General features: G+C 38.4%; 1 protein-coding gene across 13 annotated transcripts; it reads left to right on the top strand.

Moving 5' to 3' along the window:
* Positions 1–78,241: 78,241 nt before the first annotated feature.
* Positions 78,242–277,954, top strand: COBL (cordon-bleu WH2 repeat protein). Of its 13 annotated transcripts, none has more exons than XM_051798962.1 (17): positions 78,242–78,349; positions 117,670–117,921; positions 166,377–166,580; positions 175,102–175,312; positions 176,022–176,250; positions 178,294–178,338; positions 180,746–180,840; positions 184,132–184,215; positions 206,210–206,404; positions 225,897–226,035; positions 228,995–229,165; positions 252,223–252,535; positions 265,029–265,132; positions 266,387–268,410; positions 269,031–269,150; positions 271,358–271,609; positions 276,639–277,954. In XM_051798962.1, the coding sequence occupies exons 3-17, from the start codon at positions 166,384–166,386 to the stop codon at positions 276,654–276,656; spliced, it is 4,197 nt and encodes a 1,398-aa protein (XP_051654922.1). In that variant the 5' UTR covers positions 78,242–78,349; positions 117,670–117,921; positions 166,377–166,383; the 3' UTR covers positions 276,657–277,954. The 13 variants fall into 13 exon arrangements, with proteins under 13 accessions (XP_051654922.1, XP_051654916.1, XP_051654917.1 ...); XM_051798956.1 differs by lacking the exons at positions 78,242–78,349; positions 117,670–117,921 and adding exons at positions 123,962–124,064; positions 124,317–124,382; XM_051798957.1 differs by lacking the exons at positions 78,242–78,349; positions 117,670–117,921 and adding exons at positions 123,984–124,064; positions 124,320–124,382.
* The last annotated feature ends 10,404 nt before the right edge of the window (positions 277,955–288,358 follow it).

The raw sequence follows: 288,358 nt of genomic DNA, 5'->3' as shown, positions 1-288,358 counted from the left end.
ATGAATCTCTGTTTTGCTGAGACATCCTCTATTTCATTCATTGTACAGGTAAAAGTGGGCCCCCTGACTTCAGACATTGATCAAAATGCCAATATACTTGATGTCAAAAATTTGCGCTCTGAATATTAAATAAAATTATTCTGACAAAGAAGGGAACAGAAGATTATACTTCTATACAACTCCATGATCCTTTCCCCTGGAGAAAACGAATAAAAAAGAAAAATATGTTATGCACAGAGTGCTCATCTCTGATACGTTTATCTTCTCAAAGGAGCAAGTGGACACAGTCTCTCACTAGTCATAGTTATCCAGCTTGCAGAACACCATTGCATTTAAAGGTGTGGAGGCAAAAACACTCAGATAAGTAACTGGAGAGTTCTGGCCTCTTCCATATCCACTGAGTTGCTTCAGGCAACAGAGTTTTTACATCTGCTCATGGCCACTAAATTACCTCTTTGCATGCATCTGGTAGATGCATGAAATTTATTTGCATGAAATTTTTTTGGTGTTATCCAGTTTGTTCCTGCCTCACTTTTCTGAAGACTGAAGATACGAAGGACAAATACTGAAATGCTGTTCATATGCCAGTATTCAAGCTGTGCCATTTGTTGGCCATCTTCTTCATCAGCTGCCAGTTAGAGTTTTACATGCCTGGGTAATGCAGCTGCACACTGGAAAGCAGAGATGAGTTTTTTTAAGAGCTTCCAACATGTCTGCTTCCTTTCTGAATGCTTTGGGCTGGTACATCCTGAAAACAGACACTCACATATCCCAAGGAGAAGTCAATAAGACCTGTACGTGGCACCTTTTCTTACCTTTGCCTCAGAGGGCACTGCATGCTGCCACATTCAGTCGTCCTTGCTGATTTTACGTCCCAGCTGAGTAGGGCTCACCACTCTGCTCACAGACACCTTTATGCATTTCACAGTGCTGAGGCTCAGCAACAACCCTGCCACTGAGGGTATCTACAGACTGATAGCTCTTTCTTTGAGACTGTTAGGACCAGCAGCTCTTTTCAGCCTCCTCACTTTTTTCTATTCCAGGCAATCCAATCATTTTGACTCTCCAGTTTCACTTATAATTTTCTAAGAATATCCATCTGTTTCACACTCATTCTCCTCTGATCACTACCAAAAAAGGAAAGAACATTACCCGTCCCACACAGCTAAGGGTCTGAGCATCATACAGCACTTGTAACTGTGTAGAATGTGACTGTCACAAGTAGGAAAGAATAAATCAATAGTTACATGAAAGAAAATACCTGTTAATCCTGATGCTATCTTATGTCACCCTAGGCTGCGTGCTCCAGACTCTGCCTGCCCTAAGTTAGGTACCAATGTAGTATGACAAGCAAGAACAGGCAGCCTGACAGTTGCACCAAATGTGGTCTGAATATGGTTTGAAAATACCACTTGTGTCACCAGACCTCTCTAATAAAGCTTTAGGTGCTGATGATTGTTGTCTTTGTCCACTACTGAGACTGAGTTTTCAAATGGAATTACTGACATTCATAATCCTGTTTAGGAACTATATGTTACTAGTAGTAGTCTAGTGAACACTGCTAAATCAGGCACTGTTATCCATGCACTCCATGTGCCACTCCCATCAAACTATCTATACTAGAGGCTGAGGCAACCCTTTATTGTTGAACTTATCCAGAAAGAACCCTTCTTTTTTTGAGGAAATTCCTCTGTGGGTTTCTCTCCAGGTTTCCTGGGTAAAAGCAAGATTTCTTAATCTCATTTAGGAATCGCTGTGGCTTACCAGGAGACACCAGGTGTGATGGTCCCCATGCAAATATGCACAGACATTCAGTATGCAGGTAAGTGGATTAAAGATTAATTTATCCTTCCCTAAGAACCAGTGAAAATTCTCTGCAAACTCACAGAAAGACATATTAGCAATTTTTTTTCAGATGATAATTGCAATTAAACTTTATTTCACTTGCTTTAGGTAAAATCATCATCTTCAAGGAAAATTCAGGTGGAAGCACCTTACCACCCAACAGGCTTTTAAGCACAGAAGCAGAATCCTACTAGAGAAGTTTGCACTATTAAATTGCTCACAGGCAGGTAAAAGCCATCGCATCTACAGATGTGGACAAAGGTGCTAATGTCCATGTGATTTCCACAGTATTCTTAATTAGCTTGGAAGTTACACCAGACTGGCAAGATGACTGCAAAAGAATAATTTTTCTACCCAAAGCATATAGTCTTTGGAAAAACTCTTCAATTCCTGGTTTTCATCTGCCTTTAATAACCTTAGTGAGCTGTTTAAATATGTGAACCAAATTTGTTTCGTAATTAAAAAGTGAGTTTTAAATATGATTTGATGAAACAAAGCTCCTCTTTCTATTTAGGGTTTCCAGTGAAATTCTGCCTTCTTACACAGATCACGAAATGAGGACCTCATAAATCAAAATAATACCATGAAGAGCAGTATTTCTTAATGAACAACAATTATGTGATAGGAAGGTATGCTGAAAAATACTTACAAATCAAGCCAATGAAGTGTGTGAAGAAATCCTAGTTTCCCTCCCAAACACTGCAAGAGCAGAGTGACAGTACACAATTTTGTAAGAGGCTGCATGTTAGAAGTGTCCTGCCCAGCATGGGATCAGATTTTTGTGCTCTTATTTACTTGCTCTCTGATGGAGACACTTTGTACAGGGTGTTCACTTGATGTTTGTAAAACACTATAGACACTATGCTACTTTCATTTCAAAGAATGTATTTTACTGCTGTTATAAGGCAAGAAACTGTTTTTCATCCTATGACAACCTCAAACTGTCCTTGTAGCCCTAAAGCTCCCTTGCCAATGAAAGGCACTGAGTTGCAAACGCTCCTAAGAGGACTAAGTGTCTTTCTAGGCTACTGGGTCAGTTTTGACACTTAAAGAGATAATCCAGACAGATCTCAAGGGGATTGGAGAGGAAGCCAACAAGTTGATCCTCCTAGGGAAGGAAAATAACAGCAACTCTTTCCAAAAGCAAAAAAATCTTATTTTTGAAAGATTCTCTAAGGGACTAATCCTCAGCTAACCTAAGATCTTAGTATATAAAGCACACCAAAAGAAAAGATCTACACTGAAACAGTGCTCTGGTAGAGTGCATCAGTCCAGAAAGCCTAAGCTTGCAAATATGTTATAATCACAAGAGTAATATGGCTAAATGTTGCTAATGAATGTTACCTGTAAATATGTACTCAGGGTGAATTCAGCATTCCAAGCAACCATAAGACAGAGTTCTAATATTCTTACAGAAATTAAAAGCAGGTACACTGCCTGTATGAAATGTTGGGAAATAAAATTTTTCTGCCAGCAGTGTGCAGCCTGCATTTGATTATAGCTAAGTCAACTTCTTTAAATGAGTGTCAGTGTCACTGATCCTTTCTGAGGGACTCCATTAGAAATCACATTAATGAGTGAAGGAATAGAAGTACTGATCTGTATCACGCAACTCAATGTGAATTGATACCACACCACAGACAAGTTGATGTCTTGACTTTTGTCACCTTGAAGTCTATGAGTGGTCTAGGTTATACTTAGCTTCTGCTTACTGAATCTAATCTTATTTGCTTTACTTTCTTCAATAAATCTGTTCCTCAATAGGACAAGCAGGAAAAAATTATTGCATGGTAATGATGTTCCAAGTGGTCCTTTAAAGTTATTTAAAAAAAAAAAAGGCAAAGTAAGTATTTCATAGAAAACATTGATTCAAGAAACTAATTTTCACAAGTCATTTTCTCTTCACTATTTTAGCATTTATCAATACTTAATAATGAAAACATGAAGTTTCAAATTTGCTTCTATTTCCAAATCATGGTACAATGTTATTACATACTGTAGAAGATCTGAAGCATCATTTTAAAATAAATAATCCATCACATATTCTTCATTTCTATGCCTGTATTCACTAATGCTGTGGATACAAACCCATCTTTTTTCACTTGCATGGTTTCTCATACAGTACCTTGCAGAGTTGATTCACCTTCAGAGAAGTTACCAGAATTTTTCTACTTCCTTTATACTACAAGTCTTCAGTATTTCTGGGAGCAGTGAGCTACTGGCTTTTCTTTCACTCCAATTTCCTTGAATCCAAGTGAAATAGCAAAGTTGCTAGATATGTAAACCATGCAATTCAGTTGCCATGGCTAATTATTACATGTCATTTTTAATACCTTTTTAGAATGGCCAACTTTTTGGAAAACTTTATTATTAAAAAGCCTGAAACCTTCTTCAAAAGAACAATTTTCCTCTGTTTGTATTGGATAAGTAGCAAAATATTTTGCACCTGACATAATTCTCTCTCTATTTTAGATCAAAAATTAAGTAATCGAGTTAAAAAGGAACATGCAGACATTTTTAAGGATTAAACCACACTCATTGGGAAAAAATATATTTAAAAAATCACTTTTATCAGCATCATGAAAAGTAATATCAATTGTCATTCACACACATACACACACACCTTTCTTTGTACTACTGTTCTTTCTTTGTACTACTGTTTGGGTTTTTATCCCTTACTCATTTCATTGTGATTTGGCACCAAACGACACAACTGCATTCATTGTTCAAAGCCGTGTTTTTTTACAACACCTTCAGAGGCACAAGCATGAGGCCCTCCTGCAGTCTTCCATGCCTTCCTGTTCCATGTTGGAAAGGAAAACACACTAACATTATTCCATCACGGAGGCATGCAGCATGTGCAGTTGGCTCACAAAAGTGCAAGTTTAGAGTAATATCTAAGCATATTCAGGCATTCCAGTCACATTATCTCATCAGGTTATTTTCAAGAGAGTAAGACCACTTGGAGAAGAGCCCTAGGCAGAATGGCACAGAAGCTAAGGATAAAAGCTCAGAGGCATGGCAGAGAGGGTAGGACAATGGGATCAGAACTGCTGGGCACACGAAAGAAAACTGGAGACTTGACTGCAAGTCATTCTTTCCCACTCAGACTTGAATTTCCCTGCTGGGGTAGCCAGTTGACACATGTCAAAGCAGAATCCATCTCCGTCTTATAATTTAGACACTGTGAATGAACTTAGAAAACAGGGAAAGTGTGACTGCCTGTGGTCACTCCAGACCTTGGTGCACTATAGCTTCCTACAATTGTAGCCTTAGAAATGTTTAGGAAGAAAAGGAAAAGTAAGATCTAGGATCTGCTTCCCTTCCCTCTCCTTCTTCTGATCAAAAAATTGAAATTTTAAATAGGATTTGGAAAATGAATGTTTGTCTAAATTATAAGAGGCTCACAGTCTCAGTTCAACATCTGTTGCTTCCTTTGAGAGGTTTGGGGAGTTGTCAAGGGGTTTATTTTTTTTAATTGAGCAGTTTAATTTTTTTTTAATTGCTATCGCTTTATGATATTGGTATAATTTAACACATTAGGATGATATAATGACCAGACACTGCACTGCTGCTTCGTTGAAGAATAGCACACAGCTGCCTGTGCTTTGTACAAGTAAAGGATTGAAAATAATAGCCTTGTGATGAAAGCACATTGAGCTGTTAATCACTTTCTAATATTCTGTGCACAGAAATATTCTTGAGATATCTGAAATTAGACACAAGAGGCAAAAGAAGGCATCATTTTTGAGTGGTCATGTGACAACTATGGCCATCTAACGATATGTGTGTAGAAATTGCTCTACTTGAATCCACAGTAGAAAGAATACCTAGCCTTTCCCTGTTTGATACATCTGTCAAACCTGTAATTTTCATTTCAGAAGAGTAAGTCCCAAATAGTATAGAAGACGACGATTCAGATGTGCCAGTGCTGAAATTATATAAGTTGGGGATAGCACAAAGATATAATATATGTATCTCAGAAGAGACAAATAAAGAAAAAAAAAAGTAAAAAATATCAAAGGATCTGAACAGATTCAGAAACAAAAAAGTACACTTTCATTCTGTGAGTCCACTGAGATATATTTCAAACATGAAATCATTTCCAGACAATATAGCCTTCTTTAAGAAACTTAAGCCAGCATTCAACTTACATTGATCAGTCTCTTGAGTGCATTAAAAAGAATGGTTTGGACAAAGAGTAAAAATCAAGTTTTCTATAAAGGACAAGCATTCATTAACATATATCTGTTTATTGGAATAATCTTAAGATTTAAGATAGTGAACATTAGAAATGCCATATTAGTTCAGGCTTATGGTCCATCCTTCTCAGTATTTGCTCTCCTGTAATGGCAAGAGTAGGTGCTGTATAATAAAAGCATGCAAGCCTGCACACTCTCTGTTGTCTACCCCCTCCACACTGTCCTAGCCTCCATGGTGTGAGTTTGGTTTTAAAGTGAAGCTTGTTAAATGGTGCCATCTCTGTTTACTTCTATCAGTTTAGGAACCTACTGCATGTGATTATTCATCTCAATTGCTTTTTTTTCTAGCCTGCTGATACAACATCCCATGAAGTTCATGAAGCTCACTGCTAGACAAGAACAGTACTTTCTCTTATCCATCCTGAACTGCTCTGATAGCTTTTTCATGCGGCCCTTGGCTGTACCACTGTGGGATGTGATCACCAGCAGTTCAGCATTCATCACTGCCCTTGTGGTTTTTGAGCCTCAGCCACATGGTTTCTTCTAAGGACTCTCCCCTCTAAAATGAGCGCTCTATTCCTTTCCTCAAAACATAGCTCTCCCAAGCTTTTAACCAATTTAGCTGCCCTTCTCTACCTGCTTTACCTCTGCTACATGTTTCTTTCAGTCACAGGCAACACAAAGTCATGCTAGCAGACCCAGGACCTGGGTGAGGGTCAGCAGACAGGCAGTATGTTTGCAGAATAGCAGCAAGCTGGGAGGAAGCAACATGGGGTCACTTGAAACATGCTACATTACATCCCTTCCAAACAGCAGACTGCCAAGACCAAAGGAAGGGGAACTTCCACTTAAAGAAATATGCATATTTGCCTATTTTATTATATAAAATAAATGTACGGATGGGCTGTAGAGGTTTTCCATCCTTTCCCGATGAGTTCCAAATGCTAGACTCTCTCAGCTTGCTATCATCTGTGACATCCAAAGTTAGTAAGACAAATTCATCAGGGGCAAAAAAGATGAGTCCCGTAGTACATTTTCTGATATTGCACTCTCAAGTCTCAGCTTACCCTTCTTTATGGGAGGTTCTAAAGATATAATACAGTAATATGAACTTTTCCAAAAAATTAGAAATTAAATTGACTGGCACAAAATCATTTGCAAATCGTTCAAATGCATTTGTAATACCTAGTTTGAAATTCATGCTGCATTACTCAGTCACCCAGCTTATTCATACGGTAGTAATGAAACTGTTATCTGACTTGCATATTAACTAGTCTAATACAAATCAAAGTATACATCTGACTTTCACCTAACAGTTTTTGATTGAGCTGCAAGTTTCAAGATTATGACCAATTTAAGAGGAAGGTGATTTGTGAAACTAGCCACCAGAGCCCTACTTGTAAACTTTTATAGTGTGCATGTAATTAAAAATTTGCTTCCAGCTTTGAGCATTCATGCCTCAAAAATATGTTTTCCACACCTCTTATTACAAAAAAAAAAAGGCATTTTTGGACAAAGGTTATTACAGTCAAATTAAGACCAGCCTTCAATTCAAAATCCACTGGGCATATTGTAATAAATCTGAAATATAATTGAAATATGGGTTTCTTTTAGAACTTAAGTTTCATACTTAATTTGAAGTAGGGTATTCCTCTATGTTGACTACCACACAAAGAAACAGAAATAAATTTGAAGTAAGCTGAAAGAATGATAAATTTTTATGGTTTTTATCAAATTTGGAACTTTTGTTGGTCAGATATACTGACTTTCTAAACAACATCTAGCTGTTATATGACAGACAGCTTACTTTTACCTGTTACTGTCACCTAGAGACAACAGTCAGGCATGCAGGGCATTTTCTGAATGGGTCTTAATGGCAGTGTGTGATTCAAAGAAAAGTGTACAAGAGAAATTGTAAATATATACAAATAATGAAAAAACATTTAAGTTTTGTACATTTTTGACTGTTAGAAGATTTTAGAAGTTCCTAAAATGACAACACAAATGCAAAACAACTACTGAGTCACCTTCTTAAAAGGCTAGTAGGTCTGTATTTTGGTATTGCAGACTGTACCATTGTATTCCAAATATTTGTTTTCCTCTACTTCCATCTAATAAAACTGATTTCAATCCAAAACACATGATGAATTTGGGAGGAAAAAAAAGAATACGTTATGAGATCTCAGTGTATCAGTTCCAAATATATGGTTTACAGGACACCATTTTGCTTGCAAGATCTGATAGTCTCAACTACAGGAAATTAAATGGCAGAAAACAAAGCATTTCCCAGAGTGTTAGTGGCTCAGCATTGCAGCCTGTGAAACAAAGCAACATAAGAACAATATTGCAGGGAGCATTAACTCATACACTCACTAGGCATCTAGTATGTGTGATCAGGTAGAGAAAAATTTCCAGCTATAAGTCTTTTGTTAATGTTTTGCTGTTGTAATTCAGAACCTTTTGGTACTTTCTCACTTTGCAATGAGAAAGGAAACCACTGTTAATAACAGTGAAGAGGCTTTATTTGTGAAAGATGAGCCGGGATATTGCCTGAAACAATGACTTACAAAACAGATGTCAAATGTAACATTATTTACATCAAAGGCATTATTAAAGATCCCTCTTACTTTTCTAATTCTTTCTTTTGTTCTGCATGTCACCTTTAATAGACCGAAAGTCATGCTTCATCCTTTGTGGTGGAGGGCACAGGAACAGACGCGAAAGACACAACACTTCGGAGCAGGGAGAAATAAGTTGTCCTGTGTTTTAATAACAAAAACATAGAGCAATCACCTACAAAGAATACACTAATGATATTTGAAATTTCAACCCACAATTGTAACTGGGCTTCTATGTCAAAACTGGTCACAAAGTTAGGTTTTATTCTAAAATATGACTATGAATAAATGCCATACTTGCCATAGAGGAAGTGACTCTAGTATCTAGACTCAGGCTCTGTCTGCTACTGGAGCCTGCATGGTACATAAGTAACAGACAACAGTGGTAAGGCCCTTGTTTCTGCTCTACTCCATATGTAACAAAGAGGTACAGAATGTTACCTTCACTTTGGAACTAGGCATTTGTGTAGGTATTAGTCAATCAGCTAGTTATGATATTAGCACGGACTTATCCAAAAAATAAGGAGAAGAGTTTAACTTAAATGAATTGCAGAATCCAGGGCACCAGAGGAAACCAACTCTAAATGAAGAATTTGTCTGTGTTAATATAAACACTGAAGTGCATCACCTATTCATTAAAGCTTTAGGAGCCTTTGTGAGAGAGGGCTGGGGCTCAAAACACAACTTTTGACAAACAGATTGGGCACTTGCAACGTAAGCAGAGACCGAGTGGCTTCTGAGCAGCAAGGAAACAGAGTTATGGCTTAGAGGTTATGGAGAAGAGATTTTTCTGGAGATCTGAGTTGCATTTATTCTTTCTTTCAGAAATTGCCACACATATCACAAATCTGAGAGAAGGGATACATTGAAGGCAGCTTATATAAAACTCCTTTGTATTTTACTGTCTTGTCCTGAAGAAATGCTTTTTCTGCATTTTCAGTTTTATCTTAGTTTTTGTTCAAATAAAACCCGGTTTTAGAGACTTAAAGCCTCCCTGTGGTTTCTTACAAGGCAAACCAATCTTTGGGCTATGTGAGAAGTTTGTCACACAGTCCCCAAAAGCATAGCTACGCAGGAGGTCATGAAGAAGTCATGCACTTTGAGTGAAAGAGTCAGGAGAAAACACACTGCTAGGAGAAGGAGGTGGTGAACAGGACAACTCTTTCAATTTGGCATCCTCTTCACTGGGACACTCATTCAAGTATACTCCCTTTCGCATGCTCTGAATCTCACCTCCAATCTTTCATAGCAGTGAAATATAAAAGAGAAATGCATTCACAGACAAGGATCCCCAGCCTGATGGAGGTGAGGTCTTCTCCCTTGAAAATGAGAAAGACTAGCTAACAGGTGTTGTAATGTATGATCTGATACTTTTTAAAAAAATAACCTCTGAAAGCCTATCAGGTAGGAGGAAATTAAAATTGCATTTCTTAATTTCTGTATTTATGCTGTTGCTACTCTTTTGGCCAGCATTCAGAAGAAAAACCAACAGCATTTCCATCCCACCCTGTGCTCTGGAAAAATCTGTTCCTGCACAAGGGTTAGTGGGACAGAAACAAGTAAGTGTTAAATGTCAACTGTATGGTTGTGATAGAAGGTTAATGCAGATTTAAAGCCAGTATTCCATATCATGCAAGGAGAGCTTTTGTTTTCTTGTAACAAAAGCATGGATGCATAAAAAAATACCAATTTTTCGTTACCAATATAAAATAAATTGGGATATTTTTAAATGCAACATTTTTTTTCAGGACCAAATTTGGTGAAAGCTCATTAACAAGTCTGTGCAAGACCATGTTATCCATGAAAACTGTGGGTTGAACACATTCATGTTGTTTGAAAAAAAACTCCTGCACCCCAACATTTGGGACGACAGCTTTGGGTTTCCCATTTTAAAAAAAAAAAAACAGCTGCATTTTTTTTTAAATAACAAGTACCATTTTTTAATAGAAATACTTAATCTCTGCTGTGATCAAATAATAACTTTTCAACTATGTAATATGACAGTAATACAGTATTCAAAATAAGCAGTTATGAGGTAAAATGATTTATTATGAAAACAAAAATTTAGAGGGAATAAGAGAAAAAAAAGTGAAAGACTTAAAATATTTTTAAGTCATGCCTGTAGCATCAGCCTGGAGATCCAGGTACCCCAACCAGAAGCTGGGCAGCCCCTGCCCTGGGCATCAGGCACAGCTCTGGTAAGGAGATCAGGCTCCTGGCCTTGGATGGAGCTGGAGTGGAGCCAGGCAATGACTATAAGGGCAGGGGGCGCCCTCAGGACACTGCCACTCCCTTGTCCTCCCTGCTCCAGCCACAAACTCCAGTGATGGCATGGTGTGGACCAAGATGAGGAAGGGGAGTAGGGCATGGAAGGTCTGTCAGCACCCATATGGGGCACTAATGAGCCCATATAGCCCCAAGCAGCCCCTCCTGGGGCTTGCCCCACACCCATGGGCCGAGGAGCTTTATTTAACCTCTGCCAGGAAGGCTCTACTTCTTGTCTGAGTTGTGTCGGAGGATTGCTGGGTTCTGCCTCAGCTACAGCCCCTGCCTGGCCGTGGAGCACCTTGATCCTGGCCTGGATCTCAGCCTGGCCCTGTAGCCCTGCCTGGTGCTTGCAGGACCTGACCTTCACCTGTGGTTTCATTTCCAGGTTGGTGTCACACTGGCTTCATTGCTGCTGTATTTTCTTACAGTCTAGGCTTGTGACTCAATCTGCCTGTTGTTTCCAGGTCTGTCTTGCTTTCTGTGTTGGGAGTGGTGGACAAGCCTAAGCTGGTGAGCCCTGTGCCCTGCAGTCCCACTTCCCTAAGGCAGCAGCCATGCTTTCAGTGCTTTCTGGTCGTAACCTGCTGTTCCACCCTCATTTTTGGTATTGCAGCATATTGCTTCCAGGTGTGGCACAACAGAGGTATTCCATGCACAGCTGGAGCTTAGCTGGTAACCAGCTGTGCTACAACAACAGAAACGTGATTTTGTTACTGCCTGGTTGGGGGAAGACTGTATATTTATTATGTTTATTCTCCTCCTTCTTTTCTTTATGTACAATGCATTGTAGTAAGACAAATTTTACTGAGAATGTATGCTTATACACATACACTTGAAAAAAAATCCACAACTCCCACGACCTTAAATAAATTGCAATTTCAAATTCTAATGGTTGAGATCAGCTTATGTGTTTATATTGCTCCACTGAGCTAAACAAGAGAGTATTAATAGTTGTAGAAAATAAAGTTTTGCCTATCAAGGAACAATAACTGTGTGTGGGACAAATGCTGTAGGCACAGTCCAGAGTATCTCAGTTACCAGTTATTGTTAACTGGCTCTAGAATGTCAGGTGAAAAAATACACCCCCTTAGTATCAGGCCTCCAACAGGCATCAAAAAAAGCCCACTTGAATAGTATTATGGCAATTCCCAAAAAATACTCTGCAGGCCTTGGTAGTGTAAACATATGCCCCCAGCAGTAATGCTAGTACTTCTAACATACCTCAGTTTTTAAAAGGGGCCTTAGAAGTAGCAGCATGCTGAATCAGCCCTGGAAACAAAACACTTTTGTATCCAAAATACCTAGCTGCCAAGAAAAATAAAATATAATCATGGTTTTATGTAATATGACTACATATTTGTTGCATAATTTTAATACACACTCTCTGCTGCATCAGCAGTTGAACAAAAGTTTCAACATCTCTCAATACACAGCCTTCAGTTGTTCAGAACATAAGGCAACACATTTCTCACACTGGGCAGCCAGCCCTTGCTATTTTGTCCAAATCTTTTCCCAAGACTGTCAGCTAGATCTGCATAGTCTCTGCATAGCTCTGCAACATCTGCTTGGGTTAGCTTTAATATCAGCAGAAGCTAGTCCTGTACCGTTTTATTAAATTCTTCAAGGCAAGTGGTTAGCATTTCTTCTAGACCAGATGGAGCCTAACACAGCACAATATCCCTCACATTTAAACCTCATCCATTTGATAGACTCCGGCATAATGACCAACATGTGATGCCCATTGTAAGTTCTTCTGTATCTATTGCTGCTTTGGCATGGCACATTATACCAGCTGGAGAGGGAGCTGGTTAATGGAACACAAAATGTCCCTCACTGCTCTGCACCAAACTGCAGGAATCCTCCCATATTCTCATTTATTTACCCTGGTAAGCGAATAACACAGCTGCAGTGTTCAGCAAGGCTCCTCAGGGACAGATAAGTTTGCCTGATCAAATAGAGATGAAGAATTAGAGCCCCACCTAGCTTGCTTGAGATGAGTTGGGTCAAAACTTTGCTTTATCATTCATCTTCAGTCTTACAGTAGCAAACTTGGTCCTCTTGGATATCTAGTCTTAATGCTGTTAGAGGCTAATTCAGGCACAAAGGAACATCATAGCTGGACTATACTTGTCTGTTGCTTCTCGAAGTCAGTGCATTTGCTGGAAACCTGGCACGGGTTCTGGTTTCTGGCTATCATTCTGTGCCTAGGTGGATTCTCAGGGAAAGAAACTAATAATCTTGGGTTTTCAGAGTCTGAAACACTTCTTCCTCCTTGTTATTAGACATTCACTGTAACTACAAGTAATAAAGTATATGCATAGTTTCAGCAGGTGTTCAATTTGAACAAAAATTCTCTCAGTTCCATTCAAAACAATTCCCATACACCTCAGAGTAGGTGAGAGCAGTATGTGCCCATTTAACTTTCACTGCCTATACCTGCTACCCTACACTTTGCTTAGTGAGTGCAGGTTGCACAGATTCATGCAGAGTGTGCAGAGTTTGGAAGGGGAGTATGCACTTAGCTTTGCACTTAGTATATGAGAGTTCTTGACTAACTTTCGCAATCTCTGGCCAGCTGAACCCACTCAACTAAGTTTGGACCTGCCTTGCATTTTGTGCATCTCAGTGAAGGAGAATTTTCTCACATCATAGGCTACATGAGACCAGGCCTTTGCCCTGTGAAATAAAAAATGCACATTGAAGTGAAAGAGGTTGACTATTCCATTTACACTAATAGAAGTCATAGTGGCCTCCAACTGATTAAGGTTAAAATTTTGGAGGTGAAAGCCTTATCATTAAGACACCAGAAAATGCCATACAGATATAACAATAGCAATGGCATTATTTTATTTTTCTAATTAATCTCATAGTTGTTATGGATTTCTGAATGTTACCCTAGTATTCATGGGGCACACTTTCAGGGGGCAAGCAGAAATGCGGTACATCATTTGTCGAAACTGACCTTTTTTGAGCTATCTTGGAGGTTACCGAGCGACTCACCTTTGACAAATGCATACCAAGAAGCTCTTGCAACACCATTCTGTTCCAGAAATGTCATACGCAATTTTCCATAGATTCAATGACCCTAAATGATATTGCACCTTCTGCCTGGTAAATAATTGATATATGTCTGATAAAGCAAATGGAGCAGGAAGATTTCTGTTGCTTGACTCTTCAAGCTGCTGTCTGTTTTCTGAGGTTTTGGCAACTCTAAGCCAATTAAAAATATATATTCACTATAAGAGCGAGTAAATCATAGATTCCACACATGAAACTACCTGAATTAATTCACAGAATGAAGCAATTCAGAGGGTTAATTTGCCATTGTGAGTCTTATGATTCTAAAAGGCCATTAGACCACAACAATTTTAACAGTAGATTAAATTTTTAACATTTCTCTAGGCTTTGTTTGCATTGTACACAAATAAAACGACTGTTGAAAGCATTAGCTTGCAGCTAGAGTTCTGAAGTGTGTTGTGTTCTTAATCCAGTAATGATGAAGTTATTCCCTTAGTTTCTTAGCACTTTTATTATAAAATTGAGATATTCATTTGCTCTTGCAATATAAGGAGGCATAAACAAGGGTTAGTGTAGAACTTATTGCTGTATCTACCAACAAGGGATTAAACATTTCTGAGTGCCACAGCCAGAACACGCATATAGTTTCACCACCCTTTCGCTTATTTTCTGTCTTGGAGATGTACTGTAGAATTTAAACCCAACACAGGAAAACTCTGATGTTATAATGTCAGCAGTTAAACCTAGGAGAATTACTTCTTAGTTAAAAATTAGCATAGAATTAAACAACAGTATAAGATGAAGTTGCCAGTTTAAAATGCAGGACTGGGCAATTCAAATCATATGCTGGTTTTTCTGGAAAAACCAGTCTGTTTGTTTTAAATCTTTCAGCACTTTCTTTAACAGACTTACAAGAAATTTGATCTGTTTCTCAGATCAAATAGCAAATGATTATGTGCTGTTCCAGCACTCCCCAGAACTTCACTGTTATTTGCTCTGTGTGTGTTAGCTACCAGATGGATCTGAGGGACCTCTGTCAGACCAAAACTTCTTAATTCCTATGCTTCTGTGACTTCTGCATAGGACTTCTGTACCTCTGCTCTGGTAATCTAGCATTACAGGTTCTCAGCAGTGTGATAAAAAGCATGTTCATAAGTGATGATCTGATTACCACTGGTTTCAAAATCCAACCTAGATACATGTCTATGCTAATAATGCCTAAGTGCAAAACCAGTCATTCAAAAAGGGCAGTCAAAATTATCTCTGAAATTTGAACAAAAATTTCAAATAAAATGTTTCTGCCATTACCCATCCACATACTTGGAAGTGGTAAAAACACGAGGTGCTGGGCATTGTTCTATACTATCTGTTTTTATATTGAGCTCACTCGAGCCTATAGTGAAGGAGGTTCATTTTTTAAAACCAAGGTATTTTTTACATTACTTCAGAGAGTCCATCCTTCTGAAGGGTTACCACACGGTCTGTTCTGAAGTTACTAACATTATAGGAGTTCAAAGAGCATGGTTCCTGTATTCTTTCTTTTGCATTTTTTCAGAGAGATTTAAAAAAATACATAATTCAAATACATAAGCCACTATATCTTTATATCTTTGCCAAAAGTGACAAACTGTCCTTTCCCCTGTACAGATATGAAAAGATGTGGTCTTGCTGCTGATCATAGGAGCTCTGTGGAAAAGAAACTGGAATAATGTTCTAAATGCAAATAGAGTATAGATGTCTTGGGCCTTTTGAAAATAACTCTCTGCATTGATTCGCTTCAGGAATAAAAGCCTATAGGACTGATTGAAAGTCAGCCACAAGCACAGAGGAACCACTGCAGATATTTTGTACAAGAGTCTTGAAGGCTTTAATAAATGTCAGCTGAGGATGGCAGGTAGGAGGAATTACCCAGAAGTTCTGTATCCCCCCACCCTCAAACCTTTTCTGATTCCATCTCCTGATGACATTCAATTTATTTTAAAAATACCCCGTTTCTGTTGTAGATGAAGATTTTGAAACTGAGGATCAAATCATTGTTTAATAAAGTGATCATCCAAGCGAGATAAAAAGAGAATGGTAACAGGCATTTTAAAAAATCTTCACCAGTGTTTTGTACTGCTTAAATACAGTCAACAAATTACATACTTTGGTTCCTTAAACATACTTCTAATGGAGAAAAGAGAGTTTTTTTAAAAAAAAGACTTAATGTGAATTTATTTGTCTAACATAGTTAGAGTACATTGTTTCTAGAGCTTTTTGTAGAAATATTAATTTATCTTACCTAATATTTAGTATGAAATCATATAATTTTGACCTTCTATAGTTACTACTTGCTAGCCTGTTTGCTTTTCACAGTGTAGGCACAGTAAAGATCTATTTGTACGATTTCACAGTGTGAGTATATACATCCATGGGGTCCTCACATTTCTGTCCAACTGGCAGTCGTGTCAAAAGATTGCCAAATACCAGTGGCCACACATAGATTTAATAGCAACTCAAATAGTCCACTACAGGGGAAGTAAGATCCAGAATACAGCAGGTGATTTGTACTTGAGACAATTGCAAAGAGAACAAATGCTGTAATTTCTTTATTACTGAGTTTAGAGTGATGAGGTTTCCTGCTTCTTTGAGTCAAGTTTGATCAAGAAGATTTTAATATTTTTCATGATCAAATTCAATTTAGGATCTTATATAAAGGATGACCATTGTCAGTTCATCCCTGATATTGTTGACTGGTGGAAAGCATCCTGCATGTTAGTTCTAATGTCTTCCTTGGAAGGGGGAGAAACTTAAAGGCATCTTTTTAGCGAAATTTAAACAAATACTTGTTTGATACAACAATGTTGTGTGCCCAGCACTGTATCATCTGGATACCCTAAAACCAGCAGACACTAAATTCACTAGATTTCATCCAGATTTTGGCATGGTAGATGTATTACAGCCATACAAGTTTATAATACATGCCAGGTGAAAGTGTCTTTCAGACACAACTTTTTTTCTCCTCATTGTGAGGAGAAAACAGTCTAGTTCCTGTTGACCACAGGGTAACAGAGAAGAACAGTAGTGCCTACTAATGGCTATATAGTTTTTAACCTAATAAAATCAGTTCAGTAAGTCTGCACAGTTCCTAAACTGATGTCATAAAACCCACATCAAATTCAACATCACTCAGCAGTTTAAGTACACGTAAGAAAGGAATGAGCATAAGGGTTTAACCACCTTTCTGCAAAGACACCACTACCAACACACTGTCAAATGATAGTTTTAGTACTCACCTTGAATGTATGTTTACATTATTATTAGTAGTGAGAAACATTCATTATGCAAGCATGGATATTAGAGCTTTTCCTCTAAGAGACAGTGGAGCTTCCTTAGTGCAAACTGCACACAAGAAACAGTTACAAAGAACAACATTCAGCTGATTTATCTTCTGCAGCAAATAAAAACTTGATATAATTCAAGGATTTCAGTGGAGGAAAGCCTCATCCTTATGGCAGAAAAACCTCATCCTTATGGCAGAAAAACCTGGCAATTTTTTCAGGATCGTTAACAGGTTGTAATAAGCACTACTGAACAGGAGAAAAAAGATAAGGAAATTGAGAGCTGGCTGTAAAAGAATGCAGTCTCTTTTGGTTTCCTAGCAAGACCAGAACTTCTGATTCTGTATCTCTTTACTATGATGGAATTGGTGCAGACTGCTTAAGATCAAGGAGAAGGAAGGAAAAAAACAACCCACCAGCAGATAAACTCAGAATGCAATTGTGAATTTAAACAAGCATTTGCAGTCTGTTATCCCTAGAGAGAATATGGAAACTGTTGAATTTTCCCATTCTTGTCCCAGCCCCACTCAGAGGCTGATTTTTAGGAAGAGAAGACAAACAAGCTGCCTGAACAGTATAACACTGTTGGAGTACAGAAAGAAGTTATATTACTTTCCCAGAATATGAAAATAATTGTTTCATCAGCAAAAGACAATAGAGCAAATGAAAAGTTAACTGCTGTTGATAATGAGAGCCTGACAGTATTGTAGATTCAAACCCAGTAAAACCTAGTGTTGATATTCAGGGCAAACTTCAAAATCAGAAGGAAAATCGGTGAATTTCTCTGGGATGAGAAGCAAGATCTTAAGCAATGGAAATTCAAAATTCAAAACAGATTAAAAGTGATCTCTAAAATTACAAGGAAAGTTACCTGAGAGCTTAGATATAGATTAAACGCCAGAATTTTTTTGGAGGGTAAGAGCAACCCAATGTTTCCTAAGTGAAGCTGCCCCCCACCCTCTATTTTAAATTAAAGTTACAGAGCACAGCGAAATACTTCCAATTTAGGAAAACAATGCAAAGATGATCGATTTCTTAAGCTATTAATTTTGTCTTTAAGGAAGAGTTATATTGTACCAGGTAGGCAGTCCTTGCAGTAAAATGCTGCACTGAATTGTTTCAAAGTCAGCCTATACAGTACATCTAGCAACTGGTAGCATTGCTTTTTGTGGTTTGTCATTCTGAGTGACCACTGCTACATTCAAAATCTTCTGAAAGCGCACATCTCTCATTCTTAAAAAGGAAAAATATCTTTGGACAAAAGCATGAACAGTCTCGCAATGGCATTGTTTCACCTCACAGCAGACATTAATCTTTGAGCAGCCGTATTACTGCTGGTAACTGCCTGATAGATGGCCAACAGCTGAGAGAAGAGGCTGTCTCCTGGTAAAGGGATGGTAGCTGCAGGACTGAGAAGTGCCCTGATGGGATTTATCATCAATAAGGTACTGGTAGGGTGCTGCCAGATCATGACTCTGAGAAGGAGTAAAAAGGAGGATTGCAAGAACAGCCTGTGAATATCCTATTTTCTACCTGTAGGTAAAGTAGGAGAACTTTTCTTTTTACTGTGAAACTTAGCTGGTAGCTCAGGGCATTCAGGAGGTGTTCTAGCCCTCAGGAATTGCCTTAGAGGAACAAGTAACAGCTAAAGAGCAGAAGCAATGGCAGTTGCTGATCATTGGGCTGCTTCTGCAGTGATTGCAGAACAAGACACATTCTGTGACATGGCAACATTAGTAAGAGGTGATACAAGAGCAACATAAAAGCAGGATACCTGATAGACCTTATGGAAGGTACAATGGCTCTTTGGCTAACTACTTTATCTTTGTAAAGCACTGAGCTGGTGTTATTGAGGGAACACTGACTTTATCCTTGTACGCAACACTTTTTAGCATGTATGTTCCTACTATTTTTCAAGAGAGGGAGGCTGGTGGGGGGAAATGAAAGAAATATTCAAGGAGAGTCAGTAAAGCTCTAAATGACAAAGCCACTACCCACCTAGCTATTTGGCTGACTTATAACAACTGATCAGAAAAGTATGGCAGGCAGAGGCCATCCACAAACTGTTAGCCGCCGACTGAGAGAATAATTTAAGAAGAAAAACTGTAACACCAAGTACTGATTGTAAAAGAGAGGACAGTACTCTTTGCCTCCTTTTCTAACAGAATAGCTGCATCTTCAGCAATTGCTTTTTTAAAGCACCATCGTTATCATCAGAATCTTGAGCACAGTCCATCGATGGAGATAAAATATTGGACATTTGATCTTTGGCATTCCTCTGCCTGGGAAGATTCTCCTCCCTACACATTTCTCATGAACAGTAATTGTGCTTAAAATTCACCACACACATACCAAAGCTGTATTAAAATGCAGCTGTCTGAGCAAAGCATCAAAAAGCTGCAAATTGTAAGGCTGACAAGAGAAGATCCATATATGAGCCTGTGACAGTAATTGCCAGGTTTATCAAGGATAAAGGGTTATATATTATATTCTCCATCTCTGTTTTGCAAAGAAAGTAATAATCTGTGTGTTTTTCATTCTATAATTCTGAAGAAATAAGCTTGGTTTTATACTCAGTGATCATGACATTTATTTATTTTTCTAAGTTCTTACAAGAGTGCTTAGAGCCATTTTTGGTTTCCCTGACAATATAAATTAAATGCCTCTGATGTACAGTTTTCTTTGATTTTAACAAGGATGATTTTTTCTTGTATAATTTTATTCTCACATTACAGATTTTGTGACAAATGTGATGTACCCATATTTGGATACATGGTTTAGTTTAGGAAAGACAACTGTAAACAGCTTTTGCTTTATGACATTCTTGTATTTGTTTTCTCTCAGAGCTACCATCTTCCTGAGGTTTACCCATGGGGAAGTAGACTAAATGCAGTAATATTCTGAAAAATCTGTTAGAGGCAGGCTTGTTTATGGTGTATCAAATATTCAAATAATGAAGTTACCTTCCTAAACCAAGACTGTGCCATTGTATTTCAATGAGAAAAGAAAAAAAAAAAAAAAAAAAAAAACCAAAACAACAAAACACCACCACTATTTATTAGACTAATAACTCTAAAACTGCTTCAAAGCAAGGAACTTGAGACGTTTAGGTTGTAGTCTTTCTTCTTTATTTTGAAGGTAGAAATAGGTTTTCCTATCTTTGCTGGTGTTGAATAGCAAGCACAAAACACTGGGAGTAGATCCACTGATCTTTCCTTTGTTTTTTTCCCCTTGACTCTTTCAGTGCTTGCTGTGTGTTACAAGAGCATGCACACGCCCTGGTACTGTAGAGCAGTTGATATCACACAGGCTTTCATCCCTGCTTATTCCCTTGGTGAGTTGTAGCAGCAGGCAGAAGGGCGGCTGTTTTTCCAAGGTTTCAATTTTTAAGTGTCTGCCTTGTGGTGGCAAATTGATGACACAGGCACAGATGTTTTTGTAACCATGAAAGACTTGTGATTCTAAATATTTCTTCTGGTTTGGTTTTTTTCCCCCTTCTTAGGAAAAAATTGCCATCTGAGAAGCAGAAACTTCCATGAGCAGTTTAATTGCAGCACCTGAAAAATGAGGCATATGTAACACCAGGTGGGATGGCCAGTTTCTTAGTCAGCTGTTTCACCTGTTAGTATTCTGGCTGACTTTATATATTTACTGTATCTTCCATTCCTTGGTCTTTACCGTCTAAATTTTCAGTTTATAACAATGAAAATACTACCCTTAATGAAATTCTCCTTTTTTAAGACAGGTGAAATTTTTCCATGTGAATTGTCTCCCTATACATATGTTACAAATCAAAAGAAACATATTCTTACAGTGTCAGTTACATTTGCAAATGTCCAAAATATGCATTTCTTTTAAGTGCTTTGACTTTAATATGAGGCAATACAACTAAATAAGTTTAATGAATCCCAGTAATACCAATTCAACTCCTGTTAAGAAATAGAAACATATCTGTTGATTTTTCCTCACTTCATTCACCGTCAGTGTACATATCTGTAAGTCAAAAATTGGTTAAAGGTCAACGCTTTATACTGCCTGGGAATTTGAGAAGTCCTGTGTTAGTTACAATCTTGACATCCTTGGACAACCAGAAAAAAGGAATATGTGGTTCACTGGTAAAGCAGGAGATGTTGAATATACAAAACCACATAATTCACATGTATTTACATCATGATTTTGATAAAAATAAATCAACCACAAGGTAAGTACTAAGGTAGCTGGGAAAGAAATAAGCATTTATTAACATTACTGTAGTTGTTTTATGACCACATTGTAGAATCTCAGGAAGAATTCACTTCTAACACTGGAAAAGAACTTCACTGGAGCAAAGTTATCTCATCCTATTCTTTCTTTAACTCCACTAACCTGACTGCTTTGTACTTAATCCAAAACCAATTTGAGCAAATAGAATCAACTCTTCCTGAAAGGAGTTCAGACTAGACTCTAAATTAACCACAAAAAAATAATGATAACATAAATTTAGCTAATTTTTACAATATATATTGCAAATATATATTTGGTGACATTTGGTGTTTTGTCTGTTAGAAGTATGTTTTTCAAGTTTGTGAACTTATTAAATAAAAGGACAGAATTTAGCATATTTTATACTTAAAACCTGTAAAATAATGTCAAATTATATTAATTTCTTTTACACAACACCTTCTCAAGCACCAAACTCAGAGTTTATGGATATTGTATTATAAGATAAATTTAACATTGTATAACCCATATGGTATGTTTAAGACAGTTGATTTTTGTTTCTCTTTATTTCACTGAGTTATATGAGCATTAAATTGATATAATGGAGCAGTGGATGTGGCTCAGAGATTATGCAGACTTTATCGTGACTTTATGCTAGATAAAAATAAGGCAATTGAAACATTTATATTCAGAAGAAAGCAGCTCAACTCTGATAAAATGAAACTCAGCAACTTTACTTTTGCAGGAAAGCATTTGTTCCTTTCAGAAATGCCAGAAAGTAAATTACACTTAATTAATCAAACTTTGAGTGATTCCCAATTAGTTTCCTACAGTTCTTCTATGACAGCTCTTTCCATTATTACAGAGTGTGAAAACAATAAGCAAAAGAGAATGACAATACATAATAACCAGGAAAAATTCAAATTTTATAACTTTGTGAAACACTCTCTCTTTTTCATACTCTTAGTGCTTGCTTGTAAGTAAAAAAACCTGTAAAGTCCAAAATTAGGCTTGTGTACACAACTCAAGTAACATCTATTCAAAATGGCACTTTCCACCAGTGAAGGGACTTACACAAGCAATGACACAGAGAGCTCTCTTGCCCCTGTGACATACTATAGGATGGGAAAGAAAAAATACTTTTAATTTTAAATGGAATCTTAATTTCCATGTGTTCTAATTTCCCTAAGTAAAAATATCTTCTCGGAGGAATTCTGTTCTTGTTCTTGTTCATCCCGCTCTTGCTGTTAAAGCAAGTGGAATCATAGAAATTGACCCTCAGTGTTTTCCTTTCTATCTTGTAGAGAACTGAGACATTTAATCTGAGATAAAAAAAGCAGATAGGAAGTAAAAATATAACTCATAAGAGTCGGTACTTCCACAAACAATAGCTAAGCTGAAAAAGTAGAGATATTTGCAATAACAGGCCCATTCTTCCTACTGCATAAGTGGAATTTGTAGTTATTCTTTGTAGAATGTCAGCTCTGCCACTGTAGAAGAAACATTTCCAGAAAGGAGCACTATAATTTCTTTCTCTGTGTCAAATGCTACTGGTGTCTCCCATATGAGCAGATCACTGATGCACTCATTTTCAGTTGCATCTCCCTGACATTGAGACTTCTCTGTAGATGTGCAAGTGCTTCAGCAAGTGATGAGCAGAAATCAGTTTATTTGTTTTTAATGTAATATAATATAAATTTACTTCTTAATTTTCTAGAAGCCAAGCCAAAGTAATTCTCAGCAGTTCTGCCTTACTTCTCTCTGATTTTGTTCTTTTAAAAAAAGAAAATAAAAATGATTGAATAAAGCCTATCTTCAGAGTGTTACTGATTCTCAATGCTTAATCATTTCCATCTTAACCTTTAGCTGATTTTAACAGTAACATCCTTTGCACTACTGTTCTGGTTCCCATGTTGGAACAGTTAATTGCTATATGGATTGCATATGTGCTTGCAACCCTCTGATCTAAAAGTAGCATCTGGAAATTCAGCTTTATTTTTTATTTTGCTCCTTTTACAGGAAATCTTTTATATCATACCCATATGTGCAGGCAGCTTTCAAATCTCTATATCGTTGACAGCTGCTAAGTCTAGGAAGGAGGCTGCTGAAAACATGTGCATTGTAAGACATGCACTTCTTTACTAAGCACAGCTTCTTGCTCAACAGTGTCTCCTCATGGAGCAGAATGGAAAAACATGGAAAATTATTTGCGAAAAAATGGGCGAGAGAAGGTATGTGGGGGAACCCTATAGTTACCAGAGAAAATAATTCACAAATGATGAAGAGCTGGTAAAATTTCTGGAAAGTTTCTCAGACTACTAGCAACACAATAATAGTTATCTTCTGCCTTTCCATGTATTTTCTATCATCTCTCTACTCAAGGATAAACATCAAAACAATAGCATTTGAAGTGGTCTAAAACTTTCAGCACTGAAATTTTCTAAAATTATAAACTCACCTTAGGATGGAACAACTTAGGTTGTTCTCCACAAAGAAAAAAAATACTATACAGTCACACTATGAACATACAGACATTGAGGCAGGAGTAGCAGCATATTATCCTTGAAAGCTAAGGAGCACCTTACAAGTTATGTGTCAGGATCCCCTTTCAGATGGCAAATGGAGCAGTTATGGTGAGAGGCAGGAATATGAATGAGTTGAACCTACAAAAATAATCTCATATGTTCAGTGAAAAAAAAAAAAAAAGAGTGATTTTTAAGATATTAGCATTTGACCACTGTAAAATCCACATTCAGGAAAAATACCATTCAGTCTCCAAGCTAAACAAGATACAAAGGCATGGTGGCTGCATTTTACTATAAAATTTTTTGCGCTCTAGTACAGTGTTGTTGCAAGGTTGAGATAGTTCTGTATATCAGTTTCTTCTGCTTGCAAATGTTAAGAGGGGCATATCTGACAAACAGAGGTTCAAACTTGTAGTAAGAATTATGATCAGTCTAAAGGGAGAACTTTTGTGAAGAACAGGGATTTCTGCAAAATTTGTTTGAGCCACTCTTGACACTTTTGCGCTGGAGTTGGTAGGTACAAATTGTGATCGGTCAGTGGCAAGATCTATCCTGTTAGTGGTTGTGAGCTGAGAGGAAAGGTGTCTGTCTCTTTTCTCAAGTAAAAAGTGATAGGTTTAGAAGAAATGGACATGAATAAATGGCCTTAACTTGCTCCAGAGAAGTTTGGACTGAACATTAGGAAAAATTTCACCACTGAAAGGGCCAGAGCCTTGGAACAAGCCACACAGAGAAGTGGGCATCCTTAGACGTATTTATTAGATGTGTAGGACACGGTTTAATGGTGGTCTTGGCAGTGTTAGGTTGAACTCGATGATCTTAAAGGTCTTTTCCAACCTTTTTATGGTTCTATTCTGCTGATGCTGCTGGTGCACTCATGTGAGTGAGGTAGACACTCCTCGGGCAGAATAACAGTGAACTGAAGTTTCACCTTATGGCTCCAAGTATGACACTGACATGCAAAATTACAGCAACAGCTTGGAGATGAAGTCAAGAAGTACTAAGGGTCTGTATTTAGTTTTGAACAAATAATGAGGGTGAATAGCTTCCAGTACCTTTTTACAGGAAATAAATGTTTCAGCTCTGAGAGACTATGAATAACACCAATCTTCCTTCAGACCCAGATAGTCGTTATCTTTATCCTGAGGGTGCCTAATGGTATTTATATTTGACATTTTAAACATACAAGTATCCTTCTGCTTCATCCTCTGCAACACAACTTGCCAAGGATGTTTAAACCCCATGTCAGCGCTCACATTTGGCTACTGTAAACAGTCAGAGACCTTCACAATTGATAGAAAATCCCTGCCTTCCCCAGGAGCTCATGGAGCTGAGGTTGCTACAGTGCAGCTTTTTGGGCCACCTGAAGTCCAGAAAGGTGTTACTTATCTGTCATGGGATTGCAAGTTAATACTATAATGAGGCCACTTTAGCCTGATATTCCTTCTCCCTGCTCCCTCCCATTGCACCCAGGAAGTCGAGGAACCCCTTTCATAAAGTATCTTTAATATGTGAAGCTGTTTAAAAGGTATTTTTGATCAATGGGTTCACCTTTATTAATGAAAATCTAAATTGTTTTAAAAATATAATCCTGGGAACACTTTTTACATGTTTTTTGTTTTTTTTTTTTAGCAAATACATTGTAAAGCAAGGCTTTAGCCTTATATTCTGCAAAGAAAACAGCAGACCCTTATGCAACAGTGTCTGTTGGAGAGCAAAATGATTTGGGAAAACATTATTTTGTGGCCTTCCCATCTGCCATTGGTCATGGCCGTGCTGATAAATGATTTTTTAATAAAAAAGCTGAAAACTTCAGGAACTATTTCATTCTGTGAGATCTATAACCATGAAAAAGATCAAATATAATTCCTCAGAACAAGGAAAATATTTAGGAAGCAGAAAATACTACTAAACTTCTGATGCCTCTAGAATTTCTAGAAGTCATCTCAGTGAGGAGGAAAGGGATACTATAAACACCATCAGTCTCAAGATTTCCTGTAGCTCTTTCTGGGTGGTCCAAAGCCATTAGCCATGAGTGGTTTTCAGAGCTGAGCATGTAAGATTTAGCTGAGTTTACATTTTTCCAGTTTGAACCCCTTTGAGTGGCACGATAGACTTGAAAATATAAAGCAGATCTGAACACTCAAGATTTAGCATAGATTTGACCTAATATCAAAGTGATTCTAAATGCCCACTAGCTGGTCAAGTGTAGAATCCAGTGGGCATTGAGTCCTAGACACCACTCTCAGTGTGTCTTAAGTAGGGGTGGTTTCTTCATTCAGCTAGAGATCCTGTTGAGTTCTCCATCTGACTTAGAAGGGAGGAACATCCAGTGCAGCCATATATTTCCTTTGCAGTTTGATCAAGTAATGAAAAACAAAAAAAACAATATACTTGGCAATAATCTTTCAAAAGGAAAACTGTTAGGAGACCTAAAATACTGGAAAATCCTGTTGAAATTCATAGCATTAAGCATGGAAAGAATATTTAAAATAATTTCAATTAAATCTAGAACTAACATGTAGAACATTTAGTACTCAAATACTAGTTTGTTGTACTGTGATAAACAGAGTGTCCAAGGGGCCTTTTCGTAAATTTGGAGTCTAAAACATGCCTCTTCAAACGTGAAAACTCTGGGTAGGAATGAAACTATTGGATATTTCTGGCATACCAACCAAGCTATAGATGATGCAAGGGAGCAAGAATAGAAGAAAGGAAGGATAATAGATTTGGAACAATATGTTAGTCTCTGTTTAGTAGGTAATAATGTCAGAAAGACTTTTAAAAGAAATCTTTAAAAAGTAATTTTTGTTCTGTCTCTCTTTTAGAAAGCATCTAATTCTCTCAATTAATTGGTTTGAATGACATTTGTAAACTAATGAGCTACAGGTGTCCAACTCTATAAGCTGCAGTCAGAAAAACATGGCTTACTTACTTATCAGTTCTTTACAAGGGAAAAGTAAACCCCAAAACTTTTTATATGTTCTTTTTATTTGTTTAGTTCCTTCTAACTTTGCAAAAATCTTTAGCTCCATCTTCAGAGCAGTAATGTGTATGCACTTTCAAACCAGAGAAGTAGGAATCTCTTAAACATATCTGCTAAACAATGCACTGGAGAGTAACACAGCACAAATTTTTTGAAATAATGTTGAAAACAGGAGAGAATTTAAACCAATTACGAGGTAGAAAACTTTAAAGTACAGCAGTTCCTGTTTTGTCCTGATTGGTCCTGATGCTGGCAGTTACTTGTGCTAAATTGGTTTGAGGAGTTCTCATGTGCCCCAAACATACATTTGTGTAAATACCTGCGTGAACAAGGGTATATTTTACCAGGATTCACCTACAAGATCACTGAAAAACTTTTGGCTGGTCTGGGAGGGAGAAGGAGTAAGGAGTGCAGTGAAAAACAGTGATGTATTTAATCCAGTAAGTTACTGGGTACTGAGCTGAAGGACTGCTGAAAATTGACACTCAGCTGTTGATAGCAGAAGCTGAATACTTAGTAGCCAACCATTTGAAAATAGGAAAGCCATCATTTGGCAGAATTAATGGGCCTGTTGTCAGCTGCATGAGAGCTGGGTTATAGAGTAATAAGGCTAAGGTAGTCAGAGGACTATAGAATAAACTAATTCTCAACTGAGATTATGGTTGCTTTAAATGTTAGTACTTTAAAGGCATTTCATCACTTGTCTCTAAGTGCCTGGTCTGCTTTTAGCAATGGCTTCTTTTGTCCCCCCATCCCACCAGCACAGCTTCAGTCTGAGATCAGGCAGGGCTATGACCTGTGCTGCTGAGAACTTTACACACCTGCCTGAACTGCCAGCGAACATGAGCAAGTCTATTTGGTTTATTACTATTTCAGTTCCTCAGCTTCCTGTGTTTCCAGAACCCACTTCATGCAAATAACTCTTGCAGATGCATAGATCTTTGGGATCTAGCTTCACTGTACCCACATGGGTGTTGAAGAACAGACTTAAATCTCTACAGCCTTAATGTAAACAAACACATTCAGCTTAATATGCTTTAAGTCCAACTTTAATAAAGCAAACTTCCTCTTTTCAAATTCAGCAAAGTATTGCATACTGTAATTAAAAAGCCATTGATGATAAAGAACATTAATGTTTGCATCTTTTTTTAATAAAGGCTAATTAAAGCAAATTTAAGTTTTAATAATAGCTAGGAGAATAGTACTTAAGACAATTCGAATTAAGCTGGACACATTATGTTCAAGACAAGTGTCCCAAAGCAACCCTTACTAATTGCCATTCCTGCAGAATGTAATTTGTTCAGACTTAGAATTTGCTTGTTATCTCTTCATCTCTCCTCCAAAGTAAGGCTGTAAAAAATAGCTTTAACACTTATGAACTTGCCCTTGCTCCCATTGATTTGGGGTTGTGCAAAGAATGGTTGAACTGGTTTCAGTCAAACATTGAAAGCTATTAAAACCATAATAAGCTTCTGAGCTACCTAATAAATCTGCTCCTGACATGCCTGTTGTTACTGATCTCTTTCTTTATGGGTCACAAACAGCGTGTTCAACTCAGCTGGTACTTTCTTTTTTACCTGTCAAATGCAAGTCTGCCTAACAACAGAAGGACAGATAAGGTGATTCAGTGTCTCTAATAACAAATAAGTAGTTAAAATAGAAAGTGGAGAAGGCATGTGTATGATGTGACAAACCAGCAGGAGCTCTGGTACCTCAAATTTATCTCTCTGTAAATGTTGGATTGTGCCAAATACTGTAGGGACTATATTAACTCATCCCTAAAAGTAAGCAATACCCTACCAGTGAAAAAAAGGCAGCAAACGCATGTGTGGGATTTCTCCTCTAGTTAGCAAAAAGATAAATGTTTCTGGAAAATAAATAAATTCCAAGTTATCTTCTCTGACAGTAATTCAGGGAACTGAAGAGTATTATGCAGAGGCTTGAAGGTCACCTTTTATGGGTCAAAGTTTTAATAGGAAATACATCTACTCTCCCAGTCCTCCAGAAACGTGAAGAAAAAGCATGATCTCTTAGGAAAAGAGAAAAAGTCATATGACAGAAAAACTGGTAATACCAGCCTTCAGACAATTCCCTGTTCTGAAACTGAAGTCAAATCATAAAGGCTGCCCTGGTCAGCAGAGAGAGCATTTCCTAGGATCCACATATTCTCATCTCCTGATAAATTTCTCTGTACTGTACTCTAAATTAGAGTGTGTGCATAGTAATAGTGGCCCTTCAAAAATGCCCAGAAACCTGAAATAACTCTTCCCATGTTTAAAATGTAGTGAAGGAAAAAAGAGAGATTGAAACAGTGGTCAGACAGGCAAATTATTTATGCCATATATATAGGTGTGATACTCTTAATATTAACTAGACTTAGTTTTTAATTGGATTTATTTCTTGGTTTCATATAATGTTTTTTTAAATAAGTGAAAGTCATTGTTTCCACTTTATTTATGTTTATTTTTAAGAATATTCTTTCTAGAAGAAAGTTGGTGTTCTCTAGCTCTTAATTCTGGTTTTAATTACCAGATGCCAATCTGATTGTGTTAGCAAATTGATATAAAGTGAGAGGGATACATAAGATAGAACTTGCAGTTTGAGGGCTGATGGGCGTTAATAGATACACTTATTGAAGTATTAATACTACTGTGACTTTGTATGTAGTGCATTGCAAATGTCTGCTCATGCTCTTCTGATAGCTAGTAGAATCTCATGGCAAAAATACAATGTGGATGGCTGAAATAAGGTAGTTATTTTATATAGCTGCATACAATAATTTTAACATTTTGCTGACTAGTAGATTTTGAGTGGGAGGAACATTCAACAAACACTCTAGAGACACCTATTCTAGAGACATAACGATGCCAATAACATGGTTCAAACTGCTAAAGAAAATGTTTGTCTGGGACAAACACTTCTAAATACAGCATGCCAAGAATTGCACTCAATGATACTTGGAAGTCCCTTCCAACTCAGGATACTCTTATGATTCCATGAAAATTCAGGCACAACCAGAATAATTGTGCCAGCCATTTTCATCTTGTCTCCTAGATAAAAAATTAAATCAGGGAGCAGAAACTTCATGGTATCAACCTTCCATATCTCATGCGATGAGCCAGCCTGCAAACTCTTCTACAAAGATGTTTTCACATGGCTTCAAATTTTCACCATTGCAGTAGCCTATCTCTTCTATCACCTAAGACAAATGAGACATAATGAAAGTCACAAAAAAGGGAAAGCAGTGCCTCACTCTCCCTCTGAATTTCACTGCATGTGGGCTGCTGCAAAGCTGCAAAGTCTTTCAGCACAGATGTTGGGAATCTCCAAAATCTCTACTTCCGCTGTCTCAGACTACACTGATGATGCAGCTTAGTACAACAGCTTGATGAGACAATTTTGAGGAGTGTAGACAATGCTTGTTAGCATTAAAAAATACCAAAATAGCAATATACAAACATTTGCATCCTTTGACCCCTTAATGTTCCAGGATAAATAATAATCTAGCCCTTCAGTAAGCTATTTCTGTTTCATATCACCACAACTTCATTTTTTACTTGCATATCAGACAGCATTTGCTCTCTGTCAGTTTGAGTGCTTTGAGAAGGTACAAATCCCCGTGTACATCAATGAATAGAGGAAACAGAAATCTAGAAATGTGAACCAATCTGAGAAAATTCATGCTGGAAATCACTTAAATAAACAGGAATATTGGTTTAGTAGGAGAGAGGTTTTCTATTTAGCAAGGTATGTTGCCTTTCATTCAAAATCCTTTTAGGAAGTATGTCCCAATTCACTTCTTTAAAGTGACTATGGGAAGGTGCTGCATTGAAATAGTGTGTCTAGCTCCTAAAACATTGCCCATACCAGGCACAAAAGGGTGACATTATTTACTCCTAACATGTAAGAATAAATTGATTTTACATATACAGTTCTAGCACCCATTTCTCTGAGTGGAGCTGTAAGCATGCTGTGGATTAAATTATAAAAAATAATAGAAGCTAGAAAGTGCATAGTTTTACCTATGCTGCTTTTCTACATAATATGTGTATGCATAGAAGACTGTTGTCCCTTTTTTTCCTGTAGTAAGGACAGGAAAATAGGAGCTTTTAGTAGGGTTCGCAGAACCAGGTTTTTCTACCAAGAAGCAGTGGTTGCAGCAAGTGCATAATTGCTCCTCACGCTGCTGAATCTATCTTTAGAGATTTCACAAGCTCCACTTGCTTGCAAATTTGGAATTCTTTTTGTTGTTTCCCCTTGTTCTTACGTTGCATTATACATCATTCCATTAGTCCAGAGCTTAGTGCTCACTGAACTGTCATCATTCTTTTTTGTGCTTAATAATGTTTACTAAGGTTTTAACAGTATTCTTGCACACAATAACTGTAGCTAACAGACGAAAAACAGCCATTTCAGTGCAAGACCATTAGCTTACATATCCTTGAGACATTTTTTATAAAGTGTAAGTTAAGGAGGAAGTAACCATGCATGTTAATTGGAAATAAACAAAAAATATATTACTGGCATGTATTCTGATGCAGCAAAATGCATCAGAATGCATCAGTTGCATCACAATGCAACTTAAGCACTGCAATTAATAGGTTCACCTCATTAGGAATATTTAGGTGCTTTATAGTCTTGCTTAAGAGGTCTGCATAAGTCATTCTGATGATCAGATGTAACTCAGGGTACTCTCGTAGTACTCAAGAGACTGACAGAAAATTGTATGCCCCTTTTTTCTTCACTGTACACAAGCTTTCTAGAACATCATTGTTCCCTGCATCTACACGGGCAGTCTTTCAATGAAACCAGCATATGTAATTCAGTGCCAGAGAACGGGCATATCTGGCATCACCAGCAGTCTCCTAGTAACCAAGCTTTCTTTGAAGTCTAGTAGCAAACGTTTCCAGAAGAGTCAAAGCTCTTTTCTGCAGAAATACAGAGCAAATCAAGGAGGCAAAAAGCTGTTTATGTGGCCAGAAACTGTTGCCTGTAAACCCAGAGGAGGCTGGAAGCGTGACAAACTGCTGCCACCTGCTGCTGGTTCATTTTCAGCCACCGAAGCTCCAGCAAACCAAATTCGCAGCAGCCAGCAGAAATTGCAGATCATCTCGTTCTTTAGGGGAAAAGGGAAGAAACAACCTGCTGTATTTATCCCAAGAGTAAGCAAGCACTGATTAGACCTAAGGCACTAGTGCCAGTCCTGTGGTTGGTAGCATTCAGTACCTTGGCTTTTCTACCCTGCAATCACCACTCTGTCAGTTACTTAACTGTGTGACCTTGAGAAAGCAAATTAAGCTTTTTAATGGTTTTTTTCCAAACAGTAAAAGTGAAATAAAACTTCTAGGGTTTTTTTTTTTCAGGAGTTTCTAAAAACGCTGAATACTTTGATGTGGCTGCTTAGGAGTGTGTTTTTATTATTATCTTTACATCTTAATTCTTTCAGAAAGCTATTTTAATAAAGTTCCCATTGTAATAACATTTTCAAGCTTTATTACTAAGCAACTGTAAGGCAGTTAGTCTGCTCCAATTGTATGCATAATAGGGAGGTCATCAAAAAAATGACAGGATGCATCTGGAGATCTGCTTTTTAAATATGTCAGCAGCCATTGAATTTCAATTCATTGAATCATTGAATTTCAATCAAACTCAGAGCTCAAGTTAACATGCTCCATGTTTATTAATAGGTGCCAATTCATGAAGCCCCACAGTCTACTAGAGGCAATATGAGTGTGATACATACTAGCCACATAGCTAAGAGCTCTGAGTATTTTTGCTACCTGTAGGTATCACATATTTTTTAAGGAAATCCTCCCCTGTTTGTGACGCTGTAATATAAACTGTCCTGATCTCATTGTCAAGTGTGGAAATGTGAACCACAGAAGTGGAACTGCCAGGAGGGGATTTTCTGTGATCGAGACAGAGTTCTCTATGAGGGGGAATTTGATGGCCCTGGTTGAAGGTGAAGGTCCCCAAGCTGGCAGCTCTCTCAGAGACAGCAGCAAAATCCTGGAGCTCTCAGTGTTGCGGGTGACCTGGAGCCTGATCATAAAATCATAGAATCAGAAAGGTTAGGAAAGAATTTTTAAGATCATAGAGTCCAACCATTAACCCAGCACCACTATATTCATCACTAAATCATATCCCCAGGTGTCACATCCACATGCATTTTGAATATTTCCAGGGATGGTGACTCTACCACTTCCCTGGGCAGCCTGTTCCACTCCCTGATCACCTTTTCAGGGAAGAATTTTTTCCTAATACCTAATCTAAACCTCACCTGGCACAACTTGAGGCCCTTTGCTCTGATCCTATCACTTGTTACTTGGGACAAGATATCAACCCCCACCTGCCTACAGCCTCCTCTCAGGCAGTTGTAGAGAACGATAAGGTTTCCCCTGAGCTTCCTTTTTTCCAGGCTAAATAACCCCTACTCCCTCAGCTGTTCCTCATAAGGTTTGTGTTCCAGACCCTTCACCAGCTTCATTGCCCTTCTCTGGACATGTTCCAGCACATTAATGTCCTTCTTGCAGTGAGGGGCCCAAAAATGGGCTCAGTTGTATTGGATCTAGCTGGAATGAAGCTAATTTTGCTCACGGCAGCCCTGGTAGTGCTGTGCTTTGCATTGGTAGCTAGAAAGGTGTTGGTAACACACCAGTGTTTTGGCTACTTCTGAGCAGCTTCACCTGCTGATGGAAAGTAGAGAATAAACTATCTGGTTTCTTTCTTAGCATGTGCAACCTTTCACATTGACTTTAGTAAATTACCTTATCCAGACCTACAAGTCTTTTACCTACAAGTTTTTTCTTCTCCTGCCTTGCTGAGGAGGGGGAGTGATAGAGCAGATTGGACACCTGCTGTCCAGACAAGGTCAATTCACCACAACAGTATTTGAGGTGCAGCCTCACCAGTGCCGAGAACAGGGGGACAGTCACTGCCCTCGTCTTTCTGGCCACACTATTTCTGATAAAAGCCAGGATGCCATTGGCCTTCTTGGCCACCTGGGCACATTGCTGGCTCATGTTCAGCTGGATATCAGCCCCTAAGGTCCTTTTCTGCTGGGCAACTTTCCAAGCCTGGAGAAATGCATGTGGTTGTTGTGTCCCAACGGCAGGACCCAACACTTGGACTTGTTGAACCTCATACAACTGGCCTCAGCCTGTCAATCCAGTCTGTCCAGATCCCTCTGCAGAGCCTTCTAACCCTACAATAGACCAATACTTTCATCCCACTTGGTGTATTCGGCAAAGTTACTGAGAGTGCAATCTATTCCCTTGTCCAGATCATGGATAAAGATACTAAACAAGACTGAACCCTGGAGAATACCACTTGTGACTGGCCAGCAGCTGGGTTTAATTCCATTCACCATCACTCGCTGGACTCATCCATCCAGACCCAGAGAACATGTGTTCAAGCCATGAGCAGCTTGAACACTCAGGTATTTATTTAGTTAGGCTTCTGAAGGCTCCACATGCTTACTACAAGGCAAGTATTCTTTTGATCTGAAAGAGATCAAAATAGACATGAAGTACACTAATTTTATCTCCATAAAGCAATATGTTTGTCCACATATTTTTAATCATTATTTCAAAACCAAATATTTGTAAGGTCAGCACCATTGAAAGATGCTCAGATGCGTTTCTGCTATACATAAAACAAGCTGCAGATATAAGGCATTCTGTGACTGTTTATGTTTGTGATTTCTGTACTGTTTTAGGCAAATGAGCAAGTTTGGACAATGCTGTCTGCACTCAATACCATTTAAAAAAAAGTATCCTGGGGATAAACTGCCCACTGGCAATGTGCAGCTACTTCAGGGAGCTGAGTTTCTTATTCCCCACCTTTATGTCAAATAACCAAGGCCTGTGCCTCTGTTGCTCCTTTAATTACTTCAATTTTCAGATAGAAATTGTATTTAAATGGTGGTATTTGTTCCATATCTGTGGTTTTTTTAACCATAATCAAAAGCAATATACAGAGGTTGCTGCCTATGATAAGAGCATCTTAGAGCCTCTTGGCTTTTTCAGATCAAAATGAACTCCAGGAAATCCCAGGGACATTCGTGGTGTAGCATCAAACACTACCACTGTTGTAGGATGAGTAATATATTTCTCAGCGTGACAAATTCTGCCATAACTGACTTCTTCTCACTTCCTATCCATGGGGAATTTAAAAAATACAAGTTTATTTTAAGAAAAAAAACCTCTGTCTCTTCTTTCTACTGTGGAAGAAGGGTAATTCATCCCCTATGTACAAACAAGTGATAGCACCTTTAGTTTCAGCCAGAAAAGTTTCCATTAGTCAACTCAGTACCACAAGCTAGAAATTTTATCTTTATTCGAAGAGCAGCTGGGGTGTGAAGAAATTGCTATTGGCAGTTCTAGTAAGGGTTTTTGTTATCTATCACTGTTGCCCAGAGTGTAAAACAAAAGCATTATCCAAGATCTCATTAATATGGAGATTTTTAGGGTAAAGTGATTAATTTTTAATGTCGTTGGAATGTACACCAGTTTTTTTGTTTTCAGCTTGGAGCATAAGCACAAAAAACAAGGGAAAGAGACTTCTATTTGTTTGTTGTCACACTGGAGTAAGGTATTGCCATTCTCTGCTGCCAGCCACCTGTCTTACCTTGAATGAGTCACTTGAATCTTCAGTACCCATGTTTCTGTAAGAAAGAGAGAAACCTGCATCACTTTGTAAGCAAATCTCTCTGAGCACTAAATAAATACTCAAGGGTCCCTGGTTAATCTCTGAAACATTCTAAGGCCTGTTCATGTGATACTTTCACCTCAGCTGAATATTAATAGACATCAGAAATTCTCAGAAAGTATAATCTTTTGAGATTTTCATGGAAACTGGTCATCACATGCCCAAAGGACTTGTAGAGTAGTTCATCTAAGCCACTGAGACATCTCAAGTTTCATGTCTTCAACCTGTAGGTCCACAGAAGAACAGACTTGTCTGCTCCTTTTGGAGCTGGAAATGGCACTTTCCAGGGAGGAGGTATACACATACCAGCTGTTGGAAAGTTGTGCTGGGTTTCATTCCTTATTTTTTGTTTCTTCTTTCCACAATTCTTACTGATAATGTTGTGATACAGATTTTTTAATTTTTGTTCCCATTACAAAGTTATATAATGATTCTTATTCATGAGAGGAGCAGCAGAGCAGGATGCAATATTGATATTAGGCTAGCCTACAGCAGGAAAGGTGAAGATCTCTGGACAGCTGCAGATGGGTTAATTAATTGGAGTAGATCAGGCATCAGCTCCTTCTGTTAGAGTCCTATCACAATGCCTTATCGCACAACCAGTCACTGAGGTTGGATGGCACCTCTGGAAATGTTCTAGTCCAAGCTCTCTGCTCAAAGTAGGGTCACCAAAAGCAGGTTGCTCAGGGTCATGTCCACTTGGGTTTTGAACATCTTAAAGGATGAAGGACGGGGTTTTTGTGTTGAACCACCCACACAGTACAGTGGTTAGTTTTTTTCCTTAAGTGGAACTGTCATAATTAATTTTTGTGATTATTGTTTCTCTTGTCCTGTCACTGATTCTGTCTGGATTCATCTTTTTTACTGCTTCCCTCATCAGGTTCCAGCTCTTTTAGCTTTTTCTCATACAACACATGTTCAGTGCCTTAATCATCTTTCTGACCCTTTTCCAACTTGCTCCAGTACATCCCTGTTTTCCTTGCACTGGATCTGGATTCCAGACGTGTCTCACCAGTGCGGCGTAGATGGGGAGAATTACATCCCTTTACCTACTGGCAAAACTTTTCCTATTATAGGCCAGGATGCCACTGATACCCTTTACAGCAAGGGTGAATTGCTGGATTACGTTCAACTTTGTGTCCACCAGGACACCCAGGTCCTCTCCTGTCAACCTGTTCTTTAGTCACTCAGCCCAAATATGTACCACTGCATGAGGCTATTCCCTCTGAGTTATGGGACCGGGCATTTTATTTTGTAGAACTTCATGAGGCTTCTCAGCCCATTTCTGCAGCCTGCCAGTGTCCCTTCTGAATGGCAACATAACTGGGTACTGTATCAGACACTACTCCAAAGTTTCATATCATCTACAAACCTGCCAAAGGTGTGTTCAGTTCCATTATTCAGGTAGTCAATGATGTTGTCAAATGGTACTGGCCCCAGCACCAGGCCCTGGGGTACACCATTACAGACAAAGCTCTAGGTGGAGATCATGCCACTGATAACAATCCTCTGAACTTGGCATATCAGGCAGTTCTCAGCCCACCTTGCTGTCCACTAATCTGTTCTGTTTGTCTCAGATTGTCTACGAAGAAGTTTTGAGAGACAGTGTCTTACTAAATTTGAGCTATATAACATCCACTTGTTACTTACTTATTTCAGTGTACTAAGTTCAAAATACAAAAATATATGAGATGTCATAAATATAATAAAATATCTTTAATTGAGATGCATGACCTTTCTTAGATTTGTTCGCTCCAACACAGCCGGTGTTTTGGGATAGTCAAACTAGCTTTACTGGTGTGCAACAAATTTCCCTGATTACAACAGATGAAAAATATCGCTTAGGCAATTGGAAGTGAGGATTGTCAAGGTCATGGTGCTGATTATGGAATGCTTTTCAATGTCTCTCTCCTGATGTGCTAAGTTGCTATAGTGATTATCCATCTGCTTTTACAGCAACTTCATAAACATCACGGAAAGTTAATCCATTTGCCTGTAATATTCATTCTGAATATTAAACTGTTATATGAAAGAGGGTGATACTTGACACGTCTAGTTCATTAAAGGTTTCCCTGGACAGATCTGAAATGATATTACAGGGCGTTTTGAGCTGTAGACAAAAGTTTTTCAAACCTGCTAAGCAGAGTAAGGAAATTACCCATGTAAACAAAAACAGCAATTTCTACTGATGAATCTTAATCAGAATTTCTGAATGATGCTGTAGACTGTAGTACATATACAGCCATAGAAAACACCACAGTGTAGTGTTTATTCTTTTCATGATATGGGTTTTGTCATAATATAGTATCAATGCACAATTTGAGGATCATGTCTTTGTATCAATTTAGCTAAGGAGCCCTGCATATTAGGACCTGACATCTATTAACCACAAAAAACGTATAGCGACCTAGAAGATTCTGTAGTTCAGGAAGAATTGCAAGGGACATCTTAGAGGACAGAGAACCTTTTTTCCCCTTAACTTGTTGTGTTTCAGTTCTCTTTTCTTGTAACATAAAGTACAGATAATAAAATAATAACTTTCTTGAGCTCTTGAAGAGCACTTTAATCAGTAGATATCCTTACAGTTTGCAAGTAAACACCTCTGTATCATTGCAAACATAGTAGGGTAGATCCCAGAATTATGTATAATTTCATAGCGTCTGTGTATGTCTGTGTAGGTAGTCATGCAGATAAGAGTATTTTGTTTGTTCCTTTTAAAACATTGGTAGAGTTGCTTTTAATTCCTGTTAGTTATAGTTTTAACTTGAAATTACTCTGCATAGGACTTTGGAAATAATAGGTAAGATTTTCAGATAACTCTTAGATAAATGAGTCGTGCTGTGATAGAAAATTTCAGTCCCAAAGAGACTTTCTGTTTTGTGTTGTGGCTTCTTGCACAGCAGGATAAAGTTCCAGAATTGGAGATCATGAACATCCCTTTGATGCAACAAATAGATAATTTTGCCTGATCCAAAACCAATTAAAAGCAACTCAGCTTTAAGTCATGCTTGAGCAGAAACTATAAATTGGGAAGAGATCATAGCATCTTGCAAGGCATCCAACTGTTAGATCTTGATAAATATATTTCTTCCTAGCCAGGTGTTTCATGGTTTATAGTTTCACTTCAAGTTCTTTAAGGGAGTTGACAGGGGACCTCTCAAAAAGAAAATAACTTCTTCCAGTCCCTAAAATAAAAGGGAAAAGGAATCAGACTCACTTTGTGGCAAATTGTCAATAGCAGTTTGATATTTTGCAGCCTACTCTGAGGAATGCGAAATTACTTAAAATGTTTAAAACTGTCACCTTTTCCTGATGCAGAAAGCATCCATAGATGGACTGTGGAAAGCAGGATGACGTTAATTTATTAGAACACTTAAAATACTAAAAAGATGACAATCCTTTCTTACAGCTAAAGACCTTTTCAAAACAGATTTAAACCACTCAAGTAATATGAATTTTTACATCAAGCAGCAAGAACCCCATCTTAACTAGGATAATGTAATGAAAAGACATGTATTCATAAGAGCAAATCTAAAAAGTGATTCCATTTCAGGAAGAATTGTGTAACCAAAGTGAATTAACCAGGCATATTCACCTTTTTCTTTAATCACTACTGAAAACAGAAAGAGAAACGTCAGAGCTTCTCACTTATCCGGTCAATCCCTTCTTTATATAAAAAGATTAATGACAGTGAGGCTGTACACAGATAAAATTCTGTGAATTATGCTATGCAGTGTTTGCATGCTAGGGAGTAGACAACTGGCATAAAGAACAGCAGAATACTTAGACAAAGAGCATATGTACAAGATGGTGGATTTTCTGAGGATAGGTGGTCTAAGGTCTGATAAACCCAGGAATGTGTAGCCATCTAACAAAGACAGATAAGTGTTCATGCTTTATGACTAGCAGAAAGAAGATGCTTAGAGGAGAGAGGAAGAAAAGAGAATACAGGATGATGAGCTCTTAGTAGCCCTCTAGCTTGTGTAGCATCTGAAAAAGCATCTGGAGGCCCACTGGAGAGAACATTTAGAAATAAAAGCAAAGAGATCAGCAAATCAGAGACCCAAGAGTCAGCACTGAGTTTTGTGATGCCTCCTTGGGAATGATGTCAAACAACTCCTATGATGAGACATATAATTGGCATAGGATGAATTCACTATGAGTTTGTTATCTAGAAAGCACTACAGGCCAAAGACAATATAGATGACCTGCAGTTTACCTGGGCAGGGACTTAGGTGTTCTCTTCCATTATTTCCTTCTCATTTTGGAAGAAATATGAAGATTAAATGAACCCATCATAGCTCAAAAAGTCTAATTTTCTGGGTTTGACTAATCTTTGTAGAGTGAAAAAGTCTCCTAAGACAAGTAGGAAATAAAGAAAAATAGTCTGTTTGGGTTTGCACTGGAAATGTGAGTGATATACAGGCAAAATTCCCCAGATACAGATCAGAAAACATGGTTTGGTTTTTTTCCTATCTATATGAAGGAAGAAGGTTTTTATGCCTCAGTGCTTTGTTGTGGGTTGTTATGCTCCTGAACTGTACTACGGGCACAGCTGTCACCAGTAAACAGCCTGAGCGTCAGTCTCACAGCTAGATGAGTAACATTAAACTTCTGCCTTTCACACAGTTTGCAAACTCATTGTATTTCATGTTCATGAAAATAACAGCTATTTGCAGGTACCAGGCTCTTCAAAAGGTTGTTTGAATTTACAGATGCACAGTCAAATTTACAATTAGGAGTTAGATGGCTAAAAATACACTTTCAGTTAGAAAATCTATCTCTAAAAATTAGTTGTATATAAATAAACAAAAGGGTACTTTCCAAGCCATGTCCTTAAGAAATAGCTCATGGTTCAGACTTATCTCGGGGTTTGTGTTCTCAAGTGTGGCAGTAGATCTGCAGTATATGAGAAACTGTGGTTTAAACATGTTTCAAAATGACTTTTTGTATTTCTGCAAAGTCACTGCTCCTTCTTCCCGACACCCTCTGTGAAGGACTCTTATCTCCCATGCAGGAGTGTCCTGGGAAGATGTCCTGAGGTCTTCTCATTGGACCTTGTTAATCCCTTCCTGTTGGTTGTTAACCCCTTCCTGTGATTGAGTGTTCCTGTAAGCCCCTTGGGACTTGTAATTGGTTACTCTGTGAATCCTCCTAACCCTATAAATGTAACCCCCCCAACAATAAACTCTCTCACCTCCTCTCCAAGTCCTGTGTGCTGTCTCTCTGGCTGCCATGGGACAGCGTGGGTGGGGGGAGGGGTGAACAAGCTTTCCCCTCCAGCGTCCAGGACCTGAAGAAACCCCTGGTGCTGGAGTTTTCCCCCTCCCTATCCACATTCAGCCGTCAGAAATGGTACCTCAGATGGAAATGGAACTAGAACTGGTGCACCCCACACCATTGGGGAAAGAGATCCAGACTCAAAGACATGGGGCTGTGCAGAGATCTCTCCCTTGGCAAGAGATTCTGAAGGCCAACTTAGAATTTCACTGGGATAAGCAAGGAGGGGGATTATGGCACCTGTGGAAAAACAATTTTGCAAAAGTTAAAATTCTCCAACAGGACTTATGTAAGAATTTGCTGTACTGCACTTTATTTTAAACACTCTTGGACTCTATTCATAGTCTGTCAAACTTTAAAAAACAGATTTTAGAAGCTGAAACCATTAAAGAGTTGTTGCCTGGGACTCTGCTGAAGGTACAATACACACAACTGTGTCTCAAATCCCACTTTTCCTGCCTCTGTTTCCATTGTAGTTTTTTTCCTTCTCTCTCTGAAGTTTTGTTTTAGATTTGTTGTGTTGTTTTGTTTTATTTTTTTATTGCCAATGCTTGTATAGCAAGCTCTGTATCTAAATCAGGTGTTTGAATTTTTCTGAGAACTCTATTTATCCATTGTTCCTCTTTTGCACTTGATACAGGTCAAAATTACTCAGCAATGTTTTCCAACATCATCAGTGATTCACAAAGTATAATGGAGATGAGAATCATTTTTTATTCATAAAGCTTTTTTGCCTTTTTTCTTTTTTTTTTTCTGAGAATTTCAGGCTTGGTTTGTATTTGGCAGGATGTGAACTTTAATGGCTTAAAGAGCATGCAGGCCTCAGATATGTTGTTGAGTGGAAGGCTGTGAGGTCATTTGCACTGGAGAAGAAGAATCTAATTCACTGTCACAGTTTAACTCCAGCCAGCAGCCAACTACCACACAGCCACTGGCTCACTCCCCTACCAGCTGGGTCAGGTAGAGAATTGGAAGGATGAAAGCTAGAAAACTCATGGGTTGAGATAAAGGCGGTTTAATAGAGAAAACAAAAACTGCTCATTCAAGCAAATTAGAATAAGTTAATTCTCTGCTTCCCACATTCAGCCATCTCCAGGAGAGCAGAGCCCCATCACGCATAAGGGTTACTTGGGAAGACAAATGCCATCACTTCAAACAACCCCCAAATGTTTCTTCCCCTCACTCCATATACTGAGCATGATGCCATAGGATATGGAATATCCCTTTGGTGAGTTGGGGTCAGCTGTTCTGGCTGTGTCTCCTCCCAGCCACCCATGCATCCCCAGCCCCTCTCTAGTGTGGCAGTACGAAAAGCACAAAAGGTCTTGGCTCCATGTGAGCCCTGCTCAGCAATAACAAAAACATCTGTTATCAACACTGTGTTCAGCATAAATCCAAACACAGACATATTAGCCACCGTGAAGAAAATCAACTCCACACCAACCTAAACCAGCACACTCATTAGCACCCCAGACACATAGACTGTGACTGCTTACAGAGATACGTAATTTCCACTGCATTGACCCTGTCAGGAGGTGTAGGCTTAACATCTCATCCGCTGGTCCCTAAAATGTCAAGACATTGTTGGAGAATATGTCAGAGAAAAAATCCACGATATTGCTTTCCCTGAAAATATCACCCTACCTGGAACTAATATCCCCTTTAAACTCGTCAGCAGTGAGACCGTGAGAGCCTGGCTGTGTCAGCACACAGCCCCAGGGTCCTCAGTAGCACACATTAGGGCACGGAGCAATCCAGCAGAATAACTTTGAAACACAAGAGGAGCTAACATGGTGTCTATGTGGTATGCTCCTGTCTGACTGCAAGAATGTCAGGGGTCATTGATACCAGTGTTGTGGGCTCTGATGTCCTTGCGCAGACAAGACCAGATGATGCAGACATGGGGCCGACATCTCGGAGAACCATGTGGTCAGGCATACACATAATTTGGGATATGTGAGGAATCATCGTACACAGTAGGGTTTTATTTGAATGTGTGACTAGGAATTAACATCTGGTTAACAGGAAACAGTCCTTCACCTGTGCTTTTCCTCTGCGTCATGACTGACCAAAATTTATCATTTAGATCATGATCTATAAGTGAAAGCAAATATTACTAAAGTACCTGTGTGTTCTCTATAGCTGCCTTTGTAAGAGTTTAGAAACCCTTGACCTAGACATGATTTATAAGGAGAAAAATCTAAAACCAGCTGGATTTTACAGAGCCCATTTTTCATTGAAAACTGAGTTCTCTGTGGAAGAACTGAGCAACAGCTCACATCACAGTTTCTGCATAGAACAGAAAGCAAGCAATACAAGTCCTTCAGCTTATTCCATTTATAGTGAATCTAGAAAAGGGATTTTTGCAGCTTCCTACCTAAGAAAATGTGAATCTGAATTACATATAACATTGTTTACTGTAGAAAATAGTATAATGTAATCATCAGTCATGCAGTTTGCAAAGACAAATAATCAGTCTGTTTTAATTAATATCCTACTGCTTTGGGGCCTAGCCCCTATTTCTGTAGTGGAAAGTTGAACAAATTAAGCTTTTCAGCTGACAGCATTAAGGTTGGTCATGTCGTTTCTCTGCTATTGAGTGGAGAGACAAATACTTTTCCTAGCAACAACAGAATACCAAAATCTGTTCTCTCCACTGAATCACTTCTGAGAGACACCCATTTTAAGTATAGTTGCTCAAAATTTGGTGATCCTAATCATAAAATCATAGAATCATTAAGGTTGTAAAAGACCTCCAAGGTCATCAAGCCCAACTTTTGATCAAATATTACCATGTCCACTAGACTATATCACAGAATGCCACATCTACTCATTTTTTGAACCATTCTGTGGATGGTTACTCCACCGCTTCCCTGGGGAACACGTTCCAATGCTTAACCACTCTTTCAGTGATGAAATTTATCCTAATATCCAATCTGAACCTCCCTTGGCACAACTTGAGTCTGTTTCCCCTTGTCCTATTGCTAGTTACCTAGAAGGATAGGCTAATCTTATATTTCCTTATATTAAATTACACATAAATTTGGACAACATGTCAGTGAATACTCCCTGGTATGTTTCTCGTCTGTTTTAGGTTAACTGCCTTCTCAAAGAGTAGGATCTATGATGTGCACTGAGTTAGGGCCTGATGCTACAATCCTGGCAGTCAATTTCATGTTCTCAAAAATGGGGAGAATGGGCTTGCATGATGGCAGTCTAAGCAAGAAAACTTTTTCTTCTGCAGTCCCCTGCTGCCAGAATGACACTCACCAAAGGAACACAGCAGGAAATGGTGAAATTGTGCCCCCTAAACTGGCAGATACACGTCCAAAATCTGCATATATTCCACTGTCTATTTTTAAAAAATCTTTCTTTTAAATCATAGTGCTGCTAACTCACCTTTCCTGCAAGGTCACTTTCTATAAATTGTTAAATATTTTAAGAATGTTATGTATTACACTGAGTGAAAAAGGACATGTTTGCCATTTGTTTTTCATGAAACACAGAAATGCTGTTTGGTTCAAAGTCTTACCTGGAGTTAAGCCATTTATTCATGAGTCACATGTGTCAAGGCTTTGCTTAATTTCTCCATGGACTGAATAGAAGGTTGTTTGGGCTGCAGATATTCTGGACCATGAGTAGAAATAGCTAGGGAATGATGAGAACTATTAATCTTGAAGGCTACAGACAGAGGGCAAGTCAGCACAGAATGACTGCTTCTTTTGTCTAGGGTTTGAAACAGCCTTGCTCTATCCCCAGTGTCTCAAGTCACCAGCTACACATATAGCCTGCATACAGGCCTGAAGCTAACAAAGCATTTAAGCATGTTGTCAGAGAAGATTGAGACTGCACATAATTCACAGCTGATGACAGGATTAAAAAGAAGTTTCTTGCAAACTCAACCTGCAATGCTGACAGTCTGAGCAGAGAGGGTCAGAGAGGGGATTACTTTAATCAGATTCAAGTTATTCAACTTTTTTCCTCTGATGTTACTAAGCAGAGAAGTTGGTCGTCAGGTAGATTTTAAGGAATATAAATGAGTCAGCAGTTCCATTTTATGACTGTTTTTAAATTAATCTCTTTTCTTAATAGCATTACCATTGTCCCAGAGCTTTCAGTGGGATGTTATTAAAGAATTTTTTTAAAATTCTCCAAAATCATCTGAGCAGAGAAACAAACAGCTATTTGCTCTTTGTCACAGATAAGGCGAATGGAGGAAAGTATCCCAAACAAGGAGCTGTGCTGTTATCCAGCTCATAGTAGACAAATCCAAAATTCCCCCTAAACAGTAAAAATTAAGATTGAAAACATCCCAACAATACTACATTTATGATACCTCTATCCCAGGTTTTCAAACTAATTTCAGCAAGTCACTGAGCCTAGATACTCTAAAGTGTTTTTAGGTGTCCAATTCCCATGGATTTCAGTGGAACTGTTCATTGGTCCGTGGCTCTGGGATTTAGCTTCTTTATACCCCTTTCATTTGTGAAATGGAATAAAGAGAATTGAGTTTTCACTGTAGCCTTCCCTTCCCAGCGTGGCATTATGAGGCTGAACACTGTAGAGATATTTAGCTGCTCCACTACAGCAGTGGAAACTTCCATGTCCTCAGTCCCTTCCCTGCCTAACTTACCCCACCACCAAAACACTTAAAGAACATGTCAAAGTGCTTTTCTAAATCATAGCCTCTGGTACAAATTAGGAGGATCAGCTTTCGTTACCTTTTTCAGACCTCTGAGAAAAATGAGAGGCAATACAGAGATGAAGTGACTCAAATGAGGAGGTAAGTAATCAATACCACACAGTCCCAGATTACTCCCATCTGGAATTAATACTCATAGCAATCATTTGAAAGCAGAGCATCTGGAGGTTGAAGCATTGGAGGGGAAAGAAAAGGCAGTGTATTTCTATCTTTAACATCATGAAATGCAACAACACAGAAGATGCAGAAGCTTAATTTGCAAATAAAAAATAATAATGAGCCTGCAAGTAAACTGTACATTAGTCAGCACTGTGTTGCTGTATAGCAGAACTTTGTGCCTTTAATCACTGAGGTTTTTTCCTACATTTGACAATGATATACAACTACTGGGTAAAACCCTTAAGTACTGTTTTCTAAATCTATATTTATATTGAAGCAGATAATTTATCTTTTTGACAATATTAATCACCCAAAATATAATCTGTAAATTAAAAATTGTATAATATTGTTACCCAGAAATACTTCATCCATCTGAGGACATTTGTTTTCTGTGTTGCTTTTCTAGTAAAAAAAAGTCATTAAATGATTCACTTAACTATATCTGTATTAATTATGTTTTCTCAGTCTTCTGTAAATTAAATAAAAGAGTTTACTCCTTGAGAACCTCTGCAGATTCTGTGTTTTGAAAATTAATATATACTGCAAAGTGTTAGAACATACAGATATCTTAGTCTACAAATCTTTACTAAGCTGGACAGAACAATCTAATAAAAACCACCTATCTTAAAGCTCCTGAGTAGCTGTCTTAATTAACATTCCCATGGGCTATTTGCACACTGAGGGCCTGGTATAAGCTATTTCAATAATAAGTCATAGATGCTGTTGCTGCTCTGCACAGATTCTCCATTTTCTCCGTTTCTGCCACCAAAGCAAATGTTCTGCAAATGGATTCAAAAATGACCACCCATTGCACTAGAATAGTCAGCCACCACAGGTTTCTTCCTAGGCATCTATAGTTCTATCACATCACAGTCCATGAAAATATCAACAGGAAAAGAAACAAATTACTTAAACTTTCAGGCTCCCATCCTATCTCCAGAATTGCTCAGTAGAAACCTTGGAAGATTTTCCTTGAAGCCTTAAAAAAAAACCAAACCAAAAAAACCACACTAAAAAAACTCCACTGCATTAACATTCTCCTAATCAGTGAGATTTTTATATGTAGCTGCAGTGTAGAATTTGAAGTCTTTGCAAACCTAATTGCAAATTAGATTACAGAGAGAAAGTATGATTAATATGTAATCCTCAGGCCTATTGCACTAGATAAATTCTGATTATTTTAATTCTTTTTTTTTTTCATTTTAATAGTAATTTTTGGCTGACAAATATCACAGCCCTCTGAAAATTTTGCAAAATAAGATTTATCTTTAGCTTGTATAATATGTTATGCCTGTAGGCTAGAAATTATTATCAAGTGGTATAAAAGGTGACACATTATTTTTTTCTTTACTTTTAAAGTGCCAGCCTTCCTTTTCAGATAATTTACTGTCAGTATGGCCATATTCATTCTCTAGCATAAGTTAGCACTGGAAAATATTTTTCACCAAGTTAGTTCTTTTTCATTTTTAACCCATTAGAACCATCATTTGGAGAGCTACCGTAGAGTAAAACAGTATCTCTGCTCATCAGGTCCAGTTCAAAGACCAGGAAGCAAATCAGTTGAAGCAGGTTGCATTTGTTTTCCTACTGAGAAAGGGAAGTGATAGCTTTCAGATTTTAATTGTAATCATATACTCAGCTCCACTTCGACCTTTTAGAAAGTTCAGCACTTGATTTAAAAAGATATTTTGACTTTGCTCCTGGTATTTTTCCAAGAACTAACAAATGGTCTTCATCTTTTCCATGTTTTCTATAGGTTCATAGAAGTCAATGGAACTTGTTCAGTCATTAAGGCTGTGTCCAATTTCAGAGTTTGGTAGAATAACCTCTCTAAAAGAGTTAAATCTCTTTTTCCATTCAGTTTTTTTCCTTCTGTAAAAGCTGCAAAAGAAAATATTCTCCACTGAAAGTCTAAATAAACCAGTATTTGAATCTTTAGCAGACCCCAAAACATAATGGTGCTAATACCTCTCCATCACTAATCTTGTGCATTTTTGACAGAACCTGCTGAATGCGACATGGAGGACTGCCACCATTACCACTAATCCCAATGCTATATTTTCATAGCATGCTCTACGGTCCAGGAATCCATCTCAGTAGTCTCTCTGAAGTTCAGAAGATGTGTTTCAAAAAACTGAAAGCAAATATTAACCATTTTTGGTTGAGCCTGTTGAGAAACAATTTCAAAGCTAACTGAAGCTGTCAAGTTTTTCCATTTTTTAATCGCTTCTTTCTTTATTTTATAAAACAATCAAATACTAAATGTCTATATCATTAATTATCTTTATTAGGCCTGATGCAATTAGTAATTTTTACTCTGGTTTTTCTGCCTCCTTTGGTTCCTCTTTCTCCAACCTGAGGTTCACCTCTTTCTCTCTGTACCTCTTTGATCTGTACTCAAGAATTTTAATGTGAGGCTCAAGGTGATTCAGTTATATTAAATCATTATTTTATTATATTTGTTCTCCATGAGAGAGTACAGCATTACTCACATGACTAGTTCTGCAAATCAGCAGTTCTCAAAAATTAAGACCTTAGGAGATCAGAAGCAGTTTATTTATACTTCCTCATGTTATAAATCATAATCATGAATACTTTTCATTACACTGCGCTTGTTTTACCATGTACATTTGAGACAATTGAGTTATAAGTACAAGTTGATCAAAAGCCCTCCCCAAAGATATCCAAGTAAATTTGATGTCAGTTTTACACAGAGACACCATAACTACATAGACTACTGGACAATAAAACCAACATTATAAAATTCCGATTTTATCTAAGATATTAGAGTTCCTACTTAACTTGTACTAATAGAAAAAATCTATTAGCTGTAATGAAAAACAGTATCTGTGCATGCATTTATACTCATCTTCTGTCGATATTTGTCAGTGAAGAAGACAGATTTTTGCACATATATATAGATATATACACACACATTCATAAATGAGGTGTCTAGCATGCCGTGTTTCATTCCATAGCCCAGCTAAACCACAGTAAAGAAAATTTCCCACTTGCAATTACCTAGTCAGTGTGAAAAGCTTTGACTAACCCTTGTAATTACAGAAGATCATACTAGAAGAGTTTCATTTTTGAATGCTCCAGAGATGTGTGTCCATAATTCAGTGTGATCACAGAACTGTGAAATGATCATTCAGGGAAGATTAATATAGAGGCAATCTATTGCAAATACACTCACAACTGCCTTAAAGGTAAAATGCCAGGAAATGTCAGAAAAAAATAAACAAAATAAGTATTGTGCACTTGAGCATGCCTGTATTTTCAGAAAACTGTGTTTTTGGTTTGGTTTGCTATTGCCAGAGTATTTTCAGTACTGTGTCAATAATAACTGTCATGAGAAGGCGTCCCAAAATACAACTTTTCATAAACTTTCAAAATCATTAAGTACTTGTGGAAAAGAATTCTCTTTTTCTCCAAGCATTTAATATAGAGAAGAACAACAGTTAAGCACAGAAAAACAAAATCAATCTGCACCTAGCAGTGGGCAGCTTGGACATAGCTTTGTGAAAGAGGGGTACAGACCTGCCTTGACCCCCATTGATATAAAGCAGAGTAAGCTCAGCTAAAGCATGGCTATATGGAAGGAAGCTTCAGCAAGTCCTTACTCCCTCCTGGCCACATGTATGGTAGGGAACAAGCTACTTTGGGGAAAAAAGATTGTATAAAATCCTCATTCTCTCTGTATACCAAGAGTCAGGAAGAATGAGAAAACATCTGTTCTTTGGTCTGCTGCTCAGATGGATTTAAAGTCTTACAATAGACCTTAAAGCTTAAATGAATGTGAAATTCCCAGCTGAGAGCAGGAATATTTTAAATAGTGTGAGGTTAATATAGTGGTTATTGGGATTATGAGAAGCTCATGTGTTTCTTAATTGGACACTTGAGCACTCATCCACAAACCCTTTAGCCACCTGACAGAGAAGTTAAGACCCTAAGTATCTTTGATGCTGTACACACAGAGCAAGCATTAATAAATGCAGTGGCATATTAATAAATGCAGTGTCACTCTGCTAAGGGAGTGGCTTCTGTTTCAAATTAAATGGGACATGCTTGATCAAGGGGAAGGAGATGAAAGAGAGAGGTCCGGGGCACATTAAAGGGAGATGAGGAGGAGACATGAATCTGAGATAACCATTTCTCCTTGATTAAATGAAACATAGATGAGAGAGAAGAACAGGTAATTAGATAGATTTGATAATTTGGGATTGATTTTAATACTGTGCATGTTTACTGTTTTGTGGGAAAATTCTGAGCACTGTAGGGTATATTATAAATTGGTATTTGTTAACTGTATATTGTTAAATTTTTTAGACAGTTGCATCTAAGAAAAATAAATAATGTGTAACTTTGGATATAGTGAAGCAGGGGATTGGATTCTCCTGAGGTTCAAATCAGTAAAACTTTCTTTTGAACTCTAAGCTATCAGCAAAAGTTTGTAGCCTAGACGTTATGACAAATTGGAGGAAAAGGCAGGTGTTTGCTCTGAATTGAGTTTCACTTTGAATTATAGATATTTTTTTATGCCAACTGATTAAACTAGACTGATTTCCACTGCTAGTGTCTGCAGAATGCTACAATTTACTTTTCTAATGATGTCATATTTTTTCCTTATTGGACTGAATTAGACATTCTGTAGACCTGTCAAAATGATCAATGTGATCAGAAGATGGCAGAATGTAGTCCAGGCTTTTCTTTCAGATTGGTCATCTGGAGACCAAGTAACACCACTGACAAGTTATATAGATTTACACTGTGGAGGAAGCATTTCATCTAATATATTTGATCTTGTGGATACTACTTAAAAACTATACAGTTTGGCAGTTCTTTTTCCCTTTCCTTCTGTTGGCACTAAGTTATGACAGCAAGTTTTTTCAAGGTGTCAGTTCATAATAGACCTGATTTCTACCCTTGTAAATATTTTAGTCACAAAAATTCCAGTTGGATTCCAAGCTCTTCCCTTCACACATTTGATAAGACATAATTTGAAATCTGATTTGACAAAATGAGGCAAGAAATCCCTTTATTCCAATTGCTTAGAGATAAAACCCAAAATTATGGGAGACACTCCAATGCTGGGAAAATCCCTCCCTCTGCCAAAAAGCTCTTGAAACCCAGGACTGGATTCAGTTACAAAGTTGAGCGGGTAATAAGACATTATGGGACATATCTAACACAAATGGAAAGATGTCAGGCTCCTCTACCTCCTAGTAAATCCTTTGCTCTTTGAACTGCCATTTCTCAAGTGAGTCACTTATCCAGTATGCTGAGTTGACAAATGGGGCAAGAGGTCAGAAATATGTTTTGTGTTGTTTTTCTGATGCTGTCCTATATTTCAAATATAAAAAAAATTAAATATTTGCTCAAGCTGATAGTCAGTGAAGTATCTTAACTGTCAGGCTGAGGAGATGAATCTTTCTTCTTAACTTGCTCTGCTCTCACACATTGTCCCTTGCTACATTTGTTTCTCTGTAATGCTAACCAAGCTTTTAAAATTAAATTAATATTTTAATAATTAATATTTAAAATTAATTTAATTGTAGAACAACAAAGTCATTTTTTTATAGGGTTTTGATCAAAAGTAACTCAAATTGGTCTGAAAATATGTGTTGAAAGGCATAGCAAAAGAAGTTCCTCAGTGTTGAACATTGAGACAGAGAAGCATGACACAAAACATAAAATATCCGCAACAGTCACATTTTGTTATATGTCATTAAATGATCTGGCTACACACTGAAGAGCAAGAATGTATAACACTGGTAGGCAACTACAAGACAGTGCACAGATATCCCAGCTCCTGGGCAGAAAGATAGGGAAGCAATTTTTCTTAGGTGGTAGTAGAACACCTGTAACCACAGAATCATTTACCAAATCCACAAGACCTGACAGATCTGCACTTATCTCTTTGTCACTGCCTTAAAATCATGGGCTTTTTTTCACCTGCAGTGTCTGCAAGTGATTTGTCAAGGTGTTCTTTAAGGGATGGCTGAAGGTCGGCCTCCACAAATCCATTATCACATCAAAGTGACTGATTGCTGTCAAGCTGGCCTGAGTCAAAAGTCAGCAATGAGCTGCACCTATTTATCAAGCTGAGGTGTGTGTGTAAGCTGTGAGGTACCAATATACATGGAATGTAAACTCAGAAGTGTGTATGAGCTTCAAACTGTGACAAATGTTTTTTCACCAATCGAGAAAATGCACTTACCCCTCTACAGGTTAATAACGTGGTAATTTTATCAATCATGGAGACATTTAGAAGGGACTTTAGTAAGTCCCAGAAAATAGGAATATCCTATTACTTTCTGCAGAACTTGAGGAACAAGCCCTCTTGAGAAAAGAGGGAAGAGGTATGCTAAACTAGATGCAAAATCATTCTTCTATATGTTTCAGCTAAGTATTTTGTGATTATAATGTCCATATTTGGAATTTGTGGCCAACTTTTATTGTCTACTTACCTTAATCCAATTTGTGTTGCAAGTGATTTCAAAGTCCTAGCAACATGACAGTGTCCATTCTTGCAGATCAGTGATCCACCAGGAGACTAGACAGAATGGCAATGCTGCAGAGCACTCCAACAGACAAAATAGGCAGCTCCTCCATGTACCTAGTGGGTCAGGGAGCTAGTAATCATAATGCTTCTTGTGGTGGAAGTGACCTGTGGCACTTCTGGATTCAGCTTGGTGAACACCGTGGAAGCAATAGGACAGTAGTAAAAGTTTCCTTGAATCCCAGCTGTCCTAGGGTGTTCATTTCACTGTGAAAGTGTGTGAAGAAGTTGCTTTACAAGTTAAAGCAATAGAAGATTTTTAAAAGTGATCAATACTTCTAAGTACCATCATTTTAGTTAGATGTCCTTTCAGAAAGTGTTTTAACAGTGTGGTGGAAAATTTATCCTTGAACTCCTCTTTTTAGATTAATATTAATCCAAGTATCTTAAACCAGTAAATCCATTATTACCCATCACTTATGAAAGTGTAAATAGTGGAGAGAAATCTTCAGCTATTGCCTAAAGCAAAAGGAATAAGATAGAGCTTGGTAGGTGAGGACTGTGCTGTACACAAATGGGCTGAAATATCAGTTAAGAACTGGCTTGAAACATAGCATAATCCCTTTAGTGCAGAAAGGCATGTGATGTAAGAAATCCCTGGGACCCATCCACACTGTTAAGTAAAAAATTGAAAGTATGCTTTTTTACTTCCTTATTTTGAACTTCCTATTGATACCTTAAGGTCCTTTTGGTTTTTTGATTTTTCTAATTTTATAAGTTTTAAAAAGTAGTTATGTAGAAAATGCAGATTTTATAAGCAGCAGCACTTTATTCCCTTAACCTTAGCATACTAACTACACACATATCCCAACCCTTTTACCCCATTCCATGCTCCCCATATCAATTACCCCTGAATTCCATTAGAATATTTAGACTTCTCTTCAAGATAGGCCTCTTCTGTATAAGAACATGTAATCCTAGCCTGAACCACAGAGCACAGTCAAGAACCGGGTAACCACGTGCCTTTTGTGCTCCGACGAAGACAAGACGATGAAGTAGGTGGTCTCAAAAAGACCCCAGCCCCAATTCCCAAAGGGCGGGACGAGGGTGGATCAGGGCAAAAGCCAAAGGGTGGAAAAACCTGGGATTGGTTGGACAATATTATAAAATTGTAACATCTAAGACAGAACGGGGGTGCGTGTCCTGTAACCCCTATGCCTGAGAGGCACGATTAAATCCTTTCCTTACCTTACCTCCAAAACTAAGTTGCCTCAGAGTTTTTTTTATTCCCTGAGGTCTTTTTTATACATCACTATCTTCTTAGTTGCTTCACACACAGTAACTTCAAAGTTTATAACCTAGGAATTGTCATAGAAAAAGATATAGTATAAAGAATATAGTATAATATAGATGTATGCATACATATGTTTTACTCTGTTCCACTGGTTACTATTACTCTTGAATTATGCAATTTGAAATTGGAGGACTGAGCTTCTTAAATGATGAAAGAAGGTGAAAAGGTGGTTGTTTATTTATTTTCTACATCAAACAGAGCTTTGTTGTTCTAAAAATGAGCTAAAATCATTTCAGCTATTTATTCTCTCTGTGAAAGGTGCTCACCACTTCTTTTACTGTTGAAGAAGGAACTGCTTGCCATTTTCATTTGCACTCATCCGTAATGGTAGCAAACTCTCTATTCAGTGCAATAGCCTCATTGTATTAGTCTGCCTTCTGTTTTATATGGTTCTACTCTTTCAAATACTTGTGTATGAAAAGGAATTTTCTTTTACTTCGAACCTGAACCTCCTATAAATGTCATTTTTTGTTTGTGGCATCATAAATAGCCCCACAAGGGGAAAGTTTTCACAAAGGGTTATGGTCTTCACAGTAATAAAACCCAGATTTAGGTATGCATAAGGAAAGAGCACCCATTTGCAATCATCCATCTTCACTAATTAGCCACTTAGAGGAAAACCAACCCTTAAATAAATGATAGATCTAAATGGTTCTGAAACTTGACTGATCTCATAAGTTCACTTCTAAAATATTCATCCTGCTGTCAAAATGATAATGATACCAAGAGATTGTTGTCAGTACCAGACATTATTTTTCTTTTTTCTTTCTTTTTTCCTTTTTTTTTCTTTTAAGAATTTGAATTTTGGATGGTTATTTATGGACCATTAACAGCATAACATCTGCATCCAGAGGGTCATGTAAGTGCAGGGCCTTTTCAGTGACTATATGGATAGGACTTTTATTTAGTTCCTGTGACAAAAGTTGTAGCAATAAAGATAGATTGATTGATTGATTGATGATACTGATGATATTGGAATAGGACTTCAGCTAGCATAAATCAAAGCGGTTGAACTGAGGCCCTAGTCCATTATTTCAAAAAACCCTTGTTCATTTCCTGTACCTTTGATCTACTGCCAAATACACTTAAGGTTGAACTGGTAACTGTATAAACTCAGCTGAATAGCAACAAAATACCAAAGCACAGCAGGTGACAGAAGACCAGGAGGCAAGCAAGAATATCTAGAGAGTTCATTTTGTGTTTGCCGAGTATGAATTTATGTATGGCTGTAGTTGCTATCAGGATGCCACATGACTGCAAGCAGATGAGGATATGTCCAGAGCAAAGGGGAAATGAAGCATCCATAACATAGCATCTGCACTGCAACATATTTTACACTATTGTTCAAGTTCCTCTCTGCTGCTTTCATATTTCTACACATCATGCTTGAGTATACACCTGAAAGTATTCTAACAGAATTTGTGGATAACGTTAACTTCATTCTGGTATTTCATGACCGCATTGAAAGTGCAGTCTATCTGGAATAACGCATTAATGATAACACAAACATCTTAAGTGCAGCGATGTTGTAAATAGAAGCCATTGTTTCGCTAAGTTGAAAATGCTTACATACCAAAGAGATGCTAAAAACCAAAGATATTTTCATATCATTGAAATTCATAGAGCCTATATATCCAAAGATTCTCTAAAAATTTCAGGTTTGTTTTCAAATACATGTTTATGACCCACACATTTACTAGGAGCAACATTTATTCCTCAAGTATTAAAGTGAATGGGAATGTACACTGTTCTTTGAATATTACATTTTCACAAGTAGAGGATAACAAACTCTGGAAAATATAGCTCAGATATTCTAAAAATATTTGTAAATTTACACAGAATTCATTGAATATTTTCAGCTCAGAAAAGATAATCTGTCATAGACTGAGGAGAAAATGTGCAAAAACCTCAGAGAGCCTTAGTGATTGTGTTTGATGGGGGAGGAACAGAAAGGGATTCAGAAAGAATTGAAAGACAGTAGTGGGAAGGCTCAGCTCAGACTTATTCTATGACACTTGTTATATTTTTCCAGCAAGGCCATAAAATGCATCACAGAAGTATGTCATTAGGATAAGCAATTAAACCTTGTTATAAGAGGTTTATTACTCACTTCCTGAGTAACTGGAGAGAAGAGTACTCCGGTACACCTTTACATGCTGGTATTAAGCTCTGCAACATCAAGACAGGAGGTAAGGAAAGAGAATGCAAGGATTTGAGTTTGGATAGTCATACTGACAGACAGCAGAACAAATTACTGCACTGGTTTTCAGACTATTTCACTTGTTCCCTGTGCATATTGTTGCAGTGTATGTGTGCCAAGGCTAATTTTATGCTCACTTTTTTCTCCCTGACTGCTTCCAACAAGAAAAAATTTGAGTATGTTGTTTTACCAAGTGGTTAAGACGAGCAGATCTGCTGAGCTTTATAAACAGCTTTGCAGATCAATCAGTATTACATGCGGTCAGCATCCCACTAAATAAAGAGAGTAATCATTTTTGCTTTGCCAACAATTAGAGGCAATAGGGCCATATCTGCAGCAGCAAAATATTTATGAGTAAGTAATCATGCTCATGTAAGTCTATTTTTCAGATTAAATATTTCTACATATATGTATATACGTATAGACAGAAATACACACAAAGTTGGATGAAATAACTTTCCTAAGTCCTGTCAATGTTCTTATAGCAGCACATGATGTATTTATGATGCAATTTCAGCAAGGCTAAACTATGAAATGCCCACTTCAACTAGTATTTTATGATGATTGCAAACTCCTTACTGCAAACCATGGGCCCAACCTTTCTGTTATGACAACACTATCAACTATTTCCATAATATCTTCTCCAGTCTGACAGTCATGTACCTTCAGACAAACGGGAGATTCTTTTTCTCTGACAAGCTCCTGTACTACATCGTGGTATGTCAAAGCCCAGTAGCAGCTATGACCACAGAGCAGAAGCAGTGGTACAAATGGGGAGCTGCCCTGCAGCCTCTGCTGTATGATAGCTTAAAGTCATACTGAATGCTCCAGAATAGTAACAACTTGAAAGCATACCTGTATTCCCCTCTACCCCTCTTGCTGTATTGTGTGGAGTTTAAAGGCTAGAACTTGCTCTTTATAATACCTGATTCTCACTGAGCCGCTGAATTCAACTGGAATATAAATATCTAATAAAAGTAGTTTTAAAACCTCCATGAGAAAATGTTACAGTTGGTACAAAACACGTTTAGCTAAATCCTTTGTATAATTCCAGCCAGTGAAGAATTTTACTGGCACTCAATTTGAAGTCTTATGAAGAGACATAGTTCAGCTTCAGCTTGATCTTTCATACCTGTGAGATTTCAAGCAACAGAATCTTGAAGCTCATTAATCAAGGTATTAGCACATTCCAACAGAGGGTTAACAAAGCAGGGACTGAAATATGCAAACCAACACCAGAAAGGAGAGGTTTCACCATACTTATGTTCTGCAAATGCTGAATAGCACTCAGAAAGTAATTGCAGATCCCGGACATAATCCACACATCTTGTTCTAGTATTAGAAGTGAATTGTAGTGAGTCTTTATCTCAGGAGCAGACTGATTAGGATTTTCTTGCTAAAAATGAAAGGCTCATCACCTGTTGCAGTTGTCTTATGCTTATCTGGCAGCTGCTAATCCTTTATATAAATTTCAAGTGAAAGGAATTTAGCAGCCAGAGAGGATCTGTGCAGCTGAGCCTGGTGGAAATGTTTATCAAAGACCGTCCAGAAGGTTTCCAGCTGTTTCTTCCACCTGCTTTAGTCTAAAGCCTGGTGCAGAAAAATGGAAACAGCTGAGTCCAGATGCCCATTCTGGGATTCATTTCACCATGGATCAGCATAAAGCTTCTCGGACACATGAAAACTATGTGCCCAGTGTAAGTTGGTTGCCAAAGACTCGTTTGTGTCCTTCAGATGGCACATTCTGATGTTCATGCAGGGAACAGAGAGGAAATCTTAGCTGCTGGTACCAAAATCTTCACCACGTTGGCCAACTTTAAAGTGGTCTCAACACTGCAGATTGATATCCTTCTAGTGCGGTCTGGAAGGTAAATTTTGTTTCCCGATATAATGAGAACAAGAATGTAAATGGTATATAATCTTTCTAAGGACCTAAGTAAATAAGTGGTCCTGCCAAACAGAATATCTGCAGAATAGAGAAAGAGCCGAAGAGCATCCTCAGCTCCTTGGAGTTGGCTACAAAACCCTGAGTTCAGAGTGAGATTCTTCTGATGAAAACTACCAAGAGTAGCTGAATTTAAAAATGCTTTTCTGGGTTCAGAGATCTTTCTCTAGAAATTAAAGTACCTGAAAGTGATTCCCATTCAGCGTAAGGGAAAGTGGTGGTATCTTTAGTTCAGCAGTTTAGATTGTCTGACTCTTCTCTGTCTATGAAATCAAGTCCATTAGTGAAACTTTTAATTAGAATGGATATTGGTATTGGCTAGATCATAACTAGGTTGCTGCAGAAAACAATCACAATTGCTTAATCTAAGAAGAGTTATTAAATTAAAACATAACACCTGAAGCTTCTTGGGAAGAGAATAATATTAACCCAAATAAAATACAGGGAATTAGAAATATGGAAAAGACAGTAATACAAAGGTCATCACCTTTGTATTGTTTTTCACAAGCCCACAGCAGGCATATATCATACTAAAAACAAAAAGAAAAAAGTGATTCTTGCACTTATGTCATGGTTTAACCCCAGCCAGCAACCAACTACCACACAGTTGCTCGCTCAATCCCCCACCAGCAAGATAAGGGAGAGAATCATAAAAGTGAGAGAACAATGGGTTGAGATAAGGACAGTTTAATAAGAAAGCAAAAGCTGCACATACAAGCAAAGCAAAACAAGGAATTATTTCACCAGTTCCCAAGGACAGGCAGGTATTTGGCCATCTCCAGGAAAGCCAGGCTCCATCAAAAATAATCATTATTTGAGAAGAAAAATGCCATCAATCCAAACATCCCCCCTTCCTCTTTTCCCACACAGTTTTTTATGCTGAAAATGATGCCATATGGTATGACCATATACCACATGATATGGAATATCCCTTGGGTCAGTTGGGGTCAGCTGTACCCTCTGTACCTTCTCCCAACTTCTCATGCATTCCCAGCCCCCTCATTGCCATGACAGTGTGAGAAGCAGAAAAAGCCTTGGCTCTGTGTAAGCACTACTCAGCAATAATAAAAACATTTCTACATCATGAACCTTGTGTTCAGCATAAATCCATAACACAACCCCATACCATCCACTGCGAAGAAAATTACCCCAGCATAAACCAGCACAACTCGTCTTCCCTACCAGCAGTTTCTACCATTGCTACCACCATTAGAGCATGGTGAAAGTTGTCCTTTTTCCCAGGATGAATACACTGTTTCCCCCTTAGATCTAGTCTCTCCCGTTTGAAAATTTCTTTCTCTGGGTTTGCTATTTTACTTCTAACTTTGTTTTTCACTCTCCATTATTAGCTGTTTGCTGAAGTTTCCTTTTTCTATCATCTGTCTTCTACTTCACTGCCTAGTATTTTCACACTCCGGTTTACTCAGTATCTTTCTTTTTGATTTTACAGGGTTTTTCTGCTTTCTGATCTCAGTCTTCTCTCCGGTGCAAACTAATCCTTTCATTACATAATGAAAGAGGGCTTTAAAATAAAGTTGCCAGGGGAGGGGAACCTCAGTCCATCCCACTCTTATCAGTTTGATGCCAGTGTGAGCAAGTGATGCCCAGCGCCTGGAGAGGGATCACATGTCACCTGGAGAGCACATGAAGAGCAATACAGAGGAATTCCAGCCACTAAGTGGGTTTCATCAGGGGCCCGACTCCAGTGCCTCTATGCAAACACATGCAGCATAGGCAGTAAACAAGAGGAATTAGAGATGTGCTCACACCTGCAGGGCTGTCATCTTATTGACATCATGGAGATGTGATGGCGTGGCTCCTATGTTTGGAGTGTCGGGATGGGAGGATGCAGGCTCTTTAGAAAGGACAGGCAAGGGACATGATAAGAGGGTGTCACCCACTGTGTTAATGACCAGTTGGAGTGCATAAGGATGGATAAAGAGCCGACTGAGAACTTATGTATCAGGATTAAACTGAGGGCAGGGAGAGGTGACATTATACTGGAGGTCTGATACAGATCACCTAAACAGGAAGACTGAGAAGATGACAGATATAGATAGATAGGGGCAGCCTCATGTTCACAAGTCCTGATCCTCATGAAGGATTAAATCACCCCAAAATCTGTTGGAGGGACAATCCAGGAGGTTCTTGGAATTCACTGATGTTAACTTTCTTCTGCAAGTGAGAGAGGAGCCAATGAGAGTAAGTGCTGTGTTGGGTCCTGTTTTTACCAACAGGGAGGGTCTGGTGGGAAATGGGAAATTCAGGGACAGCCTGAGCTGCAGTGATCATGAAATGGTGAAGTTCAAGATCCTTAGAGCAGTAAGGATGGCCAGAAAGCCCCCTACCCTGGCCATGAGAAGAGCAGACTCTTCAGGGATCTGCTTGCTTCATGCCATGGAATAAAGCCTCCATTCCCATGGAGGGAAGAGAGGTCTAAGAAAACAGGTTAATATTCAAGGATCATCTCCAAGCTCAGGAGCAATGACAACAAAGTGGAAGTCAGACAGAAATATCAGGAGGCCTGTGTGGATGAAAAAGGAGCTCCGTGACAAACTCAAACACAAAAAGGAATCCTACAGAGGGCAGAAGCAAAGAATAAAAAGAAATTGTCCAAGCAGTCAGGGGTCAGGTTAGAAAAGCTAAAGCCCAGATAGAATTAAACACACCCTCAGCAAATTTACTGATGACATCACTGATCATTGTAAGTCAACACACTGGAGGAAAGGGATGCCATCCAGAAGGACCTTGGCAGGTTTGAGAGGTTGGCCTTTCATGAAGTTCAACAAAGTCAAGTGCAAGGTCTTGCATCTGGGTCTGGGCAATCCCAAGCACAAACACAGGCTGAGCAGAGGAGAATGGACTGAGAGCAGCTGAGAAGGAGGACTTAGGAGCACTGGTTGATGCGAAGCTCAACATGACCTGGAAATGTGCACTTGCAGCCCAGAAAGCCAACAGTGTCCTGGGCCGCATCAAAACAAGCATGGTCAGAAGGTCGAGGGAGGTGATTCTTCCCCTCTATTCTGGTCTTGTGAGACCCAACCTGGAGTGCTGCATCCAGCTCTGGGGTCCCCAGTGGCGGTCTGAAAAATAAAACTAAACATGATTCCAGCATGGGGAAAACTGGAATGCTTTACTGAACGTGAGAACACAATTTTAAAGGCCTTGGGGGCTGGACATCTTAGTGAAGGGGAAAAACTATGTCAATTAAGGAGTTACACAAGTTTTTACTGCAATTTCCAAATAGTTGTTTTTTCTTCAAGTAGGATTACATGGGGGATGGAGGGATTACAGGGTTTTGGACATGGTTTTAACAATCATCTCAAAAAGTCCTTTCTTAATTCTTCTTGGAACCAGGTTTATATCTTCAGTTTGCATATCAACAGGTCTCAGGACAAGGGTCCAAATTTCTGTAGATCACGAGTTGTTTGTCAGCTCTTGTTTTCCAAGGTTTATGATTCAAATTTACCAAGCTTCCTTTTGCTGAGAGATGGGTTTGGGCTCCTACAGTCCCCAGCATAAGAAAGGCTTGGACCTTTTGAATTAAGTCCAGAGGAGAGCCATGACGATGGTCAGAGGGCTGGAACACCTCTCCTATGAAAACAGACTGAGAGAGTTGAGCTGTTCAGCCTGGACAAGAGAAGGCTCTGGGGAGAACTTAGAGCAGCCTTCCAGTAACTAAAGAGAGCCTACATGACAGCTGGAGAGACTTTTCACAAGGGTATGTAGTGATAGGACGAGGAGGAATGGATTCAAACCAGAAGAGGATTAGATATTAGGAAGTACTTCACTGTGAGGGTGGTGAGACTCTGGAAGAGGTTGCCCAGAGAAGTTGTGGATGCCCTATCCCTGGGGGATCCATGGGCATGCCCCATCCCTGGAAGTGTTCAAAGGCCAGGTTGGATGAGGCCCTGGTCTACTGGAAGGTGTCTCTGCCCATGGCAGGATGGTTGGAAGAAGATGAACTGTAAGGACCCTTCTAACCCAACCCATTTTTTTGATTCTATGGTAACCTCTCCCCCAACTTGCACTAGTTTCCTATTCTCTGTCATTTCCTTCTGTTTCATTTGTAAACATTTTATTGTTTCCCTGTAAAGATTTTTAATGTTTTCTCATCATTGTAACATACCTTTTGCCCACTATCCTCCGTGCTGCTCAGAGCTCTTCATATCTAGTGCATTTACTTTACCTTAGCATGGGAAGGGGTTGCCCAAAACTTACTAATTTTTACTTGCAAGTAATATTTTGTCTGCTAATAGCCTGTTTTATTTAAGAACAAGACACAACAAGATTTGGAAGCTTTCAGATGTGATGAAAATGCAAATATTCTAGTAGGCATAACAATTTCATTAAATAATATGCTGTCTTCCTGCTTCTTTAAATATTTAAAATCATTTTGCAACTCTTTCCACACAGTACACAAGCAGAAAGCAACTGGGCAAAAATAGCAGTCATTAACTTTGGAGATGCACTAAGCACAGCAGGTAGTACATAGCATTCAAATTCAAACCACCACTTCTCAGAGGCAAAATCTGGAGGGGTTCTGGTTTCTGCAGTAGACTGAGGGAGTATCATCTGAATGCTCATTAAAATAAAATGTAAGGACTGATCCTTATGTCTTTATTGTAATGAGTAGACAAAATTAATTTGGGACTCAGGATGATTATGCTTAAAAGGAGCAAAAATCCTTAAACAAAACCTACGAAAAAAAATCTAGATTAAGGAAATAAACTAATTATTAGTTAACTGTATTATGTACTCTAAAGGATGGAAATTTGGCCTTTGCAAATGCGTAAGTATGGTAGATAAAATCCACAAAAGGTACTTGGAGGAAAATTGATTACGTCACTTTTCAGTATGTAGAAGTACAGTATATATTAGTGCAATGCTCTTTTTAATGTTTGATGCCTCTTGGGGAAAAGGTACATAGCTCATATGTAACAGAACATGGTAACAGAACTTAAAAAAGTGCTAGTGCTTTACAGAGGTGCACATGCCATTCAGAAGGGATTTTTGCAAAGCACTGAAAGACTTCTCCTTGGGGTCTTTGAACCTCTCCTGTCCCAAGCCATAGAAAGAATGTTGTTGTTTGTAATGCAACTTGAATTGATCAAAAGATTATCTACTATCCTGGGCTGAAATGAAATGTGAGAAGGGGCAGGTTATCTTAAAGCTGCTTCATATCCAGGGTGTTAAAAAATGTGTTGACTATCAATCTTCAGAAACTTTCCTGCTTGAAAGCCCTTTGTAGTGTCCTCTGTTTTATGTGAAGAGTTGCTGGTTTCAGTCTGCAGACAGAAGCTGTAGGCAGCTTTCACAGGAAAAAAAAAAAACAAACTATTTACTTCAGTTGGTTGTAGTCTCAATAAAAGGTCAAGGATTAAAAGTGGAAAAAACAGAACTAACCTTCTTCTTGCAAAGGTGCCATGGCTCCATATGGGCAGAAGGATGCTAGAGAGGCAGTGGGAGAAAGTTGTCTCAGCCTTATTCCATAGCTGCATCCCCAAGGAAAAAGCTGAAAGACTTCCATGTGCAGGGACTTCAAGCCTTCACCTTTCCTGAGCACTTAATTTCCCTTAGTCATTTTTATAATTAATTTTCAACATACCACTAGCTATGCCATTATATAGTAGACTTCACCAAGTCAGGCCTTTCCATCTATATCAAGCAGGATAATATATTTCAAAGTCAAAAGGAAAAACACATTAGGCAACATGATGGCAACGGTAACCCTTCTGGATATATTGCACCATAAATACTAGGAACCACTACAGTAGAGCTTTTATCAAATCCTGGCCCTGAATGTAAGAAACTGTGGCTTCCACAAATCAGAAAAATGATACAATAAATCACTCTTCTTGATGTCATATTATTGCATGCTGCCATCCCTAAAGAACACAGGATGGTCAATAGTTGGTGTGACAAATGGACCAGTCACTGCAGGAGCTTTGAGACGTACACTCATCTCAGCTTAATCAATGTAAAGGGAATAAAATATCCAACTATTTGGTGCTGTTATTCAAAGCTCCTGTTTGGTAGAATACTAAAATATATGTGGCTAATTTGGAATTCAGATTGCCTTCAACAGCAGCCCTTCTAGGCTTAAAAGTAGACATGTATTTAAATGCCTTAGAGAAATGGAACTTAGAAGGGAAAATGGGATAATAAAGATTTAGGAGTCTGAGCTGACAAATGAACAAATTTTAAATTCAGACAGGGATGGTGCTTTTCATGTTATAGGAAGGAAGGCATATACTGTTCATGTTTGCTACTTTGTGAACAATCATACTTGCTCTGTTGACACTGGCATCCCATAATTATTTCCCTTATCCAATTAAGATTGCAGCTTAAATCCCCTCATAAATCTTTCTTCCCCAAACAATTCAATTGTTTTTACTTACCTCCACTATGATTAGCTGAGTATGCACTTTTACAGCTTCTTTCTTCCCTCTACTCAAATGCAGGATCACATGCTAAGTTCGAAATCAATTTTCAAGCAAAATGTGCTTACTTGAACACCTCAGCTTCCATGAACAGGATGGAACAGGATGTGAACCTGTGTGGCAAAGCCTTTGTGTAATCAAGGGCACAGAACAGTAGTGATATGACTAAAAGAAGCAAGAGAGAGAGGGAGAGCTAACACCTCCTCCTGTGTAAGCCACACCGTGTATGGCTATAGCTAGCTGACTCTTCCATGGCCAAAGATGAAGTTACTACAGAAGAAGGCTTAGAAACAGGTGTTGTAGGCTACACATAAATATATGCAGTCTGAAACAAAATTGCCTCTGCATATATGTAGCTTATTATTAAAAAATAGAAACACTTTGGCCTAGGAGCTGAGAATCATCATCTTCACCTAACTGTTTTTAAACTCATACCACCTCAGAGCTACCACTTTTTTAAATGCTGGAATAGTACCAAAACATTGTCAAAAAAACCTGAATCTAGTCTGTTATTTTAGTGCAAAACTGGGAAAGAACTACAGCTTATTCATAAACATCACTTAACATAGATTCCAAAGACAATGCATTTGGGAAGGTCCAAGCGAAACTTTGTTTGATATAAAGCAACCTTTGAAATTGCAACAGTCTGTGCAAATGTACATAACCATTCTGATTTATTTTTAGGAGCCAGACAGAATTGGGAGGGAGGAAGAAGGAACATTTGTCATTTTATATGTAGAACAAAAACATTTTTATAGAGTAAAAAAGTGCATGTAGTAAGAAATATTTAATGCATGGTACTGGTTTAGGTGCTTTTAAGAGCAGACCTCAGCTGAAGGGACAGATTATGTAAAGATACATATACTGCAGTACCAAGATTTTATATATATATTGTTGTACCAGATGTAATAACACTGGCTGATTTTCCTGAATTTAATAATACAGTAAAAACATGCCTGCTCGAAAGAGTCTCCAAATCAGTAAGGAAAATGAACGGGTCCTGAGACAAAACATCAAATCCTGTATTTCAGTGGCAGCTCCTCCTGATTTCAGGCATAATTGCAGCTGTGCTAATACTAGCCCCTAGAAACAGGAAGACTTTTGATTTGTTTACCCTGTTTCAAGTAGGGAAAATTAGAAAGACAACCAAGGGTCTTATCAGGCTTAAAAAAATAAAAAAAAAAGAACATTTTCTACTTTGTTTCAAAACGTGCACTAAACTGAGCGGTTTTTAAAGGAATGGTACTAACTCTAAATAAGCTCTACAAAATACATTCTCTTATAAAACAGCTGGGAAAGTAGCTGTTGCTAGCAGTAATTCCCACTTCATTGCATTCTCACTGATATGAGTCATCTTTATCTGGGATGATGTAATGCTCTCATTGGAGAGTCAGGAAGGATGGACTGGAGAGCAGTGTGCTTTGTGTTGGGCTTTGGCATATTTTCTGTCTTTGATTGTTTCAGCGTTTTGCTCCAATGGCTGTACTTGTTTGCTGTTTATGTATGCTTCATTCCTATTTTGAGTGGGCCAGTCTCTAACTCATTCTCATCCTGAATTTCTCAGAAAAAGATTCAAGAATCCTTCCATTTATTTTGTTTATTCATTAACTAAAAAGAAAAAACAAAGTCAGGCGGTTCTGTCTTTGAATGGCTCTTGCTTTGTGAACATGTAGTTCTGAAATTCATTGTTTTATTGATGAGGTATGTCATGCAAACATAGGTAATTATTTATATTTTAATCAGTGACCACTAATTTTTTTTTAATTACTGTAAAAGTTAGTCAAGCACTTAAGGGGTTTATGCCAGAGTATTTTTCCTTTGAGAAAAGCAATTTATCAACATTGAAATGCCTGAGAACTCTTCAAACCTTTAAGTAGTCACTGAGGATGAATGTAATAATAGGGAAAAGAAGTGAATGTGTTCCTTGAAAGATCATAGGAGTACAGAAAAGGCAAGAAAAAGATTATATTATCAATTATAAGAGATTTCATTGTGAATGTGGCAGAAATCTCATATCTGGTTTTGGAGTCTAGAGTTCAAGAAAGGATTTTAAGAAAAAATAAACACAAACATGAAAATGTTTTATGACTTGCTAAATTACTCTCTATTAACAAATTCAAGTGGTCAAATATCAGATGAATGTGGGAAAACTTAAGGAGTGAAATAATCAAAGCCTGAATGGGGAACATAAAAGTGCTAATTCAGAGGGTTCTTCCTATGAATTTAACAATATAGAGAAGTAAGACCACATGTAGTGGAATTAGATAAACATCCAGATTACAATCATTAATCCTAAATATTACTGAAATTGTAGAGGATTCTTTGACTGGCAGTTTTTTCCATCAAGATGGTAAGTGTTTATTATAACTTCCGTTCTGCTTCATGAAGGCTCCTCTGACTCTGTGGTATCTGTTCTTTAGTTTACCTTAAATATATGTTATTGTCAAAAAGCCTAAACTGGAAGGAAGCATTTAAGGTGGACTGTTTTCTTAGCAAACATTTTTCAAGAAATCTCTGTGTTTTTGACTTCATTGCATTTGCAAAGAAAAAATGCTGAAAATTTTAAATTTCTTGTGGAAATAAAGTGTTGGTTTCCCTCCTTTTTGGTAAGACCTTTGAATAAAATCTCCTTTAAAAGCTGTATACTGAAGACATTTTGAAATATATATATTTTTAGAACCACAACACAGTGAAGCAGTCATCATTACATATTCAAAGTATGTATGCTCTCTTTACTTCTATTTACTGTATTTATTGGTGCTCTAACAGTTGCAAGAGTAATTTCAAGTATGTTTGCGCTGTACCTACACCTTTATGATGCTTGATTTGCCTGTCTTGACATGTTCCTGGAATTCATTTGTGATATATCCGCAGCCATATTTATTGTATTTGCAAGGATTAATGGAGGGAAGCCAATTTGAAAGGTTAGGATTTTTAGTCCTCAATGCATTCAAATATTTTCCTACTGCATACATAATTTCAGTCTGTAGTTATTGTGGGGAATTTCCTTTCTTGGGTGTTCTCTGTTTCTTATGTAACCATACAAAGCTTGGCACTTTTCCTTTTGCTTATTTTTGAGATATTTCTAGCATGTCAGGAATTCTCCTTCTTCTTGTCTAAGAAATTAATTGATCATATGCTTTCTGCTACCCTCAACCCTTTATCGGCTCCCTAGTTTATGTGCTGGAGTTCAGAGACTTATTCCATATTTGTTGTCCCTACAACCACTATATCTTACCAACTATATCTTACTATATCTTTCAACTTGCTTGAAGTTGAAATAGTTTATCTCTTCCATATTGAAACTGCAAGGTGCCTACCCACAGCTATACCATCCCAGATTCAGCTCAACTCTTGATTTTTATTCCCAGAGCCAGATGCTCTTTGGAGAAAATTTAGGTTAGGTTCTGCACAGTTCAGCTTGGTTATATGCGGGTTTCAATTTCGACATATAAAAGCAATTTATATTCCAAATAACACTTGAGTTGTATTCTACATTGATTTTCCTGCTGCTTCCTTTCCAGTCATTCAGGTGACTATTTAGGGCAGAATCTAGCAGAAGAGGGACAACAGCTGTTCTCTGTCAATTACTTGTTATCCAAATAAATACTTATGTCTCTTGTTATTGAGAATCTGTGAATGAACTGGTAAAGAAGTCTTCTGGAAAAGAGATCTGTACCCTCTAGGAGAGGCACAAAAATACTACCTTAGGTTTATGTGGGTTCTGATTTCAGCACTCAGGGCTATGGAGGTTCTTGAGGTTTGTGAGTTAGCCAGGTGCTGCAACTTTCTCAGCAAAGCAGCAGTGCTGAAGACTATATAAGTGATGTATACAAGAGGAAACTGAAATGAAAGGGGGTCCAGAGAAACCACAGTTGACTTTTCTGGAGCAATTGGTCCTACTGTTAGAATGTGGAGTAGAAGAAGTAATATGCTGTCTTTAGCTGTGAATCAGAACACTGTGCAACATGAGATGGACAAAAAAGGGACAGAAAACTCATTGCACAGTTTTAAAAATGCTTGAGCAACAGTGCTACCCTGTGGTGTTCCAGTAACTGAATGGGCTTGTTTGTCACTGGTGCAGACTGTGAAGGAAGGAACTGGATCTGCTAGTTACAATACTGCTGGTTCCAAACCTTAAATAATGCGACACGGGCTGTTGTTTGTGTATTAACTGGAGTTTTAGAAAGGAGAAAGTAATTTCTTTTGTGTAGGACTTCAAGATTTTTTAAATGGAATTTCATTCCAATTACATTTTAAATTCTGAAATTAAAAAAACTAGGGATATAGGACAATGAGAAATTGGGGGGGGGGGGGGCTGTCAGTGATTTTTTTCCTTAATTATACCTATGCCATCATTCCACTTTAAATGCCCCAAGATCACAAAGCGATGCTGTTATAAGGCATTGATGCACAGCACTTTAAACTGACAATTAACATTTTTCTTGGTGTGTTTTTTCTATGATGTATATTATGTTCAATAGGTCCATTAGCTCAGTGAAACTATAACTGCAGTCTGGCTAAGCTCAAACTGCCACTGTAATTGCAAATTTTGCTTTCAGGTTGCAGGATCAGCCCCCATTGTCTCTCAAGTGTTCAAATTGTGCCTTAAAAATTAGAGTCCATAAATGGAAACAACAAATGCCACATATCATTAAGGCTTTTACATTTTCATTTATTTTTATTCTGAACTTCTGTCTTTTTTTCAAAACATTTGTGCCCTAGTAAGCTGATAATCTGAAGAGAAATAAAAACAACAAGGAAGCACAAATTATTTTAGTTAATATAAATTTCTTTATTTTTCCTCCTGTCTCAGTGTCACTGTATTCACAAACTCTCCTGATGACTTATTGCAAAATAACATTCTGTTTTAAAAGCTGCCAGAAAAACAAGCCAGTCTAAATAAATTAGGTATTTCAAAGATACCACTTTGCAAGCAAAGTAGAAAGCTGTTTGGAGCTTGTGATCCTAATAACAAATGCTGTTACTTGAACAGCAATTAAGTATTTTCCCAGTGAAGCACTACTCAGAGCTGTTGCAGATTATATTTAGTCCTCTCAGACCGCTGCAAATATTTATAACACCAAAAGGTAGTCAAGCAGTGACACCCAGTGGCTTCAGAATTCTCTCTTCAATTTCTATCACAGAGAAATCTTTTTTTTATCTCTTGGTTTCAAATTCAGTCCCTCTCAAAATGGGTAAATAATTTCCTGTTGAAGAGGTAGTCAGGACCTAGGAGTAATTCATAATAATCTGGACTTCCCTCCTGACCAGGTGACTCTAGATGAAATGATTTAACTATTATGAATATGGATATTAGTCAGCTCCATGCATTCAAGCTGTTACTCAAGAAATATATAGAAATACACTCCACAAACAAGCATTGAAGTTGGCCTTTGAACAATCAAGGATGAAAACTTCTGTGTTTAAAATCCTTTACCCATCAAAAAGAAAGAGAATTTTTAACCATTTTTAAAGCCTTTGAAATTCATGAATGGAAAACACAACATAGATGTGGAATTCTATTAATATTTATGACATCAGCAAAAATAAATAAGAGGTGATATTAGTACTGGGAGTTGAGATGACAGCTTGACATTCTCAAAGTCATCTGAAATTTAAACTGCAAAGTAAACCAAAATTCTGCCAAAACAAGTTTTCCTATCAAACATAACTGAACTATACTTTCCACAGAGGCATACCTTGAAAAGAAATTGTCTGCACAACATAAGGGGCAAATACAAAAAGTCCCATTTTGTGACTGCTGTGTCTCAGAGATAAAAAAATTACATTTTCTTTTTTAAATCAATAGCCTTGTTCTATAAAAACAAGCAAAATGTCTTAGTTGCATAGTACTGATGACCATAAGGACAAACTATCAGATCACCCAGCCTTTTAAAATGTTCCAATAGCTGTTCTCAGGGTATGTCTGCCTAAGAATTGTATGAACCATTTCTATCTTGCAGAAGCTGCAGAAGAAGAATCCTAGCAGAATTCTTTGTTTTGCTTCTCTACCAGTTCAGTATAACCAGATGGGTGTATGGAAATGGAGTGTGGAGCTGCATTATAGATATTTCAGCATATAGGCTCTCTATTTAATACAAGTTTTATTAACCGAGCTCTGGAAGAAGATACAGAAGTCCATGTCCATTACTCTCACACACCTCAGCATTCTCTCAGGTTGTTGTTGACTGCCCACTAAAGAAGATGATACAAGGCAGGCATGTACCATGTCATTCCTGAGAACATCAATCCATGACTATTTCAGAGGAAATTCTGTGTACAACAATTATGATTGATAGTCTGTACTACCACAGCAACGGGAGGGAATAGGGTAATCTACTTAGAAATTCATAAATGACTCCCAAGCCAAGGTGTTGCTGAAGATTCTGCCAGACCCTATGCAGCAGTGTATGATAAACAGCAATAGATGAGTTAGGGATGTCAGAGACAGCTGTTCCTCTGGAATGGCAGGAGACTGCAGTTCCATCAGAAAGTGCTGGCCTTCAGCATCAAGGTTCCCCTCTATAAATTCTTCATTAGGAGTTCAAGATTGGGCAATAAACAATTTTAAACACAATAAAACAAGGAAAAAAAAAACAGTAAAAGCGCTTTACTTCTCTCTTATTTGGTATTTTGGCAATTGCATCTGGGCCTCTGTCTCCCCTCCTGGTCTCCCCAAGGACACTGATGGGTAGGGTGTGTACCCAGCCCAGGGCCTTTGGGATAGTGAAGGGCCATGACACATGGCCCAGAGAAGTTGTGGATGCCTCATACCTGGAAGTGTTCGAGGCCAGGTTGGATGGGGCTTTTAGCAACCTGTTCTAGTGAAAAAGGTCCCTCCCTGTCCATGTCAGGGGGGTGGAACTAGATGATCTTTAAGATCCCTTTGACTAATGAGCACAAGACTAATATACAGTCAGGAAAGCAAGCCCCACGGCAAGTACAGAAGCCTGCTCATTACTAGCTAAACAGCACTAACAGCTATAAATTCAGTCTGGCACATTGCAATCAAATCTGTCGCTATCTTTAACCCCTTGTACCCCTGTTCAGGCATCAAAAAGGACTGTCATGGTTTAAGACCAGCTGGAAATTAGGCACCATGCAGTTGCTCACTCAACCTCTCTTCTCTCCCCCGAACTCTGGTGAACGGGCAGGAGAATCAAAGTAAAACTTGTATGTTGAGATAAGAACAGTTTAAAAATTTAAAATACAGTACCGTAATAATTGTAAATGATAGTGATAGTGATAATAATAATGATAATAAAAAGGGAAAAACAAGTGATGCACAATGCAACTGCTCACCACCCACTTGCTGATGCCAGACCACCCTTCCTTGAACCTAGATCGGCTCCTCTTCCCCCCAGCTTTATATACTGATCATGATGCCATTTGGTATGGAATATACCTTTGGTCAGTTTGGGTCACCTGTCCTGGCTGTGTCTCCTCCCAACCTCTCAGCTTCCTTGCCAGCATGGCAGTATGAAAAGCAGAAAAATCTTTGGCTCTGCGTGAGCACTGCTCAGCAATAGCAAAAATATCTCCACATTATCAACCCTGTGCTCCACAAAAATCCAAAACATAGCCCAAAACCAGCCATTGTGAAGACAATTAACTCTACCCCAGCCAAAACCAGCACACAACTCAAATCATTTAATGAATTTTTGATCCTTTCATCATCATCAAAAAGAGAGGGTCAGTGATGGACCTCACTGGTGAATACTGGGAGGGTGTAGAGAAGATGAATCCTGACTCTTTTCAGAAGTGCTCCATGGTGGAAGGATGAGTGGCATCAAGCCAACTCTGGCAGATGGAAAAATCCCAGTTAGAAAAAAAGGCAGAGATGGTCACCATGATAGTGCTCAGCCATGGAGCAGGTGCCCAGGGACATTCAAGAGTCTCTGTCCTTGAGGATATGAACATGATTTAACAAGGCCCTGAGCAACCTGGCCTGTCTGGGGCTGTTCTGAGCAGGTGCTTAAACTGGAGACCTCCATGGGTCTTTTTGAATGTCAGGCTTCTTGCCTTATCCAAATGGGCAGCACCCACAACCTTGTGGAAGTTGGCCTCTGTCCCCCCACTGCCCTTTCTTCATACATTAACCAACATGGTGACCTCCCCACCACTTACCCAAGGCACAGCACCACCAGCAACTGCCCCTTGGTGGGCTTTTTCCTGTTGGTGGCAAGGCAGTGGTCCTGCCATCTTGTAATCTCCTTCTGCCCATGCCTCACCCCTTTGCTATTAGGATACTGTGGGAGACTGCTAAAGGCAAGATAAATGACATTCACTACTCTACCTTTGTCCCACTGCACTGGCAAAGCAAGCTCTCAGGTCAATCCTAGCATAACTTGCCCTTGACAAATCCCTGCTGGCTGCCTGATAGCTGCTGCTGACTTGGGCAAATAGATTTCCTTTTAAAGTCAGGGAAAGCATTCCATCCCATGGGTTAGGGCAAGTAACTCTTGTCTTCCCTTCAACTTCTTCAAATCCATTGCAGTATCACCATAGCTGTATCTTTTTTTTATCTCCTGCTATTCAAGGGCAAGTTTAAAATCTGAGGTATTGTGACAGTAAGATCTAGCCATCCAGTATTTTTCTCAAAATAGGCTGAAAAGTTGTTCTTGCCGCACAGCTCACAGTTCAGCCAGTATGTATCTTTGCAAGCTCATCACCAAAGGAATATTAGAAGTATATAAAATCACCTATAGCTATTTACCAAGAGATAAATGAAAATCACAGGACAGCACTGTTCCCTGAATGGGAACAGGTCTTGGCTTGCTCAGGGGTTTGTTAGATAACAGCTCCAAGATCAGAGATGTTTCAGGCTAGAGAAACCATTTGCTGATTGTGCTCTTCTTCTTTCTCCTTTTCTGTTCTCATAATTAAAGGCTGAGGGAGCTGCACCTGTTCAGCACAGAAGACTGAGAGAGGACCTTATCAATGTATAAAAGTATCCAAAGGGAGGGTGTCAAGAGGATGGAGTCAGAGTCTTCTCAGTGGTGCCAAGCAAGAGGATGAAAGTCAATAGGCAGAAACTGATACACAGGAAGACACATCTGAACATGTGGAAGAACTTCTTTAACTGTGTGGGTGACTGTACACTGGAACAGATTGCCCAGAGAGGCTGTGGACTCTCTGTTTCTGGACATACTCAAAAGCTGTTTGGACACAATCCTGCATAAAGTGTTCTTGGGCACCCCTCTTGAGCGGGGAGATTGGAATAGTTGACCTTCAGTAGTCCCTTCCAATCTTACCATTCCGTGATTCTGTGAAATGGCAGAGAAGACGGCAGTTTTTGCAGCAAGGTTTCAGTATCTGGGGGGCTGCAGGGGTGGCTTCTGTGAGTAGACATCAGGAGCTGCCCCATGTTGGAGAGAGTCAGTACCAGTTGGCTCCAAGACAGAGCTGCCACCGGTCAAAGCTGAACCCAGAAGTAATTTTGGTGGCATTGTGATAGCAATTGGAGGGAATAATTACATCTACTTAGAAATTCATAACAACTCCCAAGATGGAGGCCTGAATAAAAAAGACATTGTTGAGGCTTTCTGCAGGACATTTGACTCCCTCTTCTTATTTTTCCTCTTAAAAAATACAGTAGCATATTTGTTTTGGACAACAGATGCTGCTATTACCTGTTTTATAGTGAAGTGCCAGCTGTCCCTTATGTTCAAAAAACAATGCCAAACCTGCTGTTACTTATTAGAGTGTCTTTTATACCGAATTAAGTTGTTCCAAGTGGATAATTCTTCCTGCTGAAGTTTTCCGTCTTTATAATAGACATTTGGTTTTATGCTGGAGGTCACTGCTATTATCGTTACCTATAGCGAGTGGACATTTGGAGTAAGAAGCCATATGGCATTCTATAAAGGAGACCAAACTGAGTGTGAAGCAAACAGGGAAGTAAATATTTCCATAACTGTAGCTACATTTTCACCTGTATTAGTTCTGCAAAGATGGGGATTGTTGTGTGAACACTGCTTTTAGAGAAAATCAGTTTGACTTGGCAGAAGTGAAAGTTCTTTCCCATGTTCAGGAGTCCTCTCCCATCACAGTAGTAAGAACTTGTGACCTTGTAAGCAAAGCACTGGTGCTCTCCTCTCTGCCTACATCTTCATGAACAATCATCTAGGAGAAAGACTTCATAAAAACATTCGATTGATCTCATCTCTCATTGCTAACCCATCCCTGCCCCAGTGTCATTTATCTAACACAACAATTTGGGGGGCTGAGTTCTCTTATCTAACAGCAAGAGCTTGGGGCCCTTCACAATATCTAAACTAGTATGATCCACAGCAACTGCCAAGTACCTGGAATCCATCCCTCCAATCTCAAGTGTCTATTCACGGGCTAGTCACTCCATAAGTATGAACCCTAAAAGCCAGGTAAAAATCTCCTAAAACCAAAGTTCTAATTATGTCTCTTTTCTGGGAGTTCAAAACACCTTTATATGTATGTAGTTGTTCTAGGAAAGAAAGATTTTTTAGCATTTTTTGGCTCTCAAAATTGTTCCTATCAGACAATTCATGATATTTCAGTAGCTTTCTAAGTTACTTCCTTTTTTCTATTTCTGCATCAAACACTTTGTTTTCAAATGGAGAGGATATATTTTCTCCAGGAACGAAATCATGGAAATACCAGTATAGCGAACATTAATAATTCAGAAGTCAAAATTGCTGGTGCACATTTTTCTATAACACCTGGGCACAAATGTAGGGTAAAAATGCAGATATTTATTTTAACAAAACACAGTCCTGCAAACATATGATCCTGGTCTGCACAGCTCTCTTCTGGAAATGAGTTAGAAACTGCTGTGATGAAGACTGTAAACAGACAGCAAGCCCCAGAATTAGCAAAGTATAACACCAGATGTAATCACTGGAGTTTCTCCTGCTTAAATCTAGGCTGCACTTAACTAATTTCATTAAATGACTTCTCTCCTTAAGTTACAACATGCAATGCTGTCACAGAAAAGACTCAATTAGATAAAGATACAGTTCAAGACCATTTATCTGAGGTTTTATGAGAAAGCTCAGGTATGACCTAATTGCAGCCTTCTGGTACCTGAAGGGAACCCACAAGAAAGATGGAGGGGGACTTCTTCAAGTTCATGTAGTGATAAGGCAAGGTGGAATGGATTCAAACTGAAAGAGAGTAGGTTTATTATTATTTAGGTTTATTATTTATTATTATTTTGGGAAGAAATTCTTCACTGTGAGAATGACGAGGCACAGGAACAGTCTGCCCAGAGAAATTGTGGATGCCCCATCCCCGGAAGTGTTCAAGGCCAGGATGGATGGAACTCTGAGCAACCTGGTCTGGTGGAAGGTGTCCCTGTCCATGGCAGGGCGGTTGAACTAGATGATCTTTAAGATTCCTTCCAACACAAACCATTCTATGATTCTATGATTCTATGACTCATGACTAATAGAATATTCTCCATATTTTCTGCAGTATAGTGCAGTATGCTGCAGTATAGTGTCTCCTTCCTTCTAACGTGAATATTTGAGAATTGCTGTACCATTTTTGAGCATAACACTCATACAACTAGGACTATCACCAGCAGTTTCAATACTGTTCTCAAGATAGCATATGACATTCAATGCTTATCTTATTTATGTTTGCAAGAAAATGGATCAAAACAGAATACAAGCACATATTCTAAAAAGAGACAAACCCCATTATTGTCAGATAATTCACCATCACTTCTTTTCAACTTCATCTCCTTTCAATTGTTCATGTAAATCTTACCAACCTCACGTTCCACTTGGCAGCAAAGACTTCAGGGGTCTATATGCAAACACACACCAACCCTTACCTGAAGAACTTCTTGTAGCAACATAGTGCATATAAAACAAATTCCAGTTTTAACATATAAGTAAAAATATGGCTTTTTACTTACATTAAATTAACAACTTAGTATTTGGGAATAGGGAAGATATTTGTGATATAAGGTTGTGTTCCCTCCTCAAAAACTAAGGGGTTTGTTTGATGCAAAATGGGAAAGCTGGACAGGAGTATATGGTTTACTGTGTGATACATCTGTAACATTAGGAAGGGAATTTTGGGCAGTCAAAATTATATTGCTTCAAATCTGTGGACATTCTTACATGGTTGGAGCAAGCAGCAATCGATCCTTGCTTAAACCCACCCCCAAAGTGAATGCTATTAATTAGGACAATTGACTTTGGCTGAGAGGACCAAGATCCTAAGCTCTTTCGGAGCAGCAACCACAAGTCAATATGAATTACGAAGCATTGATGCACATTTGTTTGCTGCTAGATTGTTTAACAAATGAGTCAATAGCTCATGCATTTAAAGTAACATTTTCTTAGTCGTAATAAGTCATAGTCTCAAATGCAGTACAACACATTAGCATAACCTGAAAACACACAGAAATGGTAAAGTATAAGCAAATACTACAACTGAAAAGAGAAAGTTTCACTGTGCATTCAGGGTGCCCAAAATTACATTTTCAAACTCTAGTAGAAGGAATCTACACTGATAGAAAACCCAAGGTTTAGGTAAAGGAAATTAGATATGAAATCTTTTCCAGTTCCTCAAGGTGAATGATACTGCTGTCTCAGCCAAAATAAGCTATATTTTGTTAATATAGTGTAAACTCCACCTTCAAGACTAAACAGGGATTCCTACATTTAAGTCATGTCCTTGTACCACCTGGGTGTCCCAAGAACTGGTGCTGTAAAATTTTATCAGCTCTGTATTGTGCACATCCTTATTAACTTTGTTAATGGCTGTATTTCATCCAATTTCTGACAAAGAAAAGCTTACAGACTGGAGCCCTGTTGCCTCTAGTTATAAAGAGTTTTCAGATGAAAACCCTAGTTCTTGCTACGATGAGCCTTTCAAATATGTTTCTGTTGTCTTCTGTGCTGTGCTGAATGTGGGTCAAGAGGACCTTGCTATCACAGAGCTGATACTGAATGCAGAGTTTGGAAAAAGACCGTGCAATTGTTAGTATATTAAAAAGGAAAATACAGAATAATACAGGGCATTAAGCATCTGATAGTGAGACCTTTTAATCTCAGTATATGGGTTTCTGGAGTTTATGTGTCACAGTACTTAGTGAAAGCCCCACAAATAAACTGGAAAATTATGAGATGCAGCATTTTGAAGAAAGTTCTTAGAAATGGGAAATTCTGGAGAAACTTCTTTTTTTATTAATGATTTAAAAGACCGTTGTATAGAGGTAAAAAAAAAATCTCAATCTTTCATGTAAAAAAAATATTATTTAAAAAATAAGATGTTTTCTTATTTCTCTTTTTTTAACCATTTATTTTGTTGAAAAAGGTATAAAATAATCTATAAGGCTTGCAGGTTCCATCTAAATAAAAAGAGGAAAAAAAATCTAATTGGAAAAAAATAAGAGAGAGGGGTAGTTCAGAGAAAGCAGCCAATACAAAGGACTGAATCTTTGTTCTGAAGTACTTTGTGGGCCTGAATCTCAGCTGTTTTGTAATTGCCTTTGCTCTTCATAGTGAAAAAATGGTCATGTATATCTAATGTGAGTTCACTTACTAATTTACCTCTTCGTTCTTTTTACTTCTAGAACTTCTAGTTGCTTTTGAAATTTCTTTTGTTGATTATTTTAAAACATAACTACCTGTACCAGTTTTAAAACAACTGTTTCTAATGCCTTGTGTTCTTTTATTGGCTGTGTTACGAAATCACAGGGACTTAAAAAAAAAAAAAAAAAAGAGAAAAACCAGTTTATATAAACAGCTTGATATTTTTAGAGCACAAGGTCAAGCAGATCAGCTTTTAATTAGAAACAGATTAAACTTTGATCACTCCTGCAGAGCTCTCCAGCATTGACTGAAGGTAATCCGCCCAAGCTTTGGAGTGAGCGTAGTTGAGATATCTTGCCAGTGACTTTGCATTTAAAAACTGAAGGTCAGAAAGTCAAAGCAGAATGCTAAAGCTGGGAAGGCTCTAAATCCTACTGGGGCATGGACACAAATGATGTGCTGCTGGGGAACACAAAAGAAGAGCAGTGCAAACTACAAATCAAGTGCTGAAGTACTTCTAAGCTCTCAAGTTCATTGATTTATGGTAATGTATGAATATGTCTCTTTCAGCAAAACTTATATAAAAATAGATAGTATTGTAACTCATATCTGGTGAATAGAAATAATCTTTGTTTCTGTAGTTCTTGGTCACAGAAGCTAACGGTAGCTTTAAAATGCAACAGGAAGGCTCATGGGATTTGAGTAAAGGTGTATAATGATCAACTCATTTAAATTGCTACATCCTAAATATTTAAGCATTCTCTGTGCCCATATGGGTGTGCATCACTTAATATTGCTTACTGTGAAATCTCATCAAAGTTCTCTTCAAAACAGTGCAGCCCCATGAACAAGTCAACAGACCTAAATTCTCCCTCTAGGTCTGGAGCACCTCAGTTGAAAATCCTTTTTTCTTATTATTTTTTTACTTACACTTTTTTGGGGGGATATCTTGCCCTGTAAGAGAACCATAGGTGTTTGACTTAATCGAATTATCTTATTCCTTCCTAGTATATTATATAGTGTCTTATTCAGCTCTAAGTGAAGGGCGTAATGATCAGATGGCACAAACAGGCAGCGACAATTGTGACTGCTGTTACCCTCTGAACATCTTCTGCAGGAAAGGCAGCTAGAAACACACAGTCAGGAAAGTATTAGCCTTGCAGGAAGCTTTTCACTTACCTCTTCAGACTGAAGTGCATTCAAGTATTCAAAATTAAAAGAAATTACTTTTTGAAGCAGCCTGGTTTTATTAATTAATTGAAGGTGTACTCTGTCAAGGTGCCATGAGACTTAGGTAAGGGTACCTGGCAAACTCTGCGTGTGTACCTAAACAGACAGTACTAGAAGAACATCCTAAGAAGACCAATTTGGTTTTCAGCTTTTTTCAATCTAGTATTGATATTTTACATTTAATTTTTTCCATGTTAAATTGAAGTGAATTTAAGTTTTTCAGTTGTGAGTTAGTACCAGGAACATCTAATCTCTGTATTCCAGAGTTTTCCCAGGGGAAATTTTTCTGTCAAAAATGTGGAAATTAAGACATGTTGATTTCTGTGAAAACCTTTTTCTAGAGGAACAAATAAATATAGGTTATAATTTAAATTTTAAGCATTATGTTAATAATTTCCCAAGGGATTTGATTGAACATGGTGAAAATTTGGAAAACTGAATTGAGACTAAAAATCTCTGACTTCACAGAAGCCAGGTGGTCTGACTATTAAGAATTTTATTTTCCAAGATTTCTTAAACCTAAGTTTTTAGGAAAAGAGGATAAAGCCTAAGTAGAGTACATACTATGAATTCCAACTAATTTTTTTTTGCATACTTTTTAGAAAGACTTTGGATGGGTAGACAGACGAGATGGAATTTTTTCACCCTTTTGGAGCTCTAAGTTGACACCCGTCTGTGGTTTCTTATTCTGATGTGCAATGACTGGCGTTTCACTGGCTCTGTCTCCTTCACGTTTGTGTTTTTGAGAAACTTTCCCGATCCTAAGGCTTTCCCACCACTCTTAACACCAGCCCTTGACCAAGCCAAATGTGGGGGCAGGTAACTGTCACTAGAGGGCGCTGCACATCTAGATTTTTAGGAATTTTTGTCCCTCTGTAAGAACTGATACGTGGGCTGCAGTGGATTTAACACAATTTGCTGCTGCTGTGGTTCTGAACTTTCTGATTAGTCGTTGGACATGTCTGATAACCCTGATAAGTGAAATATAGGACTTTGGGAAATGGCTCTGCCTAGAGTTTTACTGGAGATGCTGTGTGCCATTTTTATGGGTGTTTTTCTTGCTGAGCTTTGCTTAAATATTTATTTGCCTGTGGCACTTCCTGGATTTTTTTTTTTTTAAAGTCTCAAGATATGCATAGTTCCATTTTTTTAAAAATTATTTTAAGTCATTGAAACATAAATGAGTTGATATTTTTAATTACATAGGTTCATACTTTCTTCCAACAGACTCTGTAAACAACTTTTTCACATGTCTAATCAACCCAGCTGGGTTTTCTGGTAATGTACAATGGGTGGGAAAAGCAACAGCTCATGCTTGTCTTAATGATCTATACGATCTTATGATCATACATAATAGTAAGGGTTTTTACTTAATTGTTATGAACACCTATTGGCACTGTATGAGAATAACATGAGACTGTGAGATAAAATGCCGTGAAACAAAACAAGTATGCATCTAGAAAAAACACTAAACCCCAGTGTTATTTTATTCCTTTTATGTCACCATTTGAAGTGAGTATTTGCTCTTTCAAGCAGACCTTAGCAGCAGCATGAACACAGCCTGTGCAGCACAATGTTACAAGGATATGCAAGCCAGCTATGAATGAGCTGGGCTGGACAACATAGGAGCTCCTGTTGAGCCATCTATGGGAAATTAAATGTAACTTCCCACGTCTGGGATGAACTGGGCTTCTAGTAACATCTGACACTTGTCTCCAAATTTTGGGAAACAACTGATTGTCATACTGCAAGGGTAGAAGTGTTGACACTCAGGTTACCACAGCTGCAGTCTTTGTTTCATTTTTAGGTTAACTCCTCGAAACACAGATTGGTGTCTGAGTTGGAAATGGTACCCAGTTATCTCAAAGCCTTTATTACAATTTGAGAACTAAGAGTATGTTGCTATCACAGAAGCCATCAGGAAGTCTGACAAGGGTTTTATTTCTTGTGTTGCCCATTACTCTAACCAAGGAACAGAAGGGATAGGCATGCTAAATGTTCGCTTGAGAAGATATACCTCTTCTACTCTCCAGTTCCCCTAAATGGAGTGGAGAACGTGTCCATTCCTTTCTTATCTTTAGGGTTTTTCAGGGAAGTTTATTTCAATTACAGTTTAAAGAGTCATTGTGAAACCTGAGCCAAAAAACTAGCAGTGATGAGCTCACAGATGTTACCAGAGAGAGCTAAGGTTGGATATGTGGGTTTGCTGGGTATATTCTCTCTGAGCTACCGCACTGCATCTCTGGCTCTGAGCCAAAGCTTGGTTCCCTGCCTTACACTGGGCCACTCTGGGGTGCACCATGGCTGTTGGATGTTGGAGAAAAAATACTGGATTTTTTTCTCCAGCTCTTTTCTTTTTGAATATGTTTTTTCTAAAGACTCAACTTGGCAGGAAAATCATGTTTGGGAAAATACCACTTCCAGTATATTCAGAAGAGATATATTTCTTTTTGCTATATAAATGAAAGTCATGCAGGATTATTCCATTGGTAAGGCACAACCATGTCAAGATGTATCACACCTTGTGTCTCTGCTCACCAGTTACTTCTGTCTGGTCGCCCTGACAGGAACGTCCGAGGTGAGAGAAAACTGTTCCTCTACTGAGTAGTGCTTTTAAGTCAATTAGTTCTAATACAAAATAAACAGATCCCTTTCAGTAGGGCACAGAGTCCTCCCGCCTCCAAGGGGCTAACATTCTGCATGTCTGTTGTGTATCCACACACATACTGTAAGATGTCAGGCCTCTTCCTTTCCACAATAAAGAACAATAAATGCCAGAAAGTGTTTGCTCACTTTCTCCTCTTCAATGCCAAGCATGAAGCCTGTGCTTTATAATGATTGCTGTATCCATAAGGTCTGTGGTACACAAAACAGTCAGGTGATGACCTTGAGTCAGAATAGATGTCATAGTCCTACATATTTGTTTTCAGCGCTATTCAACATTCACTGTTTGCTCTAAGATAGAAAGTCGGCTTTTCTTATGGCAACTTCCTTTTAGAAGCTGGCCTGCAAGAAGTTCCAATTTAAGTCTGATCTGATGTAAAAAAATAAACTAAACCATGGAGAGGTTGTTGCAGATAAAGTGAATTGACAGGATCCACATACCAAATCCTACTGCATCCATACAGCTTGGAGGGGGGGGGGAATAGATTCAGGTGCTTGGTTAAGATTTGTCTTTGAAGAACTGCCTCAGAAAACAAAACCACCTTGGTTTGCTTTTGCAATATGAATTCTGAGGAGAGATTATAATCTAATGGTTTAGGCTCTCAACACCTGAGCAAAACTTAAAGCAGAGAAGAAGTAGGAGCCACTTATGGTGTACAGGGTTTTGGTACTTGCATTTGAGTGTCCTGTGCTAGGAACTCATATTTGCTGAGGTTCAAGACCTATGTTCTCAGATACTTTTTTTTTCCTTCAGGATTGCATGCTTAATGTCTCTAATTACATTTTCCCTTGGGCTTGGGTTTGGGACGGAGTGGTATGCGTGGACTACTTCCACAGCTTGAGATGATATTCACATTTGGCAACAGAGAAATAAACTGAGGTTAAGGAATTACTGTTGAGTCGAATCTCTGCTTTGTACAGTTGAAACTGTTGGCAGAAAGTCTTTGCCTAAGGTTAGAGGGAGTTGTCAATTATTGATCTTCATTATGTAAATTTTACCTCAAATGCTTGGAGATCTTGTCAATGAAATTTTAGCTGTTTTTATGGATTTTTATTTGGTTGGGTTTTTTTGTTAACCTCAGCATAAAACTGGTTTTGTCTGTTGAAAAGTTACTCTCAAACAGGGGTTTATAAGTTTCCTCAATACCCTCTATAATAATTGTCACTAGTCTGTAAAAATCATAACAAAGCCACATCACAATTGCTAAACGAGTGGCATTCAATGATTAAAAACATGAGCTACTACATTGTAGGTCAGGTTTTTTTCTCCAATAATACACCTGCTTCTGCTCTTCAGCTTTAGTTTTCTTACCCAAAAATAGCTAATGCTTCTGGTCATTAAGGTACTGGCAGAGATTCAGGAGGAATTTTTTTTAAATTTCACTGCAACTGACGTGGGTAAGTGTCAAACCTATCTTTGCATTTCCCCAGACAGGTATTTTTGGGACAGCTTTGGTTTGAATTGAAGCCTACTAGGAAACAGTGTCATAACCATGGCTAGAATTACAAATCCTTACAAAAAAATTTCCTCATCAAAAAAATTATATTACCTCACCTAGGGTGAAAAAAAATAAATTAATTGGCCAAATGTTCTTGTGAACACTATAAGATAAATCCCTTACTTTCTTCCATGAGTTTCAATGTATTTTGATATTCTTTGGTTCGAGTATTAGACGCTCACAAATAGTCAATTTAGAATAAAATTAAACAGTCCCTATCCATTTTTTTTCTGCTCTGGTACATGGACAAACAAAAAAATTTGGGAAGTATTTACTGGTGTCTGTGTCAGAAATTTAGATTAGCAGTAGATATTTGAAGAACTACCTTTATTTCTAATGTACTTCAAGTAGCTGGCATTTTCGTGATGCCTTATGACAGCGTGTTACCTTACTGACCTTTTTGGCACAACACACCACAATTCCTTAATTATTTTTAATCTCTTTTTAATGTCATTAGTGCAACTAGCACATTCCCTACTACCAGTGGAAGTGACCAGTGATAATCTTAAAATAGGGTAGCCTGACTGTGCCTGCTGTCCTTTTTATTATCCATGCTTTTTTGTGCCCCTCTAAAAATTGGGACAGGTAAGTGTCACAGACCCTGTCTGTCAGCTGGCATGGGAAGAGTCAAGTTGTTCATTGCAACCAATATGAGTGAAATTTGCCTTGAGAGTGAGGCAAATTTCTGTGAGTGGTTCATTTTGCATCTGCGTTCTCCGAAGTTAGGTAGTAGTCCTACGTGCATGAAGCAGATGAATGTTTTTGTTTCATAGGGTAAGTGCTTTAATTTCTCTTAACTTAGTCAAAGTTGAGACATAACAGGTTTTACCAGTCTCTAGGAAAAAAAAAAAAAAGCTGTTAATATTTTAGTGTCATTCAAGCTTGTCATTTCACGTATTCATTAGGAAAGAGGTCAGGCTTGATTTGACCAAACTTCATTTGAGTTCTTTTACAGAGTACATTTAGACACCTCAGTGAAAGGTGCTTTCTTGTTGGTTTTTTTTTTTAATAGTGACTCCTGGTTTCTTGTGTTTTGGGGTTGGTGTGTCTGTTTCTCTCTTTAAATTGCAAGAAAGACAAAGCTGAGAGGTTTTGGAGCATCACCAAATTGCATAATCAGAAAGCCTTAGGATCAATGTTCTAATTAGCCATCACCTCTCAAGAGGCGGTGACTGGGCAAAATTCACTCTATCACCTCTATTGGTTTGGTTGCTGCAAGTTGATGATACGCCAGCTTTGCATCATTAGACCAAAAATAACAAAGGAAAACAATCTCGAAGCAATTTGCTTTAGAACAAAAAGAATTCAGTATCTCTTCTGAGATGTTTGTTGCTTTTAAGATACTTTGATTGCTTTCTTCAGGGTAAGATTACCTTGTAGGAAAGGACTGAGTCAAATTATGCTGTGTTCTACCTCTGTGTGCTCTGCCTTTTCCAGTGTGATAGGCTTTGGTCCAAGGTAATCCTAGGTAAAGGGTAACAAAATCTGAAGAGGACAAAGTGTGGAAATGTTTCAACAGGAGACCTTGTATTGAGGAAGGACTTGCTTTGTCTGCTTTAGTTCTGTGGATTTCTCTGAAAGGGAAGAATCAAAAATCTGCTGTTTCGGCTTTTGCATCTGAAGCACTGGCAAGGATATTCACCCCTCTCATCCCCCTCCACCCTCCTTTCCCCAGTGTACACATGTATGCATTTCTGAAAGCACATAATAGCAAGAAAAAAAGCTGTGAAAATGAGACTCTTTCCTAAAATGAAACTTGTAAATTCATCTTCTCTAGAAATCCAAAGCATGGTGGTGCAGTACTGATCACTTTGCTGTCCAGTGAAAAGATGTCTTTGTTCTTCATAACAGTCTAGAAGCCAAAGGTTAAAGGCTGAATTCTTCCTATGCTTTTTCTCAGACTGAGTCTTACCCAAGAGATCAACCAGATCCAGGCATTGTGTCAGAAACCTTTGAAATAAAGGATGAGCTCAACTTGGGAATATGTGAGAAAAACCATGAGATAAATGATTGATAGGAAAAATGGGAGAGAGAAATATCTATTGAATGAAATATCTATTTCATTCTGACATATAATCAGAGCACCTACTTGTTCATTTAGGTTTCCCTTTTTAATGTAATACTAATTAATGGAAGGGAACTTGTTCAGTGTCACTGAACATGTTATCCCACTTCGGGGCAAGTGTGCCCAGAGAACAGTGTCTCCCCTCCAGCATTACTCTAGACCTTCACAGAAAAAGTCCTGGGTCTTTGAAGTTCTTTGTGCATTACCTTGTTTATCAGATCAAGTTGTCTTTTTATTTTTGGGGTTTCTGACTGGAATGGCGCCTCTGCCACTTAAATGTGTTAGAAATTGCTGCTTTACTATTCACTGAGAGGAAGACATAATGTTGGTCACCTTTGCTTGATTCCAGCTTTTCTGTTATATTTGGGCTTGACTGTCATACTCAGCCTTTTTAGAAGACACTGTATGTGTGTATAGGTAAATGATGTGTAATTAATAAGAAGTCAAAGATTTAAATTTAGAACTAAGCTAATGTTTGAATTTGTATACGCTATCTGTACCATGTGTGTCTTCAAGGCCAATCTTTATTTCAGGTAATAGCAAGTGATATTTGGAGGTGAAACTTTGTATCATAGCACTTCTTAGTAACTTTTCTGGCACTGACTTTGTCCTTATTTGTATTGTTTTGAAGTCTCAGCTTTGGGCCAAAATAATAAACCTATCCCATCTTCTGAAAACCCTGTAGTGTATTTAACTAGATGATCCTTAAGATCCCTTTCAACCCCAATCATTCTGTTATTTCTGGAAGTGGTCCCTGGAGTAACCCTGTTGTGAAGGTACTCTAATTTTCTGCCCATATGGCTTTCTGTCATGAAATCAAAATAAAAGCTCTTCTAGAATGATCAAAATGCATTTAGGGAAAGGGGTTTTACTATCATAGAAACAGGACACTTGCCAAATGCATCCACTAACAGCTGCTCTGAACTTTTTATACAGCATTTTCTGAAAATGGTGTATTAGGTTATGTAGGGCTATGCATTCTTTTGCTAATTCTGATTTTCAGAGCCAAAGTAAACTGAGAGATTCAGAGCACTGTTAGCAAGCAGAGTACTCCATTAGCTAGTTATGCCACCACTTTGTATTAAGCCTAGAGCTGGAATTCAATGAAGAATTGTAATTAAAAGGACAGTTTGGAAGAGGTAATGTTTTTATATTTCAACATTTTCCTTTGCCTTGTGAACTTGTATATTATGAGCTGCATACTCTCATTGATGCAGTTGCCCACATTCAAAAGAAACTGTGAAAGTGTTTGTTGATGGGGTAAGCCCCTTCCTAAGAAAAAGTGCATATGTGTACATATTTTAAAAAACATGCTTGCATAGTAAATTTATATACCTCAGCTGTCATAGCACTCCCAAAAGTGTAATTGTAAAGTGTTTAGCTGAATTGAATCTGTATGGAAATTCATTATTCAGCAAGACCAGATGCTATTGTCACCTGTACCTGAATCAGATGTCAGCATACTGGAACCTCATGAGTTTTCAAAACCTGAATCTCTAGCAAAGCTCATGGTCTCGCCTTCTCTTATGAGAGAGAGTACAAGGCACTCTGAGACCAGAAGGCATTCAGTTCATTTTCTGGAGTGTCCAAATAACAGATAGTTATTCAGGGCAGCAGTGAGACAAGGACTTTTTGTTAGCACCTAAAAATAGAATCATAGAATGGTTTGGGTTGGAAGCGACCTTACAGATCATCTAGTTCCAACTCTCCTGCCATGGGCAGAGACACCTTCCACTAGAGCAGGTTGCTCAAAGCCGCATCCAACTTGGCCTTGAACATTTGCAGGGATGGGAAATCCACAGCTTCTCTGGGCAAACTGTGCCAGTGCCTTACCACTCTTACAGTATTCACAATAAAGAAGTGCTTCCTAATATCTAATATAAATCTGCTCTCTTTTGTTTTAAAGCCATTCCCCCTTGTCCTATCACTACATGCCTTTGTGAAGAGTCCCTCTCCAACTTTCTCATAGTCCCTTTAGGTACTGGACAGTGTTCTAAGGTCTCCCTGGAGCCTGCTCTTCTCCAGGTTGAACAGCCTCACTTTTCTCAGCCTGTCTACATAGGTCAGAGATTCTCCAGCTCCCTGACCATCTTCATAGCCCTCCTCTGGACTAACTCAAGTAGGTCCATGTCCTCTGTTGGGGATAAAGAATAGCAAGGGTGATCACAACACTAAGAGACACCGTGCTGCTCTTCAACTTTTAAGCTTATTGGTTCAAACATTAAAAATATATAGTTTGGTTTTCTTTGTTTTGGAGTCTTTTGGCAGGAAATATATTTAATAAGCATGATATTTTGTTCGAAGAGTCTCTGCAGTCAGAAAGACTAAGACATAATTATTAAAGTCAGGGAAATAGAAACCAAAACTACACTGAGTCTAACAGAAAGACAAAATAGCTTTTGTGTGAGTTTTAGGGTAGAATGGCTTATAATTTATTATCTTTAAGCTTCTCAGGCAGGCAGTGTTGCAGTGCACTCAGCATCAGAAGCTTGTGCTTTGTATATACAGGACAGTAAACAAGCTAGCCTGAGCCTGACAGCAGCCAAGTGTTTCATCTTAGCTGACTAGATCTGCTCCTCTTCTAGTTGTTCTACGCTCCTAGAACAGTTTCACAGTTTCAGGTACCCATATACCTGTGCTAGTTAGGAATTAAGTTGTTAATCCACCACTTCTAGACACAGGAGTGTACAGAAGATACAGTATGAAAGACATCCTGAAACTGTCTGGTTTTTTTATTACTCAGTTTCTGTGAAACAACTCTTTTATTTAGATAGTCTCAAATAGTTTTCAAATAAACCTAGTTTTGAAATACTGGTTTTTTATTATTTTCTAGTGGGTTTTTTACCTATTTAATGAATTAAATATGCTATGGAAAATCAAGAAGAGTTTTCCTCCTCAGTTTGGAAAAGCATTCTGTAAGCTTACTTGAGTGCTGGACAGGTAATAGATGGATAATATATTCGGCAAGTGTTTGTCAACAAACCTTATTAGCAGTCATGAGTTTCCTCATAAGTCATAAGTTGCTCTACACTGCAATTTACTGCTGTTGTATTTTTATAAGCCTGGGGGCAAGGTATTGTGCCTAGGACAAATACTGCTTTATGCCCTTGCTGATGTCTGTCATTTCATTTGCTTGCAGTGTTTATTCAATCTTAGTGTGAAGGACAGGTCCTGGTCAGGCAATGTTGCCAAACATACTAGAGAGTCCTCAGGGAAGAAAGAGGATGGCAGAATATTCATTGTTTCTCTCCTGCCAAAAGACACAGGAAAAATACAGATAATAAAACACACGTGAAAGTCTTGAGCATATTCTCTGTCCCCTTGTTCCATAGATGTTTAAACAAGTCCTTTACCTGTTAAGCATTTGTGCTATATACTTTATTTCCTTTGAAAGTAAGACTTTAGTTATCTTCAATCTTCAGAAGAGACCAGAGATTTTTTTTCAATATCCTTGCCAAAGCATGCTGGTTCCCAGTTGAAGTCTTCAGATGCCTGATGTAAGCAGAAAAGACAGAAGATTACATGACCACATTGGCTGCAAAGTGTAAAAGGAAACAGGGAAGAGATTGAGAAAAAAAGTTGTGGAAAAAATGTATTGAAATAAGACAGAAAATTACCTGTAGTAGACAAATATTCTTTAAAAACAAGTAAATGACAAAAAACAAAAAGGTGCTTTGGGGTATCACTATGGCCTAGTTACCTTGATACACGTTTTAGGACTTCAGAGCTGTGATAAGAACAGACTTCAGTTTTTTTCAGTTAGGAGCTGAGAGCATTCCACTGCAAGGAGGAGTCCCCCTTGGGTTCCTGCCTGCTCTGCTGCTCCCTGCCTGCTCCTGTAGCCTGCCAGCAATGCTGAACAGCAGCGTTGGCAGACGGCATTTTTCTGCCAGGGACAACACTGAAAATGTGAATGGGCAACTTCTGTCAACAAATTAGATAATATCACCATGGAAATTTAGGGAAAACCAAAAAGCTTCACGTTGACAGCTCAGTAGCCTTCCATCAATGACATCGAGAGTTCACAGCCTGGGCAAACTCCCAGTTTGCTGCCTAAAGGGACTTCCATCTCTAACGCTGGTGTTCCTCATTTTTCCCCCATTATTTAACCAGCTATTGAATCATAAATATAGACTGTCATTTCAATAAGTCTTGTTTATTTAGAAAAAACTTTGTCTAGGGCCTTAAGGCAGCCAGTATCCACTGGATATCCATTTCAGTATCCACTGAAATAACAAGGAAATATCTTATTTTACTAAAACTTTCAAATTTAAAAGAAAACCAACAAAACCTGACTTTGAGATTGCACTAGTCATAGAGTTATGAGGGTAACTTCTAGGAAGTAGAAGCTAAAAAAATGAAATGGAAAAAGCTGTCAAAATTTTAACTTTCTATTTGAAGTGCCTTGCTTTTGATGCCTGATTCAGATAGTCTTAGGAAAACTGTATTATGGGAAAAATACTCTAGGAATGTTAAACTGTCTGCATCTGGATGCTTAAATAAATATGAAAATTCACCAAATCATTGGTTGTTCTTGAAATAGCTACACATGTAGTGGATGAAGAAGATTTGGAATAACCTGGAGAGGTTGGTATTTGCACAGTAGTAGGGAAGAAATTATCCAGATGAGAATTAAAACAAAACTAACAACAAAACATGTATAAAATTGTACAGGTGATGGGATCAAAATATCACCCAAGTTAAACAAAACATCTTATTTACTTATAGCTCAGAGTTATGGAGATGGTGAATTATTTGGGCTAATTTATGCAAGATACCGCCAAATAACCCATCTTCAGTGTTGCTCATGTACCTATGAGGGATTCTCATGTCTTGTCTTTCCAAGACAAAGGAAATATGATTACAAAATCATAATACATTCCTATGGACACCAGTCAGCACTTCTAAAGGGACATAAGTGCTACAATATAGTATGAACTTGTATTTTACAATTTTGGTTTTTTTTTTTTTTTTTTACTTCTGGTCTATTGAGTGCTTTTGTATAAATCAATGTTCATAGATACAGAGTCAGGGAAATGGGAAAATATCATGTTTCTCTGTGGATTATACTCTTTTGCCTTATGTTGCTTTTCTTGGCAAGAAATCTACAGAAGAAATACAGTAATATATGTAGGTGAGGCACTAACAATAACAAGCATGCCTTCTAGACTGAAAATGCAGAATACTTTTGACAGCCCTCCAAGGCTTATGTTATCAGCCAAATTAGTACTGTTCCAATTAAATCTGCTTCAGGAAGAATTTCTTCACTGAAAAGATGGTAAGGCATTGGAATAGTTTGCCCTTGGAGGTGATGGAATCGCCATCCCCAGAAGTGTTCAAGAAACAACTGGATTGTGGCACTTAGTGCTGTGGTTTAGTTGACAAGATGGTATTTAGTCAAAGGTTGGACTTGATGATCTTAGAGGGTTTTTCCAACCTTAATGAGTCAATGATTATATGAAGGCTAAAAGCTACATTGCCTAGCACTTTTCACATTTTTGAGACCCCATCTCACAACTTAGAAGTTCTCCATGGCTGCTCATGCTCAGTGGCCTGAGCAATCCAGTGTGCTGCAGATAGCGAGGGGAAATGGTGACTCCTCCATCCCTTGCCACTGACCCCATCTTCCTCATCCTAAATGGATCTTCCCTCCAATGGCCAAGGAAAGTTCTCTGGTTTGGGGACTTCTGTTTTTTTTCTGTCGGGTTTTTTGGGTGTTGGATTTATTGTTTGGGGTTTTTTTTCTTTTTTTTCTCCCCTTTCAGGGGAAGTCGTGCCCCATACTTTAAGCAGTTTAACATTTGAAAGCACAGAAACAGTTCTGAGTGTCCAGACATAAGAAGGATGCTGCCTTTGGACACCTGAACTTGATCGTGCTGATGTAGAAACACATCTTCCTTAAGCCTTATGATGTGCCCTGAACAGTTACTGATCGTGAGAACCATGGCCTGACAAACAAATCTTTCCACAAATACTTATCTGAATACTTATGGGCTTTGGACTTGACTTTCCTTTAAGCAAGGTCTCAAGCTAGCATTATTACTTGGGAAGTTTTAATTTTTAAGCAGTGATTGGAAACAGTTCACAGAAAGTAAGATGATTTCAGAAGTGCAGCATTTACAGAATAGAAAAAAGATGGTTAATCAACATGTGCTTGTGTTGGTATATTTTAAAAATACTTGGAATTTTAAGTACGGTTCCTGGAATAACTGCTGGACAATTATTATACATGTTTTTTGTTTAAAAATATTTAACATGTAAAAAATCTACTAAGAAGAAATTGACAAAAGGATGTTGTTCTTGTTTCATATACTTGTCTTAAATAATCCATACAGTTATGAAAGCCAGAGCTTAATAAATGGATATCTTGAAACACAAATGCCTTTTTTCCCATGTCAGCAAAGCTGCTTCTGCTGAAGATAGATTCCTCTTCTTAGATGTTAGCAGCAATTTCGTATAGTTTTAATTATGATTCCAAGGCATCAGTGCAACACGAGCCACGAGAGGGCAACACTTTTGCATAGCCTGTACAGGGAGCTGGGGTTTGGATGACTTTCCTGCCCCACCCTAGTCTCCATTCCAAAAACTATAGAGCAGTGCAGGGTTGGTTGGGGGTTTTTTTGTGATGAGATTAATCTCTTTATCCATTAACAGTGCACCTAAAAGGAGTACTTTTTTCAGACTGTCTACCTACACCTCAGAACCATCTGCAGTCCCAACAGCAACTGACGAAACTACAAACAAAAAGGTCTAACTGGAGAAATATTCAATTATGTTTTAATTCAAGTGGGGCTTTTTAGCGAAATGAGTCCAAATGAACAGTGTATTCTATTCACATTCCCAGCATGGGAGCAGCCTTGGCACAAAAATGAATACATAATTAAAGGTGGGTTTGCACTTCAGATTGGTCCAGATTTCAGCTAATTTTCTGCTTTAAACACTTCTTTAGAACTCATACTTTTTTTAAAAATTGTTTGAATTCCAACTCACTGAATTCACTGAAAGGATGTATTCTCTTCAAAGATTTCAGAAGTTAGTCTTATTTTTTATTTGCAGGTCATTTGGTTGAAATATTTTGAACAAAAACTGTCAGAAATAGCCTCAGATCTCAAAAGGATTCTTGATTTTTCATGCTTCTAACAAATTTTCATAATTTTTTTCCTTTTTCTGTAAATCTGTAAATGAGGATCCTGGCTCCAAATCTCCAAGAAGAATCTAACAAATCCTTCTCTTAATGAAAGCATGTTGGTTGTTTTTTTGGATTGGTTTTGATTTTGCCTAATCTAGTTGTAAGGTCTTTTAAAAAGCAGCAGTTAAAACTATAGGCATCACTGTGTTGAGAAGCACATCATTCTGTGTTCCTTTTATTTAAAAACAAAAGTGTAGATTAATTTCTCCTCCTCATTGAACTTCCTTATCTCTAGAATATATGGCAAAAAAGTAGTGATGGCTTTTCTGTTCTTGGAAAGAAGAGGTTGGGGGTTTTTGTCATAATCTCTATCACCTTTGTCATCGTGATGGGGGAGGGGGTGGCAAAACAAATATTGAGCTTTGTAAAATTACATCAATTTACATTTCCTAGTAATTAAATGATTTACATGCAACAAACGAAGTAATTGCTAACTACAGGAAGTAAAAGAGAGAGTGGGGGAGGGTTGGGGGAAAATCAGTGGGAAACAAAGACTCTTTGTGGGATCTACAAGAGCCAAACATAGTTTGTTTAAACCAGTTGGGCAGGTTAAATGTAGAGACGCAGCTCTTTCAACAAGAAATCCCCTAGAATTGTCAATTACTCTTCAACATAGACAGTGACTCATTGTCCACTGAATAAACAAAATAAAAAAGCAGTTGTGAACATCATGATAAAAACACCTTTGAGAAAAGCCCATGGTCTTTACAACTCAGACCTAGGTGACAAACTGTGATCCACCTCCAGCCTTAGCTTTTCAGTAGCTCCCAGTTTTTTCCCAAAAGGATGAAGGAGTTCTCTTTCACTAAGCACCATATTTCAGTATCTGTGTGACTAGCACTGAATCAAGTATGCATTGCAAAAAAATAAAATGCCCGGGGAGAATACTTTTGAAGTTGAATTTAGTACTTCACAATTATTCCATATTCACTAATTATATTCCTGATGTTTACTCAGTGAAAACAACTTGTATTGTATGTTAGTACAATGGTGTTGACTGGAAAAAAATCGCCATATGATATATCCATCTCGAAAGTGGCCTACCCTTATCTGAACCTAGCTGTTTCCTATTAGTTAATTAGTATTTAAATCTGGTGATAAAAATGTGATGGAAAGAATGAGCTGTGCATTAGCAGCCTTGATACAGCTCCTCAGATATTGTAACTTGGAATGAATACAGTAACAAATTGCTTTAAAACTCCTGCCACCTCTCAGGTAGAGACCACTTCCAGGCAAAAGGACAAAATGTTCTTATCAGTGGGTGGGTTTTTTAAGAGCACTTAATAGATTATAACCAGAGAGGCTATTTCTAGTCCAAACTACACTGTGCCTTTGTAGTCTATACTGATGGATCCAGAAATGAAAGAACACCTGTCAAAAGAGCTTTTATATTGGAAAAATACATTTATATCTCTGCAAAATTTTTAAAGAAGACTTCAGTTCGTTACTGCTTGTTACTTCAATAGATTAAAAAAAAAAAAAAGAACTTTCTGACTGAACCAGACACCAGCATAGCACATGAATTCAACCCTACCTTGAAATGAAATAGTTTTCTAGTACATAGAGCTCCCGGCACCATTTGAATACATCTATTGAAAACAAATGCTGTGGTCATTTAGCAGACAGGCTCTGTGCATACAGTCAGAACAAATTTTCCAATAAATAGCCACATGCTAGGCAGGATCCCTTATCAAGGAAGTGATCTTAGTTTAGCAACACTATCAAAAAGGTTTAGTGTGAAAATTTTGCAAAGACTGGAAAAGACCAAATTTTCTCTTCTTATCATAAAAATAAATTCCAATACGCATGGAAGAGCAAATAATAAATAATTTCCTATTGTTGGCCAAAATTTCTTACCAATTACTGTTAGCAAGAAATTTGGTTCAAAAACAATAAAAAAACTGGTAAAATAAGGGAAAATAAGCACTCACTGTTGAAATATTCCAAAGTTGTTTTGCAAAGCGTGAGTGTTATTTCTTAATTCCTAATTCATCAATCACCTTGAGACAAAGAACTCAGAAACATGCATTTGACCCTGTAGATTTATTTTTACTTTAACTTTTATAACAAATCCAACCCTGAAGAGAAGTTAGAGCAGAAGTTTGAGCAATTACTACAGTGAGATTTTGCTCAAAGTATGATAGAGTTAATAGAACACCACTTTAATAAATTCTGCCAATGAATAACAGAATAATAGCAATAAAAACTCAATATAAAGCTGCTTCAAATTCCAGACATGAAAGTCTTTTGATGAAATAAACTCCCTCTCTATCCTACCCAAATTGTATAGTGCGATTAAAGATTTATCTCTTCTTGTTACTAGGTTTAAATTATAAAGAGAAAGCTAGAATATATTATATAAAGACTGAAGCTACTGTTTCGTTGCCTAGTTCAGGCACTGCTCATCAGCTGATTTACTTATGCCTTGTGCCAAATTACATAAGAGCATGTTGAAGAAACAAGAATGTTTTTTCCTTGGCACTTGTGGCTGGCTACAAATACACCCAAAAATATTTCCTAAGCCCCCAAGTTGTTTTAGTTTCTCTTAGACATTTCTTATTTGCAGCTGAATTGAAGGGCTTTTATTTTTAAGGGTGAAATAGCAATGGTAGAGTGTTGAGGGGACACAGCTTTTTTGCTCAGCAGAGGCAGAAGTCACTTAATGCTTTCAGCAGTTTTCTCCTTGCTTGCAGAGTAGTTAACAACAGCCCATGCAATAACAAGCTTTGTAAAAATCATCACCTTCAGTAGGTGATGTTTTCCTTTAGTATGTGTATACAGGGGGAACACTCCCCCCAACACACGCACGCACACAAAATCTCAAAAAAACTCCAAACTAAAACCACTGTACCTCAAAAAAAAACATTCTGAACATCTTTTTCAATTGGCTTGAGAACCTGAGTTCTCATCTGATTGCAGCACAAAGCAGTACAAAAAGAGTAAATTATTGCATGTTTGTTTTCAGATACTGATGTTGAGGGAAGACCATAGAACATTCAATCAGATTTTCTCAGGCACAAGTCTTTAAGATCAATACGTGGAAAGCTCACAAACCTCCAAGTGGTTTAGATGGTAGACTAAATTAAACCCTAAATTAAGGTCAATTACCTTTATTGAAAGCTGCTGGCTCAGAAAATCCTAACCGGGGCCTGGTTTTTGGAGGTAGTTAAGTATGGATGTTCTATGCAGTCAGAATTGGTTCAGTGCAAACCATGTCTGGCCAGTGTAGAAGAGTAGGACTGATTATGAAAATGGTAGAACAGCAGTGTGTTTGGGCTTTCTTCTTTCTATTTCTATTTTGCTAAAAGTTCATAAACTATTTCCACAGTTCTATTTCAATTGCAGGAAACAAGGTATTTTACTTCCAATACCACTTTCTAAAAATTGTAATTTTTTTTCCATTTCTCTGCTGCTTGTGTTTAGGAAACATACTAATTGTCTCTTCTAACAGAAAGAGCTAAGAATTCATGTTGCTTGATCCTGTTTTTACTGGTATTTCTTGTGGCCTGGGGTGATAAACCTATTTTTGCTGGCCCACTTCCCACTTCTCTGAAGTGGACATAATTCTCAATACCTGTACTATTCCATAAGAATCTTCTAAAACTTGTGTAAACTGTTAATTGAGATGACTTGTAAAGCATATGAAGATTTACCAATGAGGAGAGCAATATTCACTCTAGACGTGTTAATTTTTTGAAGATTTCCTGTGCTTACTAAGATGACAAGTCAGTGAGCTGAAGGTTAAAAACTAGGACCAGAGGTCCTGTTGACATGCTTTTGTCTATAAATCAGTGGGAAGGAATATTACAACTAAAGAAAACACTTAGATAAAACCAGATTTATCATTTCCTAGTGTTTCACTAGATATCAACATCTACCTGTAGCTTCTGTAACTTTTCAGCAAAATTGTAACATTTCCAAAGGTTGCAGGAAGAAATAAGTTACCATAAGATGAGATGGCTCTTTTTCACTAGAACTTCGTGTTTTTACGCAGGTGAAAAGTTAGTTCCCTTCTTGCTACTTTACCAGGAAATAATTGCTTGTGTTTCTGGCAGCTTTAAACAGTTTCTGTTTGTGACCCAAGTTTCCATCCAAAACTTTATCTAAGTGCCATTATTCCAATGCAGAACTTCTAGTTAAATTTTTTCCCAGTGCCTTCTACATTATTTTGCCTGTTTTGCTCTTTTTTTCTCTCCACTTAAAAGCCATTAGTTTGCTTGAAACACACACTCTTCCAGCTGAACAGATGTCAGTATCACATGAAAGCTTTGAGGAATGTTCATGGCAGCATCTGGTACTTCACTTTAAAGTTTATTTTTAACATGAAATAGTTGTGAGAGGTCATTTGTAGCTGAAATGTTGTCTTCTAAAAGCAATGCAATCAGGTCTGACCCTTCAGCATAAAGGGAAAAAAGTATGATGATATATGGTTTTAGGTAGAGCTATTACAGTGACTTCACTTTGTTATTCATCAAGTTTGTGCAGATCTATGTATTTTATATGCTAAAACTTCCTTTGAAGTCAGGTTGTGTCATTAGAACTGCATCTTCAGAACCAAATCTATCAAAAGCTTTGGCAAACTGTTTTGTTTTTCTGAAAGTCTTTCTTATTCTAGTTTACAGTCACCTTGTTGAAGCAGATTTGTTGCCTTTAATAGGAAATTACCTTTGTAATTTTCATGTGACATCACAGTGTCAATGGAATCATTGCTGCTATTTCTGTGCATAAAATTGATGTCACAATGGTAGGTATGATGGCATAAGATGAGACAGAAGCTTCTGAAAGGCAGGGAGAGGTGATAAAAAGGGTTTTGTGGTAGTTTATAGCTCCTGGAAAGGCTATAGTGTAGGCCTCAGCATGGCTGGAGTACTGAGGGAATGAACCACTGGGGCTGCTGGGGTACTGCAGAGCTGCTCCCTCCTGTACTCCCTCAGGATTGTGAGAGATAGAGGGTCCTTTTACCACCCTGTCAAAGCGGCAGCTCCTGTCACTCAAAGGGAAATCCCAGAGTCTGGCTTACAGCAGTTTTCCACTCATTTGGTGCCAGGGTTGGTAGAGTAGGGGAGAACCTCTAGCCCATTATTTCCAGCCGTGAAAAAGGACTGGCAGGAAACATATTTAAGCAGATGTCTTGTGTTCTAACAAAATTCCAGTGAGTCATCCACATGCCCTTAGGCATTCAATGCACCAGACGGCTTCCTAATGCCTGTGGCATCTTGCTCATAATCTAATATTATGCACACATTTCACATAATAAAACCCCACACCTTCAGCTGGGGAAGGCCCATAACACTTTGCTAACCTTGGTAAATTTGCTGTGAAATTGAGGACCTGGCACAGGAACTCAATGCCTGATACAACTTCAATCTGATTTGGTGTTAACAGCCAGAACCTGATTCTGGGCTGCAAGTGGCATCACTGTAGCAATCTTTTGGGTCACCAGCATTTGCCATCTTCAGACAGCCCATGCAGACAAAAGGGTTTTTGTAAACTGGCTGGCAGCCTGTGAGGTATGTAAGCAGCTGTGTGCTACCTTAATTTTCCCCTTCTTTGTCCCAACATGCCACTCGGGGACTGACTCAAAGTGAATTAAAAGAAAAGCAAGATGTTTCAGCTTTTAACAGCAGCAAGCTCTTTTTCTGCCATGGGTGCAAAAATGAACATCCTAAATCTGGCCTTTTGATACTCCTCCTCCTCCTAGCAGAAGAAATAAAGCCCCATGTGCTGTAGTCTCCAGTTAATGCTATCTCATAAATCAATATTCAATACTGAATGGAAGCGTCAGAGAAGGACATGTCTCCAGCTAATGATTTACTTACTGAAAGATCGAGGAAAATATTTGCGCACAACCATGTCCTGCACAGCTGATAATGAACAACCCCACCTGTTCGGTCCCGTATTTCTGGCCTGCCACTAAGCCTGGATGTGAAGCAGTGATTTCTGTATCAGCAGCAGCAAAGCAAAGCCTCATCTTCAACACTTGCTTGGATGACTGCAAAATATGTTTGCACTATGCTGTGTGTTTCATACAGCTCATAATCTGATGTCATGAATCAACATGAAACCATCCCTGGGAATAAACCCTGGGTAAATCAAAACATGTTACAGAAGCATGAAAAAAAGATTTAACAGTGAAAACTAGTGTGGGAAATAAACAGAGAAATTTATAGCAATATGACATCTAAACTGAATCTTACACTGTTGCAGAGATGATCTTGGATTAGTATAATTTGGAGTTTTCTATAAGCCTGCTTGCTCTGTTTCACACAAGCAACTCAATTGCTTCCTTTTAAAAGAGAAATAATGTTTTTTCCAGTCAGTCTCTCCATTTATTCTGTAAACATAGTTCTCATCAAATGTCATTTTTACTTATGATTATTATACCAGATTGTCTAAAGACACTGTTAAGTATGCCATGCAGCCAAGTATGTTTATGGAGGAGATAACTTTAGAGACTGCTTTACAAGTGCTGGCGTTTGGTTTTGCTTCCTTTGGGGTCTCAAATTATGCATATTGCCTTTTTGACTAAGATACATCCATTTTATCAGTGTACTCCGTGTACCAAAAATAGTTAGTTAAGCAGCCTCAAAACTGTGAGTTATTTCAGGGGTGCAAGCAGCAGGGGTGTTTTTCTTCTCCAGAGGAAATAAGGCCTCTTAGTTTTACTCTTTGATTAATTTCAGGCTAATTTTAGTAGATCTTAAGCCTTGAAAACATTCTTCTCTGAATTGTGTGAAAACATTGACTCAGTGCTGCTGAATTTCTGGCATTTCTCAGATTCTCTAATGTCCTGCAGAGAACTCACATTGAATCCTAAATTGTTAAAGAAATGATCTCACTTTCACCTATGGTGGGATCAGACCTTTGAACTCTCAAACTGCTGCACCCTATTCTCAAGAGCTTTGACTTGCAAATACTGTTCCTATATTGGAAACCGAAATCTTGTCATGCAAGAAGATGGCTTGTCCTGTTATGTATACTTTAATTTGCATTGTTATCAAGGAGAAGGAGAAAAGCACAAAACCAATGTAAAGAACCTGGCCTCTGGAAACCTAGTTTATTGCTGTTCTTGTGAAACTGAAGAGAAATCACATACACCTCTGCCCTTGCCTGATAAGACATAACATCTGAGGTTACCTGTATGAATGCCTCATGCCAGCGTCCTGCACTGACAGTAAGGGGAAACGAACTAGTGTGACTCTTTTAAGAACAACATTGGTGGAAAATGAAAACATGAGGAAGCCTTCCTTGCTGTTAAATTGATTTGCTATGGAAGTGGGAACAATTCTTGCCTGCCTCTTGCTTGTGAGTTGTTCTCTTGCTATGAGAAGAGGGTGTGTTCATGTTGTAAGTAGTAAACAGGCAGTGTAACTTACTCAATGTAGTGTATTTCTTCTGTATATGGCTTCATTTTTTGGTATGAAACTAAGGGGAGTACCAAAGCTACTACAGACTACAGAGAGCAAATGTAACAGAGACAGTGAGACATTTTAAGAGATGAACCTGAATGCACCAGATAGTGACATCCCTGCACTGTGGCTGATCAACAACTTCATCATTACATCCTATGCCAGAAATTTAAATACCTTAGCTTACCATAGACATATTTTAATCCAAACTTTTTGCATCTGACAGCAGTTAATATCCAATTTTTATTCTGACTCTTAAGATAGTCAGGAAACTTGGGTTTGCAGGTTTTTGGCTAAGGACCTACTTTCTGTTCATACTGATGACTAACAGGACTCAGTGGTTTAAATATTTTCCAGTAGGAAAAAATATTCAAGACATAAATTGCATTTACTCTGAATAGAAGCCTGCTCAGTGAGGTCCTTGAGGACACTGTGGTTATTCATACAGTAGGGTTATACTTTGAATATGTAACCCCATCTTGTTCATCCTTAACTAACTTGTTCATCCCCACTAACATCCTTAACCATTGAGTTCCTGCTCAATAAAACTGATGGAAACAGGGTCTTTGTTTTGAAAAAAGAATAAAGAGACCACAAAACCACATACACAAACAAATGCTGGACTAATTCAGCAACTAAAGACATATTTGAAGCCTGAGGTATCAACAAAAGGGATATGAATGAGGAGAAACTTCTTAAGGTATCTGTAACCTCTTGTTGCTTGACACTAATGATATATAAAGTCCACACAAATAATATAGCATGTAAGTATCTCTAACATTTTTAGGGATATTCTTCAAAGAAAACTCTTACAGTAAGAGAAATTAAAATGTCCATAGGAAGAGTAGTGTACTTTACAAATGCTAAGAAAGCAATAGAAAGATTGTCAAGTTTCAGGAAGATCTGAATGACATAGAGATATTAGTAAATTCTGCCCTGGATTTGAGTTCAAATGTTTTTGTTCACATAATGCTTAGTGGAAAATAATTTAAGCAAGATACACCATGCTGACTTCATCTATTACATAAATCACATTACCTATGGAATTTGTTAACAGTATTGCAGAGAAGAGTGATATTATCTACAATAGCTATTCTTAAACTGTTTGGAAATCAGCTGCTGCTGGAAAATGTTAACTGGGAAAAAAATTTTGTGCTCGTTTTGATACATGGGGCCTGGGCAATCACCAACCATATGAAGTTCAACAACGGAAAGTGCCAGATTCTGCACTTGGGATGGGCCAACTCTGGATGTTTGTACAGACTGGGGAATAAGATGCTTGAAAACAGTGCCATGGAGAGGGACCCAGGGTTCCTGGTTGACAGCAAATTGAATATGAGTCAGCAGTGCCCTGGCAGCCAGGAGGGCCAACCATGTCCTGGGGGGCATCAGCAAAGCACCGCCAGTTGGTCAAGGGAGGGGATTGCCCTGCTCTGCTCTGCACTGGTGCAGCCTCACCTTGAATACTGTGTGCAGAGGGACAGGGACTGATGTCTCTTCTGTGGTGACCAGTGACAGAATCTGAGGAAGTGGCCCGATGTACTGGACACTGTTGAAGCCACACCTTGAGTACTGTGTCCAGTTCTGGGCCCCTCACTACAGGAAGGACATGCTGGAGTGTGTCCAGAGAAGGGCAGCGAAGCTGGTGAAGGGTCCAGAGGGTAAGTCCTGAGAGGAGCAACTGAGGGAGCTGGGCTTGTTTAGCCTGGAGAAGAGGAAGCTCAGGGGTGACCTTATCACTCTCTACAACTACCTGAAAGGAGGTTGTAGCCAAGTGGGGGTCAGCCTCTTATCCCAAACAACCAGCAAAAGGATGAGAGGACACAGCCCCAAGTTGTGCCAAGGGAGGTTCAGGCTGGACATCAGGAGAAATTCTTCACTGAGTGGTTGTTAAACATTGGAATGGGCTGCCCAGAGAGGTGGTGGAGTCACCGTCCCTTGGAGGTGTTCAAGAAAAGACTGGGCGTGGCACTTAGTGCCATGGTCTAGTTGACAAGATGATGATCAGTCAAAGGTTGGACTAGGTCTCAGAGGTCTTTTCCAACCTAAATGATTCTGTGATTCTGTGACATTGTGGCTAGAAGCCCAAGCTGAGTGAATTTGCATTAGGGAACTGTTGTTATTAATTTCTCACTCTCTTTTTTCTTTTTTTTCCCCCTGCTTTCTTATATTCTCAGAAGAAGAGGCTTCTTCTTTCATAATATTTGAATAGGTACCCAATGAGATAGGGCTAATGTTTTGTGGATCCTAATACTCAGCAGTAACCTAACAACTTTGTGGAGAGGTTCAAATTTATACTATGGTATTCCATGGTTTTTATAGCAGCACTTCTGATAGTCATCCTCAAATAGCACTTGTTGAATTTATTAGGGAATAATGATGTTTGCTAAACAACAGATCTTGTTAATAATTCAGTTCCTTTCAAGCCCTTTAAAACATGATTCTCATGTCTATAAATGTGATTTGCAAATTGGGTAAGCTGACTGTGGTAGTTTAGTCTAGGCCTTCCTTGGTGACCAGTTTGTAACCAAGGAAGTGCCAAGATTTACCCGGTATTCCCTACGATTTTTACGTAAGCCAGGGTATAAAAAGAAAGGAGGAGAGGCCTTCACCCCCTCTTTCCTTCTGGTGGCTCTGGAGGTGCAGGTTCCCTGCTGTTGAGTCTGTCGGCTTGGGGAGTGAGGCCTCGTAAGGCCTTGCCGACCTTGGGAGGCAGAGGTTACCGGCAGTCGCTCCAGTATGGCTTTCTGTTGTCCCAAGGAGAGTAGTAAGATATTCTTTTGCTAATTCTTTTACTTGCTAGATCTTGGGCTACTGATAGGGATATATATATATATATATATATAATTTTGATTTTGTTCCTTTTTTTCCCTTTCCCCTTCCCTTTCCCTTGTGAAATTGTATATATATTTCAATTGTATATAACTGTAATATAAGTGTAAATATATTTATATATATTGCTTTCGCTGTCTCTCATTTCGGTTCTCTTGGTTTTTTTCTCTTCTCCCTTGGTTTGGGGGGGGGTACTTCTTGTGGTGAGGTTTGGAGACTTGGCAGGGAGCCAGCTTCAAACCATATCACTGATGAAGAGTGCTTTTTGCCAAGAAAAAGCACAATATAACAGCAAGGAATGAAATGAGTTGAAAGAGAAGAAGTTGAGGTAAAGGACTGCAACATTCAAGTTGTAGACTTAAAGGAACTTTCTTCTCTTTCAAATGCTCTAAGGAAAATTTTTGGTCTTCATTTATATTGTACTATTTTGACTGTCTTCCTTGCCATTTGGTATGACTGAAATTCTAAGGACATTAGAGACTGCTGCATTTTAGGCAAGTGACTTGGCAAGAACTTTTTTCTGTTCTTCTCAATCTATATCAGTATTATGTGGACTAAGTTCTATTTATCAGCTACAAAGAGATCCTGATGCAGGTTTTCACCCTGTCTGACATATACTTTCCCAGCTATCAGAATTCTGTCTCCCTTTATTCTTAACAGAGAAATAAAGAAGGATTCCCATTTCTCTACAAATTAAGAAACTGGAGTACTCAAAATTCAATTCTATCTCCTGGAGGCAATGTCTAATATAAGAGCAGATGAACTTAACCCAAGTTAAATGCCTGGGTAACAATCCCATAATATTGCTGACTTCAGTAAGAGCTGAGAGCATTAATTAGCACCCAAGAAGTACTCAGGTCTTTGAGAGCTCCAACTGCTATTAAAAAACCAAGGTAACCAGTAACTACCCTACAGCACACAAAGTAAACAAGACTTAACTTTCAGAGCACTTGTACTTTACAGGTACTTTCTTTTTCCTGCAGGAAGTACAACTTATTTCACAAGAACAACCTGAGTGAGATTTACTGCAAAGACCGATGCAACCAAATATCAGCTCTGCAGTCACTGTCAAGCCACAAGCTTGGGCTTGGGCAAGGTCACCGAGGGCATCTCTTCCCTCTGCTTCTCCCTTCTCTCTCTCTTAGGCAGTAACTGTGGAAAGACTCCTTGTAAGGATCTTAGACAATCTACTGGATTTTAAAGGGGCTGCAGACTGCACTGTTTAAAACTGTTTTTAATGTTTGCCATAAATTTCACCTTACACATAACTATCTAAAGGATATTTTTTCTTACATTTTAAGAGCTGTCCATAGGAGGAACAGGGGTAAAAGGGTATTATATACAGTGCTGTTTCTGCTATAAAGCTGAGCCTTGCAGGCTGTCTGAAAGAGTAGCGGTGAGCACAGGAAAATGAAAACAGTATTTTACAGCAGTAGTGAATCTAAAATGAGAATTGTTCCTGTCAGTAAAGCATTTTTTTTTAAAAGAAATAACTCTAGTCTAAAAGTTACGTGTTGGGCTTCATTCTGTTATTGGATGCTTACTAAAATCCTTACTAAAAGTCCTTCTTGGCTGTCTTTTTGGGTCACAGGGTCTGTGATCTGCTACTGCAGGCAGAGCCAATCCTGATAGCATTGCTTGAGCAATCAAGAGAGTGCCCTTGGGATTTATATACCCAGGCTTTTGTGCACAGCTGCTCCCATTTTTCAGCAACTATGTATGCTGGAAAGACTGTAAGAAGAAAGACAGAAGTATGTTTGAGGTGTTGTTATTTATCTTATTATACAGTAAAGAAAGTTCATTACCCATGAGTGTGTGCATTATCAACAAGGTACACAAAGACAGGTTGAGAGAGTTGAGGTTTTTCAACCTGGAGAAGAGAAGGCTCCAGGGAGACCTTATGGCACCTTCCAGTACCTGAAGGGGGCCTACAAGAAAGCTGGAGATGCACTGTTCATAAGAGCATGTAGCAATAGGACCAGGGGTCATGGCTTCAAACTGAGAGTAGGTTAAATTAGATATTAGGAAGAAATTCTTTACTGTGAGGGTGATAAGGCACTGAAAAACGTTGCCCAGAAAAGCTGTGGATGCACCATCCCTGCAAGTGTGCAAGGCCAGGTTGAATGGGACTTTGAGTAACCTGGTCTAGTGAAAGGTGCCTCTGCCCTCAGCAGGGTGGTTGGACTATAGACGATCTTTCAGGTCCTTTCCAACAAAAACCATTCTGTGAGTCTGATTAATCATTGAAAAAGAGGATAAGGGTGATAATGCAAATGATCCCACCTAGTGACTGCTGTCTGAGAGACGATCGACACTTTACCTGTTCATTTGGTTCCTATGTTCAGTAAGTGGTCATATGCTTGGAAGCATACAAATGATCATTATTTGTGTGTGCATGTCACAGAGAGCTTACTGGATTTATTTTTTATGTTATTTGACTATTTTCTCCAGTACAGGATTACCTCCAGAAATGTGGCTACCCTCTATCAGCTCTGAAACCAGAGCTAGTGAAACAAGCAAAAAGATATCTGTCTTCTTCTCTGTGAGCACAAGGATCTGCTTCTCCCTGACAGGCAGCAGCTGCTTGAGTGGAGATAGTAGTACTGAGTTTGAGTTGTAGGGCTTGAAGAGATTTTGTCATGGCGGTATGAGCATCCTTCCCATTTACCACTGACATTCTTGAGATCAGCCATGATACTCTAAGGGCTTGCCTGTGTAGAGAAAAATTGAAGGAGAAATGGCAATTGCCAAGAGACGGTAACTCTCAAACTCAGCGAACATGTCTGGGAATCCAAGGATGAATAATTTCAGGAATGATATGAGTGCTTCATAGCTAAGCACACAGACACAAGCAGAGTATGATGTGATGTCTGCACACGATCTTATCTCAACGCTCTTGGAGAGAAAGGGGGATTTTTTCAGTTGATGGAAATTTGATATCTAAGTCTCCTGAGTATTTGTTGGAAATCTTACCGTGAGGCTTATCTGTTTAGGCATGCATTCAGCAAAAATTATTTTTGTTTGAGGGGTATTGGGATGGGATTTTATCTGAATAAGGGTGGGAGTAGGCTAGGTTCCAAGTTTTAAACAATTTTTTTTTTTTTTTGTTCTAACAGATTCACTCTACTTATTACAAAACATAAAGAAATCCACTTTAACGTATTTTAAATGAACAGCTGCCTCTCTGATGAATTCTGATGCCAATTATAAAAAATGGCTACTTATCTTGTGGGCACCTAAGACATGGGGAAATTGTGTGGCATGACCATAGCACTTTTCTCATAATGGACAATGTTTAATTTTGCATGAGGGCAAAACGTGTAACGTATTTGCATAAGTCAAACAATGGAAATGGAAACATATCAGCTGGAGACACAGAATATTTTTATATACTGTGCTGAAATATGCAGTCCATATTCAAGTAAAAAAATCTAAGACTGGTACTATTTCCGTGAGTGCAGCAATAATAAATCTTTTGTATTATCTTCCCCCCCACACCCCTGATGCATCTGGTCCATTCTTTCTTGTTAAAAACATAACTCATCAATGTATATGTGTGTTTCTACTGCGTAAAGAATGAACAGATAGAGACCATTGAGTAAACTGCTTTTAGATCCTGAAACTGAAATTAGGATTTTGCTCAAGCCATCTCTCCAACTTTTGAATGAGGCAAAAGAAGTGAAAAGTGCATGGTAGGCATGAGATGCCACAAAATATTATCTCTCTTTTCCATTGGGAATGGAAGTGTCTCACTTTTTCAGTCACATTGGTTGACCAGACACCAGACAAGACTGGTGAATACAAGACTGTTAAGCATATGACAAGGCCCCAGTTTAAATTTTGTATGCTTTTTTTTCAGCGTATTTCTGGTGAGGGATAGGCCTCTTTTCCTTGAAATTTAAATCTACTGGCTAGATGGGTTCTATTTAAATGCCATGAAACATATTCTGAGGGTGTTATCAGTCATAGAAGACTGTATTTTTAATTGAGCTTAGTATTTCCAGAATGCTTGATTGCTCTGTGATGCTCTCAAGTGCTAATATTTGTGTTAAGACATCATATTAGCACATATTCAATGTGCTCCAACCCATCCATCACACCATCAGGGCATCCATCCGCCTGGGAACCCTCCTCAAAGGGGGTCACTGACAGGCATTTAAATTCAGATCTCATTTCTGCCTGAAAACAGACAGGTACAAGATGGTCATGTGCAGGGGTTTTAAAAACAAAATCCCTTCTGGATCAGACCTGCCACCTTTGTGGAGATTTACCTCCTTGCAGAAAATAGTGAGCAGCCAGCATGAACTCTTGTCTGCAGAATGGAAATATCAAGCTGATCAACATTTCCGCATTGCTAGCAAGATAATCCTTCATTTGAGCTGCTTATCTGAAATCTGTCTCATGAATCTGATGGGAGGATTTGCTCTAAGTAGTTAATTATGGTGTTGCTAAATTTCCTCCTCTCTCCTTATTCCTTCACTTTAAGGAATATCATGCAGCTCTAAAGACTATAAACTTCAATTAAAAACAAATGAAACATTATCTAGCTGAACACTTATTAAGGCACCTGAATTTATCTTTTAAACTTTCATTCTGATCTTACTCACTTCCACATATGCTTGCTGTTGGTGGATTTTTAGTCAGAGCTAATCTGGCTGTTCAGACAAAATTGTGGGGTTTGGTGGGTTTGGTTGGTTTATTTTTAGTATATTTGGAGGTTTTTTGTTTGCTTGGGTGTTTGGGTTGTTATCGATCTGACTTAAGGCACTTGGAGAATTCCTCTGCATCAGGCTAAGCCCTGTCTGTTGTCCTGGTCTGAACCTGGCTGTGAGGGAATTGCAAAGAGAGAATAAAGACACTACCAGATTAATTATTTCTGGGGCATGTGAGACTCTTATAATCTTCTACTCTAACTTATACTGCAGAGAGGAACCATGGTTAAGGAATTGGTATTTTAAGGTATTTTGTACCTAATTGAGATTTATGAGGTAGCTTTGGTATGTTTTGCAATTTTAAATGCTGTTTTTGACCCCTAATGTGATGATGATAAAGAATTGAAAAGACATGTTGACACACACGATGAAAAGGACCATGGTAATATGGGAAATAGTTGGGTTCATTTCTCACGCATGTAATGCATTTTGTCCACGAGGAAACATTTCACTGGTTATTCAGATTTCTCACCTGACCTCTTCAGGAAGATCCTGTTCAGGTTCTGCTTGCACACAAACTTTCTTTTCCCTCAGAATGAGGTCAGTATATTTTTCTTGGTGCCAGCACTAAATGGAACTAGATGTTCACTGTGCCTTAGGATGAGGCTTCTTATGCAGCTCAGCAAAACGTGCATCTCCTGAGACGTGTGAGAAAAGGACTTTAATTCCAGTAATAAAAGGTGTTTTCGTATCAGAGAAGAGATACCTGTAAGATTTAAGTTCTACTTAAATAGTTATAAAAGCTCTCATTCTCCTTTTACTGAGTTGGTGAACAGGAGAGACCTGGATTTCATACGGCCCTGGCCTCTCAGGAAGCTGCTGGGCACAGCCTTTCTCCTGGAGAGCTCTCCTGCCCAGAGCCGAGTGTGTTACTCTCTGCAACAACCCAGTCCCTAGAGAAAAAGGAGAAAAATGTACTCAGTTGTTCTTGACATGAAAAATGACAACCTCAGAAGGAGGAATGGCTCCTGTCCAACCTCTTTTATGAATTCCTAGAAGAGGCTAAAGTTTCTCCCTGGAAGGTTTAAGGTTTTGGGGATGTTCTCAAATTGCCTTTCATTAGCTTTACATAGCTTAATTCTGGGTGAATCCCAGAAGTTCCCACTTAATCCTCAGGAAGTTTTGGACTCTAGTATTTCAAGAGCAGAGGCATAAGTAAGTGTTTTAGGAAGTCATTTGCTTAGGCATTTCTGTGATTTTTTTTTTTTTAATTTCTTTTTCTTTACACCCCTTTCCCACCTTCATCAGGACAGGTGTTACCTTACCTCTTACTCATGTTCATTGTTGTTGTAAAATTCTTAGAAGCCTTTTGGTAAGTAGTTCGTAGAATTCTGCCAAATGTGAACTTATTTGAACAAATAAATGCTTCCTGCTAATTACTCCAACTAGGCATGCTGAAGTGTTACAAGAGTTGTGCTTAAACCATGACCATAAGCTTTTTTCTTCTCCCCCATGGATTTTAAAAGTATTTTCTTGAACAGCATGTAAAGAAACTGTGTGGGGGTCCTAGCCACTTACATCACCATATACACAAGACCAAGTACTGAATTATGACAGATTTAGTACAAAACACAGCTTCAAATTTTGTTTTGCATTTAGTTCCTGATAAGACCTGTGCTCAGAGGCTTTACCAGCCCTGAGGCAGTAGGATCCTCCACGTGTGCCCAGTGGTTTGATGCCCAAAGAAATTCATCAGTTCATAGAAACCTGTGTGGAACTTGCTTGAGATCCAGTTTTGGTGTTTTTTAACTTCTGTAGGCCCTTAATACACATGATTGTCTTTTATTATTACATTTCATAGGAATTTCATAACTTGAGCCTGCAAAAAGAATGTGAGGAAATAGAATGACTTTTCTCCTGCTTTCTTGAATTAAGTTATTTCCTAAGGCTATCTACTTAACTGCAGCTGCTGTATGTGCCTGGAGATATTAGAAGAAATAGCCTTATGGCTCAGAACAGCAGCTTGATTTCTGGTTTTGATTTCTGCTGTGTTTACCACCAGGCCCATTGGGGCCCTTATGCTACTGAGATTGAGTACATTGTTAAAAGCCCATGTGGTGGATGGTTTGTTTCCCCGTAACTATTTTTCATGGTTGGTGGCAGGAAAGTTTCTTGCCACTCCCTTATCTGAGGTTTATGTAATGAATTGATCATAGGCAGTGCTCCCTTTGAACTTATTCCAGTTTGGCAGAGCTCAGCTGTTCCTGAGTCACTGTGACTCCCAGAGGAATTTTTCCTGACTTCAGATGTAGGCAGACAACTTCTCCCTACCATGGGCATTTTGAAAAATGTCCCCAACAAGAGTCAGGCTCTTGAAAAGATACTGAAATGGCACCCTTGTACAGGCATGCTCTGAGTTTAGAGTCTAAAAATATGGACCAGCTCTGATTCCGGGGCACAGGTTGAACTTCTGCTCTGTGTATTGTGCTTCACTGAATGAGATACTCTAAGTGTATTCTAAATAACTCTGCCTACTAGTGTCAGTTAGAATCTCCTTACACAAGAGTCTTAACACGTCATCATTTACACAATCTGTGTATATGTGTGTTTTCTCATGGTCACTGACTTGTATTCCCATTATCCCAACAAATAACAAACTAAACCTTTTACCAAGAAGTAATGATATCAGATGTAATACTTCTTAATAAATAACTCTACCAGCTTCTTTTACTGGAAGCCTCTAGATACTAAACAGAGCAAGCCAGTATTACACTGATAAATATCCAAAGACAGCAAATTGGAAGTTCTTCTTAGTGATTACCAACCTGGGGTAAGCAAAAAGCAGAACATACCATAAAATAGCAAACAGTAAGTCCTTGAAGTTGCTAGAGCATGCTGACATGCTGACATGTACCTGCTGACATGTACCCCGCTGACAGTCTTGTGGGCTCACTTCATAGTCAATGAGTTTTATGATGATGGTAGTGAAACACTGAAACAGGTTGCCAAGAGAGGTGGTGGATGTCCCATCCCTAGCAACATTCAAGGTCAGGCTGGATCGGGATCTCTGCAACCTGGTCTAGTGGAAGGTGTCCCTGCTTATTGCAGACAAGTTGGATCAGATGACCTTTAAAGGTCACTTTCAACCCAAAATATTCTATGAAATCACTCCAAAGTAACATACTCCGAAGTAATATATCAAACTGCAAAATCACCCCCATCTCCCAAACAAACACCTAAACTCTGTGTATGGTGTGGACAGTGAGGTGCATTTGCCCAAGCATCTCTCCCAGACTATAACTCTAGGCCAGGCAGAGTTGCCTGCTGGCAGGAAAGTTATTCCTCTTTTTTTTCCTCCTTGAGTCTCCTTTTGAGTTTCTGATTCACTTCCTTATTTCCTAAGACAAAGAAAACCTAGTGTGTTCATAACTACTGCTGCAGACTCCCTGGCAAACAGGAGTGTTCCCTCTGTTCTCTCCAGCGATTTATTCTTCCTCTCCACCACAGGTGGAGCAGAGATGACTTGCCTCTGCTGCTCTCCACAGGAACTTTGCAGTAAAAATAGTGCACTTGTTTGTTTTTCTCCCCAGAAATGATCCCAAATCTTGACATTACTTCCCTATCCTTTTTTGCCAAATCACTTTTACCACTTGTGTGTCTGTTCTTCTCCACTGGCAGAATGCAAATATACCAGGTGGGACCAACTGTCAAGGTCTTTTTTGCCCTCTTTAAAAATATTCTATGGCTGTAAAACAAATTTCAGGGCACCTTTAATAAGTAAATAAATAAATAAAACCAATAAAAATTGCTTACTCTTAAATTTATTTTTCATCTATATTTTGTGTAGGAAACTCTCCCAGACTTACATTTTGTTCCCAAATTACCAGAAGCATTCTTTCAAATTGCTAACAGATCCAAACAGCATGTGTAAATGTTGCACAACATACACATTCCTAAGAATTAATGTTTAACAATAGAGTGCCACCACTGAGAAGGTATCTGTAAACAGTCTTGTTTATATGAGAACCCTTGGCATATCTTCTGGCGGTGAAGAGCAGATCTCAAATAGGTTTGCACCTGAGTGACTGACTTACAGTTATTCAGCTCTTGTGATGCAGGAGAAAGCCAGCTTCCTGCAAAATGAGCATGTGACCTCAATTACCTATTTGTAATTTGGTTTTAAGTATTCCAAATGAGGCTGCTATGTTTTAGTTGTATTTTGTCTTGTGCAATTACATTAAAACAAGCATAGGTGTCCAGCTGTGGGACTGAGGTTGCACTCAGGAAAATACACATTAACTTCAGAAAAAGTAGAATTAGATGTACGCACACAGGCACGTACTTTCCCTATGTTTGTTGAATTCATCTTGGGCTCCCTGACTTAGGATTAATAACTCCAAAGCATTAATTGTGGCCAGCATCTCATTATAGTATCCAAAGATAAACACAGGGATAGAAGGGTGTTGATATCTTAATGGGCCAAACAATTTATATATATATATACATATATGTAAAAAGAGCCTTTTTTCCTCCATGTCTAGAATAGACAGCATTGCGCTTGCCTGTATTTATCCGGACAAGTCACCAGTGAATCAGGGCTGATGGGCTGTGACCTCTAGAAGTTAATATGTTACACACCAATAATATAAAACAGTGTTAAGCTAGGAAATGCCAGAATTAGTGCCTACTCCAGGGCATTTCTAGTCCAAGTATCTTTACTGCTCCCTTGTTTCACAGTACTCAAGGTATGTTGCTGTACTGTCATCACAGCTTGAAGACATAACTGCACCACCCTCCTATCCCACCCCACCCCACCCCAAAACAGGAAACTTATCTGGGTTAGCAAAACCTTTCCCTGTTGTCCATTGGGGTTTTTTGCCTGTTGTAATCAGGATGGCTGTAACCAAGAAGAGGGCATGGGGAGACTGAAAGTATTTCTGGGAGCAGCGGGCTTGTCCCTCTTGGCACACTGCCTGCCCCTCTGCATGCCATGCACAGACAAATAAAGCTGCTCTGTGTGTGAAGCTGTGGTGGTAAGAGGGGGAAAAAAAGAGGGAATGGCTTTGTTAGGGACAAACAGGCAGGCACGGTTCCTCTTTTCATAATCTGTGCCAACTTAGATTAGCTTGAAGTGACTATGAAACTGCAGTCTAAATTAAATTTCATCCCATGTACCCAGTATTATTCATAATTGCTCAGAGACAAGGAGTCTGTTGGAGTCTGGGATGGCATTTAATTATTTTAATACATTGCCCTTTTTTCTTCCTAGAATCCTCGTTTGCTTTCTTTTCTAACTAACAAGATAGACTACACAGTCTCAGTATATCCTCAAACTACATATCTTCCATCCTACATACCAGTGGTAGTAGGGATCCTCTGGAAAAAGAAGAGGTTAGTCATTTCCTTGAAACACTGCTGCTGTTGTTCAGAAGTAACGCTCCTGCCAGGCCATGACTGGCAGCAACAAGGTCTGAGTTCCAGTTGAAGGGAGTTGCTCCAAAAGTGGTGTCTTGAGGCCACACCTGGACAACTGGAAAAATTATACTGAACTCTACTATTTCAAAAGCAGAGGCATAAGTAAGAGGCAGACACGAATCAAACAGTTAACAAAGATTTGGAATTTGGGGGTTTTTTTGTAAAACAGAATAAAAATCTGACCAGGTAGATAAACAGTGATAGTAACTGACTGTTACAGTTATTCTTTAACTATAACAGTTCATAGTCTTTTTCCTCTAAGGAAGCAATTTCCAGGGTAGACTTTTTCCCATCATCTAAAATAAGTGAAAGCTAAGATTTGTTAGGCGATAAACTGCCCTGTAAAGTAATGGTTTCGTAGGTGCTTGGCTCCCTGATGGTTGTGCCTCTGGCTCCTCCATCTTCGTGGGCCCTGGCAGCTCTGCCAAAATCACCTTCACTCTTGGTTGGCCGGTCCCAATCTGGCACAGCCACCTGCATGACTCCTCAGGCTGCAGGATTTCTACAGTGCTTTAATGCTGAGAACTACCCACAGCCAGCAGGCTGAACTGAACCGAATGGGGAGCTGGACATGGATCTTCAAGGAGGCAGGAAAATGTTTTTTTTTCTGCCTCTTATGTGTATCCAGTCTGCAGGACAAAATCTTGTGAATCCCCTGGTCAAGCTGGCTAAGTATAACCACTAATCTTGCTCACAGAGTTTGACATTAGCTGTTGCCTTAGGCTGGGACAGCCATTTGCCCAGACACATTTCACAAAGTTTCAAAAAAAATTAGAAAACTATAAATATCACTGTTATAGTTGCAAACTTTTCCCCAGTTTGTAAACTCCATTTCTCAGCAATGCCTCTCAAGTGTAGTAACACGATGTACAAAAGAAATATTTAGGGCACGTCTATTGGGGCTTTCTGTTTACCTCCCCCTCACCCCACTGGATGGCAAAGGATGTCCTCTGCTGGGGTTCAGAGATGTCTAGGGGGGAGGTTGTTCTTTGATTTTTGTGGCCAGTCGTCAGGTTCAGGACTCAAAGGGACTGAGTCAAAGGTCATTCTGCTGCCTAGGTGTTTTTCCTTTTGTTTTTTTTAACATAAGGATGCCTGAGAATATAAGAGACAAAAATACAAGTCCTTCACAAGTGGCTGAAATCCTTATCCCACTGATGGTGTGTTCAACCTGATAGCTGCAGCTCATCAGAGCAGCCATGGGCTCAGGAACTCAAAACCTTTGGTCTTATTTTATACCTCTCTCTCTTCAAAATTGGAAGGTCTGATAACAAATCTACCCAGGGCGCCTTTTCAGCTTCCTGCTGCAGCTTTGCTTTTATGATGGTGTTAGCAGGATCTTTCATCATCTGCCTCCCCAGAGCATCTCCTTTCATGTCCACATGTTTTACTAGCATTTGAAGTAAAAATAAAAGGGTGCTTGGTTTTGCTTAAAGCATAGCAGGGATTACAAAGACAGATATCATGATTAAAATAAAGCCAGCCAGTTCTCTTTAGTGACAGGAGGTAGTGACACCCTACTCACTTCGCCACCTTCGGAAAGGAGTTGACCCCTCCTCCCACAGCTTCATATTGGGACTATGAGCCTCACATTTCCAGGGAGCAGGGGCAGAGGCCTTCCAGTGGAGGGGGGCTGGATACAAACATTTAAAAGCCTAATTTTGCAATAAGACCTCAGGGAATTTTTTTTTATTTTGTTCTGAGTTTGTTTTCCTGCCAATTGCTCACTTCCCTTTCTCAATCATTAGTCTTTTCCAAGATTTAATCCAATAATTGAAATGTTATTAAGACTTTCATTGATTATTTTCCTGATACAGATTGTCACAAGACTGTTGAAGAAATCATGCTCACTAAAATTTCTTTCCCTGAGTTTTCCACAGCCCGTTTTCTGATTATACTGTTGGATGACTGCAGAACCACTGATTTAATTTTGAGCTTCTATGATAAAATTTAAACTAGAGATGAGTTCCTATCCATTTTATTGGCTCATCTGCCAGATTCTGTTTCCCTTGAAAAAACTTCAATAAGGGATAAGAGTCCTGAATCCTGGGATTCCACTACAAGTTGACCTCAAATATCTTTACTTTGCCAATGATGAATCACACATTCTCACTTGAGTCCACTAACACAGATATTCAAATCCTCACGTGGGTATTCAAGAATCAAAGAGTAGTTTGGGTTGAAAGGGACCTTTAAAGATCATCTATAGTCCAACCCATCTGGCACCGCGAGGGACACCTTTCACTGGACCAGGTTACTCAAAGCCCCATCCAATCCAACCTTGAACATTTCCAGTGATGAGGCCTCCACAACTTCTCTGGACAATCTGTTCCAGTCTCTCACCACCCTCATGCTGAGTAGGGAAGTAGAGAACTTCTTCCTTATGTCCAATCTAAATCTACTCCCTTGTAGTTAAAACTGCTAGCCCCTTGTGTTATCACTACATGGCCCTGATAAAAGTCTGTCCACATCTTTCTTATAAGCTCCCTTCAAGTATTGAAAGGCTGCAGTAACATCTTCCAGGAGCTTTCACTTCTCCAGGTTGAACATCCCAAATTTTCTCAGACTTTTTTTCATAATGGAGGTGTTGCAGCCTTCTGACCACTTTTGTTGCCTTCCTCTGGACCCACTCCAACAGGTCCATGGCTGTCTTGTGGTGAGGGCCCAGAGCTGGTTGCCATTCTTCAAGTGTGATCTCAGGAAAAGTCACAGGCATCCGGAGTGCCCATGTAAGTCAGTACGAAAAAAAAAAAACAAACACACACACAAAACCAAAAAAAAAACAACAAAGAGAAACCCACCCCAAAGAAAACAAAACTAGAATCATAACATTATATATGTATTTTACAGTCTATGTTACATCTATCTGAAAATTCCAGGTTTAGACATGTTTAGTGTTCAATCATCAGGAAGGAATGAGGTATTCATAAAGTAGTAGAGTAACAAATGTAGTCTTCAAGATCTGTATTAGACAGCAGTCTGGAAGTACAATTGTAATGTGTAACTGCATGGTACTTAATAATTTTCAAGGGAATCACCTTAAAATTGAAAACATGGTAGCAAAGTACTGTGGATTTTCAGTGTCACTCTTGCACACATCATTGTTTTTCAAGGGGTTAAAAGCACCACATCTCAAATTGCACAAAGATTCTCCTGTGCTATGACATTAAAATCTCAGAGAAGAGGAAGGTTATACCTACACTGAAGTGTTTGGACAATGCTCTCAGACACATGATGTGATTTTTGGAGTGTTCCAGTCCAGAGCCAGAAGTTTGACTCGATGATCCTTGTCGGTCCCTTCCAACTCAGGATATTATATGACTCTATAAACAACTGAGGTAGTACGGCACATAAAATGCAAAGTACATATGAACAATTAAAATGTCACTCTCTGCATTTTAATTTTCCCTTGTAAGGTGCAGACAGGTTCCAAAACACATTTTGAGTGAAAGTTTGTGAAGATTGCCATGTGTGTTTTGGTTCAGTACTGATAACTAAACTTAATGGGGTTTTTGAGACAGACTTAAAACACAGGCCAGAGTTGTGAAAGCACCTCCATAGTTATTGCAAGTGTTAGTCTAATGTACTTTAGGAGGATTTAGACCTTTATTTGTCATCTTCTAGTAAAAGAAAAAACTGTATGTAAATCTGTGGGTTCCTTTAATATTGCATCGTCTTATGAATAAGTTTAAAACCAATTTATTCCTTTAAATCTCTATGGACACATGCCCATTTACTGAAGAGTTTGTGGTCTTTATCCTAGACCCTTCATGGCCACTTACACCTTTCTGTGATAGATACTTGCATTGTAAGAAAAGATCGGTTTCCGTGGGTTTATTGTTTTCCTCTCTTGTCATCCATCTCTGCTGAAGAAGGTGGAGAAAAGGTGTGGCTCTGGCTCACCTCCCACTCTGTTGGAAAGATAAACTGTGCCAACAGGCTGGACAGCAAGTGCTGAGGCAGACACCAGCTGCTGCCAAGAGAGCTCTTGCCATGGGGCCAGAGGAGGAACCAAGCACAGCCCTTTGCATCACAGTTTGTTTTCTGGGCTGTCCCTGAAGCGACACAGCACTGTATCACCCTGTGTTGCAAATTCACTGGAAGCTTTGTAATCTGGTTATCCTAGTCTGCAACCATGAACTGCAGGAAAGTAGTTCTCTTTATTTATAAATTAGATGTAATCCACACTTATTTTTCCAGAAGACCTCTAAGGAGCTAATTTTGTATTCTTAATACCCTGAACTGGAGGTAATTTTCATGCTGTACATTTTCTGGATACCTGCAGATGACTCACTTGAAGAAAGGGAGTGTTGTTTCATTTGAATTATGTAATCATTTATACCCCTCCCCTTGACTGAGATTGCAGGGTGAGGAAAGCTGACATGCCAGGAGAAGACAGAGAAATAAAAAGGTTCCAAAGGTTCATCAACCACATCATGTCAGGTACAGGATGTTTAAAGCACATGGCAGACTTTTTACCTTCACGTTGTCTTTTAGGGGCCAGTAAACAGCAGATTCCTGTGAAGATTCATGTAGCACCAGTACAACTAGCTAGAGGTAGGCTTAAGAGGTGATTAACTTCACATTCAAAAGAAAGAGGGGAGCAAATGAGAGAAGAAAAGTTGTGTAGAACCACCAGTCATTACTGCCCATGCTTGCAAGTGATGCAAAAGATTTAGAAAAAAACAGTTGGAGTCAGTAGAAAATCTCTCAATATCAGTTGGCTTTGGTTCAGCACAGTGATGTTGTCCAGATAATCCATATTTCCTCCACCCCAGACAGTTTCTCCAATCCCTTCCTTGATAATTCAAGGAGAGTTTTTTGGTTTCTAACTATGTGTTGCTTACAGGAGCAGGGGGAGGAAGGTGACCACAACCCTTTCTGAAGAGAGAAGTGCTACTCTCTCTTGTCCCTGCACAACCATGTCTGCCCAATGACACCGTGGTGAAACAATTGCGTACTTGTGTACTTCATTTTGGACCAAGACCTTCTGGATTTGTACAACCAGACATCTTTGGAAGATCTCCTTCATCTTCCTTTGCCATAACTAGCTAACCTCTATCTTCTGGAAAAAGAAATAAGCAGCAGGATTGGCCTCAAGGTATGTTAGCAAAAAGAAAAGTATTACTGTCTTTTAACTTATTGATATCAAAGTGTAAAGCCTACGAAATGTACGAAAGGAGAGTTAATAAGCCTTTGCTGGCCTCAGAGGGTAGGTGATGGGAAAGCCACCCTTCACACCACTGATTATATCATGACATGATGCAGGCTAGAAAAAATTTATTGTATTTGATGTCAATCCAAATATGTTCAGAAAGAATTCGTCAAGGTAAGGAGGTAAGTTATTTTCTTATTTACTCCCTCATATTTTTGACTTAGGTCTGAATTATATATAAGGCTTTATGTATGTCAGATGTCATCTGCCATCTTCAGATGCTTTCCTGATAATAGTATCCATTGAAGTTCTATCCTTCAGGGCTATGAGTCTCATATTAATACCATTTAGTGATTTCAGCAGGTTCATGAGGTCTGCACTTGGGGAGGGAATGAGTAAAAGGTAGGCCTTTGGGAGTGCATGTAGTAATTTACCAGGAAGCAGCTATTCAAGTCCCTGTTCAGTTCATGGAGAATTCTAGAGATGATATATCTCAAAGGGTCTTTTTTTCCCTGAAGAATTAAGGAATATAAGTTGAATCTAATATTGGTGACGTTCCATATGCATATACATCTTTGTGCACTTGGAGTCGTTGGTAAACTAAGGCAATCACAAATTAGGTAACTCAACAGAAATAGTAGCAGCACCGAGCCTGATACTTTTGCTTTTCTTTGCATAAGTAGATGTGTATTTGTCTTTATGCATAGCATGTTAATTTTGATTTAAACACAGAACCAAATCCTGTTTTCATTTGTGTTGCTATCAATCAGGATAAACTGAGAGGTGCATCAGATGATGCAAGTGTGAGATGAGAATTATGTAATCAACTATGAAATTCTACAAAATCTCTGTTGTAATTTATCCATCCTGAAATTTGAAAATGAAACCTGGATATACCACTACCTCCTAACCATGGAAACTTTCTAAATTTCAGTGAAATATTGCACTGAAAAAAACAAAAAAAACAAAACCAAACCACCATTTAAAAGTGGTAGAAGTTTAACCCAGCCTGTGAGGTAAAACATAGTTGTGGACAATGTTAATAAAGTTTATCTCATACAGTGTTAAATATTTACAGAGAGGACTGTCAGTGCATATAATTCTGATTATAGCATGACTATATTATGTATATCAAAATAGAAATAGCCTCCTTGATATAGAAACCCTTACACTGAATGTTCAGTACAGACATAGCTCACTTGAGAACTGCTTTCTAAGGGCATTTGGCACTAACTTTAAGAACTATTCCAGGAGTTAGTAGCTGAAGCCCCAGTGTTTCAAAGGTAGATGGTGCTCCTCACTGCCATCGCTTTCAGCTCCAACTGTGCCTGTTAATTGGAGAGCTGGGTACAATGTCTGGGAGAGGTGCAGGCTGGTTGCAGTGGTGGAGACATGATGTTGCATATGCAGTTTGTTGCACAAGGAACACTGGGATCGTGCCACATCCGTTGCTTACATAGGAGCTTTCTGTTTTATTGCAATGCTAAACCATGCATGGAGCGTCCCTTCTGCCATCTTCCTGTCAGTCCTGCCCAACTTTACAAAAGCCTGGCCTGTCTGTACTCCACTAACTGGAAAACGACCCGCCAAAGTGCTGTACTAAGACTTCACACCACTTCTAAATGAAGTGTTTTCAGAGCTGTGGAAAGTTATTTTCACAGAAGCCTCATTAAGTTTCCCTTTCCGATAGTTCTGCTGGGCTGAGTGGCATAAGATCTCTACTTCTCTTTCACAAATATTCTGAAAGAGAGGGTAATTCTAAGCATTGTACAACTTACTTTCATTCTTACCACAGAAAGAGGTAAGGATGAAGGGAATTTTAGTGGCACCAGCATCTGTGAGGTGGTGAATTGCATCTCTGAAATGCTGCTTTCACAACCTCAGACTCTCCTTGGCATGGCAAACAAAGAGCAAAAACCTCACAGAGAGGAATGGCTGTAGCTGGGTCACCATGACCAGCAGACCAAGTGGGATTACTCAGCTCAGTACAATGAAGATAAGCTTACACAAATTAGTTAGTGTTTTGGTTCAAATTTGTTTTGTAAGGTAGTCAAGATTTTCCAAAGGCTTTTTTAAGTCATATAATATGACATGGTCTTGAAAACTGATTTCATATTTTCCCCTCTCTGACACTGTTCGGAGAAGTATGTTCTCACTGTTTAGATGAGTTTGAGTCACACCACTCTTCAGTTTTGGAAAACATCTTACATTAGCATCTGGCCTAGGAAGGTTCTCACCACAGCTGAGCCCAAGAACATGAGCTTTGGCCCACTGGGTCTGTCCAGGTAAATATTCTTTCATTAATGTCAGTTCAATTGCAGACTAGGGCTTGAGTTTCAAATACTGAAAAAAGTGCACATAGGAGGAATAGTAGAAAAGGGAGGAAATTGTAGGGCAACTGTCCAAAATATATAGAACAAAATGTTAAGGAAAACAACTGTGGTGAAAAAAAAAGAATAAGCATGTAATTAATATCCAACCTTTAAAACAAAATCCCCAAAGTTCTACGGTTCTTACATTCAAGATTGTGTGACCATATTATAGAGATGTATCAGTTTCAGTCTGGATTATGTAGTTGTCTGCTGTGTCCACTTTTAGACACATTTAAAATAACTCTGAAAAATCTTCCCTTCTCTTTTTTTTTCTTTTTTTTTTTTTTTTTTTTTGCTGTGGATAGCAAAGTAACGGAATTTTGTGAGTTTGAGGCTACACAGCTCCAATTGCTCTAATTACACAGCCAGGAATTTTACAATTGTACAGTAAGTCAACTCTCTTACAGGGACTAATGCTTAAATTGCAACTTCTAGATTGCTGAGAATGGGAAAAGGATTTATGTGGTTAAAGATGTGTGTTTGCAATTAACTAAACCTAACCGCACTAACTAGCACAATTTTTTCTTGCTATAAATTAGAGTTTGTTATTTTTGCTTTGGTTTTTAAGCTCAAACCTGGTTTCTGATTTTAAGATGGTCCTCAAACAGTGGAATCACAGGAAAAGATTACATGCTAGACTAGAGAAAAAGCTGGTGTATGTTAGCTAATGCTGAGCTAATTTTAACCTCTTTTTGCTACCTCATAAACAAATTCTTTGGTATTACACTCATCTTACTAGATTCCTTACATGTTCAGTTACGCTTATACTATAAACTCAAATTCCTGAAATATTACAGGCCAGTTTTAGCAGAAGAAAAATGCAGCCTTAAAGGTTTGATTCACTACCAGCAGTGAAGGTGAGAAAATATAGGAATAATTTTTAAAGACCGTACAAAAGCATTAATGTGAAATTGTTCTGGTGAATATTTTTAAAGGCCTAAACTATTTTTTGTCAAGGATTTTGTCACCTAAATGTTTACATTTTCTTAGGAAATATGTTAAGGAGGCCCATCTAAACAGAGATGAAGCTATATAGAAATGAAAGGGTTAAAAGCAGTCTAGGGGTGGGGTTGAACATGCCAGTCTCACAGACATTTTATGAGCTTGGCAAATACTCACACAGCCCCTCTCCAAACTATTGCCCTTTGCCTAAAAAATGAGCATAGCACCACGATTGTGGGGATTACAATAAACACTAGAAATACCCCCTTTGCCCTCCTTTTAAGAGCCAGGCCCAATGCCAAAGAGCCTGGAGAAAGGCAGATTCCCATGTTGTATTGCAGAGCATACTCACCACATTTTACCCAGATTTTCCATCAGCCAAATGGGACTGAAGAACAGGAGAATGGGCAGTCGCTTCTGCTGGTGCTGTGAGTTCGGTAATTAATAGGCTTTCACTCTTTTGCTGTGCTATATAAAAAGAAATGAGCATCATAAGCAAATATTATTTTGTTATTTTGTGTTTTACACCTCTGCTCATGTATATCATGGTAGAGTAAAAGTTACAGCTGAGGCAAGAGAAGTTCTTTCAGGTTCTTGAAATAGCTGGTGCAGCATAAATTGCTAATGATGCAAACAAGAAAAGGTTTGGACGGTTCTGCAGAGGTTTGGTTCCTGTGCAGCCTTTGCATCTATTCTAGGATAGGGAAGAGTTCATTAAGATTTCCGAGGAAAAAAGGGGAGATGAAAAATGACTGAATAAATGATGAACAGAGCTATGAAATCAAGTTCCCATGATTTAACAGATCACCATTCATTCCTGGAGCTATGGTAAGTGACAGTGCACAGTTGCTGAACCAATCCACTTGCAAAATAAAGTATGTAACCTAGCCTATTTATTTTCATAAGGGATCAGATTAAGATCATGTATGTGGCTCATTACCATGGCATGTGGCTCAGATGACTGGGGTAATTACTGAACTGTGGCAACTCAGTCAACTCCTACCCATGGTAGCAGGGAAATTAGAGATCCATGTTTTGCTTCTCCAAATTCATGTTTTTGTTTCTCTACCTACAGCTAGGACAGCCAACTGCCTCCCTTGCCCTTAGGCCATCTGTATATGCAGGGATGGAGAGGAGGGAACAGAAGTCAGCATTCTCAACTCTCTGCTGAGGAGATGGGAATTAAGGGAAGACCTCAGGTTGCCAAAGCAAGAAAACATAAAGTTACGGATGGCTATACTACAATACAGTAGTACTTCCCTGTCTGTTACACACTGGGGTAAAATACACAGAAACAGGTATTTTGCTCATAACATAAAAGCCTTGTTAGACAAACAGGCAGTACAGAAAAGGTGAACACGTCCTTTTCTTTTCTGTTACTGGTAAATTAATCCAATGTTTGAATGTTTCAAAACATTTACAGTCAGCCTGGAATGAGGGTTTCTCCAGATAGCAATGCCATCAGCCACATGTAGCTTTTGACCCAGATCTGCCAAGTCTTGCTGGCTGAGGAAGAAACTCTAACTTTTGGAGCCAAAGAAGCTACTTGCATTTACTCTGTCTGATTACTGAACTGGGCAAGACACTCTCCAATGGGCAGAACATGCCCATCAAGTTCAAGCCTGAAGGGATGGAAGTGTTTGGGGAAAGGAGTGACCATTAAGCAGAACCTGTGGGACCATCACAAAGAGAAATGCAAGTCAGGCAGCATCTCCCGTTCCCATCTCAGTTCCTCACCCAAATCTCTCACCGGCACGTCACTCAGTCTGCTTGCTCCTGTCTCATGGTCCCTGTGTTGGCTGGTAGCCTGACCCGTCTGCCATCTCTGCCATCCTCCCACCATGGCCTGGAAAGCAATGTAACGCAAATGGCTAGCTGGAGAGGAGAGAAACTCCTGAAACATCCGAGAGGCCAGGCTGCCCAACGCCGGGCACGCCGGACAGCGGGCATGTACCGCAGTAATACTAGGCAGGCTCCCCCGCCTCCAGCCTTGTTCTCCTTTCACACAAGCGTTAACAATTGATATTCTGGGGAAACGGTGTGAGGGGGATACTCCTAAAACAGCACACACAGATTTTCAGCGCGGTGCCTGAGTTGCCGCGAAGGTTATGCCGGCGGGCGCCCCGCACCTCCCGGGCTGTGGGTCTGCCTTCCCCATCATGGGCTCGTGCCGCTGGAAGGAAAACCCGGGAGAAGCCTGCATTGCCATGACTGCCCGGTCAGCCACGCCAGCCCCTCTTCTTGATCAAAGTCGCTGGTAGTTTTCAAGTAGTTGTTTGTGCCGCCTCCGAAAGAAGAAAAAAACATCTGTAAGAACAGGGATGACGAGAAACGTGCCGGAGGTGGCAGCGCCAGGGTCTGTGCAGGGCATGAGGCTGAGGAAAAGCCCCCGTTCCCCGCGGGGCGCAGCCTCGGGCACAGCCGCCTGGCAAGCGCCGGGTTTGCCAAGTTCGCGGCGAAAGAGGCGGAGGAGGGTTCTCGGAGCTGGCGCTGACGGGGGCGTTTGTCACTCCTCTCCCCCACCGGTGACCCCATCCCCTCTTCTCCCACACCGCGGCGGGGGCGGCAGTGCCTGCGGGGGCGGCAGTGCCTGCGGGGGCGGCGGTCGTGTTTGCGTTTGTGCCGGCCAATCACATGGAAACCGGTTCGCAGCGCCCCCGCACCCCCGGGCTGCCCGAGCAGCGGCCAGCTGAGCCCCGCCGTGACCTGCCGTGGTCTGGCCGGGCAGCCGAGCTGTCAGTGCCCGCGCTGCGGTGTAGCTTCCCTTTCGGCCCGGTAAGGCGGGCGGGGGCCGCCCTAGCAGGGCATCCCCGCCCTTGGCCGGGCTGGGCAGCCGTGGGCGGCGGCGGCCCGGGCAGTGCCGCCCGGCAGCGGGGCGGGGAGCGCGGGAGGTGGGGGCGAGGGAGGGGGCGAGGGCGGCTCTCACTCCTCTGCTCTCCTCTCTTCCCTCCCTCTCGGTACCCCCGCCTCCGACCTTCGCTGCTGCCCTGCTGCGGGATCGCGTCTTGGACCGGCCCGTCCCTTAAGAAGTGGTGAGGGGGGCCCGGCCATGGAGACCCTCGTGCGCCCCGGGGCCAGCAAGCCTCCCACCGGGTAAGCCTCCCTCCTGCCGGGACCCTGGCCCGCCCGGCCACCGCTCGCCTGCATGGGAGGAGCGGCTCCGGACGGCGACAGCGGCCGTGCTGGCCGGCGGGCCTCGGTGTCTTCCCTCCCTGCCGCCTGCCTCCCTTCCCTCTCGGGGCGGCGAGACGGAGCCGGCGCACAGGTGTCGGCAGCCCGTGGGGAGATGGGGCACAGCGGGGAGCAGGGGACGGCGGGCGGTGAGCTGGGGTGCAGGAAGGTCAGGAGCGAGAGAAAGTGCCTGCTTCGCCTTTGCCCTGCGGGAGGGGCGCCCCGGCCAGGCTGCTGGCGCTGCCCCTCCGGGTGCGAGAACGGAGAGCGGATTGGGTTCGGGGGTTATTCCTGCAGAGGTTGCTCGGGACGGCAGGCAGGCAGCCGCCGCCGAAGCTCCCGACCCGGGCCGCCGGGGCTGGAAGCAGCACCACCAGCTGGGAGGAAGCCGAGGCCGCGGCGGGTCTGGGGCGGACCCGCCCGGCCGAGGGTCTGGAGCAGCCCCCGGGGCCGCAGAGATTCTCGCCCGAGCGCCAGGACGCAGCTGCCAAAAGCCTTTGAAAGGTTTATTCAGCCGTCCCAGCTGTGGGTCCCTCGGCCCCACCGCACGGCCGTGGCAGAGGAAGGAAAAGCGCTGCCAACCGCGCATTAGAAACGCCGAAACTTGTCAGAGGTTGGTGGGTGACCGCAGTGCCGGCCGGACACGGGGCACCTGCCGACGCTGCCCCCAGTTCCGCCTGGCTTTGGTGACAGGCACCGCTCTCGCAGCACTACTGCTAAATAGTAGTCAGTCCTAATGTAAACCACGGGTGTTTTGGGGCTTTCTCAAGAGAAGAGACAAATAAAGAGTGAGCCAGCAGTGAATTTATTAGTCCGTCAATTAAACGACGAGAGCACCAGCACGCTGAGGTCCTGAGTGATCCCTTTTGTCAGAGTAGAAGCTGGGCAAGTTTTAAGAGCTGTTCTGTCTTCTTGCAGCAATTTACTGCTCTACTTCACACTGTCTGCATGGACTGAAAGAGACTGTGATTGCTTCAGCTGCATTTTTATTTTTAGTTCTAATGTTTAGGTCATAAATTTATTTTCAACGAAGTAGGACACAGCTTTAAAGTATGTGCTAGTGGACTACAGTAGTTTTGTTTCCTCAGTTTGGGTTTGATATGGAACCTTGTAGTGCCTAAAACAGAAAGTAGTACAGGGAACAGTGATTGAAGATGCCGTTGCTAGTGCTGTGGTAATGAAACAGTGTGTACCGTGTTTCTTTGAGTTGCAGAGCGTGACATAGCTTGCTTCTCTTTTGTAAATAAAATGCTTAATTCCAGTTGCAAATGAGCCTTTTTGATCATGACCTTTTAGGCTTCCAGGAAAAGCAGTACATAGAAGGTGCCTGCCCCTTTGTGTATTTAGTTAATGTAATAGTATAGATGCTTTCTAAAATTCTGATGAAGAGATCATTTCTGGTGCCAATTTACACGTGTGCTTTGAAGAGTAACTCAGATGCAGTGCTGTTTAAAAATTTGTCTCGATTCATAAGAATCCAAACGTTCATTAAAGAGTTTGAATTTGAAATGGGAACATGTCATTAGTGCATCTCAGAGATGAACACTGGAGTCTGGGGGCGTTTCTGAACAAAACTCCTGAATCCTTTGTAACCAGTTTCATCTGTGTAAACTTATCCACAGACAGACTTGGATATCACATACAGGAACAAAAATTACAGTAACTGCATCAACTTCAGATTGCTTGTGACATGGCTCAAGGAGATGAATCCAATTGTAAGGTGCAGATGCACTTGTGATATTGTATAACAAAATGTGTGGGTGCTAATCTGCTCCTGTGGAAGTTGATGGCCAGCACTGTCATGTGCACCAAGGGGGGACTGCCTGTCTGTTTTATCTGAGCTCTGAATTTCAGCCTAGAAATACTTGTTACCTTTTCTTGCAAGTCAGAGGTTCCCAGCCTGGATGTGTCAGTGCTGTTACAGGGAGCTTCACTGAATGGTTCATAATTCCCTGAGTTGCTAACATCCATATTGGATATCAGTGGATATTTGGGCTCTAATCAGATTTTACTTGCTCAATGACGAAATCTGCTAGGGTCAGGCAAGTGTGGCAAGAGGACAGCTTTGTCTGTCCTTTTTGGTTCCCATGTTAATCCAGACGTGAGCTGCCTCTGTGGAGTGTGCCTGGGGACCTCCGGCTGTTAAGGCTGTTGTGACAGAAATACCTTCCTTTCATGGCAGAAGAAATGCTATATGTGGTTCCAGCTTATTGATTGGGTTAGCTTGCGGTTATGAAAGAGAGGTTAAAATGACCGCAGCTTCACAATTTTTAACAAAATTTAGGCAGAGCTGTTTTGTCCCTATGTAAATCATTAACAGCAACATTATGAGTTTTCCTTGTTAAACAGTGAACAAATTTAATGTGTCATTTGGTGCAGGATAGAGCAGCTTTGCTGTGTGTGTAGACAAATAAGTTGACCGTGTGTTTCATGGCATGGCTGCTTGAGAATCATGCATGTAAAAGGAGGATACTGTTGTGGGTTTTTTTGTTTTAAATGGCAAAGGAAAACTGCAATTTGTGCTGGTGTTGCAGGGTTTTCCCCATTTCTCAGTTTCAAAAAAAAAGGTAGACTTCAGCACCAAGAACTTTATTATTACTAATTGCTAGGCATGAGTTTTTTAAAGTTTTACCAAGTCCATAATGCTTTATTTAAGTAATTATTTTTTTTTAGCTTATGAAGGTGAATTTAAGACAATCAGTAGCATCAGCAGAAATTAGGATTTACTCTGTGATCATGCAACAGAAGCTAAAAGACAGAAATACACCAGTTTAAAATCTACTACCTTAGTGTCTGCATCTGCCGTTATTTCAGTAGGGAGAGCAGAGATAAGCTTCTCTGGGTGTCTTGATTGGTTACTTTTTTGACCATAATATGTCATAACAGACATACATTGGTCATAAGTGGTACAGCAGGCTAAAGCCTAAAATGAGAACTTACAGGATCAATTCTTCTCTGCTCTTTTAGGAGCCTTGCAAAGGGCAGAGCATCTCCCCCTTTCACTGTAGGCATCTCCATCAGCAGTTTGTGAGTCTTTGTCTGAGCACAGAAAAGCTTCTCCTGGAGTCTGGCAAATGTGGGGAAAGCCTCTATGTTAAACTGGATGTAGGAGCTCTTTCTTTAAGTAGGACCTTTATTTTCTGTGCTTCAACATCCTTCCCTATCTCACAGGACCTTATAGTACTAATAAATACAGGCTCACATTAGCACACCTACTTTGGAGTGATTTGCCTGCTGGATTGAAGTGACCCTGGAAGTCAGGTAGACAGTGTGAAACATCAGTAATGTTTACATGCAGAACCTGTATTTCTGTACAATGTGCAGAGTAGTAGATGGTAAAGGGCAATTACTGCAATTAGAAACGTAGAGCAGCAATGTGGTAGAATCATAGAGTGGTTTGGGTTGAAAGGGATCATCTCATTCCAACTCCCCTGCCATGGGCCAGGACACCTTACACTAGGCCAAGTTGCTCAAAGTCCCATTAAACCTGCCTTGAACACCAGGGATGGGGGCATCCACAGCTTCTCTGGGCAGCCCGTTCCAGTGCTTCACCACCCTCACAGTCAAGTATTTTTTCTAATATCTAACCTAAACCTACCGTCTTTTAGCTTAAAGCCATTGCCACTTGTTCTATCTTTGCACAGTACCAACTTTGAAGATTGCTGCCTTGACCAGTTGCAAGACTGACACTAGAGCTTTTGGGATTGTTCTTCATGTCGTGTCCCCATTTGTATCTGCACCACTCCTGCAGAATTCAGTCAACATTTCTTATGTGTCCACCTGAGACAAGGAGCTTCCCTGTGATGCATTTTTCTGGCACCACAATCAACATTAGCCCTATCTTCCTCTCAGTCTGGGTCCAAAGTATTTCTTTCCATGTCAGTGGAGATACATCACATTAAATAAAACTCTGGTAATAGTGACAGAAGAATTGTGCTTACTATTGCAAGGAATGAAACAAGGAAATTTTTACTGTGTTGTACAACTCCATGTGAATATAACTGTTAAGCTAATATGTTGTAAGAGATTTGTATTTTCAGTCATGACTAATATGTCAGGATTGCTGAAGATAAGAATACTAACTGTAAAAGTAAGCTAATTGGTGAGATAAATGCAATGCAATCCAGTCTTGACAGCTGTTCTTTCTGAATTCCAGCTTCCCATTTCTTATATCTTACTTTCCCCTTTTTTTTTCCTTTCTCTCAGAAATCTGCTAGTCATGTACCAGAGTAGACGATGAAAGAGAAGGCTTTGTAAAAGCTCTTTCATTTCTGGACTGTCTAAAATATTCAGGATTTGTTTTGACTTTCCCCATCTCCCAGTCATCTCCCATTATTTTCTTTCCCATGAATAGCTTTTATACTTTTTTATCTTGCTCTTTTATGCCACTCCTGCCACTCTTAGATGAAATTGAATCTTCTCTTTCCTACTGTCATCTGCCTTGGTTGTTCTTCACATTCTTTCCCTTGTAATTACAGATTCATTTTTCTGCAGGTTTTGCTCGTGTAAATTTACATCTCAGTCAAATTGCTAGTCTTCATGGAATCACTTCACTGCTCCTCAGGAGGTAGCACTACATTTTGATAGGACAGATTTTACTTACCACCCTGTCTGGGCTGGTTGCACCAATTTCAGGATGCTGCATTAGAGAAGGAGGAGGGTTAGTTACATTTTGAGCACTCTTATGGGTAGACTTTTAGATGATGCTAACCATTACAGAAAAACAACCTCCTAAATATTTATTTTGAAGTCAGTTCAGTAAATACATGACTGCTTTTTGTGTAGTTAATCTGGCTAGAAGTGTGATATATTTCTTTGTGTTCAGAACACAATGCATGATTATTGCCAGAATGAATGGAAATTTTTTTGCCTTCAAAGGAATGAGAGTTCTTTTGAATATGTGTATTCATTCTTAAACATCTGTCATCATGTAGACTTCTGTTGTCACAGACCTGAATCATCTTACAAGCACTTATGAAGACTTCCTAAAAATATTAATTTGAGTCAAAGAAATACACATAGGAGACTCCATATTATTTATACAGGCAAAATTGTAAACACTTTTACATGACCAGCTCCAAAAGCAGCCAGGAGGCCTGTGTCAGAGTTAGGGAAGTACATCACTTCTCCTGAATCACAATTTAGTACCTTAACAAGTACTCCCCTGTGCCTGGCCTTTAGCTACTCTGTTAGCATCAGCAAACACTTGATTTTCTGGCAACGACTCTGTTCTGTATACTGCAGCTTTTTGTGTTGCTCTGGCATTGTGATTTCCATGAAAATTGACAGTTTTCACACTTTAATGCTGCTTCTGAGAGATTGAGGGGCCTTTAGAAATTGGTTTTTCCACAGCAGGTCAAGCCAGCTCCTGCATTAGAAACAAGGAATGGGAAAAGGCTTAAAATCTGTGTTTCTAGCTAAAATTATGCTTTAAGGATCTTTGAAAAATAGCTGCATTTTCAGCTAATAGAAATTAAACCTTTATTAATATATTAATTCTCTTAATAGAGAGAGTGTTTCCAGAGCTGTTAGTTGCCCAGTGAGCCAGGCTGCTTATCATTAAATAAGTGATGCTGGGAATAGTGTGTTGTTGTCATAGTTTCAGCATGAGAGTGTCAGTGATGAGCCAGGGACTTTACCCGTGCCAGTGAGTGAGTCACAAAGCTGTGTGGCAGGGCTGTGCCACGATGGTGCTGACACACAGCATCTCATGCCCGCTTTAGTCCCCTGGCACCAGAAACAATGTCTTTTCAGTTTCATTAATCCCCCAGATAATGAGCTGCCTCAGGTGCTATGCATTTGTGCAGACTAATTGTCATAACAAGAGGAATGGGAAAGAAAATTGATTGAGAACGGTTTTTCTATTCATGTTTGTTCTTACTATAGTTTCCAGATTCAGAGTGTCTATGGGGCAAAAAATTTAATTTATTGTTCCTGACCCTGTAAGTTCAAACTGATATTTGCATGTTAAGCTGTATTTTGTGTGTTCTTTGGGATGTGTTGTATGGAAGAGAGCTGGCAATCTCCTTTGACAGTTTCGGTGATGAAATGTGAGTTACAAAGCTTTCTTTAGTAGTCAGAAAATTCTACAACCCAGATATACTTTTTTTTTAAACATCATTAAAGCATGTAGAAAGGTGGAAATGAAGTGGTATAGGCTGCCCCCAGGTATTGGCAGATCTGCAGTAGATAGACTGCATTTTTGTGTTTGGTTCTGTGTTCTCCAGTGTCTTGTTTCATTAAAGGTGGTTGACCTGTGCATAAGTATTTAAGGCTTGACTGTGACTTGTTCTGCCTCTAATGCTCTCTCTCAATGTTGATGTGGTGTGTGCAAAGTGGAACAACTCAATAAGGTGTGATGGAAAGTCCCTCACCTAAGTAATCAGTACCCAGGTAATGAGGGAGATCTCTTACAGAAACCCCACATTCAAGGGGGTTTCACTTGGCACAGGAAGGGCTGAGGATTAAACCTGCAGTAACTTTTACTATACTGAATTGCCAGGACCACCCCGCTGCCTGCAGTCTTCCTTTTTCCTTCAAGCAAGAAGCCAGGCAGATGTAAGCCTCAGTATTCCTGAAGCTGTATTGGAGCTGGTGCTTCTATAGCTCTTAACTAGTGACTCAAAGGCTAGAGAAAATACAGTCTTTGTGGACCACGTTTGTTTTGTGGTACTAACAATGAAAACTTTGTTTACTCAACAAAATAAACAGATAAGGTGCAAAGTCATCTCTCTGTTATGGAGCTTGAGCAAGAAAGTTACATTTTGTATTATCAATGTTCTAAATATAGCTAAAATGTAAGGTTCAAAAGTAAGTACCAATCCAAAAGTACTTAATCAGATAAGTGTTACTTTACGTTTTCACCAAGGGCGACTAACAAGCAGTACAACTTTGTTTGCCATGCCTGCTTTCCTTTCCTATGTGTTGGGTTTTATTTATATAAAGGAGTGCTGATCTGATCAGCTGTTACTGAGGTTTTATTGTGAAGTTGAGCCAAAAGGGTAGAGCTCTGTTGTTTTTCAGTAATCAAAGGTAATTAATGTGTTGTTTTTTTTTTTAAGGCCACACAAATACATAGAGATTTAAAATGGATATCATTAATGGTTGATGATGTACTTTCATAATTTTCAAGGGCCTGAGTATGAATGCACCACTGATGGTTGGTTGTCACCATCTCCCAGGCTGTTCCTCTTAGTCTGCCAGTCCACCTTTTCTCTGAAAAGGTAGGGCTTTTGTTTTAGGGACTGAGATGGTTTCTTCTTGGTATTTGAGCAGAAGTTTGCCCTCTGAAGCTGTGTGAAGGTTCCCATGCTGTAGTGTACATAAGAACCAGCAGCTGCAGAATCATCTTTGTCAACTTCTCCAGGGACAAAAGAGGAAAACTCTGTTTTATATTATCTAGATTACTTTTCTTTTAAAAGCTTGTCTCTTCCTTCCCACCCCATGTATCTCACAGTGGGCATTCTCCAGTGCTCGCCCTGGAGGTCTACTGGGTGCTATGGCAGTGGCTTTCTAAGGTAAGAGAAAATAAAATAGTGAATTCTGTTCAAGACCCTTAAAAATACTCATCTTTTATTTTCGTTGTGTAGAGTTATTTTGTGGCATAACAACAATTACTTTTTCCCTGCTTTAGTAGGTTCCAAAAACATGATCAAAAAATCCAACTTATTTTATAATAAAACATATTATTTCATTTTTTCTAACTTCTGTGCTTAGATGGCTTTTCTTTCTGCATTTTTCTTTTTATGTTTGAGGTTGGTATCTTGCATATGAAGCAAAAATACCACCTAGGTAAATACATCGAGCGTGGCACGTCTGATCTCACTGTGCACAGGGCATGTATTTTTCCTTCTGTTTTTGTCTGAGTTTGCCGTGAGGGGAGTCTCCAAAATCAATAAAAAGTTTCAGAAAAATGGGAAGAAAAAACTGTTTTCTGTGCTTTTCTTCGATCTCTGCTCTTGTGGCAGTGCTTTATTTCTGAATGTCACAGCAATGGTTCAGGGTGTTGAGGAGGAAATATCTTGGTCTGGATCCAGCTTCCTTCTGTTTCTTTTTGTGGTTTTGAGTTTAGTTTTACTTTTCTGTTTTCTTTTGAATACCTTCTGATGGTACTTTTGGTACCAAGCCTACACTTTTATGGATACCAAATAAATTACTGCTGGGTTCCCTGGGGGTACAGCTCATGTTTCAGTGTCAGCACAGTTTTCTCTGCTTTAACAGAGCTGGTGGTGTTGCTCGTGGCTGTTCTGACGAATGCTCCCTGTAGGACTGGACTTTGGTTTTGACAGCCTTTGGCTTCTGCCACAATTAAAATCTTGGTACTGTGACACCTTCAGGTGCTTCTAAGACTGACTTTACCAATTCGTTAAATACAGCTACATATAGGTCAGATCATGTTGCTAAACTGCTGATGTTGTAATTAACACAGTTATTTATTTTGGTTGCTTTTAATTATCTGTGTTTCTTTGCTTGTATTGAACTGAGAGTCACTTGGTCACCTCATAGCAACACAGACCAGCATTGCATGCTAAAATAACGTTACGATGTCAGATGTGCGTAAACTTGTGCTTTTTGAGACACACAGTCTTTTTACAGTCTTTTTGAGACATACAGTCTTGTTTTGTGGCTCCTTGAAGTCTGTTGCACAGCTTCATTCCCTGGGTAGGCACTTGTTCAGCAGGGAACAAACTAGGACCATTTTCTGTCCTCAGTGAATCGCAAACCCTTCATTTACCCAGAGAAGCTGTGGATTCTCCAGCACTGGGCTGTATGTCATAGCAGACTTGCATGAGACCAGGCCAACCAGTGGATGATAGGGATAAATCAGAGTGTACAGGAAGTCATTCTCTAACTCCATCAGGTCTTTTGTAAACCAGAAGATATTTTTACTCCTGCGCTTACATTAGTAAGTAAAGAATTGCTATCTTCAGATCATGCCTGTTATTCCTGAATATAATGTGCTAATGTGGAATTACTTATTATTATTAAACCTAGCTTTTCCACTGTGAAACAAACATGGATGTATCCATGTGTGATGGATAGAGTGTCCAGGATCAAACTTTAAATTAAAATAGAAAAACCCTCACGTTTTATGTGAGTAATTACAGAACAGAATTTTATCTTAAATTCAGAGATTTGTGGATTTTCCACATTACTGTGTATGTAGGAGAAGGATAAAAAGTTATACTGCAACTTTAAGTAATAAATTTAATTGACTGGTTTTTTCCCTTCACCTCAAGTCTTGTAGATTGTACCAACTTTGTAAAACTATCTAGAAAGAGACTACCTAAGCACAACCCTGGAACTGTATGTTGATGATTAAACCATGTCATGATGACAGTAAAGTTGCTTTTTATCCTAACTTCTAAGCAAATACTTGAATTTCCCTTCCAGTTCTTAGATGGATTTGTGAGAAACAAGAGAATACCTTCCTGAAAGAGCAATTAGTTATTCTGCAACGAGTATTTACTCAGTTTTCAACTTCACAGCTGTCAGGAAACATTACTCTTCTGAAGAACACTGATTATAGTTTTGGTCAGGAATTCGCCTTTCTGAAGAAAGCAAATTGTGAATACTGGAACTATTTGAATATCAGTGGATACAAGCTGCTATTTTATTTCTTTGCTTTTAGTAGTTTTGTTTCACAAATAATAAACAATGTCTCAGGGTATATTAGCGCTTGATGCCAGGATAAAAATACAAGGTCTTCCCTCTCCTGGCTCAGATGTAGTGTTTCTTTCTAATTTTTTTAAGGTTTACTGTCTTCCAACCTCAAACCAGAGATTTCATTTTTTCTTAGAAACACTTGTTTTTTTGGTTGGTTTGGAAATTGTTCATTTGTTTTTAATTTTTTTTAAGGCTGTTAGTGTAGTATTGTACAAAATGACTACTGGGGGCTAGGCAGACTCAGTCTGTCTTAGACTCTGTTGGGACAGAGTTGGAGAGTCTGCTTGCACTTGCCAGGGAATAAAGAGCAGCAAAAGCACTGGCTAATTGTTTAGTGCAATATTGGAAATGGTACTTTGATCAGCTGCTCTGAAGCAGCTTGAATTTATTTGATCTCTTTAGCATGGAAGAGACTGGGCATGACTACGCTCCCATTGCCTTAATATTCAGTTCTTGAGGGCCCTGTGTGGCTTGGTTTTTCTCTGTTTCATTTGCCAGGCTGTGTGCAAATCTCAAGCAGCTTGGCTGAAATCTCTGGGTCTGCTCCTGCATAAAACAGGTGTGAAAGGGACCAACATGGCCTTTGCTTGGGCAGATCAGTGAAATGCATGTGAGTGCACACCGATCTTGCTGCTCCAAGGGGGTTCAGGTTTATATTTTATGTTAAAGTAACAAAAATTCGGTATCTCATTATAAAAATTATTTCTTGTTTGTTATTGTGTATTATCAAATTAGCCATAGTTATTTTGGAATGAAATCTCTTTGCATTCAAGTGGTTAAATACCATACTTTCTCCTATTAAAAAGATCCAGGTCTACTGGAAAGTATTTTACACATACAAAACTGCCTGAAGTATAAAACCTGTTTATACAGATACCATGGATTTCTTGCCATAAAAAGCACCGTAAATTCCCCATGCTGCTTCATTTTCATAAGGAGTTACTTGGAAAGAAATATTGCTTGCTGTGCATTGCCAATTATTTATATACTAATTTGCTACCTGAGAATAATTTCAGATTTTTAAATTCAGTTTGATATTGAAGTGATAGAGAGGAAAAAAGGTCTTAAATTTCATATGTTACAGTTTAGTTACAGTTTAGTTTAAATTTACCTGGGAATAAATTGGCAATACTGAAATTTTTTTAAATTTATTTAATTTAATTTTTATTGGTGAGTTGAGCTTCCCTTTCAATAAAAGTGGTGTATGTACAAAGAGTTTTGAGTCATTATTTTTTAATGTAAATACCCACTTACCTGTATTGTTACAAGATAAAAAATTCTGTTCTGTATATAAAATATTAAGCAAGTAGTCTCTGTGTGCAAAACTTAGGTGCCAGATTCGAATAGCAGACTGAGCTCTCTTCTGCCATCATTTGAGAGGACATACACATCAGCCTCCAGTACAGATGAACCCTTCAATGAATGATCCAAACAGCTGAAAAGGGGAGATACATTCTCTTGCTTCTCCTTTACAGATCATCTTTTGTACTTCAGACTTTTGATTAATTTCGAAGAAATAACCTAAACTACTACTTTTTTTTTTTTTTTTTTCTGAGCACATGGTAACAAACATGTCACTAGCATGAAGATTTTCCTTCCCAGCTTGACTGGGAAAGGGGTAGGCCGAGTTACTTGAGAAAACATGATGTGAAAGCTCAGATGGCAAAGAAACCCCTCATGCCCCGCTTAGCACCTGGCTATATCTGTGCAACAGTATTCAAATATTTATAAATCTTTTCATAAGCGTTGTTTATTTGAAGACAAAGCCCCAAATCAGCAACAGGGGTTTTCCTGCACTAAAGTGCTTATATCAAGTATTATTTACGGTTTAAAGCTCAAAACTCCCTAGAGAGACTTTTCTCAATTTTCTATGCTACTTCTTCATTTTACAGAGGAAACTATCACTGCCTGTAGAAAAAAACCTCTAAGTTCAGAGGCATTCAATTGTACTATAGTAACTATGCAGTTAAGAGACTAAAAATAGTAGCTCTTATCTTCCCACACCCAGATAGTTTTTCTTACAAAATTTGGGGAAATAAGTGGATTGGAGACTTCATGTTCCTTTGTGCCTTCTGAGGTGTCTGTTGATTTGTTCCATAGTGCTTAACATAGAAAAGACCTCAGTTCTTCAGACTTGAATTACGTAGGCTTAGAGAGGTCCACATGGGAGCTGCTTTGGAGACTTCTTTGTGTGATGTGTGTGAGTGGTACACGTGCAACTGCTTGGAAGTGAGGAAAGATTAGAGTGTAGATGCTCATGCACAGCTCTAGTCCTTGTGGATGGGTGGTCTTGGTAGAAAGCCCACTTACCGATGGGTAGCACAAGGGAGAAAAGCACATGGCACTGGTCTGTTTTACTGCTCATAGAAAGAAGTAGCTTCTTCTTTCATCCTACTGGTTTGGTAGCCTCTTTTGGCATTTAAAAGGAAATGTGTGACTATTTTAGGAATCTTTGAAAAGGCTACTGTATCTCTGAAATAATACGTTCGTATTTCTCACTGAGTTGCAGATGGAAAATTCAAAACTGTGGTTTGGGCAATATATGTTGATTAATATTAGAAATAAATGCTACTATATGGGACCTTGCTTCTGGACCCAGCATGTCCACTCTGTCATACAGCTGTGGCATTCCTTCCAGAATTGTTCTGCAATCTATTTACTTTGAACAAATGTTGCAGTCATGGATGGATTTATGAGGATAATGATCTGACAGACCATGCAAGCTTATATATTATAAAATTTTCCATACACAGGGAAACTAAGTGTTCCCCAATGAAACTCTTCGTATGTAGGGGGTGACACTGTTGTGTTCCTCAAAATACATGTGAAAGATGAGGACTGAGGGTTATCGTTTTTATTGCTGCATATTATGGTCCAGCTGCGTTGACACCTGATGCAGACTCAAAATTGCCTGAAATTCTCTATTGGCTTGTATAGCACAGTGAGCGTGTTTCTGTGGTTTGGCAGTGGTGCCTGGAGATTTCACAAGTGGAGGAGTTCAGATCTTCATGGTTTGTTTGTTTGGTTTTTTTTAAATTGTCAGAAAGTACATGTACATTCCTGGGAGCTCAGAGTAAATATATCTCACTTGGAGAAAACGCTTGGAAAAAATGAAACTGTCCCTTGATAGTGAAGTCTGTTCCTCCTGGCCTTTTTTTTTTTAATTCTCTCTAACAAGTTTCTAATTTTGTGGCATGACTGAAGAGCAGAACCGCATACTTGAATTTGTACCTGGAGTAAAGTTATCGCTGCTTGGGGACTGCGTTATAAAAGCATTGGAAGGAGCTCCCTCTGCCATGGCTTGCCATCTGACAGCCACGTTCTGCTTGGTCTTGTGCTCTTTGGTCCTTTCAGGTCTCCTCTGCAAGCCTGTATCTCTCGTCAGAGCTGTGACTCTCCAGGTAGGCTTCAAGCAGCACTTTGGTCTTCTAAGTTGTCCTTACCACTGACATTGACCCAGAAAGTCAAGAACTGAGCAGAGCAGGGAGTGTCTAAAGACACAGCTGGACATATGGTAAAGAAAAGTTTTAGAAGTCCACAGCTATGTAAATCACTTTCCTCAAGCCACTTGTCTTTTTTTTTTTTTTTCCAACATCTTTCAGTTCTCTCAGCTGTCTTCCCTCACTGGCGGTTCCTGTGCTGCAATAAAAAAAGAGGGGGGAAATGTTATGCACGAACTAACAAGTTAACTTGTATAAGCATAGTAATAATCATAAAGTTTTACGTTTGAATAAAAATTTTACAACCAGTGTGTTATAAGAAACACCTAAACCCCATAGATTTAGGTTTATAGGTAGAATTTAGGCAAGAGTAAAATTACTAATTTTTCTCAGTCTAATTTTAGATATTTTCAAGCTTAGACAATATGAGTATATTCTGCTACACACCTTTATAATTATATAAAACTGATAACAAGACATGTGACCTCTGGTTACAGATCTGAATATTGCCATCAAGTCATTTATGACGTTTGAATATGCGTCTGTGTTTAAGTCAGTCTGTGTCATCTTTATTACTATTTGCATAAAGAAATATATTAGAACAGTATTTCAAGGAACACTTAAATGAGAGAACTGAGCATGTGTTAATGCACTTATTTTTTACAGTGAAAATGTTTTCCTTTCTAAATAGCACTTAATACTTCAGTGCATTAAGTTATTTTTGTCACAGAGTGGTATTTGCATGAACATTGTTACAATGTGAAAAAAATTGTAGGTGCAGATTGAGTAGATGGAGTTGTATTGATTTAGTACTTCAGTACATTGCTTTTTTCACCCCATCCCAAAACTTCTTAATAATCAAAACAAGTGAATGTTGTGTAACTTTGTGATACAGTTATATAAGTCATGAAGTTCAGTTTTAGTAATGAAATTATATGTAATATACAAAGAGCAGGGACCTTTTTAATCTACAAAACCGACTTAGTCTTGAGTGTAAGTTCAGAACTTTACTGGTGGCAGTTTACTTTCAGCTTTGCTTCAAAATTAATGTTTTAATGACTGAATCCAATTTTGAAAAAAGTACACTTGTAAAAATAAAGATTTTTCACTTTATACAATAAAAATACATGCCATATCTTTCAAGTTTGGGTTTCTAGACATTCTAGTTTGAATAAACTGAGGCAAGTGACGTTTTAGGGTAAGAGGAGGGTAAATTGAGGAGTTTTTCTTACAGATAAACTCTTAATATAAAAAGCTTTTTTACCCCTTTCAAATTTTTCCTGAGATGACAAAATCAAAAAGCCTTTTGTTTTATGAAGCCTGCTTTTGATTAATTTGATTGAGTTTAATTTACCTACTTAATCTGAACTGTGCCTCTTCCTTATCGTGTAAAGTCGCTTACTGTTTCTAAATATACCCGTGTATTTTAAAGAAGCAAAGCTGTGCGTGAGTACGACCCATTCAGAGCGGGGTTGTGGGGTAGGGAGGGACCTACTGGTAACCCGAGAGCAAGAGCAGATGCTAAATTAGCAGCTGGATCGTTAGTAACAAGTCCACAAATGTCTGCTGGGAAATGATCTTCTTTGGTCGCATGTAGCGTGGGTGTATGGGTTATTCAGAGTTTCTAGCATCTAGTTGCTCTTTACCAGTGACTCAAAGGAAAGTTGTGGAGCCATGAGGATTTTTATTTGTGGAGTGACTGCCAACTTGTTTTCATTGAAAGTACAGGCTGCATTTATAAATTGTCATTATCATGTGGCATTTTTTATTAAGATGTGCAATTGGAAAATGACTGCAAGGGCAAGGAGATTGCTGATAGTATTTAGTTGTAGAGATAAGTGAAAACCACTAAAAGATCTGTGGAAAAGCAAATAACACTATAAGGACATCATTAATAATCCCAAGGTTATATTCCATTTCCACCTTTAACATTGACCACTGACTGCAGTCAGATGTAGTTGAGATTGTGATGGTATGAGACTCTAAATTGTGACCAGGGATTATTAAATGATACGTGTTAAATAGCAGCCAAGCAGAAAAATACCAATAAATAAAAGATCATAAGGAAAAAAATTAATGAGACCTGTAAGAAGAGTGCCAAGGAATCTGGGTTTACTTCATATTGAAAACTAATATACTTCTTTATACTTCAAGCCAATGATTATGTAAATATGTGCTCTACAAGTCACCATTTCTCCATATTAAAGACCATGTTTGTTTTGGGGTTTTTTTAAGCTTATCAATTTGGTGAAAATTATTCAAATTTCTAGTATAAACAGGTGCAAAAATGACACATAGAGACAGAAACATGGTATATGTGTACCAGGGTCCTAATGTCACCAAAACGTTTTGTGTTTTTTTTTTTTTTTGTTGTTGTTCTTGATCAGGGAAAAAAACCTTGTTACGGAAGGGAAAAAAAGCCTTCCAGCTGACTAGAGTGACCCTACCTACCAGTGACAGCCTTGTCATTGGCAGGATTACACTCAACAAAGTGAGTTTGTGGTGTTCCGAGGCAGTGACTACGATCAAAACCTCCCCCCAAAAAAACAAACAAAAAAATCCCCAGATGGACCCCTTCCAAACTCATGTCTGGACGCCCACGCAGCAGTGATTTAACGTATGAAGGTGCTGTATCCTGTTCAGTTATCCTCCTCTGGTAATTCCACTCCAGTACCAGGTCTGACTGAAGGTCAGTCAAAAGTTAAGGCTTTGGGGCTGGCAGGGGGGTTTTCAGTTAGATGTCAGAAAGGGCTCCGCGGGTCATAAAGACGATTTTGACAGAACCTTCCTTCTAGACACAAACTGCTTGGCTATTTCAGAGGGATGCACAAGATGGGTCTAGAGTTCAGGCTTTCCTATTTTGGGGAGGATGAAGAAGAAACTTTTAAACAACTGTTTCCATTGAGAATCCTTTTCTGCTCAACAACCCAGCAACTATACTAGATCTTCCCTCCTTTTTTTTCCCTTCAGAATTAAGCATCCGTGTGAAAGAGAAGGGACAAGTTACAGTCAGTGTGTTTCTGTGCAAGTACAGAAGTGCCTTCCCCCCACTAAAAAAAAGCATAGCCAGTTTTGGATTGGGTAGTAGCTATATTAGCCTAAATATGGAAAAAAATTTGAGTTCCTATCACTTGTTAGAAAAAGGCAGATATATTTGCATGTGTATGTGTATACAGACATAACATTATCAGTTTTAATTAACATTTTAGTGCCTTTGTAGAATAGTGCATATGTGTGAAGACCATATAATATTACCCAGTTCCAAGTAGAAGCATGGGGGTGGTTTTATTTTGGGAAGGAACAAAAAAAAGAGGTTACTCTCTGGTAGCTATTTTTTGGGGGGGAAATAAAGGAGTGTGATTCTTCAGTTGCCTTTTGGCAAGGAATTCCTCTTCCATTTTTGTACACATGACTGTAATTTAGCATTAATGGAAAAACAGAGTAGTTTGGTGTAAATCCTGCAGACAGTACACCCCATTCTAGTGGGGATTTAAAACGTTCTGGTGCATCGCTGATGTGATGGTTGAAACTGCTGTTGTGAAGCAGGTGGGATGGAGAAGAAAGAGACTTAGGCAGTTCTTTGTGATCACCAGGCACATTACATGTTATGTAATATAATTTTTTTTTTAATTAGTATCTCCCCTGTACAGCAGTTTACTGTGACCCTTTGTCACTAGCAAAGAAAACTCTTTGGGGTGACACTAATATTCAGAGAGCAGTCAGGCTAACTCTACACAGTTGTATAGTTTATCCAGTTCACTTTGCGTACTTGAGTCTTGTAGAATTTTTCTAAATGATAGTTCCTTGTAGTTTCCTTATATATACACTTCCATGCTTTAAACCAAAACAAAAATAAACCTTTGTATTACTGTCTGTAAAATCTTGTCATTAGTAAAATGCTCATTGCTGCATTGATTTGTACCTTCAGTCTTGTACCTGGCATGTTAGTTTTGAAGCTTTGGGTAGTATCTGTTTGTTTCATTTCCAGTGTTTAATGTCAGGTCTAAATATGAGAATGTACTGCATGATCTCTCTGCATGTGTGACTCTGTATTACAGAATTTCATTTGGTTCTGCTCACTTTCCTGAAGACAGCATATCTCCAACATACCTTAACACTTGTCTAACAATTATGTTTTCTTCATAAATAGGTCTTAGGTGTTCGGACCTATTTGGGCTAATTCTCCTCAACTTGTTTGTACCCATGTGCCTCGTTTTCTAGTGCTTTCTTATATCATGGATGATGTGTGGTAATGGCACTATGAATGATTTCTAAAGCTCTGGATCACTCTCATGTAAATTTGTGGCAGAGTGCTGCTCAAAACATGTCTAGGGAAGAAACCAACCATAAGCTTCAGTCTTTGTTAATTTGTGCTAATTTATATATTTGTAAATCAGGAGTATTTCTGTCCAAATTGGTGATTTGAAAGACAGTAGCCACTATTTTTTATGAGATGTAAACATTTAATGCAGCACTTTAATATAAATTAAATAGTAATTTTTAAAAGCCCTATGAATGCAGAAAAATGTTTATAATTTATCATAATTAAATATCTCTGGGGATTGTGGGAGCTAGCCTGGAAGGGCTAGCCAGTCTGAGGCTTTGGTCTTTAACCTTGAGTTTGTTGTGTACAAGAGCCAGTGAGGTCAGTTAAGGAGTCTGCAGGACAGATCTTTTAAGTTCATGTAGGCATGAATTGTTTACCCAGGTGTATGGCATATTATGTGAAATTTCATATCCTTTGAAACTGTGGTGAAAACAGACTCCTCTCTGGAAGTGGCTGGTTGAAGTAAAGTCTCTCTGCGGATTTTTATGTGAAGACCTGGAGGCTGCTTCAGTGCTTCATCCTCTGGAAGAAAAGCAGCACAGAAATCATAGCCTTCTATATCCTTACTCTAGTTCCTGAGCTGCTGCAAAGGCTAAAATACCTCAGGTATTCAAGTCAGAGCAATCCCTCAAAACCCCTTATTTACACATCTAAACTTTGTATATATCAATCCTTTTGGGTTTTTTTTAGCCCCAGCAAGCCGTTTCTGTTGGATTTGCAGTGGGAAATCTCTTCCCTTAGTGTATGGCGTAACATATTTTTATAAAACTTCTTTGCAAATCAGAATTACTAGACCCAGAAGTGAAGTCAGTTCATGTCCCTGTGACAGGTAAATTCTGCAAATGCAGGTGCAACAGCAGATATCCTGACTGTGTGAACCCAGGTCCTGCACAGAGAATGTGTTCCCGTGCCTGCATTGCATCTTATTGGTTGTGGGTGGGGCACGGGTGATGCCATTATATTACACAGTTCTGGGACTGCAAGGCTAAATTAAAACACAACAGTAGCAAGCAAAATTCTTCCAGTCCACCACTGCAATGAAAAAGGAGGAACAGTTGCTCACACTGCATGTCTTTTGGTTTATGTATTCCTTTCATTATAGTATTGTCCTGGACCCTGACCATACAGTAGGCATCTGTAACAGATGAGCAAAGTTGATGGTTTTTGGCATTAGTAGTCACAGTGGATTTTTCCAACAGATACAGCTGTTGGGAAATATGGTTTAGGCATTGAGACAAAATCCTTGTGGTTTTTTTAACTCACAGGAATGGAGGTGTTGAAGACTGAAGTGAAAAAGTGGAAGTTTTATGCTATCTCTGAGTTCTGTTTGGGTTTCCATGGCATAGGACAGAGCCTTGGTGAGGAGGAAATGTATTAACAAATGCTTGTTAAAAGGTCTGATGAGTATGGGAGCCTCTGCAGATATTCTCTTCTTAAAGGTGTTTCACTGCATGCTTTAGTACAGATCCATTATGATGTAGCATTTCTCCTCCTCCCCTGCTCCCCTCAATATGTTTCATTCCCTTTCAAGTCTGCCTTGTCCATTGTATTTCTCTGGCTACACCTACTACCTCTCAAGCCTTGTCCTGCTTTTTTGCTGAGCTGAGTGTCTGTCAGGCTGCACCCTGCCAGGTTGCTGCTTTGACTCCATTGCCTTATAGGAAAGCCTGTTGATGCTGGCTCCAAACCACTCAGCTAGGGTAGATGTACCTCTGTGCTTAGCAGGCAGGTGTAAAAAGAGTTTGCTCCTGTGTGCTGGATTATTCTTGGCCAAAGTGTTTCTAAGATAACACAGGTGTTGCCATGTATAAATCCACTTCAGAGGGGAGAGGGTGTGTGCAGGGTTTGAAAGAAATAGGGCATAAAAAAGGCAAATCCACTGCATTTCTGTGGCATTGCGATCCCATGAAACCTGTTCAGAAGACAAGCTAGCTTGTGGAGAGAATGATTCATGCTATGTAAACTGAGGTTTGGCTCTGGGAGAGGACTCCTTTTTTCTTTTTTTTTTTTCTTTCTTTTTCTTTGGTTTGTTGTTTTTTGTTGGGGTTTTTTTGGGGTAGGAGGAGGATTAGGAGTGTGGGGGCATCTCCCTTTCATATCCTTGCAGACTGCACACAGAGGAGCTGTTGTAATTTAGCTCCCAAAGACTCACTGATGATCAGCTGCTGCAAATATAAATAAAAGATCAAGAAGAACAAAACGGGGCTCTGGCCCTGCAATGGAAATGATTTCTCTTTCACTGCCTTAGGAGGATAAATGAAGGAGGCGTTATACTTAGCAGTTTGAGTTAAGCTGCTGTTTGGAGTGATTTCAGGCAAAATTCTCCCCAGATAGATCACATGGTGTAATGTATCCACCTGAAAATGAAAATGCCAGTATAGACTAAGTGTCATGAATATATGACTTCTTCATATAGGTCATTATAAAAAAGAAAGGTGGCATAACTATCTGGATTTTATATTTGAAGAAACATGTACAGTGTTACTTCATCCAAAGTAACAAGAGAAGAAAATCTGTCTTTCTACTTTTTCACCCACAGTTCAGTTGCGATTTTCTGCTTTCAGATTCATAGCGCTTTTTGAGCGAGTTCCCCTAACAAATAGGTAGGTACAAGTGCTATCTTGTAGGTTTGTGCTGAAACACAGTGGTGAGGGCACAAAGAGAGGCATTCAAAAGCAGACTGCTGCTTGTAACAACTCACACCCCTTGTATGTCTTAGATCCTCGAAGTACATGGGATTTTGATTTGACTGGAAAGGGTATTAAAAGGAGAGACTTTACAGGTGGTGTCACTTGCCAGTCTTAATTGGACAAGAAGTGAAAGCAGATGGATAGTTGGCACTGGAGACCATATGCTACCACGAAACAGGGAAGTAATTGTCTAGTGTCTCTCGGTGACACTGCTATGAAAAGCTAGGAATTTTATCTTTTGATGTTGAATCTTCTTATGAGACAACATAAATACCATTTCATTAACTTTTTAAAGCATGAGTTGTTGTTTTCTCACTTGGAGAAAACAAAGTGCGTGTGTTTTGTGTGACTGCTGTTTAGTAATGTATGATGATATTGAGCTGTCTGTCCTTAATGCCAAATTTTCGTAATGAAATACAGAAGTACAGGTTATCTTTGCAATTATGACAGCTGGGGATGATAAACTTTATATAGAGACACAAACTTCAGGAGCATTTCTAAAGTTGTAATGTTCTCTATTTAGTCTGAGATCAAATTGGTAATGGGATGGAACGTGGAACTCATTTCCAGGGACTAAAGCAGACTCATAGGACCAAGGTTACTCTGCCTGTAGCAAAATATCAGTGTCTTTTCTACAGTAAACTTGTAATTATATAACATACTTCAGTGGAATTCCTTTTTGGCTCCATTATTTGTTATTTGTTATCTCATTCTGATCTGGGAATCCTTCTTTTGGCGTATGTTGTTCTTGGGGGCTTGCATGTTCTTCCCCTGATACATGTTTTCTTGGTGAATTTGCAGTCCCATACCTGTTAATATTAAGAAGCTATTGTTGCCTTTTTGAACTAATATTGCAACATGCCAACAGGGTTCTGAGTTTTCAAGCTGATCTGATTCAGACTAAATTAATTCTGCATTTGAGTATATGCGAAACTGATCTGCACCACTGCTGTAGCTGGTGAGAACATTATGTCTAATCCTGGCAAGATGTCAGATCTGTTATCTTCTGTTAGTCCATCTTTCAGCTCCACTGCTAGTGCAATGTTTAAAGTTTTTAAAGAGTAGAATGGGAAAGAGCAGTTTGTTTTAGGATATCCCTGAGTGTGGAAAGTATTAATGTGCATGTCTTTTTCATCTCCTTTGAAGCTCACGTTCAAACTTGAGTATTCTGCTAGTTTCCTGTGATAGTAGTTGGCATCAGATGGAGAGATCATGAGAAATTATGATGGTGATATACTTTAGGTCAGCCACTGGCATGGCCGTGATTTCCCGCTTATCTAGAACAGAACAGAAAAGGAGATCAGGCTATCTAGTTGATATGGTTTGAAGCTGGCTCCCTGCCAAGTCTCCAAACCTTACCACCAGAGTTCCCCCCACCCAAACCTCAGGGAGAAGAGGGAGAAAAAAAAACTAAGAAAACCCGAAACGAGAGAGAGACAACCAAAGTGAGATATATAAATATATTTACACTTATATACAATTGAAATATACAGTTTCACAAGGGAAAGGGAACAAAACTAAAATAAAATATATAGATATCCCAATTAGCAGCCCCATATCTATCCACTAAAAGAGTTAGCAAAGAAAATAGCTCACTACTCTCCTGGGACAACCGAGGCCGAGGGTCGCTCCGGAACGATCGCCGGCAACCTCCATCTCCCAAGGTTGGCAAGGCCTAACCAGGCCTCGCTCCCCAACACGGCAGACTCAACAGCAGGGAACCTGCACCTCCAAGACGCCGGAAGGGAAAAGAACGAAGGCCTCTCCTCCTTTCTTCTTATAATCTGGTTTACGTAAAAATCGTAGGGAATACTGGGTAAATCTGGACCCTTCCTTGGTTACAAACTGGTCACCAAGGAAGGCCTGGCCCAAACCACCACACTAGTCAAGAATTAAACTAGAGATGAGTAAGTTGATGTGAGGAAAAATGAACAACTACTGCTTCAGGATCCATGGATCAAACTGTAGAATAACTATGATTGATACAATAAGTAAGCATTTTTCTGTTGGGAGTACTTTCCACAAAAATACTAATTAACAGTCAGGAAGTTGAATATGCCTAAGGAGTCTGGTTTTAATTCATCAGTTTCATATTTTTGCAACATAATGCGTAATCCCATTATACTGACTGTAAAAAACTGCTTCCGCTTTTCCTTCTTGCTCCAAAATGGGGTACTGTAGAATATTTATTGTATATGCAACAGGAGTAGTGACAGTGGTCTTTTTTTTTTTTTTTTTGCACACAATGGCTTACTTGTGATACTGAAGGTTGGCTTTCAGCTGATTACTGGAAAAAAAAGAACAGATACACTGGGTATCTGGCAGCACTGTATTTCTCTGCAGACTCTTTTCAGCTGGAAAGCATGGCCCTTTAAACAGTCTTTGGATAAGTCTGTATAAACTGTCACTGCCATTCTTAAAAACTAATTAAAACAAGTCACTTTAATGTTTTTAAACTGAGGGCCAAGTTGCAGAATGATATATTTCTCAATATTAGCTCATGAAAATATTTGTAGGTTGGGTTCAGAAAACCCCAACTGTTAATCCCCCAGTGTGCGCAAAGCAGCAAAAGCTAGTACTTCATGCATCAAATTGTTCCCGTAGCCCTGCTGTTGGTTTTTTTTTTGAGGGAGGGGGCATTTGTTCCTGCTCTTCTCACTTTCTAAACAGATTGCCTATCTGTTATTAATGGTTATGAATTTTGCTGAAAATGTAAAATGTGACTCCTTACTACAACACAGATAATTATAGAAGTGTGATGAGAGTTTAGTAGTGGTAGATAATGTAAAATAATGAATACTTTCAGAAGAAGGGGCGTATATCCTCTTCCTTGTTTCCCAGCTCGATTTAGGCTTTCTCATCCTTTTTGCAGTTTTTCAGCTTTGCAGTACTGCACTTTCTAAGCATACCTTCTTAGCAGCAGCTGCCAAGAGAAGATCAGTCTGGCAGTCCATGTCTGTCTCCTCCTGCTCCTTCTGTTTGTTTATTTCTTTAATTTTTTTTGTCTTTGTTCCTGAAAGTTATTTTTTTCTTTTTCCAGTTTACAGAAATACAGCTTTCACATTATTTCTTTTTCTCCTAATGCCTTCTACCCCATGTGATTCATGTGCTACTGTTCTGTCCCAGGCTACTAGATTTTAGAAGGGTAACATTGCTGATATTATATCTTGGATTTACTGTATAATCAGGAAAGGATCCTAAAAAAAATCCACTGGCTTCCCATTCTCTAACTTATAATAAAATGCTATAAATACATTTCATACATGTTCACTTACATTTTTTTTTTAATTATAGACATTTTTAGTTCTGTTGGTGGAACGGTAAGTGGAAACAGTTTAAAATCTCCATGCCTTGTGCATAGTTTCCTTGCTTTCTTGTGGGATTATTTTTTTGAACAGAAAAAAATGAAAGTTCTCAATTTGACTGATAGTTTGCCTCACAGAAATTGTGCTCAGAAATAAGCTTTGGTAACAGGGATGGATGTTAAAGATATTGCAGGAGCGGGTTACTTCGTTGGTTAAGGAAGGGTTATTCCGTTAATGTAATGGACAATGCTGATTTGCATACCAAGGGAATTAAATGTTTATCAGCTTTATTTCTGTAAGGATTGATACAAAATCAGCCAGACAGTTGTTCGCCCCGGCCAGTATAGTTAGCAGAGATGCCTGTTTGCCTTTTGTGATTCGATGAAGTTCATTCTCTAATGATGGTGTAATTAACACAGCTTCGCCAAAGGAAAGGGGATTTCTCTTTTGGCTCTTATATTTGTTATCCATTGTGAACAATAAGAACGCAAGAGCTAAAAATAGTGTCTAAAAGCACTATTTAAAAATGAGTTGGAGGATCGCCAGCGAAACGCCGGAGAAGCGCGGGGTATAGGCAGCTGCTGCCAGGCTGCTGCAGCTCGGGTAAATTCAGGCTGAGAGAAGGAAGGAGGGAGACCCAGCTGCTCCCGGAGCCTCGGGCACCAGAGCTCCCCCGGGCGGTGCCTGGACCTCACTACCTCTCCCTCTGCTCACCTCGATGTGTTCACACTGAAAACTGCCGTCAGACACCTGACCGAGTTGTTAATTCCTTGAAAATACCAGCATTCAGAGACAAGTGTTAGGTATCAATGTGAATAATACCTTCCCGCCCTCCCACCCGCCCCCCTTTTCTTCCGTCACAAGAGAAATGTAACAGGTTTTAAAGATTTAAGACAGACATGATGCTATAACTTGAGCATTAGGGGTCTGGAGTACCTCTCCTGTGAAGACTGGCAGAGAGAGTTTGGGTGGTTCAGCCTGGGGAAGAGAAGGCTCTGGGGAGACCTGAGAGCACACAGTATACAGAGCTTGTCTGCCACCATCCAGATGTGTTGCTGCATCCCTGTGCTGTGATACTGTAACAGGAAGCTGCAATTGCTTTGCTTCAGCATTTGACATTGAAGGAGCATTCCCTGAGCTGGATTTAAGAAACTGCTGTTTGTTTATTGCTTTAAATATTTGATTTTACTGGATGCTTGCATGGTTTATTTTATCTCCATATACATGGAAGTTCTGTGAGTTCATTTTAATTAAAGGTCTGGCTTATTTGAATGGTAGACGTTCAAAGTTAGACTGAACTTTCTCCTGGTGTGCTGCTAGCCAAAGGCTGCAGGACAAGGGTAAGACTGAAGCCCTCTTGGCAAAATTTTGAGGGACTGTGTCATCCCATATTGGTGGCCTTAGAACGAGGAATTCCACCTTCTCTGCACCACAGGTGAAGCTTCTCACTGGCCCTTGTAGTTTACTTGTGTGGTCTCATAAGGCATGTACTGCATTTGACATGGAGGGAAGGTGAACTGAGTGGCTCAGGGTTGGGAGAGATGAACTGGCCCTAACGGTTTTGTATTGGTTTTACTGCATAGCTTTTTTGGGGCCCAACATGAACATGGGGTTTAATGGATCTATTGATATTGTATTCCACTGCCCCTGTTGGTTGGTGTTCTTCTATAGCCAGAGTTTATATTGTCTCATACAAGGCTTCTTGCACGTAAGCTGATGCTTAAACCACCTTTGGGTTTCGGACAGTCCAGGTGCTGCAGATTGGCTTGTTGGTAGATCACTTGTCAAGAAACCTCTACGCTTCCGCAATGTCTGAGCACTTTGCTGTAGTATGCAAGTTGCCAGAGAAGGAGAAACTGGATCATCAGAAGAGGTGGAGGGATCTGTCTGGGATGTGGAGGGTTCTGCTGCAGCAGAGAAATAAATGGGACCTTACTATCTGGCAGCTTCTCCTTGTTCTTCAGCTGCAGATTTCCAAGCGATGTTCCTGGGTGGAGAAGCCAAATGGGAAGTGATGCTTTATTTCTGCGTCTTCATTTTTGCCAGTGTTGCTGATTTTCAATTGTATTGTGCTTCACTGGCGAGGTGGCAGGGCAGCCCTTATGGGGACTGAAAGAGTTGTTTCCAGCTGGCTCCACTGCAGGGCATGACTGAGCCCCTCTGTGGCACCAACATGAACCCTGCTGGCTGTTCTCAGGCGAGCACTGGGAGGAAGATTCACTTTTCTTGTTAGATGTGCAGACCTGTATACCTATCCTATAAATACTCTTTCCCTCACACCCCCCCCCCAGCTTATATCAAGAGAATATCTAGGAAAATACTTGGATATATGTAGCTGTGTAGGCTGTGTATGTCTGTGGCTTTTCTTCAGACTAGCTGAAGAAGGGACTACAAAGCCATAGAACTAATTAACTGTAAAAGTTACTTGTTAAATAATACCAAATGAAGTCAGAATAAGATTTCTGTTAACATCACTTTTTTCTTCTTTCAACAGTGAAGATGTTTAGGGATTGACATAAATTCCCTTTTGTATGTATATGCATAATTAAAATGCAAAAGCACACTGCTTTGTCTACTTGACACCAGTTCCTTGTGGGTATAAGTTTGCTGATTCAAGAGAGAGACTGCTCAGTGAGGTTAAGGTTAAGCTATTTTATTTTTATGAAGTGGGGTTTTTTCATGCTAGCACTGATTCTTCAATATTCATATTATACGTTGAGGGTTTTTTCCACGCTAAGCCTGTCCTATCCTTCTCTACAGCAGAAATGAAAAACAATATTATGCCACATGCTATTTTCTCATTAATATCATGAGTATTGGTTCTTCTTTCTCTTCAGTGCCATCTACTACTACCAGCTATGCAGATCAAGTGCACAAAAAGGGTGTGTGGAATTTGTAAGCCCAACCCACATATTTTCAATTGTTCAGACTCTTCCAAGTTTAAAAATAAGCGGTTAGACTTGTTATGTGACATCATTCATATATGTTTAATTTAGTTGTCATTTGCCAAGACTATCAACATGCCAGGTATTCAGTGAAAGATTAAACTTTCAAGTCATTATTTGCTTTGAGAAAAGCAGTGGTGAAATGAAATTCTCACTCTTCCTACCCCATCTCTCTGGACCTAATCCTGTAGTCAAAGACATCTGTGGTAAAGCATAGCTTGCTTTTAACAGCAGCATGGTCAGAATATTGGAATAAGGTTGATGTATTAGTAAGTCTTTGGATATTGAAAGGGAAATGAGACTGCCTGCAAATAGTATTTTTGCTAATGCCTATATGTGTGTGAATGAGTCCATGTATGTGTTTGATTCACACAGAATGGAAGTTTTGTGTCGCTGTTTATATCAGGCATCTGTCAGGAGGCTTCTGCTTCTGGGGTTTTGTTTGCTGACTCATACAAAGCACAAAGAATACATGATGTTTGATATCAGGGAATATGTTTTTTTTATGCTCACAGGCCAGGCAAAAGTACTCTGTTACTGTGCTTCTGGACCTGGCAGACCAACTGCTCTGTCAAATCCAGTGCATCCTCTTGTGAGGGTGTAATATTGACAATATAACCAACAAATGACTCCAGGGTGCACAAATTACTCCAGTGTCTGTTTCCCTGGCTCTGAACGTGGCAGTGATAACACACAGTTGGTTATGGATCTCTCACATCTTCCATTATTGCATGGTAATGTTTTTGCCATATAATAGCCTACTCAGGGTGGAATTAAAAAAAGTTCGGTCAAGCAGTTTCCTAAACACATTCATCTTTCACTGACTGATCCTGGTCCCAAATGTTGTGAGATTGAACTCATTCTGCTAGGAGGTCTGAGGCAACTGCAGTCTGGGTTGTCAGTGTCCTTCCTTTGCAGTAAAAATTTGGTGATGTCCTTCTACAGAGCAACAAGGAGTGTGATCTGCCTGTGCCTGTCAGTAGATGTCTCTAATAGTTTCTTTATTCATGGTATTATAGAGAAAGTTGATAGGAGGTAAAGCAGTGCTGTACAGAAGTAGCTGAATCTAAATAATGAATATGATTTATACAGTATTTAATCCTACTTCTCCTATATTACTCCTGACTCATAAGCAGAAACACTGGCATATATCAGATACATATGCATGGATATCATTTGGGTAAGGGAAGAGCAGCCTTTGCATGCTGTATGTCCTGTGAAAGTGTGAAGCAAGCCTGTGCTTTTGTCAGTTATGATGTGTAGCAGCTGTGGCTGTGGAAATGCTTTTGTTTTCCTGGAAGGAGCATGTACCCTTCCTTCTCACACTCTTGTGAGTAGCCCATGCTAATTCAGCAGCGTTTATTATCCTGAAGAGGAGGAACTAGGTGAGCTCACAGGATTAACTTGGATGGCATCACTGTTGTTTCTTCAGGGCTAGAATTAGACAGAACACAAGGGAGACAAGTCCCTTTCACTTTTATTATGGTAGATGTCACTCTGCATTTCTTCTGCCTTGCTGCTTTGCTTGGGCACAGTTTATGTTGGGCTCAGGAGAACAGAAGTGGTTGGAGGAACCTGACTCTGTAAACTGCATCCAGGATTTTCCTGTCCAGGAGAGTCAAATAAACATTAGAGAGGATGCTAGATCTGCTAGTAGTTGAGTGTTCTCATCTGTCTTTGGGAAGCACAGTGCCAGCATGTGTCAAGTGAGCAACTGTTAGGCCCTGGCTCTGGGAGTGCTCCCTGTATGTTGGTAATTTCACCAATCATCACTATGCCACTGGCCTTCCTATTTCAGAGGAGGTGACCAAAGAGGTTGTGGTGTGTCAGGTCTGCCTTTATCTTGTGTCCTCAGATTTCCTTGACCTCTCTGACTCATTTTAGAGTCGGAAATGATACAAAGTCAGGTGGTAATACATGAAGATAGCCTTTCTTACTTTTTTAATTGATTTTTTTCCCTCTTTTTTTTAATACATTACTTATATTTGATACTAATGATTTTCAATGAGATATAGTAAGAGTATATAAGAGAACTGTGTCTTTGCAGATCTAAAAGGTTGGGTGCCCAGGGCAGTACCACGCAGTCGTTCCCTGTATCCCAAAGCTTCTTCAGGTGCCATGCTGCTGATGCTTGACATTCTCCTGGTCCTCGAAAGTTGTGTTTGAACTTGGGGAGGCAGCAAGTGGGGCTGTCAACACAGAGATAAAACTGAGCTCTGCTGAGGTTCTGCCAGGCTGAAAACTTGGCTTTCTGCAAGGTCAGTGGCAAAAGTCCCATTGACTTCACTGAGTCCAGGATATCTTTTAGTTTTTTATCAGTTGTGAGGATGAAACTGTAGTTAATAATTTCTAAACTCTTTTATTTTCATTCAGTGTTCCCAGGTGGTAACTTTCAGATGGGGGCAGACACCCTTGCTTTAGCAGAGCCTGACAACAGCTTGTGTGGCCATGCAATGCCAGATTTTAACATGATTTTCATAAAAGGTGAAGTTTATTTCATTATGTTCTTTGCCTGTATTTTCTTGGAAAATGTTTGTTTATTTGTCTTTTTCAACAGTTGGTTTGATTTCACTTTAATTGACAGAGAGAAAGAAAAGCCTAATGTAATAGCTTTTCATGAGTCTCTGGAAGATTGGTGGCTGGTAGAGAGGATAGGCCTTGTAACCACCCCAGGAAATCAGATGTCAATTATACTGCTGTTTTTTTGGTTTTGACAAGGAGATGGAAGTTTTTTCTCTTGGTTAAAATATCAGCTCTAAATTATCATGTGTTTTGGTCCTTGCATTTGAAGTATGTGTGCCTCTTGCCATTTCTAGCATAACTATGGCAGTTCACATTACAAGGTAGTCTAATATACACTATTTCTTCTTGTGTGGGTTTTGTAGGCTCTGCTGAGTATGCAGCTGGCTCAGACATGTCTACAAAATCTTGCTATCACTGCTGTGATGCTCCATCAGTACATACAGAGCAGCCTCAAGCATGTTTGCAATTGGGTTATCTCTGAGTAGCATTTAAAGCTCCCAAACAGTATATCTTCAGCCTCTTGGTGAGGTTTTCTCAATGATATGCTGTAACACTGTTCCCATTGCTTCCAGTCTGCTGACGGGATTATACAAGGTTTTGGGTTTACTCTGTGAAGTCCCTAATGGTCCCGACTCTTGTCTGTCTCCTGTGTCCTGAGCCAGTGCCACACATCAGTAAAATTCCCAAAATAATCATCCCTGATTTGAAAGTGTGTGATAAAGAGGGAGGGTATTTGGCTGCTTCCTCTCTCATATGATACTGTCTGGGTGTGTTGAAATACCTAATTTATCAAGATTTTCTTCATAATGTGATAAAGTTTGCACTGCATGAGGCTATATAGTCCTCAGTTGATATCATATCCTTTTGTTTTGAGAGTTTTAAAATCCATTAAGTACCACATATGCCTACAGGACACATTAAACAGAATTTTAAATGGAAACTAACTAAACAAATAGGTTTTGCTGGCATTTGAAAATCATTTAAATGTTTTTGTTCTTTGTTGATAAATCAAGATCACACTTCAGAGTCCTGCTAATCAGCTATTTGGTGTTATAACTGTATTTATCTGTGTTAACATTTGCAGTATTCTTTCTTGTCAGACTTCTGGTTTTTATAGTAATGTAGGTCTTTAAAGTCCGCTGTAGAGTTGAAACAGAGTTTATTACTTAAGTTTATGATTTAATAAATCAAAATACTAGAATTTCAATTTAGACTAAAAAGTACTTGATTCCTGTCATTTAGAAAGAAGAGAATATTATAAAAGTGAAAGCAAAATATATGTGGTTCTCATAAGAAATTTTAGTAAGCAAATCAGCACCAGGAAAATACATAGAAAGTCAGGTGAAACTGTGGGATTTCCTGATAAAAGAACATATGACATCCCATAAATACAGGGTCTGACAGCAGTTAAAACTGTTTTGTTGAGGTTGGATGTTTCTTCATCTCATTAACACTGCATATTTGCTCCATTAGTCTTTTTTAATATACTGCTGCATATAATTTCTTACTGTCTGATGGAGTATAAATTAAAACTAAATTATAAATGCTAATTAAGAAAATGATTAGGAGTGTAAGGAATGTCCTGGCATCTCTGATTCTGTTTCTCTGCAAGTGAATGTAAACTATATCTCACAAAAATACATCATTAGATCTTTAACAGGATTTTTTTCCAGCTCTAAAGAGAAGCTTGTCGGCCCTGTAGTTCTGGTGCCAGCTTCTTCTATGACATGTAGTTTTCTACAGTTAGAATTTACAGAATAATTGTAGATTAAAAAAACTAGTATATTCATGCCTTTGGTCTTCTAGATCAGGCAATCCAAAGTAACTAAATTGTGCCTCCTTGTTTATCCTAGAGTATGTTTGCAGACCTGGACTTTTGACTATGTAGGGAACAGGGGGCACTGGACTTGGATGAGCCTTCTCCTCCCCACCCCAGGAAATCTGATGTAAGGTCAGCCATGCAAGATTATAAGTGCATATCCAAGGGCAAGTAAACTTGAGAGGGAGCAGAGAGGTATTCCCAGTTTTAGGAGAGAAAATGCTGCTGGGAGATAAATGGCTTCAGTAATCCTGCCTGTCATGCTTTGTGTCTCTTGCCTGGGACCTTGTAGCTGAAAAGATTAACTTTAGGTTTCAGAAGAAGCACAGATACCTTCTGGCCTGCAACCTGTAAAGACATAGGGGTAGTTGCTATTAATTAATTTAATTTCTGCCTGGAAATATGTATTTTTAATGTTTTGGGAAGCTCTTCAGGGATCTAAGGGGTGCTTTGGAACTGGGCCAACATGCCTCTACTCTGGTCTACAGCCTTTAACTTTCTGTCTGTATCCTCTTCCTTGGTTCATTAAGGTGTGAAGGTTTTGTGATCTTGCCACCATTTGTAGACAGATGAATAGAGGTAGGTGGAATAACATAGGTATAATTCTGCAAATTTTCCCTCAATGACCATTGTCTGCCTGTTTTTGTTGGATCTGTTTTTAGAAGGGTGAATAGGTGAAATGAACTTCAGCGGTGTATTCCTAGAGTGTTGTCATTAAATGAGAAGTGATGATCTGTCAACTCAGTTACAGGTGTTTGTTCACCTTAGGCTTATGTATTTAAGCAGGTAATCATGCTAAAAAATTCTTCCCCATCTGTACCTCAGATGGACACTTTTAACACTGTTTCTAGGTATTGAAACAGGTATTGTTAGGAATATTATTTTGTAGTAATGTCAGTGATTTTCCACTGAGTTACTCACTAGCTTGTAAGCATATTATAAAACTGGAATTAGCACAGTAAATCACATCAGAATTTCATTAACTATACATGTTGTTTTTCTCTGATTCTTTCAAAATTATCCCATCTTCTATATCCCTTGTAAACAGAGAATAAAGCAAGCACTTTACTGCAAGGAGCCCTAAGCTACAGTCTTCAGGCCTCTATAGAATGATTCTCAGTAGGTGGTAGTGAGGTTAAAAAGCCTGTGGGCACAAAAGGAGAGCAAAATCTGTGATACCTTTGTTCAGTAATACAGTGCAAATGCACCTTGAATTTACGTCTTTGTTGACAGTGCAAGTCACTACAGGAGAGTTTATAAATCAGTATTTAAGCAATAAACTTTTATATTTGTTTATTTAAATAGCCTTATTGACAACGATTGTTGATAAGAGATTAAGAAAGGACATACTGAAATCTGTACAGCACCTATAACTCCAGGGGAGTTATATGTATTCTGAGCCAGACTCAACCCTCAGTAATCATACCTTTAGTCTTTGACCCCTCTATAACTCATCTTCTCATTGCTGTCATGATATTCACTGTTAATAAACGTGACAAAGAGTAATGTAGTTATTGGATGTTAATACAGTCTATTCCAACTAAATAGGTTACCTTTCCAGACTTAGAAATTTCATCATGGAGTTGTGCCATCCTTACAAAAACGTAGCTGATGTGAGTGCATCTGAAGGGTGTGTGTTTGCCCACAATATGCAGAGGACACAATGCCAACAGTACTTCCAGCCTGCTTAGAAACATTCTTGCCTTTGTTTCATGACAGTATTTTCCACAGGTGAGCATGGTTAGTGAGAGTCCAGTTAGCCAACATGAACCTGGCTATAAATTCACAAATAATGCTGAGAAATCTCACTGGTTGTCTTGCCAGATAGTTTAACCTTGTGGGTTTTGCAGTTCAGCTATAGTATTTGCCATTTGCAGATAATTCAGTGTCCAAGTGGCTGTCTGCACGGTTGTAGCCTTCTATCTGCTAAACTAAGCATCCTTAAAAGAGCTTAGTGAAGATTTGAAAGCATGAGGAACAGAAGAGAGTGCCCTGGCAACAGGGCTTGGGCGTTTGACAGTGTAAGCATCAGTATTGTGGATGTCTCTCTAAGTACATTTGGGATGTTACCGTGGACAGGTTTGCTGGTTTGTAGGTGGGGTTTTTGTTGTTTGGTTGGTTGGTTTTTTTACTAACCAGTACCATTACGCTCAAGTACGAATAACATAAAAATAGTATAGTTCTCTTTTCCTATTTAAGCATACCACACAAAACAGCCTAATTTAGCACAGGTGAAGGAACTGGATAACATATCAGATGAGCATGAGCAGTGTAATGTTTTCATTAGTGTTTGCTTTACTTTTATTATTATTATAATTGTTGCTTGGAATGGAATGGACTAATAGCTCAATACTTGATAAATTCGGAAAAGAACATTGTAAGTGTGTGGGTAACAGAAGAAGAAATGAAAAATATTGGTGGGGATAGGATTGGATGGCGGGTCACTTTGTATTACTGCATTACTGGTTACCCAGGAAGTCAGTTTAACAGCCATTGCTTAGCAATTTTTTTATTTTAATCAACGTAAAACTGGTGAGTAATTTTAGCTCAGGTGCTGATGGCTAAATATACTTGAGTCCTAAAGCTGAAATGTTTCCTGCCTTTGTGTTTTGATGCATCTGAGTCTTCTCCTGTGGCAGATGTCATTGTGAAAAGAGTGAGGCTTTACCACCCCTACCTAGTGTGCTGTTTTGCTACTTTGCTTTTCCAGACCAAATTTTTTTGAAGGTGAGGCTTTTTGCGCAACTTCAAGCATGAATTGTTAGTGTTGTTTTGTTTTGATCATATCTCCCAAGCTAAAGAGTTAAAACTATTGGTGTATCTCTGACTGAGATACACAGTTAGATTGCAGATAGTGAGATACTGCAGTTTAGATTGCAGGAGTTTAACTTGCCAAAATAGATTATCTCAGTTAGAGCGGGGTGCTAATAACACCAAGGTCGCAGGCTGGATCCCTGTATGGGCCATTCATTTAAGAGCTGTATTCAGCGATCCTTGTGGCTCTCTTCCAACTCAGAATATTCTGTGATTCTGTGAAACAGTAACTTACCTTTACTTTCTTGTCTTTAACCACCAAAGACTTCTGTGTTTCTTTAGCATGTTTCAGCAGATGAGTCAAATAATTACATAACATTAGCTTCTCTCCCATTTCATTCCTCTTTACTGATGTGCAACTCGATGGAGTTGTACAGGATGGCACCAGCTCGTAGTGTGGTCTTTGCCACACACTGAATGTGTGGGTGGTATCTCAAAAGTCCTGTGATACAGCTATTAGTGATACAGACCTCGCAGTGCTTATTCTGGCAGTGTTTTCATTAATTGCAGCGGGCATGTACCCAAATCCTGGGATTTGGCTGGTTTTTAAAAGATTTTCTCTAGGACTAGTATCATGTTTTGTTTTGGGAACTGATACAGGTAGATCTATTAGGCTCCCTAGCATGACTGTGATTAGTAAGTGTAAAAGCATTTGTAGGCTGCAGTGTTACTCCTTGATCAGTTAAAGCCCACCCCACATTCAGTTCCATCCCCGCTTTCACTCCAAGAGAGGGCTTTCTAAAGTATCATGGCCTGTGCACTACAGAAAGTCAGGTTAGACTGCTTATGGCTTCTTCTGGCCATAAAAATGACTATATCATGAAACTGATACGTCAAGTGCTCTATAATGGATCTCGAGAGAACTCGTTAGTGACTGGAAGGAGGATTAGACTTTGATTGGAGAATAACACACTGCGATTCTTAATTGAAAGTGTGGGTGATGTAGATAGAAAAATTACTTGAGGATACCAGCCATAGGCTAACAAATTATTTAGCCTTCCAGTCAGAGGATGGGCTCTCAGTAGTTCAGCTATGTAATCTCAGTGCAGGAGTCTGAGTCCCAGCTGGACGGAAGGCCATTTTCTCTTGTTTGGCAGCTACGCGATGTTTTGCAAGCAAGGGAGTGGCCAGGTCTCTGCCATGCGTTAGGACAAATTTCAGCCTCTTGTGAAATCAGTCATATATGGCAAGATGTCCCTGGTAGCAGATTTATAGCAGTTTGCTCACTTGTACATTTGAGATTGGGAAACTGCAGCCCAACACTTGTTAATGATTGATTGGTTAAGTTTGTGAAAGGTTTGAAATTAGACAAGAGTAGGAACTACTTCATTAGACAGTGTACCATCTCACCTCAAAGTGGGGATATTAATTAAATTTATTACTAACAGAATCAGAGCAGGAGAATGAAAAGCAAAATAAATCTTAGACACCACCCCTCCCTCCTTCCAAATTCTACCTCCTCCCCCCCCAGCAGCACAGGGAGATGGGGAATGAGGGTTACAGTTGGTTGTTGTTTCTACTGCTGCTCAGGGAGAGGAGTCCTTCCCCTGCTTCCCTTGGGGTTCCTCCCATGGGAGACAGTTCTCCATGAACTTCTCCAGTGTAAGTCCATCCCACATCCAACAGTTCTCTGCTGCCACATGGGTCACTTTTCCATGAGGTGCAGTTCTTCCGGCAAGGGCTGCTCCAGCGTGGATCCCCCACAGGGCCTCAGGTCCTACCAGGAAAACCTGTTCCAGTGTGGGCTCCTCTCCCCATGGGTTAGCAGGCCCCTGCCAGGCCCCTGCTCCACCACGGGCCTCCCACAGGGTCACAGCCTCCTTCAGGCACTCACCTGCTCTGGTGTGGGTCTTCTCCACGGGCTGCAGGTGGATCTCTGCACCCCTGTAGACCTCCATGGGCTGCCGGGGCACAGCTGCTTCACCATGGTCTGCACCACGGGCTGCAGGGGAACCTCAGCTCTGGCACTTGGAGCACCTCCTCCCCTTCCTTCTCCACTGACCTTGGTGTCTGCAGAGTTGTTCACATGTTCTCACTCCCCTCATCACCGACTGATGTTTTCATCTGCCCAATAACGTTTTTGTCTTCTTAAATGTGTTAGTCCATAGGCATTACTATCATTCCTGGTTGGCTCAGCCTTGACCAGTGACAGGTCCATCCTGCTGACTGGCATTGGCGTCACCAGACATGGGGGATGCTTCTGGCTGCTTCTAACAGAAGCCACCCTTGTAGCCCCCCACGCTATCAAAATTTGGCCACACAAACCCAATACAACTTCCATCCCTGCTTCCTCTTATACAAATGCACTCATTCTGTTTGCTTCTGGCCTTTTGGTTTTTTTTCTTCTGGCATAGAAACTTGATCTTTAAAATATGTAAAGCTCTGTAGGGTTTCTCATCAATCGAATAAAATAGAAGATCAAAAATATAATTAAATAACTTTCACTCTTTGCCAAAAACAAATTATTTTTTCTTGTCTATTTTGGGTGACTTTATCTTGCCTGCAAGGAATAATTTTCATCATATATGTCAATATGAATCTGCCTTAAAAATTGAATGATTTTTTGAAAGTAATATCCAATTCAAATAGATGTTTAAAAAAAAGAAAACCATAAAATAATTACATACCATAGCCAGTGAATTCAGAGTAAAGATTGTTAAAATCAGAACAAAAACTTATTTTTTAAAAAATAATGTAGGGAACTCTTAATTGTTCCCTGAGCCATATCCACATAGAAGTAATCTAGTTCATTACATTTTAATTCATTACATTTTAGTGAAAATTTCGGCTCTTTAGAAAGTGTAACATTGGTGTAATATTGTAAATGTTACAAAAATGTTGTAAAATAATACTGGAAGTTACCACAAGAGTAATGCATTTTAGACCTGTAATTTATGTACTAGGTATAAGACATTTAAAGGTGTAAGTTACCTGTGTTGTACATAATTGTAATGAATTGGTATATTTAGCCTGTGATAGACAAAATACGCTTGATTTATTTTTTTTTTTAATTCATTAATTTAAATGTTACAGATGGCAAAGTGGAATGGAGCTCTATTTTATGATGTATGGCTGTCTGGATATTCTCTGTCTCTCTGTGATTTGTTTGACTTTCAGTTTCTATTGAGGTGCCTTAATGTTGGTGCTGATCTTTACACTTGTGTTGCATTACAATTTTTCTGAGCTGCTGTGTCTAGAAGATGGGAAGGAAAGATTTTACTTACAAGGAAAGAACTTGGCGTACTATTAATTCTGATATAGTGGTTGTCTCTTTCCCAGACTATGATCTGGGTCTTCTTTGCTTTGCCATGAGCAACAAAGAATGAAAAAGAAATGGTCTCTGACAGAGACTTGCTTCTCAGGCTAGATCAGTAAGCAGGAGTGACTTCCACCATGCTTTGTCTTGATGGTTTGGAGTATGATGTGTGTCCCTCTGAGCTAAGTTTCTGGCTTTGCTGTGCAAAGTGCCAGGGCAGGAGGGGAAAGGGAGTGAGTGAAAGGTACTCATCTGCTTTTTTTTTTTTTCGCACAACAATGTGCATGGATTTCCCCTCAAAAGACTGTAGGAGTGCAGTCACCCGAAAGTCAAGAATGTTTATTCCCATGTTTCCTGTTTTTCATTTGAGGGATACTGTGTCTGTATTCACTTACCACTGAGCACTTGCATTTTGGTTTATTCCTCCTAATTATGAGGTGGGGTGTACATGACTGTCACAGAAAAACCCTCTACAACTGTTCCAGCCTTGTGCATTGACTAGATTGCAAATTGACTTACCAGACTGTGCTAGTTGTTCATTATATCAAAAATGAATGTTTCCATAATTCTACTATGTTGCAGGTTGGTTGGGATTTTGTTTTAGTGGGTTTTTCCGTGGTTGGGTTTTTTTGGGGGTTTTTGTTTGTGGTTTTTTTTGTTGTTTTTTTTTTTTTTTTTGGTGGGGATTTTTTAGGTTTTCTTTTTGGTTGGTTAGGGTTTTTTTGGTTTTTTGTTTATTTGGTTTTTTGTTTTTGTTTCTTTGTGGTGGGCTTTTGTTTGTTTTTTCTTCAGGTTTTTTGTTTTGCACTTTTGTGTGTGTTTTTGTTGCTTATTTAAAATGAATGGTTAGAGAGAGGTTTGGCATAGAAAGAACCAGATTCTACGAACGGGTAAAGTGTGGAGCTCTTGCCAAAGTCCCACTGACATCCATGGGATGAAGTTTGCCCTGTTAAGTTGCCATAGCACTACAGTGTGGAGAGGATTATGTATGGAGCATGGTGAAAATGTGTAGGATCTATTTCACTTTCACTCTTTTATATTTTAGTGTGTGTTTTAGACCTTATCTGAAGAAAGGCAATCTCTGCAAAGCCTTGCCATGGCGGTGGAAGTCCCAGGACCACTCCTGGGTTTTTTAGCATAGGATCGTAAAGTCCAGGTTGCATCCTGTTGCTTGGTAGTTATATATTAATAAATTGTGGGTCCAAAGGGCTTCTGTTACCTTGTCTAGAAGTTCACAAGAAACTTTTCTTCATTTCTGTTGCCTTTCTTCAATGTGCTGTACTACAGAAACACTGGTCTTGTTGGTCAGTTTCCTTGTTTTTCCTTTTCCATTTTGAGAAGCCTGATGCCTTTACTGAGAACAGTGCTGGTAGGTTATTTATGTGTTCTGCCTAATTATTTCATGACTGTAAGCATTTTTTCAACTTACAGCAAAGTGAGAAGGATTAGTTCAAGCCTCAGTAAAAGTCACTGTGCATTTATGTATTAGAATCAGCTACTTCTTTTTCATCTGTCTCTTATCTCAAGGACCGTATGGAAGCATTCATGTAACCATGAATTAAACCTAATCATAGATTTCAAATGTTTCCACTTCTAACTTCTACCACAAATTAAAAGCAGGTAGGTGGTCTTAATAGGTATCTCTGTAGTGAGCACAGTGAAAGAAGTTTGTGGAGAAAACATGGCTGCTGAATTAAATTTAGTTTATCTCACACTGAAGACTGGTATGCAGCTTTTTTATAGTATGTTGTGTTTATCATGTGAAAAGTACCCATGCTTAAAAGAGGCTTTTAAATCACTCACTTTCTCTGTGCATTATTTTAGTGGGGTAACAAAAAGACTTTTATTATGGAGTGCTTTGCTATTGTCCTTTATAACCATTGTAGTTCTGACAGAGAAGGATGAATTCTTTTTCTGGCTCACTTTCAATAGTATTAACAAGCTTCTAGGCACCTTCTGACTGCAGTTGCTGGAGCCTGTCAGAAAGCAGCTGCTTGTGCCAGATCCAAAGTAGAGCTAGATCTGTGGATTTCAGTCTGCAGTTCATGGAGTTTCTTTCTTCTACTGAGATGTTTCAGAAAGCTGGCTAGGAAATGCAAATCTGTGCCACGTATCACTCTACAAATGTGAACTTTAGAGGGATTTGCTTCCACTGAAATAATTTGAGATCTGTCATTTGGAAAATGTTGAAAACCAGACATTTAAAGCACTTGCAGTGTTTCAAGAGAATATGTAGTCGTTATTGTGGAAAAGTTCATGTGAGGTCACCTGAACTGTAGCTAGGTTTGTGAGACTGCAGTGGGAATGTTTTCCCTTTTCCTTTCTCTGATGTCTCTGAAGGAAACAGACCTGTCCTCTCCTTTCTGCACAAAAGAAAAGGAGGATTGTAGTATCTACAAGGTCCTATCTGCGTAATGCCAAAAAGAACAGGCATTGTTACATGTTTATATAGAGTTCAAGTGAACATCACTGGTCAATGTATAGCTGATACTTTTGATGGTATGACGTCTGATTTGCTGACATACTACACACACTGCCCCCTACCCCAGCCCCAAGCAGTTTTATACACGGTCAGTAATTGCAGACTTGGCTGTAGAGTACTTAAAAAGAAAAAAAAATTAAAAAATAAAAATAATTTAAAAAGTCACACTCATTTCAGAGCTATAAATTAGTATTAAGGTGTCTGACCTTGTTTGTCTGTTCTTGCAGAAAACCAGATGCAGCTTTGTTATCGCTAGGGAACAGATATCTTGTGTAACTTACTCCTGACTTACTTGCTGCTCCTTAATCAACTTCAAAACTCACTCTTTTTTCACTTCTCCCCTGAAGTCTCTTCAAGTCTCTTCCATTTCAGATGTTTTCAGTTTCATGATTATTTTATTACCATTGCTTTATTTTCTTATCTTTGTTCAGTGTGAGATCTGGAATTTACAAGTCCAGGTAACTCATATTTACAACTAGTTCTGCTAGCCTCAGAACACTTGTCATCTTCTTTTCTTCCCACCCATTTTGGTACTTTGTCAGGAACACTGTTGCAATTGTCTCCCACATTATAGGACAAGCTTTAAAAACCAAAATAAAAGCTTGTTTTAAGAAACAGGTTGATGTGAATCTCTGTAGCTACTATTGATGCTGTTGGTGTTATGAAGGGCAAGAATTACATCATTTGTAAATTGATATGAAGTCCTTAAACTTTGCACTGCATGATTGTAAGGCTGTGTTGGCATGATCTGGATGTATGCAAAACTCCCACGTCTCTCACCATCTGCTTACAAATAACAACTGTAGCTAAAGGTAAAGGTATGTGAGCAGAAGGTGAATCCCATTTTTTTTTTTTCTGACAGACAAGTAAGAGTTTCATAGAGATATAGAAAGTCAAGGTAGTTTGACAAACAGTAAAGCCTTGAACTTCCTGCCATCACCTCCACGGGGAGGAGCGTAGAAGCTGCAAGTTAGTGACTGATGACTTCATGACTCATTGGGTGTATACAGGATAAAAAGTGAATGTTCAGGGAAAACTTCTAATGGAAGAGGAATTGCAGTATGCTGATAAATAAAGCAGTACCTCGCCCTGCATATTTGTAGAGAATGCTATTTGCTATGCACACAGGAAAAGAAAGGCAATATCTTCATCACTGCTAATTTTACAGTATCCTGCAGAGGTCTAACTGAAATGTGTATTTTCAAGGCAGTGTAACAAATTTTTGTAGTTGAGACACGTAATAGAAATTGTTGGTCAAATACAAAACTGACTTAAAAGTATAAGGGGTTTGGATTGTTTCTGAACTAATCTTTTTTTTTCCCCTTTTTTTTTTTTTTATGTAATATAACTCTTACTATTTTTTCTCTGCCAGGAGCTTACACTGATAATCCAAGCTGTATGTTTAGTCTTTTTATCTGTGAGAATACAGGTTATCTCTTCTTAAAGAAGAGTTGGGTTTGGTATTTCAGTTCAGTTTTTTTTTTTTTTTTCCCCTAAACACAGTTTTGTCTTTGGCTGATTCAACCACTAAGCTTTCCAGGCTTTGTAGGGTTAGAGTGCTTTTTCTGTACTCTTCCTTTCTGGACCTTGGCTTATGTTGCTTGTGGGGTGAAAATGATGTGCAGAATTATAATCTTTTCTTTTCCTGCATCCTAAAACAGAAAAATTTTAAAAATGCAGGCAGTAAGCCTGGGTAATAATTTCTGAGTAAATATTTTACTGCTTTTTCCATCTGTTACACTAAAATCAGACTTAAACTGGGCATAAATCTAGTCAGAAGAGGTCACTGGGGTATTAATCATCAGAGTTAATCCTCTTAGACATGTGCTTGGTATGAGGCCAGCTATTCAGAAATTTAACAGCACACATATGTTGCTTATCTGTCCGGCAGCTTGCCAATGAAGTAAACTTTGAATTTGTGGTGGGTTTCTATCTCTGTAAAGTACACTGCTTGTTTGGTGCAAGCTGATGCAGCTTTTTTGTATATCACACGCTGTGCATCGCCTGCTACTGAAGAATGAGTTCCTTTCAGGGTGCTTTCAAAGAGCTATAGCCTAGTGTTGTATGGTAAGAAGTGATATCATTCACAGTTGACCTTTTCATGGTGCTTCCCTGTGAAGTATGATGAGCCAGATTTAATAGTACTAACTCAGAGCAGAGGAGGAGACAATATTTCAAGTAGAGTAATACTGTGGAACCCAAATATAGCTAAATGAAACCTCACCCTGCCTCCACTCCTGCCATTCTGACTTGGAAGAAACATTCATGTATGTAAATACAACTCTTTCTTGCGTCAGGTCTGGACTGGACCCAGCATTTCTGTTTCTCACTTCATTGGAGCAGGCTTCATACTCGACAGAAAAATTATTATATCATATCCCACTTATGAAACTGATTCATCCCCTGGAACATGGAAAACAAACAGTAGGAGTGAGTGCATTATTAAAAAATTAGTGTATGTTTAGAGAAGAGGTAAAAATAAAAGTGCAACTCCATTGAAAAATTTCATGATAAAGAAAATGACTCGCATTAGAGGAATTTTTTAAAACAATCTGAGATTATGGCTGAAAGAACATGTATCTCTTAGTAATGTGTTTATACTTTTCTTGTAAGAAATTATTAATTTTCTTCTTGCCTTTTTTTCTCAAGGAAAAGAATGAAAGCTCGTGCTCCTCCTCCACCAAATCAACCTGCAGCAAGTAGAATTCACAGTGAGCGCAAGTCTCCTGCAGAGACAGCTGTAATTTCTGATCAGAACCTCGTGAGCATGAAGGAGAACATGATAAACAGATTGGTGGACTTCACAGTCATTTTACCCAGCGGGGTGGAGCAGAAGAACACAGTACAAGGAAGGTAGGGCTTTGATTATCTCCCACTTTCTGGAGCCCCTTGTTCCCAGTGGGATATTTGCTGATATTGGTGTCTGCCTTTCTGACTTTATGGGGTTTCTCTGTCATGCGCTTCTCTGCATTTTGAGCAACTGCTGCACCAGAGAGTCCTGAGAGCCATATATAAAGGACTCTCTCTTCTGGGGCAGGAAGAATTTAGCAGCTACTGTGTCACTGGCCCTATGGACCACAATCAGCACATGTGCAGCTATTTCATGTAGTGCCAGTAGGCTTAGATTGTATCACATTTCATAATCCAGAATGGGTTTGGTGCAGTGGAAGTAGGTGGCTCCTGGCAAACAGCAGTCCTGACAGTATGACTGCCTGGAATCATGCCAAAAAGCAAGTTTGGAAGATGAATGATTCCTTACATTCAGAGATGCCACCTTCACAAATACTTTGCAGTTGTGTAGACAGCAAAGCATCTGCTCGTGTTTAGGAAGCCTTTTATATAGAGAAGTGTATTTTTTTCCATAAAGAGGAAGAGGTTCTCCTTGCTACTTACTGGGTACAACCAAGGGCAAATTGTATTGGAAAGGCAATTTTAAGATAATTTTCTTCACTATGGAAACTCTTTCTTATCCTCATCCTTTCTGTGTGAATTGGTTTGAAAGAGGGAGATGTTACTTTAGGAAATAATTTGAAAAACTTTTAAAAATATAATCAATACTATGATGAAACTGTAGCAAACAATGGTGTGGTCAGCAGCAGATAAATTGTAGGAAGTGTAACATCAAATTCAGAGGATATATAGGTGCCTGTTGATAAAGCAGGGTCTGTGCTTATTTTACATTCGGGGTTTTCAGTAGTTAGTTGCATTCCTGTAGAACTACTCTTTTTGGTCTGGTATATTAGTCTGTTTTAACTGTTTGCCTGTTAGTGTATTTTGATGGCTGAGGAGGATGTGTACAGCAGTTGTTATTCGCTCTCAGGAGACTAGTGCAACTTGTGTGGGTCAGTCCCAAAGCCAGAGTGATGTTAAAGATTTGAAAGGAAAGCAGTGCTTATCAGGGCTTTTAGATTAGACATGTAATTGAGTTTTTATGGGGCGATGTGGATTTAATGAGAGAAAGAAGAGAACAGGCCTGAGAAGTAGAACAGGACACGAAACTCATGAGCCATTAGATCCAAAGAAAGGTGTTATTTCGCCGTCAAATTCAAGCCTGAGAGCTGACAAGCTGAGAGCTGACAAGAGGCTGATACTCATGCAGCATTTTGTACTGAGACATAGATAATTGCCATATGGTTAGAAAATATTTTCCTTTCCCTCAAAAAAAAAACATAATCCCAGAACAAACAGTCCAAGAGCACTAGAAGAATGGTGTTTTAATGTGACTTTTTGAAGAACATAAAAGCTAGAGGAGCAAAGAACAACTAGAAAGTCCCTGTACAATAAACATTCTGTGTCTTGCACAGTTGTTTATCACTACCTATCACATACACTGAGACTGAGTATTTCGTTTATTAGAGTCTTTAGTCTGTGGACTAAAACCTGAAAGAAATGTTGAAAATGAAACTTCACATGTTTCTGTGGGGTTATTTGTATCGTCTGCATTAAGCATTCTAAGAAACCAAACTATTCTCTTTGTTGTTTGTGAAGGTGTTCACTTCTCTCCAGTAACTGCATGACAGGTGTAGGGCTCTGATTTAGGTGGCAGTTAAATTCCTGCTTGTGTTAATGTGCTAATCTGCATATCACCAGTGCCTAACCTAGGTAGTAGCTGCTCTCCCTCAGCGCTGTCTTGAAGACTTGGAGTGGAGAAGTCAGTGACAGAGATAGTCAACTGTGGGAAGTGGAAGATTATAGAAATTGAGGAAGGGGGAATAAATCATCCTAACAAGTTATGAAGTAAGAAAAGGATACTCTGTAATGAGCCCTGTATTACAGTGCCATCAGTCTGTGAACAGACCTCACATGTATTGCTGTTCTTTCTAATAACTGGAAGATTTAATTTTCTGTACATTAATACTGGTAATGATTTTAGGTATGTGGAATAGTAAAAGGTCAAGAGTATCTGAAATCTGTAGTGGATGAACTGTCCTAAGTATCTGGGTTTGGGTGAAAGCCCAGGCTTTTTCAACCTTTTGCATTGTTTTGGCATTGTGAACTGAACAGCTGTGAAGACAGTGATAGCCATAGCTAGACATTAAATGATGGAGATACTGAAGTTTAAAAAAAAATTGGGTTTTTTTTTTTAGTTTGAGGCAAGTATAAGAGCCAGTGCAAGTAATGAATTTTTTTTCCCCGTTCACTCTTTTTATCTGTGGTGATATCATAAAAGGGCATTGCAGAAAACCTACTGTTGTTTATACTGCTGTAAATCTTCAGTATTTTTGTTGCCATCATCAAAACTGCATTCTGCAAAATCTGCTTTTGGGCACCCTGGGGAAATAGTTTTTTTATTGCGGAAAAATTTGCAAAACCTTGCCCTGGGCATCTTCATAATAAAAAATTATTCTGTAATTTCAGGAAAGCAGTTCACAGAACAATGAAGTACACTTGATTATATTTGAAAAGATAAATACTGTAGGCAATTAGTATCACTTAAGGTTATTCTAAATCAACTAAGTTAAAAGTAAAAATTAAATATTTCAATTTGTTCATTATATGTGAGCAAAGCAGCATGTTGTTAATTTAGCTTTGTTCTCTATGTAGAAAGTTTGTGCTGTTTCAAGATATTTTATTGGAGTCTGGAACTTTAAAACAATTTTATTTATGAAAGTTCACTCAAGCTAAAAGTCTCTCCTTAAGAGTTTATTGCCATCTTGTAACAGACAATTTGTTTGGGATCTTGGAACTATGTAGTGCAGATTTTAAACTGAATCCTTAGGGAGGGTGTGCAGCAATCGAATAGTATTAAAAAATTATTTTTTTGAAATAATCAATCCCTGTGAACTCTACTGTAAAAGTATTCATGAAAAACTGTTAGCCTACTTCCCACTGAAAAGGACTATAAAATAACCCCAATAACTATTCTATGTTTGTGGTTTTGTATGAGCACTAATTGGCATCTGAATGCATAGGCAGAGCGTGTGCCACATGCATTTTATGCATATAGATCTGTAGCAGATCCACACAAACTGTTAACAGGTCTGAGAGAGGTGATGGCTAGACATTTAGACAGAAAATAAGTGGGAAAGCTCACAAGAGTTACCAGAAACCTCTTCTGTTTGTGATTCTCACAGGTAATGTTTTCAATAGGTAACCTGTAAATAAAAGGATGATGCATCTGTCTCCATTCACACTGAGTGACACTGAGGAGAACTTCCCTGATTAACACAGATACAAAGTGTCAGCAGCTTGAGAATTCAGTAGTATTTGAAATGCATTGTAGAAAAATGGGAATGTTTGAAGCTAAATGGTGTTTGGTTTGGAGTTGTCATGGATGCCATGGATGACCAATATGCAGAACAGTAAACTGGAAAGTTGTTGGTCCTGCTGTTATCTTACATGTTACACAAATTCTCTCATGTATATGATGCACAGGGAGGACACTGAAATAAATAATAAACTAGCCGAAGCTGTAGTCCCATTCTGCAAATACTCAAGGACAGCGTTCACTGCAGAGTATGCAGAGCCTAAAGCTAATGTCATTGCAGGAAGACTATTCTCGCATAATTAGCAGTAATAGACTCATTATTGTGGGTTTATAGCCCAACATACAGAACAGTGTTTCAAGAAAGACTGAAAGTGTGAAATCAAGCCAGGTTGGTAAAACATGAAAGAGCTGTTGTTATAAAAAGATAAACAGGGCGCATGGCAGAAGGTTTAAAAATTAGCTTAACTAAATACTAAATAAGAGTCAGGTCAAAACTACAGTAGTTCAATGCAGGTTAAGAAAAAAGAGACAATCTTCCTAGAATAATTTACAGAATAATTTATGTTGGAAATGGGCCACTGTAACTCACCGTTTCTAGGCAAGTTTGAATACCTCAAGGGAGGAAGTTTCTGAATGTCTCTGTACCCCTTTTCCAGGGCTTGACCATCCTCATGGTCACAAAATGTTTTCATGTACCTAAATGGAATTTTCTGTGTTGGCGCTTGTCTCTTCCCGCTCACCCTCTTGCTGTTCACTGGCAAGAAGAATCTGGCTCTATAACCTTACCAGTTCATACTTACAGACAGCAGGAAGATATCCCTTCAGCCTTCTTGTCTTAAGGCTCAACAAACCCAGTCCTCTGCCTCGTCTCGTGTGTCACCTTAACGTTCCTCCTGTGGACTTGCTCAGTTATGGAAAATAAGAACCAAATGTACATGAGCAAAATAAGAAAAGAAATAGAAAACATTTATGGGTGTCTGTTTATCATGCTTCCTGAACTTGTTTGGATACAGCTTGCTATTTAGTGTATACATGTCTGGTTGTGTAGGAAAAATTTTAAGCTTTACATGAAATGCCTGCTGTATTTTGGAGCATGAGAAAATAATAATGACTAATGCTATTTTCTGTTTTTAAATGCAGATAGTGAAAGCATTAGAGATTTCAGGTCACCCCCTTTACACTATAGTGTTTCTTTGCCAGTCAGTTGTCACTGTAGATTCCTAATGTGTATCTGGCATTGATCTAAATAACGAGAATTCTTTCCTCTAGTTGGAGATATTTTTTTGGCATAGAATGGCTTAGGTTGGAAGGAGCCTTAAAGATCATGTGGTTCCACCCCCCCTGCCATGGGGGGGTCTGGTGCCGTTCACCAGACCAGGTTGCTCAGAGCTCCATCCATCCTAGCATTCAACACTTCCAGTGATGGGACATCCACAACTTCGCTGGCCAACCTATTCCAGTGCCTCACAACCCTCCCAGAGAAGAATTTCTTCCTAATATTTAACCCACCCTCATTAAGCCTTGTTCTGTCACTTCCTACTCTTGTGAAAAATCTCTCTCCAGCTGTCTTGTAGGCTCCCTTTCAGATACTGAAAGACATTTGCAGAATGAAGGTAGAAGGTAATAAGAAAGTTGGTTTCATTTGATAGAATACAACTTTACCTTGCACATTTATTTCTTAGATGTATAGGGCTGTATTTTTAAAATGGATTTCTCTATGTGATCCAAGAAGATTAGGCCAAACCACACCCAAAACAACTCAGTTGTTTTATGCGTCTTAAAACTACAGGCCTTTGCTGCGTTTTACTGGAGAACAACAGGACACAAGCAGTCTGAAGCTCAAACTTGATCACAGCTTCAGCGTGATAAATATTGCTGACAGAGTAGTTATTCTTTACTGTCCAGAACTGGCATTGTCAAACAGCTTAGTAATTGAATATCAGGACAGAGCTGAAGTACTCTCCTTACTCTCAGAATAGCCATATGGACTTTCTTGATGGAGTTTTAAATTGGGTTCACCCTCCAGTTTTATTTCTGTTCTCTAGTATTTGCTTATCAGTCATTAACATTTGGTGTCTGTTATATAGTGTTTGGTCTCTCCACATAAAATTTCAGTAACATCTTACTAAAATAAAAAAAAATAAGGTGTTTCTTAGCTGAGTAGTTGGAAAGGCAGAAGACATGTAAGTTAATTTCAGCTTTAGAGTTAATTGTTTAGGATCAGACCTACCTGAATTTCAAAACAGAGTATGCTCTCTACCAGACCTCGAAAGCAACTTAAAAGACAGTGCAGATATGTGTGGAACAAGATGTAGGCAAAGGAAGGACTGACTCTTTACATCTTCCAAGAGCCATATTCAGCCTAAGGTTAGAAAGAAAAATTGATCTAGACTAGTAGGTTACAATTCTCTTGCTGTGTTTAGTGTCTCTCGTCTGTGTATGGCATATACATGGAGTTAACTTGAAATAAGAATCCAATATAAAATTAAACTGAACTGTATTAAAGTTTAGAAGGAAAATCTTTCCAGTTGGTGCCACTGAAATTTGATATAAGAATAACTTCATTGGCAAGGACTTCCCAGCTCTCTTACTTCCCTTGAAACACATGAATTTTGAATTTTGCTTGTGAAATTCCTCTTTTCTCTTTCCTCTTCCCTTTATTTCTTTATACTTTAGAAGTTTTGTGGAAATTTTTTTCCAAATTTACATTTTGGGAAGAGCATACTATTCATTTTGAAGTTGTTTCAGAAGCGTCGGAGGTATTTCTTAATCTGTATTTTTAAATGGTACGGATGAAGCCTGGTATACTTTTCAGTTGTGTATTCTGAGTAGCACGGCACAGGTTGGGATGTTGCAGATTTCCTTATGTGTTATGTTTAATACATGCCTGCTCTGTAATCAGCAGTAAAATGAAACTTCAAATTTGACTGGATTTTTGAATTGTCCATTGTCCAGACAAATTTGTTCAACTTGCATGATTGAGTCTGATTTTCTCAGATGGCTGGTGTGGATTCTGATGTTGTTGTAGTTGTGGTACTGTTGCTGCTGAACATATTTTATATTTTCAGTGGTAGATGTGTGGAATCATAAACTGTTATTTTGATGAAGTGTATTTTTTTAATATTCTTTTTACAAGAGGTAAGATAACTGTCCAAATTTGAATGAATTATCATAATATTATGCACTATAAAAATATATTAGTGTTCTACTTCAAATAGAAAAGTCTAGCACATAGAACAGCATGTATTATGATTTTACCAGGTTACTTGCTTTTCTGTGAAACGACAGTAATAAGGCTGAGGGGAAACAAACACATTCATATTTTAGTTTAAAAGCAATATGTCTTTAAACAGACAAGCTAAAATGTGTATCAGGAGAACTGACACTTTCTTAAAGTGCTCACTGCTTCACAGTTTAATGAATATTCATATAAATATTGGTGAAGATGGGATTCTCCTATAGTTTGGATTTAGTAGGTGTAAGTGTCTGTTGGTTTGTGATGTGTTGCATATGAATTGAACATGGTTGTGAGATACAGACATTTTCAACTTGCAGACAGTACCAGAATAAGTCATCATTGAAATGACCTCATACGGTTTTGATTTAGTTGCTGAATGTTTGTATTTAGATGGTATCTATGTTAGCAGTTGCGAGAGTGTTCTAATTTTTCTGAAGCCTCCTATACATATTAATGACATGTTTTCTTTGTTTGATCTTCAGTCATCATCTTCTAACTGTGTTCTTTTCAGTGAGATCACATACTTCAAATTTTCCACACTTGCCATTTTTCCAGCTCACACTGTGTAGCTCAGTTAGGTGACTGTAAAGCAGGTCTTTTCTCTTCTCTTGCATGGGAAGAGCTGTCATCTACGTATATTTTAATCTTTTGACTGTTAATAAGGAATTGTTTTTTCCATTTTCATTGTCTTTGCCATTAGCTCTCCGGGGTTTTCCACCAAATTCTTGATCAGTTGTTGGCCCACAACATACCCACAGAAAGGAGATTGGCAGCCTCCCAGAGAGTAGTTTCCCGGATGCCAACAGCTTGCATTTTGAATCTCTATACAGTTTTTCCAGTTTAAATATTAGAAGAGGTGACAGTTCTTTTGACAAATATACTGTGTATGCACTTATTTTCACTTCTACTAGAAGCCACTATATATGACAGGCTTCAGCTACAGCTGGAAGTTTTTTTCAACTTACATTGTTTTGTTAATGACAGACACTGGTTTGTGAAAACAAAACTTTTCAGAAAAATTACCAGTTTTAATAAATCTAGTTTCTCTGATCCTGTATGGAATTTTAGGAGAGAAAGCTGTAAAAAAAAACCACCTCAGAATCATGGTAGAAGAGAATTTCAGAGGTGTGGGGGGGCACAGTTCATATCGGCTGTGTCAGGAAGTATCAAGCTCCAGTGAATATTGAGTTATTGACACAAAATGGAGTACCTCTGTGCAGAGGCATGAAATAAGAGAGGGATAGTTGCTGACTCTTTTAATCTCACAGTTTAAGAATCACATCTGCAGTAAGAGTTACCGATAATGCAAACACTCAAAATAGATATTTTGTACATATTTTGTAGATATTTTGTAGATATTTTCGTACAGGGTTAATATCCTCACCAAAATAAATATGGACAGGATCTCTTGTACTTGAAAATACTGCTGGTGTCAAATGGATTTGGGGAACTCAAAATCGTAAGGTGGAAAAATAAACCTCTCCACTGTTTGTTCTGGATTTAAATGCTCCATTTTGAGTTCTGTGATGATTCAAATCTAGGTAGAGTTTACTGGACTATGAATGCATAATTTATTTGTATTTTGTCTTCATGTTAAAGAACAGCATTTGAATTGGAGAGTTTAATGTATGGATTTAGGAGATAAGATACACGTTGTCTGCTCTTGGCTTATGTTGGTTAGTGCTATGATTGGCACTGTTGTCTGCCTCAGAGTGAATAGTTAATTGCCAGCTCATAAACAGGCACTGAAGTGCAAACATATTAATTCCTAACATTTTATCTGATCTGTTTAGCATTTCAAAGCACTAGCACTGATCATTCATAAAGATGGTTATCTAGTGAGACATCCTCAGCTTGTATTGTCTTTTTTCCTCCCATCTTAAAACTGTTTTTTCTCATGCTAATGGTGAATGTCTTCTTCCTTGCAGTAAAGCTGTGATGGATGTATTGGTTGATTTATGCAGCCAGTATCACTTAAATCCATCCCAACACAGTCTTGAACTGAAGTCTTCGGGAACTCAACAAGTTCTGAGTTACAAGCCAAACACTTTGATAGGAGCACTGGACGTAGAGACAGTACTTCTGAAAGAGAAGGTTCCCGAAGAGAAGGCAAAGCGACCTCTGCCAAGAGTCCCTGAGGTCAGTACTCTGTTGGGCTAAAATGGTACCATGAAACATCATTTCATTCCTATGATTTCAAGCAGTTCTTCCAGTCTTTTCATCTTGGAACTGGATGGAAAAGACGATTGACTATAACCTGCTTTACTAGCTTAACTGTTTTGCATGCAGATTGGTAGAGGCTAGTCTAGACATTTAGACAAAATGTTATGTTGCATGTGGTTGGATGGAAATCTGAAGATCAGGGTGATTGAAATTTGCAGTAATGACTGAAATGAGAGTTATGGGGTTGTATGGAGGTACATGGAGTTTTGGCGATATTTTGTTTGCCGTCTTTATTAAAGATGTGGGAGAAGACTGATCATTAATAAATGTATTTCACATTACTGTGAAGATTCAGAAGTAGTCATTTTCCAAATGTTTGCTGAAATTTTTATTATTATGAATCAATATCTAATTATACTCTCATACCTTTCAAAGTGGTACTTGTGAACATTCACAAATTACCTCTGCCTCTGATTCCTTTTCCTTCTTGGCCTGTTCTTGTTAATGTCTTCTTAGTGGCAAGGGAGGTCTGAGATTTTTTTTTTTAAATAACATTTTTTTTCAATACAGGTTAAATTTGCCTGAGAGTAGTCAAAACAATATGGAATTCCCCAGTGCATTTCTCATTGTAAAATAGTTTAGCCATCACAGAGGTGAGACTGAGAGTTTGTGTTTGTTTCTGCAGAAATCTGTGAGACTGGTAGTGAACTACCTGAAGACACAGAAGGCTGTGGTTCGAGTTAGTCCAGAGGTGCCTCTCCACAACATCATCCCAGCTATTTGTGAGAAGTGTGAAGTCAGTCAAGAACATATTGTTCTTCTGAGAGATGGCATAACTGGGGAGGAACTGGAGCTTACCAAGTCCTTGGAGGAGCTGGGGATAAAGGAGCTGTATGCCTGGGACAGGAAAAAAGGTGAGCTGAGACTGAAAGAAGTTGCTGCAGGGTTATATGTTGTGACAACAATAGTATGGGCAACTTAAAAGCATTTGTGCTGCCATTCCTCTGGAGTCCAGCTGAAACAGCAGAGTGACATCTCAGTCAGAGAGCAGCATGAGTTTGTTCAGTAAGCCATGTCCAAAGAAGCAACCAGGTCAGCAACATGCCCAGCCGTCCTTGGTTGCTCTTGGGCCCTGTGCCAGGCTGGGCTGGACACTGGCAGGGTGCAGACTGGCCTGGGGCAGGGCAAAAGGAGGAGCTTTGCTACATCCTGGAGCTGCTGTCAGTAGAGGTGTGTGTACCACAGGGGCCTCAGCCAGGCAGAGGCTGTCATTTACCTGTGCTGTGGGTTGGAGAGAAAGAAAGAAGAGACATGCCATAGTCATGGCAGCTGTGAAAGCTGAGAGGCAGAGGCGACAGACCAGGGTTTATGAGAAACAGACTGGATAGGCTCAGCGACGGTTCCTAAAGAGCGAAATTATTGACGGTTTAGTGAAGAGGAACTAAGAGGTATTTGTATTTGAAATTTTTTTCTCTTGTTTATTTATCCTCACTTTCTGTTCTGATAGACGACATTGTAGTAGCAGCTTCTTAGACTTGAGTTTTATCGACCTGATTATGTATTCAAATAGCATAATTATGTGATATGCTTTAAAATATACCTGCTTTAAAAATACACATTGACAAGCACTACTTCCTTTGAGGTCAGAAAGTGATATTCATTAAAATTGTCTCCTGCAGTTTGTTTCAATTGCTATCACTTCCAACACAGTAAATATCCTTATTTATTGTTTAGATAATGTCATTCTTGTAGGTGCTGAGCTGCAGGCTTATTTTTTATTTATAAAGTTATTTATTTATGTTGACGTTCTGTCTCTTCTTTCCAACTCCTTTGATAAGTGACAATTCTACCTCTGTGCGAGTCAAATTTCAATGAGTTTAGACTTCTAAGTAAACTAAATATCTCCTTTTCATTTGAATTGATAAGATACTCAAAAAAGAGGTTGACGATGTCATAACTCAATTGCATGTTTGTTGTTTTAAGACGTTTACTTGTAATTAAGCTAACCATTTTGGAGCAATGTATTGAACAGGCAGAGTATTCAACAGGATTCGTTCAACATACTCTCATTACTTACACGTCTGCCTTAAAGTCTTTCCTTTCAAATGAGAAGGATGACGTATATGCTCGTACACTATTGGTCCTTGAATCTGGTTGTAGCCTATACAGTAAAAAACAAGACTTTACTACAGGGCTGGGATTATAGCAGCAAATTATATTACACTTTATAGTGTACTGCTCTCTACATTAGATCTTTTTAATATATATTTTATTATTTTTTAACCTTTCAGTGTACTTTTCACTATGATAAAATCCTCCTGATCCTGAGTGCGTTTCAGCTTTTTCTCTCTTCCTGTTACTCCGTACCATGGTGTCTGAGAAAACCAGAAAATGCACATAAAATTTACAAAAATGTTTCCTTTGTTTCATCATATTCCTTCTTCCATATTCTCATTTGTAATCTCCAAGAGGAATAAACCCATTGGTTTTAGTAGCTGTTGGTCAATGAATTGTGCATTGAGTAGTTATCCAGCCTGTTTAGTTATCAGAACATACAGATTTTTAAAATACTTTCCCTCTAACAAGTAAGGCGTCAGAGGTGCTAAAAGCCTAGGCTGTGCTTGTAAGAGCAGATTCTAGAAAAACTCATCAGTCTTTCCTTCCCTGAAACAGAAACACCAAGTGCTGAAGAATTATTAAAAGACAAGCTCTGCTGCCACCTGCTTACTTAATTCGATTTAGCAGTTGAAGCAGCTTCACGAGTGAATCAGGAATTAATACAAACACAGCTAAACTGCTTCAGTAGCAGCTCTGCATGCCTGTTGTCAGTCAACATTTTTTTCTGTAATACTTAGCAAAAAAAACACTAGGAATAATTAATGAATATTGTGCCTTACAAGGCAATATTAGAACTTTAATGTGTTTTCTCTTATCCTTTCATTGCCTGCCTTTTCCAGTTCCTCCATCAAAAACTCAGTCTGAACCTTCTCTGAACTATAGAGGTACTGTACAATGCTGCTGAAGGACAACTGTCTGTCACTTCACACTATGTTTAATGTGGGTTTCGTTGATAGATCTTTAAGAATGTTGAGTAAAAGGCTGTAGAGAAACAAGCTGTTTTCAGTCTGTGTTGTCTTTTCAAAGTGTCGTTTATGTGTCTGTGCTGCTGGTCAGAACAAACACACTTCTATGTATACTGGCTCTTCAGGAATTGCCATTAAGATGCCAGCGATTAACAAATTCTGCCATTTAACTGTTCTGTAGTATGATATGTTTCTATACAGATACCAAGCCTGTTCAGGTTACCTAAAGCATGATTAGTTGAATTTCAGAATTACTAACATTTTAGAGGTCTCTTGGGTTGAAAATTTATTTAATAGCAGAGGTAGAATATTTTGAGGTCTAGGGATCTTCCACTGTTTTCAATTTACACACAGCAAGGCATTTTAATATCAAATTTATATATACACATTGGATAACCGAAAAGATGCTGACTTGTGAATTGTTACGGTATGTGGGGTTTGATTAGATTACACCTGTGCTTCTGCTTCTAGTTAAACAGAAAATGTGTGTATTTAGTGTGTGCTTTTCTTCCATTAACTCTGTTTTAATACATTGCTTAAATTAATTATCCTCAAGAAAGGCATGGTTGATTTTTAACTGGCTTTACTTCTTTGCATTACTAGTAGACACAACATAATCAAAATAAAACTGGATAACTTCTTTAAATTTTTGGGAAGGAAGAAAGGAAGCCCACCTCCAGTGGGTGGCAGCCATTGAGCAACTCTTAGCTCATGGCATCTTGGCTTCACTAATGCAGTACTATGCCCCCTAATCTTCTGTCATTACTTTGGTAATGTGGCTTCCTCTTATATGGCGTTTAATGATAGAGGGAATATCTACTGTATTTGTCTAAGAAAAAATGGTACAGATTAATGAAGACTCATTCTTTCGGGACCACCGGCTGTGTTTAAATCCCAGTTTATTGGGATTATACACTGCTTAATGGCACAGTTGATAATGAACTGTTCCTGAGGTTAATTATGCTAGACTTTCAGCATTATTGTTTATAGTTGAAGACTATATGAATATGTGAATCAAGATCCATATCTAGTTACAGCCCAACCCCAAGCAGAAAACCAGCAGTTTCTGATGAACATAGGCAGTGCTTAGTATTAAGAGAAGTATTATTTTATTACTGTATTTGGTATCAGTGTAGTTGTAGTCTTTCTTAAGGATAGTTTCTCCCTGTTTTCTTTTGGGTTCATCATTTTTACAGTTCTGCTGCGCTTTGAACTACTGTATGTGCTTAACACCTTCTAACACCTGACATTGTTTATATGCAGTAGTGATCTATGTGCAAATCATGTGCTTTGTGTGATATGCAAATAAGTTTAGAGGAGTTCTGGGATGAGGATTTTTTTTTGTGAAGGAAACCTTTATTTTATGTCAACAAAAAAGTAATTTTGAATTTGCTTCTTAATTGTTATTAAGCAAATAAAATATTAACAAAATAAAATTCTTCCCTGCAAATTAAACTTTCCGTACACCAGTGAAATGCTCTGATGTGTTTGGAACCAGAGAGAAAGATTTTTCAAGCATTATGCAGAGTCCATTAAAAAAAAGTGAGAGGGCTTTACAGTCTGTATATTGAATGGGAAACGTGGTTGTTTCCTGTACCCCATGACTGTATCATTTTGCTCATCCAGCTGGCGGATGAGAAACTGAAGAGGGAAAATGGAGACAAAACAGAATGAGAATTCGTACAGTTCCTTAAGCAGGTTCAAGGCAGTCACACTTTTGAGCTCTTACAGCCTGAAATAACTATAAAGTCCCATTTTTTCCCACCTGAAGTAAAAGCACCAAGATAAGAAAAGATGAACACAATCAGCTGATGTAAGTTCTAAGTAGAGCCCTGTTTTCAAGGGACAGGTCTTTTTCTGATTTATGGAGCTTTATCAAAATCCACATTGAGAATCTTCCCTTTAACTTCACAGTATTAAGTCACACCTGTGAATTGTTAAAGACATTCACTATATCATCTTTTTTTTACTTGTTAGGGTTTTTTAGTATTACAGTACTCTATGAGTTTTAAGTGAGACATCCAACAAGCATTTCTGAAGACTAAGCAATTTGCTCATATTTTACCTTTTAATAAGAGTTACTGAATTGTGATTGAAAACTTGGTTCAGTTTATTAAATTATTCCATTTGACTCAATTAGATTTTGGAACATACTAGAACAAATAAAAGCTTGATGACAAATAAAGTGCAGATCTGGCAGTTACTTAGATAATCCAGTCCATAACATCTCCAGCTTAGAAAAAAATCCAGCACCAATCCAGGATGCTTTAAAATACCAAATCTTTATTTCAGAAATGTAAAAACTATTCCATTAAAATTGTTTCAGAACCAAATCGAAAGGCTTCAGTAAGCAATGATGCAATAGAAAAAGAAAAGACACGACTTCTGGGATTGTTTAACGCTGATAGAAGAAGTAGCAAGGTAAGTGTTCAGCAGTGTACTGCTTAGTAAAGAGAATTTGTTTTGTTCTAAATCTGTTATGTCTGTGGGTGATGCCATTTTTTTGGCCTGCTTTCCTTTTCCTTCCAGGGAGTAAGTAATCTGTTAACAGGTGCATAAACTGTGTGTAATCAGTGCAGCCTGATGGAGATATCAGCTGCTTATTGAAGGAGTCAAACTTGTTGACCATTTAATTTTTCCTTTGTTTTTTTTAATGCTGTGGGTTCAATAAGTGTTAACAGTGGGCCATAGTTTCAAGCAACCTATGTCTGCTTATTAGTACTGCTCAGATTATAAAATGCATTTATGAAAGAACTGATGTAATATAGAACAATTAAGACACATAAGACACATCAAGTAGATGTGTCTTATGACCTTTTCTGTGCATGGGTGATAATCTCTTTTAAAGCATTATACCTTTGGGAAGCTCCGTGCAGTCACGCTATTGCCGTCTCCAAGTCTGTAAAGCCGATAAATCTGGTGTAGAAGTAACTTGCAGTAGTGAACTGAAGGATCAGTGTCTGCTGGAGTACATGTTAGGCATTTTAAACTTTGTTTGTAATCTTGAATTGGAAAGTGTAGAAATTTCATATAAAATAATTATCTTCTATTGAGAAACCTATATAAGAATTTTTCCTTTCTCACAGAAATAAAAGACAGAAAAAATTTCTGACTCAAGAACACAGAAAAACAGTGGGCTTTTAACTTCATACTTTTCTAAAAATAATAGTGTTAACCAATTTTGATTGTAAAGTATTTAATATTCTAGGATGTCAGAGTAAAAGGGAATTTTCTTTTGTCTAGTTTAAGGAGCCCTTCAGGGCTTTTGGAGTGGAATTATAAAATGTGTGTCTGACTAACTGGCAGTAAGAAACAAATGCTTGTTAATGGGCTGGTGTTTCACTTACCCTTTCAGTCTTCTCAGTCATGTTTTTAAACTGTGAAAGCTTTCCAAAATCTCTATTAGTTCTTTGCCTTTTTGGTTATGATCAAATTTGGAGTGCTTTTGCTGGGGAATAGGTTCCTTTATGAACATTGTGAATTACTGTGTTGAAAAACCACATCTGTCATAGATGCTGAACTGTTCTTACCATCTTATAAAGGACACATGGAGACTGTATTTTATGAGATAAGAAGTCAGTAACTGTCAGAGTGGTTTTTCTACAGAAAATATTTCCAATTTAGAAGGGAAAAAAGGCATAAGTGGAGCAATAATGCTGTATCTGCCTGGAAGAATCAAGTAAACAAGGGAGCTCAACTTGAGCTTCTAGAGGATGCTATGGTTCTGTAGTTCCTCTGGAAGAACCAGTTATATTACAGCATGCAGTTTCTGCATCATAGTTTGTCCTCTGATTTCATTTTTACGAACTTGGGTATGAAGTCTGCTCTTGGAGTTCTAGCTCCTGAAGCGGATGAGATTTAACTTTTAAAGTATTTATGCTTACAACCTTAGAAAACGTTGATATAAGGTATCCTAATTCTGTGGTTACTGCAGTGGATTTTTCACAGCAGTTTGGGATGAGTGTTCCAAGATAGCAAACTCTTTTTTTTTTTTTCTGTTCTCTTTCTTGTGTTTGTTAATCAAAGGCAAAGTAGGCTATACTCTGAGTTTTTTAAAATACACATTTTAATAGATGCTAAGGATATTGAGGATGAATTAAGTTACAAGTAGTATTTGACTTGGCAGAAAGTCTGAGAAAGCTTCTAAATCTGAGGAAAAGGTCTAAGTCTTTCTTGGTGTTAGTTCTGACAAGTTAATTGATTTTTCTTGGTCATTTCTGTGCTGGATTCTTACTTTCAAATATCAGTTACTCATTAGGAAAAGAAACTAAATCAGCCACTTTGTTTAGTCAAGCAAGGAAATCACTGTTGCCTTTTACAAAGCTCTGGGAGTCTGAAACCCAATAGATGGTAGAAGTACTGAAAACTGAAGAAGAGCGCATCACACAGGAGCAAGCAGGGGTTAAATAAATAGCCATCATACATCTGACTTGGTATTGTGAAAGTTTTCCATCCCAAACAGCAATGAAGCTGCTGAACAGACTGAGCAGAATGAGGGTAAATAATTAAAGTGTTTTTAAGAAAGGATTTGCTAAGTTTATGAAGGGATTGTGATTTCAGGGAACTGGAATCAAAACACCAATGCCTAAACTCTGCTCTTTATGGTTATTCTTACATTTTTACTCCTCCACTAGACTTTAAGTTGGTTCTGCATATTTGTTTTCATTTTTTTGTTTGTTTGCATTATGATTTGCAGTGATGTGTGTGTGTATGTATGTGGTCATGCACAGTCTGTATTTTTGAACTATTTGATAGGAAGAATTGTTCAAAGTATTGCATAGTTGCGGGCTTTTACAAGGGGAAGGCAATTTCTTTTGCAAGGGAAGAAGAGTGTTTGCCTGTGTTGCAAACTGTCCTGGATCAAGTGTCACTGCACGCTGCAGGCCTACGCTCAGATTTCCATGCCCACACACATGCTTTATTTCTCAGCTAACTCACTGAAAGCAGTAATCGTGGTGTGACAATACACTAGATCTAAGTTTACTAAAAAAAAGTTTCTGCTGTATTGAAAACACCATGACACAGAATGAAAGCAAAGTTCTATTCTCATGGTTGATACAAATTTCTTGAAAGTATTTCTTCGGTTAACTTTGTACTGGCAGACTTAATGCCAGATCAGGTATCATCTTGTTCTCTCCATTCTAATTTTATGCTGGATCAGTTACCCTCTGTTCTCCTGCAGCTGGCATAAAAAACATAAAGGTGGCATGAACTCCCTTTCTTTTTGATGTTAAATGTAGTCATTTGCCTGAGGCTAAATCCAGATCAAATTGGCACTGCTAAGCAATCCAGTAGAGCAGAGGTCCTGTGCAGACAATCATGGGATCTAGGCTTAAGCAGGGTGTATGCTAGCACTCAGAAACAGTTCCTTCATGGAGAAATGGCAAGAAGAAGTTCCCTGCTTGTTCCCCTGTGTCTGTGGGTATAGCAGAGACTAGCAGTCTGGTCCCCAGTATTACAGGAAGTAGTTACTACCTATTTTCATCCTTGCCCAAGAATTGTTCTTAAATCTTTCTACTAATGAATTTCTTAGCACCTTGCCTACACCAGGGAATTTTGCAGACTACTTCAGAGTCTGTCAGCAGTCAGGTCCAGCACTACTGAGACAGTTTGTCTTGATTCTGTGATGGGGTTTTGGTGTTTCACTCTGGCATGTTTTTGCAGTTTTGTTTCCTTTGCTACTGCTCTGTAGGATACTTATTTGTGTTGCAGACAGAAGAATACTTGAGGATGAACAGAGATGTTCAGGAGGAGGATGTTTTTAGTTCTGCATCTACAAGTGAAGGAAGCTTGGATGTAAGTACTAACACAGCTTGTAGATGCTATTGCATTCCTATTAGATCCTGCAGTTTGAATTAACCAGAAGCCGCTGCAGCTCCTGATGCTTGGCCAAGTAGAAGTAGAAATGGCTTATATTTTAATTTTTTTTCCTCTGACATTGATGAAAAAAATTTTCAAAACTGTTTTGAACATGTGGGTGTCTTCTAAAGGCTCAGCTCTAAAGGGAGCAAAGGGCACTTGAAGAGATGAAAATGTTTTCTTTTTATTCAGTTACATGAACATGTCAGGGATTTAATTTCTTCCCCTGTCTTCTTAAGAGCAATTAATCTTCAAAAGCAGCGTAGACCCTCGTTCAGTGTTTATGTCTTTCACACCTGTATTTGTCGGAGCACTGATCCTGCTAAGACATAAGCACATACTTAAATGACTGTGTTGACATAGTTCCATTGAATTTGGTACAATTCTGTTCAAGCTCATAGAAGGTATATAAAAGAAGTCTAACAGATCCACTCAGCAGCGCAGGAGATCTGTCCTTTTAAGATGCTAGATGGGCTCCAAGAAAAAGGTCAACAATTGTGATGCCTTAGGTGAAAAATTCTAAAATACTGTAACCTTGGCATAGATAACTTGTATTAAGATAAAATTCAAGTGGAAACACCAGTGAAAGAACTTCAAACTTTTAAAAATTCAGCTTAGGAGTTCCTTATGGGCTAGACTTTGAGACCCTTGATCATTCAGAGTAATTTGTTTGCTCAAAGGATATCTCATCTCTTCAGTGTAACTGAGTATTCTTATTCCAAATAAGTGGTACCTTACATAACTATATATATGAAATACACATTTAGAGATCATTATATAGAAATTTCATTGCGCTAAGGTAGGACTCTTGGCAAAATGTCATCCAGTAGAGGCTTCCTCTTCTGCAGTTACCTCAGGTCTCCTTTCAATTACTGTTTTGGGTCATCTGAAAGTATTTTGCATTTGCTATGTGGGTAACCAATGCCAGTTTCGGTTTTATTTCTGAAAGGAAAGTATTTTGCTATTGCTTTCAGCATAGTGCCAGGAGATACACTGACTGTATCAGGAAAATTTTTCCTGCCTATAACAAAATAGGTAACTCGTGAAGTACTACCTTTTTCTCACTAATATGTGGTGGTGATGTGCACTGAAATGTAGAAAAAATAATAATTCTATTCAGGGTATTGATTTGGGGTTCTGTTTTGTTTTTTTTTTAAACTGGGCAATATGAAGGAATTGAATAAATGGATAAAAAGTAAGAGACCCTTTATGTTTATTCAACAAAAATAAGGTGGAAAAACAAGAATGTTTTAACATCTTAGGGAGAACTTGTAGAAATGTAGGAGAAGGCTTTGCCATGAAAATCCTCAAAGTGCAGCAGTTCATTATACCACACATCAGTAAAGGACATGAAATCCAACAGCATAGTGTAAATAAAGAAGAAATCTTTTCCTTAATATGGGAAAAAAATCATCAGTTTTGTGCCAAGCAGATGAGTTTTATATTGAGGTCAACTTCTCAAAAATCAAGTGCTATTTAAATACATGGGGGTATAAATACAACAAACAAATAAAGCAGTTGGAAGTTGCAGCACAGTTAACTGTATTCTGCTTTTTCTGTGCCGAAGGAGCTGCAGTTAAGAAAAACTGGAGGGGAAAAAAAGAACTTGAGTCGTCTCTGCCACTTGGTGTCACTGTCCTCAAATAAATAGTTGAAATCTGGCATTTGGAACGCAGTACTACAATTAGCTGTTTTTATTTTTGGGCCTCTGTGTTTTCGTAAATTGAGAGTGGAAAAAAACACATCTCAAGGGCTGAACGATCTGTAGTTCTGGTGTGGACTTTGTTTATGTAATAAATCATCTTGGGAAAAAAAATATTTAGAAGTACAGCCAGGAATACTTATCAGAGGATTTGAAACTTCAGCACAAAGTCTTATCACACAAGGTTTCTCTAGTTCAAACAGGGCTTCAGCAGTGCAGAGGACTTTCATCAGGACCGTTTTTAAAACACTTAGTCTTCAGTGTATGACTGAATGTAGTTGTTACCTATAACAGGCTCAATTCATTAAATGAAGCAGATAGTTCAGTAGTTCTCTGCTCAATGAATCTGCCATGCTATGATTATATATGTCCATAGGCAAAAGTACCGGGGGGAAAAAAAAAACATAAAATTTTAAATACCAAACAGTTATCAGATACATTTAGGGTATGTGTGGTTTTTTTTTTTTTATTTCATATTACCTGTATAATTGCAAAATCATGCTCCAGAAGAAAAGTTTGAACAAGTTTGCTAATGTTTGAAAAAAGTCATCAAAACTTCTGGTGCATTAGTAATCTTGGCAATCACTTCTTAAATGATGACAAAAACTCTTTTCCTTTTAAAGGCTTTTAAAACATATATGACTTACCTTTTCCAAGCTTTGTACTCTAACTGTAGTCTAACTTTTACATCCTCCTTTATGGCAGGAGTTACACCATTCATGATACATTTTCTCAGTTAAGAATGGTTGGAAAGAAGGATCAAGTACAATTATGCAAAGGTGATTTCTCTTCAACCATGTCAGGTCCCAGGTGATCTGCTGATACCCTTTACTGTGAAGGACTTCATGGCACATGGGCAGGTACTGTTAAGGTCAATAGGAATGAGAATACTGCCCATGTCATCTAAATGGAAGTCAACAGCCATCCACTTTTAATATTTCCTTGCATCTGAGAGTTATATTTGCTTTAAATTCCTGGTTTCACGTTCTTTCTTCTTGGTCTCCTGACAGTGCTTGGGATGTCTTTATTTGGTATTAGCAGGATCAAATCTTGGGATAGTTATGTTGCATTTAGTACAGTTAGAGATATCTATCTACACTGTCAAAGATGTAGATAGTGATCTGACCTTGAAACAATTTTGCTTCGTGCGTTTTTATTTGCGAAACACAAAACTCACCAAACAGTATGGAGAGTCTCCAGCAGACAGGTCTGTTCTCCCCAGTCTGGTCTGTTCTCCCCAGTCTTTTGCTACAGGATGCCTGTAAGCCAGTAGTTAGATGCCAGAGGATGACTCTAGGGACGATATAGCTATAAATGTTTTCATTTGTGCAGCTGTTCATATGATTAGAAGAAAAAGAGATTTATTAAATTCCAGGTATCTCAGGACAAGGTTTACCATTGTGGTAGTTAGATTCATTTTGATATCCTGTGATACTCTGGGGAAAAAAACCCCAAACTATTAACTCGCCTTGGTAAGACAAAAGGTTTGCTCAAGCCAACTGGATTGTGGTTTGCATTGAGAGAATTCCAGTAGGTAGCAAAGATGACAATGATCAACTTTGTTTCTCCTTGTCTACTAAGTGCAGGGCAGGAAGCAGTGTGCTTTATATTTAGCAATGGAAATTTAACTTGGATACTAGAGGGAGAAAAATTTGACTGTACGGAGGTCTCACAGGGGAGCAGGTTATTAAAGTGACCATGACATCCTTATTATCACCTGTAAACCTACAAAATTTTCTAGAGGATGAGCTACACATACTTGATTCTGTCTCAGAACAGAGGGATAGATTAAGCAGACCATAGAGGTGCCTTTCAGCCAGATTATGACTGCTAAAGAGATGCAGCTGTATCTACCTCCTTTTGTGGATGTTAACTGTCTTCATTCATGTGAATCATAGACAGTTTTACATAATATAGTATCTTTAGATTTTTCTTATACTGTATGATAGCAGTCGGCAAGAGCTTGAAACAATGGCTGCATGCCACCAGACTTCCAAGTTTTTGCTCCAAAGTGTGGTGTTACTAGACCTCTTCAAAGAAAAGGTCCTTGGAGTTATTGCAAAAAAAAAACCATCATCTCAGAACCAGCTGAACTACTCCGGCTCAACAAAACCAAAAAAAAATAGCCCAAGGCAGACACCTGGAATGGAAAGCCTCAGCATCCATGGTTAAAGCATGGTGAAGTTATAAGCTATTAAAAACAGTATCTGGTGAAGAGACATGTCGGCTGACCCCTGTTCTGTCTGTGCTGCGTAGCTTGTGCTTGCCAGTTTCATGTATTCAAAAATCACTTGTCAGCTCTTGCCCTCACCACACAAAAGTGGCTTAAGATCATGAGATCTGAAAACAAATCATCAAGGATGGACTTCCCTCCATTTGGCTTCTGAGCGTGAGGTTTGTAGAAGTCACATAAGTCACATTTCTAAACTTTTTCTTTTTGCAACCATGAAGGTTTTATTTTTTACAAAAATATTACCAGGTAGTCATTGGTTACCAGAACCTGTATCTTTACTTAGAACTGCGCGGTTAAGAGTAAAATCATCACAACACATTGCATTCAACTTGTTGCTTTTTTAAAGACAACTCGTAAACTTCAGTTCCTGCAGTGGTTTTAGCAGCACATCTTGAAGGAAATATTCTCAAGAAACATTCTGAGATGCACATAAAGAAATGGACCAAGTCGAATTGAATGGGCTTGAGTAGGGTCATATCTACAAAAGGAATTGGGAACAACTCTGACTGGTAGTGCCTGTTTTAAATACCTGGCAGTGTGGGCGTCTGGATACTGAATCTAAGCAGCCAAGAGTCAGCTTTTCCAAATTTTGAAGCCACTGAAATCTGTACAGCCGGAGTTACTTGTTAAACTCTACCCATCTCTGTCTGTTACTTGCCTCTGCTCAAGACTGAAACCTTAATTCAGCTGTTAAATTTAGGTATTTAAAGCTTTTACTCTAGAAACTTGCCACCTACCACTGCTATACAAAATGTGAGAGAACTAAGTTGTCTTCTCTGCCTTTAGAGATATCAGCATCAGAGAACTATTTCCTTCTCTGCAAAAAAAACCAAAATACTTGCTGGGCTGGAGACTGCCTGGAACAAAGCTGCGAGGTATTCTTCATGTGGGAAGCACCCTTTTGTAAAAATATCCAAATATTCAGTGACTCAGAAAGAGAGAGCAAGAGCAAGCTTAAGTATTCAGACCAGTAATGAACTGTGGTGGCAGCTCTGGGTTCCAGTGCCAGCGCCAGAGATGTTTTTCTGTGTTTTATGCTAAGCAGATGTTCCATCCAGCAAATAAGTAGTCACTGAAGCTAGAACTGGAGGAGCCAAATGGCTCCTTGCTCAGATGAATGCCCTAATCTCAGTCTCTTTAGCTAAACTCATGTTCATGTCCTTGAACAGAGAATAATCTCGCTCTCCTCACAAGAGGGAAAAGTTTTTTTTCAACTGGACAAAGTTTTTGGATCTAGATTTACCATATTCTTACTGAATCACTGAACTTGGGGCAGGGCTTTGGACAGGACAAGAGGTAAATACTATAGCTCCTTCTCGAGCAGTTACGTTTCTGTGGAACCCAGTTGCTCCTGTAGCACACCTATTGGATCAAGCCCCTTGGCTGACAAGGATGAAGAGATTTGCAAGTTTTATGGAACCTGGTGGAGTTTAGGCAGGAGGTTAGAAGCATAGTTTCTCCACAGTTTTCCACAGCATGCCCAGAAGCAGAATTCAGGCATCAAAATGGAAGTAAGCGCATCAGAGGAATATGTGTCAGGCTTATTGATGGGAAAGCGAAAGCCAATGTGATTTAGGGAGGCACAACCTAACAGGAACATGCTAAGTTAGGCTTTGAGACCTGGGCTGCACAGCATCATTCTCTATATTGTGGATGTACCCAGTCAGTCTGGCGTAAGTTGGCTCAGATATCTCCCTCGGATGTTTAATTAAGACCTGGTGACACACCCTTAACCACCCAAATCCTTTTATATCTGATTCATCTTTTGTTACTGATTTCACTGAAAAGGTCTGAAGTTAACTCACTGAAAAAAAAAATAGAATAAAGCAGCAGCTAATAAGACCAATGGCTTTTAATTTGCATTAATAAAAGCACATTAAAAAATACCCAAAGACAAACTTAAATTCCATTTGAGATTTTTCTAGTGACACCTCAACCACTCATGCTTTGCTTTCTTAGTATTTAATATTACTACAACCCCTTAATAGTCTATAATAGCCATGTAATTCATATTCAGTCATAATGCATTCAAAATATTGTTCTTAGTGTAACTAGCAAGCATGCAGCAGTTGGGAAAATACCACCTTTAAAGAAAAGTTTATCACAGGATCGGGCTTTTCTGCAATTGGATAAGCAGAAATGCAGTTCCTCAAAACAGTCTTTCAGATAATTCTGTGTACATAAAATATGTTTTTTGTTTAAGTTTGGGATGGTCTGGGAACGTGTAAGGGAATTACTCATTCCACTGCAAAGTACATTTCTTTTTGATTCAATGACAGATATCCAGAATATGTCTTGTGAAGCTTTCCAGTGGTAACTACTTGTTCAATGGTAGTGAAAGGATTAGTGTGTATTTATCCAGTGCCCTTTACTAGACGAAATCAGAAATGCCTAATTGTATGTCATCGATTCCATATTTCTAATATACAATGGATATTTTTTTTAGACAGTAAAGCCTGTGTTTGTAGTGGCATAATCTGAATCTCATGTAATCCCAGATTCATTATATTAGTCTAAAATATTCTATTAGCATATGTAGATTTTAGATACAGTAAAAATTTTCAACACCAATTCAGGTATAATTTCTTTTCTTTTGCAAACAATTTCTGGGGCATGAACACTAATGGGATTTGGTTTCTTTCCAGCCACTTCTGTGGACAGTGAAGACTCAATTTCATTAAAAGTAGTGGCATACAATAACATTTCTTTTAATTAGATGATCTCATGATTTCCACACATATTTGTTCGTTGGCAAAACTGAGCTGCTTGGTAGCGTGTGAAACCATATGTCTCAATAATATCTTATGGCAGGTGAGGGAGGATTTGCAAAACAGCATTTGCTGACAGGACACAATGCATTTTACTTTGATGGGGAAGTTTTCCTAAGTGAACTTTATGGCTTAGTTTTGTCATGCAAAGTCAAACCTACATGAGGCTTAGTGGCCCTTAGCGGTCTTCCTTTGACTCAAAGAGTTGTATGTATCATGCAAAGACTGTATAGTACTGGGTATTGTGTGGGCTGCTCAGTTGTTCATTGCCACAAAAAGAGCCCTCTAATGCCTGTAGTCTATATAGCTGTTTCACATTCTTTCTTTTTTTTTAATAGGCAACTATTGTTAGGTTTTATTAGTCTTTCACATGCATCTGCAATACTGATCTTCCCCTTTGAGTTTAGCAGGAAGGGTTACAAATACTTTCAGATGTTTCTTTTTCTCTTACTTTGCAGTATTTAATACCATTTGAATTCTCAGCAGCATTTTGGGATGCAAGCTGAAGAGGGGAAAGTGTGGCAAATAGCAGTCAGTCTTTTTAAAGGCTTTTACAATAGTATGAGGTAGTAATACGGTCAGTCAGTTCCTTTTTTTTTTTTCAATGTCACACTTTTAAGCAAATTTCAAAATACTCCGGCAAAATCAGGAAAGTATTTCTGGTTTTGTAAGTGGTCAACTGGGAGGCCAGAAGAGAAAGCAGATCAAGGCAAGTAGTAAGACATAGCCTTGCAGAGCTCTTAAATAGGTTTGTAGTTGTACGTCTTGGCCCCGTTGACTTTTTCAGTGCCATTCCAAGCACCTGTTTAAGTGTTTTGCTGGTTCACTCAGTGACCTGGTGTGAGCCAGGTGCGACCAATGTGTGGGTCATGAGCTGTGTGGGCAGTCTCTGAAGTAAAGTGACATAACGAGATGGAGAGATTACCAATAGATTTATGTTGTTAGTGTTAGGTTCCCCACACCCCTCTCCTCTGATTGTAACATTTTATCCTTTCCATCGCAGCAAATGCTCAGGTACTCAGCTAGATTTCAGTCTCTCCCAGTTTCAGCACGGAGATTGCATTGACTCTAAATGGAGTTTGTTCTGATTTACAGTTGTTTGCATAGGACAAGTCAGACCAGTAAAGTAGACTGGGGAGGTTTGCGTTGTAAAAGCCTATTGGCAATGGATTTGACAGAAGGGGGAAGGGAAGAAGAAACATTTAAGACTATTTATTAATCAGGAATTCCAGAAGGGAGGCTTTTCTTGCCTTGATTCTGGCAAATGTAGAGATGAGAGATACTGTGCAGAGACTGTTTCTGCACAAACAGAGAAAGCCCTTCAAATGTAAACATTTGAGCAGCTGGCATGGGAGATTAGTGCAGCAGCAGTGGGAGGGGGTAATAGTGGATAGTGGTGCTGTCTAAATTTAACAAATGTTAAACAAGGTCCTTGTTCTAGTTTAAGGGTTACAGGTCAGAAAGACAATATCAACTAAAAATACTGGCAATTGCACAAGTCCGTCAAAGTTATTAATTAGTATTTAATTAAAAGCAACTTGCCTATCCAAAGCTGTGACATGTTCCTCCCCCCTCGCCCAAAAGGGGGGAGAATAAAAGGGGGTTGGGAGAATATATTCTGTGTAACCTGATTGAATTAAGAAAAAAAAACAAACAATTCTTTATCCTCCATCTATGGAAAGGCAACACTTTGAGACTTCTTAGTATTATTACTTTGGATTGTGAATTTAATATAGTGTTCTACTTTTAATTTCCTGTGCCTGAATATTACATCAAAAGAAAGCATCATGTAAAGGGTGAAAGTAGTGTAGGGTCTTTTCGTGTTCATATGCTGTTTAACATCATATGTTTTGGTTTTTTAAACCCTTGCCAAATAGTTAGAAAACTAGGCTATATTTCAGTGTAGGGTATCTGATCATGCATTAGGTTCTTTGGATTTTCATTTTTAATCTGTGTTTTAATCAGGCTTCTAAAACAACTCCTTGCCTATTTGTTGTGGTCCAGTTCACAAGTGGTTTTTTGGAGGTCCTTTACTTTCTTTGTTTCTTTAACAGATTAAAGTATGGATATCTGTAGCCCAATTTTATGTTTAAAAAATCAGAGCTATGCTTTCTGTGCTGGCATTGTTAGGATTTTCATTGAGCTTGAAAGTATACTGAAGAAAAAGATTTCCTGGAGAAATGACAGTGGCAGCATAGTTTAGAGTATTACTGTCTTTTGGCATCATACAGTTAGAGTAACCATTGGAAAGTTGATGCAGAACTCACTAGAGCCAGTGGAAAAATTCCTGCTCTTTTTAACTGGCTTTGGACCATGTCTTTTGTGAGTTGCTAGCCACTATCTGCAGTAGTCAATTTTAAAATTGTTCTTCTTTGTGCTACTTTTGATTCTCTTTTGCATGTACAAAGATCTTCTGACACTTTCACTGTCACCTCTGCAAATATAAGACCTTTGTTCCTTTTTGATGGACAGGTGATGCAAATAGACCCCTTGAAATTACTTGATTTATAGAGCATTTTCTCACTGGAGAAGGAGAAAACCCCAAAGTAAACATGTTAAATCTTGTAGAAGATGAATTGTAAAAAGTGGCAAAGGAAGGGAGTGGCTTTCACCAACCAATAATTCGTTGCAAAAAGCAGGTTTTTCTTTGTTATCTGAAGCAGTACATACCCAGAAGTGACCTGAATTCTCAGCACTGCTTGCCCTGTTTAAGCTGTAATTGTGCCAGTTAAGTCCAAGTGTAGGTATATGTTGTACCTACTTCCATAGGTTTTTAACTTCTGGTTCAGTTAAATTTGGGACGGGGTTTGAAAGGTTTCTGCTGCAGCTGAACAGTCAGGAGTGCACTCCAGTGAATTTGAGTACTCCAGTCAGCAGAAATAAATAGATTAGAGAGCTGTGCTTTCTTAGTACTTCACACTAAATTCACAAAGGAAACAAGGCTATTCACAGTGGGAAAATTAGTTTCTTGGGAATAATAAATATTCACAAGTCAAGCTCTGGTGTCCTAAGGTATACTACTTAAAATTTAGACTTGGAGAAACTTAGCAGGCTATAGTATACTGCAAAGGAAGACAAAATTATGAATATATGTATACACGAAGTGGGAAAAGGCTGAACTAACTTGGTCTACAGCACAGCTGTACTTCAGTCACTTTGCAGTATCCTATATTCTCACTTCTGAATTTTCTTTGAAGTAATGCTTCTAACATCCTTGTCCTTTAACTTTTTTCCTATTGTGATCGTTGTTATTATCCTTTTAACTCTAACTTTGTCTAGACCACCCCATCTTCTAAATAAAATTCAGAGGGAGGGTCTGCCTCTTCATTCTCAACCTGTTCCTCTGCACCCAGTTAAAGAGCTTGCTTGATTTTTGTCAGCATGATCAGGGTATAGATTATGCTCCAAAGAGGATAGTCTTTGGAAAATCCTCCAGGGTGGAGAGGAAGCTTGGATCTGAATTTCATGGTCTTGCAAGATTCAGATCCTGAATTTAATTCGGTTGTGACTTCTTCAAAGTATTAGCATATGTATTTTTCTATTAAAATTGTTCATCTCCTTTAATGAGCTAAGCTTAATTTCTGCAGTATTGATCTGTAGGTATTATGAAACAGGTGGGTTGTATGACACCTGAATGTGCTCTACTCATTGTCCAGCAGGAGAGTATTGTCTTAAACCTTCTCTTCACCCCTTCACCCTGTCCTCCTGACTCCTTCTCTTCACCTGTGTACTCCTGACCACTGAGGTTGATCTGGGGCTAAATATTCAGCTGTTATAATTCAAAATAGTTTCTTGGTATCAGTGCCCAAACATCAAGCTGTAAGTACAATATGAGTTTGTCTTTTGTTTTGTTTTCTGCAGAAAGCTGTCATATCTACTTAAAGGGTTGGTCTGCTCCAGTGCTCTTATTTGGAGTCAGAAATTCTCTATTCTCAGATAGTTTGGGAGCTTGCTTAGGCCATCCCTTAGGATTTCAGACTCAGCATATTGTACTCAGTGTATAGTATATGTGCACACAGGCACAAACACACATGCAGATATCGGAAAGAGCTAATTGAAGTGATAAACTGTGCATGTGTAGCTATCTGTGTTTGTATGTAGGTACACATATGTACACAGAGGCATTATGTACACACACATGAGCACACCCAGACATCTGAAAGAGCCAATTGAAACAGTAAAATTCCTAGCTGCTGATTTCTGGTTCACATTGCTAGAATCCTCTTAGTGACTCTGTAATTAGGATTTATTATAAGATTTGCACTAATTTCAGAGTTCAAAAGCTGATTTGTTTTTCTAATTTAAGTTTTAAAGTCTTCAGAGGTTATGTTGTTTTTCAGTAATGTCTTTGGCAGTATTTTATCATTGCAAAGTGTAAAACTTCCTTAGTTAAAATTTACTTTGACAGTTGGATGATTGTGTTTGTCTCCCTCTAGCTAAACACCCACAGTCACCATATACTTCAAAAGGAAAAGTTGCACAACTGCATTCTGAATTAACAAAGTATTTGTGTCAGAATTGGATTATAGGGATTGGAGTTAGAAACCAGATCCCTGAACTTGAGTAAATCAGAGCAACTCCTTTGACTTTAGAGAAGTTCTGAAGATCTTGGTGAAAATTTACCTTTGAATTTCAGTAGATTTTCTCCGTTCATCAACAGCTAAAATAAGTAGAAATTTTCAGAGTCCAAAAGTCATATGTGTCAGAATTTCATCAGACACTGAAAGAGTATGAGGATTGATCATTAGTGTTTTTTGTCTCTGGAAAACTTGAGTAAGGACAACACTTTCATTAAAGGTGGAGAAAACAGTTTTCAATTTAACTGGAATAAAAATACTTTCAGTAAAAACCAGAAATTATTTCTTCAAAACCAAACAAATACACACCCAAAAAACTCATGCCAGGAACTATTCCATTCATAATTCTGGTCACCATAAAAATTGGCTGTGCAGACATTAGAGAAGATATTTTGAAAATTGTATGTTTTAAGCAAAGTTTCCATCTCCTCCTCCAGTATAAATTGGCATATCTACAATGAAAATATGTTGAAGGTGATCAACTCTAGTGGTTTGATAGTTTCTCTATGTTAAAAGAATTTGCTGAGAAGACTTTCCTCTTTGGTAGTTTTTAAAATATTTTGAATTTCAGAAGGACGTATATTGCAAATGTAACAACTCCTGTCTTCCATGAACCAATTGATTTAAAATAATTAGTAATCCTAGAGAAAATAAACTCGTATTGCAGTGATGAATTCATTTTGCTCAAGACCTCTGATCCTTTTTGTGGTTATTTATGATTGATGAATGCTTAACACCAGTGGAAAAATGTCTTTTTTTCCTGTTGTCAGTCTTTGACCTTTTGAACTCCGTTTCCTGAAGTCTATTGCCAGACCATTAATAAAGACAGATTTTTATTTTTGGCTTGGTTATTCAACACTATTTGATTGAGATAATCTATTTTCACATAGTGCAAAAGTCTAAGTGAAAGGAGAAACCAACTTTTTCAGACTTGCAAAAATTTGGCTTTTTCCATCCTCAATCTTCCAAGATTGCTCTCACTAGATCTGCTAATGGCCTTTAAAGACCAAGTGTTCTTTCCTTGTTTTCCTTCTGGCTTAATATTTTTCTGTCTTCTTTCTATACTGGGATTGAATTGAATTTTGGAGTCCATGTGAATTTTCCTCTGTAATTCTTTCTTCTTTGGGTTTCTTTAAAATATGTTTTTCCAATGAGATCTGTCACTGGCTTTTAGACCTCTCTCAGTAGCTTTTAAAATGTTTCTTTGGTTATTTTCTTCTATTCTGCCTCATTCCATATCTTAATATGCATTAAGTCCCTACCACAGAAATGTATATTACACATTCAAAACTCTATATATCAATCCCCTTTTCCTTCAGTACTAAATCTTTCCCAGTTTGAGTTCTGTTCATGTGACTTCTCACTGTTTTCATGATGAGTAACCATGAACATCACCATCTTTCTGGCCTAATATATGGGCAGTCATGGAGTTTTCTTGCAGAATATTGTTTCTGTCCTGCACAGTCTCCTTAGTTCATTGTTCCTTCCCCAGGATATAAGCCAGTAATCTTACCATCACATTCACTGAAGTCCTGTTCTTTTAGCTATGCTTCTCTCCTTTTCCAGACTTTTGTCTTTGAATTTCTTCAGGGACTTACTCTCTGGTCTAATCTGGTGAACATGTTCACTTCATTTCTCACTGTGTTTTTGTTTCTGTCCTCACTTCCTGTGTTCTTTCCTACTTCTTTCACGTCTGCTTTTGTTCCACTTGGACAAATATCCAGAAAGAAACTTGTAGTATTTTTCATGATTTCCTTTTATGATTCACCATACTCCCTGCAGATCTCTTGTTACAAGCATGTAACTATCAAAAAAAATGTGATGAGTAGCTGAATTTGCTGACTGTCTGTCTTTCGTTAGCTGTTCCTTTTTGGGAATCTTTTGAATTTAATATTTCTTCCCATAGTAGCTTTACATATTTGTATTTTTGACAGTTATGAAAAATCGATTTTCAAAATATGGTCTTTTTTTATAGGCTGACACATTTTGACAGTGTGTTTTGACAAAAAGTATTGGACTTTGGGGAAGATAAGTTTTAAGCAGTCTAACCAGAAAGATGTAAATCAGCCCCAAGAGAGTGCGTTTTAGATATAAATTGATTCTGGTGGTTTCCCAAAACAATATTAAAAAAAGAAGGAAAAGAAAAAAAAAAGGAGAACATTCTCTCGAATGAGGCACAAAGTTGTCCGCACACTTCTGAAAGTCAAGATAAATCATTTTACACTTGTATGGAATGCAAACAAATCTTATTTTAAGCATCTGGCAGCATCCCAGACTGTCACCTGCAGTACAGCTTGACTTTGGAATTCACTTCAGATTGTACCTGCGACCTGCACTCCTACCCTCTACCTGAGTGACAGGTAGCAACGCTTCATTTAAACTACCAAATAGCATTTGATCCAGAAATGTTTTCTGTACTATGTTAATGATGGGTTTCTCTCTCTAGACTTTACATATCCAAAACAGAAGCAAGAATATTTACATTTTAGGGGTATTCAAAATGCGTCACACATCCAGAAAGTTAAAAAAGAACCCACATGCTTAGTGTGCTGTCATATTGCCTGATGGTATCAGGTGCATAGCACAATAAGGGCATGAAGGAAGTTGGCATGTTTGAGAAGCTTGTGCATATATGTCTGTGATTTCTCTATGATATGTCTGTTACTGTAAAGTGGTGTTTTAAGGGACTGGAGTTGCTTGTGTTTTTTAAAAACATGCTGGGTTTAGTATATCCACTTAAAAAGATACCTGTATTGGATGCGTACTGAAGCTTGTGGCTATTTCATGGATGTCATTGGGTTTATACCAATGTTGAAGTATCTCCCAATAATTTCATGTTTCGAAGATTTTTAGCTGTATTTCTATAATTTGAGAATCTGGTGAAAAGTGGAATATTAAGTGGAAAATAGTTGGCATGTGTGGTTATGAGCTGAGGTTTGCATTTTGGACATACACTTACTTGCTTTGCTGATCACATTTGTTTAGAAAATTCTGGAGAAACATACAAAGTGTATATACATAATAACTATGAAGTCTGCATCATAAAGTCCTTTCAGTCGCTGTACATATTTTTCCACTTCTGAAATCGTTCCCATTCTGATTCTTGGTCCTCAACAGAAAGGTTTGCAGCAAGTGTATTTTCACTGCATTGAGTTGAGAGTGACTTATTATTCAGTGACAGCTCTGAATCAAAGAAGATGTGTTTCTTTTCTTTTTAACAAGTTACTCAGCTGTGATTCACGAGGTCCACAGGATGCATGCTTGCTGGTTATTTCAGTGAGTTCAGTGTCCAGACTGATAGGTGATGACACAAATGATCTACATGTGTGTCTTCCAAACAGTGATTGGTTTTCCAAACATTTGGGTCTTCCCATTAGTATTAGGCAGCATTCTGCCTGCTCCCAGCTTCTGAGTTCTTGAGACATGGCTACCCTCTTCTGCCAAGAAAGCTTATTTTTTGCTACTTCTGTTGGGATGCTGCTTTCTTTAAAAAATATCAATTTGTTTTAAACACGCTGTCACTTAAACAGAAGAGGTGATACAAACATACAGTGTAAATCCCGTTAGCTTGTCTTCCCTTTTCTGCATGTACTGCTGCAGTGGAAAAAAATGCTGCATCCGTTTCTCTTGATATTATGACTTCTTCAGATTGACATGAGTGTATTTGAGTAGCAGTAATAGACAAAGAGTTTTTTAAGCATGAAGAGTAGTCTGACTCTTCATGAGTGAGAAAATCTGAAGAGTGAAACAGGAAACAGGAGAATTTATTTGGAGGAAATACATCGAATTTTAAGTCACCAAAGGTGATTTAAAAACTTCAATTCTCAAAGCATTGAAGAATCCTATCTGTCCTAAAATGTTGAAAACATGTAAGTGATTTGACAATCTCTGAGTTGCTTGATTATTATATATACATTGTTGAATTCATAGGTTTGTATTCCACTGTTTTATATGTGCCATGGTACTTTATTCATTCTTGGAGAACTCAGATTAAAGTTGTGATCTCAGACTTGCAGAATACTGAGGGAGGTAGTATTAGTAGGTACTGATAATAGCAGCTACAGCTGGTCTTCCTGCTTCTGATTCTTCACAGTTGCAAGAATTTATAGACATGTTTATGTTTAGCTTAAATAATGTATTCCCAACCCATGTTTTCTAATCTACTAATGATCTGAGTAAAAAGTTTATATACCTAAACTTCAAAATAAAATATTTGACAGTTCATAAGAAAAGTAATCGGCTTACTCTGGATTTTTGCTGTATTCGTTCAGTATCCATCTGATTTCCAAATGGAAAATGAGTTTTGGATATTGCTTCACTTTTTTTATATATACTATACACAAGAAGTATAGCAAAAACTAAAAAAGGTTTTTGGAAGCTTTCTCTAGTTGGGCACCCTCTTTGTCCTCACTGTAGTGCACAGGGCCAGAGTTAATACCACATGTGTTCCCTACTGAGAAATTCACAGTGAATCTAAAGCCCTTGGTATGTTTCAGAAAACTTTTTTCCTGGAGGCTTCCATTTTTGTAGTTTCTTTCCTTGGGTGGTTGTTCTTTCACCTTTTCTACTGGAAACAAGGTTGGATACCAGAGGAGTTGTGGAGTGAACATAAATCAGTTGGAGCTGGAAACCAAGGTTGTACTCTTAGCTGTAGAGACACTTTTTATCGCATGAGCTTGCCTAAGTGAAGACAAGAAGTAATCAGATAGACTTCTAGGAAGGGAAATTGTAGTTAAGGTACAAGGAAAAAAATTTAATGATAAGGATAGTTAAGAAGAAAAATAGCATAATTGCAGATGGCGTGGACCTGTGTCATAGGAAAATTTCAGTAACCTCTGCAGTGACAGATTAGTCATACTGCTTGAGTGCTGGGAGATAAAGTCGATGACTTTGTAAAGGAGGTGACCTCCTTGCCCCTGGCACTGCTAGGATTTCTGATCGACAAACTTTGTACTAAAATAGGAGGAATGTGGTCAGCCACACTGAGAGAGAACTGGCAGCGACACAGGAGACAGAACGTTCTCAGACATTTCTGATTCTGGCTGTGTAAGTTCTGGTGTCTACCAAATGTACTCTGACCACAAGATCTGGAACTGCTATCTAGATGCTATAATAGATTAATACAAGAATAAGGTAGCACTGTAGTTGTACGGACTTCAAAGTATAACTCAAAACTTTTACAGTAAAAACTTGAAAACCTACTTGCCAGACACATAAAGTCAACACAAAACTGCCTGTGTAAGTTACTGTTGAGGAAATGGAATAGTTGCTTATCTTTTACTAATGTGATGTGTAACCAGATAATTTCCTTCGAATACCAGAATGGAATGAGATAATAAAGCAACATAAAGTAAATTGCATAAAAATGTATATATATATATATATATATATATGTATTTTATTTTTTTTTTTAGTTTAGAGCAGGAAAAGGTTAACATTTTTTTTCCTTCTGACGGCAGACATTCAGCACAAGTACTTCAGGGAGTACAAAAAACAAACTATATTCAGTGTGACTGGTTAGAAAGGAAAATCTGAGTAGTCACAAACTTTTGTTTTATTTTGTTGGGGTTTTTTAACTATATCTCCCAGCAATCTCATGACTGCAGTATTACACTTTAGTTTCGAAGCAGGAGCTTGAATTAATTCAGTTTCAGTATTGTCAAATCTAATGCTAGTATAAGTAATATCAGTATCACATTAAGGAAAGCAGCCTCTGAGTTCAGTTGGTGCAGTAGGTCTGACATAACCTATCTGATGTTTTAAATGGCCAGAGTTTGCATTAATGGAGTTTAAATGTCCAAGAGACATAAATATTCTTGCTCCCACTGAGTAGATAGATTTGTTTGCCTGCTCTAATTCTTACCTTTCATATTTACCCATGGTACACTTGCAAAAAAATTATATCCTTTATGATAGTTTTATTTTTTGTCTCTGTTTTGGAAAAAATAAACACCTTACTTTTTGCTGATACATCTGGTACTTTGAGTGCTTAAAAACAGCTCAATTGATTACTTTTGATTTAAAAACTTCTGAGAAGGAAATTGCATAACAAGACTGGGAGTTCAAATATGTGAGTTTTGGCAAAGAGCTGCGGAAGAAAGGCCTGGCTGTAGGAACCTCACAAGAAAAGAACTTGACATTTTGAAAAATTTTTATTGACCGGTGTGAACAGGGAACGGGAAGTCAAATCACTCTCACAGGCAATCTGCAGTCTCTTCCTTGCTGACCTTTAAATACCACTTAGTGTCATCAGAAAATCAAGGAAATGCTAACAACAGGGCTTTATATTTGAGAGATATCTTTTGAAAACAAACATAAGCTGACTTCCATTTCTGTGCACGTCTGTTTTTGTAAAATGGAATTCTCACAGCAGTACGGTCATATTTTAATAGATTAATCTTACATTTATTAATATGACATTAAAATTTTCAGAAGTATCAGAAAGATATCGGAACTTCTGTTTATTCTTGAAAAGGGAGTAGTTTGAAAAAGATGTTTTATAATTTCATTCTAGGTGATGACCTTGGAACACAGAATGGCCTCTGCTTTAGGCACTTAATCTGTCATGTGTTCAGCAGGCTATGGACTTTGGTAGTCTTGTAAAAAGCTGACTGCTCGGTGTCTTTTGAAAATGGGACTGGTATACCTACCTCACCAGCTTACTCTGAGCCTTGATACTTCTGTGTTTTTAACAGTCCTTCTTTACCCTTCAAAAAAGTCTTTGAAACCTAAATTTCAATTAGAAGAGCTAGTAGAAAAAAATCCTAGAATTAAACTGTGCTTAACCCCAAAGAAAACATCTTGTACATTAGAACAAAAAAGAACATTCCTTAGATTTCAGAAATTTAATGAGGGGAAAAAAACTAGCTGGCAAGTTTAGCATGAAACAGTGATAAAACCTGAGGACACCATAAGTAGGTACTGCAGCTGTTTCTTGCCTCTTTTTGATATCTACTTCATGGAATCGAAATGGACTCTGGTCCATGGTTATGTTTCAGTACATATTCCAGACCCTTGCTGAACTGGAGTCTAACCTGACTGCTGACCTATGCTGGTGTATGTAGTTTTGTACTGGGTTTGCTTTGACTTAATTCAGGAAAAATAAAAAACAGAACTGTTTCTTTTTCTTGCTAGTTTGCGTTAGTTAATTACTATCTAAAATGCTAGCTAAATACTCTAATACTAGTGGTCTACCAAAGACTGTGATTGTACAAATTGGGCGACATTTTAAAAGCTTTTTATATAATTAATTTCCATTAATTTCCTTTTCATGAATTTATTTATCTTTTCCTTTTCCTCTTTTTTTGTTTGTTTGGTTTTGTTACCAAACACACAGATTTGATGAACTTGTTTGGATTCTGAGTAGAACACATGCTAACCTGTTTGTCAAATGAAACGGAGGATAAGGGCTGACTTTTTTAGCCAGCAACATTGGCTGCAATTCTTGAGGTTGGCTTTCCTCACTTACACTGCTGTAATTTGAGTAATTCAATTGGTTTTCTGATAAGAAATTAGAAAAACAAGAAATGAGAGATGGTTGGAGTATTTGGCATGTACATATCAAGTCCCTGAAATTTTCCTTGATTAATATTGCATGCTCTTAATAGTTGCCTTGCTAAACTACCTGAAAACCAAACTTCCAAAATCCCATGATTTGGAAAGAAACTGCACTGCATCTAGCACAACATAAAATATAAAATCTAGGTTAGGTATTGTCTATCTAGATTAGTTTAACAACAAAAGATGAGCCATGCCAAAACCACTTGTGTCAGTGTTTTGTGTCTAAGGTTTTTTTTTTCTCTTAAAGCTGGTGAAAAGGACTACACACATGGGAGAGCTTGAAGGTCTGCCTTCAGTTAGACAAAGCTCTTATTGCTGAATGAGAGGGCTTCCAAAACTATTTTGAAATTATTGTCATTCCATTCCCCTGGAAGCCATGGTGGATTTTTATTTTAGGGGAAGTGTCTTTACATGAACATTCTTGAAATGTTTAGCAAGGGAATAATGGGCTTGATGTAAAGACTGCACTTGGAAAAGAAAGCATAGATGAATTTCCAAAGTGGTTTTTTTCTTTCATTAAAGTCTTTTTATTTTAAACTATTTATAGTGTCATGTAAGTATTAAATTTTTTTTCCCCTGTATCTTCTCTTAGGAAATCCAAGCTTAAAAAAACCCCAGCCAGCTTTAAAATGCTTGGTTGTTCATCACTGTATTCCTTTACAATGATCTGTTGCCTGGAAAAGGATTCTAGTAGCTCTTCAACCACAAGACCTTGAGATAGAATTGAGTAGGATATTAATTTTACCAGCACCCTGTATTTGTAGTGGTACTAGGGAAGTCTTAGGGAGTTTTTATTACTTGTATGCATCTTTATCTCTTACCAAAAATTCCTTAACCTTTTTTATCCAGCAAGGAAAAGCAAAGAATTAATACAGTCACTGAAGCATACCTGTAGAATGCACTTTGAAATTCTTTTGTTCAGTTGTTTTATAAATGTGTGGAAAGAGGAGACTACTTCATCTTTCACCCTGTGAATGCTGTCATTTCTGTAGGAGTAAACAAATTTTATTTGATAAAACCAGATACAATATGCACTGAGAATGACTTAAAACTTGTGATTTACAGATGAGATCATTATTTTTTCCACTGCCCAAGATATAGGGCCAAGAAAAGACTGTATTTCTTTATAACATTAAAGTTTTAAACCCCACCTTCCACTTTGAGCTTTTTTCTTCATTTGCTAGAACGGAAAAGATGCTATTGATGCCATTCAGTTCAGAGAAATTGGTGATGAAAAAGTATTGTGGCCAGTACTGCTTTAATCCTTCAGTAAAACTCTAGTCAGGTAACATGCTCTGTTTGTGCTAAACATACTATTCCAAGATGAAAGGTACTGTGCAGTGTGCAACATAAAATTTAACAAAAGTGTCCTAAGTCAGTGATGGTTATTACATGGTAAGTAAATGCAAGACAAGACACAAATCAATTTGCATTTCAGTTGCTTTCACAGGAATCTACATGGAACTTTACCAGGCAGTCAGGAGCCTGTATTAGATACGTCTTTATTCCTTGCTCTATTTTTTTAGCTCTTTATGCTTCAACAGTCCTAAAATTGTGGTTTTGAGCTTGCTGCCTCTAAGCAAGCTCAAATTGAATTTGAATTTTACCTAAGCTTGCACTTCGTATTTGTAGAAAGGAATTATCATGCTATGTCACAAATTAAATTCACTGCAAGTTGCACTCCTAGAGATATCCAGATATCCACCACAATGATGAGGGAGGTATATAATTGAGGCAAAACATTTTCCATCACTTTCCAGATTGGAGAGGTTCAAAGAACTACTTTTTAAATAATTATTGTTTATTTATTATTCAAAAATTACAGCATTTGTGGTAGCCATTATTTCCTGCCAGTACATATTCTGTGGGTTTAGACAAAATTCCACCAGGAGGCTTTATGTCCTTGGTGGGTGAGTTTTGCAAGTGTGGTAGCATGTTCTGTTATGATAAGAACAGCTATATCAACCATTCTCATCAGTCTGTTTCCAGAACAGCTATTCTACTCCAGGTCATGATGAAGTGGTATCAGTGGTGATTCCATGGAAGATATTTCTGGGAAGAAGTTACAGTCTCATAACTTATTAAACAGTAAAATCTTCAATTTAATATGAAAGGTTTTCTTAATTAAGAACAGAAAAAGGTGACTCAGATTTTGAGGGAAAAGTTTTTGCATGATTTTTATTAGCAGAGTTAAAAACAATTGTATTGAATTTTAAGAGTCAAAGCTAAAATCAAAATACACATTTTCAAGAAATCATATGTACTAGTCTTTCATATTTGTAGATTTAGTACTATATGACTGCATATATTTTTGTTTGTGCATTAATATAATAATGCATTGAGACCTTGATCTGAAATCAATTAAACTTTTTTCATTGATTTTATTAAGTTTTCAATGAGAACTAAAGTAATTTTTAACATTAAGGAATTATTTAAAAAGTTTTCTGCTTCTTCTTTCATCTGGGCCTCTTAAAATCCAGAGTAGTGGCTGTCAGTAGGATTTCTTTTCACCAAGTTAAATCGTTGTTTTTAGTATATTGTAAGTGATTATGCTTGATTCTGCATGTAAATTGGAAATAGTTCACTGGTAGCAGAATATCTCTTGTGTAAATCTGCAGTGAAGACTAAGGTAAATCAGACAGATTGTTAATAAAATAGACAAGCCTGGGATACTGACAGCATTTTATTAATACAACGTTCTCATTTAAGAGTAAATCTTGCTTCCAGAAATGTGTAATACTTGTAATTTAAATGCACCTGCAAATGTATTTGTATAACTGTAATTATGTCTCTTGATGAAGTTTATATTTTAAATAGCAAGCAGCAGTAGTGTTCCCATCAATACTACTGTTAAACCACAGTAGGTGCTTATCATGCCTCCTGTATTATTAATACTGCCTGTAAGCTTTGTTCCACTTGACCTTTAGAAGTTCCAAAAGTTACAGTTTGCAATTCAGCAGGTTTGGCAGAGGTACATACATGATTATTCATATAATTGTTTAAACGGTAACCAGATGTGTCTTGTTTTTCTTCTTTCTTTCCCATTGTTTTTAAAGAGTGATGTTAATCCAAGATGTTAATCCATTTACAGGGTTTTTCCACAGCACCAAATTCCCCTTCGGTGAATTCTCGTTCCAGTAGCCTGGGTCCATCACTGTCCCTTGGTAACATCTCGGGAATGACAGCAAACCCAGAAGTGAAAAAGCGCAGAGCACCTCCTCCACCAGTTGTGACACCAGTGTTGCCAAACGTGGAGGTGAGAGGTCAAGAAAAGACAGTGGCACAGGTAACAGTGACACCACTGAATGGGCTTCTTTGTCTGATGTGCTGGGTACCATCATGAGATCTAAAGCCATTCACAGATACTTTGGCTAGCCACTAACTACAGCTGACCAAAATTTGATCTTACAAAATAAAATTATCAAAAATCTTGGAGTTTTGTACGTATTTACTGAGCATTATTGAGACTGCCCCAAGCTTTTTCCCACATCAAGAATCCTTCTGAATCAGAAACGTTTTGTGAGGCATTAACTAAAAGAAAGAGGGTGAAGAAAAAGTAAGGCAGAAAAGCTGGAAACTGTATAAGGTGACTAAGTATCCTTATTGACAAGGGCATTCCTGGAGAACGGGTGACAGTTCTACTGAGTGACAAAAACCTTCAGCATACTACTTTGTCCAGATACTTGTCAGGCTGTCGCCTTGTGTCCCTGTGCCGGTGCTGTCATGGGATACCAGAGTATCTGCTCTGTTTTCTGAGTTGCGCTGTGTGACCTTTTAAAGCAGTGCTCTGGTTTTGCTTTTATAAAAGGTCACTGTTCTGCAGTACAGTTACTGAGAATGAAACAAAAATGGGGGGAAACCTTTCTGAGGACCTAAGTCTTTGAAAAGAATAAGAGCGAAGGGAAAATGAAATTGCTCTTGCTTTTATAGTGACACTCAGGTATGTATGTTACTAAACATGTGCAAGCACATTAAGTCTGATTCCACCAGCAACAAATGTAAACTGTAAAAATCAGTGTGTAAAGGTATATATGGATGCCAAATAAGAATGCAAGGAACCAATACCATCAAAGCTGTGTAATGTGGACTTTCTCTTACCTGCTTAGGGCTTGTCACCTCTGTGGAGGACTAATCTTTGGAAAGCAAACTATCTTAGTGCAAAATGGAGGTCAGGAAGGAATCTTTTAGTTCACTATAGAGGAGGAAGAGTCTAGTGCTCAGTGTCACTGCCTGCAACTTTTTTATTTATCTACATTAAGACATATGTTAAATGCCTGCTCCAGTGAAGTATTGTGTAAGAAAACTTGATGCACACTTCTTAGTGAAGGACTGTGGATTTTTATTTTCACATTCTTATGATATCTAAGTGTGATTGCTGGAACAGAACAGTGTTTCATCTTTCAAAACTGGAATAGGTGCCTTTGAAATAGAACTCATTTACAGACACAGCTGAAGAGAAATAACAATGTTCTTGCAACATTTGGTGCACTTTTTTCCTCAAAATTTCATTTTGAAATTCCTACTGTGAATATTTTATGAGGTTTCTTGCATCCATCAGAGTCAAACATTTAAAGTGTTTGAGATAAATAGATCTTTTTGTACAAAAATACTATGGCATTATAACTCCTAAATTTGTACAAGTATGATAATCACAGACTACATTATTCTGCCATTCTCTTTAGCTGATCTCTCTGAAGTGTGACATTGAGATTTTAAATTATGACGCACAATAATGCTGAAAATGTAACCCCTCTTTAAACATGTTAACATTTCTATTTTCAACATTGTTGCAAATAGGTTAAACTACTGGTTTTCTGAAGCCATTGGAAGAAAAGTATGTGTTTTATTTATCACAAGTAGCATACAGTACAGCGTCAACTTCAAATTCTCTTAGTCTGAAGGAAAAGCTATTTTGAAGAAGGGAAACAATGAAAGTTGTGTCAGAGGATTTTCCATGATGAAGTTCATTTTGAGCAAAAGAAATGTCCTGTGTAGCTGACAAAGCCAACAAAAAGCACAGTAGATTATGAGTACAGGTGCTAGAGTGTGTTTGGCTGCATTTGTTGGGTAAAGGACGTCTTTCTGAAAACGATGGCATAGGTCAAAATATTAGAGAATTATAGTGTGTTTCTGAAGTTCCCAGACTGAAAGTTGCTTACAGGATGCCATGTAGTTTTAACAATGCATGGAGTACAACTGAAATAAAGCACAGGTTTCATGAAGCAATCGAAAACTGAGGAAAAGATTAATTGTTCAATATTATGGGGCAAGGTAGCAACAGAGATGTTGTTTATAAGAAAACCCAAACAGTTCCATTTTATCTACGTGCAAACTAGCCAGTTTGCTGTGAAAATAGAGTAAAAAATCTCAGGGTGTAAGTTTATTTCTTCAGTTTATGGGAATTAGCACTGATTTTTTTTTCAGGGAAGGACGTCAATTCCTTATTAATGGACTTCCTTCCATAAAAAGATAAGATGTTTGTTTAGAAAACTTTATTTCTGTGCAACTGTTACTAACAGGAAGATCCTGCAAAAGGGGAACATGTTTGTTTCCAGTGAAGCTAGCACATTAATAGAAAAAGAAAAGATGGTATTCTGAACTTTCAGAAGGTTTTTTTCTTTTTTAGCTCTCGAGTTTCATAACATTGTGTAGGAAATCAAATACTGCAGCTGTTTACTAATACCTGTAGTTTGACTTTCCAAACCAATAAGCCCATTATTTTTAACACATTGTTATGTTCCAGGCCATTCAAGCACAGATGATGTTTTGGAATGTATATCTCATCTCCCTGCCTAGTGGTTACAATCAGAAATTCCCATGTGTATGAAGACAAGGGTGTTTTAATTCATGCTGTACATTTAGATTCTCTCCACTCACTTTTCTGGATGAGTGACTTACTGCAATATAATTTTACCGTATTGCAGCTTTTGTTCCTGTGGGGCTTAAAATAATTTATCTCCTTGTGGATAAGACCTCTGCATTAACTTACTTTTTATTGCAGCAACATTAGTTTTCCGTGTCTATTTGAAGGTAGTATTCCCTCTGTAACTGTTTTAAATCTCCTCTAGAAAGTATTCGTGTCTATCCAGAGTGTGCTGAACGTGCACTAAATAGTTTGCAAAAGAATTCAGAGTCAAAGAAGAGTCTACAGATTTCTTCCCTGGAGACTTCCCCCTGTTTTTTTTAAAACATTTTCCAAGTGACACTATTTAGAATAATGAGAAGTCACCTGAAAAAAATATTCTTCAAAAGACCCAGGGTATGTAACAATTTCAATATGTAATCCAGGAGGTTTGATGCTTAAGAAGCAAGGAGGTCCCCTCCTTTCTTAAGTTGCAACATGGAGCAAAGAGTAGATCAGAACACTGTAGGCATGAGCTAAAACTGAACACCCTTTTCAGACAGTCTCTGTTGTCTGTCACAGCGCTCTAGATGATGTGCTAGAAGAGTTGGGGCCACCTTAGGGTAGGGCATAGTGTAAACTGATTCCCCTACCTCCCACCAAAAAGCATGCACCATATAGACAAAATGTAAGAGAAGACATGTATGAGTATGACATTGTAGGTAGAGTACAGAGAGGAAAGCCACACATGAAATCTGACAAGATTACACATTAGAGACTTATTCAGTCACCTTTCTTTAAAAGAAACAGAAGTTTGTTTTTCTTGGAAAAAACTACGCTTTTGGAAGAACCTGGAAGAACTGTCAAATTGAGTATTAGAGTCTCTTGAAAGTCAAAGTATTATGTGCTGCAAATCAGTTTATGGGAATAATTACTTTTTCATTTTTTTTAATATGTTTGGGGAAATACAGAGGTTGGAGCGAGGGGAATGATAAAGACAGCCCTAGGGACTTTTTCAAGAACCTTTTCTATGAAAAGGAGTGATTTATTCAGAAAAAGATCATGAGGCTTTTTGGAGACAACATAGAGGTAGATGAGGGCTCTTCAGTGCCTTCATGAGTTAACTAGCTCTGATGTCAGCTTCAAAAGTCAGAAGTGCAACTTGTAGACTGTGATAAATGAACTGTATGCTATTTCAGCCGCTGTGATTTTCAGAACAGAAGCGCTGTCTCACATTACGTAGATGTAACAAACAGAGGTATCTGGGATTTGTTACTAGCCAGTCAAATTCCTGTACTAATAGAAGAAAAGGACAATATATCAGATACAATATTCTAACATTTGTTTCACAGACTTTAATCTTAGTTGTTCTGTGGCAAGACAGTGGGCTTATATATTATGTATATTATATATTATGTATTGTTTTTAGTGCAGGTGAAGAACTGGACTCACACTTTTAGAAGATTGCATTATAAACCAACACAATTTTCAGGTTTATTTCCATGTTTATATAGTTTCCTGTATGTTGCTATAGACAAACTAATGTACATAACATACTGTGGATTTTGCCCTGCTTCTTATGTTCCTCTCTCCTCTCCATTTAGATCTCAAGCTTGGGTTGCTGGGGATGGTTATTGACTCTGAATTTAGAGCAGGATACTTGCACCCAGTTTTTTACCAAGGCTAATGTTTTTTCACCACTTGTAACTTATTCATTGAAGAGCCTTACTCACATAAATAAAAAGGAATATTGCAACCAAAGAGAGCTTACTCAGATCATTGCTGGCAGTTTTCTTTCTCGTTGTCCGCCGTTAAAATAAACCAATTTTATGCCTAAATGGCAAATTTACCTTTAAGAGAATCATTTTAATGTGAACAAATGTAAATGAGAATTTCCTATTTTTCTTGGAGAAAATAAGATACACTAAAAATTTGCCAAATTTCTTGCTTACATAGAAGATATTTTCAGTAATTGGTATGGTTTTGCCATCTTGATGATTTCCTATACTGACCACCACATAGGGTGACTTTTTTCTTTTCTTTTTCTTTCTTTTTCAAGTGTTTCTGTACTCCTGTTGGACATAGCAGCCTCCTGCAATGTGTGTTCTCTGGTTCTACTGCATATTGCACTTGAAAGAGTTATGATTCTGCTGGCAATCGTTGATAGGAGTGCTGCAGAGCTATCAGGACCCTGGGTTAGGTGTCTTGCCTTTGGTAGGGTTGCCTTTTTCACAGCAGAATTTGTGTCTATTCACTGTCATTTTATACATAAACCAATATAAATAGAATGTAACAGGGACTGAAAGCTTATGTCCCTCTTGTTTGACTGAGCATATTAACAAGTGTGTCAAAAGAAGGAAAAATACTCTAGTCAAATGTCCTTCTGGAAGCCATTGAATTTGTGCCCATCTGCAGGCAACCCTGAAATACTTTAAATGATATTGCAAGTGAGCACAGCATGTAGTGAAAACATACCTGGAATTCATTCTGCTGGCAAAAACCATAGAATAATGTTCAAGTAGTAAAAGTAAAGGACAGGTGGTGAAGGAAATACATTTATTAATAATTTTATGTTGAAATAATAATTAACATGCTAAATTTGTTCAAAGAATTATTAAACCATAGACTCATCCAAATTTTCAGAATCAGTCTCCGAATTTGCAGATCTCAAATTTCCCATGTCTGTGTGTGTATGCTACAGGCATGGACTTGGAAACCACTTGGAACTGTGACTCATTATCTTCTTCAGAAGTAAGAAGTATTTTAAAGCGGTGGCCAGAATTTTTAGAAATGGTTAGCTAAGCTGTCCATAATTAGGAAGCTGAGTTTGGAGCTTGATGTTTTGTGAACTTTTAAGATGTCAGAAGCTACGTTTGGTTGCTCAGCAACTCAATAGCTGGCCACTGTGATTTTAATATCATATTATTTTTCACTGTGCCACCTTCTGTTGCAAAAGGAGTTTAAATTGAGATTGTTAGTATAAAAATTTGAGCAAAGCAAACATTTCTTCCACTAATGTCCCCCCAGCACAGCAGGGGTTTTTGCAGTTATCTTTTATGCATGTTTGCACTAAGTGATAACCGCTCTTCCTCCTTACTTCTTTTAATTGAAGGCCACAGATTTGTGGTTAGCTGGCTGCAAGGATAATGTTGATCGGTATGAAATCATATTTTTCTGCTGTTCTCCTGAGGTTTTCAAAATTAATTATTTTACTGCAAATTAAACCCTAAAGTGATGAATACAGATCCTGTAGGAACAGCGTAGAGTGAGTTTTTGGTATGTACATCTGTGTCAGTAAGGATGTCATCAATAGAGCTCTCTGTCTGTGTGCCTTGTGAGTCCTGAATCTGCTTTGTCCAGAGTATTTCAAATAAATCTGGTATGTCAAATAATAACACTCCTACAGTAGTCTTTCCTTCTGAGAAACAGCCAAGTGGTTAGGAAAAAAGAACCTGATGACAGCCTTTTTTCTCACATATTTTCTTGGACTATGAAAATGGTCATTTTATGGAAGAGGCATGATACCAGCAGGAACTGCAATTGTATGGAAGTTGAGGGGCGGAAGAATAACAGCTGAATGAGAACATCTACCACAGCTTCTTACAGAACTGAGATATATTGTAGGCAGGTGTCTAAAACCCACTTAATTAACATTACCTCTAGAAACAGTGTACTCTCACCAGCTTACTGTCTTTTACCTCTTCCTTTGTGCATCTACTGTAATTTATTATTGTCATAATTTCCCTCTGACCAGAGTTCTGTATCCCAAGAGCAAAAGTTTCCAATTAGTTTAGATTTACCTAGTTGGTTGATCCTAGTTGTTGTAGAAATTATTGTAGTCATACTTGGAGGAGGGGTTTGCTTGGTTTTTGTACTGAGACAGGATAGGTTTATGCTGTAGGTATTTTCTTCCCTTCTACCTTGTACTTTATTTCTGTACTATTGTGTAAGGTGAAAGGTAATGAGCAGTTCATGGGGGACATCTGACAGTTGTATTCTGTTTTAATAAGAAATCCAGAATTCAGCAAAAGGGTGGATGGACTCAGATTAGTTATCTCCCTTTCATAGGTTACACCTAAGCCAGAAATGTCTACTAAAGTCAACAAGATATGAATGCATGTTTTTTTTATCATCTTTCAGAAAGGAAGGGAGGTTTCTTTTGACTAAGAGGTCTTCTGGGTGAGGTCTTCTCAACCTTTTTCTTATGACACATTTCCTTTCTCTCTTAAGTGTTCTGTGAATGTATTTTTGTTTTGCTTTGTTTTAGTTTGGTTTTTTTCTGTGGAGCATCCAGAAGTCTGCTTTGAGAGTAACAGATACTTTTTTTCACATTCTGAGGAAGGATGCAATGAATCAGTTTCTGCCATAGGAAAAAGATATTTTTCAAAATGTGTCTTTTACTTTTACAAAATACTGCATCTTCTAGGTCACTTCTCAGGGTTTTGTACGTTTGCCAAGGATATGAAGGAGGATTTGTTCCAAAGGAGATGGGAGAACACTTGACTGACTTTTTAATTTGTTTAAAATGTTGATTAGAAGTTAATTAATGACTAGGTTTGTACATCTTTTTAATTTTTCTGATTCAATTTTCTTTTTGTGCACAAAGGCCTGAAAATGTGAATGGTGCACGTTATTTTTAAAAGTTTCTTTGCCTTTATTCATTAACTAAGGATACCATGAGTGTTAGCTATGTTCTCTAGTGTTTGTGGCAGACTTGTTAGAATCCTCAGGCACTATGGGATATCTCTCAATGGCATTTTTGTGGTGAGGGCAAGGATATTGAATCTTTATTAGGGATGCTCTTTGTTTAGGACACTATTCAAGTGCCTAAGTTACGTAAGCCTTAAAGAAGGAACATAGATTTTTGTATTAGAGTTTGGATATTAGATGCTGGAGTGCACATTTACTGCTGTATAATGCCAGATTAGGAGGTTGGGGCCTTTCTGCACAATAAGAGGCAGTATTTTAATAAGGTCAAAGAGTAGCTGTGTCTATCTCTGTGTTGATACAGATAAATAGATATTTACTGATAAACCAATTAAAAATGGAGATTACATTTATTTCTCTGTATTTCACATCAAATTCATTTAGCAATTGCTTATTTTGGATGTATTTGGCTGTAAATACTGCATGGTAATTACAAAACTTTCCATTAGGCTTTTAGCTCCTATCTCTTTTTGGTGCTTTTATTCCAGTCATTCTGTCTGAAACTTTGTTTAGAAGCCTATTTATTTAATTTATGCATTTCTATACATGTTGAGAGTTTGTGAGTACGATGGCATCTTTTTCCTTTGCTCATAAAAACATATAGAAATAATGTATTTTGTCTTACTCTTTGGCCAGGGGGTTTTCTGCTATTCTCCTAGGATGGTAAAACACTTCAACTTTGCTTTACATTTTTCACAGGTTAAGGTTGCTGACATAGGCAGATAATGAACATCAAGCTTGTATAACAACATAGTTAAGGAATGCACTTTTGTTCCTGTGTCTAAGGAGCATGCTCTAGTTCTTTTGTCTGAGCAGCAGTTGTGCAAAGTATTCTCAAGATGATACACTGGAGACTGCAATGCTATCTGAAATAGAAAAGATTGTATAAAATAACTGTATCAACTGTATCTGTATTAAGTCTCTTTCTACTATGTGGAGCAAAGAAATAGGGAAAAAAATTACTGAATAGTATTGCTAAATGCTACTGATGTCACATTCTGGGTTTTCATGAAGAAATTCAGAGAAAAAAGTTGAAAGGTAGAGTTGGTGTTTGCAAAGTATAAGGAAAATTAAAATAAATATAAGCCTCCTCAGGTGGCTTCTATATTGGACAATTTACTAGAAATATAATATAGAATTTTATAATAGAGAATTTAGCTACTTGGTATCTTTGTAAAGATAATGAATAGGATAAATGTAGCTTTAGTAAAGCAGAAATCCTGCTTTACAACTCACTTAAAGTGCTCTTGATGCATTCAGCAAACAGATGGATATGTGTGATCTGGTTGATACAATCTGTCTGGGTTTCCACAAAGCTTCCAAGTTCCCTCATGAGGAATTTATTGAGGAAAATAAGTCTCAATTCCAAAATGAGGAAGGTCATCTTACTCTTAAATAACTGGCACTAAAGTAAAGAAAAAAGGAATTGCGGATTAGGAGTAAATGATCCTCTCGTCTAGTGGCGGAACGTTGCAGCAGCTTTGGAGTATTTGAGGACCAACGTTCATCGTATTAAGTGACTTGGGAATAAAAATGGTAAAGTGACAAAGTTTATTGCTCCTACTTACATTATCCAGCTAGTAAGGACCGATGCTGCGTATGAAGAGCAACTGTTGAAAGGCCTTATGAGATTGAGTGCTGGCAGCACTTGCAGGTGAAAGCAGTTAAATTCCATGTAGGGAAGTGTAAAGTGGTATACATGACAAAAGGCTACTCTGGATTTCCTGAAATACCTTGCAAAATATTGACCTGACAGTTGGCAATAAGCAGTTAGGAAGATCTCAGAATCAGAAAACGTATTATTTGAATAATGGCAATCAAAAAAGCAAATCGTATTCAGAGCATTTTTGAAGAGACGAAAAGAGGGTAAAAAGATACGTTTATTACACCATTGTATGTGAGCTTATTGTGCTGTCTTAAATACTACAACAGTGTTCCCCTTGTTCCAGAAGAGTATTACAGATTAGGACAAGACTCATGGACGGACGTCAAGGGTAATGAAAAACATAGAGTAGTTTAGTACAGGGACAACAGTGCAACTTCAATAAACCATGATTCTTCATCTTGAAAAAAGTGACTGAAGACTATGATAGGGGATTTGACTGTTCAGCCAGCCATTACCAGAGCATTTGAAGCTAGTAGGAAAGGGGCCAACCCCCAAAGCCAAAGTGTGTTTTTCTTCGTGCAAGCAGTCCACCAGGGTTGATGTGGATGCTAAAAGTTTGTATAGGCTTAAGAGGAGACTGAACAAATGCTGCAAGGATGACAATTCCATTGTGAATTTTTAAATATAAACCACACCGGGAAGTCTCTGACATGAAGATGATTGGTGGCTGCAAAAGTTTTTGAGGGAAGGTAGTATTGAACATACTTTTCTTCTGCTATTCTCTGTTTGCCACAGTCTGATACAGAAGCCTGAGCAGAACCCTTGATCTAACCCATGCAGCAGTTTCTGGAGAATATCCAAGAGAGTCGTGCCCAAATAATTGTCTCATATGATTTGATATCACTCCAGAAAAGTAATTCACATCATTCACAATGACTTCACTAGGTCTTCTTATCAGTGGTAATTTGATGACCAGGCAAACATATCTCTCATTTAAAAGCAGAAACATCTGTCTTTGATTGCTATTCCCAATCATCGATCTCTTTGTTTAGTGCTCCTGAGTGCAAAACTGCATTTGCAGAAAAAAGCTATAAGTATTGCCAGTAAATCCTATGACCAATAAGAATTTTGCACCATGAACCCTCAAGCAATTTGCCTGGTATAGATTTTACAACTTAGTAGTGTAACTGCAGTATCAAAGAGCCCCACGGGACTCTGAGGGTCATATTTGCAGCCCCCCCGGGCTGCATCTCAGAATATTGAGATGCACTTATGCAGCTCATATTGCTGGTGGCTGGGAGCTTTATGGGTGATGTCCAGTGCACTCTACTGAATATGTGCCTTTCACTGACAAAATAAAAGCAGCATGAAAAACTTGATCCCTTTGCATTTGAACTCAGTATCAGATCCAGATGCATGCCAGATATATTCTTTAGATTTCAGGTCCTCTGAGGAAGGCACGGTTGAGACATTTCTGTCTTGTGCAATGATGGGGCTGTTGTTTTACATAACAAATGATGATATTTCTACCTTTCAGGAAATCGCAAGTTGAATAGATCTCTTCAGGTGTGCTGCTTCCCTGCATCTATCCACTTTTGCTCAAAGGATCGGGAAATATTTCTTAAATATGCATAAAAGTGGAGCTTTTCTTAATGACTTTCACTTAATTGCCTGAATTTCCAATTTGAAGGCTATTTGTTAATTTTTTCCTGAAGAGCTTTAAATATGACATTGAGTTAGCTGAATGAGAAGCATTCATACTTGTTCACGTCTGACAAAACAATGCTGAGATGGCAAACATGAAAGTAGCTGACAGCACATCAGATAATGTTTACTGTGTAGTTTGGATGTTTAATTTAGCTAACAGCTGCACTCTGGTTTGGATAAATGATGCAGACCCAAATTAAAAGAAAAGAGTAAAGTGCAGTGATGGCTGAAGGCTTATCTTGCTGTCGTGTAAGGCATCAGATTTAGGAAGGCTAAAAAAAGCTGCTAGAGAAAGGAGTAATTTGTGCTTCTTTTATGAGAGAAGCAGTTCCAAAAATTAGTTCTGGTGTATGTACACTTAAACACATTAATTCTTTTAAAGTGGTTATTAAAGACTACAGCTAGATGATGCATGCATTGTAGAGACTACTTTCTCAACATCTTCAAAGAGTATCAGTTAAGGATATGTTATATTTTAATATTATATTACAGAATTTTCTTCTCTATGCATCTAAAGAATTCCACTGTTTCAGTCCAGATTGCCACCCATCCTCGGTACTGCTCCTAATGCTCAACTTTGTGTTGCTGCACATTTATTTACTAGCAGCACGTGTCTCAGCTTAAAACATGCAGAAAGCATTATAGTAATTTTAGGTAACATTTTTTTTAGGCAGCCAACTTATTTTCCAGCAACTTTAGTGTCCCTTCTTTTTTTCGAACTCTTGTCCTGTAATTTTAAGTAGAGTAAGGTGTCCCAATGTGATGAATTAATTAAAAGGAATCAGCTTTCTCAGTCAAGAAGTGATTACCTGCAGTTGATTATAATTTTTCCTGAAGTTTGACCAGTGTGAACTAGGATGTTAGTGTAGAATTTCAGTGGAAGTTTTCATATTAGCCAGAAGCTGCAGCCTCTCAGAAGTGCAAGGGGAGGTAAGACTCATTTTACAGTGGACCTTTGAGAATCTCTCTTTACTCAGATAATGTTCACAGTCAGTTAATATGTTTTGCACCAGAGGAACTTAAAATTTTGAAGTCTGCTTTAAAATTATGTCTTTTTATGAAATAAGAGTATTGCTTCTTTAACCTATGAAAAAAACCCTGCTACAATGTAAGAGGAATCCACTGATGGCTTTATTGCAGTTTTAGAAATAGGTTTTCTGAAACTTTGTCTAGGAAATGGTAGCAATGTCAGTTTAGTGGTGATTTATATTGCTTTCCTACTTGAACTGAAGGCTGGACTCGGTGAAGCGCTGAGTGTTTCACATTTTGACTTGGATAGGCTGTTGCTTTAGAGGAGTGGAAAACGTAATTACAAAATTTTGTAAGATTCCTCCGTGGTCTACTTTCTTGTTGTTTTCTGAAAAGTAGTCCAGTCCTGCACTCTAACCTCTGTAGATGCAACCTCTGAATTAACATCAGAATGACCTGATGATGCTTAATATGTATACAAGAACACAAGCAAGGTGAGCTTGCAGTGTCTTTATATTACAATTTAACATACATCACGTAATAGTCATGCAAGAATAGAAAATTTGTTTGGCAGGAAGATTTCTGGTTTCTTTGCAGGAAAACATATGTCTGGAGAGTTGAGTCCTTGAATTATGTGCAAGAAAAATCCTTGGAATAGTCCTTCTGCCAGCATCAATAGCGCTCTTGATCTTTTGCAGTAATCCAGTTGCTTCTGGCTGTGAGTTCATGGTTCACCTGCCAACTGTTTCTGAACAGACTATACTACCTGCCTTGGGAATAATACCACAACTTACCATCTGGTGAGATCATGATAATATCACTTGACCTCCACATGTGGTCTCTGTCAAGCACTTCATTGAAAACTGGCAAGACATTATGACCGGAACATACTGTTCTATGCAGCCCTGAAGTTTGGCAGGGTTGCAACATTTAGTAAGTAAACTTCATCTGGCTTGCAAGTCTCAGACAAATAGGACAGGCTGATGTCATCATAAGCTTTAACTCTCATTAAAGAGAAAGTATGTGTCAAGTAATTATGAGGCTTTGTTGGGCACAGTATTTAGGGGAAGTTAATGGACAAAGATCATTTTGAGCAGCAAGACTTCTAAAGAACTGGCATTCAGTAAGCGATGAAAAATGACCCTAACATCGTGCTTAATTTAGAAACTGGCTTTGCATCACTTTTCAGATTTTGCTTCTAACTCCACCTTACTTAGATCCTAAATTAAAAAGGTAAAGAAATTACAGAATAGAAAAATTAACTAAGTAATGTGTGCTGTGTAAATCAGGTTTAATTTTATGGCTTAATAGAATACCATTCTAGTTACTGTTTAGCCAAATAAGAAAACAAGGGGAAACATTACAAGTATAATCTAGTAAAAACTGTTCTCTGCTACTTCAAGCTATTTTTCACAGAATTGTTAGAGTTAGAAGGGACCTCTGGAGATCATCTAGTCAAACCCACCTGCAAGGCAGGGTCTCCTAGAGCAAGTTACACAGGAATGCATCCAGGTGGGTTTTGAATGTCTCCAGAAAGGGAGACTCCACGACCTCTCTGGGCAACCTGTTCCAGTGCTCTGCCACCCTCAACATAAAGCAGTTCTTCCTCATGTTGAGGTGAAACTTCTTGTGTTTTAGTGTATGGCCATTGTTCCTCATTCTGCACCACTCTGGGCACCACTGAAAAGACTCTGACACCATCCTCTTGGCACCCACCTTGGAGATATTTATATGCACTGATGAGAACTTCTCTCAGTCTCCTCTTCTCTAGACTAAACAGACCCAGCTTCTGCAGTCTCTCCTCATAAAGGAGATGTTACAGGCCCATAATCATCTTTGTGACCCTTCCCTGGACTGTCTCCAGTAACTCCTTGTCTTTCTTGTACTGAGGAGCCCAGAACTGGACACAGTACTCCACGGGTTTTTTTGGGTTATATTCACAGTCGTAGGCCAAAAGTAATGGAAATAGGGAAAGCAGAATGTAAATCCAGTTCCTGTGATGGCATGCCACTTAAGTTTTTCATGTCTTTAAAGGATAGATGATGTAGGTCACTGTGAGAAATAGGTGTGTCATTTTGTTTGCAGTGTGCCCATCTTAAAGAGAATATAATTTCTCAACCCCTGAGACCCCATAGACAACCCCTGAGCCCTGTTCAACTCTATGTTGGTGGCACTTCCAGGCATGGATAGCAAGCAGTGTGCTATAGTGCATTTCTCTAACAAATCTTCACAGCAGAGTCTATTTGTAATTTCGGATGACAAAAATCTTATATTTCTGGGGGTTAGCTTGATGTAGAGACATGTTATGCTACAGTCCTATTAATACATCTAATTGACACCGTGGTACTACCTTATTATTCTCCCCTTTTCTTGGTATCAGAAGATTGTGGAAGTAGAGGCTTTTGGCTGCCCTTCATAAGTACTGGAAGGAACTAGACTTGACTAGGCATTTGCAGTGGGTAGTGGGAAGGAATGGCACAGACCAGGTAATCTTTAAAGGTCCATTCTATAGGTTTCATGAAATTGGAAAGAAATTGGAAATTGTCACTTGACTTATAACCCATACCATGTTTCCCCGGCACTCTGTGTGCCTGCAGAAGGAAAGGGCTGATAGAACAGGGTAGAACACTGGAAATAAGTCAGGTATGTTTTTCTCAAAATGGAGAAGACTGCTAAGGATTGCCTAGAATTTAGCACTAAGTACTAGAAATTCAACTTGGCTATCTCTACAGAACAAAATTTTAAGTCTAGAGGGAAACTTAAGCTCCAGGGAAGTATGTCCCTTAGTGGCAGTAGAAAGGGTAGTATTCTCCTTGCTCGTTGTCATACATTGGTGTGAATTACCTTCCACTTTCTATCCCTACGCAGATTTTAGGCTACTGACCATCCCTTCGGCAGAAAATTGGACAAAGATGCAAAATAAATTTTGCCGATCTTTATAACATTTATGAGATTTTTAAGGACAGACAAGCAGACCAACCAGTCATCCAGTTTATAATCCAGGGTGTGAGACTGAGAAAGAAAAGGTGATGTATAAAATCCTTAGTCCAGTTCAAAGGCAGTCACTCAAGAAGATGACATTGATCATATCAAACCCATGGACGAAATTGTCAGAAGAAATATGAACTGCAGTCCTACTGTGTATTTTGCAGTCTAATTAATGTTCATTGTTCTGTTAATTATATAGTTCTAACTAAAAAGATAAGCACAAATATGAAATTAAAATCTGGTGGTTGTTTTTGCCATTTTTCTCCTCTCTAGAGGAGAAATTAATCTTAATAGCAGGTCACTTTGTGGTGGTTTTAAAATATGATTTTTAAGTGTTTGAAGAGTTTTTGTTGGTGTCCCCCCCCTTAATGAAGGCATAAATGAGGAGGATTACATTGTATCTAGAGAAACGAAGGAAGTTCAATTCTTTGCCAAAGCAAACATCCGCAGACTTGTGTAGTCTACATGTTTCAATGCATGTGAAAATATTTGGTGTTGTAGAGTGATTTCCGTCAGTGGAAATAATACTGCAACTAGAAATGAGATTTTGCAAAGAAGGAAATCAGAGCTATCTTAGTAATTTAACATCTCAAATTCGTTTATGGATGGTTTCCTGTCTCACACATTTAACTGGACAAGCTAAAGTGTTTAAAGATTAGAATGAAATTTTTAACTGCCCTTGACCGTGACATTTCAGAAAGGGTGTGTTCAATAAAAACAGATGGAAAAATGAGCTTGCCCCTTCACCTTGTACTGCCTTTCTTGTGTCAACTAATTTAGCTTTTTGTCACCAATCAACCAAGTATTCAAGGACATCCTTGGCTTTTGTCTTCTTCATTTTATGAATAAAGTAGTTCAAGAACGTAGCAATTTCCATAAAATCCAGTAATGCCAAGCTTTTTGTCTTTTATTAAGACAGATGTTTCTGCAGTCACAGCTTGATTTTTGATAATGAATACTAAATTGTGTTAAATATCCTGTTTAACACCAAAACTATAAGAAAAAATCTGAAATTAAGCAACATAGGCTTAATGATGCAAAATTTTGTAATATCTGATTAAAATATTAATGGTAAGGTTATTTTCAGAAGAATGATGCAGTTTGCACTCTAGTTCTAAGCCAGATTTCCCACTTAGCGCCTGAACCCTTCCAGCAGCAAAGCCACTCAGAAGCTGAGGCCATGAGTATGGCTGGGGTGAAGCCATAAGATGAGACAAACACAGTGCAAGGAAGCACAGTGCAGAATTTCAAAGTCAGAAGTGCATGCCCTAATAGAGAGTGGTGGTATCAGGATTGAAAAGTGGTTATCTTGCTCAAAGAGCAACTGATTTTTATTTCTGTGGACTCAAACTCACGTTGGCAGTAGCTTGGGAGTCTCCCATCTAAATCTGTTCCACAGGAGAGGGACATGTCCAGAGTAACACAAGCTATTGTGTCTAGTCAGTCCAAATACCAGTCATGCTATCCTAGCATACGTATTCATATGGTTTATTTAAAACTAAACCTATTATTATTTTATTATTCATTTTATTATCAGACATGTGAGATCCTACACTGAAAAATCAAGATGTACAGAACTAAAATGACCAATGCAGAGGAACTGCTTGCTAATTTCTAAAGTGTAGTTATTTCTATGCATTTTATCAAAATGACGAGTTTTCCAGATAATACCTTCTTTAAAATTGTTCCCATGTGCCAGACTTTTTACTATCTCTGTGTATGTTGTTTTTGCAATGTGTTGTTTCATTGCATGGGATCTTAGCAACTATTTTAAGTAACCCACACAAATACCTTCTACAACATAAGAGCATGTTTTTGGGAGACATCAGACTGCTGTCTTTGAATGCAGTTTGTAATGTACGTGTGGATTGGACATTCATTTTTTAATCAATGGGACACTACTCAATAAGGAAACAAGGTAGAGAAGTTCAGTGCTGAATAGACAATTTTATTCAGTGTAACTTACAGTGGTCAGCCTCATGGATTGCTCATACACCCAGTTTTGAGAGCTCACTGAATTTTCCTTTGTCAATATATGCCAGTGAAAAGCCTAATAATGTATGACCTGTCCAGGGAATATTAGACATATGAGTAAATGTTGTTTAAGACACATTAATGTTCAGTTGGGACTTCTTGTGGTTTCTAGTGCTAGACATGTTGAAGCATCTGTTGCCCTGTGAAAATGCAGAATCAGCTCGGCAGAATAGCTTTTGTATCATCAAGTTTAGTGGAAAGATTTATGTTGCCATTCTGCAGCTGAAAGATTTATCTCTCTGATTTTCATAGAACGACTCCTTTTGGATCAAAATATTTTTTCCTCAACTGCTTTAAATTATGTCATAGGAAAATATCTTTAAATCTAAACCCATAAATCTTCCTTACATACCAATCTACCTCTTGTCTTTCATAGAATGCTATAAAGGATCAGGGCAGTTATGACTGTATCAGGAGTTTAAATCTTATTAATAAAACATGTGTCTTTTTTTTGAGAACATCTTGTAAAATGGCTCATAATTATTTCAAGATTCCTTCAAATCCTTTGTGAAGGGAAGAAGTTTGTGATGGTCCCACACATAGGTTGGGGTGATGTTGTTGTTTGTTCGGTTACAGGTTAACTCTGATTTTTTTCTGTGGATTGCATTTAAACATTCCTGTAATTCATTAGGCATTCTGACCCCACACGATATCATCACCAGCAGGTGTATCAGAATCTGACTTGCTTAAATCAGAGTGTATGTCTGGAAACCAGTTTGTAATCAGGGCATGCCAGTGATTGAATCCATGTGTTCTTTTTCCAATCCTTTTTATTGACTTCTAAAAATTATTTCTACAGTTATTCACTGTTTCCATGAATAAGACAATTTGTATACACATTAGCCAGTTCTTCTGTAAAACGATTAAAGATCCTGATGTGTAACGTTGCATAAAAAGTAGAAAGAAGCAAGAGAGTATATGAGCTTCTTTCACACAGTTTATATCATGTGCTATACTCAACATGCGTGGGACATCCCTTAAAAGCAATCCTTATTCCAGACATAATCCTGTTGCTGATATATGTGTATCACCTGTAGCTACGTTTGAGCAAGAAGAAAATTGCTTTGAGGAGAATTTTGTTAAATATTGAGCTTGGAAAATTTTTAGGTTTTCAAGATTTTTCCTTTTCTATGGCAACATGATAGGGATAATAGTAAAAAAGGAAAAATCTGTTGTCATAAGACAAATGTTTCATGTAATGTTTACAAAAATATTGGGAAGAGTGATTTGGATTTTGAAACACAAACTATGCACCTTTTTTTTTCAACATCTAGTCACATATTGACTAGACCCACTAAGGGGTTTTCTATTAAGGCACAGTTAGAACTGTTTAGATCTGTCTGTCAGTTCTCCAGACTTTCTCCAATAAGTGTGGATGCCAACTACACCACAGATACCTACAGCTGTTCAGGGAAAATCTGTTCCAGGTAACATAAGAAGGTGCTCTTCACTTTTAGTGTGCATATTTGCTACAAAGATGCAGCTCATCCTGGTTAATGTGCTCTGTGTCCAGTGCAGCTACTACCAAGTTTCTCTGTGAGAAGGATGCAGGTTCACCAAGAGGGGGTGGACAGTGTCCAGTTGTCATGTGGCATGGTGGTTAAAACATCATCCTGAAAGGTGGGATTGGAAGGTTTCTGTTTTAGAGTGTAGCACTCTCCTGAGTGCTCTTAAAAAGGAAGACTAAGTGAGGGAGGGAGGCTCTATTCATGTCCTAATCTTTGAAAATTAATTTCTTCTCAGATTTTTTCTCAATTTAGGAAAAGACACCTATAAATGATTGCCTTTCCTCTGAACTCTGATGACAGCTTTAAACAGGGTGAAGCTACTATTTTTTCATTGAAATCTTCCACAAAAATTGTATTTTAAGGGTTCATTAATCCTCTGGATTAAAGGAAATACGATTATTATTGTTTAGGCCTTTGAAATAGTAGAAAACCACCAGGCAGTTCTGTAACTCAGATAGTCTGTATATATAGATCTATATTCTGTATATAGATCTTCAGGAATATCAGGACAGACAGAACAATTAAGTCAAAGAAGTGAAGACTGAGGAATGCCAACAGCATGTCGTGTGGGCAGCTCCCATTACTCTCTGCTTCAGTTAAGCCTGGTACTGACTGGTCTTGTCAGTACCTTTCAAATATAAAACTTCAACAGATTTTTCTACATGTTTTTATTATTATTATTATTATTTTTCCAGAAAAAGGAAATAGAGCTAAGTTCCAACAAGCTACAGAAAATATTATTCAATCCATTGAAATTCAAGTCACTTATAATAACATTTTTCATATTTTTAGAAGCAGCATAAGTAGTATGAAGTCTTGACATATCAACAAGCATGTTGCAGTTATTGGAAGCCAAGGTGTTACAGATCTTCAGAAGTATGTTTGTGAAGTCCAGTACACATTAAATAGAGTACAGTATGATATCATGCAGGCAAACTGTCAATTCTGATTCTTCTCTCAGTAGTCCTTAAACAAGAATTTCAGAGGAAAATAAAAGAAATGAGAGAGAATTTATTCCCTATACCTACCAGTTGGAGTATTCAACCATAAATTAAGGTTTGAAGAAACCGATGGAAAAAGAAGATCATGCTATGGCTCAAGCTTAACACCACACATAGTGTCATGCTTGGCGCTGCTGAGTGTTGGGCTCTCTAGTTCACTTTTTCCAAAACCATCAAATGCCTACTAGACTGGTATTTCTGCTGTAACACTCACCCGCAGGTCTCGTCTCTTTCCTTTTCTGAGTGCAATATTAATGTACCTCTTTAATCTCCTGTTGTCACTATAAATGCTCATTATAAATATACTGTGCTGAGAAATTAGGTCATATGACAAACACCTTTTTTTTCAGTTGCTGTCAATTTACAACATCAGTAAAACATATCCTTTTTTTGTACCTATTTTTCAACTTTGCTAGATATCACAAGGAGCATCCCTGAATGATTTAAGGAAAAAGAAGAGGCGTGCCCCTCTTCCACCAACTGCATCTGCTCCACCCACTCCTGCCATGCCAAACAGGACAGAAGATAGGGAAGACAAGAAAAAGAGCACAATGGGTGAGAGGTGTTATTTTCTCCTATGTAATCCCTATGCATGTGCTTTCAATGATTGCTGTTTGAAGTTGCCTTAATTCTGTTACACCATGAGTTTGGAAACTTTTGTAACTTGGGGAAAAAAAATACACTTCTCTGCAGAATGAAAGTCTGGAAATAAGTCTTTGTATATTACCTCTTTTTTATTTTTCTTTTGAATAGCACTGTTCAGAGTACCATAGGGTAGTAAAATGTAGATAATACTCATCAGATTATTTGAATATTTGACACAAGGTTTATATACAAAAGCACTAACCCTGGGCCTATTCTGTGCCTTTAAGATCATAATCACTTTGCTAGTAAATGGAAATACAGAAATAGTAAATGAAAATGCTAGTAAATGGAGACAGGCCAGGCAATACTGAATGCATATGAAGCCAAGAAGTGACTAGAACCGAAGTACAGCCAAGTTAGTCCAGTGTCTCTTCCTGTTCCTAAAGCCTGAAGACATTTGATTTTCATGTAGTCTTCCCAAAGTTTGACATCAACTGAATATCAACATTGATATTTAGTAAAGTTTTTCTTTCAAATTTAGTCCTCATTTTTGTTATAAATCGATCTCTACTGAGTCTTTAGCTAATCAGTAGAAGAAAAGAACTGGTACTCTCGAAGGAATGACAAACATAGCTGGAGACAACAAAAGAAGTTGTAGCCTTCAGCTGCATGTGACACCACATTTACTCATACAAGAAGACTGAAAAACATTTTCCCTGTCGTTATCTGACTTGTAGCTTATTCATATTGGTGGAAGCTCTGCCCAAGTGAGGACCCAGAGATTATGCTTTTAGCAACCAAAGTGATTTTACGATGGGTAAAGATATGAGATAATAACCCCACATATTGAAACTCATTTTTCAGTACATTAAGAGAATCATTCTTCAAGTGCTGTAATGCACTCAGTGCACTTCAGTTCATGCCTTTGACCTCATGTTTCATAAAGTGCCTGAGACATACAGATATGACATTCTGTCATACATAATTGCTTGCATTACAAATGCCTCACAGTTTAGAAAGAAACCTCTTGGCTTTGTTCCAACATTTATTTTCAGTAGATGCTTCACATCTAATGCCTCAGCATTTATGTAGCAGCAGGAGTCCATTATCGTGTGACATGTTCAACTCCATTGACATCTCTTATTTAAACCCCCTAAGGGGATTATTATCACTGTGCCATATAACACAGGAGTTTTCATCAAATTTGCTTACTTTTAACCACTGCAGATGTCACACTGTTGTTTCTTGTGCTTTCCCCTGCTGCTGGTCACTTTTTGATGACATTTGATGCATTAACTTTTTGTAAGTGTTCATTTTATTTTGCATTGGTACTCAAAATGTTACAGGTGAAATAAAACAGAACAGAGCCAATTCAAGTCCATTTAGTACTATGTACATAAGTGCTTGCTGGCCAGACTCTGCTCCTGTAGGATTCTGTAGTATCGTTTACTTTAATGGAGCCTTATTATTTTACACTGACAAAGAACTCGTCCCACAGTAGCCCTGTCTTCAGTGAGTGCTTTTCATTTTCTGCTACTTTCTTGAATGAATGTGTTCATTAAAAGAAAAAATGTTACAGCCAGAGAAGGTTGGTAAAACAACCTCTCTTTGGAGCCCTTGCAAGAAAACAATGAGAAAGCACATATGGCTCTGAAAGCATGAGATAAAAGCTGTGAAAAAAGCAAGACTGTAGTGAGGGGAAAAATGTGCTGCAAGAAATAGTTAGCCGCATGATGGAAAAAGCATTAAAGCTACCTATGTATCTCTCAAGTTAGCCACGTGAATCAAAGCAAAAGATTCTATCAAAAATATTCTCAAACTGGCAAGTTCACTTCAATAATGAACCATTTACTGTGACTACAAAGTATTGTGCCAAATTTCCTCAAAGCAGTAAAAAAGTTCTTGCATGTTTGCCAGCATTAAATTGTGTCTCTGGAAGATACTCCTCTGGAAGCTAGTGACTCCTAAGCAGAAAATCATAATGGTTTAGTCTTTTTTCCTCCTTCTTAGTGCTGCTTCCTTTCTCAGCAACCCCAAAGCATGAGCCTGAGAGTATAGGAATGATCAGAATGGATCAAACCAAAGATGTGTCTGTCAGTGTCCATCTTCAGCAATGACCACAGAAGATGCTTAAGGCAGGGTACGAGAGGAGAACAAGCAGGTAGTCATGGTTCCTCAGTGCACTTTCAGCCTCTAAGGACTTTCCAAATTGCAATAGCTCTAGTTTGTATACTACAAACAGGCAGCAGCTTTTTCATATTGGAAGTGATTCATATAGTGAAAAGATGCATGTATTTGGTTTGTTATTGCATATAGTGTAGAAATAAACCTCCAGCCAAAGTTATGAGCATTTCCTTTGGTAGATTCAAACACTGTTTTGTAGAAAACAACTTAATCATCTGCTTCTCTACAACGTCAAAATAATAAAAACCTATTAAAAAAAAAAAAAAGAACAGAAAAACCTGTAAGATATCTACTTCAAAATACTAACCTGAGGCATCTTTCTCTTTCTCTCAGAGTCAGGAAAATAGCCACAAAAAGTATCCTAGACATCAACAAATTCAGGCAGTTTTGCATTTCAGAAGATAAAAATAAAACACATTTTTCACATTTTCATACATAGCTTTTTTAATTTTTTTTTATTCAACTATTTTTCTCCTTCCTTATGTCTGCCAAAACCGGTGATTTTAACTGTTAGTTGTAATGTACATGTATGTGCTGGACCCAATTCTGGTTCCATTGCTGTTGGTTTAAGAAAGACCTACCTTTTTCTTCTCCCTTAGTTATTTGGGAGTAAACAAGAGCAGAATTAGACCCAGAGACACTTTGGATGTGGGTAAGGGAAAATCAATGTGTTTTTAAAAAGTAGCAATAAACAGAGCGATCATTATCTTGCAATGAAGTAACTAGTCAATTGATCCCCCTGTAGGTGATGGACGGCGGGTGCCACAAAAGCCTCCTAGAGGCACCACTCGTGGTCCGCCCCAGTTAGTGATCCCCCCACCCCCACCTTACCCTCCTCCTGGCAGTGACATTGTGGATCCAACAGAGTGTTACAGAGAAGCAGATGTTACAGCGCCAACAGAGCTGGTACCTAAACGTATGTTTGAAAATATATGTATTTTCATCTCCATTCTTTTGATGATTGCTTTCAGGGTTAGCTTTTCCAGACTTTCCTCTCTGCTCTTTAGACATCGGTGTCTGTTTTTCCCCCTTTTTTCAGCCTGTTGTCTTTCAAAATGTCCAATGCAGTGTAACTAATGAATGTAAACAAAACATTTATTTAGAGACAGTTTTGCAGATAATACCTGGTCATTGTATAGAAGCATTTAAAAATAACCATCAAGCTTTGTGGCTATGCTCAACTGAAAGGAAAAAATCTGTTTTATTAATTCCCCGTGTTTGTTTTTCTGTACTAACATTTTTTTGATCTCCCCAGAGACAAGCTCCTTTGAGAGTCATAAGGTCTATCAGTCTAGGTTGAGAACTACAGGGTATTCCCTTAGGAAAATTAAACCATTTACAGGAGCTGTATATTCAGTATATTCTTAACATCTTTCTTGGCATCTCTGGATAGTCCTTTATGTCTCTTCCCCTTGGGGCATAACAGTTATCAGACAAGTACAGTATTTTCCACGTCCTTGTGTACTTGTGAAAAGCATGTTTTCGTGCTACTATTTCATGCTTATCCACTGTCTTTAAATCTTTGTACACAATCCAAGTCTTTGATCATGTATTATGTTCCCTGTGGGCTTGCCCTGCACGCCCATGTAGATCCGGTAAAAGCGGCAAAGCTCTGTACATTATGACATCTCATGGACGCACTTCCTTTGAAGGCTAGGACGGTGTCTCCTAACCATGGGATAGAGAAACGTCTCTATTAGCTACTAAGTTGGCAAAAGATCTCTTTCCAGGACATTTTCTTTACCAAAAGTATTCTGTAGGTAACAGTTACTCTGATAAATTAATGTTGGTGTGTTTGCTGTTGATTATAAGCAAAATTTAAAGTGTTATTTTTCATATCTGTGCTGAGGAAATACAGATTGATGAGTTTTATTGGGGGAAGGGAAAGAAATTAAGGAGATCATACTAACAGAAAACCTGAATCTTATTGAGGATTAACCCTAAGTCATTTTTACCAGTGTATGCACAGAAATCATATAATACTTGAAATCTTCTTTTTGTTCTAGATATCATCAACTTGCCTACAATGTTTTCTTTATTAAAAATCCATTGTGGCCTTCTTTGCATTTATATTTCTGCTTCATTTGAGTTTCTATCACTGTTATTTTGCAATGCTTTCCTGATCTACCTTGGTGATCAAATACCCTTTAATCAATGCAGCACTGATTTAATCAGTGTGATCATTTGCTCTTAAATAAACACAGCATCTCAGCCAAAAGGATTTGATTAAGCTTGTTCATAGAAACATAACATGAGTTTTTATTATCCTCAATTTACTGAGAGCAAGTGCTTAGTGGGTACTTATTTTAGACTTAAAGCATCAGTTGGAGAGGGACAAGTTTAGCTTTATAATTATGCTGTGTCCAACCTAGATAAAGATAAGTGTATAGATTTACACAAGAGAAACGTGTATAGATGTACCCATGAGAGACAGCAGCACATACAACAGATGTTAATTATATTGCCTAATGCCATTCTGAAAGGTGCTTAGATACTGTAGCTATTGAACTGCGTAAGAACAGTTTTGCAATGATGTTTTTTATTGCCTGAGAATGCCTCAAGCAGTGCAAATAGGACTTGGGCGGTAGATTCAAAGAACAACAAAATTTTCGGTCTTCCTAACTCTAAGCTTAGTAAATGTGTTTTCTCATAGAACAAGGTGGGAAGGACGATAAGCCACTGATGCCAGCTGTAGATGAAAGGCATATTTGTTCAGAAATCACTCTCTCAAAAAAGCTTTCTCTCACGAAGATTGTGGTCTTCCTTTGCTGAGTGGGTGACTGTAAACAGCAGTATGTCTTTCATAAGATAAAATTCCCATTCAGAAATTAAAATTCTGTGATCATGTGGAGTTTAATTTCTTACTCCTTATGATCTGCCACTGTCTGTGGGGCACTGTGCTTCACCCCTCATTCCGTTCCAGCAAACACAGAATTGTCCCATTGTGCTCTGGGAAAACCATCTTGAAGAATTTTCATTTCACAGAGAATAGTGGCAGTGACTCTTCATGGAGTTTTCCAAACTTATGGGGAGTGTAAATAATTCATGAATAGGGCCTTTAGTAAGATACTTGGGCTTTTCTGTCTCAAACTGCGAGAATCCCTTCCACAAACAAGAATGCAACAGTTCCTCACAGTTTTTGCTCTTTAATCTTTATATTTTCATTACATGACCTTTCCTTGGTATGGTAGAACCTTAGCTGCATGTTGTTTGCATGTTTCAAATGACGTTTATGGGATCCTTTCTCTTTCCTTGTCTTACTAATTAGATTGTTCATGGCCTGTGATTCTAAGATTGACTGTACTTTGGGAATGCAGAAATGGAGATTGTTGCCTCTGTTGCATGGCGTTTGGTTATCTCACATGGTTTGTAAAGTTCCCAATATGTGAGTCAATGGTAAGCTCTGTGCTACTTTACCTCGCATAAAGAATGCACGTAATGAAAGACTGCTACACCTAGACAAGTAATTGAAACATGCTGTCTTGAAATGTTGTCAGCTAGCTCATTAGAATAACTTCAGTATTCTTGTGAAACTCCACAATTAACCCTTAATTTGGCTAGTTATGGACTATCATTGAGATATGCTGTAAGAAATTAAAAGGTCTGTGAAAGAAAATAAAAAATTTGCCTTCCTGTAGAGTGAGATCCTGAAGTTAAAATCTTCACTCTGGCACTGGATAAAGTACTAATGAATTCAGGGTTCACACTGGGTAGGGGCTTGACAACTGATTGATTTGCAAATTTCAGAAAGTGTTCTGTCTTTGAAGAAATAAAATCATGATTTGTACCTGTCTTTGTTTTTAACTATAGATCAAAATAATCAATCATTGCTTAATGAGAAAGTTTTAAGGAATGAAGGAGTGGGTATAAGCATTTACCAGTTATTTTGTGTAGAAGACATGGATGATACTACTAGTTGCTGGATAATACCAGGTTAATTTTAAGGAATGAGGAGAACAGAAAGGAGCCTTGTCCCTATATCTAATTTTTAATTTTTTTCATTATATGATTGACATATGAACAGGTCATACAAGCCACTTGACAAAATCTGAGATGGTTTCACAAGCAGTTCAGTCATATTTCTTCAGTCACCGTAGATGTATATCTAGTCTTTAACAGTCATTAGGGTTAGTCTTTAAGAGTTGGGCTTTGTTAGCTTGAACCAAAAATAGGTAGAAACACAGAGGAAACTTGATTTTCTTACACGTGGTTCTAAATCAATTGGGAACTACATGGTACTTGGCAGGGAGTTTTGCTGGCTTGTCATAGTATGCTGCCTCAGAAGGCGTGTGTCAAGTGACCCAGTCTTTTCTTTCTTAGAAGTGGTCTCTAAAGCAAGAAAACTTGTACATGTGACTTAAAAGGCTGATACTGCCATCACTACCCTTATTCATCCAGCCTGATCTGAGGCTAAAGAATGAAGTTGAATCTCCAACATCATCTATCTTGTACCTTCTGGAGAATTAAAATTCAGGCCAAGCAAAGCACAATTCATAGACACACTGCATATCAGTAGGTGTTGTGCTGTTAGGATGGAGTTAGCTTATACGAGAACCCAGGGAGTTAGTCTCAGAGCATTTGTGGGATTCTAAATTTTAATACATGTGCTCATGCACCTACATCTCCTTTGGGTATCTGAATCTTTAATGTTACTGAGCATGCTAGCCATTCTGCTGACTGATCTACACAATATTTATAATTATATCCTTTTACTCTTTTCCCCTGACAGTCTACTGTTGTGCATCATTCCCTTCATATACCAAGCGCATCTGACAGACCTTGCCTCTTCCTATGACCTTCATACTTCTGAACCTCCTGTTGCCTCTACTACCCTGATTCTTCTGTTGCCTTCCTTTCTCCCCTGCTGGAAAAGAACCTTTTTTTTCTGACTGAGATTTTGGCTTCTTTTATTTTTAAACTCACACATTCTCTTTTAATTATTATTGATTAATTTTGGTTGTGGTTCATATTAATTTGTCAGATGTATGCTCCAGAACTGTATGCTGTGTTATAAAAATCTATATATCAGCCTCAAAGATATTATCCGTCATTCTTTTCCACAAGATTCTCTTTATTTTGAACCATGGTTTAATTTAATTTGGTGTTTCAAAAGAGTGTGCTTTTGGGACGGGGTGTGTTTACTGTCCATACTGTCTAAAGTTTTAGTATAAAGTTTCTAAAAACATTTTTCATTTTTAGTTTCTGCTAGTCTAGGTATAACATTTTACATTCTCTATTTTTTCTATTTTTCTTTTATTGCATCTGTTTTGTTCCTTTGGAACAAAACTAGAACTGGGCATGGCCTAGTCAAGTTGAAGTGCAAGATTCTTTCTATATCTTGGCTATCAATCAAGCTGCCAAGAAAAAAAACCAGGAAGATCTGTTGGATCTATAAGTGGCTTAAAAAGAATACCGAGAACCAATACCAAATGCACTGATTCATAATCTTTCATCCTGGTGCTTAGTATGAGTAATTTTATCTCGATCCTGAAGACATCCTGTGGAAATCAAGGTGTGTGTTCTATTTCTGTAACAAAGATGCAAACACTGTTTGCTTGAGATAAATCTCGTTCCACAAGTCTTTTTACACTTGTGCTAGGAATAGTCAATGAGTTCTAATTAAAATATCAGCTCTAGGTTTGTACTTAGCACAAACTTCTTTGTGCTGCATGAAGTTCTTCATGTGAATGGTCCATAAGACATGTATTTTTAATTATTCTGAACTACAAACAGAGGTTTTATGAGTTGTAATGATGCACACACCCGGAACTATTCTGACCTTGCAAGTACTGTGCTTTAAGACATTCATGTTATTTAAATGAGTGACTTGCAATACATAACTCTAATTTAAATGATGAAAAATTATTGTTTTACCCTCAAGCAAATAATCATATTCATCTTGAATCCTTTCCAGGCAGGCGAAATGGAGAATAAGAAAGCAAGGCATTCCTACAGATAATGTGGAACATGGCTAAAAAGGGGGTTGACAGTTTTTAATACAAATATGACATGTAGTTAATAAGTTTTAAATATTCTTTGGGAAGTATACTTGGTACTCTAAGGGTCTTCTATTAAAAGTGGAGTAGAATTGAACTCTCTGTGCTGCCAGGTACTTTGTAATACCTTCTTAAGACAGGACAATGGTTTAATTTTAAGTCTTCTCTTAAAAAAAAGCAAGGGGGTGTTCACAATGTGAAGATTAAGAACCTAATTTACCCATTCTCATTACTCTATTTGCATCCTATTTGTAGCTCCGTAGAGTTACATGCTCCGTGGAGTTCAGACTAGTATAAAAATGAAATAATGAGGTGGTGAGACAACATTTTTTATATTGAGTACAATGTAGAAGTACTGTTTATTGTCAAAGCAGTCCTTTGCATTGGCACGAGTTTTCCTTAAAGGAGGCTCGGGTTTTCAACAAAATTACATTTTTAAAGAAAAAGTTTCATTGCTTTGAAGGAAGACAGCTATGGTTCCTCTCCACATAGCTGACATGTTTGCTATGAAAAGTGGTCTCTTTTCAGGTGGTCTGCTCACCAAACTCTTAAAAACTGTAGGTGAAAACACCAGAAGTTCATTACTTACACTTAATTTACCTTTAATTAAAATTCAGAATTTTTGTCTGAAATATGTTTGTGGGAATTAACATTTTTTGTGGAATTCCTATATCAGATATTTTAATGACCAATTTTAGATAGCTAGATCTACCTTTCAGAATTAAAAAAAAAAAAACATTGCTTATGCTAGCTCATATCCTTTGTTTATTATGATTTCAGAAGTTCTAAGTATATATATACTATTAAACAGAATTTACAAAAAAAAAAAAGAAAAATTTCTACATATTTACAAGGAATCATCTTAATTATAAGAAATTTTACTGTGACATTAACATAGTTTAAAAGCTCCTATTACTGCACGCAGTGTGGGAAAGAACTTTCAGTGACACTCATTAAATCCAAATCCATTGAGTGGAATTGCATAGATACTCTGTTTCACAATTGTTAATTCATTAATTACGTGCGTGCAAGGGGGTAAAGTGTTTAAGCAAAGTGTGATTCTGGGAACATGAGCTTGCTGGAAGTTTGCTTCATGAGCACCAGCTCGGTGCTGAGGTACAATTGGGGAATCCCTGCTTGTTTCAGGCTTCAACTCAGGGTTTCTAGTAGCTCCTCAATTCTGCTTCTGGAAGAAAATGAAAGTTTTTCAGTCATTTTCAATAACAGGAAGGAATGTCAGTTTAGGTCCATTTGATGGAATCTTAGGCTAGCAATGATGTGAAAAGACAGTGGCTTGGGTTTACTCCTTTTATTTTAACCTTGGAGACATTAGAAATGTAGTGAGAATTACATGGAAAAGTTGATAATAAATTGGCTACTATAGTACAATTTTTCATGAAAATTACCAGAGTTAGTAAGAAATACATTTTATATATTCAGGATTTATCTGCACAACCAAACAGCTTGTTCAAATACTGTCCTTCATGGTAAGATATCTGGGGTGAAAATCAAATAAACAAACAAAAAATGGAAAGTATCATTGAACCCTTTCAGGAGGACAAGTAAATGCACAGGTAACTTATAAATCAAAACAAATTCCAGTGTTACAAATCCAGTGTCATTGACATCCAGTGCTCTTAGGGAATAAGGAGAGATGTTTAATTTATTATTAGATGTTTAATTATTATTAAACTCGTTCTGATGAATGTGCTCAACCCATACAAGATCCAGTGAATTAGAAACAGATTAAGCTTCCTGGTGCATAGTATTTTACTGATATCTTTTCGTACATTGGCCACCAGAGGGAGCCAGTGTTGTCCGAGAGCCACAGTAGGAAGCAAGCAGGAGTAATGTTAAAGGTGAATTTTAACCTAATAGATCCCACACTTGCACAAAGTTTTTCAGTTCTTAGTTTTCAGAGTCTTTTTTTTTCAGTAACTAAAAAGAAAAAATAAATTTTTTCTACTTTTTTAAAATCAGTCTCATCACAAATAAGAAAATGAAGATAAAATCATATTTGCAGGTGATGCCACTGTGATGGCGTCTTCCAGGTGCACGCTCAAATTTTTGCTCTAAGCATTCTTGCAGAGGGTGGTGGCATATTGGGTTGGCTATTATATTGCATAGATATTGCCTCTATATCTATGACAGCTGTGTACAAGATGTGGTAATTACTGCATATAGTTGGTATACATACTTAAGAAGTGCATAGGAGTAGGTCAGGTTTAGTGCCAGTATAAAAAGACTGTGTTCTGCTGGAAGGATTTTATCAGCTTGGGTCTTAGCATTTTAAAAGCATGACCAGATTGGTTTAGTATCCATCCTGTTTCACAGACAAATGACTTCATTACTAGCAATTCAGTCATTCAGAGACTAAAATCTAGGATTCAGAAATTCTCAAAACATCCTTAAATATCTTTTCTACATTTAATGCTTGCTTTTTTTTTCCTTATAATTGGAATATTTGAGGATTGAAATGAATGTTGTTTTTCCCACTAAGCGGGTTGATTTGTTTTTTCCTTTTCTGGTGGCAGGGCTGTAGAATACTAAACTTTGAACGCATTCCATTTTTATCTTCAGAAAACATGCTACTGGTCCACCACTGAAACTTATTCTGGGCAGGTAAAATATGGAGAGAATATTCTAAATATATTAATGGGAAAAGGATATATTTCTGGTTTTGTTCTATTTTAAAAGGAATTATTTAAAGCTTTCTGTGGCATCTAGAGTGCTCCAATAAGTGCCAAGAGAGAATGATTGGTAGAGAAATCATCCAGTTCAAATTGTATGATGAGTTGCAAAGACCCATGTTGCATTTGTTTTTTAAACATATGGCCATCCAATCTATCATATGCCCATCATCTGTCCCTCTATTCTGCTTTTTTAAAGTAAACTCTGTGGTCATGATTCTCATACCCTCATGATTTATGTTTACAGCCACTTTAAGCCCTCTTTATTGTTCTGCCCCAGTATAAAAGTGCTTCTGTTTGAGATTTGGGCCATGTGAGGATGTATGACAGCAGTTCTGTCTTCTGAGCTTGGCTTCCAGTCACTACCGTGACTCTCAATATATATTTAGTACATGCAGTAGGCACCATTTAATTTTCCATACTAAAATACATGTTATTTTAGAAGACAAAATGTAACTTATTCCATCCCTCGAAAATTACAGCAGTGTTGTTCTCTGATGTCATTGCAAAACTATGGACTCCCCTCAAGACCAGTGAAACAAAATTGCTGTCACTGTTATTCATGTGTTATTCATACTTCTTACTCATAAGCTTCTGTTATAGCACCTGTATGGCTAGAGAAGTCCACTGCTAAAATTCATAGGACGTTGACAAAGTGGCATAATTAATTCTTTGTTTATCCAGAAGAGCTTACCCATAATAAATGCTGATTTTTGCTGAGATGGAGAAAGGGAAGGTGATCTTGTGTATTTCTCTTCAAGAATCAGCTCCTTTATTCCTTGTTTATTGTAAATTGTTCTGTAATGCTCTGGCTTCAAGTGGTAAATGGCTGTTGAAAATATCAAGCCCAGTAGAAAGAATGAAGCTGATAACATACTGAACAGGTATCAACTACTGAGTCCTTTATATTCTTTCAATGTACCTTGATGGTGAAAGATTTTTTTTTTTCCTCTTCAGTTCTAATAAGAAAATTGTAAATTTGGGTCACCAGATCTACTTCATTTTCCCATGCCTTGATTAAGTTCTAAAGAGGGAGACTGAGTCCTGGGTACAGCTAACACTGGTTTGAAAGGGGGTGTATTTTGCATTCCTTTACATGTTCACTCTGCTACCTGCCTATATTGAAAATAAAACTCGTGATTTTGGAGACTTTGAGCCCAAAGTCAGTCTGACTGTAAGGGAGCAAAATTACTTTGAATATTCAAAGAAAATATTTTCTGGTTACCTAAGTAGGGGACTGGACCCCAGTGAATCAAATATCATTTCCTGATATTTAGGTTTTTAACTGGTTATTTAACTATTTCATGGAGCATGGAATGAACCTTAGCTTCATTTCTTATCCTGACTCAATGTCAAGACATTTCTAATTCCCTTGCAGATCAGCTCTGCAATCTGCAAGTAATCTGTGGATAAACTGCAAATGTTTCTTCTGAGTGAAACCAGATTCCCTGTTCTCCTCTTCCTTAGTCAAAATAAGAGCAGTTTAACTGTGGGAGCAGTACCTTTAATAATTGAGTGGCATCTTAAACATACTCCACTGTCCTTGAATGGTGGAATGTGAGGAAATCATCACACCCACACAAATAGAGCGACTTACACTTTATCAGTAAAAAGCAGGACTAAACATCAATGTTCAACCAAATACGTGCATGTGACGTGAGAGTGAGAAGTTTCATCCTGAGTATGAATTTGAAGTTACGCTAAGTTTACACATTAGGTATGGACCACATCAAACTGAAGGTTGATATTTGACATGGCATTGAAATTTGGAGCAAGATCCTACTGATTCAAATGCAGGCAATGCACAGGTTGCTACAGAAAGCAAACTGTTGAAAATTTTTGTATTCTCTGTTCCAGGTAGGTGATAATTCTCATACCGAAGTGCTTTTCCATCCTTAGAGATGCTCATACTCAGCTTTTCCTATTACCACTTCTAAGTCAGTAAACACTGACTAAAATGCCTTCCTGCTTTCTTCTAAGAAATTGAGAATTCTGACCATGCGCATTCACTTCTGGGTTCTAGGGCCTGAGGGAGCAAAAGGCTGAGAGCAGAGACAGCGTCTCTTTTGTCAGCTCCTTTTGTGGATTCCATAATTGGTTCCTGGCATGGATAAAATAATTACTTTCTAACCTACTACTATAAGCAAAGGTGGGGTGTAATGGAGGACAAAGACCTAAAATAAAAGACGGCGGAGAAAATAAGAGGAGAAAGGAGGACTATGACAGAAAAATAGTATTTTTTCTTTTAAGACTGTTGTGATTAAAAGCTGAAAATAAAGTTGTTAAATATATGGTAACTTCCCATAAATAGTGAAAGACTGGAACGGGAGTATCTACTTACCTGTTAGAGCAAACAAACAAAATAATTTTTCCACTTCAAGCATCTGATAAAAATTATTATTGATTTCTGATTTTTAAAATGTGTGCGTTAGCATTTTTCTTCTTTTCTTCCATATTTGGTTTTTTTCCCTCAAATTTGTCGCTTGACGAGAAGTTAAAAACTAAAAGGGAAAACATTTTTACAGTTTGTAAAAGCATGAAAATGTTTTTTTCTTAACTAAGTGGAAACATGAAACAGCTCTGTTTTTAAGATGTGTCTATAGGTGAAACAGTCAGGACTTAAATGAATATACTTCTTAAATTATAAGAATTATGAAGAATTATTTAAGAATTATAAAGACTGTAAGAAAAAATAATTACTAGCTTTAAGTTTAAGTTATGAACTTTCTTTACTTGACTTTTACCTGTAAGAGATAGAGCATTTTGGGAGGTAAACAAACTCTTTCATGACTTGTTCTCCAGAAAACCTTGCAGTGGACTGCTAAGGACTGTAGAAGGGTTATCCTGTATAATTTCCTGGAAGTAGATGATACTTTGGGGTCTCCTGCATGAATGCCTTGGTGTTTTGGTTTTGTTCTGAAACCCTTTTTGAGTACCATCAGTCTCAAATTGTTAAATCAATGCTCAGGAGTGACACAAAATTTTTTACCAGGTAAACCACTTTTTCCAAAAAAAAAAAGAAACTACCTTTTTTTCCCCCCCAGCATAGATCTTATTTGAATTAAAAACAATGTATATGAACATTTTGTTGATTATTTATAGGTTAAAAGTGTATTTTTTTACTTCTGAAACCTTCGCTGCTTTCCTTCAGAAGATGAGAACAACATGCTGATTAACTGACCAGTCAGTTAAAGAAACTTAGAGTTTTAAGTGTCCAAGTATTCCAAATGAAAACATTTGGTTAAAAAAAAAAAACAAGCAGCATGCACATGCTGTAATTTGCTTGTTTGCTCCACTTCCTCGTGGACATGCCCAGCTTCCTCTGTACCTGGCAGCTTTCCTGTTCTGTATTCATCACACTAATCAATGGGATTCAGATGTTCCTGAAATAAAATCATTTGTCTTCAGTCTGCTCTTACAAAGGACACAGATTGTACTAAAAAGGCTTTCCTTCACTTTCAGAGTACATTAAATACATGCCTCTGTTCATAATACAAGGCTTTGGCAATGTATCGATTGCATTCTTTTACAGAAAAAATCCTTGCACAGGGAAACTCCTTGCATTTTTTTCCACAGAGTTAAATTAGTGCCTGTGAGAAAATTAGCAGACTGAAATTGAGACAGAAGTCTTTAAACTTAACATGCTGTAATGGGAAGAGTACTAACAAACTACCGGCATGATTCTGTGCTGGTTTGATAGGGTCTCTCTTAAGGTGAGTGGAGAGTTTAATAATCCCATGCTGAAATTATGAGCAATCAGGAGAATTAAGGTAATGTTTGAACATTACTGAACAAACTGTACTGTACAAAGTGAAACAGTGGCCAGTCACACCTGCTAAAAAATTTTCCGAACACAATCCTTGAGTAGTGGTTTTAGGAAAAAAAAATTAACTGGTTCTTTGGATTTTAAAAGAGGAGGTTCCTTTCTTTTTTTTTTTTATTATTTTTTTAATTCGGGATAAAAATGGGAAAGAGAAAGGATAATAGTGGATGAAGAAAGGAAAACATAGATGGAGATGAAAATCACAGAAGCTTGAAATTCTTGCTTTTCAAAACAAAAATAGATGTTAGGATTTGAGAATTTTTCTTTTTTTATTATTTTTTTTAATTTTATTTTTCTTCTTTGGTGTCTTCCTCCCTTCCCCCAGACCTCATCAAGTAATTCCTTAAGCATTTCTTTTGAACTTCCGCATTAATGATTAAGTTCCCTGGTATCTAAGCCCCACTATGCTCTGGGTTGAAGCTTTCCTGTTGTTCATAGCATCCTTCCCCCAGGTATCCCTGGTACATAATAGAGAATGAGGTTTATGTCAGCACATATATGAAGAAAGTCTCCTTGCTCTGTTCTTCTACCTCCTTATTAAACTTTTGGAACTGAACTTTAGACTGTTATCCTTCCTGACTATTTCAGAAGCTGGTAACCAGTTTAAAAGTTACTGGAGGCTTTCATAGACAAAACCTACAACAGGATGACCTTCTCAGCCTAATTTCTGTAGGAAGTGAGGCTAAAAAGAAAGAAACTCAAAGACATTTCCAAATTTCCCATAGGAAAAATGACCTTTTATGCTGATCCTATTTAAGCCCATTAACTCAGGTGAAAAATTCCCCAAACTAGCTTGTCTGTTTTGAGGGTATGATCATAGTGAACCTTCAAATTCTAGAAATGGCCCTGCTCCAGCAAAGCACTTAAACATGCTTAATCAGGTACCCCATTATACAGCATGCACATTATTATTGAATGAACTGTGTAAATGAAAGCCTTAAAATGCTTCACATGAATAAAAATGCAGACAAATTTTCCCTGTGGGGATTCATCCCATGCAGGAGATATCTGCAGCTTTGCATTTTAATCAGTGAACGGTCTGATCCTGCTCATGCTGAAGTCAGTGGCAAAACTAACTAACTGCTGCAGTGGAAGCAGGATCTGATACTAACAGTACATAATATGATAGGGGAGAATTTATTCCACGTGGGTGTTCAGATGATGCCCCATTTCTTGCATCAGGCTATTGTTCACCAGAGCACCAGAGATGGCAGTGCCATTAACATTTTACTATCTGCAAATCAGTACAAAGCTTAACATCCAGTTACCACTCTTGCATGTTTGCATTTCTTGAAGTTAATAGGGAAAGAGAGCCCCAGGGCAAAGCGTGATTGATGAGATAATTGACTTCACAAGAGGACTGTGGAAGAGCAGGCCAAATTCAGCTCTGACTTAAGCTTTCCTATCTCTGCTTATGTCTGAAATAATCTGATGTAGTCCATCTGCCATCAAAGAGGAGGTGGCATGGCAGCAGTGCTCTTCTGTGAGCATTTTTTTCTCTACCTGTCCAATATTGCCCTTCTTACTAGGCTCCCAGGGATAGCTTCAGTGTGCACTCCTGAAAAAAATAACTTCACGGCTAAAGTGTGAGGTGGAGTTCGTAGAATCAAAGAATCATAAAATGGTTTGGATTGGAAGGGACCCTAAAGATCATCTACAGTCTAACCACCTTGCCATGGGCAGGGATATATTCCATTAGACTAGGTTACTCAAAGCCCCTGGCTTTGAATGCTTTCAGGGCTGGGGCATCCACAACTTCTGAGAGCAACCTGTCACAATAAAGAATTTCTTCCTAATGTCTAGTCTAAACCTACCCTCTTCCAGTTTAAAGCCATGTTCCCTTGTCCTGTCACTACATGCCCTTGTAAAAAGTCCCTCTCCAGCTCTGTTGTAAGGCCTCCTTTTAAGGAACTGGAAGGTGCTATGAGGTCTCCCCAGAGCCTTCTTTTTTCCAGGCTGAACAAACCCAGCTCTTTCAACCTGTCTTCACAGAAGAGGTGCTCCAGTACTCTAGTCATCTTCATGGCCCTCCTCTGGACTCATGACACCCTGCATTTGGTTCTTGCTCCATGCTGTGGTTGCTTGGTTATCTGTGTCACTAAAGAAATCTGTCTCTTGCTATCTTTCCATACAACCAGTTGCCTTTATGGGCTTCTACAGCATGTCTGCAGCTATTTCCTGCTAGCACAGACCCGTGGGACCTGGCAGTGTTTCAGGTGGTGAGTGCGATTGGCATGCACTCTCCTGGCCTCACTGTTCTTGGTTTGCCCACATCCTAACTCAGGAGTCTGGTCCTCAAAGTGCCTAGGAAATACTCTTTGAAAATGGTACAGTGCCCTTTTGGATGATACTGCACAAGATCTACGGGGAGATACTCCAGTCGTCAGTTTTGTTCTGTGCAAGAATAATTTTTTCTTTACTGGGCAGTTTCAGTAGCCAAACTGTCTTAGCGACAAGAAGTGTTCAGATACTCCAAGTAGTTTCTCACCAGGTATATAATTTATTGACATCATTGGATGTCTTACAGCTGTGAGAAATAGGATAGCAGAGTAATCGAGTGTGAATGTGCAGTAAAATGTGTAATAACTAAACTCGGAACAGAAACATGCTCTTCTATGTTAAAATATTTCTGGAAATATAATTGCCAAAGTAAACCACCAGCCCAAGTTTATTGAAAAGCCTCTTGGAGAGAGAAGCAGATATTCCATTGATCAGAAGGTCCAAGAGGAGTCAGGTAATGTACATAAAAAATGGTCAGAATAGAGCTTTGTGTCTTTATAGTATGGAGGTGTATGAAAATGTTTTCATATCTAAATTTGGGGCTAGCTGTTAAAAATCTTCTGTGTAGGCCTTTACATTATTGGTGGTTTGGCTGAAGTATGTTTTGACCAATTAAATGAAGTTGTTTTGTGCCATTCTAATTGTAAGTTAGAGAGGTGGTTTGTGCATGAAAAAATTTTCTCAGGGCTCTGTCTGACTTCGGATTGTGTTATAAGTACTATCCTATTGAAAAGTAGAAAGAGATGTAAGGGGAAATGATGGATGCACTGATGGGGGAACTGAAGGGTGACATCACATATCTGAATGGATTGAGGTACTCTGAGGGTGGATTGGAAAAAAATTTGCAAGAGTGATAAAATCCCATTTTGTTAACCATCACTCCAGCCTGGAGTTCCCTCTTACCTTTTGATATGGAGCAAAACCATTATTTGTTGCCATGACTGCCTAGTTAAGTCTGCATTGATAGGAAGTTTTTTTTCTCGTTTGTGCAGCAATTCTCAGTAGAAGTGCTTCTGTGCCTAAGGTAGGTATACTTTGTCCACATAAATAGAAAGCAACTGCTCAATGTTTTTTATTTTTAGCTGTTTAATACCTAATGGTTTCAGTAATCGATAGATTATTATTGATTGACCCGATTCTCTTCCACCCTCCCTAACTTTTAAATCACTTTTAATTAGAAATAAATACAAAACTGTGAGTGGAATGGTGTGTCTGTACTATGAAAAAGAGCTCTTAAATCCCACAGTTGTGTGTGTACATGTGTGTATGTGTGTTCGGTTTAGGGCTGGGTTTTTGTGTCTCTTTGCTGAGTTTGCTGGCAGCTAGTTGCTGGGCAAGGAAAATATAATTACAATGCAAAAGTGTTTTTCTCCTCTGGATTATGCTATAAATACAAAACTGTAGTAGAGATTTTATGGAATTGTTAACAGACAAAGTAAGGATGAGAATTGATACAGAGTGCACTGGAGGAAAAAGATGGTGAAGTTTAAAAATAAAAGCTTCTGTGGTCTTAAAAGTCACCTAATAAAACATTGTTTTATTGCATAGGTACACTAATCATTTCTGGGTTTAATCATTACACTGGATATGCTTTTCATGCAGTTTTATAGAGTGTGTTCTCTAAGGTAACTCATGAAAATCACCTTCACAGTCCATTTGTTTAGATTCTTCAGTGTGCATGAATGGAAACCGAACACCTCTGTAAAGGATGCGAATTGCCCAAATCTGTCACTTAAGACTAATAATTCCCAGAAAAATGTGGAGAGTGGTTTATTTCTTCACCAGGCTCATTACATTGCGCAATCTCTGGTTTTACATGTAGATTTTCCTTTCCCTCTATGGTCCCCAAAGAGCCCCGTTATTTAACATGGCAAGTTACCAGTGTTACACATGGTGATTTATGAAATGCAACTCTGAAGTTATCTATAATATTCTCTTAAATATATTTTCATATTATCCTCCTCCTCTAACCTGCTTGTTCATAGTTTTTTGAACTGCATGGATTATGCACACTCTCCTCACCCTAAATAAAGGACCATCTAGAGCCCCGAAAGCACCTTCTGAATCATTCTAGTTTTCTGTTAAACTCAGATAGTGAACACCAGGAACTGTTGTGAAAGTCTCTCCATCATACTTCATTGTGAATAAAAGGAAATGAACAATTCACACTACTGATTCATTTTCTAAAATCTGTCCTTTCCTAAGCCAAATGGTAACGTGCTCATGTTAATCAAGGGAAGATCTACTTTGACAAATGATCCTTTTTCTGTCAAAGAGCATTTTGCTCTTCATGTCACTTTTATGACATCTGATCCCTCTGAATAAGGAAGGCTAGTTACTGACTATGATGTAGACTTGTCAGAGAGTCCAAACAAGTCTTTTATAAAAGCAAGGAACTAGTAGGTTCATGAGAGTACCAGAAAGGAGAGGATGAAAAGCAGTTTAGCAATAGCAACAGCATTCTAGGTCAAATGGGCTTTGCAGAGGTCAGAGAGGCTTTTTCAATCACTGAAGAAAGGATTGTGGGAAAGAAATAGGAATAATAAAGTTCAATATGTTAATTCTTCTTGGTCTGAAAATCTGTGCTGTGTTAGTTCAGAAATTTTTCCTTTCTTGCTTAGCAGGTGGTAAAAATAAAGGTCTGAAATGGGAGAGTGTAGCAGACATTTACTTGCAGTAAATAGTTTCCTCCCAGTCTTTCAAGAGCCAGCAGACATTTTAGGTAGTGTTGTTTTGAGAGAGAGACTTCTCAATCATTTTCAGTATACATTTGAAAGGAAAATCAAACATTAGTGCACAGACATTCACAGTTACTTTTATATGGAAAAAACAATAGAGGGACTGGAATACTCTTCAGTTCTCATTCCCTGGCTTGATCCTATCTTATATTGCCTTTGGTGTAGGAAACACCATTGCCAAAAAAGCTTTTGTAAAAGTTACAATACTTTCCTGTTGTGATATCAACTAACAACAGACAAGTTTAACCTCAAGGGAGGTGCTTAACTACCCAAATTCATAAGGCTGGTTAAATGAGTCCACATTGCATTTATTTTTCAACCATAGGAGGGTAGATCTAGGTAGCTAAATTAATTGTCATTAGGTTGGGATTAACTATGGAAATGCTGAAGATTCACAGTGTGTGTCTAATAACACTCCATTTGTAACTTTCTGATGGTATGTCTGGTGAGACATCCTTTGTGAGTCTTTTAATTTTTTTTGTTGGCTAGCGTGTAAAGGAATGGATTTACTTCTGTTTGCAGGGTTTGTGCAGTGAGAATAACTGCAATTAAAGAATCTATTGGAAAACATAAGCATGGGGCATGAGACTAGGAAGGAGACTGAAAATGTCTCATTGTGTGAGAACTGGGAGTCACATGCAGGACTGTGTGAGTCAGCAACATGCCCTTACAGTGATGAAGCACTAACCACAGACTGGGTTGCACTAGCAAGAGCACAGCCAGCAGATCAGAGAAGATGATTACTCCCCTTTATTTGGCTGCCATGAAGCCACATATGAGTCCATTGTCCAAAAGTAAGTCCAGTTTTGAGTTCTCTAAAACAAGGTACTGACAAACCAGAGGCACCAGAGTCTGGCAGAAGGCATCAAAGACATACATGAAGGTGCTTAGGCAACATTCAACCTGCAGAAGGGAAGAGCAAGGAGAATTTGAATGCTGTCTTGCATTGAAAAGGAAGAGTGAGCCAGACTTGTCTGAGATTCACGGCAAAAGGATAAGACTGCAACAGTGACAAGTTGCAGCTAGAAATTTTTTAGTTTGACATTAAAGAAATGTTCTTAAGTGGGAGAAGCATTAGACATTGCCCAGAGAATGATTCATGATTTTTTCCAGGGGTCTTCATGCTTGGAGATTTTCAAAGCTCAGCTGCTCAAGGTCCTGAGCTACTTTGTTGAAGCTGGAAGTTATCCTTGCTTTGAGGAGGACATTGAACTAGGTGACCTCCAGAGGTTCTTTCCAAATGAAATTATTCTGTGATACTGTGACCTAAATGAGCTGAGCCAACATTAAGCTGCTCTACATCCTCAATTTGGAGGAGAGCTGGAGCTGCAAAGCATAGTATCTCTCCTTAGCCTTTCCTGGCCCCAGCTTCAGTTTCTGCAAGGCAGTTACAGAAGCTGGGAGAGGAGTGCCTCGGGTCTCGAGCTATTCCCCCACTCCTCTCATGCTATTGTTAGTCTATAACAGTGGGCATTTATTTTCTCTTTGTTTCTTTTAATTTTTTTAAAAAATAATGTATGCATGTAGGCTCAAATATGCTAAGAAGCATGTTGAATTATAATAGTTTTAATTATGATAGGGAGACCACCCATTCTTTCTTGTGCTTTAACTGCACACTGAATAGTCTTTAACACTTATTTCTGTGTAAAAGTTTTGGATTGATGAGCAGAAGGAGTAAAATGTAACAAGAACACATTGTACCTGTAGGAAAACTCTTAAGCTAATCTATGTTGTTTTCATTATCTCTGTAAATAATTGGCACCACAAATGTTTTCTTTTCCCATTTCTTCCATCAACCTTCTTCCAAGTGTACAAAAAAAGTGCACAATTTTTTAGTACTGGTCTTTGGTGATAGTCTAACTTTTTACTGCCCATACAAATAATTAGAGCAGTGTTCCTTTCTCTTGCTAGAAGTTTTAAGTACTGTCATTGAAAGAATTATGTTCTAATTTGGGGATCATTATTAGAATTAATATTTTTTAACATCAAGAAGTTTGTAATATTTTTTTACAACTTCATTATAATAGACTATTTGAACTATGGTAAAGCAATTTTTAGTCCATGAAAAGAAAGTTTTTTGGCAGTGGAACAAATGATGAAAGAAATTGTAAAACAATTACCAACCTCTTAGCAAGAGTCAGATGAGCTAGAGGAACTCTATGTCTCTTAAAACCCTTGTGAAGTTCAGGTTACTCATCATGTAGGGGTGAATCAACTGTTACATCTTCAGAAATGCTGTTGCATGTACTGTTTCTGTCATTATTGAATGTGACAATAAACCACCAGCAGTGCTGTAAAACCAGAAGGTCACAGCACTTTCTGAACAGTTACGACTTACGCCCTGTGCCCATTGGTCTCAGAAGGAGTGATGGCTTGGGCTTTGCTGACTGATTTTGTGAGTCCAGGTGGGACATGCATCTTTTGAACACTTAGGTCTGATTCTAGTCTCATTCAAATTCGATGATGGCTATTTTAACAGTAGTAATCAAAGTGAGTATTTTACCCATGGTAGTTTTTTAACTATTGAATTAAATCTTCATTTCTGAAAGTGCTGATTTGCATTTAAACAAGGTGAGGTTTATCTGTCTCCCCATCATTGGCATTCTGTATGAGTAATGTGTACATATATGCGATATCAAACTGCACGAGTGCAGATATGACTCCTCTAAACTCAGAGTTCAGTGTTTTCCTAATTACTTACAGACTACTGAGATTAAAGCAACGAGATTTCTTTTGTGTTAAACAAGAAGCTCACATTCTTTACTCATGAGCTCTTCTCTTTCCCTCTTGATGATCACGGGCAACATTCTTGCAAACAGACATCCCCCTCTGCAAGAAAGCCTTTGTAACGTGTGGTTGACCTAATTGTGCAGCGACAGCATTGCTGCTGCGAATCTGGGAAGATCCCTTCTACAGCACTCATTTGGGCTTAGCAGTGTCTGCAGCGTGAAGCAGGACATAGGTAAGCAGCAATGCAGGGCATTGACGGACTCTCTCCAGTTTCACTTGTGGGTGAGATGTCCCACGGGGATTTTAGAATGACTTGGAGACAGTGGGCCAACTTCTACACCCCTTTCAATATCACACCCCACCTGATGCCACTGAATGGGGTCACATGTTACTTATATATTTGAAAACTCAGTCTTCTGAGGTACAGAAGTGTTTCAATAATACGTTATCTGTGGCAGTTATTACTTGTGTGTTCAGTCCTGAAGCAGTTGCTGCATGCTCTTTCTGAAGCTGGATATGTCTGCACGAGGTTGTGAAGATCAGAATCTGAAAGTGTCGTAGTGTTATGAAAGAGAAAAGAGAAGCAAATGTTGAGATTTTTCTTTATTCGACCAGCAAATAACCTCAGTAACTGCCATCATTGTGATCACACTGCGTTTAGTGTGTGGTGGTTTTCTGCAGGTGCATCCCCTCGGAGAAAAAAATATGCAAAAATTACAAGGCTGAATCACATCTACTACTGGATATTACCCTGTTCTCCATGTAGAATTAAAAAGTTTTATAAGGTATATCCTTACTCCTAAAGTCAAGACTACTCAGAAAAGTTGAGGTAGGCTTTTTTCATGTCATGTATCATTACCCAGTAATGCCCATCCATCTTCAGTTTGCCCCAGTGAAGACTTAATCAAGCATGTGGAAGGAAAAATAGTTCTTACTTAATCCATCAAAGAATGGCTCAGATTTAAAACAGGGGTGTTTTAGTGCTGCTCTTAGCTGAAACAAGGTTGTTAACATGACACAGAACCATCATAGTCATGCTTTATATGTGTGCTTTCATGTTCAGACAAGTAGCCAACAACTCTGTTCAGTGCCATGCGTTAACTGTGTTAAAAATTCATGAATCTTCTCGGTGAAGATAAAATGGAAGTGCTATCAGACAAACTGATAGGCTTGAAGAAAGGGGGACATTTTGGTTTTACTTCAGTAGAAAGATATCTGTTTGTAGTTCTCTGCTTCAGGATAAAACTGCCATTGAATGAGAATGTTCTTATTGTGAACTGGGTGATTCAGCTGCCAAGATCTAGACATAACAGGGATTAACTTGCACGTGGACCCTGGTAATAAGAGAATTATTTTTCATTTTATTTGTCAATATGTGGGAACAAGGAGCTGGGGGTAGAGATCCTGCCACCGAGCAGGGAGAGCCTTGAGTGTTATTACTACAGTAATACCAAGTAGGGCCATGTGCCCAAAAGGATCTAAATCCCTGAGCTGAAAGATGCAGGAAATAGTTGCAGGCAGGCAAGAAGAGGATGAGGAAATGGGAGAGACAGCTAGGGAGGAAAAGGCTGCCATCCTGGTGTCAGGATCTGGCAGTAGGTCCTTTGTTATAAATTGCTGTGCCAGCTGTAGGGCAGAGGTCATTCATTGCATCCAGGTGACAACAGATCTGGCCCGTATTATATAGAGGTCTCTTTGCATCAAAGTATACTGCATTGTGCATTGCTTCAAAATCTTCCCGTGTGCTTCCACTCTTCAACTTCCACTCTTTAAATTGATTTCTTTGCTATCCTACTTTGTCCTGGTTTTAACATATTGTTGCTTTTACTAATGTTTTGGTGGTGGGTTGTTATTGGGGTTTTTTTGTTTGTCTAAAAGCCAAGAAGGCTATATACTATTACTTGTTTCCTCACTGTCTGGTTTTTTTGGGTTTTATTATTTGATGTTCAATGTCAAATTATTCATATTTATGCTTCATGTTAGTGTTTTCCTACCTGTAGTTCTGTCATGAGCCTCAAATCCATTCAGTGGCATACACTTAGTTCCTGTAATTGCCATTTTAAAATGGAATGATCTCTTGGATTAAATCTAGAATCTAGAACTAATGTTACAGAAAATAAGGTCAAAGAAATCAAATAACATTTCCTCCAAAGTTGCAATAGAGTCTTTGGATCATCTTCCATCATTAATACCGATGCCTGACAGCACTTAAAACTTTAATCATGATTTGCAACCTTATGAATTTTATTGCTTCTGCTGTCAGAAATCAATTTCAGTACTTAATGGCATCTTGTAACCTCAGTCAAGGAGAATGTTGGCTTGATTTTTATTCTAGTTCCACTCCAAGTTTCACTGCTAAGCTACACCCTTATAAAATTATTTCTGTGACATTCTTTAACAAAATTGTTTTCAGTTCTCTGACTTAAAGAAAATACTTTTGTGTATTCAAAATAATTCAGAAGTATTTCTCTCTGTTGATAATTTTTATTGAGCTGTAGCTTCATGTAAGCCTCAAAAAGTTGTAGATTCTGACCATAAAATACAGTGAAGTGTATGTTTAATCTTAGTCATGCTTATAGACTTGGGATTTCTCATGTAATTAACATCCACCACAAGTGTCTGGAAGATCAGACCATAAACTCACTTTTAATCTTTCTTTTGCTTACCGAGGTTGTAGAAGTGAATGGCTTATAATTCCACACTTATAATTCCAAATTAAACATTTAGATTAGTCTTTATTGATTCCTTTTGATCAGGAGACATATGTTTGGGCTCAATCTTGTCTTTCATCACTCAATAATTTCAGTCATTGAAATTATTGACCTTGTTGGGAGTTCTCCTTTAATAGTATAATTGCATGGTGGAGTCTAGAGTACTTTTCTTAAGGAAAATTAAAAAATTCTATTTTTTACAAAAAGCCAACAAACAAACAGAAAAGGGGGTAGCTCACAGGGACCGAACTAAAACAGAGTATGAGAAATTGTACTGTGTCTAATCTTCTCTCAAAATTTGCAACTTTTAATAGAATTGAACATGCAAAGGGCATATCCCTTGATCTCCTTTATAAGTGACTAAACACTGGAAAAGTTTCTGCTTTAGGCATGACACTTTCTGCTTTTCTCTACATTTATTAGTAGATTTTATATGCTTTGAAAAATAGACAACTGTTATTCTCCCACTTAAAGCAAAATAAATATTGAAGGTTGGTAAAATAAATGACACCCAGTGGGCCAGCAGTAGATCTAGTTTACCAATTCAGTATCCTGTCTGGGAAACACTGCCTGTTTTTACCTGTATATAGACTTCTTATTAGAAATATCATTACCTGTTTGGCAGAATGGAAGAGGAACAATGAGATTATGTTGACAGAAGGAATAACAAGAGTGATTTCTTGAACCGCATCATTTAAACTTGGGTCAATTCCCCAAGAAACTGTTCCTGGAAAGTTGTTTCTTCATAGAATTAGGGAAACTGATATGCTATGAAAGTTATAAAACCCAAATTCCACAGAACTGGCAGAGCAAACTGCCTTTCTAAAAGCGAAGGACGTAATTTTTGTCACTTTTCAAATCATCTTTATCTTATATACAAATACTGAGCTCCCTCCTACTATTTCTAATGTATTTCATGTGGGTTTTTTCCAATTACAAAAGAATAGCTCTCTGATTTATGTACTGATGACTTTGAGTTAACTTTCCTTGCTGTATTTCATTTAGAGAGCCTGCTGTCTGCACATGATAATGTTTATGTAGTGGATGACACAGTTCTGGAGCTATCAGAGGTGGAAGAAACGGCATCAGAAAGCAGCTGTTTTGCATCTGAGGACACCACAGAGGACTCGGGTGTTGTGAGCTCCCCATCTGACATTGTGTCTTTGGATTCACAAAATGACAGTATGAAGCTGAGAGACATCAAGCTGGTCAATGGTTACATGGACTCAGCTGAGGCAGATGCGATGTGTGGCACAGAGACATGTCCTGTGAAGAACACCTCCTGCGATAGCATGGGATCTGATAGTGCTCCACAGAGGTAAATATTTACTTGCCACCAGCTCTGTGAAAATATCTTGCATGTCATCCTGGTAGGGAATCATTTAAGAAAACCAATTTATACTTTCTTTTGCTCTTTCATAAACCAGTACCATTGCCAAGTGACTCCTCCCAGTGGAACGCTCACTGCCAAATCCCCTCCAGTGACATACTTGTAGCAACAGGCAAAGGTCACTTTTTTGTTTGAACTTGTAGTTCATTTCTTGCAAAAGACCCACTGCCCTCCAGAGTTGATTTCTTCAAGGAGTCTGAAATAATTTTGTTACAGTTTGGTTTATTTTGTACTTCTGATAGCATCTGAAGTGTTTAAAATGTTACTATGTGTTGATCCAGAAAAATGACATGGAGGTCATATAATGGAAAATTCAAGCCAGGTGGAAAATGATTGTATGCAGTGAACTTTGGAGATTGGTTTGGGAGTGTGTGCATGCATCTATATATATATATATTCACGTACTGCTAACCTGCACTGGCGTTATACCTTGGGATGGTTTTTTTCAGCATATTTCCTTTTTTTTGTTTTTTATTTTCACATAAACAAACATTTTTCTGCAGTTTTTCCAAGAAAATACAAGAACCTGGAATTTAACTAGGAACTGCCTTCAAGCACAAATGACTCTGACACTGTTAGTTTGCCAAAACTCACATAGTTGGTGGCAGGGCTGCAAAGGGAACCCAAAATTTATAGGACTTTGCAAATACAAACTGGCTAAATAGGAAGCTGTGCCTCCAGCAAGGAGGGTGGCCTGGTAATACTGACAGGGATCCGCTCTGTGTGATGCTGCAGAGTCATGGAACAGGGGCCAGAAATTCCTCTGAATTCTCAGTTGACACAAAGTCTGTGCTTTCTGGTCTCTCTCCATTTAGCTGCTAATCTGTAGCCCCTTCATAAGGGTATGTATCATGACCTAGTTATTTCCTTCCACACATTTCTGAGTGAGAACTTCATCTTCGATCATGCAGTGGGGGATGACTTAGGGATGAATTAGGCCAAAGTCAGTATTTAACCTATTGGAATGATCTTAAGGTTTTTCTTTATCCATTAGTATCAATGGGGACAAGGTCAAGCCTCGCTTAGATACTTGCTCAAAAACACGTTTTTCTTGTGATTTGTCCTTTTGCTGTGTCTTAGGCTGCGAAGCAGTTTCTATTGGAAGGATTAGATAGGCTAGTATTGTAACTGCAATTAAGATCCAGAAAAGCAACCCACTGATTTCAGTACACTTACATTGATCCTTGTGAGATAAATAGGCTATTCCACCTTTCCTCAAAATGCAGGATCTAGACTGGCTAGAAAAACACACATGCACATTCAGTGGGGGAGGAAGAAGTTAGCATTTTGTTGAGCAAAGACATCAAAGCAAAGCCCTGTAATAACAATATTAATAATCTGCAATGTGGGGGAACTTTTTCTGGTTTTTTAACCAATTAAAGATTGACCATAGGTCATTGTGACACACTCCCTCCTGAAAGTCAGTATTCTCTTCCTTCAACCAAAGATATATATTCTATAGATTTAGATTTTTCTTTGCCACACAAACGTGAAATTTTTACTAGTTGGAAAGAGTGCACATAGAAGAGACAGCAGGACGTTTCATTAGCTGTCCAGCAGGACTGTTGCTTAGGGGTCTTGCTGAGCCAAAGGAGAGGAAGCTGGAAGGATAGTATGCTGCACTGCCTGTTGAAGTCAGGGAGGTGGTAACTTCCCCCCCTCAGCTGTTGTGAGACCAGTGCTGTAGTTTCATGTCCAGCCTTGGGCCCTCAGTCCAAGAGAGAGATTGCCAACCTGGAGAGGGTCCAGAGGAGAGCCACTGAGAGGGCTGGGGCCCTGGAGCACATGGGGTATTTTGGGCAAGGGATTCAACTAGGTAGTTCACTTTGGGAAAGCAGTGTGGGTTAGGAGGGATCTGATTGCAGTCTTTTCCTAAACCAAAGGAAGACTACGAGGCTTCTCATAGGATATTCTTGGGAATACACTGTGAAAGGACAGAAAGCAACTGTCACCAGCTGCCCTAAAAGAAATAAAAATTGAATATAAGGAGGAAATTCCTTAAACTGGGAACTGTTAAGCAGTGGAAGAGGTTGCCCAGAGAAGTGGAGGAATCTTCGTCTCTGGAGATTCTCAGAACTCATGCAGGCAAAGCTTTGGGCAGCCTGGTCTGGTTTTGAAATTAGCTCTGCTTGGAGCAGGAGGTTGGACTAGGCTTCCAACTTATTTTTTTCTGTGATTTTATTGTGCTAAATATTGTGTATTTATCTAATATATCCATAATTTTAAAGGAATGATTTGGGACTAAAATAGGATACAGTCGTTGTTTGGAGAATGCAGTTGTTTTTTATAAATACTATTTATTTTTTAGGCTGTGGGAAGGCAAAATTTCTTCAGATCAGCTTTAGCGTATGGCAAAAACTTAACGTTCGTGATGTATTTTAATCTTATGTCATCAACCTCTTAGATTGACATAACAGTGATACTGACAGTAATAACTTTTAAAATGTGCCAGTAATATTTGAACGTAAATCTAATTCCACTCCTAACCTGTCTTGGTAAACAAAACAGCTTTGAAAATTGTGCTTCTCTAAATCCTTTTGAGGTCAAGTTACTAAGTTTTCAAAAGCCACTTCCTAAGCATAGAAGGAAGGAAAAAATAATTTTTCTAACCTATTTGCATGCAATTCTTTTTTTAATCGGATATAAATCAATTCTGAGTACAATTTTGAGTACATCCAAATCTGGAGAACACCAGTTTCCACTTCCACTGTCAGAACAGCTGCCACCCCACTAATAAAATGTGTTGGAAACTCTGAAATTGTACAAAGTTCTTTGATGAACAGGCTACTTTCAGGACCAAACCAGCCTCTTAAGTCCACAGACAAGTCAAAATGTGAATAATTGATACCAAGCTATACAGAGCTTTAAATATATTTCATAAGCTACAAAACTTAATGGAAACTTTTGCGCAGAGCTTATTCATTCCTTTCCATCTTCTTCTTGGTACACTAGTGATCCATGTACCAAGATCTAACTGAATTCTAAAAGGAAGATAACAACAAAGAAAATTGGAAGAACATGTTGCTACTGTAAAGTAGCGGTGGTTAACAGCAGTGAATCTGAGTCCTCCTTGAAGCTAAAAACTACTAAAGCCATAAATTTTATTTAGTGACTAATTTGGCCAAGGCTTGGGGAAAAAAGGTTAATAAGAGTAATGGAAACATTTAGCTTGTAATTTTAAATTGTAAAACTGACTAAAACTTGGGCTTTTCACCCAGTGAAATAACAAATTCCTAAGAATTTATAATGCTGTGTACTAAAATCATTTTGTACTCTGTGGGTTGTGAGAAGTACCGTTAAAGTGGAAGCAAATTATATTTAGAGTGTAAAGGGCTATAAAAAGATCCAGGTAGTATTTTACACATGCAAATGTGAAGAACTGCAGTGAAGAGCAGAATCAAGTCCACAGTTCTTACCTACATTTGGTCCAGAGGCTTAGCCTGTGCTTCAAGAGATCAAGAATATTTTGCCATGTTTCTTACTTTAGTTAATTGTGTGTTTAGTTTTAAATTCATTTTTCTTCAAGTTTCTAGAATTGTTTACTGGGTGTCCTGGGTGATCTCTGTGTGACTGATATGCCTGATAGCATCAGAATATCACGTCAGGTTCTTCATCTGCTGAAGTCAAGGAAACTTGTGAGCATTTAAGGATACAGTCTTTGACATGCGATAGGTTTGTCAGCACATAGCAGGGTAATAGTATGTCCGAATCAGAAATGACATGTACCACAGACTTTGGACAAACAGAAATGATAGCCACAGCAGAGCTCGGTTCTCATTCAGTTCCCAGAGCAGGGAAAAAGAAATTTCTAAAAGAAGGTACATGGATTCTAGGGTTTCCAAGCTGTTTTCCAGTACATGGGAGCAACTTGCAAGTGCACTATTTTTTGTTTGATTTGGTTTGGTTTTAGGATTCTTCTTCAAGCAATAGTGATCTAAATACACATATTAATTAGCAATTAGAATATCAAAACAAGTGTCAAAACACTCTACCCTTAGCTCTACCTGTTAAACCAACTTGGTCTCTCTGTCCATGATACCCCCTTTTGCCACTGACTGCTTTTTTATGGTAAAAGCCATAACACAGCTATCGTATCTCATGATACATTTGTACAGTACCTGGTGGAGCAGAACCCAGACCTCAGCTGGAGGTGCCAAGGGCTAAACCGTATAAATAGTTGACTATATGCAACGTTTGGCTGTGAATGTTTTAATATTAACTGCTGACTCTGAACGTTGTACTACATAGTTCTCTTTATTCATATCCTTTCTTACGGTTGATGTCTCTGTGTTATGTATCTGTTCACCAGATTTTAATATATAGTGTTAAATGAGTAACAAGAAAACCACAGAGAAGCTGAAATGTTGCTTATGTAGCAGTAAGTACATCTCATGATCTCACAGTGTTGCAACCCTGTCCTCCCATACCCCCTCTTTTCCCATCCCTTGTGTGGTGTCATCACGCAAGCTCCTAGGGGCAGGGATCAGACAATTTTATATGCCTATAAAGCATCATGCGCACCTACTGTCTGGAGCTTTATAAATAATTACACATTAAAAAATATGTTAAAATAATATTATTAGGGATGCTAGGTCACACACTCAAAATTAAGTAACTTTAATATTAAGGCTCTCTGTATAACCTTAGATTCCCCCCTTCAACCTTAATTCCCCCTTCTGGACAGTATGACAATGTCTCTAAAGTTAAAGTAGTACTCAATTTTGTTGTATTTTCTTTCTAAGTTACAGAGCTCAGTTAATAAAACAAATATACCACCATTCACTCAGTTCAAATGCTGTTCTGTAAACAGGACTATTTAATTTCCTTTTGCTTTTTTTATCTTTCTTGTCTCACTAGTATCCACGTGCCATGTAGGCTTTAATTCATTTCTCTGCACGGTGGTCACATGATATGAAGAGGTGGCATTTTCCTGTTTTAGAGAAGGAGAGCTGATGGGCAGGGGGTCAAGGCAGAGTGGTGAACAGTTACACCACGCAGGACCACATTTTTCAGAGGACTGAGTATTAAACAGCATTTCATATATCCAAATGCAGCTTTCCTTTTCCTCCAAATACAGTTCTTGGAAGATATTTGAACATTTTGGCTAAAATAAAATAATAGTATGATCACGGGCATGATATAAATTGTCATTTGGACTGTCACTAGCAAAGATGTGTAGTTTCTCAAATTTATAAGCAATTGAAATCAGGGTTTTAAAAGGGTCTTAGGAGTGGCTGATTCCACTGGCCTCTCTCAGAGCAGGATGAACACTTTAAAATACAAGGCCTTCTTTTAAATTTTGAAAAGGTTTTAAATATACTAAAATGTTTAAAAATAAAAGTATTTTAAAATGTAAAGGGAACTTTGTAGTTATAAACCTAAATAAATACAGACTTGTGTGGGACAAGAAGATAAAATACCTTCCAAAGGTCTGAAAGGGATTTTCCCCTCCCCTGAGTGTCTGTTTCAGTAGCCATGAGAGAGGAATATTTTTTCACGTACAGCTAGTGGAAGACATAGGGTGGGGGCGGGGGAACCCTCCAGAGATCAGTTCATGTTGTGAGTCTGGACAGAGATAATCCCATTTCCTCCCTTTCTCTTGGAAGAATTTGTTACCTTTGGCTCTGATCAGGATTGCTGAAGCTACTGGGAGGAGATGAGTCCTCTCAGTTACCACTCTGAGAAGTACTTGCTGTTTGCTACTAAACTCTTAGGGTTTTGATGAGTTAGTTTAAAACAAAAGCTTGAAACTATAGGGGTGGGTGAACTTGTTCTGCTTAATTTTCAATGCATTCAAATTCAAATGTTACAGGGTTTTGTATTCCACTTGGGAAAGACAGGAGAGAAGGAGAAGTCAGTAGCTGGAGAGAATTCAGCGGCCAAGCTGGTCAGAGGAAATAAAAACAGTGAGTAGCAGAAGGCAGGCAGGAAGGAAAGAGAAAAACTGCAATGAAAAAATAGCACTGTATTTATGTATTATATATACCTCTGTGCATAAACACATTCTGGTACAATTGCATGTCACTTGTAACTATCTCTGAGAAACAGGAGAAAGTTTTATTCTGTTATTTCTCTATAGAATAGATCTTATTTTAACTGGGTAGGTGCATTTTACCTTTTTGAAAACTGTTTTAAGGACTAGGAAGGTAGAGAAAGGGTTAAAGTGACAGGGAGAACTTCAGGGATGACAAATTATTTATTAAGACCCAGATGTCCGACAGATTTGTAAGCCTCTGCTTCTTACATAGTTTTCCTTCCTTATCTTTGGCTTTCCCTTTCCTCTTGTTCCAGAAAACTCTTTAATTTTGAATACTCTTGTGCACTTTTTTGCTGGCAGACCTTCATGTAGCAAAGATATTAAGGATATTATGGTTAAGTAACAGATACTCACAGTTGTTACAGAACAAGAATACAGATTAGCCTTTCTGTTAAACTCATCCACTAGAAGAATGCTGTATACTTTGGAGCTGTAGAATATTTTAAATACTAGAGAGCAGCTTGAGTTGCTAAAGGTGTAGCTCTGTCTTCTGGTGAGAAAGGCTCTGGTCCTTGCTCTGTTTCTAATTTTTCGGTGTAAACCAAGAGAAGTTATATAACTGTACCATCTTTTAACTTGCAGTGTTGTATTGCACAGGTGATATGGCTATATTAAGATTTAAATCATGCTAGTCCACTTTCCTGTCCACTTTCCACTTTTCTGGCAATGCCGTCCGCCTGCAGGCTTTCCTGTTGAGAAGCTGTTTGCCAGAGACCTGTGCGAGGAGGGGGTAGTGGGGGCATGCTTCCAGCTGTACAGCAACTTCCAAGCTGCTGCTTATGCAGCAGGACCCTGGAACTGACATATGTCATGGCACTCTGGAAGCTTAAAATCACCCTGGTATGTAACAAGCTTAGAGATTTCTAGCACTAAACCACAAAACGATGCTATGCAAAAGCATTTTCATTTGCTTTCTGTTTAGATTCTTGACCAGTAACCGTGGAGGAGAACTATAAAAGGACCATAAACTGAGCTGCTGTTGAAAAATTACTTCATTTTCCTCCTCACCTATATTTGCAATTTTTTTTGTTAATTGGGTGGTAGTATATCTGCAGACGCGGCTGGACCTGTGTATTACAGGATTGAAACATAGTTTAATTCAATCTCTGATGATTTTAATTCAGCATAGGTGCAAATGCAGCGTAAAGATCTTTGTTTGATGTAGTCCCACAGAACTAGACTAGACACAAGACTAGACACTAGACTAGACACTAGACAGAATACAAACTAGAACACTTGGAATGGAAATAATCCCTGTACCTTACTCTTAAAAATATGTGCAGCTTTTTTTTATTGCTCATCTAAAAACATAAAAAGCAAGGTTATCTGGCATTCAACAGTCTATGACCATGTGCTTTTTCCCTTTCCTAGGTGCCTGCCACTTTCAGAAATCTTGCATCAAAGACAAATGATGACTTGTCTATGTCACCATTCCTAAGTTTGCTGTTCAGTCTACAACTTTTGAATTTTAACAGGCTTTGGTTAAAAATTTATGCTCAAGTTCACAGGAGGCAGTAGAAATGGACAATATTCCCGGTCAGGTCATGACTTAGGTGACCAGAAAGTCTAGCACTTACACTAGCTGCTCTCCTGCTGCTGTTACATTCCTTCCTTGAAAGGAAATGAAAAAAAAGTCATCTAGGGTAAGAAATGCAAAGAATAGAAACATGGTCCTTAGGATTGTATAAACCACTGGTTAATCTGAACACAGTTACGTACACTTTCGAAGAGTACTTTGTTGCCTCACTCACAAAAACAAAGATATAAACAACCTGACTTTACTTAATGCTTTCTTTCTGGCCTGATTGAATAGTTTTCAAAAAGCTTCAGCCATACTCCCTACTACTTAAAATCATTGAGCATTAGTCTTGTCTGTAATACCCACCTTGATATATACACAAGGTAGAAGCATTTCTCATTCCAGCAGTTGTGTAAGAGGTGAATATCATGGATTCATTTTAAAGAGGACAAATTTAGATACATACAGATGGATTAATGTAAGTCCCCAGTATCAGGCTGGGAGGACTGTAAGAGCTGGGAGGAGAGCCTGGGTTCTCCAAAGTCCAGTCTGGAGTAACCATATCAGGTTTTTCATGTTGGTCAGTCCCTCTTAGCTGCCCAAGACACATGTGAGAGAAGCTGAATGTTCTCAATGTCCACTGAACTACTTCATAGCTGTTATTACGTTCTTGTGTGTCCCACTGCACAGTGTGCCTGTCTGTATTTGACTTATTTGCAATGGGTCTGTCTCCCTTCTCTTCTGTTACTACTCCCTAGTAACAGATTCACAGGAGCCATGTTCTCAAGTCTTTCAATGCAGCTAGTACTGTGCAAAGAGCAAGATTTCAAGTCATATTTGGTTAACCTGAGACATTTCTACTACTGTTTCTTCTTACTTGCTGCCACTCAGGTAGGATATGGGTTTCTCTGTCTTCCATGTTACGTCTACCAGCCCCAGACAGATGTCTTGAATATCCTACAGCATTTAAAATGGCACCAGGTGCCTGTGTTTAGATGATTGAATGTCTTCCTTGGTCCTTTCTCTGCAGTTTGCATAGGTCTGTGTTTTATTTCAACAGTTATGGTAGGAGATGTATCTCTGGGACCATACACGAGGTTCACCAGAACTCGCAGGAAGTGCTCAGAGAAACTTGGGTCAGTTTTGTCATTTACAGACCCACAGCTAAAGCTGCTCTAACTATAAAAAAATGGCAGCTTCTCTCATTTCAAATCCCCTGTCTTACAACTGGTTTGGGTTTATTTTAATGCAGCATTTCCAGCTAGTTATATAGGAGCGTTTTCTCTCCTTAGAATGTAAACTTTCTCATGAATGTCTGTCTCCCATGGCACTAATTTGGTAAAATGCTGTTATAAGTTTCATTTTGTCTCCAACTGTGCAAATGACTGCCGAGGAACAATTAGGAGTTGTAGCCTGAGCTCAGTGGAACATTAAATGCTGTAGTTTAGTAGTCACTTTGCTCCATTCTGTGCTCTTGCACAAATCTCTGCTAATCTACATAAGTAATATATGCACAGGCTTCCAGGAACTGCACACATTTGCCATTTCGAGCATAGGCTAAATACTCACCAATGCTGTATTTTTAGCACCTCACGTTTTACCAAAAAGGCAGCATAAAGGTTATCAAGTTCCTCCCAAAGTCAAAAAAAAAAAAGTGGGTATGGGAAAATGCCACTGGTAATGTTTATCCAGAATGTAAAACATGGTATCAAAATAAGTCATATTTTTCTTGGATTCTGACCAAAAGAGAGCTGTCAACAAAAGAAAAGTATATAGGGTTAGAAGGGAGGAAGGCTATGGAAAAAAAAATTTAGAGGCCCTTTTGTTTTCCTTTTCCTGTGAGAAAGAGTCATCTTAGGCATGTTTGTAAGTCATGTGAGCTACTGGAAACTACAAGACCTTCACCTCACAAAACACATTTCCCATTTTAAAATCACAGTGATAAGAATTTTAAGAAAAACCCTTGGGCCTAATCTATACCTTCAGGCTTGCTTTGAATGTGAATTTGGAGATGCGTTGAACAACAGCTCTTTTAGAGATTTAGAAATGCAAAATCTGCTTTTGCTGAAGCTCCCTCTATGACAACAAATAAGAATCCTTTCATTTTCACTGCATTGTTCTCTTTCCTTCAGAAAAATTCTGTGAATTGGATATTATTTTCCCAGTTGTCTAGATAAGGAGATGGAAGCAGAGACTGAGAGGCAAATTATATATAGTCACTGCATAAGTGCAGAGGATTAATGAAAGAGACCTCTTCTGACTTTTGTGCCCAACAAAGAGAGGGTAATATTGCTGTAAGGTGTCATTGAAAGTTTCCCACTGATAGATGTGAGAAAAGAACTGGTCAGTGCAATGGGCCTACGCTCTGTGTTTGGAGTCCAGGAATGCTTGTCCTCATCCCATATATGTTTTTCTAGATAAATTGCCCATAAAATTCTCAACCTAATAGTCTCTCTTATTTCCTGTAAAAAGCCCAGCACAGGCAACCTTAGTAAAACAGATTTTGGCTGTATTTTAGAACAGTCAGGCAATAGACAGAAAAATATGATCAGGTACCAAAAAAGTGGTGAGCTGGCATGGCCTTTTTGGAATTATGTCGTGTAATGTCCAAGATTTTGGAAGCAACTTCTCCACAGTAACTTAGAGAAAGAGTCTCACTGTGTGTCTCTTATTTGCCTCCAGCTGTGTACAACTATTCCCCAAGACCAGCTTTATAAAGAAGAAAGTGATATTTGCCTTTCAGACTGGATAGACCTTAGCTGGTGCACAGTTTGAGCAGTTCTCCCATTGAAAATGCTCTTTCTGAGTTTGCAAATAAATTGCTTTAAAATGCACTTGGAGGAGTGCATTTTATAATCATTTTATAGAACTTTCCACTGTGAAAACATTATGAAACTCATTCAGTTCATTCTTTCTGCCATCTTCAAGTTGAAAGTTTTGTTTGCTAGTTTTCTCTCCCAACCTGAGTGCTGCAATAAGTTTAAATCTTCTTGTCAAATTGCTTAAATGAGTAATCTCATGGATTTGTGTATGTGTGTGAGTGTGTGCCTCAGGGTACAAAAGGACTGCAGTCTTACAGCACTAGTTTCCTCCATGGGAGACTTCAACTGATTTGTGCCACTGGTCTTGTAATCCATCACAGGGAAAACTCGGTTTATGATGAATCTTGCAGTGTGGGTGTTGAGCCTGAGCATCATTAGTTCACATTGGCTTGTGGGGATGTTCAAGACCTGTCAAAACTCAGGTCAGCGGCAGATGTTGGAAGAAATTGTATTCCAGTCACAGAGTACTGTGTCTCTTCTTCTGTATTTAAGCAACCAGTGCGGAATACTGCCTTAGATTCCAGTTTATGAAACCACTTAGGCACACATGAAGCCTTGCTGTCTTGAATTAATCCTGTCTGTATGTCCAGGTACACAAGAATGTGTGTATGACAGTTTTGGAAGGCTTCCTTCAAGGTGTACTTCGTTGTTTTCATTGATCCCACATACCTGAACTCAGCTTTGTAAGTGCAAGGCAGTTCAGGTACAAGTAGAAGGACTGGGCTCCAAGACTACTACAAAAGACATGAGGGCAGGTGAATGCTAAACAAATAAATAATGAAGTCAAATAAAATTAAATACCTGATTCTTCAACATGTGCTTTCAGTTGCTCCTGGTATGAGCAAGGAAAAATCAAACAATCAAATAGATAAAAAGGAATCTGCATTGTTGGACATAATTTAAATCAAAGTCAGGAAACATCACCAAATTTTTATTCCAATTAATATCTTCAAAGACAGCAGATAAATGGCATTTTCAGGCATTTTCATTTGTTTGCTAAACTACAAAAAAAAATGTATCATCTGTTACTCTAAGTATCTGTGCTCTTAAGGGTTTGATCTTGAAAAGGGCAAATCTGCTTCACCTGACCAAAGCTAGTTTAAGTGCGGCTAGAATGGAAAATTACTTTTTCAATAGGCTAATCACAAGGGCAAAACTTAGGTAGTAGGTCACAGACAGCGATGTCTTAAATTCAGCTGAGATAACTGGGAAAAATGAATTACCCAATGTGAAATTCTAGTTTCGATTATTTAGATAAAAACTTTCTACTGGTCATGATTTTATTTTCTAAATTTTTTCATGTTTTGTACGAGGTTGCCACACGTTGTTTTTCTTTTAATTTTAGGGGGTTTTTTTTGTTAGGATTTTTGTTAGTTTCATTTTCTTTTTCTTCTTTTAATAAGCTAAGACAACACTTGGCACTCATTTTGATTTCAGACTTGTTTTAGACCATTGTACAACTTCATCAGATTTCTGGCAAAATCAGGTCCCTTTTTATGTTTCATTAAAAGCTACTCTCAAAGGATTAGTTTCTCTTTTCTCCTTCCCTCCCACCCCTCAGGATGAAGAGCAATTGTCCAACAGTACATTAGCTATCTTTATTTTCATTATCATGCTATTTTTATTTAATTCAGGTGCAGATATATTGATACAGCGGGTGCACAGGATGGCTAGTGATCTGCCTTACAATTGTATGGATACACAAAAACTTTGTCTTGGCATATGCTGTGTTTCTGCAGTCCAGCTGAAATGTGTACTTCACAGTGAAGCTGAACCATTTCTTTGCAACAGGCTTTATTAATCCTAGTCTTTCGATTGCCAGCACACTTGAGTTTGCTCAGGCACCACCAAGATCCTTCCTTGTTGTGAATGTGTCAGTATGGTGGTATGTGTCTCTCAGGCTACATATTTGTCATACTTTGGGGAATGAGTTTCAGAATACCAGTGGAACCAAGGGGGGTGAAATGATGATGTGTTTCAGAGCAACAGTGCAAAGCTAAAAAGTAGGGGAGAGACCCAAAGTTTTTCTCCTCTTTCGTGTAGCAGACAAGATGAAGCAATGGCTTTGGCTAAGCATGACAATGAAGATACATTCATTGAAGCACAACTCCAGCAGACTTTGGCTGACCTGGATGAAGATTTAGAAGGTAGGAAAGTTACCTCTTAAGTACAAAAGAGAGAGAAATAACCAGTAGATGCAGAATAATCAGTTGTACTCTGACACATCCTCTACATTTCTCACTAAGATCACTGGGAACAACTCACAGGTCTGAGGCAGAATGTGGTCCACCCAAAGTGGTTGCTCTTCCTTTGCTTCAGGAGCAGCCATCTTTTGTAGGCTTGCACTGAATATTTTTCAAATTGTATATCCGATCATCATTGTATTTCAGTGTCTGCTACCAAAAAGAGATGAACAGTAGTTAATGGACACATTTTATAGGCCAAATTTGGTATAATTTCCCTGACTTAAGTGAAGCTAAACCAGTTGTGAATTTAGCTCTGTGTTTAATGAACAATGCCTCTGTTTTGTATTTTATCATAGTGAAGTGGAAAAAGGATGGGACCTTTTTGTAGCCAACACCTCCTCTGTGTTAACAGGCATATTTAAAAGTTAAAAATGGGAAAACATGAATTAGTGGGAAGAGAGAGAATGTCATATTGTGCTCCTCTTTTTCCTACTGTGGATTAAAAATACTTCTCTATTATTGGTTTGTCAAAAAATGGCATTGAATAGTTTTTTAAAATTTCCTATCTTTATTTTAATACTTCTACAGTGGACTAGATTCTGATTTGATTTCTTGCGAGTTCTCTAACGTGGCAATTCCTTAGCTTCTGTTTTGTAACCTTTGATTTATGCCAGTGAATTTGAAAGGATATTTAAGCTTCTTGCACAATGAGGCTTCTGGAGTCACTGGTAATAAAGGGTGAGAAGAATGAAATAAAAATAAAAGTACTGTTTCTTTTTTTGCTTGTTCAAGGAAATCCTTCAGCTGGGCTGTTATTACTAACCAGATCTGGGAAACATAATTTGGAGTTGCTTGCTGTTTCTCAGAAATATTTCTCCTTCGGAGTCATGCAGTGAAACTTTTATCACTGAGATAAGTTAGTCAAAGATAAGGTATGAACAATAGATGAAATTCTGCTTTCAGCTGTATTTGTATGTTTCCCACTGGCTGAAGCAGGAGGACTGCAGGAATATTTGGCTGATCATAATCAGCAACCAGACAATAAGAAGGACCCAGGCCTCTCTTTTTTTTGTAATAAAAGCATAAAAATACTCCTGTTACTTTTAGTGTAACTAAAATATCTGGTCTGCTTAAGCTTGTGCTATCTGTTTGTGTGATTTAAAGTCATATTGCTTAAATACTGCCAATATGTAATTTTGTATGTGTATTTCGCAGCGGTGGATGGTATGAGTAACTCTGACTCTGACTACATCAATGAAGCATTGAACCCACATATAAGAAAAGTTGAGGCTGCCCAAGATGTTTCCATTTCTGTTCCAGTAACAGTCATAGACGATGCTCCAGAAGTTAGCACCTCTAACTCAGATGAAAATCAAGAGATGGAGATGAGGGTTCCACAAAATATCTCAATCGACTGTGTTAATACAGGAAACTTGACAAATAAAAACAACAATGCAAGTTCCTTTGATAAGGGACACACAGATGGTGGAGCTATATGCGTATCAAAAGACCTAATACATCAGCAACCATCTGAAAATGAATTCAGTCATTTGCCTGTGGAACAGCGGAGAGATATGTTTGAATCTCTCACATCCTCCTTTGAAAAAAGAAGTGAAAAGAACTTAAGACTGGAGCCCCTTCCCAAACATGGTGTGAAGTCTGAGGAATGTAAATCTAAGCTGAGTCCATCTCACTCCAAGACCACAGCTGAAATCAATACAGCAAAAGACAAGCTAAATCCATATAATGAATATAGTAGCAGGGAAAGATCTCTGAAAAAAAGTAAATCAGAATTAGAAATCAAATGGCCACCAGCAAAAAAAGTGGAAGTAGAAGAAGTCCCATCAGCACCTACATGGTGTCATCGTGCCCAGAATTCAGGATCAAACTATGAACCTAAAATGGGTTTGACAACCTTTAAAGTTGTCCCTCCCAGACCTGAAGTAAGACATTTCGATAGAGGAGTTTCACTCTCCACTGGTGCCATTAAGATAGATGAACTAGGCAACCTTATAAGCCCAAACACTGGTGTTAGTAAACACATACCAGGTTCTTCTTCTGATGAAAGTGAGGAAATTCATATTGGGAAAGTGAAGGCGTTCTGGAGGTCAAGTTCTATGGAAAAGCAAAGTGATGACTCTGCTGAGCATTTTTCTAAAAAGTCAGCAGTCACCACGAGCTCTAAGCCCTTTACTGTAAAACATGAACACAAACCTGTCTGTCTTGCAGCTCCAAAACTTGTAGCACCACAAACTGTTACTACCCAGGTAGCCGAAAGACAGTCTGAGAATGAAAGGACCAAACTACCTCTTCCAGTTACACAGTCTCAGGTAACACCATTAGCAGCCCCAACCATTAATAAGGACAAGCTGGAACTTCCATTTGTAAAGCCACATAGGAGAACATCCAGTCAGTATGTTGCCTCTGCCATTGCAAGACACATCAATGCAACTACCTTTAAGTCTGACTCTGTGGAATATCATGAGAAAGATGAAAACAAGCAAGGGGCAGGAGAGGTTAAGACTGAAGCAGAAGTTTCACCAAAAAGATGTATTATTGTGGCCAAATATAGCCCTGTGGAAACAGAGTCAGCAGAAACAAGAGAAACACTTTCAAGTGTTTTTACTTGCAGTCAGAAAGCATCCCACAGGTTTACACCTGGTGATAATTCTGGCTTGGAAAATAAAGTAGTTAATATCAGGGCACCAAATCAAGCAACTCCTCTGAGTTTCTATAAAAAGAATGGTGGTGTCCCACTTACTAAATCCTCCTCAAAGGATAACAATGGTGCAGAAGAGGATCGTGGTTTAAACAGCAAACAAAGTATAGCAGAGAAAAAGACACGTCTCATGTTTGACCAGAAATGTGAGACTTTGACCCTTACTAATTCAGCCTCATCTCTTAAGTCTCCTGACCTCCAAGGAGTCCCATCCTCTTTCAGCTCATCTTTGCGAGTCGCTAAATGGCCTCCTGCTAATGGTGTTCAAGTTAATTCGTCTAAAGCGTCACCTGAGTTAAACGGTGCACCAGCAAATGCAGAGTCAGAACAGGAGGAGAAACCTGATGATTCAGATATTAATGCTGTCAGTGAAGTGGATATTAATGTGCAGACCAATATCTTTGGACCAAAGAAGAAGTTCAAACCTGTCATCCAGAAACCAGTTCCAAAAGACACATCACTGCACAGTGCCCTAATGGAAGCAATTCAAACAGGAGGGGGAAAGGAGAAACTCAGAAAGGTAAAGTGGAAACATTTTTTAACCTGTTCAGACTGCAGAGCCCTGTGTTCACCCTGTCAGACACCAGAGGTTTTATAACTGGTACAGTTGCTGGTGAGCTGGAGAACACAAGGCATTTGAAAAATTTATAATGGCAAAATACAGACCAAGCTGCTGCTTATTCTGCATATCCTGTATATTATGCAACACCACGGCTACTGCACTAGCTAGAAGAGGCAGAGGGTGCATAGACACAGCATAAACGAGAGGTAATTGAGGTTAGTCTAAGAACTGAACCCTCATTTCAGTATGTTATGTAAAAACAGGAACACACAGAGTGGAGAAACCTGTGAATAACTATAATGAAAGAAAACTGCATTTTGTATTACTAGGGCATAATAATTGTTTGCCACTGACTTCATGCTTAGGGGATATGAGACTGCATCTCTAAGTACAGCATTACTATCTACACATATCCTCACTGTTCAGTGTGAGTAAGGGTTTTAAAAGCAGGCCCAAAAAAAGACAGACTGATTAGTCTTCATAGTTTGCATTCTGGTACAAATGCCAAAAAGTGTTTCCAAGCTATCTCTAAGTAAATATCTAATAACAATGTGAGGTTTATTCCTTTCATATTCTAGGTTTCAAACAGTGCACTAAATGGCAATCACGGGAAACCCTCATATGCTGAGCCAGAGAATGCGCGCTCAGCCCTACTAGCAGCAATTAGAGGCCACAGTGGCACCTCAAAGCTGAAAAAGGTAAGAAATCAAGACGGTAAGTGATCCTTAAAGTGCAGTCTGTTCCTACAGGGTGTTTTAAATACACCCAGATATGCCACAAACTAAACATCATGCTGCAAAGGGAGAAGTTGAGGGGGAAACTATATGACAGAAGACCAGATCTGACTTAGGCAGAGAGTATTGCAAGTCCAATTCTATCCTCTGCTATAAAACTTAAACTCTTTCAAATGGTGTGCTTTTAACTTAGAAAGGACATAGAAATCCAAACCAATTACAGGGAGTGTACATAGAAGACATCAAATGTTCCTCATTTTCGCATTTAGGTGGCATAGAATTGTAGAATGGTTTGGGTTGGAAAGGACCTTAAACACCTCCCACTAGATCTAGTTGCTCAATGTGCCATGCAAACTGCCCTTGAACACTGCCAAGGATGGGACATCCACAACTTCTCTGAACAGAGAAGTTGTACTTTAGGAATATGCAGTTAGATTAATATATTTGCATTACCTACCATATACATCCAGTCTCAGTTACCTGAAAACACACTAGACCTTCTTCATGCCGTTTATCTGCTAACATGGTGCATGCAAGCAGCATGCAAGTAATTGATTTTGGTGTTCCATCAACATTCACTACAGCAGGATGATTCCTTCTCTCTGATTTACCTAATCATTAAAGCATCTCTTTTTCCTAATAGCCAAAACCTGTACTGTTCTAGCCTTAGTTTTCACTCAGTTGACTAATCCAGCCAAAGATGTGTACTTGGCAAGGAGGTTCCCATTTCCCTCATGCAATGACTCAGTTCATTAGCACATATTCAGATAGCTGGCATTAGATAGAAAATGTCTCTTCCTGTGTTAGGGAATTACTTCATCCCTAAATATCTTACTGCACTTGCTGCAGGTAGGGTACAGCTTACTCTGAGCCTGTGAGCAGGATGTGCTAACCAGCAACAATCTGCACATATACTGAACTGCATTCTGCATTCATTGGGCATAAATGTAAATTTGTGTAAAAGAGGGTCTGACAATTAAGTGATAGTGTGTCATCACAGAGACTTTTTGGCAGAGAAGCTTTTGCCATAATTTTAGAGAAAGATGCCTAGAAACGATGCACTTCCTTTTCACTGTGTCACCTGTGCTAGTTAAATGACCATGTTTGTATGTGTACAGGGCACGATGCAGATGTGCTATGATGAAAGGGCTGTCCTTTTTATGTTATCTCAAATGTTCATCTTTTATCTAACATGATGTTATGCTCATATATATATATTGTTTGTGTGCAGTGAGGGAATAGAATACAGGAGCTTTCTGTGGATTATTTGATGGGAGATGAATCCTTTAATTTTTCACCACAAAAGTTCTATGTCTCAATTTCTCTGAGAATTCTAATAGATCTGCTTAGAAACCTCCTATGTGGCCTATGATACTGAATTTCCTAGTTATTGCCAAATAATTGTAATTACTAACAATTTATCACGATTATTACTAGTAATGGTGTTAATGGCAAAAGTATCTCTTGAGATAGTTGATGGAAAAGCTGGCTTAGTCTGCAAGATTGTCTTTTTCATGTGCATACACTTGAAGTAGGATGAGTTTCCAAGCTGTTAACTTGTGCAGAGATTTTAGTTTCAGAAATTCCACAGAAATACACTTGGAAGAAGAATCAATTGATTTTGTTCTCAGTGCTTTCACATAGTTCTCTCTGGTCCTTTCTTTTTCTTTTTCAAGTATGGCTGGAAACTTTGGGTTTAATGGCATTTTTTTCAATAAAGCTATGTCTGAGAGCTCAGATCTGGAAGATCATCCCTGTCATCTGAGATTATTTCTGTGCAGCCTAGACTGCAAAAAAGTAATTAGATTCATGGGTGGCTATTTCAGCTTTAATATATCTCCCTGATTCCAAAACCATTGCGGTTGTTTTCAAATTAATACCAAGTCCAACTTTCTCTCTTACCTTACATGCCAAGAAGAGTTACAGGATGCTGGATCTCACAGTAAATAGATTGAGTTTCTGAGACAGACTCAATGCCAAAATCTCGATGCTAGTAATCAGCCCAGCTGAGTGATGTGAGTGAGTAGTAACAGATGTTTGACCCCATGAGCAAACAAAGGTTCTATGTGGTTTGCATCATTCAAGCGAAATGAAAGTGCATCAACTGTCAAATAATTACAGTTTAGCCATGCTTGATATTAATCACCTTCTTTCAACTGCCTCATGAGCAGATCTCCTCTTCGGCCTCTGAAGAGCTGCAGCGTTTTAGGGACGCAGAACTATCCTTGCAGAAGGCAGAAGACCTTAAGGAAGAGCAGCTTTGTATCCCACCTGCCCCTGCCCAGCCGCCGCCACCACCTCCCATTCAACCGTCAGCAGCAGCTCCTAAATCCTCTGCCACAGTTACAGGTAACCCATTGGAGGCAAGGCAAGCTCTAATGGAGGCCATTCGCTCTGGTGCTGCAGCAGCAAAGTTAAGAAAGGTAAATGTACTTTTATATTTTACTGTGGATGAAACAACGTATGCTAGCTGTGTTTTCAGAGACATTTTTAAGCTGTTCTAGATGCACATTTCTTTCTTCCAGCAGGAGAAGGTACATGTACTGTTTTCTCTAGCTGAATCAAAGATAGGAATGTATTTGAAACCTTCGGACAGCTAATGAAACACACCTATGCATATATGCAACAATTTGAATAGTTAATACTTTTTATTAAAAGAGACAATCAGGAGCATGTGTATAATTTCAGAAAGTATTTTCATTACCTTTTCATTCCTGTGTATCTGAGATAATGCTGTATGTCCTTTAGACAAGGTGAACTTAAGAAAGATCAGATATGAGACCCTGAAGCAAATTTATAAATAAGTACTCTCTCCTAATTTCAGTAGTGTGTCCTAGACTTTGATTCCCAACACTTACACCTTGGTCGCATGTGCTGAGAGCTGTCAGTAAAACTGGGAGGTCAATTTAATGTCTGCCTGAACTTTATTAATTGAATGGCATGTGTTTCACTTCTGTGATCAGCTGTGAATCAGTCATCTCCCAGATGGCTAAATGCTCAGTTGCCTGTGTGTGATTTTTGGATAAATTCACTAACCTCTTTGATCAAAGTTTTTTCTTCCTAATCTCAAGTTACACTGCATTTTTTGGTGAAGAGAAGCAGATCGATTGGCCTTAGTGGAAGCATCCCAATGTTACACTGCAGTATCCAAGAATGGATTTTGATCCAGGGATTTTAGGGAGTGTACAAAAGTAGATGTAGTTTTCCCAACACATGATTTAGCTGATGCCAGCCATAAATGTGTAAACATTGCATACTTGTCCTCTTTTGGATAATGAAAAAATATGCTCAAATTTTAACATTTGAAAGTAGCCAAAAAAATATGATTTCTCATAAACCAGAAATTCCACAGAATCATACAAATGGCACAAACAAATTAGTGTTTCAGGGAAATTTACATCAGCGTGTTCTGATTACATCAGAAATCTGGATGTGCTGTTATTTTTCATGTGAAAAGTAAGTATGTTAAGCATAAGATTATGAGGAGCATCTGAGTTTACGTGGTTTGTTCAGCTTGGAGAAGGCTAAGGGGCAACCTCATTGCAGTCAATGTCTTCCTCAAGGAGGGCAACTGAGGGGCAGGTGCTGATAATCCTCTCTGTGGTGACCCGTGATAGGACATGAGGAAATGCAACTGTGTCAGGGGAAGTTCAGATGACAATAGGAAAAGATTCTTCACTGAGAGAGTGGTTGGTCATCTGAACAGGCTCCCCATGGAAGTGGTCACAGCACCAAATCTGTCAGATCTCAAGGAGCATCTGGATGATGCTCTTAGTCATATGGCTTAGTTTTAGGCAGTCCTGTGAGGAGCAGGGTGCTGGATTCAATGATCTTTATGGGTTCCTTCCAACTTGAGATACTCTATGATTCTAAGAGTACAAATTTTGAAGAAATCAGACCTTTATTTCCCTACTTTACCAACTGACAGAAAAAAAACAGGATTTGGACATTCAAGGATACATGATGCAATTATTTTTTGACCCTTCCAAATTTCTTGTTCTTCCAATTGCATTGCTCTTGCCCAAGTCTCTGAGGCAATCAGTAGCTCTTCTCATGAAACCGAGTCTTCACCATTTCGTTGTGGATTTATTTCAAAACACTTGGATAACCAGTGCAGGCCATGAAAATACGCCAGATATTCTCACGTATTCTGCTAAATACTGTGCCTGTCTTGTTTCATTTCCAAGACAGAGTAATTTTTTGGAGTTTTGACATTGAAACAACAGAAGAGTATGTGTCATTATGTAGGTCTTTTATGAAAATAAAAGAGAGCAGTGTTTTGTCCAAGACAGAGTATGATTTTCTTACTACTGTGCTGTTCTTTCAGATACTGGATATGGAAACTAGCCTTGTATACACAAAAGTCATCTTGACACTTTGACATCTGAGATCTCATGTCCTTGATAAGATTTTGGTTGCAGCAATTAGACAGCAGAGTAGGTAGTTCAGTTCAGTAATGGCATCTGTTTCTCTTCCATTGTCTTCTCAAAGCTTTCTGGGACAAGGGCTTCTGACAGCAAGGTCATTTATTTAGGTAATGTTGTGGAGAACTGGGAAGAATCTGTATTCCTTAGTTATGTGTGACTTAGTGCTTATTTATGAAGGAATATTTGCAATGGAAGCAGATCAAACGGGACTGTCAGTGGAACCAAATGTAAAAAGCAACCAATTGCCTAGATAAGGAGCATCCCAACAAACATTTGAGCTCTAGTAATATCTGTGAAAAGCCAACTCCTCCACTCCTCCCCTGATTACACAGCTATTTGCTAGAGTCATGAACTTTAAGGTTAAAAGATCCACTATGCAGGAAGGGAGGAGAGAAGTTGCTGGAGGCTGACCTTGCCTTGCTGAGAGGCAGGGTCTGCACGGCACAGTCTCTAAGTGGGTCAGCCAAAACAAACTGGAGCAGAAATAGGTGCTTGAGGAAAATACTAAGTATAGGTAAGGCAGTACGTGCTTAAGTCTGCTGGCTCTTCTTTAATCCATTTCTTGGAGTACTGTGCCTGCTTTGGCAAATAAATCACCCTTTGTTTTGAAGAAACGACTTCTGTTCTATTGCACACTCTTGCTGTCCACACTCTTGCTGTCCCCAGTTGGGCCTGCTCAGTAAAAAGGTTCATCCGCAGTGCAGAGCAGTTTAGAGACCTGCTAGAAAGTGGTTACACTACAGATCCTACCTAAAGGGAGCGGAGACACAGGCATGTCACAGGAACAGGATGAACTTATTTACCCAACTGGAAAAGACCTGACAAAGTGCAGGAAGTAACCTTTTTCTTCAGTTTTTGAAATGGTCTGTCAAGGAACCTGACATTGTTCAACACATCCTAAGTATAACAGCAAGTCAGGGAGGTGGCATCAAGCAAAGCCACCAACCGTGATGACTGCCCCAGTGCCTTTGGTGGTTAATTGTCTTGAGAAATGAACGTATCTCACTGGCAAGGAGCCTGCTTCCCAGCCATGCAGTCTGCCTCATGTGCAAAGGAGCATCAGTTGATCTAGGAAATAAACAGCTGATTTGAGACCAGATTTTGGCTAATTCTGGTGGGCAAAACTCAGGTCATAGAGCTGTACCATTTGTAGCTTCTGATGTTAAAAGTGAAGTAGTGTTTTCCTTCAGTTGTGTCAAACAGAATCATATAGTGAAGATCTATATGTCCAGTTTTTAACTTTCTATTTCCCATCTCAGAAAATGCAAAATAACCTGGCTAGATTTCTGAAGTTCTGTATATCAATGCATGTGTATTTTTGGTTTTGCGTAACTTGCCTTGGGATTTACTATGATTATCTGTGGAAAAAAACATAACTACACATGCAAATAACCTGTTAGATGTCTAGCTGTAGGTATAGTTGCAGCACAAGTCCATGCAGGATTAAAAATCTTACCAAAGAAGAGAAGCTATAAAAGTTCCTTTAGATTATATGCCGTCCATTCATTTTAGGTAGAGTTGTACCCAGAGATTTGGTAGAAATACTACAGGAGAATGTGCCTGCAAATGGTGGGGAAGGCAAGTTATATCTCTGAAGAACAGGGTCACGGTAAAATGGTTGCTATAGACCACTTCTTAATGGTATGTGCAAGGGAGATTCTGCAGATTCCATATATCTTCCAACAAAGAGTTGCACCAAAGCAGCCCTTTCTGTTTGCTCACTGAGATTTTAAAAATTAATTTGGCTCCATCACAGTATCCACAAGCATTCGTGCCAGTGTTTGGCATAGGCATTAGGTCATGTGAACCCTTGATACGTGCAGTGTATCATTCTGTTGGCAATCAAAGGAGCCAGGTAAGATAATTACTGCACCATTACAATGAGTCCATGGTGTACACTGGGATAATTTGGAGTTGGTTGTCAACAATTAACACATTGATCTGAATTATGGCACGTTGAGTGTCTTCTAGGAAGCATGGCCTAGTTCTATACCTTTATGTCAAGCAGTGGACTGTTCTCACATAAGCAGAGATATATAATTGTGAATGAACAAATACTGTTTCGTACCATCAGTATCTGTGGGTGCAATGACAGGATTACAGAATCAAAGCCACAGTTAATGTTGGCTTTGGTAGGCTGGAAATGGGGCAGGAGCCCCCACGTTAAGGTTGGCCAAGCTTGATATACAGGTAGTCAAATGAGGCTATGAAGCGATTCTAGTTCCCATGCACAATGAGAGGCAGGCATTTGCATGCTGTTTGAATTGAAAGATGAAACTTGAAAATAATTTGAACTCTTCACCTTGCTAATAATTTATATCATGACCTATTTTTTTCCTCAAGAATAAAGTTTCTGCCGTGGATACTAAGGACAAAATGGTAAATTTAGGCTTGATCAAATACATGATTCCTGTTTAGTTTTTGCGCTGACCTCAATGTATATCTCTATGATAGAATCAAAGCTCAGTAACTTTGAATTTGGAAGAGCACCTTAGCATATGAATTTAAAATTAAGCATATGCTTAGATGACCTGAGGACTGGGAAGGAAGATAAGCATTTGTTTAAGTATTTTCCTGAATCAAAGCCATTGGGAGTTTCCTTCATTTAATCAGGAAGCAAAGTACTCATCAATTGATTTTTATGGCCAGTGACAGCTAGCTGACACAGAATAGATTTTGACTGTCAGATGTTGCATACTTATAGCCCGTGTTTCTGTTCATTCCACAATGAAGGATTTTCAGAGAAAAATACATCACCTGTGTTCCAGAAATTGTGTAATTACAACCTAAATAGCTGCAACATACGTAAGTATATATGAGTTGTGGGGTTTTTAGGGAAGGATAGCACCTTTCATTAAACCAACTGATACAGCTAGAAAACAACAGATAAGATTTAAGTAGTCCCAAGGAGCAGATGAAGAGACCAAGCTTGAAAGCAGCCTCACAGGAGAATGTTTGGTTAACAATGTCAGCAGTTGGAGGTTTAAAAATATCTTGAATGATCATGTGCTTTTCTTTGTTATAGGTCCCTCTGCTTGTTTAAATCATATGAAAAGAACAGATAATTGGAAAATCTAACCCTGTATGCATCCATAATCATCATTCAAGCTCTGAAGTGGCAAAAAACATCAAGAAGTTTATTATATTCTCGTCTACAAGCCAAAATAAGCTGTAGTTAATTTTCTGTGTGTTCCTGCATAATGGTTCTAAGGGGGAAATATGTTGCTCTGCTGTAAAGCTTCTGTGCCAAGGAATTGTGTTTTGCCTCTGAATATTTAAAGTTGCCAATAAACCATTCTTGTTGGCAGGTTAATAAGAATATAAACACTGTGCAGTCCTGTGTTAATACTTAATTGTATTTATGGGCAAAATTAAAAACTTTACTAGCTATCTGAAAAGTAATATTCATTTTAAGTTGTTAAAAATATTTCAAACTATTTCAAACTATTTACTTGCTTCTTATTTGATTTCAAAAAGGACTGTAAATGGTTGGAGTGAAAATCAGAATAAAGGTCTATAAAAAACAATCACAAGAAAAACGTTATGGTACCTAAGTTGTCATATGCTGGAGTCACTGGTTTTTAAAATTAAATTAACTTTGTATCTCTGGTGGAGCTCTGAGAAAGCAGGCAATTAATAATGAATGTGAGACAGTGTCTATTGCAAAGTTACTTATGGGATATGACGTATAGAATGCTAATGCGCAGAGATATGCTGAACCCTAGTAACGTTCATGGCACTTCAGAAATATTGAGCCACCTTAAAGGATCTCTATTTGCAACAGACTGTGAAGGTTTTAAATAAGATTCAGAGTCCTGCTTAGAGGTCCAAGATGTAGAATTCATTCCTGCGCTGCAAAACGAAGTGAAGCTGGTTTATATCAGTAACCAGGACTTTTGTGGACTCTTGTTCAGGTCATGCATAAGTTGGCCCTTTATTTCTAATTTGTATTGCTGTTGTATGTTGTCTCACAAGTATTTATAGCAGCATCTTTTTCAAATGTTAACTACTTTGGTAGTTGTTGTACATATTTTGAAAATATTTCGTTGAATTGATTAACTTAAAAAGGACGAATGAAAATGCTTTTTCACATTTCCTATATTGTAATGACACTGAAGAAGAGGAAGTTTGTACATTTACATTTTTATAATCATAGACTAGAGTGCTGGCAGATTCTTTTTTTTTTTTGAGCTGGAATTTAAAATGTATAGTTATGGACTGTTGAAAGCACAAGAATATTTAGCCATCTGCAGTTAATGTGACTATATATTATATATTATTATATATTGTAAAATATTGATATCTGTTAGTGCCACGAATAAAAACAAAATCAAAACCTGACATGGCTTGAAATGGTCTTTTTGCCAAATATTTTCCATTTACAGAAAGAAATTAGAGCTAGAGATGGACTTAAGCAAACCAGTATGCTGTGCTTGATATCTCAAGTCTAATATAAAATGTCTCAAGCCAGGAAAGAGCTCACAACTAACAGCCTAGTAATGCAGTAGAAATCACCAACTAGAATCAACATGTCACTTAATATACATTTCAGTAATGATGCAGTACTGATAATGCTCCATTTCCTCATTAGAAAAGCTAATATTCAGAATTAAGGTGCTCTGTCTCACTGTAGGATAAATAAGATAACCTCTGTTGATTGTGATTAGCCTTCTTTTGCCTTAAAAGTCTTCTCAGTATGCTGAAGATCAGAAATACTAGCATTGAAAATGTTATCACAGAAAACGATTTAGTCACTCGTAAGTTTGAATGCTGCAGATAGTCCCACTAGCAGGAAATAGAGCTTCCTTTGTTAGGTGTTGCAAGACAAAATTCAGTGCAGATCTCCTTCTTGTTCTTAGTGTTGCCTGAAGGCCCTGGGTGTGTAGCCTCTCCTTACTAGCACCCTTTTAGTGTAATACCCTATATGAGTACTTATTTTCAATGTAAGGGATTCAAAACTAGATTGTTAGGTGATAATATCCTCTGGGCTTCACAATGCAAAGGTTCTGGTTCTGGATGCTGGCACTGCATAGAACTAAAGTTTCTAAGTGTTATTCCTGGGTAAACTTCGGAGTATTTAATTCCCATGGATAAAACACTATAAAAACAAGATAAGATGTCATCTTCACTGTGACAGCAAAAAAAAATTACAAAAAATCCTGATGGCTCAGTCACACCTCAAACTAGAAATTGAGGGGGAGTTCAGCTGTCTACAGTAGGAAGTCTAGGCTGGCTGTTCATTCCCTTCTCATATTGATGGGAGTTGTGCCTGCTTTTACGTTATCATCTAGGTGCTGTTGAATTCTTGGTAACAACTCAGTTTAACCCCAAGTGAGTATAGCTCTTATTATAAACTCATTTATAATGAAGCCTAGTTACAGGTATGACTCTTCCATATAGTAACTTTCTATTAAAGCTTTTAGTAGTAATAACGTTTAACTCATCCTAAGTTAGAAGGAAAGCCCTGAAATATCTCTATTAAAGACATTGTGTCTTAAGCACCAAGTATTTTCATCTATATGGCTGCTCTTACTGCCCCACACTGTTTGCTAGTGCAGACACAGCCTGTGTCTAGGGGTACACATGCTGCCGAGGTTAGTCCCTGACATATCCCGTAACGGCACCTGTAGCTGCACAGTCTGCAGGCTGCTTTTGTTTCTGAAGGACTGAAAGGACAGCGAGCCCCCCTTTTCCTTAGTGTATCTCTCAGCCTAGATTGTCCCCACATGCTCTCACCTCAGTTCAACCAGAGGAAAGAGTCTGATGCATGCCTGATTCATCCAACCCTTTATATTATCTTTTTTAGTAAGAGACTAAAATGAGGTGAAAAAATGGTATCACCAGGGAAACTGAATGGAGAATTTGGATTTCATATCTTTATTTCTTCTACAGATATAAATCAGTGTTCAGAGCATAGAGAAGTCCAGTCTAATGTCTCAAAATAAAAATTTGTATGTCTCCTCTCCTTTTTTTTTACTTGTTTTTATTTACATTTTTTTAAAACTTGAGTTTGGAGTATTACTCAACCATTAAGCCAGCATTAAATCTCTCTGATTAGATTAAATTTTAATTTTAAATAATATTGGTTGTCTGCGTGAGCTATTTGACTTACAGGCCTTCATTATAGATTCTTTTTTCTTGTAGAAACAGACTTCTAATGTTAGTCATGCAAACTATTGGACCTGAAGACCTTGACATGCACATTAGTCTACAGTTTAAGACATGGCAGAGTCCAACTTCCCGGACTCATACAAGTGATTTGCACAATTTGTGCTACAGCCAAAATAATTAGCACTTCATCAGTACTAAAAGGAAGAGAACAAGAGATGCATTTATGAAACAATAGAAAATGCCACCCTGGGATAGCTTTCCCTCTAACCTCTTCAGAAAAGAAAGAAGCAGTTTTGTTGTTGGGTGCTGCTTAGCATTAAGCACAAGGTTTATTTTGAATCCAAAGATCTGCACAAATCTTGATTTGAATCAGTTTGTCTGAATGAAATGTTTATAAATTGGTTCTTTGTTGGTGCAGTATGAAAAATAGTTGGCTTCTGCAACCGTTAATTAACAACTTTTACATATTTAGAGTATTTATTTGTGTGTATTGTTTCTCTACTCATCTCTAATCCTCTGCTGAGTTACATATGCATTGTGCTTTGCTTCTGAGACTTCTGTTAAGATTTATTAGACTATTCCCATTCTTACTCCATTTGTTGCTGCTGACCACACACAAAATATGCCATGTCCCTGCTATAGCTTTAGCTGCCATAATGATTGCATTCCCCTGCTTGCAGAAAATGACCTTTGCAATGATGATTGAGTTCCTTTTTTAAACATAAAATGAAACAAAGAAATTCTTGATTTTTCAGTAATGTTCACCTGGATTTGGTGCATCACTATTTGCATCTGCTTTTCTTTTTTGTTGCTGAGTAGGGTAGGGAGTTTGATTCATTGCTGATGTCTTCATGTGGCTGGAGAAAGTTTCTATGTGTGGAACTACCCATTCCCAGGGTGGTTCATCAAAGTATACTAAGATGGGTGAACCTTTCTAAGAGCAAAAAAAAAAGTACTTTTTTTTTTGTTACTAAATATTTATTAAGTATTCGTTAAATAAATATAATTTGCTTAAGTACTAACAGGTTACATGATGCTGTACCAGATATAAAAGTCCCTCTCTCCTGTATTTGTCTACCAACTTGAGGATTTTATTTGTTCTTTTTTAAACAGTTTTCTGATTTATTGCAATATTGAAGAATTCAAAAAGAGATAGAAAATAGACCTACTTAACAGGAATATTATGTTTTTCACACTTAAGGATTTTAGGAACAAGCTCGCTTCCGTAGTCTGTTCCCTCCCATCACTCATTCCATATGTACAGGAGCACGCACAAACAGAGTCTCCTTCATCGTTTCAGAAGGTCGGGAATCATTTAAAAAGCATCTCTACCATGGGATCCTTTTCCATTTTTAACAGTAGCTTTTTTTGTCCTGTAAAATAGGAACTTTCAGAAAGTCAGGGACTAAGTTTTGATGCAGTCACAACAGCTATACACAGTCACTTTTGGAAGCAATGTCAAATCCAGTTCCAGATAATGCTATCTTCAGCTAATTTCCTTTTTTTTTTTCTTCTTTACTTTTTTGTCTGTGGACTGATAAAAACACGTACATACCATGTCTCTTTTCTGAGGTCATTATTGTGCTTGAAGCCCTAAAAGGTTTTCCCCTGAACAAAGCATAGTGGTGTTGCAGTTGAACACCAGACTGAAAGAAGACATTATTCATAAACAAACACCATTGTGCAGTTTGCAAGTCAGGAGTTAAAAAAGGAAACCTTATTGAAAGAACAAGACTGTGGAACATCATTGTCTTCTACATCGGAACCTGTGTTTACTGCAATAGAAACAAAGCAAGCACAGTGCAAATAGGCATGGGTTTCCTTTGTCTTGTTTCATGTGTTCAACAGAGGGGTTTCTGTCAGAAACTCTGGCATTTGCCCCTTGTAGTGCTTGGCACGGGTGAGTGGGTCACAACTTGAGGGTTCTGATTTGGGCGGCAAGGGCATCACTGATGGGTTGTGTCACTGGTTTGGGTTTGTTTTTTTTTTTCCTTGTGATAAGCCAAAATGTAGTTTGATTTATCCAGTACTCAAGATGGCAAACCAAGTGCTTCTGCTGAAGCAATGAGCAAAGGCTCCACAGGTGGACAGCAGTTGAGGTGGAGAGTGATTCATGATCCATTGTTTGCCAACTACAGTACCCAGATCCCAGCAGCCAGTAGCCCATGTAATTTCTCTTCTTAAACCAGAGGCAATGATAATGCCAAAGGGAGAGGAAGTGGACGCATCTGCTTTCTGACAGAACCTAAGAATAAGCAACCCAAAGAGCTGCAACGCTCCCTGCCACAGCAACATATAACAGTGCAAACAACGTACAGGAGGGGCCTCAGTAAGCAGTAGGTCACCAAAACTACTGTTAGATCTGAATTTTGGAAGTTATCAGTGAGATACTGAGGCTGAACATAACAGGATGATACATCTACCTGATGAGTTAGTTAACATGTTCAAGACAAGACTCAGCTATCCCCACTGTAGAGCCTTTGCTGATAAAACCCAGCCCCCAGTCCTTCAGTCAGCCCAGGTGGTGGCTGTACCTGGCACATTCCCTAAGCAACCAGAACCAAACAGAGTAGTGTTTTGGCTGACTGCATGATGCATATCCCCTCATTCATTAGCCTCCCAGCTAATGTTCCAGACTTCCCAACTTATGGAAGGAACTCTCAGAGGCAATTTGCAGACAGCCAGTGCTGCAGAACTGCAAAGAGTTATATTTTTATGTGTTGATGAATAATTTAGCAACAATTCCGTGTTATGTAAAATTACTGCATTACTGCTACTGGGGCCAGCATTTGTACATAGTGTGCTTCTAAGCCCAGTTATACAAGTTAAAGCTTGCTAGTTTTATCCTATGCATCTGTCATTAGAGAGAATTTTTCCAGGTTCAAACTGGGAATCAGAGCAGATCTTTCATTCCAGGAGAGGGCAGTTCCACATCCTCATTCTCCTTTATAGTCCTGATAATCCTAACTATTTCCAAATAGTCAGTTTTGCACTACATTGTGTATTAGTGCTGGTTTTCTCCACAGAGGAGGATGCTGTGTAATATTTTTCCATATAAACGCCATGGAAATCTTCCATCCTCATAGACATTTGCTTTATATTAAGGAGCAAGCTAAGACATATTTTCATGCAGAGTGGCCACAAGTTTCATCCCCCTACCCTGTGGGGGCATGGAACACAGAATATGGGCAGATGTATATATATCTGGCTTTGGTTTCAAGTTGGAAATTGTTCCTTTGAGATTTTGCCTATTCTATAGTCAGAATGGAATTAAAAGGTTAGGGAATGAAAGCAATATTATTGCCACCCAAAAGCACTCTTTTAAGGATAAAGTAAGATTGAAAACCTGCAGTAATTCAAGATCAGATGATGGGGCCACATCCAGAAATAGAGAAACTCACAGGCTTCCTTAGGACTCTTCATCACAGCTACTGCTTTCTGCTGTACTCTACAAGTGTTGCCAAGAGATGCTTAGTTGGAAATGCAAATATGTTCAAGGCTGAAGGATCAAAGAGCAATTAAATTAAAAACTGCTGACAGGTCAATCTTAATAGTCATTTCCATGCTGAAATAAGTCAATAAATCTTAGCATGCAATAAATCTCACCACATAAAGGTGGGCTTGCATAACAGGAAAATGTAGTAAAATATAGCAATATATTTTATGCAAATGCTTTTTAAAAGTAATGAGTAGCATGTTTTATTCATCTTGTCCTGGCATCAAAGCGGTCAAGAAGACATTGGACTTCTGGAATGGGTTAATCCTCTGCAGCAGCAGTATGCTGAGCAGGCAGAATGCCTTCTATTTATATTACTATTTACTTATATTTGTAAATACGAGCCTTAATTGAGCTCCTGAGCCCTGCTGTGTTTGGTACTGTGCAAACAGCATATAAGTGACTGTCTCTGCCCCAAAGACCTTTACAAACTAGAAAAGTCAGAAGAAGAGGAGGATGGGAGCAAAGCAGTCGTGTGAGTTGCCTGAGGTCACCCAAGATGTTAGTGGCGGAGGCAAAACTGGAGCTTGGGACTCCTGTGTCATTCTTTGGTCCTGTTCTCCAAGTCATGCAGCTTCCTGGCCTATATACTAAATACAGTAAGTACAGATCAAATAAGAAACAAATTCAACCTCTCATGGTATTGTTCAAACTTCAGAGAGGCAGAGAAACAGCTGTCCTGCTGGCTTTCATACCAGACACCTTAACATACCCTTGTGTTTTTATCTGTTCCCCCAAATGCGTTAAGTATGAAATACTAGATAACGTGCCTGGATACTTGTATCCATAACTAGACACAACTCCAACAAACACATAATACAAGAGGGATTTGGAATCCAGCTGCTAAATTTAAAACAGATTTTCTGTGTGGTAGAAGTTCCCTGATCATTAAATAGCCTGTATCTCCATTAAGGCTTCCTGCCCACCTGTAGCTATACTGCCCGCTATCCCCAAGAGAAGACCCAAGAGGGAAAAGTTCCTCATACTGCTGCTTCAGCAGCATCCAAGTGCTTTAACAAGGATCTTTCTATTAGCCGCTGTATAAACACAGGGCAGCAGCCCAGGCAGGCAGCTCCGGATGGAGGGAGCATGGATCGTTTTAAATGATTTGCACATCCTAAATCATTGGGCACGATCTGCAAAGAGTAGATCTTGTGTTAGATACTGCACTTGGGAGGCAGTGGAGACTATTTCAAGCTAATAAAATTCCCAGCAAATGACCTAGCACAGGAGAAGTCCTGTTCTCAAGGAAAAGCCTTGCATCAGCACAGGTTCACATCTTCCCCTTTTCTTCACGGTGGAAAGGCTGAGGATTTTAAACCCAATTCTAAAACAAGTCAAAACTTGGTGAGTACAGCAATTGCACAAACAAAAAAAGGGCTTGGGGACAACCTGTACTTCTCCCCACTCCTCCTTTTTATTTGCATCAATTCAGAAGAGCTTTTCTTAGGCTTGTGTGGTCTATGGCAAGATACAGTACCTCACTTCCAGCATGTTTTTCTGTTTTTTCTGGCACTAAGTGACAGCATAGAGCCCAACCCAGGGTAACAACGTGCTGCATGTTCTCAAAACTGGGAACAAAAGGTGAGGATTTCTTGTTTTCCTCAGGATGCAGATCTCATGTTACATGACTAAGGGTGCAACCCAAATGAGATTTCAAAAGCAATTTCAACCAGTTCCCTTTGCACACTTTTAACCCCAAGAAAGTTTTCCACCATTACCAAAAATGGAAAAAATACCTTTTTGCCTCATATGCCCAGGACAGTAAATTGTCACCAGTAATCAAAGGTGTCATTAGAAAAAATAGGTTTAACTTGCCAGGGGAGGTTTCTCCCAAGAGAAGGTAACATTATTCTCCACAGCAGCACACCAGTCCAGCATTGAAGTCTGCCAGAGAAATACCAAATGCAAGACGTAAACCTGGTTTCATAAGAAATACATCCCAGTTCTACCTGACCTGTGCCTAGGAGCAGATTTTATTTTTCAGTATGTGAGGCAGAATTTTCAGAGATGAAGGATCATGAGTCAGACCCACAAAATCATGAGACCAGTATCCGGTATGATGAGGGTTGCGTTTTTCTGTTTTTAAGGGAACAGGTTCTGCCATGTGGTTTGGTCTGCCTGATTTCTGAAACTCCTTTGTCTATCCATGGAGTGCGGGTATGGCTGTCAGCACCGTCCTCTCTCGCCTCATCCCCCCAACTGTGCTGCGGGGTCAGGCAGGGAAACCCAAACTGGCCCCAAAGGCAGTAAGCAGTTCCAGAAGGGATGTTGAGTCAGCAGAGTGCTCGACGAACCCTAGTGAGCATGGCTTCTCATTCAGCCCCTGTCCACACTAGTATCTCCACACCGGGCATTAATTGCTCCTTAAAAGGGAAAAGAACCAGAATAAGAAAGACTAAAATATAATATTCCCTGCAAGCACTGTCATCACACTGGGAAGCCTCCCTGGCTACCAGACTACTGAATATTTGACCCAGGTTTGCCAGTGAGCACTAAAAAGTAGTCCAAGCCAGCGCTCAAAAAATATCCAGCCAGATTATTTATTAAGACAGTTTTTATAGTATTGAGGAGGGGGGGAGAGGAGCCTGTATAAAGTTTTTGCTCAGGCCTGATTGACTCAGGTTTTGTACTGGTATAGCTATTTCCATTAGAGGTGTCATTTTTCTACTGAAATAGATAAACTAGTATAACCACTAGTTGGAGACACTGTTGTACGGGCACAAAGGTGTTTTATACCAGTACAGTTCATTCGCCTGCTTGTATTGAAATAGAAATTTAGGCATAAATAAGGTTCTTTATGCTGGTATAACTGTTTCTACCCGAGGGAAATTATAGCATTTTTACTATACCAGTATAGTTACAATTTTGTGTCTAACCAAGCCTTCGCAGTGTACGCCTTCTGTGTAGAAAAACCTTCATGGCTCAGTGCTTTACTGTGCCAAAAAGCAGCAGAAAGTCAATGAGATTATTCAGGTATTAGTTATTTCACTGGATCAGTCTATCAAAATCTGGTAGAGGAGAAGGAGCATTTTTGTTTACTTTTGTTGGCTAGTGAAATAGTCCATGTATCTGGCATCAACTGGCAATGGTTTTGCTGATATGTAGAAGCAGCAGACAACAAAAATGAGGGTAATTTTTTTTGTAACACACTCCAACAGGAAGAGTTACTTTTCCAATGTCTGCTTAAGTTCATTTTACGAGAGAGGAATAAAGCTTTGGTAGCAGAAGCCTGTCGCTGTTTGACTCTCTGCTTTGGAAATCAGCATCCTTCCCTTGCTCACACCTGAATATCTCCAATTCAACTCAGCACGACATAGAAGCAGAAAGCCATTATCCTGTGAGATAACAGCCTATTCATTTGTCATCGCTTACAGACAGTATATGTTAAGCAGAAAAAAAGGAGAAATACAACTTTTAAGGGTAGTCAGCAATGATGTGTATCTTTTCACCTTAAAATGCCTTGCAAACTCTAGTTATATTTAAACTTATATCACTAGAGTATGTCTGTGCTAGTCTATCCATGCAAGTGCTCTGTCCTTTTATATATGCTCTGTGTAAACATACAAGGAAGATAGGCAGCACTTAGTAGGTCAGTATATGTAACAGGAAAATGAGTGAACTGTGCATAGCACAGGTTGAACTCCTGCTGTTGGGACTCCTGTGGGAGGGGAGGGAAGGGAAGGACAGGACATTGTCTCTCACAGCCTCTAGCTGCACTCAGAAATGGAGTCAGATTCTCCATTTATGTGATAAGAAAAGTAACTTGATGAATGAGGTGGAAATGATTTTTAAATGCCTGCTGACAGTATGATTACTTATGGCATTATTGATAGAGTATGCAAGATGGTGACCCAAGTCCTTTCCCACTAAATATAAATTCACCATTTTCCTCTCTTTGTCTGTAATAATTTAGAGGTCATTTTGGCAGTGTGAAAAAGGGATTAATTCACCTGCTATCCTGATGGTCATTATGAGAAAATTACAAAGTCAGAGCAGTGTTTTGATTTTTATGACTGAAGTCTTCTCCAGACATCAGTCTATTATTGAGCTGCAGAGCTCTGTGGCCCTGGAAGTCAAGTTGCCAGGGTGAAGGTCACTGCTCTGCCAGTAATCACACTGCCATTACATGAAGTTTTAATCAGCAAATACTGGGCAGATACAGCTCTGGTACCATACTGTTAGATACAATGGAATTTGCCCCACAGGTGACTGTAGGTCCTTATTGTTAAATCAGGTCTGCCTATTTACCTTTCAGCTGCAGATTAAACATATGAAATGTGCTATAATCCAGCTTTTCCCACATCAAAGGATTGAAGAAACCACTTTCCTGTAGCATTGCATATAAAAAGGTAACGTTTCTTCATTTGCCTCACATATCAAAATTCAAGGCAATCAGTCATTCATTCTACATCATAAATAATACATGTACCCAACCAAACACAAAAGGCTGTACTTCTGTCTGTTTTCCCTCCACACTTTAATAAGTGCGTCTGAATTTCAAGATGAAATGTGCAGTCTCATATTTAAATCATTAGGTCCCTGTGTGGTATTTCATTTCATGTTTACAAGGTCAGGGTGGCCGATGTGGTCAAAGAAAGAAAGAAAGATAATGACTTTATCAGCAGAAAAGAAGTAACTGGTTCAGAGTGAAGAGGAAATAGGGGACCCAGCGAGGGTCAAGACTTGCTGGAGATTTGCAAGGGAGCTGTAAATCAGTGGTTTACTACGGTGAGATGCACCTTCCCTCTGGTACAGTGTCCTGCCATAATGAGCCCTCAGCTCCTCTGTTGGCCCTTTCCCAAGTTTCGTTGTGTTTTGCTGAAAGGGTAGCAGTCCAACTTCCAAAATACATGTAGCAATTTTATGGAAACTGGAATAATCACTCAAGAGAAACAAAATTTCACAATATCAGTATGTGGCCAGGAGCTAAAAACTCCTGGTTTCTGAGCAACTTCTTGCTGTGATTCCCTCTTCAGAACAGAGGATGTTCCTGAGACCCAGCAAGCCTGGGTTACATTTCTGCCTCCTGACAGACTTCCTCTGTGATCCTGGGCAGGTCACTCCATTCTTGCATGCCCTGGTTTCCAGGCCTTTGTTTTGTAAAGGATTTCCGCTCTGCTGGCCTCCCCTGTCCT

Source organism: Manacus candei, unplaced genomic scaffold (assembly GCF_025592945.1).
Source record: "Manacus candei isolate 608988 ecotype Guabito, Panama unplaced genomic scaffold, ASM2559294v1 h1tg000049l, whole genome shotgun sequence".
In the NCBI taxonomy this organism is placed as follows: domain Eukaryota; kingdom Metazoa; phylum Chordata; class Aves; order Passeriformes; family Pipridae; genus Manacus; species Manacus candei.
This window is presented reverse-complemented; position numbering and strand designations above follow the sequence as displayed.

Bases quoted from the DNA above. Each gene is read 5' to 3' on its own strand.
- COBL (XM_051798956.1), top strand. From the start codon at position 124,339: ATGGAGACCCTCGTGCGCCCCGGGGCCAGCAAGCCTCCCACCGG. The intron at 178,339-180,745 runs GTACTGTACAAT...AAATTGTTTCAG, and splicing joins ACCTTCTCTGAACTATAGAG to AACCAAATCGAAAGGCTTCA. The intron at 206,405-225,896 runs GTAACAGTGACA...CAACTTTGCTAG, and splicing joins AAGAAAAGACAGTGGCACAG to ATATCACAAGGAGCATCCCT.